Raw genomic sequence first — 237,835 nt, forward strand, 5'->3', positions numbered from 1 at the left:
GGCACGCGGGGGTGTGGCACACAGCCACCGCAGCCAGCCCCTCAACGTGACCGGGAGCATGCTACCAGCCTCATGCCTGGCCACGTGCGTCCTGCCCCCAGGGAGGAGGGGGCACAGCCAGCTGCAAACAGGCTAACCACAAGGGCAGAGGCACTACCTCACACACGCCCTGGAGCGCTGCACACAGCACACAAGCATGCCTGCCCATGAGAGGAAGCAGCCGCTCACACACATACCACCACAAACCGCAGCTGATTTGTAAAAAATCTTTCTGGAACTAATATAAAAGGTGTGGCATTACAAGTTTCAAAGAGAAATGAGGTCAAGAATATTATTACAAGTCCCATCTCAACAGAATATAGCAGTGAAACATTATGAGACAAGAACTGAATTTTAGCATCCACAGGCTAAGCAGATCATCTTGTTCAATTTCTAACAAAATACATGTAAACACAGACAAATTCACTCTTCATTCTCTAAGGCAGCGTTTCTCACACTGGGGGTCGCGAGCGATTTAGAGGGGGGTTGCAGCTACGGTTGCCAGTTTTTGGGCCCTCTGTCTGGTAAGAAAATTCAGAAAATACCGGACTTGTGCAATGTCCTGTATTTTCTGGTTTTCCGGCTGGGCGCCTGACAGAAGCCTGGCGGGGGCGGGGGGAGTGGCTGGGAGGTGGGGCGTGATCAGCGCTGAGAGCCTCTGGTTGCGTGTGATGCCTTGGGGAGGAGGGGAAGCCCTGTACGTGCTCCTGAGCGCTGGTCAAGCATGTGGTGGAGCCGTAGCCGAACTCACTTGCGCTTCGCTGGGACTGCGCAGGACGGGCACTGCCCTGGGATCTGCACGTGCCCAGATCAATCCCGCTCCCCGCCGGCGGATTTGCGCTCCCTGCCCCCCATGCCAACCTTGCTTCCCACTGGCCGGTTCCCCCACCTGATCGCCCCTGGCCAGCCCGCTGCCTCCGCCAGCCCAGCTTCCAGCGGCCAGTTCTCCCCTCCTCATCCCGATCTCCCCCGGTCAGCCCCGCTGCCCACGCCTCCCTCCGCCCTCTGCCAGCCTTGCTTCCTGCCAGCCAGTTCCCGCGCCTGATGCCCCCCCACCCAGCCCCATTGCCCCCCACCAGCCTTGCTTTCTGCCAGCCAATTTCCCCAGCCAGCCCCTCTGCCCCCGATGACTCCCCAACGTTCCTGGACAGCCCCGCTGCCCCTGACCCCGCCCACCCCACCAGCCCTGCTTCCGGCTGGCCAGTTTCCCCACCTGATCTCCCCTACCCCCGACTCCCCTCCCCCCACCCCTCCAACCCTGCTTCCCACCAGCCTGGTCCCCTGCCCGATCTCCCCCAGCCAGCCCTGCTGCCCCGACGACCCCCCAACTGCCCCGGCCAGCCCCACTGCCCCTGACGACTCCCCAACTCCCTCCTTACTTGTGGAGCAGTGAGGGTGGGGGGGGGGGTCAAACAAATTCATTTAGCATTTTAGGGGGGCGTGGTATCACAAAGTTTGAGGACAGGGGATTCCAGTGTATGATAAGCTCAGTGGGGTGGGGATACTGAGGTGTTATGAAAATGCAACCAGATTGGGGCTTGGCCCCAAATGGGGGCTTGTTGGCCAGGCTTCATTTTTAAATAAAACAGTATGTCCGACACAAACATTTCAGCATTGTCTTTATTTATGGGAGGGGGTGGGGAACCTGTTTTGGACCAGGGTCACTGACCCACAGAAAAATCAGTCAGGGACCACACAAGTGAGATGCAAAAAACAACCACTCCAAATCCCCCAAGTCTCACTGCTGTGGCCCCAACTAAGACACCTCCCTCCCCTGGCACCCCAACCCCATGGGGGAGGGTAGGTAGGACTGAGATTCAAGGCCTCAGGTAAGATTAACTCTTCTGGGGTTCCAGAGTTAGTGGAATTTGTGGGCACCTCTACACTCTGAGGTGGGGCAAAAAATGAGGTATCCCGTATGGGGGACAGGGCTGCCAGTGAGTGGGATAAGGATGGGGGTGCAGAATCTGGGTGGAAATTAGGGTACAGGAGCAAGCTGAAGGTTTCTGGCCAGGAGGGAGGGGGCAGAGGCAGAGGCAGGGTGCTGGTGGTGTCTGGGCAGGGTGCTGGATGGGGTCTGGCCAAGGGGCAGGAATAGGGAGCTGGTGGGGCTCTGGGAAGGGGGCAGGGTGTTGGTGGGGGCCTGGGCAGAGTGCAGGTGGGAGTCTGGCCAGGGGGTTGGGGGCTGGGGCAGGAGGCAGAGTGTGGTTGGGGGCCATGGCAGAGTGCAGGTGGGGATTGGGGCAGGTGGCAGGTTGCTGGTGGGGTCCTGAGCAGGGTGTAGGTGGGAATCTGGCCGGGGGGCATGGTGCTGGTGGGGCCCTGGGCAGGTGGGAGTCTGGCCAGGGGGCAGACTTCTGGTGGGGGTTTGGGCAGGAGGCAGGGTGTTGGTGGGGCCTGGGATAGGGGGCAGGTTGCTAGTGGGGCCTTGAGCAGGGGGCTGGATACTTGTGGTGGTCTGGGCAGGGGGGCAGGGTACTCGTGGGGTTCTGGCTAGGGAGGCAGGGGGCTGGATATTCATGGGGATCTGGGCAATAGGGGCAGGGTACTTGTGGGGACCTGAGCGAGGGGAGGGGACAGGGACAGCTTTTCAGGAAACACGCCAGCTGTTTGGGGAGGTGGGAAGCAGCGCACACGCTTCTTCAGACATTGGCTCCGGCGTACAGCTGTAGGACTTCCCCCTGCCCCACACCACAGGAAGCCGGTGCTACCTCCATTTTCTCAGGAGGTAGCACCAGCGCAGGCTCCTTCTTGGGGTGAGGGAAATGACAGGGGACGGGGTCACCTCACAACCAACTAGACATGGCACCTGATCAACAAGTCGAGCGCGATCAATGGGTTGGTGACCATGGCACTATAAGCTCTGTACTCTGGACGCCCCTATTTTGAGAACACCCGTGATACAGACGCTACCACTCCCCATCTCTCCCCGCCGGGGGAATGGAAGCGCAGCGATGTGTTCTGCCCAAGGCTTTTCCCAGCCACTCCCATAACAGAGAGGGGTGGTGCCTCGGAGCAGTGGGAGATGCAGACCCTACTCACATTCTTCTCACTTCCTCCCTGGCCCAACACACTTTTTATTCCAGTAAACCCTGTTTCCCAGGGTTGCCAGATTAAAGAGGTTCAAGTGTATTAAGTTGCTAAACGTTGTAGCTGTAATAGAGCTATTTAATCCTATATTAATATCACAATGGTTTGCACAATGAATGTCTGAATTTCCTTCTAGGTTCTGCCAAACAGCTGGACACGTTGCCTCACAAATTCCAACTCAAAATTCTACAGAGCCTTAGTTATAATTAAATTGTTCTTCGACAAATATGCTTATATTTACAATGGACTTTTGCAAAGACTGAATCGCCCCTGGTGTCTCACAGGGCCACTCCTCGGATGGCTAAGCCTGAATTATAATATTGATGTACCATGGGATCACAAAGAAAAATGTTTTGCTATTATAATTTTATTCACGCTTCTTTCAGCGCGCAGAAACATTGTTGTTGCAACATAAACTCCCCCAAAGCATTAAAAAAGTAACCTAGGCACATGACAAAACATATATAAACCCCCCAAACAAGTAATCCCAACAAACCATTCAGAGCAGTCCTGTCCATAGGGGGATTTGGGGTGGCCACTGCAGGACCTGTGCTTTGGGTGGCCCCGGGAGCTGCCTCAGTTGCTCTATGGAATGGACCCATGGGGCTCAAGGTGGCCTGGGAGATTACCTGAGGGCGTCTGGAATGGGGTGACAGCAGGGATCAGGCCCCCACACACTCACTGCAGCAGCAGAAGCCGGAGTGACCCGAGAGCCTTCTCTGCTTTGTCGCGCCACCCATCTCCCAGCCTGCTGAGTTCTGCTTCACTATGGCAGCAGAAAGCAGAACACCCTGACTTAAGCTGGCCCCCATTCTGGTCCCGGTCCCAAGGTGCTCCTCTTGATGCCATAGCGGTGAAGCTGAGAATAGCAGGCTGGGAAATGGATGGCAGAGTGAAGCAGAGAAGGCTGCCCTATCACTCCATCTCCCGCCACCATAAGTGCCCCCGCCCCATGCCAGGACCCATTGTAATCTCCTGGCTCGTGTTGCTCAGGGAAAGGGGTTTTGCAAGAGATACTATTTTCTTGTGGTGAATGAGTACTATAACTGTGCTCAACAAGGCTGCTACATTTTACTTGTTAGAGGCTTGGATGCTTCCTGTGGAAAACAGAAAGATTATACGTTTCTGGCTTCCTTTCCCATGTTGGGTGTTTCCAGAATGACAACTAGCTTGATAGCTATTTTTCCTTAGCTAGCAAGTGTGCGGTGACAAGTGATATTTGTATATTTGAGCCTCCCACCTCTGAAGATAGCACATTTTTAAAATTTGCCATTTTAAACAAGAGCCCCCAGAAGCCCAGCATGGGCCTGTGTCTCTTGACTGTTCAATTATAAACTACTTTTGTTGTCAATCTCAGTGTTCTGATTAGCCTGGAGTTCAATAACCACACTTCAGCTGCTGAGCAATCAACCCCTCTAACGTCTCAGTCCCACCTTTTTTCTCTCAAAACAACATACCTGCGTGTACCATTCTACAATCCCTAGAGTCCAATTTCCTTAAAGTCCGGATAATACACATGTATTTTTTTAGGAACAATAACTGCTGCATTATACTTTTACAATACTTGTTGAAATAAATACACTGAATTGCAACAGAAAGCTGGGCATAACTTTCTAAAATGCTCGATTTAAATGATCTCTTATAGCAGTTGCTCTCTGTTTCAAGCATGTACTAATTTCCCTCCCCATCCCCCACTGTGATAACCTTATGCCCGTCCTAGTATATCAGGGTATGTCTACACTACAGAGAAGATCAAATCTGCTGCTGTCGATCTTCTGGGGTTTAAATTAGCAAGTCTAGTGAAGACACGCTAATTCGAATTTAGAGGGGCGCTCCAGTCAATGCAATTAGTCCTGCTTCCATTGGGAGTAAGGGAAGTTGAAGGGAGAGTGTTCTCCCTTCAACTTCCTGCAGTGCGGACAGCGCCAAAAGTCGAGTTAAGGTACTTCGACTTCAGCTATGCCTTTCATTCAACCTTATCCTGTAGTGTAGACATGCCCTCAGTGATCTGAACTTATTGTCATCTAAGTCAATCTGTTGCCATGGCCCTCTTGTGGTTAGGAATCTGTGAAGATCACCCAAGTACCTGGTAGGTACAGTCAGTTCATTGCCATGACACTCTTGTGGTTGGAACTATGTTTGTGTGGTCAGATATTCTACCGAAACACTCTAAATTTAACTCCCCAACACTTGAGGTTTTCAGCTGGGCTGTTTATTAGGTCAAAGTTTCTGTTCAAAGTTCATAGGCCTCAAGCCTTATGCTAGTTATGCTAACTGATGAAGCTAATGACTTACAGGTTGTAGACAGTACTGGGTTTACAGTGCTTCAAAGGTGACATGATACCGGGCACAATCATAAGGGACCCCAGTGCCAACATAAGAATGGCCACACTGGGTCAGACCAAAGCTCCAAACTTTGTGTTTGTTTTTGTTTTCAGTATTAACACAAATGCACACACAGTCGAACCTAAAGAAATCTAACGGATAATACATCCATGCAGGACAGAACACAAGCCTTGTTAAAACACTCTGGCTGTGTCTACACTGGCGTGATCTTGTGCCAAAGCGGCCACTCTTACGCAAAAACTTCCTGCCTGTCTACACTGGCCGAGTATTCTTGCACAAGTAAACTGACGTTCTACTGTATGAAATCAGGGCTTCTTGCGCAAGAACTATGACGCTCCCGCTCAGGAATAAGCCCTCTTGCGCAACTCTTCTTGCACAAGAGGCCAGTGTAGATAGGCAACATGAATTTCTTGCGCAAGAAAGCCCAATGGTTAAAATGACCATCGGAGCTTTCTTGCGCAAGAGAGCGTCTACACTGGCATGGATGCTTTTGCGCAAAAGCACATCTCTTGCTCAAACGCACATGCCAGTGTAGACGCTTTCATGCACAACTACTTTAACACAAGAACTCTTGCGCTAAAGAGTTTTTGCGCAAGATCATGCCAGTTTAGACGTAGCCGCTATGTAAAAGAGTCTTTCACATTTTACATCTGTTTCAACAAAAATGCCCTTTTAAAGTTACACTGTAAGGTTTCAGAATTTAAGATACAGTTAGAATGTAAATTTATTAAAATGATTAAACTTGGATTTAACAAAAAAAATTACAACAGCAATGGAGTAGTATGGAAACTTATATTTTTTGGATTTGAGAGGCAATAGACAGAAACGAAATATTCTTAAGACTTAATGTATCTAACATGCCTAGAGGTAAGTATTTCGCATTAACAACTATTTTTGGCCCTGTAGTGAGATGGAGTAGCCAGAGTTGGGGAGAAGCCCCTCATCTCTCCAGAAGTCAGTGGGCAGGAGAAGAAGTACAAAAGGTGGGCCTAGAAACTCAATTGTACCACAGCCACTGGAGAGGCCAGATATCTCCTGTGAGCTCCCAAGCTTGGAGACTGCTGCAGATCTGGAAGAACTGAGGACTGGCCCGGACTGTCAGGGCCCTTCATCAATCTAAGCATGGGGGAGTTGGAAGCCCCATCAACCAGTATGCACCCACAGCAGAGCCAGTTATGCCCCGAGAAGGAGATAGGAACTAGTCCCTGTCTGGGCTGGGACGCAGTGCAATGGGTGGGCCTGAGTCCCTGTTGCCACCCAATCCATGGGTCTGCTCCCTCTCTGAGGCAAGAAGCTTACATTCGTCAACCCCTTACCAAAGCCAGGAGGCCAACTATTGTCTGCTCCGCTGGAATACAGGCCTGAGCCACTGAACTCTTTGCTGCCCCACCCTGACCCAGGTCCTGGGCTGACTATTTGCTCAGCTGTGGTATGGTCGACGGAGCCATATAAATTAGTTTATTCGGTGTAGTCAAAGAAGTGGGGATTTAAATAATCCCCGCTTCATTAAAATAAACATGGCCACTGCGCTGTGCTGATGAGCAGCTGATCCGGCACAGCGCGGCAGTCTAGATGCGGTTCTGTCGAAAAAGGAAGCCTTTGTCGACCGTGCTGCATCTAGACTGCCACGCTGTGCCGGATCAGCTGATCATCGGGACAGCATGGCGGCCATGTTTATTTTAATGAAGCGAGGATTATTTAAATCCCTGCTTCTTTGACTATGCCGAATAAACTAATTTACATGGCTTTGTCGACAGAGCCATATAGTCTAGACACAGCCTTGTAGCTGAGCTCCTAAACTCTTTGATTGTCTGGCCTGGAACCCAGGGCCTGGCTAGATGACTATTAGTCAGCTCAGCCTGCGTGCTGGCCAAGAGAGAGACTCTTTAATACTCTTCCCTGATCAGAGGCTGAAACTTCATGTCTATTCTTTATGGTTTAGCTCCTAATCAGACTATAAGATAAGAAGCAGTGGGCTTAAATTGCAGCAATGGAGGTTTAGGTTGGACATTGGGGAAAACTTCCTATCCGCTAGGGTGGTAAAGAACTAGGATAATTGCATAGGGAGGTTATGGAATCTCCATCACTGAGGATATTTAAGAGCAGATTAGACAGATGATCTAGTTCCTGCTTGGTTCTACCGTGAGGTCAGGGGACTGGACTTGATGACCTCTCAAGGTCCCTTCCAGTTCTAGTGTTCTATGATTCTTTGATTCTACACCCCATTGTTTGGCCTTTCTAATAAATTTTCAGGAGGAGCTCAGAAATAATAAATAACTAATATTAACAAAAGCATTAGGAGGATTACACACTTGGATATGTTCTGTAGCAGTACCTGCGAAGCAACAACTATGCTGTGTGCACTTGTTTGTTTGTTTGATCATTGCAGGGAAGGGGACTTGAAGAATTAATTTTCCAGTTCTTTTATAACACTTTTACATGTGCTACTTTAAAGAATGTGGTATATAAATAAATAAAGTGCTAAATAATACAGGGTAGTAGATGACAGACCTAAGTAAGGGTATGTCTACACTACCCCGCTAGTTCGAACTAGGAGGGTAATGTAGGCATACCGCACTTGCAAATGAAGCCCGGGATTTGAATTTCCCGGGCTTCATTTGCATAATCGGGGAGCCACCATTTTTAAATCCCCGCTGCTTCGAACCCCGTGCAGCGTGGCTACACGGGGCTCGAACTAGGTAGTTCGCACTAGGGTGCCTATTCCGAACTACCGGTATACCTCATTTCACGAGGAGTAACGGTAGTTCGGAATAGGAACCTAGTCCGAACTACCTAGTTCGAGCCCCGTGTAGCCGCGCTGCACGGGGTTCGAAGCAGCGGGGATTTAAAAATGGCGGCTCCCCGCTTATGCAAATGAAGCCCGGGAAATTCAAATCCCGGGCTTCATTTGCAAGTGTGGTATGCCTACATTACCCTCCTAGTTCGAACTAGGAGGGTAGTGTAGACATACCCCCACTATGAAAAATGGAGGCATTCTGATGGCTATAGCCCTAATTTAGAGGGACTGGAGGGAAATTAAAAGCCATAGTTAGGTGAGAAGAGGGGATGATTTAAGGGGAACTTTGACAAAAATGGGAGAGCTCTGTGGCTCAGGGATACTTTGCACTGGCCCACCACCCCTATACCTAAAAAATGCCTCAGCCATAGCCATCCCCCCATTTTCTTCAAAACACCACCTTCCCCCAATGCTGTAGCCATGGGCCAGGGGAAAAGGGTGTGGGGGAGGGGGTTTACTTACCTGGTCTGGTGGCAGGCAAGATGGCGGAAGCCCAGCCCTGCTGGCCACTCCCTTGGCGGTATGGTTGCCCCCACTGCGCACTCAGCAGGATAGCTCTCTTCTGCGGGATTGCTGCCCCAAGTAGCCACATTCATATCGCGCCCCTCTTCTCTGTATCCTGCCCTCTCCATGTGATGGAAAATAGTCCCATTCCTGGCACACCCTGTTGTCTTGGCACATCCAAACTCTGACCTTGCTTTAAGTTAGGATAAGAGGCAGCTGCATACCAAATTTGATGCCCCTAGCTCTTACCCTTTAGGAGGAGTACTTGAACAAACAGACTCACAGTTGGACAGACGGACAGAGTGATGCACTTTTCTAAAATGTATAGCTAGATGTGACGTATATAGTTTCATGTTGGAAAAACAGCTGACCGTTCTTGAAAACTATCTTACAGATAAACTAGTAATCAAACTGCTTGATTAGCAAGGACCATTCCTGGAAATCACATGATCAGTTTACACACTGGAAATTGTGCCATGTGCGGAATATGTATAAAAGGGGCTTGGCTGAAACTCAACCAGGAAAACGACACGCTCTTCTCTCTCCGAGACTGCTCTGTAAGTGGTATTGTGTATATTTCTTTGAGTTTGGCAAAGCTCAGTATATTAAGATCTGTCAAGTACATAGTTGGTTATTTCTGGGAAGGGGAGTTAGTAAAAAGTTAGAATGTTTTGTTTTCTGCTCAACAAATCAGTTAAAGCAAAATAAAATATGTTATAAATCTTTCTAATGGGTATTTGACAAAATTATGCACCCAAGGTGGCTAGCGGAGTGTCATTTTTGTTTATATTTTTTGCCTGCTGCTGTTCAGCCTGCATAAATGTATTGAAGTTGATCGTTCTTAAGAAGCTGGAGGCTGATTTTACTGAAAAATGAACTTTGCTGCAATTTAAATTTGACTGCCTGTGTTTCAAAATGACCAATAAAGACAAAATACATCTTACTAATGGTATTAGGTTGTAAAACATTTTTCAGAAATATTCGAGGTACTTTCTATCCTATTTGCTTTGATATTATCCATGTTTTAACAGAAGGCAATATGTTGCTTGCTGTTTTCAGCATGTTCTACCCTCCTTTCACTGATTTTCTGTCCTCTGGAAAGATGCAAAGATCTCTTCACCCACAATCTTGTTCAGTCACCAAGATGTGTACAGTATTAATGATGGCAACATCTCCTAGAGTGCATCTACACTGCACCCGGAGTTCAAAATAAGCTACGCAATTTGAGCTACACAAATTATTTCGAGTTAATTTTGAAATAGCTTATTTCAAAATTTTGCACTGTTTACACAGCACTTATTTTGAAATAAATCACTATTCCAAAACGTCCCTTACTCCTTGTGGAATGAAGTTTACAGGGATGTTGAAATAGCGAGCCTATTATACTTTGAAATAATGAATGCGCTCAAAAGTCATGGAATAGCTATTTTGGGATACCTGTGGTAATAGCACTGCAGTGTAGATGTAACCTTAGTGAAGAGTGGAGAAGGCATGTGAATGGTTTAAGTGACATAGAAACTGTATATGCAGTACTGTACACATCTTGTAAGAGTCAGTGTAACAAAGGCCTGATTTTATGTTTATGGTGTGTGTTTGTTTCTTTAATTATTTTCAACCATGCAATCAATTAACATGTGTAACCATCAAGCAGAATTTTTCCCACAGTGTTTTGAGTGGAAGCTGTCTATGGTGGTTTGGATCTGCAGGAAGCAATATTAACCATAATCAGACTAGAGGCCCTTTTATTCTTCAAACACCTATTGTTCAATTATCAGCAAGAAAGTGAGAGCTACTAAAGGTTTTATTTTTGCAGCTTGATAAGAATGTATTTTAGAAACAGGAAACAAAGAGTCTTGCTTTTAACCTTTAGCACTTGCAGATTAGCAAGGCAATCAGGAATGAGTTTTTTATTTACAGTTCAATATCCCCGATAACAATGAATCATACAACATACAAAAAGGCAATTATTTACATAAAGGTTTGACTGTCATATATCTGCTCTTTACTAAAAATTAACCTTGAACATCGGAACTGTTTATTGCCCTGTTCTCATATCGCATTTTTCATCATGGTATGTTTTCAGTAAGATACGTCTCTTACAAAACTTTATGGAAATAAGGTATTCCATTATCTGAAAGTAATTCCATATATCTTGGATAGAGGGTAGGACACCAGATGATGATGTTGATTCAACAGCAGGAATCATGTTATCAGGAGACAAGGGGTTTGCCAAGCAAATTACAGTTATGCAAATAATGGCAAAGTCCTTCCTTTAGAGAACTGAAGGTGCTGCCACATGTGGAACAAGGAAAAAATAAAAGCAGAGTAATTTAAATGTACCTTCCTCCCAATGCTATTATTATTTGATGCTGGCGTTCCTTGACTTTTGGACCTGTATGTTCCAATTACCAATGTATTTTAATTAGACTGCAAAAGGCTAAAGCTTGAAAAGTGGATTGGTTTGCAGAAGACGTCTCCTCATCTCAAAAAAGATGTATTAGAATTGGAAAAGGTTCAGTAAAGGGCAACAAAAATAATTAGGGGATGGAACGGCTGCCATATGAGAAGAGATTAATAAGATTGGGACTTTTTAGCTTGCAAAAGAGACAGCTAAGGGGGGAATATGATAGAGGTCTACAAAATCATGATTGGTGTAGAGAAAATACATAAGAATGCTCCTTCTCTTAATACAAGAACTAGGGCTCACCAAATGAAATTAAGAGGCACCAGGTTTAAAACAAACTAAAGGAAACATTTTTCTCTCACAACGCACAGTCAACCTGTGGAACTCCTCGCCTGTGGAAGGGGAAAGGACCAGCTGGGAGGGGAGCAGGGCTGGCCAGGAAGAAGGGGGGCGATGGGAAGCAGGGCTGGCGGGGAGAGGAGAGGGCAGCGGGGCTGGCCAGGGGAGATTGGGGTGGGGGGTGGTCAGCAGGAAGCAGGGCTGGTTGAGGGCGGGGGCAGGGGAATTGGGGCTGGCTGTGGGAGATCGGGAGGAGGAGAACCGGCCGGCAGGAAGCAGGGCTGGCTGGGAGTGGATCAGGGGGAGTGGGGCTGCTCAGCACAGGGAGAGTGGGCCAGGGGAGATTGGGGTGGGGGGCGGCCAGCAGGAAGCAGGGCTGGTTGGGGGGGGGGAGGTCGGGGGAAGTAGGGCTGGCTGTGGGAGATCGGGAGGAGGAGAACCGGCCGGCAGGAAGCAGGGCTGGCTGGGAGGGGATCAGGGGGAGTGGGACTGCTCAGCACAGGGAAAGTGTGGGGGGGGGGAATTGGCCAGCAGGGAGCGGGACTGACCTGAGCGCATGGAGATCCCAGGGCGCTGCCTGTCCCGCACACGGTCCAGGCAAAGCACGAGGAGTCCGGCTACGGCTCCACAATGTGCATGAACAGCGCTCAGGAGCACAGACAGGATTTCTCCTCCTCCCCAAGGTGTCACTCCTAAGTTAGATGCAATCAGAGGCGCCCAGCACCGATCGTGCCCCGCCTCCCAGCCACTCCCCCCGCCCCCGCCAGACTTCAATCGGACGCCCAGCTGGAAAACCAGAAAATACCGGACATGTGCAATGTCTGGTATTTTCTGAATTTTTTTACTGGACAGAGGGCCCAAAAACCAGACTGTCCAGTTAAATACCCAGACACCTGGCAACCCTACCCTGTAACTGTTGTGGCAGCGCAGCTTAAGTTAAGTTGAATCCAGCTATGCATTTTGTGTAGGTGGAGAGTGTTCTGTAAGCCCACCTGTCTGGTGTAGTGTAGACCAGGCCTGAGCGACATCGCAGATTGTTGTTAGCTGCAGCAGGGAAATCTTCATTTGAGGGCTAATCCATCTCTTTGTGAACAGCAGGAAGAGAGAGAGTTCCATTTCTGCAATAACCTCCATAGTATTTGTGTTCATAGAACCATAGAGCTGGAAAAGACCTCAGAAGGTCATCGAGTCCAGCCCCCTGCTCTAGGCAGGACCAATCCCAACTAAATCAACCCGGCCAGGGCTTTGTCAAGCCAAGACTTAAAAATCTCTTGGTATGGAGACTTCCCTAGGTAACCCATTCCAGTGCTTCACCACTCTCCTAGTGAAATAGTTTTTCCTAATATCCAACCTAGACCTCCCTCACTGCAACTTGAGACCATTGCTCCTTCTTCTGCCATCTGTCACTACTGAGAACAGCCTCTCTCCATCCTCTTTGGAACCTCCCTTCAGGAAGTTGAAGGCTGCTATCAAATCCCCCCTCACTCTTCGCTTCTGCGGACTAAACGGACCCAACTGCCTCAGCCTCTCCTCGTAGGTCATGTGCTCCAGCCCCCTAATCATTTTCGTTGCCCTCCACTGGACCCTCTCCAATGCGTCCACATCCAGGGGCGGCCCGTGGCTATAGGTGGACTCGGCCGCCACCTAGGGCGCCGCCGCCCAGGGCGCCTGATGATGACATCAGTCCATTGATGTCCCTGCAGGTGGGGACGTCGATAGCGCATTCCGCCTGGGGCGCTAGATGATGCAGCCAGCCTCTGGCCACTCCTGTCCACATCCTTTTTGTAGTGGGGGGCCCAGAAGTAGACACAAGACTCCAGATGTGGCCTCACCAGAGCCGAATAAAGGGGGATAATGATATCTCTGGATCTGCTGGCAATGCTCCTCTTAATGCAACCTAATATGCCATTAGCCTGCTTGGCTACAAGGGCACACTGTAGACTCATATCCAGCTTCTCATCCACTGTAACCCACAGGTCCTTTTCTGCAGAACTACTACTTAACTGGTTGGTCCCCAGCCTATAACAATGCTTGGGATTCTTCCGTCCCAAGTGCAGGACTCTGCACTTGTCCCTGGTGATTTATTGTAGACCAATCCTCCAATTTGTCTAAATCACTCTGGACCCTATCTCTGCCCTCGAGCGTATCTACCTCTCCCCCTAGCTTAGTGTCATCCACAAACTTGCTGAGGGTGCAATCCATCCCCTCATCCAGGTCATCAATAAAGATATTGAACAAAAAGGGTCCTAGAACTGAACCTTGGGGCACTCCACTAGAAACTGACCGCCAATCTGACATCAAGCCATTGATCACTACCCACTGGGCCCGGCCTTCTAGCCATCTTTCTATCCATCTTACCATCCATTTATCCAATCCACATTCCCTTAATTTGCTGGCAAGAATATTGTGGGAGACCGTATCAAAAACCTTGCTAAAGTCGAGGTATATCAAATCCACTGACTTTCCCATGTCCACAGAGCCAGTTACCTCATCACAGAAGTTGATCAGATTGGTCAGGCACAATTTTCCCTTTGTGAATCCATGCTGACTATTCCTAATCACTTTCCTCTCTTCCAAGTGCCTCAAAATGGATTCCTTAAGGAACCCTTTCATGATTTTTCCAGGAACCAAGATAAGACTGACCGGCCTCTAGTTCCCTGGATCGTCCTTCTTCCCTTTTTTGAAGATGGGCACTACATTTGCCTTTTTCCAATCATCCGGGATTTCTCCCAATCTCCATGACTTTTCAAAGATAATGGCCAAAGGCTCCTCAATTTGCCAACTCCCTCAGTATCCTTGGATGCATTAAGTCCGGACCCATGGATTTGTGTATGTTTAGCTTTTCTAAATACTTTCTAACCTGTTCTTTACCCACCAAGGGCTGTCCATCTTCATCCCATCTTACGTAACTTAGCCCATTAGTCCGGAAGCCCACCTTGTCTGTGAAGACAGAGGCAAAGAAAGCATTGAGTACTTCAGCTTTCCCCACATCATCTGTCACTAGGTTACCTCCTTCATCCAGTAGGGGCCCCACACCGTCTCTGATCACCTGAAACTGTTGGCTTCTAATTAAAGTTTGAATTCTAGAAGCCTCTGCTGATTGGCTGAGGCTTGGTAGCGGGAGGGACTTTCAGGCAGTCTAGGGCTTTATAAAGCAGTGAGCAAGCGACCATGTGAGTGTTAACAGGGAGTTCTCCAGGTAAAGGAGAAGCAGATACAGGACTCTTGAGGAAAGTTTGTGTTGTGTTTGGGACTTTCTTGATGTTTGCTGAGCATCACAACAAAGTTGTGATGGTCTTGGCTCACACAAGGAATATATGGTCTGAGTAGGTCAGGACTCACTGAGGAGATGGCCAAGAGAATATTAGGTGTTGCCAGAAGATATGTTGTTGCCATCCAAATGCTGGCACTCGTCTTTGAATCAGGGAGAAATGGGCTTTTGAATAGAAATGTATACCTGCTCAGAACCTGGACTTAAGAAACTGGACCAAATTCGTTCCTGGTCTATTTCTGTGGAGAACAATTTGGCCTAATGTGTCCACCAAAGCTATCTGGTTATCCAGTGGACAGCAATGCTTCCAAGTCAGTGAGAAACATGGTGCCATTTCACAAACCGATGAGTAATATTCCTCTAATTATATCACCACAATGACATTAGATACCCTGGCTGTTTGTGGCATAACTAGTCTCTAACAGACTTTTTCAAATCTTTCCTTTTATTGTTTTCTTTCCAGAAATTAAACTTCTGAACTCATCCTGTGAAACTAAAATGAACACCAGTCAGCCTGTTATCGTTGTACAACCCCAATTTTCTGTGGCTACTGCACCAAGTAATGGCTGGCAGACTGGGTTGATGGACTGTTGCAGTGACTGTGGAGTCTGTAAGTGGATAATCATATACTGTATTGTTGTTTTGGCTTGAAGTGTATTGATGTTTGGATTAATTATATACCTACTGTCTTTTAGTAGGAATGACTTTAAATTGGGTGTAGGGGGGAATCCCATTTGTCTGTTTTATGTTTATTTACAGGAGGGCCTCATGGTTGTATTTCCATATTCACTCTGAGAGCCAGTCACTAGATGGCAACTTCGCCTGTTCACACCCAAAGCATGGTGTTAAGTGTAGAAGGCTAGAATGTCATTGCCTTGGTAATGCCCTTCAGGGTGCTCAGCGCTTCTGTCCTGGATGCTCCAAAGCTATCAATACTAGCTGATAGTTCAGCCTGCTAATTCAGCAGGCCTCCATGTTACTGATAAAGAAAGATCACAGGGTATGTCTACACTACCACCCTAGTTCGAATTAGAGTGGTTAATGTAGGCAACCAAAGTTGCAAATGAAGCCCAGGATTTAAATATCCCGGGCTTCATTTGCATCTTGCCGGGCGCCGCCATTTTTAAAGCCCCGGTAGTTCGGACTCTGTGCCCGCGGCTACATGCGGCACGGACTAGGTAGTTCAAATTAGGCTAATTCGAACTACCGTTACTCCTCGTGGAACGGCCTCCAGTGCTCCCCCCACAGCTCGTGGAACGAGAAGTAACGGTAGTTCGAATTAGAAAGCCTAATTCAAACTACCTACTCCGTGCCGCGTGTAGCCGCGGGCACGGAGTCCGAACTACCGGGGCTTTAAAAATGGCGGTGCCCGGCAAGATGAAAATGAAGCCCGAGATATTTAAATCCCGGGCTTCATTTTCAACTTCAGTTGCCTACATTAACCACCCTAGTTCGAACTAGGGTGGTAGTGTAGACATACCCACAGGGTTATTCCCCTTAGAGGACAGAATTGCCATCCTCTAGGAGCTACAAACATGCTAACCTGAGTGCCCAGTGGCAAGGAATGGCTCGGTCAACAGTGGGAATTTCTGCTGTCGCCTTGGCCACACAAGTTAAAGTGAGGTACCCCAGGGGGTGAGGCTCCAGCTTCCAGCACCCCTCGCCCAACCCTGCAGCTGTTATGGAGGGTGGGCAAGAATCTGGGGCTGCAACTAGGGATGCAAATGTAGGCATTCAAAATAGTCAATGAAGCAGGGTTTTAAATATCCTGCACTTCATTAGCATGATCTTGCTGGCACGTTTCAAAACAGCTGTTGATCAGAGTAATGCACCGGCGAGATCATGCTGATGAAGTGCGGGATATTTAAATCCCCGCTTCACTGACTATTTTGAATGCCTACATTTGAATCCCTAGGTCGAACTAGGGTGCAAGTGTAGACATACCCTTATTTACATCATGGTAAAAAATACAATACCTCATCTGCACGGAGACAGCTAACGTGTTATCCTGCTGTAAACACACATTATTTCTAGCAGTTAAGAAATGGCCTTACTTCTTTAGGGGAGGGAGGTGAGCTGCCATTGAGGTTATAGCTTCATATGACATCGCTATTCTTTCAAAAGTCTTTTCAAAGACCTTGCTCTTCATTGCATGAGTTCTGGCCCATTGATCCATTCCTTTTTCCCTTCCAGTTTTCTAAAAGTGGTGGTAAAAATTAACTGTCTGCAAGAATGAAGGGGACCACTCGGAATGAGTCTCATTTGTTGTTCTGTTTTTATCCAGGCCTATGTGGAATGTTCTGTTTCTACTGTCTTGGATGTCAAGTAGCAAGTGCCATGGATGAATGCTGCATGTGTGGTGGAAGCGTTGCCATGAGAACTCTCTACCGGACAAAATATAGTATCCCTGTTGGTTCCATTCTAATATTTTGTTTTGCTCATGCTCCGTGAACAGCCCTTAAAGCAACATGTCGTTGATCTATGCAAATCAGTTGGCTATATTTTCATTAGCCACTTTCCACCCAGTGTGATTCTTCCCTGTCTGAACATAGCTGCTGGGCGTCTCCCCTTACGATTTCAGGGCACTGTAGTATAGCTGTTAGCAGAGGATTGGGCAACTGGAGACTCAGGCTGTGTCTAGATTATATCCCTCTTTCGACAGAGGGATGTAAATTAGGCACTTTGACACTGCAAATGAAGCTGGGATTTGAATTTCCTGCACTTCATTTGCATAATCACGTAATGGCGCTCTTTCAAAAAAGCGCCATTTCGAAAATAAAACCACGGTCTAGATGCGGTTATGTCAAAAAGGGAAGGCTTTTTCAAAAGATCCTGTAAAACTCAAAAAATGAAATTATAAAATGTAGTCTAATGTCCGTAGGAAATAATTGCAAACATATATGGCTGTGTCTAGACTGCATCCCTTTTTCGTAAGAGAGATGCAAATTAGATATATCGCAATTGCTAAGGAAGCAGGGATTTAAATCTCCCCCGCTTCATTAGCATAAAAATGGCTGCCGCTTTTTTCCAGCTCAGAGCTTTGCCAGAGAAAAGCGCCAGTCTAGACGCGGATCTTTCGGAAAATAAAGCCTTTTCCAAAAGATCCCTTATTTTAAGAGGGATAAGGGATCTTTTGGAAAAGGCTTTATTTTCCAAAAGATCTGCATCTAGACTGGCGCTTTTCTCCGGCAAAGCTCCGAGCCGGAAAAAAGTGGCAGCCATTTTTATACTAATGAAGCAGGGGAGATTTAAATCCCCGCTTCATTAGCAATTGCAATATATCTAATTTGCATCTCTCTTACGAAAAAGGGATGCAGTCTAGACACAGCCATATATGTTTTGTGGGTGGAAAGCCATGAAAAGAAGTAATAGTGAAATACCTCAGCGTGCTATTGGTGAAGAAATTACATAAACAATCACAAATGCAATATAGTAATAACAACCCAAAGCCAAGGTTCTACACAGAAATATTATAGCTTCTATGTAGGCATCTGAATGAAATGTCCAGGTTTTCTAAAGGGCTCAACAGCAGCTTTAAAATCTGTCCACTTCCCTTAGGAACCTAAATATAGGAGTTAAGATCTCTTAATCTGGATCTATGTCAGAAGAGGAAAGCAATAGATCTTTTATCGGACTCTAGTAAGACCACACCTAGGATATATTTGTACTTTGCTCTTTCTTCAGTACCTGAAGGAATTGGAAGGAAATTAGAGAAGAGCAGAGAAACTAATAATAGTGGGGGCTATAAATGCAAGAATCTGAAAGGTAATAGCTAAGATGTTACGGCATCGTGTGAGGACTAATACAACGATAAAGTTTAAAAAGGGAATAGTTGGATCGAGTATCAGAAAATACATCCTAATCCTAAATGCAAATTAACTAGACAGCAGACTCTCACTATAAGAGTTGAAAAATCTGGAGTATCCCGAAATAGCTATCCCGCATCTTAACAGCAAGCCCATTATTTTGTGTTCACTATTCCAACGTCCCTGTAAACCTCATTCCAAGAGGAGTAAGTGATGTTTCGAAATAGCAGCTTATTTCAACATTTGGCTCTGCATGGACAGCACCAAATTACGAAATAAACTATTTCAAAATAAGATTGAAATAAGATACGAAAATTGAGCAACGCAAATTGTGTATCTTATTTCGAGCTACAGTGCAGTGTAGACAAACCCGGGGGGAGATGAACTTATTTGATCTAGTTGAGCTTCCAGTCTCAGTCTGGTGTCCATCTGCTAAAGTATCATTGTGTTCTGCATTAGATAACTCAGTAGGGTTTGGTACCTATTACTCTCTACGCATCTAGGCCAAATAGTACATAAGCAAAAAGTTTAAAATGCATTTTGCCCCATAATGGTTTTGTCATCCTACTCAAAGGGTATGTCTACACTACCCTCCTAGTTCGAACTAGGAGGGTAATGTAGGCATACCGCACTTGCAAATGAAGCCCGGGATTTGAATTTCCCGGGCTTCATTTGCATAAGCGGGGCTCCGCCATTTTTAAATCCCCGCTTGTTCGAACCCTAGGCTTCCTAGTTCGAACTACCGTTACTCCTCCGTGGAATGAGAAAGGACTAGGAAGCCTAGTTCGAACTACCTAGTTCGTGCCGCGTGCAGCCGCGCGGCACAGGGTTCGAACGAGCGGGGATTTAAAAATGGCGAAGCCCCGCTTATGCAAATGAAGCCCGGGAAATTCAAATCATGGGCTTCATTTGCAAGTGCGGTATGCCTACATTACCCCGCTAGTTCGAACTAGCGGGGTAGTGTAGACATACCCCAGGGCAACATAGAAAGCCCATATGCTAGTCTGATTTGAAGTCCATTATGGTACTTCTTAAGGTTACACCTTTTTAATATTTTTTTTTTTGTTTCAACAGGGATCCATCTACTCTGATTACTGCACTGTCCTCTTTTGTGGCATATGTTCTCTTTGTCAATTAAAGAGAGATATTAATAGAAGGAAGGAAATGGGAATATTCTAATAAGGTTTGTCACTTATTAAATATGTATTTGTCAGTATTTGATAAATCAACAGGCTTCTGTGATGCAATGTTTTAGAACAAATCCTAGAGGTGATGAAAAAGTTAGTGCGTACCCAAAATGTTCTGCAATCAATGAACAGAATTCTATCCAATATAGAGAGTAGGTCTACTCTACCTGCCTTTTCTGTACATCCCTTTTGAATCATTATGTATATGTAGTTTTGTACATAAATGAATAAGGAAAAGTTATTTACTTATTCCCACAATATAAGAACTAGGGGTCATCAAATAAAATTAATAGGCAGCAGGTTTAAAACAAACAAAAGGAAGGTTTTCTTCATGCAGTGCACAGTCAACCTGTGGAACTCCTTGCCAGAGGATGCAGTGAAGACTTGGACTTTAACAGGGTTCAAAAAAGAGCTAGATAGATTCATGGAGGTTAGGTCCATCAATGGCTATTAGCTAGGATGGGTAGGAATGGTGTCCCTAGACTCTGTTTGTCTGTAAATGGGTGACAGGAGAGGGATCACACGAGGATTACCTGTTATGTTTCCTCCCTGTGGGGCATCTTGTAATGGCCACTGTCGGCAGACAGGATACTGGGCTAGATGGAGATTTGGTCTGATTCAGTATGGCCATTCTTATGTTCTCTTGGACCCAAGGTGGACCCATCTATAATATGGCTTTAGGGAAGCAGCAGATAAGCCATTTACTTGACTCTGCTTTAAGAAGAACCACAGTAATAAGTCAAGTGAGAGTTACCTTAGTGACTCAAGACAATTTAAAAGGAAATATATAATCATTTACTATAGGCAAAAGTGCCTGGCTGGGAATGCAAGACCCCCTGGCAGCAATGACCACCTATTACTGAAGGAGAGCCTTCTTAGTAAACCACACGTAGCAGGCATTCCACATTAGGTGGTACTTGTCATTCTGCAGTGGAATTCCACATAACAATGCAAAAAGAACAGAGCATGTTAACCACAAACAGGAAAGGCCCAATGGGTGTGTGCTACAGGGAACCTACATGGCTCAACAACTGAGTGGGCTGTGGTCGGAAGCAACTGCCACACCTGTTAGTTTCTCTTCCAAGAATTAGACAGCCGGAGCAGCTCTAGCTGTGCCCTCACATTACAATAGGTGGGTTGAAAAGCCATTCTTTCATCTCCACTGTGTAGTCTCACACCGGTAAAAGGGATTTGTTTGCCCAGACTTTACTCTCTTGTTCGGGATTAGGCTTTTGATATGTATCTTTGTGAGGTATGACCATACACCAGAACTGTACATGATTACGATTCTTGTGTTTGCATAAAACTATAGTGTCAATTATGGAGAAAGTGTAGTTCTTGGGTGGCATTTTCAAAAGTTCTTAGTGTTGAGTTAAATCTGATCCCATTAGTCAGTAGAAAAACTCCCCTGGACTTCAGTGAAAGGAATTAAGCCAATTCTGAGAGCTTTTAAAATCTCTCCCAAACAGCTAAATAGGCAAATACTTGTTCACCTTTTACTGGAAAAGAAAAACACATATGAAGGAGGGTCTGAATTTCAGATGTGCAGTGAAGATCTTCATATAAAAAAGGAAAAGGTTCATCTTTTCTATTTGATTTACTAGTTTTTCCATTAATACTTCAAGAGTCAAATCCTGTCCTCATATCTCTGCAGTCTTTTTCATTTGAGGCAGATTACTAAAATATACAGGAATGCACCATAAGCAAAGATACACCTTACACCACTTGATTAAAGTAAATTTCAAGGTAGTTTATTAACAAAACTACTGGTATTATGAATCTTAGCCATGAATGTAATTATTTTCTCCCTACTGTAGATGTACCTGTATGTGACGGTTGAGAGTCCTAGAGTTTCCATAAGCAAGAATCTGTTCATCTTCTGCTGTACATGTGATTCAAGAAAATGTGATGTGCATTTTGATGATTGCAAAGCACTGCTCATCTGAAATAAATCAATACATTAAAGCAACCGCAAATTTGTCCGTCTCACTTCCTGTGTATGTACGTATGTGTGTTATCTTTCACTACTACTTCTCAAGTTTCACTGTATGTACAGGTTGGACCTCCCTGGCCGGCACGCTTGAGACCTGATGGGTCCCGAATGAGGGATTTTGCCAGACCATGGGAGGTCAACTCTAGCCCACCTGCTGATGGACTCTGGGCTCTGCTGGGTTCATCAGAAGACCCCACTGGGCTCTTCACCTGGCTCCACTGCTGGGGCTCTGCTGCTCCGGGGTTGCCGGGGCTCTGCGCCTGTGTCTACTTTGCAGCCAGCCCCAGGACACCAGGCTCCTGGTCCTCATCTGCCATTGGGCTCCGCAGACTCTCTAGACTAGTGGCTCTCTGGTCCAGCAACATCCATGGTCCAGCAGGACCAGAGAGAATCCTGAACTAAACTGTATTAGAAAGAGTATGCTCCTATTTCTAATATCTAGCTAATGCTAGTTTGTCCATGGTATGCTCTCCTCACTGTTTCTGCTGTCAGAGACGTAAGACAGAATAAACTCTGATTAACTTACTTTCCTGCTCCCTGCACTGTAACAGAAGAGAGCTTTTCCTGGATGTAGTACATATCTAAATTGCAAATCCAATACAAGAAACTTGGAAGATTAGAGTTGTATTGCATTTTCACACACAAATGCAAACTGCTCATGAGTGAAGTACAAGTGACTGTTAAAACAAAGACATCATACGACTGAGTGACTCTAATTGGCTCATTCTTACCTTTACTAGAATAACCACAACACATGTTCACAACCACCAATGGAAAGTAATGAGTCCACAAAGCAATTTAGTAAACAGGATGTGCAGCAAAAATATATCTTGTTGAGATTTTACTTCTCATATTTTTAAACCACAACTTTCAAAAGAGCAAAATGTATTTCTCTCACAGACACACCATGTTGAGTATTCTGACAAAACTTCAGGAATTTTAAATGAGACTGTATAGTACTCATTCTCAGGTGGCCATTTCATAGTCCTAGTAGATGTCAACTGTTCAGCACAGAAGTACATTAATAATAGTCCAAAAACTTAAGTATAGGTTTACTGTGCCATTTGAGCTTCCATTGCTTGTGCTGTCCAGTCTGGTACTGTCTGACTAATCTTTTCCAGAAGGTTGTTAACTTGGAAACACAGTGACTGAATCTGCTTGTCCCACGTTGGCAAAGCTTCACGTGCTAAACAAACAAACAAAAAGCCAATTTATAAAAGCAGATAGACAATACTTTTTGTCTCATAATTAAGTGAAATACCAATAAAAATGATTTTCAGTCAGAATACAGCAAAATTGTAAAGAATCTATTTACCAAGCATTTAGTATAGTTATTTCTAAATTTAAAAAAGATTAAGTGATTGATGGCTGAAAGCTACCCGATTAGCTATTGCACCACAATGTAAAAGCTGAGAATTTATCACTCATCATTATCATAGTCTTGTAAATACTAGATGAGTAACAGGATGAATTTTTTTGCAGTCTGATATAAGTTTTTATTATTACAGTCAAATCACACATTCTCAGAAACATTAGAAACGAGTAAAATATGACTTTGTAAGTTACAGGTAGACAAGCTAAACTGCTACTTACAATACAGATTGTGCCATCTGCTGGCAAAAACAAGTCTAAGCACACTTGCTTGTAGCAGAATCAAAAAACAGGATTATGTAGCACTTTAAAGACTAACAAGATGGTTTATTAGGTGATGTTTGGATAGAAAGATGTCTGTCTGTATCTTTGCAAGTTTTTTCATATGGTTGATGGATTTCCATTCCAAACGGCTAAATGTAATGCCTTGCATATAGAATAGTGATAGAAATGTAGCCGTGCTTGTAGTAGAACCTCATTTTTAAAAATATAACTAGCTTTTGTGTTGAAGAGAACAGTTCAACTAATTTATTTTGAACTTCACCACAAAAAAGGAAAAACTTACTTTCAAAATGCACTATTCCATCAATTTGATCGATAAATCCATTCATGCGACCCTCAGTTATCATCTGAGAAGCTATCTTTTCTGCCTGCAAAATAGGAATTAGAGAGACATATGAGAATTATATTTTGTATCCAACATATTTATGGAGTTGCAAAAGGTTGCCCAGCCTTTACTCCTCTCCCTCTCCCCCAATTTATTGTTTAAGACTGCATTATTGCCGGCCAACCTCTGGCCCAAAGAGAACCAGATGGACTCCCTATGACACCCATCAAGTTACTGCTTCATCCACTTCTTGTTGCTGAGTGACGCCAATTAGCCCTGTGACTGACAGATAAGAGGCACGGCAGAGCACTTTCTTAAGCAAGGCAGTATTCATGGGTGGATTTGCTGTCACTTACCCAGCCTTCAGGGCCTTCAATCTTGAAAAGCTGAATTCTTTAAAATTATAACCAAAAATACCTGTCAATATCACTGCCAACAGAATTAATTTCCCGTATTCAAAAATGATCACATGGAAAATAAAGATACCTTGGCTGCAGGGATCTCTAATAGTGCTCCAAGCTCTTCAAAGGTAATATTGTTGTATAGTTTGCTTGCAGATAACAAGTTATGCTCAATAACAGCTCTGTCCAAGATACTGGAACCTTAGAGGTGGAATAAAATGACACTTCATTAAGAATTTTCAAAAGACTTTTTCTTGCACAGTCAGTAAGAAAAATACTTTGCTAAAATCTTGTATGTACCCATAGGGATGTCAACATGTAGTTGACTACATGATTAACCGATAAGCGTTGGCTTATCAGGTTAATCTTGTTGACTACATGTACCTCCTCCCACCCCTTGCTGCCTCTGTATCAGAGGTAGCAAGGTGTGTGTGTGGGGGTGGGGTAAGGGAGTGGGAGATTGCGCCTGTGAGGGGCTGGCTTTAAGCAGCTCTCCACGAATACTGGATCTGCCTGCCCACCCCCATCCTGCGCTGCTACCTTGGATAGAAATGCAGCAGCGCTGAGGAGGAAGAGGGAAGGCTGGTGCCGATATGAGCAGAGAACTGACTTTCAAGCCAGCTCCCTATATATGCCAGTTCAGTAGACCCACTGCACCCCCTTGCTGTCTCCTATAGAGGCAGGTGTTCCCCCAGAACCAGACCCATGCTGCTGCCTCTATCAGAGGCTGGAGAATCGACTACTTGCTCCTCCTCCCCATTGCTGCCTCTATGAGAGGCAGCAAGGGCAGGGGAAACAGGAGCCAGTGCTGGGGGGATCTGGCTTAAAAACTGGTTCCTCTCTGCACTGCTATCAGAGGCAGCGGAAGGTGAGGGGGGATAGGGGAGGCTGCTGTGAATAGTTTTATATTCGTTACCAGAGAGGAGATTAAAGTAGAAATTTTCTGAGGTATATAATCTAATTTTGTATGGAGAATTGGATTCTAGAAAGCTCTTAAGAGATCGATAGGTTAAAACCTGAATCTAAGACTGACCAGTAAAATACATTAAGAAGAGTAGCGTTCCAAAGATAGCTTCTCTGTGCATATACAAGATATTTACACTGGGTAACCTGTGTGGATCTTAAAATACAGTATTACTGTGCTTGAAAGAAGTCTGTACCATCAGCTGTAGTTGCTTTCTGGTGTGGCATGAGCATGGCAGCAAATTCTTGCAGCTGATTCCCTCGGATAATCCTGTCTAGATACATTTTCTCCAAGATCCCATAGGCTGAAAGCTGCTGACACCTCTCATCCTTAAAAAGAGTGGCTAACATGCGAGAGCGCTGCTGTCCTAGGAGAAATAACAAGAATGCCACAAAGTGAACTTCATTCCTTCGATAAATATCAATTTACTAAATGAGTGCTCATGAGGGAACAGTGCGTGTCATGTTCACCCCTATGCTATTTTCCAGAGATAGGAGCATATCATACAGAAAACATCTCCAATGCAAAATTGTCAAGGCTTCTAATGTGCTCATCACCAGGGCGTCTTGACACTTAGTATTTCATTGCAGAAAAAGGAGTAGGAGTTCTTCTCATGGAGAATACAGGCCTACTTTAAACAAACACTTTAAGAAACAAGCCGATCTTTCCTTTTTCTAAAAATCCTTTCTGCATTGTTCCCTTAGCTGGTGTGTAGATGTATTTTATGCTCAGTCGCAGAAAAGTTTCCTTAAATAACAAGTTCCTACTTCAACCTTTTCCAAAGTATTTTCTGAAACTGCTTAAGCTTTCCTCACTTACTTGCTTTTTTTGTATCCAAATAAGATGATTGTAACTTAGGCATGCAGAGAAAGATACTCAAAACTCCTAGTTATCATCCTGTTATCAAACCTTTGATCCCTTATTTATTTTCGTAGTTCTAGATTTCTCATAACGATACCTTACAACGATGAGCGTTACACAAAAGGAAATCAACTAAACAGCAACAATTCCATTTATCCCATTTATATATTTAATCCTCAATATCCTGGGCTGGCCCCAGGAAGCAACCGTTGGCTGGTCAGAGCAGCCCCTAGCCTGAGCCCCTCTCCTTGCCTTAAGCTCTCCCCACCTCCCAATCTCTTGCCCTGTCTCCTGCACTCCCACCGCCTGCCCTGAGCCTTTCCTCAACCTCCCACCCTGACTCCTGCATCCCTCACATTCCCAGCCTACTTCCCTGAGTCCTCCAAATCCCCAAGACCCTACCCTGACTCCCACAGTGACCACACCCACAGCTCCCTGCCCTGAGGGACCTAAGCAATGCTGGGTAAATCTTCTAGTATGGAATATATAAGGCCAGAATTATACAGAAATATGTAACATTTATTTTACCTGCTGATGCTAGGATAGTACAATGCAAAGCATGCTTCAGTGCTTCTAGTCTCTCACTTTCATGGACTATGCTCTTGTAAGAGAGCTCATTGTACCTTTGGGCAGCTTCAATAAACTTCCTTCTGTAATCAAGAACACGAGCATAGCACACCTAAAGAGAGAATGTTTCAGTAAGAAAAAAGTGACCGTGTAGTGGACCTGCACATTAGTTCCTGTATTACAGAATGAGAGCATGGATCCATAAGCATCATTTTAGGCTGCAGATAAATACTCCATCATCTCAGGGAAGTTATGCAAGAGCTCAAATAACTATTCTTCTGAAGTTAGAGCCTTGATATTCTGGCAATTTGTCCTCCAAAGGCCCTGATAAAATTACACAAATTCTTGTACAGAAATTGCAGAATCTTAATCTGTATGTGAAATTCACAAGTTACCATTGAGTATAAGTATTTACATACATTTTCATATCATAATCTTCCACGGTGCTTTACCAATTTAAACAAATATGCTACACTAAATTATATATACACTATTAATACCGGTCTCTCAGAATGATCTCTGCATTCACAGTTAAGGAGCACTTAATTTGAAGATGAAATTGCAGTTGTTACTAGGGATGTAAGCAACTGGTCGACTACCCGGTAAGCATAAGCTTATTGACGAGTCGCTTCCCCCCTCTGCTGCCTCGGAAACAGAGGCAGCAAGGGGGGGGGGGGGAGCAGGAGCCAGTGCTGGGGGGAGCTGGCTTAAAAGTCTCCACGGGGGGAGGGAGGAGGAAGAGAGGGGGGACGAAAGGAGGGGGATGATGACAGGGAAGGTAGAGGTGCAGTGGGAAATGGCACAGGTGGGGACTGAAGCAGTCTCCACTCATGCTGGTCCAACTGCCGTGCCTCTGTCTTTTAAATGTAGCAAGAGCCCCACAGCAATTGTACTAGTGCATAACTATTAAAAATGACACCGAATATAAAACAGGTAGTACGAATATTTCATAACCAGGGCTTGCCAAGTGGCGGTGAGCCCTGCTCGCCAGCCGCGCAGTTCAGCACGCTGCGCATGCGCAGACCGCACTGTGCATGCACTTACCGCGCTGCGCGGCTGTGCCAGCTTGTAATTAATTGTCAAGCCCTGTTCATAACCCATTTCTCCCTTTTGCTACTAACAATGAGACTTTGAAGTTACGTGCTCTACATTTTCAAAGAAATTCATTTTGCCTTGGTGTTTCTTCTTCAGTTTAGCATCTTTGTCTTTCAGTCTTCCCTCTCCTCCAATTCCTCCTATCATGATTATACACATTCTAATGTTATAGCTGACTCTGTAGTTCAAGCCTAGCATATTAAAAAAAAAATTACTTGCACTGCTCCAGTTGCTTAATACTCTAGAACTTTATGCTTTTCTGTACTATTTGATACTGTCAGTTTTGGTGTTTCTAAACTACATGGCTCCGTTGACGGAGCCATGTAGATTAGGCTGATTGGTAGAGGGAAATGAAGCCGTGATTTAAATAATAGTGGTTTCATTTAAATTTAAATGGCTGCCGCGCTCTGTCAACCAGCTGATAATCAGCTGTTTGTCAGCAGATCAGGGCAGTCTGGACGCGCCACAGTCGACAAGGAAGCCTTTGTTGACCGGCGCAGGTAAACCTGGTTTCACGAGGCTTATCTGCGCCGGTCAACAAAGGCCTCCTTGTCGACCACGGTGCGTCCAGACTGCCCCGATTTGCCGACAAACAACTGATCATCAGCTGGTCGGCAGAGCGCGGCAGCTATTTAAATTTAAATGAAGCCACGATTATTTAAATCACGGCTTCATTTCCCTCTGCCGATCAGCCTAATCTACATGGCTCCGTCGACAGAGCCATGTAGTTTAGACACACCCTTTGAGTCCTAATTCCTACAACCTCCATGAAACTTCATGATTCTATATATTTTTGTTAAGTCTCTAAGGGTACAGCTACACAGCAGCGTTATTTTGGAATAAATGACGTTATTCTGAAATAACACAGTGCATGTCTACACTACAAGCCTTTATTTCAAAATAATGTTTCGGACGTCTTACTCTGACTCAAGGGAACTCTCATTTCACAAGCAATAAGAGAAGTCAATGGAAGAGTGTTCTTCCTTTGACTTCCTGCTGCGTAGACAGTGCCAAGATCCGAATTAAGCTATTTTGATTTAAGCTATGCAGTTGATGTAGCTGAGGTTGCATTGCTTAATTCAACTTTAGCCCTGCTGTTTAGTCCTAAGGTGCCACAGGACTACTCATTCTTTTAACCCATAACAAGATAATATTTAGGAGACTAAAATTTGTTAGAAGACAATATTGCTCTAGGAATATATGATTTTTTAAAAATAATTAATTTTATACATTATGGTTTGATGTCAGCAATTATTTTTATTTTTTTCCTAATGCTTATTTAAGCAAGCAATTATTTGTCCTTTCTGTTGTTTTGATTCTATAGATATAAGTTAGGGACAACATTTTCAAAAGTGCCTATGTGACCTAGAAATCTAGAGTGACTTAGACATTAAGGAGTTCAGGCTCCCACTGACTTTCAAGGAGACAAGTACATTTTTCAAAATGGACTTATGTATGCTATATCTATTTGTCAAATGCTTATGTAAAGCTCCAAAAAGCCCCATCTATAATACAGTGTGGTGGTATCTCTCTCTCTCAGAAAGAAAACTAAAAGTTGGACTACCTTATAATGGATCTGTAACTGTTCATTGGTTGATTCATTCTGAAGCAATGAAGCTCGGTTAATATAGGCCTCCGCCTGAACTGGGTCATCATCCTCCAGGTATAGTCTGGCAATTTTCAGGTAAGTCTCCAATTTGTAATCCACATTGTATTGTCTGTAAAGGAGCAGAAAAATATACAGTGCAGAAATCCAATTGTGTGAGCATTTCAATTTTGCAATCATAAGAGAATGTTAATGTGAGCAAACCTATAGCAATCCCTTATGTGTACGTAGAGAGGAAAAGGGGTATAGACTGTTTTGGAGCGAAGCTTTATTAATCACATTAGCTAGAATTATGCCAATGATTAGGTATTCCATAAAAGTCAGCACTTTGGGAGGCAAGCAGTAGAGATTATTTTGAATTTACCTACACAACTGTCACCACACTAATGAAGATCAAGAGAAATAAGCACAGAAAAATAAGACACACTTTACTCTAGGGAAGCATTTAAACATGGGATAGTCAGCAGGACTAAACTGTAACTACATTATTTACTTTTGTCCTGTTTCCAAAGGGATCCCCACTAACACTTGTGCTGCATTTCTCCAATCTTCTTCTTTCTCATAAATTGATGCAAGATGTTGCCTTATAGAAGCAACCTGGAAAAAAACCACAAAAGCATATTATATGACTGATCCATATTCTATTGACAATCATACCACCTGCTTTTTCTCTCATTTATTAATAGTATTTTCCCAACTACCTGACATATGATACAGCAGTTTCATAATCAGTATACTCCTTCCACCTATCTTTATCAAACAAAGATCAAAAAGTTTTTTAAAAAATGACTAATTGCTTAAACAGCTTCACTTTAGGTGTTCCCAAGTCAAGACACTATAGAGGGACTTGATTTTTTGGAAAGGGCTGGACATTCTCCCTCTAAAAATAATACCCTTTTACCGGTGCTAAGTTAGCATCTCCAAAATTAAGGCACCCAAAATCACTAGCCATTTCTGCAGGTCTGGGCCTAAATAGTTAACTCTCACATCACTCCTATGAAGTAGGAGTGCGCTCGTGTAATTTGGTTCCCAATCTTGAGATTTACCGTGCATGAGCACAGCCGCTGCTGCACACTATCAGTTGTGGGATCAAGGTCTCTCAGAGTAATTGTGATAATTAACTGATCCATTTGCTTGGTGTGATATGCTTAATCCATGTACAAGCATTAAAATCCATGGGTAAGCATATTTAGATGAGCATTGGGATGAAAACTGATTAAACAAACAAAATTGAAACATATGGAAATGTAAAGCAAAGCAAGTGATTGTTTTTTCCAATTCAAATATTACATTTTACCATAATATTTTAATAAAAACTTATTTTCCCCATACACAAATACTACCACTAGCTTATGATACAGAGTATCTAGAAAGAAATCATGAGCTGGCTTGGCATACCCACTAAACTAAATTTTTCAACTGACTGAGGAATTAGAATTTTAAGGGATCTTTTCCCCAATAAACATATTATGAGTTCTTAACCTATTTATGGAGCATTTTTTGATAAAACAATTTTTTTTAAATCAAATATTGTCTCTCCACATGCCCTGCCCATTATGTTACTGTTAGAAAATGTAGCACAATGAGTTCCAGCCTGCATCTCAGTGATTTCTCTAATAGCCAGATTATTGTCTTGCTCTAAGAGGCATGTTTTAGCAGTTCATGAACTAAATACTTTGCATACTGATTAAGAGGCAAGTACAGAATTCTTTGAATATCCAAAATCCTCAATGAATTAAAAAAGGAATTTTGGGTACACAAGAATGTAAAATTGGACTTTGAGTATCCATTTTTACTAGAAAACATTAATACACAATATTTAGGATTAAACTATTTTGAACTTTTTAAGACAAACATACTCATTATTAATCTTATTGTCTTGAAGACCAGAACCAGAAGGGTTAATTGCAGCACACAGAATCTCTCTTACCTGTTCTTCAAATGAAATTACTCTAGGCTGTATCTTTTCCAAGGTAAAGTGATAGATTTCTTTGGCTGTGCTATCAGGAAGATTTGGGAGATGAGTACAGAAATCTGTCAGCAATTGACGTGAGATCACTAGACTGACGTTCTCATTTACCACTAGTACAAAGACAAAATCGAAGGAAGAAATAGAAGAAATATATGTCAATGCTTTCGATATCACCGATCCATAGTTAATCAGCAACTTAATGGTAACTGAATATTCCTGGTTTTAAATCATTAAAAAAAATCTTAATTTTAAGAAAACTAGATTCTATTCTTTATGAACCCTACACTTCCCATCTTCTATATACCTCATAACAATTCTGAAGCATGGCACGGACTAACATATGATATCTTTCTATGGTTTAGAACAGGGTGAACCTTTTTTGGGTTGGGAGCCACTGATCCACAGGAAAAAAAAAAATCAGGTGGGGGTCACACACAAGGAAGAAGCAGAAAAATAAAGACAAGACACTCCCCTGACTCCCCTCATGCTCCAGCCCATGGTGGGGATGGGACAGGGTGAGATTCAGGGTTTACCTCCAGGGCTGGATTAACTCTTCTGAAAGCCTTTGATTAATAGATTTTGTTGGGTCTTCCTAGGCTCTGGGGTGAGGCCAAAAATGAGGGATTCAGTACATGGTAGGGGGCTACTGGAGAGTGGGTTTACAGGGCCTGGGTGGGGAGAAGGGTGCAGGAGTGGGCTGGAGAAGTGGGGTCTGAGCAAGAGGGAGAAGGCAGGAAGGGGCAAGGGACTGGGGCAGCTCTGGGGGAGAGGGGCAGGGGGATTTCCAGCCAATGAGAGTGACAGGATGGAGCCTGCAAGTGATTAAGGCACGGAGCTTACTGGCACTGCTGTTCCCTGAGCCAAAAGGAAGAGAGAACGGCTGTGCACAGAGTAGGGTTGCCAGATGGTTTCAACAAAAATACCGGACACACTTGACATTACATCACAATCTACAATACAGCTTATTTAGAAAATACCAGACATTTCTAGTTTCTTAATTTGTTTCCCAAACAGAAAGCTCAAATACTGGACTGTCTGGTTCAAAACTGGACACCTGGCAACCCTAGCACAGAGTCGCTTCCCCTCTTTTGCCATGAAGAGCCTGCAGGCCATGTGCGGACCATGGCTTCCCTTGATCCAGCCTACAAGGCTCGGGACTCCCCCTTGCTGCTGCAGGGAGCCAGCGCTGGCACTCCAGCCATGCGGAGGAGTGCCAAGGCTCAGACACAAGGCTGGAACAAGGCTCCTGCTCGCCCCACTGCAGGGGTGGGTGGGAGCACTGAGCCTTGCAGGCCAGATCAAGGCAAACCGCAGGCCACAGGTTCCCCATCCTTGTTTTAGAATGAAAGTTCTTTCTAACCTGCTATTTCTTGGGGTGGAGGGGTGGTTATAACCGTGATTCTTTTTTTATACTGTAGACTGGCAAACCCATTCACAAACTTTTGGTGGACCAGTAACATTTTATTTGAATATTCATTATGAAAATAATAAATATGCAAATAAAATGTTACTGGTCTAAAGCCCCGGCCCCCAGAGCCGCCGCAAACAACTGGCTTCAGCTCTGGCAGTTGCCATGTGGCGGCCGCAGCTGGCTGCTCACAGCAGCTTTGGGGGTGGGGCACACCCCAGGTCCCTGAACACCCAGTGGCAGCCCTAACCCCTAGACCTCCCATCCCTCAACTACTCCCAGCGCCAGCCACTAACCCGAGTCCCCTGCACCCAATCCCACCCAGTGCCAGCCTCCTGCCCTCAGAGCTCCCCAGTGCCAGCTCCCCATCCCAAACACATCAGTGCCAGTCCCCTGCTCCTTAAAGCCCCCCAACACCAAACCCCCTGTGCCAGCCCACCTCTTAGAGCCCCCCCACCCCTAGAGCCTCCAAGCACTAGATCTCCCCCCAACTCGCCCCGGAGCCCCTCAGCGCCTGCCTCACCTCCTTCACCTAGCCCTGTGCTGACTCCCAGCTGCCAGTTGAGCACTGCTAACTGGGTCACAGCTACTCTAAGGCTACCGTGCCAGGCTCTGCATGGCCCTCCCGCCGTGCAGACAACTGCTCTTCCATGTCCAGGAGGTGACCCTGGTTGGCTGCGAGGTGGGGCAGAACACACCTTTCCCAACAGCAGCAGGGGAGGGGCTGGGCAGTGTACCCCAGCCCTGGCCCCCAGAGCTGCCATGGCCTGGCACAGCGGTTGGTAAGTGCTGTTTTATAACCACCTTGGGCAAGCTAAGACTTCATGCTAATTTTTATCATGCCTGTTCTCAGTCTGGACAACTGATCCAGGGAAACTTTGGTAAAATTATTTGACAGTTTTAAATATCCAAGTATGAGGGGGGGGGGGGGGGAAAGGTCTTGAGCATTTTTTCCTGTTTTGTAAACTTTTGAATTAATGTGTAAAAAGCATTTTTGAACCAATAATCACTTTAGTCCTCAGCAGAGGCCAGCTATCTTGGGTTTTCATATAGTGAATATGTACAGTGCTCATTTTATTTCTTTTATCACATTTATAGTGCAAATATTTGTAATCAAAATAATAATATAGTATTTTTCAATTCACCTCATACACGTACTTTAGTTCAAACTTAGAAAGATGGCTTTTTGTTGGGTTTTTTTTTGGTTACATAATTGCACTCAAACACAAAACAATGCAAAACTTTGGAGTCTACAAGTTCACTCAGGCCTGGTATATGCTATGAGTTCAGGTTGAATTTAGCCTCATTTTCTAAACACTGAGCCCACACTACCAAGGCCGTTCTGTCGACTTCAAGGGCAGCTGAAGTCGATTTCAATAGTCCTGCTTTTCACGAAGGGTAATGCAAAATTTGACCTGGCATGGTCGAATTCACAGTAGTGTAGACTCAGCGCTGAGGAAGTTGAGGTTCTTGGCCACCAGGGGGCATCCCACAGTGCCCCGTGCTGACCGGAACAGGCTTGTCTACACTATACGATTATTTCGAATTTACTAAGTTCAACTTCTGGGCACGCGATTTTGAGAAGTCGAAGTTCCGTGTCCTCGCTATGGGGAAGAATTGAATTTGCTCCGAAGTAATGCATTCACATTCACGGAGCCTGCCTTGGAATCTGAGACCCAGAAAGCACACTGGGAAGCACACCAGGACAGCGGATACTTCTGGTATCCTGTTGGTCTGGAAAACAGCAATGGATGTTTACAGGGGCTCCTCTCCATATCCATGTCCCACAAGGCACTCTTCCCACTCCCATTCTCCCCCCGCAGGACTGAAAAGGGGCACACTGGGTATGCTCTGGTTGCCCACGTGGACACCATCGCACTGTGACCATGGAGACAGAGCTGCTGCAAAGCAGTACCATGCTCATGGCTTTCATGCTGCACCTCATGGTGCAGTACACCAACAGCGCCTGCATGTTGCTCCACCAGGCACATAACGAGAATGAAGAGGACGGTCCCTAATATGGCCCTGCTCAGCCAAGTCTTGGTGCCATGCTACTGTTCATGCGCCTCAATCCCTTGGACACAGTTGAATGCCACTTCTGACAGAGGTAGATGAGCTCGGACTGCTGGGACCACATCATCATGCAGCGATGGGATGACCAGCAATGGCTGCATGCACAAGGCCACCTTCCTTGACATCAGGAGGCATCAGGAGAGCAATGTAACCCGCCATTCCCATGCAGAAACGGGTGGCTGTTGCCTTCTGAAAGCTTGCCACTCAGCTGGACAGCTACCACTCAGTCGGGAATCAGTTCAGGGTGCAGAAATCCACAGTTGGGCCTATGCCAGTATAAGTAGTCAAGGTCATCAACCACGTTCTGCTATGGAGGGTCGTCACTCTGGGCAACGTGGACAACATCACGGACAGCTTTACCAACACGGGCTCCCCAGCTGTGGGGGGTAAAGGCAGAACACACATCCCCATCCTGGCTCCCAACCACCGGGCCTTAGAGTACATCAACCGCAAGGGGTACTTCTCCATGGTGCTGCAGGCACTCATGGATCACAGGGGACGCTTCCCTGATATCAATGTTGGATGGTTGGGAAAGGTGCATGACACGCGCATCTGTCTGAACTCCTCCCTGTTCAGAAAGATGCACGCTGGCACTCCCCCCCCCTCACTGGACAATCAGTTGGAGAGGTGGACATGCCCACTGTGATCCTGGGCAACACAGCCTACTCCTAGCTCCCCTGGCTCATGAAGTCCTACACAGGCAGTTCGGACCACAGCAAGGAGCAGTTCAACACTAGGCTGAGCAGGTGTAGAATGGTGGTGGAATGTGTGTTCGAGCATTTAAAGGGGAAGTTCAGGAGACTCCTCACCTGGCCTGGACCTCGGTGAGTGCAACATCCCCTTTGTGGTGGTGGCCTGTTGTGTGTTCCATAACCTGTGAGAAAACAAGAGGGAGACTTTTCTGCCAGGGGGTGGGGCTGAGGCAGAACACCTGGCCTGGGAGTTTGAGCAGACAGACATGAGTGCCATATAGCGAGCACAGCAAGGGGCAGTGCTCAGAGAGGCCTTGAAAGACAGTTTTATGCAAGGCCAGTTTTGAGACTCTCTCTCCCGCCCCCGGCTCTCCACAAGGGGCCCCTGCATTCCCTACGTGTGCCTTTCATCCCCTTTCCTTCACCTGCCCTCCCCTCCCTCGCAGAGCAAACAAAGAGATTGTTGAAACAAACAGGAGTCTTTTCAGGGGACATACAACAAGGAGGGAATGGAAAAAGAACCTGGAATGGGGGAGGGAAATTCAGAGACAGGGCTGGGACTGGCAACTGCCTCCAGCTGCCCTAGAGGGCCCACCACCATGTGTTCTGGGGTCCCAGAAGCCCCTGGGGACCTTTACAGGGGAAGCCATCGGGCTGGTGGGGAGGTGGCTGGCCCACTGCCACATGCTCCATCTCCGCAATGAGGGTGGAGAACATGTTCTCCGGCTGGCATGCCAGCTGTTCCCATACAGCCTCTCTCCTCTCCTGGTCAGCCTGGCACTCCTCTCTCTTGACAACCGGATCCAGGCACTCTGCCTCGACTTCCTACACAAGGGACTGAAGGCAGTCCAGCTACTCCCTCATGAGCTCACCCCCGGTTCTTTTTCTCCTGCGGATCCCGGTCAGGTAGGTAGATGCAGTGAGAGGTGGGGGATGCGCCCAGCTCGCAGCTGTGCCAGCTGTGAAGAAAAGTTACAAGGGCAGTTATCACAGGAGACGCTTTGTATGAAGACTAACCCTAATCTCTGAGCCGACACCGAAGGTCTCAGTTCAGACAATGGTGATGTGCTTTGAGCAAGGCCATCTGTTGCCTAGAAAGCAGGCACTTTCCAGCAGGTGCACCGACGTGCCAGGGGAGTATCACAACACACACAGTCTGGAGACAAGCAAGCATGGGACGGTGCTGGCCAGGCCAGAAGCCTGGGGGTGGGAGTGCGGACAGCTTCCTCCTGTGTCCCACACATGCCAGGTCCAGCACTTGTGGCATCCTGCAGAGAGAAAACTTCTAACCTTGCCTGCTGAAGTGGGGAGGCAGGTGAAAGGTGTGTGTGAGTGGCAGACACTGCTTGCTGGAGAGTATGCTAATGGGTCCACCTCCTCTTCCTTCTCTTGGCAGGTTCCCATGCACAATATCAGTCTTCTCCACATCACAGTGCTTAATAAGGAGCGAATGCTGACTGAGTGTGGGCATGACCCAGGGCCATGTGCTGCACTGCTGTGTGGTTCCATGACCTCAGACTACTTACTGGTGGTTTGACATGGGAAGATGCCCTACTACAGAGGCTGAAATATAGCAGGTCTCTCCAGGAACCTTGTGAGAAGGCTTGAGAGGTTCCTGTGCGAGAGTGTCATGGAGCCGAGTGCTCCAGACTGGCGCTCCATCTGAAGACACGTGAACAAGGTGTTGTGTGATCCCCACACAGAGTAGGACAAGAGGAGTGGACAGCTCCTTGCAGCCCGTCACCTGACCCTGCTTGTAGATAGAGAAAGTTAAGAGATCTCACCAGGAGTGCCCTCCCCAGAGTTGTTGGAAGCCTCAGGCACATCCTGGGAGGGGGCAGGGACTGGCTCCAAAGTGAGGAGCAGCTTTCAGTCATCATTGGCTGGCTGGTCTCTTGGTCCTCCACGTCTTTGTCCTCCTCCTCTGCCACCCTGTCCTCCTGCAGGCTGACACCAGGCATGTCTTGGCCAGACTCAATATCCACGGCAAGGGAGGTGACCGGCTCCCATCCCAGAATGGCATCCAGCTGTTCTTACCAGCAGCAGGTGAGGTGCCACCTTAGTGTCTGCTCTGTTCCATGGCCCCCTGGTAGGACTGGCGCTGCTCTCTGAATATGAGCCTGCACTGCTCCAGGTTCCTGCTGTGGCATTTGGCTGAGAGGCTGGTGGCAATCCTCCCATAGATGTTGGCATTCCTCTTCTTGGTGCGGAGTTGATGAAGGTTGGACTCCACCCTCCCCACATCTTGATGAGGTCCAGGATCTCCCTAGCACGCCAGGCTTCTCTTCTGTGTCCCTGGGCAGTGGAAGCTGTGGGAATAAAAGTGCTAGCAGTCGTCAGGGTGTTTGAGGGGACATTGGAGGCGTTCATGTCTCCATATGCTGGTCACTCGCAGAGGGCTCATGAAGCTGGCCATGTGGGACATGCACTTCCCCACTTCCCAGGACTTCTAGAACACCGTGGGGAAAGGGGAGGAAGGGGAGCAGTGGAGATGCCAGGTGTGGCCAGAGCGGACAGCTGTAGAAAGCCTCCCAGAGGCCAATTAGTTTGAATTAGCGGCACCAGAGTATCTACATTACCATTATTTCAGACATACAAGGTTAGGAACAGTTACACCACATGAAAAACAGGATTGCAAGGCTCGAATTCTGCAGCCCCTAATTGAGGAAGTAGTGGACTTGGTAGTGTGGACACATGGCTTAGATCAGTGGTCCCCAACCCTTTGTGGCTGCCGGGTGCCCGGGGGCGGGTCCGCTCACATGCTTGGCATCCGAGGGCGGGACCGCTCACGCGCCGCACTTCTGGGTGTGGGGCCACACATGCACCGCAAACCCATTGGTGGGGCCACCCACGAGCCATGCACCCGGGGCCAGCACTGAGCATGCGCCGCGTGCCCAGGGCAGGGGTCACCCACACACCCGGGGCCAGCCCTGCGCATGTGCCGCGTGCCCAGGGCAGGGGTCGCCCATGTGCCACACGCCTGGGGCCAGTACCATGCATGTGCTGCGTGCCGGGGGCGGGGCCAGGCCAGATGTTTTGGCAGACACACATAAATGCTCCAGCAGGTGCCATGGTGCCCGCGGGCCCGGCGTTGGGGACCACTGGTTTAGATAATCGATCGTGAGGGGCTAATTTTGGAATAAGGTTCTAGTGTAGACTAGGGATGTTAAATATTGGTTACTTGAACTGTCGATTAACCTCATGAATTCTTATTGGTCACTTGACTATTCTATCATTCCCGGGCGTAGGGCCGGCAGCCAGTGTGCTCTGGCCCCACTCCTGAGGTGTCCCCTGACACTCCTCACTGCTGCCTCCGATACAGAAGCAGCAGTTTGGGGTGCCAGGCGGGAGCTGGTCCACGAGGGGAGCCGGTTTAAAAACCAGCTTCCCTTGCAGACTGGCCGCCTGTCACCGTATACTGTTGCCTCTGATACAGAGGCAGCAGCGCGGGGTGACAGCAGCCCCTGTCCAGGAAATGTCTGTGCCACAGATCAGGTGCGAGCCAGAATTGAGCCAGGTTGCATGCCTGCCTGGCTCTTCATACACTTTACCTACAGAGCTGCAGCAGGAGTAGGTCCCAAACCCCATGCAAGCTGGGACTGAGCTGGGCTGCTGGGCCAACCTAGTAAAAAATTTACTGGCGGGGAGGGGGAAATGTGTGTAGTCTATAGCATTAACTGATAAGCTTTTTTGCTTATGAGTTAATCAACCATACTATTACATCGCTAGTGAAGACCAGGCCCAGGTGAACAGGAAAAGCCCCAGTAAAGTCTGAATTTCATTTCCCATGTCACCAACATTGTAAGCACATCTCACAGCAGGCAGTACACATGGCCGTGACTTCCATGAACTCATGTCCCATGAAATCCAGTTCCCAAGAGCACCAGCATGGAGTGTGCAGGAGATCTTGTACCTCACTGAAGTGCGGGGAAAGGAATCCATTCTCTCAGAGCACCGAGAAAGCAAATGAAATGCCAAGATCTATGCAAAGATAGCCAAGTGCATGGTGGAGAAGATATACTCCAGGGACCCCCAGCAGTGCCATATTAAAATAAAAGAGTGGAGGCAGTCCTACCACAAGACAAAGCAGGCAAACCACAAACACGCACTTCTATGACTGCTGCATGCAATCCTAGGAGAGGACCAGGACAGCGGTGCAGCAGGACAGGATAGGGTGGAGGGAACTGCAAGTGAAGCATCAGGAGAATATCTTGAAGCAAATGAAGAGTATCTTTTTCGTCCCTGACAGCTGTGATGCAATGCCTGGCAGAAAGCCTGCAGAGGACCCCCCCCACACACACACTCTGTGCAGAACAACTTTCCCTCCTCACGCAATCCCATTGTGTGCACTCTCTGGGGTGGGAGGACACTCACGGGCAGCCTCACACTCTACCTCAGGAGGCAAAAGGCTCTCCTTTCGTTTCTGATCCCCTTTCCTTTTGGGTCCTACCATGGACTCATTTTCTGTCCCTATTGTCTTCCCTAAATAAAAATGCATGATTTCTATACAACAGTCTCTTCATGGTTTGTATTGCAGGGGAGGGATGGAGGATTACAGGAAAACACACTGAATGCAGAGGCAACTCGTTGAAAGCAACGTGCACAACTCTCAAAACTGGCCATTCATAAATCTTTCTTTCAAAGCTTCTCTAATTTGCACCATCCCATACTGTGCTCTCCTTATTGCCCTGGTGTCTGGCTGCTCAAAATCTCTGGGTGGGTGCTCTGTCTCAGTCTCCCACCCTGACAGATAACTTTCCCCCTTACTCTCACAAACATTACGGAGCACACAACAGCTGCCACCACAAAGGGAATGTTGTGTTTGCTGAGGTCTAATCTAGTTAGTAGACTCCTAAACCTTCCCTTCAAATGCCCAAAAGCACATTCAACTGCCATTCTGCACTTGCTCAGCCTGTAGTTGAGCTGCTCCTTACTGGGGTCCAGGCTGCCCATGTACGGCTTCATGAGCCACGGAAGCAAGCGGTAGGTTGGGTCGCCAAGGATCACTAGCGGCATTTGCATGTCTCCAATTCTAATTTTCCAGCCTGGGAGAAAAAGTTCCAGCACGCCTCTTTCTGAAGAGGCACGAGTTCCTAAAGATGCATGCATCATGCACTAGACCCAACTATCTCACACTGATGTTGGTGAAATGGCCTTTGTGATTCACCAGCGCCTGCAGCACCATCGAAAAGTACTCCTTGTGATTTATGTACTGCTTGTCAAGGTGATCAGGGCCAAGATGGGGATGTATATTCCGTCTATCACCCCACTGCAGTTAGGGAAAGCCATCCACAGCAAAGCCATCCACTATGGTATCCATATTTCCCAGAGTCACTACCCTCCCTAGCAGAATGGTATTGATTGCCTTGGCTATCTGTATAACAACACTGCAGATTTCCCTACTCCAAATTGATTCCCAACTATCTGGTAGCTGTGTGGCTTTGCAAGCTTCTACAGGGCAATTGCCACACACTTCTCCACTGTCACAGTAGTCTCATTTGGGTGTCCCTGCATTTCAAGGAAGGGGAAAGCCATTTGCAAAGTTCCATGAATGTGGCCTTGTGCATTCAAAAGTTTTGCAGCCACTGCTGATTGTGCCATACCTGAAGCACTATGCAGGCCCACCAGTCTGTGCTTGTCTCACAGCACCAGAACTGGTGTTCCACTGTTTCTAGAGGATCAAATGCTGGCTGCACTTCCAAGTTGCTGAATGCAAGGGCTTGCATGTATAGTGTGCCCATGGGACCCCAAGATGGAGGAAATTCCTCCTCATCCTCCTTGTGGAGTGACATGCTTGTTTTCTTGACATGTTACAGCTCTGCAACACGAGACAGGACCGAGCCCCCTGGCTCTCAAAATCCTTTCAATGCAGAACTGTAGCAGGGGTAGCTGCCAGGACCCGGCACGATCTGGGACTAAGCAGTGTGCCTGCTGGCCAGCTCTCAAAATCCTTTAAATGCAGAGCTGCTTATTGGTTTATTGTGTAAATGACATTTTTATTGGCTACACAATTACCAAATTACATGCTTCCTAATATCCCTAGTAGATATGGGCTAAAACAAAACAAGTTTGTTTATCTATACAGGAGATAAAGCTGCCCGTGTTTTATTTACAATGTCATCTGAAAGTGAAAACAGGCATTCGGATGGCACTTTTGTAGTCAGCATTGCAAGGTTGATGGAAATTCTATTGACTACTCAATTAGCTGGTAATCAAAATTTAACATCGCTATATAGGACTCAACCCAAGGTTTAAAGAATCTGAAGCACCTTCTAAAATCTGACAGGTATGAGGTAAGGAGCATTCTTTCAGAAGTCTTAAAAGAGTAACACTGATACGGAAACTACAGAACCTGAATCACCAAAAAATAAAATCCATCCTTTTGCTGGTGGTGAAAATGATGATGAAAATGAACATATGTCGGTCTGCTCTGGTTTGGATTGCTATCGAGCAGAACTCATCATCAACATGAACACATGTCCTCTGGAATGGTGGCTGAAGCATGAAGGGACAGAAGAAACTTTGCAGTGTAATTCAATAGTGCATGTGAACAATTGTTCTCATTTTTCAGGTAACATTGTCTGAGCACTTGGCTGAACAGCAGGACTGAATGGACTTGTAAAACACTAAAGCCTACATTGTTTTATTTCTGAATGCAGTTTTTTATATCTAATTCTACTTTTGTAAATTCAACTTTTATGATAAAGAGAATGCTCTATACTACTTATATTAGGTGAATTGAAAAATATTATTTCTTTAATTTTTAGGGTGCAATATTTGTAATAAAATATAAAGAGAGTACTGTTCACTTTGTATTCTATATTATAATTGAAATAAATATATTTGTAGATGTAGAAAATATCTAAAATATTTAAATGATAGACTATTATTGTTTAGCAGCAAAATTATTGGCAATTAATTTGTTTAATTGCTTGGTTACTCTAATTTTAACATACTGATGATTGGTGCTCCAAGCAGATGCAGATGCAAGATTGAATATGGACAGCACATCAAAAATTCACATAGCCTGAACTATATTTATCTGCATGTGTAATCCAACATGCATCAAGTCTTCAGTCAACAACGCATAAACACAACAAATACATACTTACTTGCTTCTACAAAAGCTTTCAAGGCTTCTAGTTGTTCCACTCCTGACAGCTGAATTGCTTTTTCCAGTATCTGACGATATCTGCCCATAGATTTAAAATTAAAAAAATGTATCACAATTAATATCCTTTTATTTAAATATCCCCCACGGCATTTGCATTTACATGGCTGCAGCTTTTTTCCGGCTCTGGGTTTTTGCCGGAGAAAAGCGCCAGTGTAGACGCTTGAAAGTAGGAATAAGGGATCTTCCGGAAAAGGGCTTATTTTCTGGAGAATCGCGTCTACAGTGGCGCTTTTCTCCGGCAAAAACCCCGAGCCGGAAAAAAGCGGCAGCCACGTAAATGCAAATGCCGCGCGGGATATTTAAATCCCCCCTGGATTTGCAATTCCGAAGTGTCTCATTAGCATCCCTTTTCCGGAAAGGGGTGCCAATGTAGACACAGCCTATATGTTTGGTGGTGTTTTTTAAGGCTTTCCCCAAGAGACCCTGCTGCATAATACCAACGGCGCAGAAAATACGTGATTTTTTAAAAGGAATTTAAAGCTCGGACGCCTCTCTCCGTACAATTGCTCTGGCTCTAGAAAAAGACACAATGGGCATCAGATGGGTTCTTTTGTCTTTCAAGCCCAAGGCTCTGGGAACACCGACTGTTCTGAAACGGACAGTTCAGCACCAGCCTGCAGCCTCTGCAGCCCCTTGGTTAAATTAAATGGAGGGGAGGGGGGGGTCTGTTTAATCCCCCCGCCCCGAGGCAGCGGGGGAGGGGGGGGCGGGGTAGGTAGGTGCAGTCGACAGCATTGACCAATAATAAGCGCAGGTTTTTCCGTTAATCCGTTTTATCCGTTAATCGTCTGCCATTCACGAAGTGACAAGACAGACCCGGGCGCCTCCGCCCTGCCAGGCACAGGGGCCGCGGCTCGCGGAGGAAGCAGGAACCTGCAACCCCCCCCGACTAGTCCTCAAGCGCCCGCCAACCCCCTTCACCTCAGCCGGGAGCGCCCCTCCCCCCACTCACTTCCCCGCCAGGTCCTTGTGGGAGCCGCTGGAATTCATGAGCTGGGCCAGCTCCTGCCTCACCGCGGCCGCCATCTTGTCTCGCGCAAACCGACAGACGCGGTCCTCCCCCTGCCAACGAGAGGGAAGCCGCCGCCGCCGCGTCCCCGCTGTATCATAGAGGAGCGTCGGCTAGAAAGGCTCCTGCCCCTGAGAAAAGGGTCACGTGACGCCTTCCCAGCCCGGAGTCCTTCCCTCCTCGCGAGCGCTGCTGGCCAGTTGCTGCCTCCCTGGGATGCGGAAGGGCTGATCCGCCAGCGGGTTGACCTCCTGACCCGGCCCCACACGAAAGCAGACTCTGTACCTGGGAGGGGACCCTCAGTCCCTTCCTCCCTCTAAGGCCAGGAGAGGCGCTCTGAGCTATTTCTCCGGAAGGTGTCATTCCCAGTATTGCCCGCCTGGCTGGTGCAGATGGCAGGTCTGGAAATGCAGGATCTCATGCCCCAGTGAGAGGGATGGATGATCAGTTCTTTCCTTCCCGTGCGGTCTCTCGGGTCAGAGAAGGAAGCAGGGCCAGAGCCTGATGAGTGGAATATTTTGTAGCTCTGTTTCTTTCCGAACTGTGTTGCTTGTCGGCTGTGTTTCAGTGGTGTACACAGCATGGCTGTCGTACATACGTTATCAGAGGATTTCAGCCATTACAGTATTTATTTTCCTTTTCTAATCTGTGTATAGCGTTTTATCTAAAAGTAGATGAATAATTCTACTGTTCCGATTTTACCAGTGTATAACTGAGGTCCAGATATGTAAACTAAAATTTTCAAATATAGCACCTACATACAAGAGTGCTGCTTTTCATAAGTGGAGAGGTGGACTCAGCTCATATTTCAAAAGGAGTGTTCTATTTACTTAAATGTCAGGCAGCTATCTTCAGGATTGTGCTTCAGCTGGAACCATGGAAAGAGACTGAGATCAATTTTTTTTTTTTTTTTTTTGTACACTGACATTTGAGTTGCAAACACTGCAGATAAATGTTTTAATGGAGAGAAAACCAATAATTAAGAGGTGAGGAAAATTCCCTTGGTTTGTTCATACCCTACAAATAAGTGGAGGATACCTATGGTACAGAAGCTAAACAGAATGAATACATTTCCCTTGCAAGAGGGTGTATGCTCAAGGTAAAAGCAATGCCATATGTTGCACTTCCATATCACCTTTCATGAAAGGTTTGCCCAGTGCTTAGGAAGCTGTCACTTGTTAGCCCATTTTATAGATGTAACAAGACTGGAACCACTCACTGCCTGTTTTTCAGTGTCTTGACTTAAGGGCTACGTCTAGACTGGCATGATTTTCCAGAAATGCTTTTAACGGAAAAGTTTTCCGTTAAAAGCATTTTCGGAACAGAGCGTCTAGATTGCCACAGATGCTTTTCTGCAAAAGCACTTTTTGCGGAAAAGCATCCGTGCCAATCCAGACGCGCTTTTCCGCAAAAAAGCCCCGATCGCCATTTTCGCGATCGGGGCTTTTTTGCCGAAAACAAATCTGAGCCGTCTACACCAGCCCTTTTGCACAAAAGATTTGCGCAAAAGGACTTTTGCCCGAAAGGGAGCAGCATAGTATTTCGACAAAAACACTGACAATCTTACATGAGATCAGTGGTTTTGCGGAAATTCAAGTGGCCAGTGTAGACAGCTGGCAAGTTTTTCCAGAAAAGCGGCTGATTTTCCGGAAAAACTGGCCAGTCTAGACACAGCCAAGCAGCTTCAGAGGGATAGCTGAGTTAGTCTGTAACAGGAAAAAATTTAAAAACAATAAATAGTCTAGTAGCATCTTAAAGACTAACAAAACATGTAGATGGTATCATGAGCTTCCTGTGACAAAACCCACTTCTTCAGATATATTCCAGTCATATGAAGAAGTGGGTTTTGCCCATGAAAGCTCATATCACCCTCTATTGGTGCGTCTAGACTGGCAAGATTTTGCATAAAAGCATCCACTTTTGCACAAAAACTTGCCAGCTGTCTACACGCTGCTTGAATTTGCGCAAGAGCACTGACTTTGTAATGTACAAAATCAGTGCTTCTCGCGCAAATACTTTCATGCTCCTGCTCAGGAAAAAGCCCTGCGCAAGAATACTTGCTCAAGAGGGCCAGTGCAGACAGGGAATAATTGTTTTACGCAAAAAAGCCCCAGTAGCTAAAATGGCGATCGGGGCTTTCTTGTGCAAAATCACGTCTAGACTGGCCACAGATGCTTTTGCGCAATAACACTTTTTGCGCAAAAGCATCCGTGCCAATCTAGATGCGCTTTTGCTGAAATACTTTTAACAGAAAAACTTTTCCTTTAAAAGTATTTCTGCAAAATCATGCCAGTCTAGACGCAACCTACATGTTTTGTTAGTCTTTAAGGTGCTTCTAGTTTTAAGTTTTGACAGTTTCTATCTATGGGGCAGTATAGCAGAGTGCACGCATCCAGTGCCCAGAAGGGTGCTACAAGTAGAGGAGGCTGGAATGCTTACCCAATGCATCACTATCGCCAGGCCTCTCTTAGCTGTTCCCAACCATTTCAGATCAGTGGGAGACGCAGGCTGCACACGCAGCACCAAACACACGCAAACCCGGGCTCCTCCTTAAGGCTCCACCTGCCCCTGCTTCTCCTCTCACCTTGCGCACTTGCCAGCTCTGCGTGCCTGTGCAGCGGCACGTGACATGGTCACGAGCCAACGGGATGCGATGACGCACCCGGAAACGGCTGGAAGGAAGCGCCGGCCCCGAAGGGCGGGAGAGGGAGGAGCTGCGTTCGCTTGGTGACGCTGTGTCGGTTGCCAAGGCGGCGCTGCGCATTATTATGGGATGTGGCGGTGGAATGGCGCTGGGCGCGTGATTTTGAACAAACACGGAACCTGTCCCTGGTGCTGCCGCTGCTGAGAGCGGCGCGCGAGCCCAGGGGGAGGAGGAGGGGGCAGCCGCGGCGCGAGCCCGGGGGAGGGGGGAGCGCGAGCCCGGTGAGTGTGAGCGCGGGGGGCCCAGCGGGGTGGGGGGAAGGGAGGGAGCAGGAAGGGGTGTCAGGGGGGAGCCCAGCGCGTCGCCGTGCAGCCCCCCCCATCCCTGGGGGCCACCCGCTCCCTGGCTGCGGGGACAGGCCGGGGAGGGGGACCCCGGCTGCAGCGCCAGGAGTCGGTCCCCGCTGCCGCCGCCTGGGCGCAGCTCCCGGGGCGGGCGGCGCAGGCCCGGCGCGGCCCCTCCTAGCGCTGCGCCCCTCGGGCACCGGGGATCCGGCCGGTGCAGCCCCGGCCTGAGCTGTCTGCGCGGCTGCCTTGGCAATGCAGGCGCCGGGGCCGTGCCCCGCCAGCGGGTGGGCCTTTGTGGCTTGTGCCCCGGTGTGTGGGTGTATTGACTGTTTGTCCCTTTGTCACTGCCAGTCCATGGTAGCCAGGGAAACAGCCGACCCTGCGTGTGAAAAATAAAATCATTGGTTATGTGTGACTGTTCTGACGAATGGGTTGGCATTTTAAAGTCATTTGTGTAATCTATTGAATAGTAAGGAGGAGCTTTCTTTATGTGGCTTTAACCCTAGAAAATGTTAAGGAATTCAAGATCTCAAGAGCTGAGACTCACTGCGACATGCTCTTTTTCAGCAAAGATCAAAAGGAGAGAAAAGCAGGGCTTACAGTTTGGGCCCTCATTCTAGCAATCTCTTGGGGGAAAAAAAAATCAAAATAAACGTGCCTAGTATTTTCGCTTCCCCTGCCTGCCTCATTATATAAATAAGGATGTTTAGATATAGGGCAGTATATAGAGTGTGATGAATCATTACAAAAGTTCATCTTGATGTGCATCTCTGCAGTACAAAATGGCATGCCACATGTCGAAATTGTCAGCTTCTTTATTATGGTAGTGTTTTGCAAAATTGAGAATAGTAGAACTAATATCAATGCTATATTGGAAGATGAATCTAGTGTTTTTTTGTTTGTTGTTTTTTTTTAAAGATACAGCTACAATTAGGTCAAATTTATAACTGAAAATCACATAGGTAAATGCAGTGGGCTCATGTGAGACTTGTATACCTGATGAATCCTCCCACATATCTAAAGAAGAGAGGAGGAGGTTCTCTGACTCTGTTGAAGTTCTGAGGATATTTCTTTTCCTTTGTAAGCTGCCTCTTTGTTTGGTGTTTGGGGGGAGAAGGGTGTCCCATTTTTGAGGTATGACAGCTTCTAAGTCAGGGATGGGGAACCTCAGATCCGCAGCTTGCCCGAATCCAACCCCAAGGCTCAGACCCCCCCTTGCATGAGGGATCTTGTGCTGGCGCTCTAGCTCCAGCTCCCTGCCCCATGGTGGGGCAGCACACAAAATATATTAGGCTGGGCCCCCCAGGCGTGGAGAATGTGTGGAGTGCCTTTCTCTTAGTCTGAGGGTTTTTTGTGTGTGGCCCTCAACTGATTTTTTCTGTGGGTCAGTGGCCCTCAACCCAAAAAAGGTTCCCTACCCCTGTCCTAAGTATTGAGAGCATTTTTGTTTTGTGTGAGTTGTAACTTTTTTTTAAGGAGTTCAGGGCCAAATGTTTGACTTTTGGCCGTCTCCCCTCCATGTCCCCAAAAAGAAAATACAGGCCAACTGAAATCAGATGCAACAGTACCAGTGTCACCTCATTTGCACTGTCTCATTGGGATGTAAAAGTTTTAACTGGTTAAACTTAGCCTTACCAGCATGCTTACCTGGTAACCAGTTAAACCATGGTGGGTCCAGCTGGCTGGAGCAGCCCTGTGGTACAGTGGGCCAGCAGGCAAGAAGCCAGGCTAGAGATGCCAGCAGTTCTGCACAATTATCCCCCCCCCTTCATGACTGACCATTTAACCAATTAAAATTACATAATGTAGCACTGGTTAACTTTTTAATTGGGTATTTACATCCCTAATGTCTAAGTGATCACCATTTGTTGGTTGGGAAGGAATTTTCCTCTGAGTCAGATTTCCAGTGACCTTACGGTTTTTTACTTTGTGCTTGCAATATGAGGTGCAGGCCATTTCTCCCAATTATCAGAGTATATCTCATTTAATCAGTTCCCTGCCATTGCAGTTGCCTTAAACATTGGTGCCACACCTCAAGTCCCTATTATTCTGAGACCTTTTACAAAGTTAAGTCAAAATACAGCAACCTTGATATTTACTGTGGTGAATCATGTCTATGGTTCTGTCGGTGGTCAGCTGAAACCCCCATCCCTAGGACTGAGCGCCACCAGGCAATGTAAATAATGCAGTGTCTACACAGGACTGTTGCCCTGAATGCATCAATGCAAGCTCTATGCCTCCTGGAGTAATGGGTGACATGCATCGTCAGGAGCAACGTTGGAGTGTAGACACTTACAAAGTGAGATCTATGTCAGCTGCTTTATGCTGACTAACTCTGTAGTTCAGACCAACCTTCTAGTTTCCTATAGGCTGTAATATTTTGGTCTAATTTAGTTTGCTTGGTTTTGTGTGTGGGTGTCCTGTGATATACAGGAGGTCAGACAAAGTGATCTGGTAGTTCCCTCTGGGCTTAAACTCTAACTTTGAAGGATCTTGTATGTTGATGACTAATTGTTTGAAGAATCTTTATGTGAGATCCTAGAATTCTTGGCTGGAGAGTAATTTATTTTTTGTTTTTATTTTCATACTTTTGTGCTTTAACTAACAAATATTTTAATACAGCAAATATTTATGTTTTTCTTAAGATTGCTGTTTTCTGATACATTTTACAAAATGGCCATGTGACTGTTTTAGAAGTGTTGAATGGAAAAAACGTAGTGCAGTAGCCTAGTGTCAGAATGGTCAGTGTCTGTTACTTAGTACTTCGATACAATCATCTAGAATTTCACTTTTGGGTTGGTATCTTATTTTAATCTAAGTTTTCAAATAGGGAAAAAAACTCTGGAACAAACATGACTTGCAGTAAAATAGGTCCCCCTTTCCCTAAGTATCACAATCTTTGCTTAAGCTCTGCTATTTTTCGGGCATCTTTGTAGTCTAACTATTTCATAACTTACGAGTTGATATGTTGGCGAAGGTGATACCAGGTTAGTTCTCTAATTCACCAATGCTAGAAAATGTTAAGGTTCAAGCTTGCTTACCCAGGGAACGTAGCTGTCTCACAGTTGGCACTTCTAACTGGTTGGGTTCTTGCTTTTGTACTAGTTACAGATGTAGCATCCATTCAGTTTTTATTTCTAAAACTCCTACCTTTCCCCACTTGGTGCCTGTCACTCATGAACTACTCTCCCTGGAAGGAGGTTCAGGATATGTCTGGAGGGGTACACAGATGGACGTGTATGGGGGATAGAGGAGCAGATGGGGGGGCTGGAGGGGCAAGTAGACAGGGGAGTGTGTGTGGGACGGGGTGGCGGGCAGACAGAAGGGGGGTGGAGGGACAGACGGAGTATGTATGGAGGGGCAGACAGGGAAGTGTGTATGGGGGGTGGTGAGGAAGATGGGAGTGTGTGGGGTGGGGTGGGGGACAGACGGGAGTGTGTAGGGGAGTTGGTGAGGAAGTTGAGGGATGCATAGGGCGGAGTGGAGGGCAGACAGGGTGGGAGGCAGACAGGGAGGTGTGAGGCGGAGAGGAGGGGCAGACAGGCAGTGGGGAGCAGACAGAGGGCAGCGTGTGGGGTGGGGTGGGGTGAAGGGGCAGATGGGGGAGTGTGGGGAGGAAGGGGATGAGGGTGGGGCCCAGAGGAAGGGAAGACTGGAGCATGTGGGGCGGAGAGGAGGGGCAGAGGAGAGTGTGTAGGGATGGGAAGGAGGAGCAGATGGTGTGGGGAGGCAGACAGGGGAGTGTGGGGCGGGGAGGGGGTAGACAGAGGGGAGTGTGTGGGGGGTGGAGAGGAAGGGCAGATGGCGGAATGTGGGGGGCGGGGAGGACGAGCAGAGAGGGGAGTGTGTGGGAGACGGAGCAGTGGGGGGGCAGACAGGGGAGACAGAGCAGTGGGGGGCAGTGTGGGAGACAGAGCAGAGAGGGGAGTGTGTGGGAGACAGGGAGCAGTGGGGGGGCAGAGAGGGGAGTGTGGGAGACAGGGAGCAGTGGGGGGGCAATGTGGGAGACAGGGGGCAGTGGGGGGGCAGTGTGGGAGACGGGGCAGTGTGGGAGACGGGGCAGTGGGGGGGCAGAGAGGGGAGAGTATGGGAGACAGAGCAGTGGAGGGGCAGACGGGTTGCAGTGTGGGAGACAGAGCAGAGAGGGGGGGAGTGTGGGAGACGGGGGGCAGTGTGGGAGACAGGGAGCAGTGGGGGGCAGTGTGGGAGACAGGGAGCAGGGGGGGCAGAGAGGGGAGTGTGTGGGAGACAGGGGACAGTGGGGGGGCAGTGTGGGAGACAGGGAGCAGTGGGGGGCAGAGAGGGGAGTGTGTGGGAGACAGGGGACAGTGGGGGGCAGTGGGGGAGACAGGGAGCAGTGGGGGGGCAGAGAGGGGAGTGTGTGGGAGACAGGGGGCAGTGGGGGAGACAGGGAGCAGTGGGGGGCAGAGAGGGGAGTGTGTGGGAGACAGGGGACAGTGGGGGGGCAGTGTGGGAGACAGGGAGCAGTGGGGGGGCAGAGAGGGGAGAGGGTGGGAGACAGGGAGCAGTGGGGGGCAGAGAGGGGAGAGGGTGGGAGACAGGGAGCAGTGGGGGGGGCAGAGAGGGGAGAGGGTGGGAGACAGGGAGCAGTGGGGGGGCAGAGAGGGGAGAGGGTGGGAGACAGGGAGCAGTGGGGGGGCAGAGAGGGGAGAGGGTGGGAGACAGGGAGCAGTGGGGGGGGGCAGAGAAGGGAGAGTGTGGGAGTCAGGGAGCGGGGGGGGAGGAGACGGGGGGGGGGGAGTGCCCGAGGCGGGCGAACCAGCCCCGCCAGGCGCAGAGGGCCGGGCCGGGCGGTGGCGGCGCAGCGGCCCGGCGGGGGCGGGGCCCGGCGGCGGGGGCGGGGGCTGCGCTGGGTGCCGGGCTGGGCTGCGATGGTGATGACGAGGTGAAAATGGCGGATCTTTCGAAATCCAACCCCGGCCCCTGACATACCAGCGTCGGCAGCCAAGCCGCCCCGGCGGCGCCCCCCGCCCCCGCCCGCCGCTGCCGGAGGCCGCCCGGCCCCTCTGGCTCTGGGACCGGCCTCCCCGCCCGGCCGGAGCCCGGCATCCTGGCGCCGACCCGGCCGCGGCTTCGCCTGAGCGGTGAGACCCTCGCGCAGGGCCGGGGCCGGGGTAGCGGCGGGGCCCCCTGCGCGGGCCGAGCCGCGGGGAGAGCCCTGGGAGCGGCTGCTGGGGCCTTGCCAGGACTTCGCTCGGCTTGCGCTGGGCAGTGACGTGCGAGGGGCCCCGCACATTGCTCCGTGTGTCATCTGCACAACAGGCGGCTTTGTGCAGGGAGAAGTGAGGGGCAAAGAGAGGGCTCAGCCTGCCAGCTTTTAAATATATCTGTAAGGGATAAAGGGCGCGGCCTCTCTTATAGGACTTGGCACATTATGGCTTTAAGAAAGGGGGGGAAACTTGCTTTCTCATGCAGGTGATGAGATTGATATTCCTCAGGCATAGGCTGTGATAAAGACTCAAACCTTGTTATGAACTGTGGCTACTCGTTTGCCATGGTCATCAAATATTTATACAGGGCAGTTTGTCTTTAAAGTTCTAGCCAAGCACTAGTTTGCAATGTGCATCCTCGTCACCTTTGGACAGGTGTAGTGAAATACAGGCCAATGAAATAGTAGTATTGCACCACACTATGTGCATCAGTATTTCTCCTTTTAAAAAAAAATTGTTGATGCATCACCGTTCTGAAATAATATCCCTGTTCATAGTTTGAGTAGATGTTAATGTTACAAAGTAACCTTCAAGGTTATAAACCTGGAGTGACTAAAAACCAGTTTGTGTTAGCTCAATAGAAATTGCCAATAAACATAAAAATATTGAATCCATTTTGTACAGAAAGCAGAGAGACAACATGAATGATATATTTTTTTAAATCTCTAATATTATGGGACCAATACAGGTGGCACATATGTGCCATGTTACCTGTATTGGTCCCATAATATTAGAGATTTCATGGCATTTTTTCTGTAAAGGCATTTTTCGTCAAGATCTGGTCATGTTGTCATGATTCCTAACTCTGTAAATATGTTGTAGCATAAATTCGTTTTGCTTGTGTAGGTGATACTTAGCTGTGTTACAGTCATCCTTCCAAGGTATGTCAGAGATTCTGAGAAGTGCTGAACACCTATAGTACCCAGTGCTCACACTTGGATAGTTCAGCTAGGCCCTTAGACCTGTTTCTATAACTTTCTGAAAAATGTGTTGGCCTAACTTTGTGTGCATTAAATAGAATTCATTATAGTTTTGTAAAATCTCAGTTTAACTTTAGAATTATGAACATCTCAGGAATGAAAGTTAGTTGTAGCTCTGAAAGGTTTGCATCTCTGAACATGGCTCTTTCAAAAGTTTACAAATGAACATTGACTTACTAAAGTTTCAAAGCTGTAGTATGCAGAAGTGTGCTGCTTTTAACCATTTTAATTTAAATTAAACTTCTTCTGTTTCCTTTCTTTTTGTCATACTTTGTAAACATAGTTTATTTTTATTTTTCCTTCCTGCCTGATTATCTACCACTGGCTCCAAATGTGGCGTGTGGTTGACCAGTCAGCCCATAACTCTGAGGTTCCACTGTAGTTGCTGTGAACTTCGTCCTCAGTGAGGCCAAGTGCTTTTGACAAGTTTGAAGACATTGGTTTAGAAATGTTAAGTACTTTATTCTAAAATCCCTTGACCCATTCAGTACGTGGATTTTCCACTTTTTTAAACCCACTGAAATATGGAACTCTACATATATCTGCACATGGGCAGGTGTATCTGAAATGCAGTACATTGAACTAGCTTCAACTGGTTAAAATGGGCCAATTAGACCTATTTTGGAGTCGGAGTCTTCTTCAGTCCTCTTCTCAATCCATGGTGCAACACCATATTTATTATTTGATGTCATGCTAGAAGTCTACTACAGGCCACCTACCCAGGTGGAAGAAGTGGATGAGGCTTTTTTTAAACAACTAACAATATCAATATCCTCCAAACCCCAAGATTTGGTGGTGATTGGGGACTTCAACTATCCAGATATATGTTGGGAAAATAACACAGCGGGGCACAAACTATCCAATAAGTTCTTGGACAACTTGGGGACAACTTTTTATTTCAGAAGGTTGAAAAGGCTACTGGGGGGAAGCTGTTCTAGATTTGATCCTAACAAATAGGGAGGAACTGGTTGAGAATTTGAAAGCAGAAGGCAGCTTGGGTGACAGTGATCATGAAATCATAGAGTTCACAATTCTAAGAAAGGGTAGAAGGGAGAACAGCAGAATAGAGACAATGGATGCACTGCGCGCCTGGGGGCGGGCAAGAATGGCTTGGGCCAACCCCGGTAATTAGGCGGGTGCACAGTGGGCGCCATGGCGGGGACCACTGAGGTAGTATTTTTCTAGGTTATTTAGAAGGGTTTGTCCTTGTTAATCCTAAATTTAAATTTACATCGAGCTTTTAGATTTCAGAAGATATTGCTCCATTCAGAACACATAAAGCATGAGACTAGTGGAATGCCATAAGAGGAGGAGGAAAACAGTTAAAGGTATGATGCTTCTTCCCTTACCCTTTAAGCCATGTCTACACTAGTGATTTTGCTTCTGTAGCTACTCTGTGCCAACAGGGAAGAGCTCCTCCCATCTACTTAATAAAACCATCACAAGTGGCAGTGACCATGGCCTACGCTCTTCTGCTGACGTAGCAGTTTGCACACTAGTGAAACTTAGGTCATTCAGAGGGTTTCCTTCCCCTCCCCACGCCTCTGAAGGATGTATGTTTTGCTAACATAAGCAGCAGGGTAGATGTTGCTAACTCTCTTCATGTTTAAGACTTTTCCTGGATTTGAGATAACCACAATGTTAGAACTGGCCTATGACCCTGCAACTTAGTTTTGTCCAGTATAATAACTATACTAAGAGTTAGTATGAGCTTAATGGCCTTTGTCATGCTTATAAGCAGTGTTCCATGTTGAGACCTAATTTCTGCTAAATTTAATATATTAGCACAAACACAGATTGTGTATATTTGTATATTTTTATAGGCATGTATTTAGTTAGTATTAGCACATAGATTGTAAATCTGTCAAACTCCTGTACTTTTACTTGTTTTGATTCTTGTATTATAAGAAACACTTAACTACCGTATTAGTGCATAGAACATGTTTGCCTTACCACATCAAATAACTAACCATGGTCAACAAAAAAAAGCAGTCATGTAGCTCTTTAAAGACTAACAATGGTTTATGAGGTGATGAGCGTTCGTGGGGCAGACCCACTTCTTCAGATCATATTCTGAAAGTGAATTGCCATTATATAACAGAGGGATACAATGAAGAAGTAAACAAATTATACAGTAACGATTCAGCTACACAGAATAGAAGGTACGGGAGAGGGGATGAGGAAGGGAAAAGGAAGGAGGAAATTACTTATTGTAAGTGTAGCCAGACAGGCATCAGCTGACAGTCAATTAAGTAGCTAATCTGGAGTTACTAGGCGTATCAGAAGGTGGGAGGCTGTCTTTGTAATGTGTGAGGTAATTATCATCTAAATCAAGGCCCATTCCCAACGTGTGGAATTTTAGCATAAATAAAAGTTCTGAAATCTCCCTCTGTAATCTGGTGTTAGTCTCTTTGAAGTAAGATGCATGTTGTCAGGTCTTCAAGGGAATGGCCAGTTTGACTGAATTGTCCTCTGACAGGTTTCTCTGTGTGAAGATGTCTGATTTGTGAGCATTGATTCTCTGGCAAAGTGACTGACCAGTTTGTCCAATAGACATCACATTTGCTGGCACATGATGGCATAAATCACATTGCTGGACATAGTGGAATGTGAGCCCTTGATCGTATAACTGACATGGTTAGATCCAGTGCTGGTGTCTCCAGAGTAAATATGTGGACAAAGCTGGCAGTGGGGTTTGTTGCAAGGGAAAGTTCAAGGGTTGGTTTTAATGTGATATGCCCTGTGGTTGTTAGTAAGAAGCTTCCTGAGGTTAGGTGGTTGTCTATAGGAGAGTGTGTGTCACTCAGAGCCTCCCAGAGTGTAGCATCCTGTTCCAGTATGGGTTGTAGGTTATTGATGATGTGCTGGAAGGGTTTGAGTTGGCGGCTATAGGTAATAACAAGTGGTGTCCTATTGTTGATTTTCTTGGGCCTATCTAGAAGTAGCTGGTTTCTGGAAGGGTTTGAGTTGGTGGCTATAGGTAATAACAAGTGGTGTCCTATTATTGATTTTCTTGGGCCTATCTAGAAGTAGCTGGTTTCTGGGTATTAGTCTGGCCCTTTCAATCTGTTTTTTTACTTCCCCCAGCGGGTAATTGAGTTTTATGAATGCTTGGTAGAGATCTTGAAGTTTTTAGTCTGTCAGTGGGATTGGAGCAGATGTATCTAAGGACTTGACTTTAGACAATGGATCGCATGATGCATCCTGGATGGAACCCGGAAGCATGCAAGTAAGTGTAGCGGTCAGTGGGCTTCCTGTAGAGAGTGGTATTGATTTTTGCCATCAATGATTTGTACTGTAGTATCCAGAAAATGGATCTCTTGTGTCGAACGGTCTATGCTGAGATTGATGGTGGGGTGTAGGTTGTTAAAATCTCTGTGGAATTCGTCCAGTGTTTTTTGACCATGGGTCCAAATGATAAAGATGTCATCGATGTAGAGTAAGTAAAGGAGGGGCAATAGGGGACAGGTTTTGAGGAAACATTCTTCTAAGTCATCCATAAAGATTTAGCATGCTGTGGGGCCATGCAGATACCCATGGCTGTGCCGCTAATCTGGAGATATAAATTGTCCCCAAATTGGAAATAAATGTGGATAAGAACAAAGTTACATAAATCCGCTACCAGATTTGCCGTGGTAACCTCTGGGATAGTATTTCTAATCGCTTGTAGTCCATCTTCATGTGGAATATTGGTGTAGAGAGCTTCTACATCTATGGTGGCAAGGATGATGTTTTCAGAAAGTTTATCGATGTTTTTAATTTCCTCAGGAAGTCAGTGGTATCTCGGAGGTAGCTAGGAGTGTTGGTAACATAGGGTTTAAGTAGGGAGTCTTCCATAGCTGGATAATCCAGTAGTGAGTGTGCCAATACCTGAAATGATGAGATGTCTGGGGTTTCCAGGTTTATGGATTTTTGGGAAGCAAATAGAATAATCCTGGTCAGAGTTCAGAAGGTGTGTTTGCGTGAATTTGGTCCCGAGTAGAAGCAGGGAGTTCCTTAAGAAGATGGTGTAGTTTCTTTTGGTATTCTGAAGTGGGGTCAGAGGAGAGAGGTCTGTAAAATGTGATGTTCGAGAGTAATCTAGCTGCTGCCTGTTCATAGTCTGATTTATCATAATGATCACAGCACCCTCTTTAGGGATGTGAAAGGTTAAGCTGCAAGATCACCCTAACTGGGTGATGCTTATTAGAGATGTTAAAATAGGTTTATTTGTGTAAATGTATTCTCACTGAAAATTTCAGCAGATACACGCTCACGTATTAGGAGGTGAGGAGGTGTCGGCTCCCTTCGAGCACTGGCTCCCATTTCCCCACCACCACCTGTATCTGTATCAGAGGCTTACATGCAGGCTCCCTCCTTGCAGCCTCTGCATTAGAGGCAGTAGAGGGGAGACAGGAGCCAATGCGTGTGGGGAACGGGCCTTTAAGCTGTTTTCCTGTGCGTGCTGGCTCCCGCAGAGCCGTCTGCCCCACCCTCTGTGCTGCTGCCTATGTGGGTTAGAACATTCAGCTGCCTTCTCCCCTCTCCTACTGCCTTTGTATCGGAGGCAGCAGGGGAAGGCAGAAGTTGGTACATGTAGAGGACCAATTTTTAAGATTTAAGCCCACCTGTGTTGGCTCCCGCAGAGTGATTTCCCCTCTCCTACAGAGCCACCTCCTCTTCCCTCCACACTGCAACCTCGGAGACAGAGGCAATTTTTAAGCTGGCTCCCCATGACTTCTGGCTTCCACTGAGCTAGCTGTCTCCCCCTCGTGCTGCTGCCGGTGTCATATAGGAGCCCTTCCCCCCCCCCCATTGGTATGGCACACATTTACACAAATAAACACATTTTAACATCCTTAAAAGAGATTGCACTACAGTACTTTTATGAGATTAATTGAAAAATACAATTTTGTTTTTTACGGTGCAAGTACTTGTAATCAAAAACATAAAGTAAGCACTGTACACTTTGTTGTAATTGAAATCAATATATCTGAAAAAGTAGAAAATATCTACAAATATTTACAGTAACTGGTATTCTATTCAACAGCAAGATTACTCACCCAATTTTTTTTAATGGACTGACAGCCTAAGTTTATTGCTGTTGGAGGTGTCACATTCTACTGGTCTGGGCACCGTACAAGCATCTTCATAAAGGAACGTATTGCTTCTGCTTTCCTCTGCTCAAAAGCTCCTGAGGGAAGTGAGATAAAATGATATCTTCCACTCTCTAACAGAAATTACTTGCAAGGGAGAGTCACCCAAAAAATTATCTGCCTCTGTTCATAGTTTTCCTAATCAGCGGTGTGAAACTGATGTGTTTCTTGATTTCACTGCTGTCCACAGGATTCTGAATAGCAGCAGTGAAAATGACTAGACTCTTGTTGATTTGAAAGTACTCCTTGAAGGTATGGACAGCAACAAATCTAAGTCTGCCTGGATAGATTCATACCCTTTAAGATCAAAAAGATCTTAACCTGCATTTGGGTCAGGAAGAAATCCCTGCCTATTACATTGTCAGATGCTCTGTGGGCTTCTGCAGCATGAGGTACAGGTCATTTAAAAAAATATAAAGCAAGCACTGTACACTTTCTGTGTTGTAATTGAAATCAATATATTTGAAAATGTAGAACATATCTAAAAATATTTTATCATCATGATCATTAGTCTGACTTCCTGCACATTTCAGGCCACAGCACTTTACCCACTCATTCCTGTAAAAGGCCTCCGTCCTCTGGTTAAGTTTTTGAAGTCGGGATTTAAAGACTTAGTTACAGAGAATTCACAATTTGCACTAGTTTAAACTTGCAAATGATCTGTATCTCATGCTGCAGAAGTCCACAGGGTCTCTGACAACCTAACAGGCAGGGATTCCTTCTTGACCCAAATGCAGGTTAACTTCCTAATGAAAAGTAAAGGTAGTTTAAGATGATTTTTGCTAATAACTTAGAGTAAGACTTCTGTGTTTATAGCATATTCACTACTCATGCACCCCTTGAATCAGAGTGTGATGTTGCAGTAGCTTTTGACTCCTGCACGCTCTGCAGCCCATTTGTTTATGCACTTCCCTGACCTCCAAGGGCTTCTGAGGCCTGGGCCTTTGGGCAAGTTACATAAGTTCTAAACCTCCTCTAGAATAAAAAAAAATCCACTGAAAATCCAAGTAAACCTCTAAACCCCCACCCACTTAGGCTCGCTCCATTAAGCTGCTCTTCCTGGCTCTACCTTTGGGCTTCCCTCCCACAGGAGCCTACCCTATTCATGCAGGAAAAACTTAAACAACAATGAAAAATCTAGTAGCACCTTAAAGACTAACAAAACATGTAGATGGTGGTATGAGCTTTTGTGGGCACAGCCCACTTCTTCAGATGACTGGAGTATTACAAGTCCAGATCCAAGAATAAATAAGGGAAAAGGAGGAGGAGGGAAAAAGGGGGAAAAAGTGGGTAGATTGTTCAAGTATTTACTATTCATGCAGGCTTCTTCTTCTGTTTCTTGTTTAGCAGGTTTTCCCCCCTGCTGCTTCCTCTTCCTGGGAACTCTGGTAGCTATCCTAGCCCACACTCTTGCTCTTTTTAGGCCCTCCCTCATGGTTCACATCCCCTGGTAAATTCTTAGTCCAATAGGTTCTTTCTGGGAGAGTATCCTGCCTTCTCTGCAGTCATTCCCCAAAGTCTCCTTATAAGTTTCAGGTGACTCTTCTTCCTGGCCAGAGCTAGATATGAGCTGTTAGTCAGCCTACTAGTATGGAGCCTGTTGCTAATTGGGTTCCCCCCAAGGTAGGTGATGGGGATTCACCCAATCACAATCTGTTGCTATCTAGTCAGTTTTTAAAAAGAGCTTATAGTAGTTTCAGTATCACCCTCACCCCTTGAAATTCTACTGCCAATCTTTATGGTTTTAATATCAGTGTTTTCATAGTAAATTTTTTCTGTCCCCTTTATTTGTGTGAAGAACCTGCACAAAGAGGACTACTGATTACACAAGGGAGGCAATAAACAGGGATATGAAAGTGAAACAGTTTACACAGTAAACTGATGGACCTGAGCCTGGACTCATCCGTTATCAGTTAATGCATTCTCCCCTCTCACTCTCCCCTCTTACCTCCCCCGCCCCTCCCCCGGTGCTGCTGCCTCTGTAGTCCTAACTCTTTGTATCAGAAGCAGCAGTGTGGGGTGGCGGGACAAGCAGAAGCCAGTGTGTGCTGGGAGTTCTCTCTTACGCCGGCTCCCCGCGAGGACAGGCAGGAGCTGATTTGCATGGGGAGCCAGCTTTTAAGCTGGCTTCCTGCAAGCACCAGCTCCCGAGGAGACACTTGTTCCACCCTCTGCTGCCTCTATATCAGAGGCAGCAGCAGAGGGGCCAGTGAAGTTGGTTCCCAGGTAGCTGACTCCCCTTCCCTCCGTGTGTAACTGCTGAAATTTTCATTGGTTACACATTTACTTGAATAAACAAATTGTAACATCCCTAGTGGTGAGACTGATCACACACACAGTGTGTGGTCAAATATACAAGGTAAACAAGTTGAAAAAGTAGAAAAAAGCTTTTGTCTCTAATTATGCCTAACAATAATTGTAGATGTTCCTTGTAACAATAGTAGATAAAATATTTTCAGACAAATATAAGAGTTTCCTTTAAAAAATAAGTGTTAATTGTGCAGAAATAGCTTATTAGAGAAATATTCCTACTGGTGTGTGGGCAAATTGATTTTTTTTTCAAGCTGTGATTTTGAAAAATAGAACCATCTGACATTCCACCCCCATGATTCTAACTAATGCTGAGATGATTTGCTAGTTTTTTCATCTTCTCAAATTAAGTATAGGAGACCTATATTGCCTAATATATCCTATATTGGAAACATTTTATAGTTGATAACTTAAAATGTCATGGTTTCTAGTGTGGCATACCTTACTCATCTTGTATATATGCAGTACACTACTCGAATGGATGTTCTGTTACACATAAAGGCATGTAATTAGTAAAAGAGAGATGTACAGATTAATAGATAAATGTGAGGGAGATTAATTGTATTTGCCTTGAGAGAACCATAACTTTGAATTTTATGATTCTTGTCTAGTCACATTTATTTAATATATGGCTGAGAATGTGAGAGGTATGTTGGCAAAACATCTGTTTATTTTTTTAGTACTTCTTGGGAATAATTAAAAGGACAACTGATGTCTTGATCACTATGTATTGAAACTGAATAGGGAGCATGGAATTTTTTTTGTATTGAAATATCTTGCTTAGGCATTGATATTTGATAGATCTTAATCATTTCTTTCATGTAACAGTGAAAAACAAGGTCATCTAGGCCAATACAAACATTTTTCTACTTGTAACAAAGGGTTGTCTCATATTTTTATTTTGTTGGTTGCTTGTGGAAATAAAATTATCCTTCTCATTTCATTCATGTGATTAAAAGAAAAACATTACAGTAAAGTAATCTGTTTCTTTGAAAGTGAAATGTAACAGTGGAGATAATATGTATATAAAATCTGTAGACTTTTTGTGTCATTACATTTGGAACTTATTTCTAGATTGGGCTTGGCTCACGATACTATATATATATTTTTTGTTAGTCTCTAAGGTGAAATAGGATTGCTCCTTGTTTTTAAAGTTACAGACTAACACTGCTACACCTCTGAGACACTTGCACTTATTTCTATTGACCAGGGCTAGGTTACAGTTTCATCTTTTATTTTACTAGATTTTTACTGAAAAAGGTTTATGTCTATGCAATGCACAGGATATTCAGAAAAATTAAAACAGCATATAAATAGAGGTACAGGCAGTCCCCGGGTTACATGGATCCGACTTACATCGGATCCCTACTTACAAACGGGGTGAGGCAACCCCGCACTAGCTGCTTCCCCCCCAGCAGACCAGGGAGACGCGGAGCGGCTTTTCTCAGCAGACACCTCAGCTTGAGAATAAAGGACTGAGGGAAGTGAGGTGTGGGAGAATAAAACTGAGCTCTGGAGAAATGTTTGGCTAGAGTTTCCCCTACAATATGTACCAGTTCCGACTTACATACAAATTCAACTTAAGAACAAACCTACAGTCCCTATCTTGTACGTAACCCAGGGACTGCCTGTATATAGATAGAGGATCAAATAAATAAATAAATATATAAAATCACAATGTGGTTTTGAATTGTCAGATAACTAACTCAGTACAACAAATTTAAAAAAACAGAAAAGAGGTTGGAGGGGGAAAGGAAAGAGGATTGCCTACAATAGAGGAGAGTGTGTCACGTGTGGCTGAAGTAGCAGAAAAATGTAAGGATTATAATCAATAAAAGAAAATTGCATCCAGTCATATACTGTCAGATGGTAACACTTAGGCCTTGTTTACACTTTAAAGGATTTGTCTTTCTATTACAGTGGTAGAACTATAATGGCATATAACTGATAGAGCTGTCTTGGCAGAGATGTAAAGTAGCTTATACTAGGGATATTAAAATGTATGTAATTCAGTAACCATGTAACTGCTGCATGTAACCGTGTTACCGCTGAAATTTTCAGCAATGTGGGGTGGCAGGTAACACTTTTCGGAGCCTGAACGGAAGCCACATGTAGCTGTTTGGGTAACCAATAAGCTCATGTTTTTATCCATTACCCGTTAGAACAGCTACACACGTATGTCCCTAGCTTATACCAGCAAAAGCCACCAATTCTCTTGATGAAATAAGCCAGTAAAAGGACTAGTAAAGTCTATCAGAGGCAGCAGCATGGAGGGGGGGCAGGGGAGTCTGCAGTGACACAACACCTGTTGGCAGCAGGCTTGAGCTTCCCATGGACAGAGGCTGCTGGCTTTTAAGGCTCCCTTCATGGACTGGCTCCATTTGCCATCCCACACAGCTGTCTCTGATATAGAGACAGCAGCACGGGATGGCAGGGGGACTCCCTGGTAGGGGGGCTGGGAATGCGTTGGCTGCAAGCCTGTCCCTGGGAGCCATTGAATAGTTGAGTAACAGCTAAGATTTCATGTGGTTACATGACTATTCAATTGCATGATATCTAACATCCCTAGTGTTTAGTGTGTAGGGCAGGGGCAGGCAAAATATGGCTCACCGGCCAGATCCATCCTGCCAAACTGTTGGATCCAGCTCTTCAGCATTCCTTGCCTTCCGTGCCCCTGCACGCTGCCCAAAGTGGCCACCTGCACCCCTCCGCAAGGTCAGAATCCTCTCCTACACTCATACCCATCCCCCTCCTGGACCCGGTAGTCCCTCACACCCTAATTCACTGCCTGAGGTCACAGTCCTGTCTTTAACCCAACCTCCATCCCAGACCCAACACCTTCTCCACTAATATCATGGAAGAGAGTGGCGCTCGACCTCCTACCAAATTCTTAGTGCCCCCCCCCCCATCAACAAATATAGCCCACTATAGTGTAGGTTAGGGCTGGGCAATAATTTTTGATGGGAGGGCTACTCCCAAGATTTTGGAAAGGAGTCATGGGCCGCACTCTTCCATGATATTAACGGAAGAGGTGCAGGATCTGGGGTGGAGGCTGGGAGCAGAAGGGATCTTGGGGTAAAGAATCTTGGATCTTGGGGTGCAGGAGGGAGAATGGAGTCTGGGAGGGAGTTTGGACGAAGGAAGTAGTTGTGACCTAAGGCAGGGAACTGGGATGCAGGGTTTTGGGATGTGACCTAGGGTAGGAAGGGATTGTGATCTCAGGCAGGAGATTAGGGTGCCAGATCTGGAAGGAGGTATGGGTTTGTGTGGAGTAGCAGGGCAGGTGTGTGGGGCAGAGGATTGGGAAAGGGGGGGGGGCTGAAGTGCCAGAGGCAGGTTCTTGACAGCAGACTTACCAGCCTGCCGAGCTAAAGGCTTTCAGAGATTAAAATGTTTCTGCCTGCTCGGCCATGTGCTTGAGTTAGTAAGCAGGAGGGTTGTGTTTTGTGGCTGCCTATTATTCAAACAGGCAGCTCCCAGTAATCAGTGTCTGTCCAGAAACCGGCCAATGGGATTGTGCTGGGGATGGGAGCAGTGTGTGAATCTTCCCCCACTCACCTCTGTACTCAGAGAAAGCGCCCTGCAGTTAAGTTTCTAAGTGGCATGCAGGACTGCAGGGCAATCGGGAGCCTGTTTGGGGTTCCTCTATGGGTCAGATCTGGTGGCTTGGCGGACTGGATTCGGCCCACAGGCCTTATTTTGCCCAGGCCTAGAGGGAGAAAGGCATGTCAGAAAGAATAGGAAAAGACTGATGGAGTAGCAGGGCTGGAATTGTTTGAAAGGAGGGTATAGAAAAGAGCTACTGCTTAGCTTCTCTTGAGGGTTGTACTTCTGAGATTTCGAAACTTTCTGGGAAGTAGTGCCTATTGGGACCGCTACACTGAACGTTCAGCAAAGCATTTATAAAAATACCTTATGCCCCCAGCCACCTCAGTTCCTACCTCTGATCAGCTAGTTATGTACCTGTAGCAATTTTAGAGTTTTTAGACCAAAGTGCAAGAAACTGTTAATCGGTTTGTGCCATTTCAGAATTAAGGCTTTGACCAGACAAAGTTCCTTCATTATTTTTGATTGTGGATCACTGGACATACAAAGATCCCAGAAGAATGGATAAGCATAGAATTAAGCAGTGTGCTCCTGCCCTTCCCCCTTTCCGGAAACAAACATGCAATTCCATTCCTATAATCAGCAGTTGCTCTTCAGGGTGCAGTTATATTTGGCCATCTGCCGCCAATGGGCAACAGAGGGTCTTTGCCTTTCTTGCCAAGGATGCCTGATGAAGGAGGGCACAGGTTGCAGACAAGGAAGGAATTCTTCGCTGCCCTTGTGAAGGAGCAAAACAAAACAGGGCTGGCTTTGTCTTCAAAGCCAGGCAAACAGGAATGACACCTACTGAAAAAGTTGATGCTGGATAGATTGGAGCCCCTTCCTGTAATACCCGAGGCTTCATCAGTAGTAAGAATATCCACTTTTAGAAATGAGTCTTCCCCTGTTGGAACTTTATTGGTGTTAGCAAGTGGCTTAAGCCACAGGTTGCAGAAATGATCTGAGTTGTGCTAGCTGCTGGTCAACGAGTCAGGAGCTGTCCTTTCATAGAGCTCTTCATGTGACAGCAATTTTAATTTTCTTCAGTTCTGTTCCAGAGAAGGTGAGGACAGATAATTGCTTTATTTGATTCTATTACTGATTTAAAAATAAATAAACCAACCTAGACCCTGGAGCCAAGAGTTTGTTTTAGCATGGGCCAGACAGAACATACAGCTCCTAGATTTCTCATTGGGATCTCTGTTTCTTCTACCAGTATCTGTGGATCTGCTGCCTCATATTCAGTCTTGTCCTGCATCTCAGCCTGAAATCTCACCATGCCACAGCATGGATAACAAGACATAGAATAATTGTCATCATACGCTCGTGCAAGGGTAGTCTTTAGCGGAAAATATTTTCACTGGGGGTAGTAGAAAATAATCCATTTCCACATTCTGGATGTATATAATCTGTTTTGGGTTACCTATTCTAGCTAAAATCTCTAAGCTTATCCTTATCTTTTATAAAGGCATGTGTCTGCTATCCCAACATATCATCTACCAGTGGACAGTTCAGAGAGTTTAGCCCTCTCATCATCAACACATTCCTGAAAGGTATAGTGAACAGTTCCCCTCTAGTCAGAAATCTTAACCTTGTGCTGACATGTTTGGCAGACTCATCATTTGAGCCCTTTGAAATGTGCTCTTTATTCCACCTCTTAGAAAAGACAACTGTTGTAACCACAGTTTCATCACCGAACAGTGTGGCAGAATTTAATTCTCTCCATTGTATTCCAGTGTTGTCCTACATTGTCATCCAAAATTTATTCAGAGACAAAAATGCTGCGAGGTGTAACAATCATGGGTTGCTCAAGTTTTGGCTAGTAATAGTTGACATTAAAATCTAGAAATTCTGTCAGTAAGCTCTGTCATACACACCAACTAATCAACAATATGTTATACTAGGCCCAGTACTCATTTGTCCGTTCAACACAGTTACAAGCAAACCCTCTACCAAATCAAGCTTATCTATTCATGAGTTATAGTCCAAGTATAACATTTAAAAACAGACAGCTTTTCCAACCATAAGAAAGTTTCAGTGATCAGTGTCTACCAATACTAGACTACTTTATTTCTGGTTATGCAGTTGTTCTGCAGATTCAGGCTATCTTTAAGTCCTCCATCAACACATTAATAGATATTGAATAGTATATCAGAAACCATTTGTCACTCTGTTAATCCCTCGCTTCACATGCTAGCGCATACTGTAGTAGTGCCTATACAAATCTCATAAACACAGAAAATGAATGGATGAAAATGAGATGGAAAAGCAAAGGGCAATGTGCTGAGAGTATCAAACCATTTTACATAGGTGTGTCACTTTCCCTAATTTTTTAGATAAAATGAAGCATAGTGACTCTAAAGGGATAGTATCATGTATAGACACGACTTCATATGGAATTAAGTGGGAATTAAAAAAAAAATTATAATTATGAAAAACAGCTATTTTGGTTCTGGATGAGGTCATTGGAAATAAACTGGGCTCCGATACTAATATTGGTGTTTCCAGTCAGTGTCACTTTTAGGTTTAATTCAAGAGCAAAGGTTACTGTGCTTGTGTTACAGCAGAGGTTCTCAAACTTTGTGATACCGTGACCACCCTCTAAGTTGCTCATGACTTCCCTTCTAAGTTGCTCGTGACCCCTGGGGGGGAGGGACCCACAGTTTGAGAAATGTGGTGTTACAGGCTCTGCAAGGGATTGTTTTGTTTAAGCAATTACACTGCAATAAAAAATTGCTGTTTGTCTTTGTTTCTATAAAATCTGTCTAGAGTAAGTTGGACTGCACAATGTCCTTCTGAGTGGCTTCTCCAGAATTACACAGTGAACCAGTGCTGGGTGGAATGGAGCTCAAGTCTCCTGATTCCCAGCTTCCTGCATTAACCATAAGCAAATTGCAAAAAGAATTTTTTTTTCCCAAAAAGAAAAAGGGTGGAGTGGGGAAGAGTCCTTTTTACAAGATCTTCAAAACGCTATAGCTAGCTGTAAGCTTTATCTCACTTTGTTCCTGCATTGGCTCATTTTATTGGAGGAGGAGTGGACATTGTGAAATTGAAAGTTAGGTTCAGACTTCCTGTAAATAAGAAGTTACACCTACTGCTTGCCTGATGCTGGAAATCAGAAGCTGTAAATATTTCACCAGAAGCAATAAAGCAATTAAAATTTCTTGTGATCCTCTTGATACCTTTGTCTTACAGTATTATAAAGGGAAGACATAGCACATTATCTTCCCTTATTTCACATGTTTTCAATGTTCCCACTTGCAATTGTATAAGAACTAAAAGAGAAATGTGCAGTGCAATAAGTAGTTCTTTGTGTGCTTTTTCGCTCAATTCCAATCAAGTGTGCACAAATATTGCAAACTTTTTCTCTTAGCACTGTGGTTCTCAACTGGTGGTCGATGGACCACTGGTGGTCCCATGGTGACTTTTTTGGTGGTCCACAGGAACATTGTCCAAAGTCACACAGCGTAAGCAGGCGCCACCGTTAGGCTGTTGTACGCCGTGTTCACAAGCACTCAGTGCATCATCCATAGTGTCATCTGGCAACACAACATGGTTGCATCCTAGTAACTTCCGTCTGAGGCTCTGAGTGTCAGTGTAGCCACCGCCATCGTGCTGAGCGGTTGCTGTGTCGTTTGTCCTGTGCTACATGTGCTGTTTTACAGGTGTGGTGTAGTTTGTTCATAATGGCAACGACAGGAAGAAATGTATTCGGAGGACTACATCAAATTCGGCTTCACTTGTCAAGAAAAAGAAGGCGTGGATTTGCCACAATGTGTTGTTTGTTTCAAAGTCTTGGGGAATGACTCAATGAAGCCTCGACTCAACAAGTGCATTCTACAATTAGACAAGCAATGCAGTGAGCGCTTTCTGCATTGTTGCATACAAAGTTGCACAGGCCAAGAAGACTCATACCATTGTAGAGCAATTTGTGCTCCCCTGTGCAAAAAAGATGGTGTGGCTTGTTCTTGGCAAGGAAGCAGCAAGGCAGCTGAATGTTATATCTGTTTCTAACAACATAGTATCGAGACGGATAAATGATATCACTGAACATCAGTGAACAAGTTGTGGATGAAATAAAGTCTCCATTGTTTGCCATACAATTGGATGAATCGACCGTCGCATTGTGCTCTCAGCTATTGGTGTTCGCATGATACATGGTTGAGGAAGACTTCAAAGACGAATTTCTTGTTTGTAAGACTCTTGATACCACCACAAAGGCTCAGAATGTGATGGAAATTGTTAACAATTTCTTTGAAATACATGATCTGGATTGGGTAAATCTTGTCACCTGATGGTGCACCTGCCATGCTGAGCGCAAGATCGGGCTTCCAAATGCTGGTGAAACAGTGTGCTCCAATGGTAACCGAAGTTCATTACTTCATTCATAGGGAAGTTTTGGTGTCAAAAACATTGCCTGATGAACTGAACACCGTTTTCAAAGGGTTGGTGAAAGTGGTGAATCACATCAAACTATCGGCTCTGAACACCAGGCTGTTCAAAAGATTTTGCCTGGATATGGGTTCCAACTTTGATGTGTTGCTGTTCTACACTGCTGTACAGTGGTTGTCAGCAAGTAACGTACTCAGAGTTTTTTCAGTTGAGAGAGGAGTTGGATTTATTTCTCCAGGCTCAAGGGAAAGAGGAATTCTGAAATGTGCTGACGCAGTCAAATTTAGAACTTGCGTATCTTGTTGATATTTTTGGAATCTTGAATAAACTGAATCTTCAGCTGCAAGGGAAAGGTGCAAATCTGTTCTCTCACCAAAGCATCATCAAGGCTTTTCTTGACAAATTGGAACTCTGGATCGTAAGAGTTGAAGGCAATAATTTGGTTCAATTTCCATATGTGGATGCCATGCTCTGGGAAAAGGAAGCCATTCGGATGCAAATTCTCGATCATTTATGGAAGCTACGAGACGAATTCCAACGATACTTTCCGGATGTGGACAGGACAAGGGATGGATTATCTTTCATCAGGAATCCATTTACAACAAATGTTAATAGTGTTCCAGAGGATCTGCGGGAGGAATTCTTGGATCTGGAAAATGATTTTGTGGCTCAAGACGTATACCAGCAGTCTACCATAGAGAAATTTTGGGCCGGTATGACTGGGAGCTACCCAAATCTGTCAGCATACACTGTCAGATTTCTTTTACCATTTGCATCAACTTATATGTGTGAGACTGGATTTTCGTGTTTGTTGCACGTTAAGTCTAAACAGAGGAATCAGCTTGCAGTGGAAAGCGATATTCTTTGTGCATTGTCAAGTACCACTCCAAACATTGAAAAGCTTGTCAGTGAGAAGAGAATCAAAAAATCTGTTAGTAAGAAATAATTTCAAACCAAAATGTTCATTGTCTGCCTTTTTTTATCATGTCTGAAAAAGGAGGTGGTCCATGAAAATTTTTTGATTGGCCTGGTGGTCCGTGGACTGAAACAAGTTGAGAACCACTGTCTTAGCTGCTCCTGCTGGGTCAGCTATGGAGCCCCCTGGAGAGGTGCCCTTATGGTGCTAGTGATGTCAGTTAGCCTGTAATTGCTAAAATTTGATTGTGACTAGTCAGTTACACAACTATTCAATAGTCCCTGGGGGTGGAGCCAGCAGTCAGTGTGCTCGCGGCCCCACACACGGGGAGGCCCCTGCTGTCCCACACTACTGCTTCTCTACCAGAGGCAGCAGCACAGGGTGGCAGGCAGGAGTTGGTCTCTGAGGTGTCCGAGCTCCCCAGTGACAGAGAGTGCTCCGTGGCAGCTCCCCTGCGCGCTCCTCCCACACTGTTGCCTCTGCCTTATCCTGGCTGTAGATTAGGCCCACACACATGGTGACCTGTTGCCACCGACAGCCTCCTCCTTGTACTCATTGGATGAGGTAGTAGCGGGCACCTCAGCTGCAGGCTCTCCTCCCATTGACCACAGAGCCTACCAGGATCTTCTCTGTTGGGAGGCCCAGAGTATGAATCCGCAGGTGGAGAAGGTGGTAGCTGCTAATGCCAGAGAATTCTTTCAGGGTCCCTAATGCCAGAGGATTCTTCCAGGGTATCCTCACTTATCATAAAGACAATCCAAAATACCAACAAGGCATTCTGACAGACCTCAGGCTTAGTCTCTCCCACTGCCAAAGGGGATTTCCTGCCATCTAAGGGGTATGAATTCCTTTTCTTCTACCCATAGCCATGCTCCCAGGTAGTCTCTGCTGTTAATGAGAAGGAGAGACAGGAACAGCAAGCACCAGCTCCAAAGACTAGAGGTGCTAAGTGTATAGACCTATTTGAAAGGAAGGTATGTGCAGAGGGTGGTTTGCAGTTAATGATAGTCAATGAGCAGGTTATCCTCAGCATGTGTAGTTTCATCTCCTGGGACGCCATGTCCAAATTCATGAAGTTGTTGCTCTCAGACTACAGGTAAGAATTTTCCACCCTCAAAGATGAGGGAAAGGCCATAGCTAGAACATTGCTACAAGCCACCCTTGATTTGTCCAACTCAGCAGCATGGAAGACCTCTTTAAGGGTGGCCATGAGATGCTCAGAATGGCTCCAAGGGTTAGAACTTCCACTGGAGGTCCAGCAAACCTTACAGGATCTTCCATTTGAAGGGACAAGTCTCTTCTCAGACCAGACAGACGTAAGCTGCATGGACTCAAGGGCAACTATGAATTCCTCAGTATGTGTACTCCAGCCACTCAAAATAATTTAGGACCCCCCTCCCCCCAAACACAGCAGCAGCAAAGGCAATACCTTCCTCTTAAGTTGAGCCTGAGGTCATGGTATCTGTCTCTATCCCCATGTTTCCTGAGCCATCTATCCCACTTCTATCATACCTGGTCTCATATAACATCATACCACTGGGTCTTCATGCAGTAGTAGTGGGATTGTCTCTCTCCAGTTCTCTCTCCTTCCCACACTCCCCCACGCCTCTTCCCCTTCTCTCTTTAGGAACCCTTCTCATAAGCAGCTCCTTATTCAGGAGAAACAGTTGCCCCTTGCCATAGGGACAGTGCAGGAGCTAAGGGGCAAGGAGTTTTACTCCTGCTGTTTTCTAATCCCCAAAGCTAAAGGGGGTCTCAGACTCATTATTGACCTATGAGGCTTTATCCACTTCACCATGAAGTTGAAGTTCCACATGGTCTCCCTAAACACCATCATTCCCTCTCTAGATCCAGATGACTGGTATGCTGCCCTTGAAGTGAAAGATGTGTACTTCCACATTACCGTTCTACCAGTACACAGACACTTTCTTGGGTTTGTGATAAACCACAACCTTTAACACTTCACTGTCCTTCTTTCCAGACTGTCAACAGCCCCCTGAGTGTTCACCACATGCATGTCAGAGGTAGCAGCCTTCCTCCACAGAAGCCACCTTCTGTGGATGACCGGCTGCTGCAGGGGCCCTCCGAGTAGCAGGTGGAGGCCCACATGCTGGCTGTATTTAGGCACATTCCAGTCTCCGGGGCTCCTCCTGAACATGAAGAAGTCTACATTAATACCCACACAAAGGATAGAGTTTATAGGGGAAGTCCTGGCCTGGGTATGGGCAAAGGCCATTTTTCAAGACTTCAAGTTTGTCTATAAATTATCATTCAATCCTTCAGACAGTACCCTACCACTATGGCAAGGGTATGCCTTAGTCTTCTAGGCCACATGGCATCCTACTCCTATGTGATCAGACATGCCAGTTTGTGGAAGAGTCCCCTTTAGCTCCCAGTACCCTCTCTGACCTTAGTGACAGATGCATTGGATCTGGGTTGGAGAGCACATCTGGATCAACTTCAGACACAGGGCAGGTGGGCCCAAGCAGAAATCCAGCTCCATGTCAATGTGAAGAAGCTAAAGGCAGTGAGATTTCAATTTTCCTAAAGTGGGGGTTTCCTCAGATGTTCCTGGTGGCAAGTAGGTCTAACAGGAAATGCCAATTATTCTGTTCTTTCCAGAACCACATCCATATATGCATTCATTACTCCATGGGATGGTCGCTTAATGTACGCGTTTCCTCTGCCTGTACTCACCACCACAGAGACAAGGTGAGCTTGTCCTGGCATGGCCATGCCAGCACTGTTATACCACACTATTGCATCTGTTAGTGGATACCCAAATAGCCTTATATTGCACCCGGACTTGATCTTTCAGGATTATGCAGACCTGATCTTTCAGGTCATGGCCTGGAAGCTACATGGTTTACTGCTTCAGAGCTACAGTGCTTCTGACCAGTGGAAGACCCGCTTCCCAATAGGAGAGAACCTTTCATCGGAGCCATCTACCTTGCTAAGTGGAAGAGGTTCTCCTGTTGGTGCGCACAGTGACAGCTACCTCCACCTCAAGCACATATGCCACTCATTTAGGAATACCTGCTTCACTTGAGGAGTAAAGGTCTTCCACCATCATCCATCGAGGTCCATCTTGCGGCTGTCTTAGCATTCCAGGAGAGTCAGACTGCTCATTATTCACTAACCCCATAGTGGGGCATTTCCTTAAGAACTTGGACAGGCTTTACCCATATTCATGACCACCTATACCCACCTGGGATCTCAACTGAGTCCTCACCAAACTCATGGGTGCGCCCTTGACTATGTGCTTCCTCCTGTACCTCTTCTGAAAGGTGGTGTTCCTGGTAGCCATTACATCTGCCAGAAGTGTTTTGGCATTAAAAGCTCTAATATATGAACCTCTTTCTATGTGGTCTTTCATAAAGACAAGGTACACTCAGACCACATCTGGCTTTTCTGCCCAAGGTAGTGTCCCAGTTCCACTTGGAACAGGATATTTTCCTACCCTTTTTTTAACCAGAACCACACACTAGTGCACATCAGCAGGTGCTACACACGCTGGATGTTCGGAGAGCGTTTGTGTTCTACGTTAAGTGCACAAATCCGTCCTGGAAATAACCCAGTTCTTTGTGGCGGTATTGGATTGAATGAAAGGTCTCCCGTCTTATTGCAGTGCATCTCATCTTGGATCACAGACTCCATCTGCACGTGCTAAAAACTAGCTAAGATCCCAGCCCTGGCAATCATGGCCCACTAAGTGACATCATAGGTCTCAATGACCACGGTCCTGGCCCAAGTCCCAATGCAGGAGACTGCAGAGTCGCAGCCTGGTCTTTGATGCAACATTCACTGCTCACTATGCCTTCAGCCAACAGGCCAGGTGTGATGCAATGGTTGGTAGAGCAGCTCTCCAATCAGTGATTCCTTAAGTCTGACCCCATCTCTGGAGTGGAACAGCTTGTGGGTCACCTGATTGGAATCAACATGAACGAGCCCTTAAAGAGGAAAAGATGGTTACTCACTTTCTCGTAACTGTTGTTCATTGAGATGTGTTCTTCACATCCATTCCAGTACCCACCCTCCTTCCCCTCTGTTGAAGTAGCCAGCCAGAAGGAAGTGAAGCAGTGGGGGAGGGGGTTGGGTTGGCAGGGCATATATAGAGCACCATAAGGGTGCCACTCCAAAGGGCACCCACACCACAGCTGACCTGACAGGTAATTGCTAAGGGGAAAAGATTCTGATACTCTTGCATGAGATTTGCACACACCTGATTGGAATGGATGTGAACAGCACATCTTGAAGAACAATGGTTACAAGAAGGTGAGTAACCATCAGCTATCGTCCTCTATCTCTTTATGGAAGTAGCACAGTTTTTGCTAGTAGAAAGGTAACTGATGTATGATAGGCCTTAGAGAATGCTTGTTTTTTTAAAACTAATATTTGGTGTTCTATTTCTGATAGACGAAGGCTGCTTGACTTTTTTAAATAATTGTTTGCATGTGACTTCCACATTATTAAAAATCACAGAAATAAAATTCTTAGATTTGGAATGATGTTATGCTTGTGCATACATTGTGTGTGTTTACAGACAAAAATAAAAGATCACAAGACTCCTAATTAAAATCAGGTTAATTTTAAAATTACATTATATAAATCAATGAGGCCAATGAGTTGCTAGTGAAGTGTAATTAGTCATTTATTTTCTTGTGATATATTTGCCTTCATATGTGATCTGATATGAATTTCATACATAATGCGGAGTTGTGTAGTCATCTTACTTGTATTTTTTTTTTAACTTATAACTACTGTTATTTAGTGCACTGAATTGTTGAGGCACCTTGTACTCTGCATTAAAAATACCCGTTTGGTTGTTAGGGGAAGATTCTGCTACTATTGTCGAGCATCTGTTAAGGAACTAAAATATCATCCTTTAGGTATCAGTAATATTTCTGTGGACAGGCTAATTAAGCACCAACTGTTCAATGTGACTGTGGGTAATATTAAATTGTTATTTAATCATTAAGGATAAAGGGAAGGCAGCTCTTTTAATGGCTAGAGCAGGGGATTGGGAGTCAGGCCTTCTGGCTTTGCACATGACTCATGATTTGATGGTAGGCATTTTATCTATTTTTATTCCTCATTTTAATCTATCTGTAAAATGGGTATAATATTTATAGTAGTATTGTCATATTGATGGAGCACTTTGTGATTCTCCGCTAAAAGAACTTTATTGCAGATTATTGCAATTGTTATCTTCATGTTAGCTGTAGTGTACTGAGATTCTTCTGCTTGTCCTGAGCTCTGTTGAGGGTTTTGGAATAGTTTGATAGGAGCTAACTTTCCTGGATATAATAGATTAGTGAAATTCAAGTGACAGCTTTAACAGTTCCTAACTGCCTTTTGACTCTTGGAAAAATCCCCCCTCCCCCCAATGTGAATGTGTTGCAATTTATTTTTGTATTGTTTCCTTTGTTTTTAAGATTAGGATTCATCTGATGGAATAATAATATGATATATAAGACATGTCAGGAATTATCTTCTTACTAGAAGGTACTTTTCTATACTATACTATTGGCTATTTTTGGCAACACAGTGCCCCCGTTGAAATCTGTGTTGCCAGTATTCTGTTCCCTGCAGTGAGACTGCCAAAGAAACTATAAATTGTGGTTTAACTGCTTATGAAGTAGTACTCTTAAGATACACCAGTAACATACCATTGAATTGTTAAAGTTTCAAATAAAGTCCCACTGAAATTTGTAGCTTAAGCATTCTGTTTATTGTGATGGACCTTTATACCGTAACAATATGCTTTCATGCACCTCGGCCGAAATTTCCAGCAGAGAGCCTGATCTTGAGAGAGGCATTGCTACATTCGGCATATCTGAGATCAGTTGAATGGTGTGTACTCCTGGAACTTAGTATCAGGCCCAGAATGACCTGTTTAAATGTTTCTTGTTCCAAAGCGTGGGTTTAGTGTGATTGTCCATCCATTCTGTAATGTTCCATTGCTCGGCACCAAAGAGACACTATAAATGCAAGCATCCTGTATTCTAACCTAAATTGCTTTGCTTTGGTTACCCTTCAGGTAATTAAAAAGGAAATATTTTTGAAATCTACTTTAGTTTATCCCATTTATGTTCATTTATTTTATGCATTTCTCTCATTTTGGATAATGAAAATCGAGGAAGATGGTTTCACTATTATAGTTTTTCACTTTCAGGTTCTTAGTGGCATAACGCTTGGGTTTCAGATGCTGCAGGGAAATGTTTGTGTATTTAAATGTTGTTTTCAAAGTTATTTTGGTTGTGCAACTATTCCTGTTGGTCCTTAGTTTACAAAAAGGTGTATGTTGGGTAAATTTTAAGGTGATAGTCCTTTTATGACTATCAACTGGTATTTGTTCGGATGATTCGAGTGTAGAGAAGCATAAGAATGACTACATAGACATTTTCAGCATGTGTTTACAGTAGCCAGAATGGGAAAGATGGGTGGGCCCAGACTAGGGGTATTAGATAGTGTGGGATGCTGAAGCAGCATCTGGCCGTGGGGAGCTCAGACACTCCCCCCAGCTACCGTAGACGGGGGCCGCTGCTGCAGAGCAGACTCTCTGTGGTGAGTCCAGGACTTTGTGGATAGGGGCTGCTTCAGGGCAGCCTCTCTTCCTCCCCACCACACTGCTGCTGCCTCCTACAGAGGCAGTGGCAGGGACAGGTGGCACCATAGAGCTGGTGCTTTTAAGCCGGCTCCCCGCAACACTGGCTCCTTCTCTGCCTCCCCCTTCTTGCTGCCTCTGATATGGAGGCAGCAAGGGACGGGGTGCATGTAGTCGATATGATTAACCAGTAAGCCCAGGCTTACCATTTAATTGTGTAGCCATCTACACACTGACATCCCTAGCCCCAGACTTTGGGAGGGAGAACAATGAAAGGGGGAGGGGAGATGGTAGCCATGGGGCTGCCTCTCCCCCTTCCCCAGCTAGCCTTGGACGAGGGGAAGGGATAAATGCTCTGGCCATGGGCCCTGTAAAAATAGGACCTCCCAATAAAAATCTGTGCCTGGCACCCTTCCCACCCACTTCATTTCCTCTTACTCCCCTACTGGGAATGGGAGTTGGGGGGGCTCATCAGGGGAGTTGGGTAGGGCATGGAGGTTGGCAGGCCCTCAACTGTGCCCCGTCAAGAGCGCTGGTCAGCAGGACAGGGCAGGCCCGGGTGTTCCAACCCTACTCCCTGCTGGGGGCAGCAGAGTGGGGCAAGCTCCCAACCCTACTCCCATTGTCCAGCTGGAGCACTGGGCAGATTGAGGCAAGCTCCAGCAGGACCAGAGGCGGGGTTAGGACCGGATGGGCCTGGATGGGCTCAGGCCCACTCTTAGCTATACCCCTGGTCTTTATTGATATTGCCCATCATCTCTGGTTCTGCTTTTCAGTTTCTATAAAAATGCATGGCATGAAACGGACAAAAACGGGTAAGAAACCAAACGAGGGATAAAGACAAAACCGTCCTTGATTTTTATTTTACTTTTACACAGGAAGAAGAGCCTGTTGTGAAATTAGAATATGGTTTCCAATTTAAAAATCAAACATTTTAGTTATATTTACAGTGTTTTATTGGAGTGAATGATTCATGCATCAAATTCCTTTCTGCAGAATGTAATATATAGTATTTGTGTAATACATGGCAAATGTTAAAATTTCCATGTTAACTGTAGCCTAAAACCATTTCTTTTAACCCTCCTAGTAAGGACATGCCGTTTGTCAACCAAAAGCTATGTGTGGCAGGGGCATTTTTTTTCTTCAGATCAGTAAAATGTTAATCAACCAGCTTGGTAAGCAGTGCTTTACATCTGCAAAGCTTTCTACTAACATTAACCATGGCTATATCTAAATGAACACTTTTGTCACACTGGAGTACGGGGAAAAAACACCATAACCCTGACCAACATAAGTTTCACTGGTAAAAGTGCCAATTTGGACAGTTCAGTGTTGCAAGAGATGCTCTTCTACTGACACTGCTTGTTTGAGCTAGCATAGAATGGCTACACAGGAGACCTTACAGCAGCACAGTAAGCTGCAGTAAGCTCTGTAGTGTAGACGTAGCCTCTAGTGTTATATATTATATGGCAGCCATTGGTACTCCAACTGGAGTTTCCCAGTGATTCTCTCATTCCATGTCTTTTAGCAGAACCAGATGGAATTTGACTTTCCTGAATTTGCAGTGAAGCATAAATAGCAAATTAGTCAGCTCTGAGGAGTTTGACAGGTGCTACAATAGAAATACAGACACTCTTGAAAGGATGATGAAAGAAAGGTGGCTATGACTTGAAATGCAGAAGAATCACTGCTGTTATATGATGTATTGAAAAAACTAATCCAGAAGATTTAGGTACCAACCATGGGGCTTTGTTTCTGTTGAAAAAGTTAGGTGATCTTATAAGTCAACTTAGTTCACTAGATTCCCATAACTCAAAGATTTTCTTTTAAAACGTCATTTAATAAATCTCTCTATTTTGCATCCAGGCCATGCATAGGTTATGCCGCCTCCAAATGTTCTTCACTATTTGAGATCGTACTTGGGGAATTAAGAGATTTTTGTTTTATGTGGATTGCAGTATTGAACTCTGTAATCCATGTTTTATAATCTTGTAAATAACCACACATTTTAGGATGCTGCTTTGTAGAAAACTTCAGTAGTCTGGAAGTGTAGGGCATTTCATAGGACTGCTGACATTTGTGCAGTGTATTAAGGCAGTGCTTTCACAAAAATAAGGAATTGAGTGGGAAGAAAAGAACAAAGTAGGAACAACTTGTGTCTGTGTTTTAGAATACAACATTAAGGGAACACAGCTTATCTAGAACTTCAGGAACTAAAAATCAGCTATTCCATGTAGACCTACTTCCATAACATATGTCTGATTAAAATTCATGCTTGTATCACTGTTGTTGACTTTTTTAATGGAAGTCCTAGATATGCTGTGTCCCCTTATCAAAATGTTGTATGTCAGTGAGCAGGGCATGAAAAATGTACAAAACATTAAGTGACTGAAGCCAATCTACTGAAGGGGTGGGTGAGTGTGGTCAGATTTGTACCAGAGTGTTATCCCTGGATCCTTCTTGGGTTCTCATCTTACATTAGTTTCTGTCTAGTAGGTTGTTCCACTCCTTCAGGAAGGGAGAAGAAACTCTTTCCTCTTCCCAGTATCTACTGTAAGAAGTAGGGCTATGTCTCCAGTGCCCCCTGCACTTAGAGGTGGCAATGTTTTCACAAAGCCTCCTATGGTGCTACAAGATGCTACCTCGTGCTACAAGGGCAAAGTTGGAGGGCCTCATGGGAACAGGTTTTCATTTGTCTACCTCTTCCACAGCCTCCATTATCCTCCATCCCCAGGAACAAGTCCAGTGTCGGTTTCTGCTGCTGCTCATTGCTTGCCTAGTCAACAGTAGCAGCACTATGGAATTGGTATTGTTCTTGAGTGCCACTGCTGCCCCATAGCATTCTGAATCACAACAGTGAAACTGCCCAGTTCTTAATCTCACTCACTGACTATCTTGCAAACCACAAAGCTGCAATAGATGGCTCGGAGCCAGCTGTCTACAGACTCACATCTCATAAGATTGCATTAACTTTGTGTAGGGAAGGATTAAAAATGTAACTTTTTAATTAAAATTTACATTATGGAGAAATTGGTGCCTTAGCCATACTTGCCAAGCAATGGTTCCCACTGGTTTATGGATGAGTAGATTTGGGGGGGGGGAGGGGAAGAGGGTATTTTTCATGCAGCTTATTGTAATGTTGAAAATTTCTGGCATCAAGCCATGCCTCAGGAGATAGGCTAGAGTTTCAACTGTGTAATTATTGGCCAGATCCTGCTTTAGTTTGTTGCTTTTGTCTTGGGTCTTATTGTTTACTATTAATATAGTTTCAAGAATTGAGATGGAATTTTTGTTCCTTAAGTCAGTGCAAGAACAGTGTAAGAGTATAGTGTCTTGGGTTCATCTTATTGATGCTTCTCAGGACTTTGTATAAATGCAATTTTTATATATTTTGAGTTGAGACGTTTTTTCTTATGAAGTTTAATGTAATCATAATTATTATTTTGGAATCTAAAACGTTGATACTTTGATCCTGTAGCACTGACAAATCTCAATAACCTTAGTAAAGTATGACATCTAAATGGGTTCCTTTCTGTTCTTCAAATGGTAGGGATGTTAAATAGCGGGTAATTGAATAGTTGCGTAACCACATGAAATCTTAGCGATTATTCAACTATAATATAGTTGCCGGGGGCAAGGCCAGCAGCCAGTGTGCTCCGGCCCACTCTGTATCAGAGGCAGCAGCGTGGGGGTGGCAGGTGGGAGCCAATCCGCAAGGGGAGCCAGTTTAAAAACCAACTCCTTGCACAGACCAGCTGCCTGCCGCCCAGCACTGCTGCCTCTGCTACATCTCTGGAGCAACCTCTCTGAAGCGAGCCTGGGCTTCTGCAGCCTCAATTGACGTTATTCCAAATAACATAGTGCATGTCTACACTGAGTTATTATTTCAAAATAATGTCCAGCTGGAGGACTTCTTACTCCAACTCCTAGTAACCTTCATTTAACGAGGAGTAGGGAAGTTGAAGGGAGAATTTTCTTCCTTTCAACTTCCTGCTGCATAGATGACGCCGGAAGCCAACATTAGGAATTTAGGCTGCTTCCTCTTTTGCATCATTTCTAGATGTGCCATTATCACCTTGATGACCATTGACTAGAATGTGAATTGTAAGAAATCCCAATTTTGTTTTGTTTTATATTTTGTTGGTGTATTGTCAAAACAAAAGCAGGACATAAAGTGTATGAATGAATCCTAGAATCCTAGGGCTGGAAGACACATCAGGAGGTCAAGTTCAGCCCCCTGCCCAAAGTAGGACCAATCCCAACTAAATCATTCCAGCCAGGGCTTTGTCAAGCCAAGACTTAAAAACCTCTAGGGATGGAGATTTCACCACCTCTCTAGGTAACCCATTGCAGTGCTTCATCACTCTCCTAGTGAATGCCATTATTGTTTCCTGCATGTATCATACTATTTTTACATGTATATAAGATTTGCAGGCATAACTCATGGAGGAGCCTTTTTTTTCCCTCTTAGACTCTCCCCCTCCTATCTTATTCCACCAACATTGAATTCAGAGCCTCTTCAATTCTCAGAAATTCATTAACTGCAGTTTTGTTATCTCCACTGATTATTAATCAGGAATCATGATTTACGCTTCTAACAATATTAACATTTTGTATACTTCTTTTGTTTGCTCTAAATGATTGTTATTATTTAAAAAAATAGAGGAACAAACAATCTTCCCACAACCAGACCACAGTCTGAAACTGGTCTGGCTTTTAATACAGCTGAAATTTTAGTGTGTTTAATTTTTCTTTTGTGATTTCATTTACAAAAAAGGATGGCATTCTACCATTAGTTATCTGTAAAGGGTGTTCTAAATACTTCCCTATTTGTTTCATTCATAGTGGACACTAATATTTACCAGGAACTTATTTATAGATGATTAAGTTTTCAGGAAACAACTGTTATCTAGGAGGCTGTCCTCTAGCAATCCAAAAAACAAAACAATAAGGAAGAAATCATGGATAGTCCTCTTTACCAATTCAGTAGAGGTCATCTTAGGTCCACTGATGTTTTAGAGTCTCCTCTTTACTTCATTGAGCTCTGGTTCAGGTGCGAAGATGACTTGGACTTATATAGCACCAAGAACATGCAGAAATCTCTGCACTTTTTGTTGCAGCACCTCTGAACCGTTCATTTTCTATTTCTGTTTGTTGAGAGCTGCAAGATTTTAATGACCTTTTCTTTTCATCCTGGAAGAAAATTATTCTTCTCATTAACCTCTTATTTTATTGTCCCACTGCCTATTTCTGGTGAGAATCATATTGTGCTGAACACAAGTAACATGTGGCCCAATGCACCTGAATTTTTTTTTCCCTCCTGAGAGTTGTGGTACTGTTACATCCTAGTTAGGGAAAGGTCTTGCTGAGATTTTCTTGTTTTAGGGCTTGGATTCTGAAACCATTACTTCTGTAAAAGCTTTCTTGGTATTTTGCTCAATATGCTGAGAATTCCTTTAGCCCAGAGAGTTCTAAATAGTGCTCCTGTAGGACTTGCACACTGCATTGAAATGTACGTTTTCAGCATTAAGGATCTACCCAGCTGTTATAGCTGACAAAGCTATTTCATTTTATTCGGCACAAAGAAATGGTTTTACTGGTCATGAGAGGACCTCACTCAGTCTGGGGATTATAGTGAAAGATTGATTTATACATTTATATAGGGGCTTTTTTTGTTTACAAAAACTAGCTGCATGTTGAAAATAACAAAGTGTCTGTGGATAGATGTGAGAAAAGTTGATTACTGGTGCAAATTAGGGATGATAAATATCGGGTAATTGAATAGTTGAGTAACCACATGAATTCTTAGCAGTTAGTCAATTATTCTATAGTCCCCGGGGGCAGAGCCAGCAGGCAGTGCACTCCAGCCTCCCTCCCAAAAGAGCCCCCTGCTACTCTGTTCACCCACAGGGTGCCAGGCGGGAGCTGGTCTGCAAGGGAAGCCAGTTTAAAAACTAGTTTAAAGCCCTCTGCTGCTGCTTCTGATAGAGGCAACAGCGCAAGGTGGCAGCCGCCCCTATCGGGGGGAAGAGTCTGAGCTTTCGGACCCGGTGTGAGCCAGAACTGAGTTGGGCTGCCCTCCCGCCTAACTCCTAATACACTTTAAATACAGAGCTGCAATGGGGGTAGGTCCCAGACCCAGGACTGAGCCGGTCTGCTGGCCAGCTTGCTAAAAAATTTAGTGGTAGCGGGGAGGGAGAGGGAAATACATGTAGTTGATAACCAATAAGCAAAAGCTTATATGTTAATGCTAATTGACTATGCTATTACATCCCTAGTGCAAATTTCATTCATTAAAGTAGTTTGAAGTGACTGTGGCAAAGTCAAAGGTAATGAGGAAGAATCTGAGACTGTCATGGGATATAATTAACTGTGATGTTAAAAATAGTCTTTTTTTTTTTTTTAAACATTTAACTTGTGGTTCACAGTAGGGATGTGAATGACTAGTCGACTATCCTATAAACAAATGCTTATCAGATAGTCGATGCACTAGTTGACTAGTTTGCTTCCCCTCTCCTTGCTGACTGTATCAGAAAGAGGCAGCAAGGGGAGGGGGGAGGAAGGGATGCTTCAAAGTGGCATCGCCGTGTGGAGCCCAGGGTCAGATCCTGTACTCCATGTGATGCTGCTGCTTTGAAATGCCACATGCAGCCTGGGGCCAGCTGGGAGTCTCCAGCTGACCCTGGGCTCCATGTGGCACTGCTGCTTTGAAACTTCCCAGGGAGCACGAAGCCAGCGGGGGACTGCTTGAGTCCCTTGCTGGCACGGTGCTCCCTGCAGTGCTTTTGCCTTTGAAGTGCAGCAACAGCCCTGCAGTGGCGCCCTACCAGGGGCCTGTTCTATCCCTCTTCCCCCTTCTCCCCCTCTTCCAGCTCGCCTCTGCTAGCCAAGGGCCTCTCTTTCCCCAGGCCCTCTCCAGCTACCTTTTTTTCTCTCCCCTCTCCCCCTGGCACTGCGGCTAAGGGCTGGGAGAGAAGGAAAGGGTTTGGGGCAGTGGGGGCACTTACCAGTCTGCTGGCAGGCAAGATGACAGAGCCCCAGCCCTGCTGGCTGCTCTCTTGGTAGTATGGCTACCTCCAGTGGCCTCTCTTCAGGATAGCTCTCCCCTGCAGGCTCATCCCTGGTGGCCACTTTCATATCGTGTCCCTCCAAACAGTAGCCCCTCCTTTTGCATGTTATGGAAAACTGTCCTTTCCTGGGGCTTCTGAGGCTTCTAGTTCTCCTGGCACAACCAAGCCCTGAACTTGCTTTAAGTTAGGAGCAGGGGAAGCTGCATACCAAATTTGGTGGTCCTAGCTCTTACCATTTAGGAGTTCTTGAACAAACAGACTTGCAGACAGAAAAACAGACAGACACACTCTAATATATACATACAGAGGGAGATTTGTAGCTCACTAACTACAAGTGATTACACTGCTGCATTAGTTCAACTCTGATTTATAAAATCATATATTAAAAATAAAACGTACTTAGAAAATGAACAGTGCAGTCATATAACTATGATGTGGTTACTAAATCAACTGTGTTGCAAGAGAGTTTGTCTTTTTAAGTGGCTTTTAGTTCTAGAGACTTGATCACTAACAATTTAAACAGCCATTCAGTTTTTAGTTTGGCTTTTTTTAATGCTGAAATATTTGTCATCACATACATTACTTCCTTGCTTTAAAAATAGAAATAATATTAGAAGGAACAAATTTTAAACTTGCAACCTTTGAAATGTGAAACTAACATCTTATCTGCTAGATTCTACAGTTGTTTACTAGCCCAGGGAACCAACAGATCTTAAATTAGCTATAGAAAAGTTTCCAATTCCTGATAGGAACAAAAACATTAATTAAAAAAAAAAAGGATCATAGCATTTGTACAAAGCCTACTCTGGTTCATAACAAACTGTGTTTATGATGATATACAAAACATTTCCTACACTTGCTATACATAATAAATAAAGGTGGTTGTTTTAAATAATTAGTATGTTAAAAATAGGCAAATAATGAAGTTTTAATGCTAAGTATTGTTATGAAACTATCCCAAATTTCCCATCAAGTTCATTATAGAAAACAAACTTAGCTCAGGTCATTAATACCGGGGTCTTGTCTACACTACAAAATTACTTTGATATCACCGATGGTGACAGTGCTGTGTTGTCAGGAGACTTTCTCACATTGACATAGAAATTCCACCCCCATGAGAGGTGGTAGCTAAGTTAACAGGAGAGCTTTCTATTGTCTTCATCGGAAGTGCTATAGTGACACAGCTGTACCCATGCAGCTGCACCGCTGTAAATCTATAGTGTAAACCTGTCCCAGGATTCTAAATTTTTAAAGTGTATTTGATGCTAAAAATCTACGTCCGGGCTTCTTAACTTTGGAATGTCTGGGGGCCACAGTGATACTCACAGCACATGCCAAGGGCTGCAACTTAAGTGTGATTGCATATACATGCAAAAATATATGCAAATAGCTTCTTTCACACTGAAGGGCATGAATACAAAGATTAAGGCAAGACTACACAAAACGCAGGCTACATTTAAGTCAGTACTGCTGATATTAATAAAATGCAATATTTACCCAATTTCCACCCATATGACAGCTCTTTTAGTGAGCAGTGACAGCCCAGGAATTTAACTGCTAAAATGCATATAAACAGAAGACCATTATATTGACTACTTTTTTGTTTTTGGCTCCCACCTGCGGGCCACATGTTGAGTAGCCTTGCTAATGATGTGTAAGTATAGAGCTGCAACATAAAAATGTTCTGTTGGTCATCTTTTTCTTGTATAATTTTCTTACAACATTCTAACAAACAAAAATCAACTGAAACTACAGTAGTAGGAACCTCTGAATCTGTTAATTGGTTTCATCATCAGCCTGTCAGCATAACAACTAGATAACATACTGTAGTTTTTCCCTATTCTCTCTACTTCATAGGTGAATAATCTTCAGATATTTTGTGACAGTTTGTCTTTTGATCATAAAATGGTGCATATTCAGATGCACAATGGCATTGTAGTCAATAAATGCAATCTCTGCATTTAATCCATGCATTTTAAACCATCCACAACAATAATCCATTAATTATGAATGGGAGTACTGTAAAAATGAACTGCTGTACTTTGTTCAGCAACGTGGGAACCCAGGTTTGTGAGGGCAAGGTGTTACAGTTGCTCCACACTGAGGCTCAGTGTAAATGTTGTAAATGGGTACAGGGTGTACCCACTCAGTATGAAGTGAAGGAAATGGGGAAGAGGCATTTTAAGATGCTGCTCATTGTTGATGAACAATATATTACCTTTTTAATGGGAAGTCCAGTATTCACGCTTTTGTATTGTATTAACAGGAGATTCTACCATTTTAATTTTCCTCTCTGAGGTTTTTCAAGCTGAGAGACTGCCATGTATAAAGCCTATTGCTAACTCTGTTTTTTAAAGATTGCTTTTCTTTCTAATCAGTTCAGCACACCCTACTGTGTCCTGCAGAGTAGTTCATTTATTCACTGGATGTTTTAAATTACAGTCACAATTTGAGGCTCTTTCTATTCTAATAAGTATAGAAGAAGTGAGCTGTGGGACAACTGAAGCATGAAATAATCCACGGCTTTGAAAAGCAGCATTATTGGCTTGGTTCTCAAATGGGTTGGTGATTAAGTTCAATAGGTAACTAAGTTTGTCACTAAAATAGCTCTACTTTCCCATGTGCTTTTGCTGAGATCCCTGAAATTAAAACTCGTAAACAAGTACACTACTAGCACATTCGCTACTTCAAACAACTCTATGGAATGAGAGCTTGGTAATGAATGTTGGCAGTGTGACCACTAAAACCATTCATGAACCCTTACATTTTAATGTCTGGCTTTCTCTGGCCTAAGGAGATACAGGTATATTACAGTGGTGTTAGATGAGCACTAATATAAATTATGAATAAAAGGAAATTCAAGGAAATTAATTAAAGAATCAAGGATAAATTTAAATGAAAATATAGTTTACTAAAATTCTTGCACCTGTAACTGTTTTCCTCTATGGAAGTACTATTCATGTAGTGTGTGTTGTCATGGAGTTTATGACCTACTAACCTTTATGATTTTTTTTTAAAATATAGCTGCAGTGCCTGGTGGTTGGGCTTACTGCCAGAACATCTACAATGGAGGTGGTCTCAGCAGAGGTGAACAGCTTACTCCCTGAGGAGATAATGGACACTGGTATAGCTCTGATGGAAGACGATAGCATTGAGGCTGTTATTGTGGCATCACCTATGGCAGATGCTATTCCTATGGAAACAGAACTGGAAGAAATCGTGAACATAAGCTCAGCCAGTGACTCTGCAACTATAGCTCCATCCACAGTCACTACAGAACCAGCTATCGTGCCCAGCAATCACTCAAGCCAAGTCACAGTGAACACCACAATGACAAAAACGGACACTAATGCGACGCTAAAGCCTACCTTGCAAAGTGGCCTCCAGAAACTTGGTGCTCAGACTCCTGTCACTATCTCAGCCAGTCCGATTATTCTGAACAAGGCCGCTGATCTTAAACCTGGCAATCAAACTATTAAACAGGAAGGGCAAAAGCTAATTGTGACAACTTTGGGAAAGTCTGGCCAGCCAATTGTCTTAGCACTACCCCACAATCAGTTACCCCAGACTCAGAAGGCCACAATTCAGGCTCAAGCAGGAGACTCTAAGGTACCAGCCCAGCAGATCAAAGTAGTTACTCTTGGAGGGAGGCCAGAGGTGAAGCCTGTCGTTGGTGTCTCCTCTTTGACACCAGGAAGCCAGCAGTTAAAAGCAGTACAGGTAAAAGGGACTGTATTTTTCTTAAAAAACAAAACAAAACCGTTTTATGTTTTAAAAGTAAAACTGTTCACAAATGTTAGCTTTTGTTGTTAAAATTGTGTTTGTTGTGTATGTGCACATGCAGCCCTCAGAATTCATTGTGTGAATACATAGAATATTGCTTCTAGTGTTTCCAGGCATAGGTGAATTTATTTAAAGTGTAAGTTCTTTACATCTAGCTACCATTTGTGAGATTAAGGTTTAGCTCAAGAGTGTGTGTATGGGCCATCAGAATGTATTGCAGTGGAGAGGATTCTTCATGGAGTGTTTCAGTTAATCCCATACACCTTTAGGATATTCTGCATGGATATTAACTTTGTCATCTAAATCTTTTTCTTTTCAACTGCTGTTCAGATTTCTGAAGCATACCCAGGCTGAATCTGGAAAAGAGATCTCCCCACAAATAGTCAGGGATGGAAGAATAAAATTGAGTCTAAATAAAAAACAGAATGTTTTCTGTGCATGTAAAATAATGGAGCCACAAACAAACAAAATAGAGTGCTAATCTCCCAAATACATATTTCATAGCAAGCAAACATAAATTATAACATGCAGAACATTTGAGACTACATATTTTAAAATACCATTCAATCTCAGGCTTATTTTTCCAGTGCAGCTCAGAGCTTTGTAGCCAGATCAAAGCTGGAGACCAAGTCCCTGACTAATGTTGATTTTTAATGTTTGAGTGTTCCTTGCTGATTTCTCTTTGCTTCCATTGTTAATGTTAAGGTTGGCAGAGTATCTTTAGAAAAGGCTGAGGCCCGTGTCTTTGCGCACACACATTTAAGAATGGATCAGTTCCTGCTATTTGGTTTGAGTTACAGAGCTGATACTGCCAATTATAAGAAAGCGAAGGGGGAAAAAATGCATACACTACATTGCACTCTCAACATTTATGATTTTCCTCTTGCCCATGGCATCTGAGACTTGAAAGGCTGCAATTCTGCCTCATTGTTCTCCACTGTTTTCTGAAGGTTTTTCTGATTATTGATTTATGTCCAATTGCAGGGCCTTAAGAATCACTGCTCTACAAAATGAACTTGCTCTTCCCCTGTGGTTCGTTTTGTAAAAGCGATGAAACTGTTCACATCTGGCTTTTCAAAAGCTTCTGTTAATGTTTTTAGTTTAAAAAGCTACATCCTTAAAGCTATGCTACTTGCATACATATGTTTAATGTGTAAGATACATAAAGGTGGATCATGGCTTAGCATGGACACTGTGATCTTCTGCATCAGTGTCTCAATGAAACAGGCTGATCATAATGATGCCTCATCTTTTTCAGCTGCTTCTACAGAGAAGTTTATGTAGTAGTGTCAGATATGGACCAGTGCAAGGGGAAGCATTCTGAAGGAGAAGAGGACCAGGTGGCAAACAAGCAAGCGCAGGGAAGCGAGGGATATAGAAGGGAGGAATGGATGGGGTTGGGGAGAAAAATTGCAGACCAAGAGTTAACAATGTGACTGTTTTAAAAACAGCAAAGTACTTATTGCAACAAAGACAAAAATCTATAAACACTTCCTTTTATACTACTTTTTCCTTGTAAGAAATTCCTGTAGATTTCACAAGGAATGTTCTGTCATTGTGATTGGGAGAAAAATCCATGATCCATAAGATCATGAATGTAAGGGAAGGTGTTCCGTGAAGGAAAGGTAATCTCACTATTGAGATCTTGTCCACACTATGGCTCCATCTACACTACACTGTCAGGTTTTTGCTGAAGAGGAAATACAAATGAAGCACTCATTAGCATTTCTTGCACTCTAATTTGCATATTCTCTTCTGATCCTTTTTGTGAGAGGTTTTTGTGGGAAAAATGCAGTGTAGACGGGGCCATTTTGCACAAAAAAAACCCTTTTGTGCAAGAATCCTTATTCCTCAAGGATAAGGAACCCTTGAGGAATAAGGGTTCTTATGCAAAAGGGTATTTTTGCGCAAAATGGCTCCGTCTATACTGTGTCTTTTTCTGCAAAAACCTCTTCCGCATAAAGAATCGGAAGAGAATATGCAAATGAAAGCACAATAAATGCTAATGAGTGCTTCATTTGCATTTCCTCTTCTGCAAAAATGATGCAGTGTAGATGGAGCCTATGAGTTTGAGAATCCTTCTTTAGAAGACTAATTGTGACCAAGGGAGTCAGGGGCTCTTCTCTTTCTGGATCTGCTGAACTTTCCATTCCTTAGCTCCTCCATGTGTGGAATGGTGATGCTATTCCCCTCAAGGATTTTTGTGAGGTTTGCTTAATTGATTTGTAAAAACATTTGAGATCTTCCAATAAAAGGCTGTGTAATGTGTTAATTATGTGTCATATTTATGTGTTTGACATACTCTTTGACTCCGAAAAGTGAATTGATTAAAATCAGCCGGGGATCTGAGAATCTAGCTGAGTTCTTAACGTGCATCATCACAAGTAGTAAAGGTTGTGCAAGTTGTTAGACCTCAGATACACCAGATTAGCCCATTGTTTTTCAGTTTGGACTTTAAGTAACTGATATAATCCCATTAAGTTGCAAAAGACAAACTAATTAATTTAGTAAAGCGTTCAGAACATTCCAGTGCGCTCTCTTAGTGCTGTATTGAATCTGCAATGTCACTGAGAGTAAATACATTATAAGCTGGGGCCTCGTCTATGCTAGGAAAGGTTTGCTGGTATAGCTATACCAGAAAATCCTCCTAGCATAGAAGCAATTTATACTAGCAAAAAGAGAGCTTTTGATGGTATAACTTATACCAGTTTTCCAACTGAAATAAACAATACCAGCAAAAAGACTCCTACGATGTTGCTAATGCATCTATACCAGGGCTTTTGCCAGCATACAAATATAATTTTTAAAGAATTATATCCCAACTCACATTACCAGCCAAAGTTTTGAGTGCAGATCTGACCTTACTCATGCGTCTTTCTAATCTCGTGCGCAGACCCATTTCCACTCCAATTGCTAGGTTAACCTAAAATTCCTAGATGAATTTGTCTTGCTGTGGTAACTGGCAGAGGCAGTAGGTTGCAGTAGAGATTTCAGTTTCCTGTGCCATGGTTATTTTGGCAAAGCAAATCATTAACGCTACCTCAATGATATCTTCTCTTCAAATTAAAAACCACCCTTTTCTTCCTCCCTCCCTCCCTCCCAACCCCCAGTGCTCCTTGAGCCTGTTTCTTCAAGCTCAGCCATCTTTCCTGACGAATGGGTGTGGTACTTCCCTTCACCTTTGCTCTCTCAGATTTGATATGATGGAATACTATGCATAGATTAGTTGTACTTGCAAGTTTAGGTCAGAATCATCTAGCGTATTCTAATCTAACAGATAAGGGCAAAAACCTCCCTTTAGATGCCTGCTGTGTGAGTGTGCATCAGAGGGCAGAATTTGACCCTTCCTAAAGATTCTTGCAAAGCAGCCGGTTTTGTATTCTGTCAGGAGAATAGGGCCATATGCTTTTCTCTTATGCTATTGCCCCACTACGGTTCCTTAAGGGAGAGCTGTTTGCGAGGAGGATCCTTCACACTCGAATTCAAAGAATCTAATAGGGCTGGTCAGAAACTTCACTGGAAAATACTAATTCATCAAACTTGAAATTTCTTGAGAGCAGGTTGGATTTAATGAATTTTAGCTGAATCATGGTCAGGGTTCTTTTGGAAACCTGCCTGGTTCCCTGCCAGCATGCTGTGCAGGCTCTGGGGCAGTCATTTTATGCTGTTACTTTAGAATTTGTCTGCATCAGCACACAATCACATTCTAGCCTACCTGCCTGCTGTGCAGCTGGAAGCCCTGGAAGCCTCAACTCTGACCAGGGCTCGACTTCCAGCTCCATGTCAGGGAGTATGGAAGTCCTGGGATGGGCTTCCAGGTTGCTGGGTCTGCTGCTAATGGGCAGCCCTTCATGCTGGTTGCCACAGGACTTACAAGGCTACGTCTACACTGCATGTCAATTTTGAAATAAACTATTCCGGAATAGTTATTCCGAAATAATTTATTTTAAAATAGCACATCTACACTGCAGAGAAGCCTCGAAATTAGTCCGAGGCAGGCTTCCCTAATGTAGACGCACAATCTCGATTTAGAGCCCCCTCGAGGCACTGGAGAGGAATAACTTAGAATGGCCCAGGTGAGGGGCTATTTCGAAATAGCAGCAGTGGAGAGTCTACATATGCCTTATATTGAAATAGCTATTTCGGAATAGACATCGTTCCTCATAGAATGGAGTTTACAGATTTTGGAATAAACTGCCCATTATTTCAAAATCACGAAATGGATATTAGTATCAGATTTGATCATGATGACTAACCCAACCTAGAGCTCTGCAGAGCAGGTCAGGTTTTGATTTCCATAAATTGGATGGGGAGATGAAAGGCTTGTTTATAAATCTTCCACTGGACTTTAGCTCCATCAACCAACTAAAATTATCTGTCTTTTATCAAGCAATTGTTTTGAAGACTGGGTCAGTCTTCACATGTATGAAAGGTTCACTGCAGAAGAAATGTGTTCTGAGTTTCTATGTACAGAATATTTGCAGCTCTTTAAAAGTTCTCAGGGGTTGATTACCGTTTTCTTACAACAAATGCTGACCATGGTTTCTCCATCACCAGCTGTGATGTGGGGCAGAAGTGTGCTTCCGTGTTTGGGTTCATGGACTAAAAAACAAGTTTCCTTCAATAATGCAGACTAGGAATAAATACCTTGTTTGAAATTTTAAAAATCTCCAAAATCAAACAGTACTGAATCAGCAAATATTCGTCAACTTCTAAAATACAACTCTGGGTGAGTTTGGAAACAATTACAGAACTTCTGCCCTGCGGCCTTATATGAATAGGCACAGTTTGGAACAGATTTCTCTTACCTGGAAAAGAAGTAGTGTGGCTTTCTTTGCTGGTGGACTAAATGACACTAATGAGAACCTAATTCTCCCCTAGGGAAAAATTAAGTTGGGAGTGGGAGGGAAACAGCAGAATATTGTAGGTGAGTCATTTCTGCTCGATTTTATGATTGTTGTCCCCTCCCCTTTATTGTGACTTAGCAAAATTCTATTTCAAATCCTAACGCTATTAGGTTATTTTAAAATTCTCTTCTATGTCCCTCTTTCAGATTGCTAAGAAGACCCGAACACCAACTTCTGGCCCAGTCATCACGAAGCTGATCTTTGCAAAACCAATTAATAGCAAAGCAGTTACAGGACAGACAACTCAAGTGTCTCCAGTCATTGCAGGTTGTATTTCTTTATGACCTGTTCTGCTGTACTGTTTTTCCAGGGCTTTGGAATAGAATGGAGACAGTCTAAATATAAATCCTGCTGTTCACTTACTGTAGCTTTTGATGCTTTGTGAAATGCATCACATTTCAGAATATTAGATGTTTAAAATGTAGCTACTTAAGATGATAAAAAAAAAAAACCACGTGCTGTTGTGGTGTACCATATCTCAGTCACAGCTGTGACTGTATCTGCATACTAATGAGCTTAAAATTGCTGATAAATACTAGACAGATCAGATATGGATAATACAATATTTATTTGTATGCAATTCAGAAAAAGCTATCCAGGACTCTTAAGTGCTTTGAAATTATGTTAAACACATAATCATTTGCCTAAGAAGGAAATTGCACCTTATTACATGTTGGACCTTTCTAGTCTGGCACTCTCTGGTCCGGCAACATCCATGATCAGCATGATTTTCGTTCACTTATCATGGGTGTTGCCAAGTTTCCTGCAGTTCCATAAAGTTTGTTTACGGTCACCAGTGCTGGCTGTCAGTGGTCTGTGCTGTTACTTAGCTCTAACTCAGTGGTCTCCAACCTTTTGGGGCTGCCGGGCGTCCACGGGCGAGGCCACTCATGCGCCATGCATCCAGGGGCGGGGCTGCCCACGCACCGCAGACGGGACTGCCCACACGCCTGGGGCTGGCATCGTGCATGTGCTGCGCACCCGGGGCAGGGGCCGCCCATGTGCTGCGTGCCCGGGGTCAGCACCGCGCATGCGCCACGTCCCAGGGCAGAGCTGGCCCAGATCGTTCAACGGGCGCACATAAATGCCCCGGCGGGCACCATGGCACCCGCGGGCACCGGGTTGGGGACCACTGCTCTAACTTACCCCTAAATGTCTTCTAAGAGTGCAGCAAGCAGTGGAAGTGTTAGTAATGCTGCTAGACAATATTGACTTCCTGTGGTTCAGCAAATTCTATGGTTTGGCACCGGTCAGGTTCCAAAAGTGCCAGACTAGAGAGGTTCAGTCTTTAATAGCTTTGGTTTTCTTTGGCTAATGCTTGTAATGAGATCTCTGACAGTGGGGATGAATTAGGTCAATAAATGTACAGTGATGTGGGTCACCAGCAGGTGTGTTAGGTACATCCCGGATTTTCCGGGACAGTCCCAATTTTAAATCTCCTGTCTCAGTGTCCCCATGAAGGAGTGAAATGTTGTGGGAATTGGCGGGGGGGAAGGAGGGAAACCCCAAGGCTGCCTGCCAGATGCAGTGTGTGGGGATGAAGTGCGCTGATCAGATTGGTCAGAATCTGGCCAATGGGAGCAAAGGGGAAAACCGCCTGGAAGTGCCTGCGAGGCTGTCCCAGCTGGGGAAAGGGAAAGGGCAGTGCACAGAATCTTGCCAATGGGAGCATCCTCTGCCCAGCCCTTCCCTTCCCTCATGAGAGATGGGGCAATGCAAACAAAGGGAACGCGGGGCCAGCAGGCGATCAAGGCTGGAAAGCGGTGTCAAAGAGGAGGAGGTTTGGAGGGGGGGCACCCTGGAACTTCCTGCTTCTGCCTTCCAAAGCTTTGTTCTGCCCAGTGGGGGCAGGTGCGGATGGCCCTTACAGCCATTCCAAAGGCCTAGTTCCAAATGTTCCACACACGGAGCCCTGCGATCTCCCAGCCCCCTGCTAGAACTGCAGTGCCTAGCCCGGAACTCAGCAAAGCCTCCCCGAGGGTCACACAGGTCTGCACCAGTGACTACATCCTGCCTTGGAAGAAGGCAGAGATTTGAGGAACACTGCTGTAGATCTAGGAACAAAAACAGTTTAAAGCTATTTTGCCTTAAAATAAATGAAGCCTTACATTCCTTTCTCAATTATCACAGCAATGTTGCTTTATAATGGGGGAAAAGTCTGCATAATTTCCTATACTGAAATCTACTCATTTTAAAGGTAGCTCAGAACAGATACATAAGCTCTTTAGGTAAAACTAAATTATATCTAAAAAGTTGCGTTTGTGGAAGGCCAGGGGAAAAGCTTACTCATTACAGATGCCAAGCAAAAACCACCAGTTTTATTCACAGTTCTGGTATGAGATTTTAAATATGAGCAACTTACATAAAACAAATCTCAAACAGGCTAAACCTAGAGCATTTAGGTATAAAACTAATTTAGTTTAAATTAATACAATTTTTGATAAACACTAAAGTTAAATAGCAACTACCTGTCCCTTTGGATTGATGAAGCAAAATAATTTCAAAAAGCGTTTGCCAGTTTTCTCTCTCAACCTGTAAAGGCCAGATCTGCCATGTGCTGTCCATTCTCATTAACTTCAGAGTTCAGTGGGCCTTTAGGTAAATGGATCTTGAATGTTTTTTGGAATTTTACTGATTCTAACACACAAGAGACCAGGAGATTAAGAAGTGAATTTCTTCACTACCATGTGCCATTTCAATGGCTGCATTTGGACAATACATCTGTCTTGATAATTCATTCTGGAGTCTGAAATGTGCAGCTCTGGTAGTTAGGAAAAACACTTTTCAACTTTGTAAATTTGAGTCAATTTGAAATCACAGCCAAAATGTATATGAAACAAAACAATTTTAATTCAATGATTAATTAAATGCTCAGCAGTGAAATTAATCAGCAGCAATGAAAAAGAAGAGGGGAAACCCAGCTTCGCATTGCTCAGTTTCCATTCACGGACGCCATCAGGCCAGATGGGTGAGCTGGGCCTTTCGCTCCAAGCTGCTGGCACCAGTCTGGCTCGTAGGGCACAGAGACCCCCACAGCCAGGAGTCAGCACCAGCTCCCATGATGGCCTCTGCCCCTAAGCACAGTGCCACTGGGACCAGCACACCCCCTGTCCCTGCGCACAGAGCCACCATGCACAACCTGCCCCTGTGCACAGAGTCACCATGCACATGCTGCCCCTGCGTACAGCACCATCTCCACACCTTCCACCCCTGCCCACAGTGCCATACCCAGTCCCCCCACCCTCTGTTGTGCCACCAGAGCGTATTCACACATTTTGTCCCTGTGCACAACACTACCATATGTATCCTGACCATAGTGTCACTTCCACATGCCCTGCCACTACACGCAGCTCCTCAGCACTCTCACTCCATGCTTCTAGGTATAGCACCACCATATGCAGCACCACTTGCACACCACCTCTGCACACACCCTGCCTTTACACACTTCACCATGTCCATACAGTGCCACCAGCATCTCCACACACACACACACACACACACACTGCCCATAGGCACAGCACTGTCATACACACTCTGCCCCTCCGTACACAACACATCACCTCCTACAGGGCCCAAACGCATCCCGACTGGTAGAGGGGGGTGGGAGGAATTCTTAGAGGGGTCACATGATGCACTTCCAGACCAATCACTCTGCCCTGGAACTCCCCCTGATTGGTCAAATCTGCATGTGGGGCTGCCCTATGGGGCCCGAACTCATCCCTATTGGTAGAGGACAGTGGGAGGAATTCTTAGAGGGGTCTCATGACACCCTTTACTTCTGGTAATGTGTCCATCTTGACCCTGGAAGTACTATCCCCAGGGGCGTGACTTCCTGTTATAGGTGGACAGGACTTAAAGGGTCTGGGGCGTGACTAACATTTGATTGATGGTAGGGCCCTTATATCATGTGTCCCCATTTTTTATTTGGAAAATATGGTTACCGGACCTATGCTCTCTAGCAGTTGAAGGGATAGTCAAATTAAAGTCTTAGAGTTTAAAAAGTTGCTTAAAGCCTTGCACCTGCCCTTGATTACCCCTGCCAGTTTTTATAGCTATGCAAGTTTGCCTTCTGTTTTTTCTTAAGATGCTTTTCTTTTCCCCGTTACTCTATGGGAAAAGTCCTCACAGAGAAAATGAGCTGACTGATTCATTCTGGAGAAAGTGCTAGCAAATGCATAAAATGAATGAACTGGAAAAAAACAAATGATTTTATCTTCTAATCTCTTCCATTTATTGTAATTGTAAATGCTATTTGTCACAGATAGTATTTTCACACCAAAATGTGACTTTAAAGCTTACAGTGCAACTTAAAAGAAATTGCATGGCGTATCCATTTTTAGGTGCTTACATACTTTCATAAAAATATCTAAACAAACATGTCTAGAAATGATTTTCTACGTTGATAAATGATGAATTTGGTTTTGCCCTCTCCATTTTGTATTTTCTACTCTTGTAGACTAGTGGTTCTCAGCTTGTGGTCCACTGACCACGTGTAAGGGGTCCATGAAAGACTTACACTGAAAACTGAACAAAATTCAGCTGTAAAATACAGACAGTACATTTGCAAAAGAGTTTGCACTGCCATTTGAAAAATTTTAGGGGGTCCTCACCTTAAAAAAAAAAAAAAAAAAAAAAAAGTTGAGAACTGTTCTAGACAATGTATATATTCAGTATTTAGTCCCAGGGCCTACATGAAATATAAAAGTAAGCTGTAGGACAACAGTAGGCAAATGAGTCCACGAGCTGGATCCAGTTCACCAGGGTTAGCCCCTGGTGGGCTGCCACTGCTGTATTTACCTGCGCTTCTGCACATAAATGACTGCAGTGCCCGTTGGCTGTGGATCACTGTTCCCAGCCAGTGGGAGCTACTATTTCTTAACAGTGTGATTTAAAATTGTAATTAATTAACAACACTAATTTTCACTAGGGATGTAATAGTGTAGTTCCGTGGTCCCCAACACGGTGCCCGCGGGCGCCATGGTGTCCGCGGGGGCATTTGGATGCGCCCGCCAGGTGCTCGGGGCTGGCCTGGCTCCGGGCACATGGCGCACGGGCGCTTGCGGGGGGAGGGGGGGGGCGCACTTGGCGGGGGGAGCGCCGGCCCCGGGCGCGCGGCGCTTGGCGGGGGGGGGGGAGCGCCGGCCCCGGGCGCATGGCTATGGGGGGCCCCACCCCTGGGCATGCGGCTGGGGGGGGCCGCCCCCGGGCGCGCAAGTGTCTCCGCCCCCTGGCGCCCGGCGGGCGAACGGCCACGCCCCCTGGCGCCCGACAACCTGAAAAGGTTGGGGACCACTGGTGTAGTTGATTAACCGATAAACAAAAGCGTATAGGTTAATACTATAGACTACATGCATTTCTCCCCCTGCCCCCAGCCAGTACATTTTTTAGCAGGTTGGCCAGCAGCCTGGCTTAGTCCTGGCTCACGCTGGGTCTAGGACTTACCCCTGCTGTGGCTCTGCATTTAAAGTGTATTAGGAATTGAGCAGGCAGGTAGCCCGTCTCAATTCTAGCTCGTCCTGGGTCCGGGAGCTCAGACCCCCCTAGACAGGGGCTGCTGCCTCTTTATCAGAGGCAGCAGCATGGGACAACTGACAGCCAGTCCGTGAGGGGAACTGGTTTTTAAACTGGTTTCCCTCGTGGATCAGGTCCTGCCTGGCGCACCCCTTGCTGCTGCCTCTAATACAGAGGCAGTAGTGTTGAGAGTCAGGGGGCTCCTCAAGAGTAAGGCCGGAGCACACTGGGTGCTGGCCTCACCCCCAGGGACTGACTATAGTCCACTAATTGAAAAGAATTAATGAAGTTACTTGACTATTCAATTAACTGATATTTAACATCCCTAATTTTCACTAATGATATATGAAAGAGTGGAAATTAGCTAAAATCAGGACCAGAGCAAGACATGTACATGTAAGAACATGACGTTTTTATAGTTTCTGTTAAGTTTGTTTCTTCTGCAGTTGCTGAAAACTCTTCTAGCTGAATAGAAACTCAAATTTGACAATTCAGCTTTTTTAAAAGATTTGTATTTCAACTTCATTTTTGTTTTAAACCAGTGTGCTAACGAATCAGAACTTCTTTCCCCCAGTCCGTGTAAGAAAAGTATCACTCATGGGCGCATCTCCTTTTCTAAAAAGGGGGAAAGTGCTTTTATAAGGTTTGCCAATCCAGCTTGCCACCTGAGGCAATCTCTGGCCTGAACTCACAGGGAGGGTGTGTCGCATCTATTTGCTTACTATCTGATATTTTTACGCTGACTCGGAGGCTCTTATAACTTCTGGCTTTTAGCTTTTTAAACTTTAAAGTAAATGTAAACAGTGAACCTTCCAATTAGGAAGGAAAAACAAGACATGGTGCTCAGGGGAAGGACAGAGAAGGGAAAAGCTGCTATCTTCAGAAAAACAAACTGGAAACACTGAAAAATATTGAAGGTGAGGTTTGTAAGAACATAATATCTCTACATTTGAGGGCTATTAGTAACAGTGAATTTGAATTTTTTTTGTTGTACATTTTTACTAAAATTATAGATGAGATCATTTTTAATCTTCTCAGGGGAGAGGATTTTTCTCTAGGATAATGCTGTTTCGGGGAGCTTGACGTGTTAACATGTATCTGTCATCTTACTGCTTCGTTCTTTCTCGTCTTTGGCCCGTGCCTGTATAGCAAATACTTTCCCCTGCATTTTTAATTAAGATGAATGTAACATGACTTTTTAATGTTTGGTGCTGTTGTGTTGTACATGAAATATCTCAGCACCAGGATTCCCTCTAAGCAGCCACACAGCTACCTGCTTAGCCCCACACAGGGGCTCAGGGTTGCTGTGCATGGAGCTGCTGCAGCTGCCTCTCCTCTGGCCATGGACACTGTCTCCTGGGGATGGAGGAGTGCGCCTCTCCCTCAGCTATGGCAGCTCCCTGCTGGGGGAAGAGAAATGTAGCACATCATTTTCATATTGGTGCACATAACAAAATCAGTTTCACATGCGGATGTAAAAATTAGCAGGAACATTGCTCACCACAAGGAAGCAGTTGATCTGGGTAATTCTGTTGGAGCACCCATTTCCAGTGGGCTGGCGTCCCACTAATCTTCTCGGTATCACTGTTTCTTGCTCTGCATTCTGACTCATTTGCCAACCTTTTGTCTTCTTATTTCCATTTTAATTGTTGTTGTTTTCATTTTTTGTTCTGCCTCTCACCAATCTCTCCCCCAGTCCCTGCTCTACCTCCTATTGAAATGAATGGGTGTGTTTCCATTGACTTCAGTGGAAGTTCAGTCCAGACACAGAAGCTGGAAGGTACTCATTCTGAGCATCCAGTAATTGCTGTGTCAGCCTGGGCTACCTGCTGGGGGAAGAGAAGGTTGGGCTAGTGAGCTGCTTCCTGTACACACGACCTGTGCCCTTGGCTTGCTGCAGGAGCAGGGTGAGAAGGATTTTAAGGAGCCAGTATCACTTCACACCTTCCAGCACAGAAGTGTGTGTAGATGGAGAATGGTGCAGTTTTTTTGTGCCCCCAGAGCTAGTTTGGTGCCTCTTTGGAAGATATTGACCACTGTCCTACCACACAGCCTGCAGGAAAATCTCTTACTTTTTTTGTGGAGCTGTTGAAACAGGCCTGTTAACTTTGGATTTTTTTTTCCTGAAAGCAACCTAAGAAAAATGGATTATGACCTAATACAGGCTGTCAATTTTGGGGCATAAAGACCTTAATTATATCCCTCTTAAGGTGAATTCAGATTCTTTTAAATATGTTTCTCATTAAACTGATATAAGTACACAAATCACTCTAGAATTAACCATTAGGTTGGATACTATTTTATGAGATATTTTTTGCAAATATAAAGTCAGTCCCATATAAGTGTCAGCTCCTGCTTCCCACCTCTTCTGCTCTGCTCCCATCTTTTCTCTCCTCTGATTTGGCAGCAGGGCAGGGCAAAGTCAGCGGTGCACATGCCTGCATCAGGCTAAATGTAAAAGGTGTGTGACCATCCATGTTATCTAATAGAAAGAGAGATGAGATAGTGGTGCCACTTAGTGTTTAAGCTTATTACCATTGCCTGTCATTTAGGAGCAGATATTTATTCAGGTAGTACTTGGTTCTGGAGGTAGCACATTTTACAGAATGGTGTTTTCATTCCATTGCTCAGTGATAAACAAAATACAAGAAAATTCAATTTACAACTAATGTTTACAGATACACTAAAAAACTTCTCTCACCACCCTTAAATAGCTCATTTCTGCTGATTGGCTTGTTAATCTCTCTGTGGGCTGTACTAAGTATTCAGAATATGCTGGTATTCCTGAAAAATGGAAATATCTATGGGTGTTCATGGAGCAGGCATTTATCAAAGAGGCTCATGATAGCAAGTCTTATGCCAGAGCCAGAATTTGTTTGCGTGAAGCACCATGATGTGCAGAGAAGATTCCACTAAAACTCAGCTCTGGGACTAAGGAATAATAAGTGCAACATATTGAAAATGTCAGTGTATATTTATCTTTTCAAGGTATTTTTAAATATGAGGTTTATTTGGAAAAGTTCCCAAAACAATAGGTTTGCTTCTTCAGTGGTTTTCCTCTGTTCCTTGGCCCATTAAACATTATTTGAGTGGTATCACTCCCCATTAAACATAATTTAAATAATATGGTGTCGCTTCACTGATATGTCAAGGTAATTTTCCCTGTGAGATGGTGCAGCAGTGAATTGACATACTATTAACATACATGATATGGAAATAAATCTTTTGCTTGTAAGGCTGTCATAAACCAACATACAAGTAATTAGGGTGACCTTGTGCCTCTTGTTTACAGGTAGGGTTCTTTCACAGACTGCTCCAGGAACACCAACAAAGACCATAACCATCTCTGACAGTGGAGTTATTGGGTCTTCTTTAAGTTCTACAACACAACAAACACCGAATAAAATAGCTATCTCCCCGCTGAAGTCCCCTAATAAGGTAAAACACCTTGCCTTTTGCATGAGAGCAATGTGTGTGTTTGCAGGGCATTGAAGAAGATCTAGTAGTGTGGATTTGTTTACTGCAGAATGAATTTAACCAGCTTCTTCATTTTGCTCAGCAGCTGACAGTGGTGTCGGTGGCCTCACAGCCTCCAAACTCCCCTCAGAAGACGGTGGGTGTTCCTCTGAATGTAGCCTTAGGACAGCAGATCCTCACAGTGCAGCAGTCAGCACCCTCTTCCCCTGGCAAGGCCATAGTTAACCACACAACTGCTCAGGTATATACTGACTTTCTGTGCACTGTATCTTCCATGGAGCTACAATTTCTACACTGAGGGTACTCAGCTGCCACAGGGTTTTCTTGTTCATGGGGCCTGCCAGGCACCAGAAGCATAATCCCATGGAACAGGCAGTCTTCGTACCCAGAGCCAAACTGCATGCTATTAAATCTGAGATTACTAGGTGTGCAGAGGGAAGCCAAGCAGTTGGACAATGACTTATCAAAGCTAGGGAGTTGAATAGTGCATCAGCTGCTTCTTAAATAGGAGAAGAGCAGATGCTAAATCCATCAGTATATAAAAAGGGCTCTAAACTTGTTTTACTGGTTAACTGTTGAAAGCTCTTCTCTCTCTTTGGTTTGACTGCATTTGTTTTAGGCTATTTTCCTGCCTGTTAGAACTGCACATATGTGGCATTATTTTGTCTCCTCAAAAGGAAAAGAACTGAAATATGGATAAATAAAAGTAAACACAGCAATATTAGGATATTCTGCAAATCATTTTCTATTCTGAGGTACTTCTGTGGCACCTTCTCTAGATGCTTGGAGTTGAGGGAGAGCTCAGAATTTGAGGCGTGAATATCAGAGCTTTTGCATTTTTCCTGGGAGATTGTGGGCACTCTGCTTTCCACATATCAAGGCCCAATCTATAAAGAAATGGTAGAGCCTTACACAGAATTGTTTCTTCTTTCAAATTGTGATGTATTCCACAAATACAGAAGTCTTGGAGCAGGCCAATCTGGGAACAATGAAATCAGGGTTTTCAGGATGCCAAATACAATATGATAAGAGAGGCTGTGTTTTAAAACATGCCACTTCCACATTTTGTTGTGAGCGGAAAAGCTGTATAATGTTCAAAATCAGCCTTACTCTGCACCCTTTTCAGCTATTTGATCCTTTTGGGAGATGTAGGTTTCCTCTCATCACAAACTGATTCAGTGCCTATTTCTTATCCTCTGTGTTTAATATTTATTTAATTTTACTTGGGACTAACATACTATCAAGTTGCCTCACTACAGGTGCTGACTGTACAACTGCTTTCCACAGAAACTCCTGTCGAACTCAATGGGAGTTCTGTGCCCAAAGAGCCTGCAGAACTGGGCCCATAAGAAAGATAAATTCATACCAAGTTTTAGGCTGTGTATTGCAGAAGCCTATAGCTTCAGTCCACAGCAATTTTGCCAAGGTTCACTCATTTATCTGTCTAGGTGTTGTTCTCATCATTGTGCTAGTTGAGCATTATTAGGCAGATGATACCTGCTTTGCATCTTATTTTAGTATGGAGTACAAAGAAGTCTGGTGTTGAGTAAATTGAATTAATCAGCAGAATACCTTTCTCAATTTATGCAAGCAAAAAGAGACAAACGAACACAAGTAGAGAAAGTTAAGGCTGCTACACTGTTTTCACTGAGAAAATTTGGTCAAAATACAGCAGGTCTCTCATTTTGCATATTCTGTTCCACACATATTGCAGTTCCCAAGTACTGGGAACAATGGAAATAAAGTCTTGCTCTTCAAGACTCTCGTGAAACTAGAGCAGAATTTTTTTCATAGTTTAAAACCAGAAGTGGAGTCTAACATCTGGTGAAGTAAACTCTTACTAATATTTTTTTTCTGCATGCAGCACTACCCCCTTCTTTCAGTGAACAAATATGTGGCTCACAAAAGGAATCAGGGCTGGAAATAGGGAGAGTGGTCAACTGTTCGTGTTTGAGAGTATGTTGTAGAAAAGAATTAAGTATCTTCCCAAACAGCTATACATTTGCCAGATGATACTCTTTTATGTTATGTATGGTAATAAGGAATTGCCAAACAGTATCTATTTGTTTGGTAGCCCAAAAGCTAGAGCTAATATAAGCTTCTGGTGCATAATAGAGACTTGATGCCTTGGGACATCCGGAACTAACACTGAGTGGCTCAGCTTATCTATCTTGAGAGCTGTTGGCTTATAACAAGACATCACCAAGGCCTCTGTTGAGTGCTTTCCTCTTCATTTCTTCCCTTTTAAACTTTATCTCAAACGCTTCATCATTATCCTTACAGTAAGAAGCACCATGCGTTGTTGAAGATGGACAAGAAAATGAGACAACACAACCCCAATAAACATTCTGGCTTGGCTTAAAAAAATTGTTTCTTTTAGTGTAATCTCTCTCCCCCAAGGTTATTTCTCTACCAAGAATGACCAATGTGTCTTTTATTGGACCAGCTTAAGTTGGTAAAAGAGACAAGTTTTTGAGCTACACAAGGTCGTCTTCAGGACTGGTCAAAGTTCTCAGGGTTGGAGCTAAATTTGTGCTGGAACAGATTGTTTATCATAAGTAGTAAACCCACTCTGAGATCTTTCAAGGTGATGAGGCTGGTAACCATCTCTGCAGTCGTAGGACAGAATGGGAGGTTAAGGGATAACATCATTGTAAATCTGTAACCTTGTTGCTGACAAGGGAGCACAATGTAAATGCTGACCCATTGTCCCCTGTTAATTATTTGTGTTAAACAAAATGTTCCACTGTCTGTTTTGCTGTGACACTCCGAGTACCTTTTCCAGATCTGAAAAAGAGTTCTGTGTAAGCTTGTGTCTCATCAGTAGAAACTGATAGAAATGTAGCCGTGTTAGTCTGGTGAAGTTGACACAAAAAACAGGACTGTGTAGCACTTTAAAGACTAACAAGATGGTTTATTAGGTGATGAGCTTTCGTGGGCCAGACCCACTTCCTCAGATCAAATAGTGGAAGAAAATTGTCACAACCATATATACAAAAGGATACAATTTAAAAAAATGAACACACATGAAAAGGACAAATCAAATTTCAGAACAGAAGGGAGATGCGGGGGGGGGGGAGGAAGGAAGGTAAGTGTCTGTGAATTAATGATATTAGAGATGGGGAAAGTTAGATGTCTGTGAACTAATGGTATTAGTGGTGATAATTGGGGAAGCTATCCTGGTAATGGGTAAGATAGTAGGGGTCTTTGTTCAATCCGCCCCCCCCCCCCCCCGGAGAGTGTCGAATTTTAACATGAATGACAGTTCAGAGGATTCCCTTTCAAGTGCAGATGTAAAAGGTCTTTGTAGAAGAACGCAGGTGGTTAAGTCGTTGAGACAGTGTCCTTTCTGGTTGAAATGGCAAGAAACTGTTTTTTCTTTGTGATCCTGTCTAATATCTGTTTTGTGGGCATTAATCCTTTGGCGAAGTGTCTGAGACGTTTGTCCAATGTACATAGCAGACGGACACTTTCGGCACATGATAGCATAAATTATATTTCTGGATGCGCAGGAATATATGTTCTTGATCTTATAACTCACTTGGTTAGGTCCAATAATGGTATCAGCAGAATGAATATGTGGACAAAGCTGGCAACGGGGTTTGTTGCAAGGGAAGGTACCAGGGTTGGTATTAGTGTATGATGTCCTGTGGTTGTTGGTAAGAATCATCTTGAGGTTAGCTGGTTGTCTATAGGAGACTATGGGTCTGTCTCCCAGAGCCTCTTGGAGTATGGTATCCTGTTCCAGTATAGGATGTAGTTTATTGATAATGTGTTGGCCAGGTTTAAGTTGGGGGTTGTAGGTGATGACAGGTGGTGTTCTATTGTTGGTTTTCTTGGGTCTGTCTTGAAGTAGATGGTTTCTAGGTATTCGTCTGGCTCTTTCAATTTGCTTTCTTATTTCTCCGGGTGGGTAGTTGAGATTTATAAATGCTTGGTGGAGAAGCTTCAGGATCTCAACTTGCGTTCTTCTACAAAGACCTTTTACATCTGCACTTGAAAGGGAATCCTCTGAACTGTCATTCATGTTAAAATTCAACACTCTCCGGGGGGGGCGGATTGAACAAAGACCCCAACTATCTTACCCATTACCAGGATAGCTTCCCTAATTATCACCTCTAATACCATTAGCTCACAGACATCTAACTTTCCCCACCTCTAATATCATTAATTCACAGACACTTACCTTCCTTCCTCTCCCCCCCCCCGTATCCCCCTTCTGTTCTGAAATGTGATTTGTTCTTTTCATATGTGTTCATTTTTTTAAATTGTATCCTTTTGTATATATGGTTGTGACAATTTTCTTCCACTATTTGATCTGAGGAAGTGGGTCTGGCCCACGAAAGCTTATCACCTAATAAACCATCTTGTTAGTCTTTAAAGTGCTACATAGTCCTGTATTTTGTTTCAGTAGAAACTGGTCTAGTAAACAATATTCCCTCACCCATCCAGTCTCGCTGATATCTTTGGAGGACTAGTGTGGTTGCAGCAACACTGCAAACAGAGAAAGACAGTCTCTTCAGTGCAGCTTAGTAGCTATATATTCCAATAGCACAATACATCATAGGGAAACTTAGTGTGACAATAAAACAGCGAGCAGTCCTGTAGTACCTTAGAGACTAACAAATATATTAGATCAGGAGCTTTCGTGAGTAAAACCCACTTCATCGGATGAGTACAGTACATGTGAAAATGATTGCTTTGCCTGAGATGAATCAAAGTATCCATCAAATAGCTATGGTTACATACTTTTTCCAAATACATTGCCTAATAAAGTTGCTACCGAAGCATGAGTTAAGGGCCCATATCTTTCTCTTCAAGGATTTGTAAATGCTTTGTCTATATTCTGTTCAGGAAGGACTGTGGTGTTTGTGTCAGGCTAACATCTGTTTGTAGACTGTCTTCCGAAGACTTTTGTTTCACACCATATATTGGTTGTATAGCATAGGCTTGGGGTTTCTTATGTGGGAAGGATTGTTGTGGTCAGCCACAACAGAACACGTGTACTGGCATTGTCTTGTGGTTCATAATTCCCAGTAAAATTTTTGCAGTGTGATATTCGGTATATTGGATGTAATGCTGGTGCTTTCTGGGGAGAAACCTTCCTTCGGGTCTTATCAAGAGCCAGAATATTAACTTAATCTTTTATAGCCTGGGAATATCTTCCTTCTGTAAGGAAAACCAGCCTCTTCTGAATGAGTCTGACAGAGCCATTCAGCTGTGCAGTGTAGAAAATATCACTTTTAGACACTTACTGGAACATTTTTAGTTAGCTGGAAAGCAGAAGAGATGGGTAAGAACTGAGTCTCCATTTTTGCTTCTCTTTGCTCTGAAAATAGCCTTTTCATGTTGGTGTTTAAATTTGCCAGTAAGTCTGTGTTGCTAAAATATGAAATGGCAATATATGCTGAACTTAATGACTTCTGCTTCTGCTCAGTTACATTATTCATTTAGCTGTAAACTTGGTTGCTGATCTTGCAGAAAATTGTCTGCTTAGGGGCATCCCGCATGAGGCCCTCACTGTAGTTCAGTCTAGCAAAATGTTTGTGCTGCTTAATAAAAAGGATTAAAATATGGTCATACGTTCTAATTGCCTGACCTCAGAGTATTGATCTTCTGCATTTGTGTCATTAGTAGCTGACCAGCAAATGTTGTTTTGCTTATGGAAACAAAATGGCTTGATCTTTATTCAAGATCCTGCCATTAGCTACATTGATTGCTATTCTGGTATGGCAGTTAAACTGTAGTGACTTGTGAATGAGTTATCTAAATAATAAAGGATTGGTACTCTCTTACTCTGAAGCTTGGAATGTGAGAGTCAGTGCAAGGCGATGGAAACAAGTGTAAGCGTGGTGTAGAACTCGTTTTGTTTAGAATATCACCAGGTTCAGTCACCACTGGAATCTGCTGTCTGGTACTCTCCACATTTTTTAGTTCCCAGCCGTTGTTGGCTTTAGATATGTAGCATTACCACTGACATCTATGCAATAGCATGGGCTATCAGGCACTCGTATATTTTGTAATGCCTAGTAAATTCACAGGTGTCTCATCCTTGTATAGATTCCTTTGTATACAATAGAACAATAGGCTTGTTAATTGTACAATAGAATAGGCTTGTTAATTGTGTTTGTTAATAGTCTGTTAATTGTGTTGCAATTAACATGACATGAAATCACACTTAATTGAGCCTATCAACTTTTTCCAAGGTGTCTTGTAACTGTCCAGAAACATGTTGCATGTACTGTTGTAACCATGTGGTCCCAGGATAATAGAGACAAGATGGATCAGGTAATATCTTTTATTAGACCAACTTCTGTTGTTGAAGGGGACAGCTTTCAGCCTTATGCATAAACTTGTGTGTTGAATATACTTGAGACACTGAGAGGCTCCTAGGGTCAATTGGCAATTGGTTCATTGTCATGTAACAGCAACTCCTACCAGGCCTGAAAACTCACTCCACCTAAAGCATTCCTGTGTATAGCATTTATCTATAAAGAATGGTGTGCAAGGTATCCTTGTAATATAGTCACATATGAAGACAATATTAATGACTAGAATATTAGAAGTGAAATGTATGTATTAACGCTATAGGAAAATTGTGGATACTTTCCGATCTGCTTTAAACCAAGTCTGGAATCAAAGAAAAAAAGGGTTTTCTGCTAGACAGGAAGGGAAGATTATTATCTTGCCGTCTCTGATGTAAATGAAGCAGATTTAGCCAAAGACAGTGGGGATTACATTTGCATACTGAGGTAATAGGAAAAGCAAATTAACTGAATATCAATATAGACAGCATGGCGTCTACACCCTAAAGGACAAATGGGAGGGGGAACCCAGGAGGGATGCTTGAAAGGATACATTTCAGAGGTGAAAGGGCCTATTAAAAAAAGGGGAGCAGGGGGAGACATGATGCTTATCCATTTAGTGAGGTCCCTTGTAGGGTGTAGGGGAAGCTTGGAAATCTGGCTCCTGGTATAACTGAATGCTAGTAAACTACAGGAAAAGTTTTAGGTGAGAGGCTGTTTTAGATAAGATTAATTTGCCAGAGTTAAGTTCTCATTTTATCATCATTTTTTTTGGGGGGGGGGTGTGTGTGTGTGTGTGTGTGTGTGTGTGTGTGTGTGTGTGCGTGTGTGTGTGCGCGCGCGCGCATGCGCGCACGCGTCACAGGACTACTCTTTGTTTTTAAAGTTACAGACTAACATGGATACCCCTCTGGGCCTTTTTCACATCTGTTTCTATTAGCTTTGCTTAGGATCGCTTAAATCTCTGTTCTTTGTTAATAAACTTATTCTGGGATACGTGTAAGTACTTCTTAGTGTTGTACTACTAAAGGGTGACTCCTTGGATGGTAATTTCAGTGGGCATCCATTGATGGGTTGGATATTGCGAAGAAACATGCTTTTGGGGGCTTTTGGATGAGGGTGCATAAAATGTCATCTGCTAGGCAAAGTAAAAGTTCACAGTTTTGGAGGAGATTATTAGCTAACAAACAAGGATAGGGAGGATATCAGTTGATAGTGGGTCCTCCAGTGGCCTACTGGAGAAGACATCAGCCTCTGCTGCCCAGGGTTGTGGGTTCAAGTCCATTCTATCCACACAGGGAGTAGCCAAGCAGCCACCATGAGCTTGTGCAAATTTGGAGCTGACTCCAATGGAAGGCAGCAAGTGTTGTTTTTGCTAAAACAGAGGGGTAACGGTCACCCATAGTTCTGGCTCCCTGAGCTACCAGTAATTCAGGCTGGTCTTCACTGTTTGTCTCTCCATTGCATATATATTTGATCATATGAATTGTTGTTTATGGGGCTTAAATACACCTAGAACTCATTCTCAGATGAAATCCTGCTTCCTTTTTAAACATTTGTTTAATGAACTGTCAGTTATTCGTTGGATACAAGCAATCAGTGGACCTATAATTAAGTCACCTGAATATTATAACTTTCAGGATCAGATCTAGAGATCACGGAAACAATGAGAGGCATTCCACTGTCTTCTGTGAGCTTTGGATCAGACCCTTTGAAGAACACACTTTATATTTCAGATAGCAGCAAAGTTGTTCTCTGACACTGGTTTGCCCTGAAAGGAGAGGAAATTCTCTGCTCACATTGGCCTATGATAACAGCACCTTACCTATCGCTATGATTGCAGATGAATTGCTCTTGATAATTAAGGTTACAAGACAAAATAAATCAGTTGAGTGGGTTTATTCTTTCATTAGAATAAGTAGATCTGGACTTTGCTCCTGCTCAGTTGAAAGATGAAGAGGGAGTAAGCAGACAGGCTGAAAAAGAAATAGAAATAGCCCATCTAAACAAGACAGGTCATGATGTGAATCAAAATTTTGAAAGTGGGACTGAAGAGGAAAGAGCAGATTTTAGAAATGTTATGGAGGGAGAAGCAACAAATTTTGTAAGAGCCTGGATGTGAGAAGAGAAGGAAACCAGGGGAGTTGAGAGGTGGGGAAGCTGGTAAAGTTGTGAGCAGTAAATTGTATATTTAAAATAAATACATGCTCTCTTCTCAGTTTGTAGTTTGGGAAAAGCCTGAAATAATGAAGTCTTACATGTTCTATATCAGGGTGGGGAACGTAAGGCCCAGGGGCTGCTCCTCTCCCCGTCCAGTCAGCAGCCCCCACCCCTGTTCTGAATGTACTGTTGTTCTCGACTGAGATTTCAGATTTCACATGCATGCTGCTTACCAAATTCCTTTCCCGCTTCCTCTCCCCTTTTTAATTTTTTTTCCCCCTGTGGCTTCTGCCAGTGATATTTCTGGCTTTGAACTTGTTTACCTTGTTCTCGGTACTTCTTGTTGCTTCCTTTTTGTCCTTAGCCAGATCACCACTTCAAAGCCTAAAGGTTTACAGCCTCATTTCCATTTCCTGTTGGAGGCTGCTTGGTGACAGTAGGCTTCTTATACTGACATGTGGAACGAGATGCTCTACATATTGTGGTGGCGTGACAGTGAGCATGTGGGAGATCCACAGACTGAAAAATCGTTACATTGATATTGTTTTTTATTCACAATAATTTGGGAAAAGCTCTTTCTCAAACTGCCTGTTGTATAGGTTTTTTTTTTAATTTGGCATTGCTTGAGGACAGTTGGTTTTGCTGATTTAAATTATGCTAGTTTATTTGGGAGTCCAGTATAATGGATTGAGACTGGGACCCACCTCCTTTGGCCCTGTTACTGTCTTCCTCTGTGGTCTGGGGGTTTAATCTTGCTGTGCCTCAGATTTTCATTTGATAATAGTGTGATATGCTTCAGAGAGGTATTGGGAGGGTTAATTGTTCACTGACAAATATAGGGATAGAAATGGTGACACTTTGGTACCACTGTCAGGTAACTTTTTTCTGCCTGTGTTGTTCAACAGGCTGTGAAGTCAGCAGTACAGACCATCACTGTTGGAGGAATGAGTACGTCTCAGTTTAAGACCATAATTCCCTTGGCAACAGCCCCCAATGTTCAGCAAATTCAGGTACCTGGAAGCAAATTCCACTATGTCAGACTTGTCACGGCCACAACAGCCAACAGTTCAACCCAATCTGCCAGTCAGAATCCTACTACCAACACACAGCCTCTTCAGCAAGGTCAGTGGTGTCAATTCATACACTGTTTTGTCTAATTTTAGTTTATTAAACACTTAAAAATATAAAACCCATCACAAAGGGTAAATAACTGTCAGCTGATATAAATCTCTGGCCCCAGCTAGTTTTGTACCATGCCCCTGGCTTTGAAAGTTTCTGTATCCCAGTACCAACTCCAGGGTGCAATTGGAAATGGTCCAATGTCGAACCCTTATTCCCTAGAGCAGTGGTTCTCAAACTGCCATCCAGGTGGTGCCTTCCAGGTGGTCTGCAGATCGAGCTCAGCCCCCCCTTTCCCTCCTCTCTCCATCCCTGTCACCACAGCAGGGAGCCCCGCACTGGCACTCCATCCTCGCGCCCTCTCCCACCCATGACGTTGGAGCTCCAGTGCTGGCTTCCCTCAGGAGGGATCTCCGTGCCTCCCTGCCAGATCCAGCTTGTGGGGAAGAAGCAGAGCCAGAAGCAGCTCCACACAGCTCCTGCTTCTCACCTTCCCCCAGCTAGGAGAAAAGCAGTGCATGGATGTGCTGGCTGGAGGCTTTCCCTGCTGCTCCCATTGGCTGGAGTTGCGACCAATGGGAGCAGCAGGGGGCTGTGCCTGGGACACAATTCCTCGGAGTAGCATGGGGCACAAAAGCAAGTAAGTGCCCCCAACCCCCTCATGCCCAGACCCCACGCCCCCCACCTGCTCCTGCGCCCTCTCCCCTGGCCAAACACCCTACCCCCCACCCTGCTCCTGAACCTACTCTTGTTCGTGCACCTTCCCTCCTGACCACACACTGCACCTTCCTTTGCTCTTGCCCTCCCTCTCCGCGGTCCAGACACCCTACTCCCAACCTGCTTCTGCACACCACCTTCCACCCAGACCTCGCACCCTGCCCCTCCAGCACTCCACCTCCCGCCCAGATCCTGCACCCAGATCCCTATCGCACTCACTGACAGCCGTGTCCCAGCCAATGAACCCCTCATTTTTGTCCCCACCCCAGAGCCTGGGGGGGGGGGGGCACAAAATCCATTAACCCCGGAACCCCAGTAGAATAAATCTGGTCCAGGGGAAGTCCTGAACCTCAATCCTCTCTGTCCCTTCCCTTCGCCCTGTGGGGCTGGAGTGCCAGAGGAAAGAGGTGTCTCCGTTGAGGGCCGCACCAGCGAGGGTTGGAAGTTTTTTTTTTTACTTCTCACTTGTGCGATTTTCCCAGTTGATTTTTCTCTTGGTCAGTGGACCCCGATCCAAAAAAAGTTCCTCGGCCTGTCATAAATAAAGAAAACATTGAAAACTTTTGTGTCGGACATAAATTAATATTCTATTTAAAATGAAGTTTGATAAACTAACATGAGAAAGATAAAGTGCTGAATCTGGTCAGTAATTTAATATTTCCTTTCTTACTGGTTAAATTAACCGTTCTCCCCAGCCTGCAGCACTAGCAAACTGGCTCGGACATAATTATCTAATTAACAACGAGTTTCCATTAGCCAATTGGGGGTCCACGGAGAGGTCGGCATTGAGCCAAGTGGGCCACTGGCCAAAAAGTTTGAGAACCACTGCCATAGAGACTGAGGTTTCTGATATGCTGTTGTTCCCAGGGGAGAATGTCAGTCACTCATCTGTTTGTGGTTGATTGTTACACGACTGATAGCCTGTCCTTGCCTTATGTCCTAATGTGAAATGTCATACATGCCTCTCTGGGATGTTGTAAGGATTAATTAATGTTTGCCCAGTATGAGAGCGAAGTATCCCTTGTTTTTTACTATGCATTTTCTGATGGTGGTCCATTCCAGGACAGTAGCAAACTGAAGATTTTAATGTCTGTTCTCCCCTTTGCATATTTACATAGTGTACTCATTAATGCCAAGAAGAGCTCAGCACATGGACTTGATGAGAACTGTTGGTCTTAAAATACATGCAGTTTAAGTGGCAATACTGAATATTTATTCAACAGTATGTTGGCATAAATTGAAGGAGAAGGGAATGAGTTGGTGAGCAAAATTAGGGGAGAAAAAAAAGCTGGCTAAAGTATCTTGTTTTAAGGAGGAAATGAAAGACACAATTTGACCCTAAATTTAGGTTTTGTGAAAACAAACTTTTAACAAATTTTAAGACAACTATTTTGAGCAGTTGCCATACATTTATTTTAAATTGTTTCTCTGGAACTATTCTAGTCTACTGTTTATATTTTAATAAAAAGTAAAATCCTCTAATTGTTTAGTTCAGACTAAAGCTAATGAAATATGGTAAATTAGCTAACACAATGGAAAGTGAAATAGAACCAGAAATAAAACTGACTAGTCTGTTTTCAGTTAATTTTTGCATTTCTTTCTTTCCACTTGGACAACCAGCATAAATAGTGAAGAGTTAATCGCATTTTAAAATTATTTTGTTCCTTATAGTAACACTAGTTTCTTAGGATTTTTTGGTCTAGGGCCTAATCCTGCAAACCACACTTTTTTTTTATGCACATGGGTAACTGTTGTGGTTCATTGGTGCTTCCCATGTGTGTCAGGGTTTAAGGACTAGAATCTAAGTGAGAGAGATCTAGAGAATCTGCTGGTAATTGCTTGCAGTACCATTTTTCCAGCACATAGCATCATTAGCTCTATTTTCCAAAAGCTACTAGCAAAATCTGTAATATAATCACTTCACAAATTGAGCCCACTCTCAGTGCACAGGTTAAAATGTAAAAACAACAAGAACAACAGTAAATAAAATAAACAGTATGCATCTGAAATAAAATGTTACAAGCATAACCAAGATACTTTTAAAAAATCAAGAAATCCTACTATCTTACATACACAGAAATAAAGTTACTCTTGTATGTGAAAGTGACAAATACGTCAAGCATTAAATTTTAGAGACCCTTTCTAAATGCGCACATATAATGTGACATGTGATATTGTTTCTTTTAACCAGCTAAGCCAGTAGTTGTAAATGCAACTCCAGTGCGGATGTCTGTCCCAATAGTTCCAGCTCAGACAGTCAAACAGGTGAGTTTAACATGAAATCCGTATTCTAGTCTTATTTCAGCTGGCAAACATGTCAACTTTGGTACTCTGGAGGTAAATTATTTAAATTGTTCTGCATGGATTCTTGTTTTCATAATTTTATTTTTTTTAATGTACAGTATGTTGACAACTTCATAAGGGTTTCTCCTCTTTCCAGGTGGTGCCAAAACCAATCAACCCAAATTCACAGATAGTTACTACTAGTCAGCCACAACAGAGACTTATTATGCCAGCTACTCCGCTGCCGCAGATACAGCCAAACCTCACTAACCTCCCACCCGGCACTGTGTTGGCACCTGCACCAGGCACAGGAAATGTAGGCTATGCAGTTCTTCCAGCGCAATACGTTACTCAGGTATGGTGATAGCACGGGGTAAATGATGAAATTACAGAAGTTATTGTAGGAGGCATCCTACTTTCATATTGATGTTTTTCCTTCAGGTTAGGGCTGGGCTTGTCCTTTCCCAAAACTTAGTCAAGAATCAGAGTGAAAAGGAATGGGCATTAAATCCATGATTTAAGATTAAAAAAGCCGAGCAACATGTATAGGGATTTGTGTTAGCACTCTGCATACAATTGGTAGACCATTTGTATAATTATTCTAACAGTGACCTTCCCTGTCAAGGTAAAAAAGATCTGGAACAACACACTATGACACAGATGCCAGGATGAAAATGACACAAAAAGATCTTTGTCCTTGGTAGAAAGAAGCAATGATAGAAAGGCAATAGATTTTCTGAAGTGTACAGCACTCTCAGATGGGGCCACATTTTTTTTTAAAAGCTCCTTATATCTTTAGGCATCTGACTGAAGTGGTGAGGTTGTTCAGAATTGCTCGTCACACAAACAGCTTGCTGGCTGCCGAGCACTTCAAAAAATCTGGTCTCTTTAGATGCCTAAAAAGAACTGTTTGCAGCTGAACTCTCGTGAAAATGTGGCCTATTGCACAAAAATAAAAGTAACTGAGTAAACGAGTAAAAAAACTACAAAGCTGAGCCACGTGGGGGATTCTGATGAGCTATGTATGAAGACCCTTCTGGTCGTGTGTACTTGCTAAGAGAAGGTCTTGGGTCCATAGATATTGCTGCTTGTTTCCTCCCCCTATCTCATCGTGTCAGGAAACAAGAAGGTATGCAGGTTAACAGGTAATAGTACCACAGTCAGAGAGTGCAAATCAGCCCTGGTTTCTTATTCTTGTTTAAGTTGATTCTGAATGGATTATGACCTTGCTGGTTGCTTCAGTGACTCAGGTGACTTTACTCTGATTCATCCCTTGCAGCACAGGTGTAGTCAGCACTGTCCCTAACAATGCAGGTGCTCTACACAGCCTAGCACCTGGGAGTGGCCATTGTGCAGAGGAAGGGGGGGGGGGAAGGAGGAGGGACGAAGAGTAGCTGGGGAGGCAGAAGTTGGGGGGGGGGCAGGAGTATGATTGGTTGCAAGTTCCCACAGACCAGATGCCATTGTAGCAAATGGAGTCTGGTCAGGAGAAATGGCAACCCTGGGCAGGGTGGGAGGCTCAACTGGCAGCCTCAGGGAAACAAGTGGAAGGCATGAGTGGCAGCAAGCGTGAGCGCAGGCTAGAGGATCAGGGTGGCCACGCAGCCTGCTGGAGGAAAGGGCACTTTTATGGGGAAACTGACACTTCTCTCCAGCTGCCCGCTCTACAGGCGCCCTCTGCTCTTCCTGAGCCCACCCCATGCTCATGTTGCTCGCCACTGCCTGGTGAGTGGAATCCAGGCCAGGGGATGGGGTGGGCCGCAGGAGCTGGCGCAGAGCCTGCCCGTTGAGGGCTGGCCAAGGAGAAGGCGTCGGGAGACCCATACACAGCAGCCAGATTTCAGGGGCCCTCTATAGCTGCACGTGTTGAGTATTGGTTAGGACAGCCCTGAATGCAGTCATCAGGCACCAAGATCCACTCTGTAAAGAAAGAAAATGGAACTGATTGTAGGGGGTCAGTCCATTTGTAATTCCTTGCTTTCACCTGGCGGGTGCAGGCATTCTTGTAGATAGTCGATATACACGATATTTAGCATGTGTCTAACTGAAAGTTATTACATAATGTAAGTGGCCTAAAAATTATGCACTCCAAAGATTCTAAGAGAGAATGGACAAAAACATAGTGTAAAATGACCAGGACACTTCTGCTGTATACAGAGTAACCCTTGAACTACTTAGCTCTTGTGAGTTTCAGAGACTTTCAAACCATTCATAAACATGGATTAGAAGAATGGTCAGGAATGGTGTTCCTGGCCTCTGTTTGCCAGAAGCTGGCAATGGAAGACCGGAGATGGATCACTTGATGATCATCTGTTCTGTTCATTCCCTCTGGGGCATCTGGAATTGGCCACTGTCAGAAGACAGGATACTGGGCTAGATGGAACTTTGGTCTGATCAGTGTGGCCGTTCTTATGCTCTTATGAGAGATCATGAGGCATATAGCAGTTTCAGAAATACTTACTAAAAACTACACAAGCGACAAGGAGTCCTGTAGCACCTTTAGACTAACAGATGTATTGGAGCATAAGCTTTCGTGGGCAAAGACCCACTTCATCAGAAGACCCACGAAAGCTTATGCTCCAATACATCTGTTAGTCTAAAGGTGCTACAGGACTCCTTGTCGCTTTTGCAGATCCAGACTAACACGGCTGATACTTACTAAAAACTGAGTGCTAAAAAGCCCATTGTATAAAATTGTAGACGCTTCAGAACATACATTAACTTTGTGTTTTGTTAGCTACAGCAGTCATCATACGTATCGATAGCAAGCAACACTGGTTTTACTGGGACATCTAATATCCAGACCCAAGCAAGGTTACCGTTCAATGGGTGAGTAGTTTGAAAATACTTTAAAAAGTTTGCAATTACATCTCCCAAACCTCCCAAAAAGATAGTCAGATGTTATTTAAATGGGACAAACCCTTGTTTGAAGTGTTTTTAGGAAAAATAAGGTTGGATGGGGAGGCTGTTGTCCTTGTTCTTGTTCTGTGCCTAAATAAATAATATCTTTTTCTGTGGCTGTCAGTCCAGTGCCTTTTACCCTCCCTAAACTCATCCAATGTCAAATCTTGTATTTTTTTTTCCCCTAGTTCCATAGCAGGAGTTTGAACAGAGAGCCAGTCCTTGGTTATTTCGCATATGTATCACAGTAGCACATAGGAGCTACTGGTCATGGACTTTCCCTGGAAGTTGATTGGAGCATGCTTAGCAATCGTGAAAACCCCCCCATTTAGGTAGATGCCTGAATATGAATTTGGGAATCTAATTTCAGGCTTTTCAAATTGATATGCCTCTTCCTCCTCCCATGCAGACTTAGAAATGTTACCCATTCTGCTGAGCCTGCCTTTTTCTGGAAGTGTTACTTTTTAAAGTGTTTGCTGCTGTGATTTTTAAAAATGCAAAGCAAACCATAAAAGTGGTTTGAGCTGATCCTGAACCTCTATATGGCACCCCTACAATAAATGGCTGTCTTCAGCTTCTGGGGACACATCAGGATTAGAGGTCAGAATATAATTGGTCACATATGGTCAGAATATAATTGGCTAAGTATGATCATTGAAAAACCCTAGTATTCAATGGTTGTTAAGGCTGATCACTGGCACAGAATACTCTTTATGTTGAACTCAACGGCAGGGTTCATATTCTGATTGTCCCTTGCTCAGGTCTCTACTTGCTTAAGACAGTCACTTTGGGCATATCTAGACTACAGGAATTTGCATATCTTCTTCCAATCACGCTTTTAAAAGCGGAGCTTTCGAAAGTGAAAGTAATTAAGACATGGCTTTTTCGGCAAGCCACCCCCTTCATCAAAAAGCCGCTCTTTCTTAAAAATGGAGGTTACGTGGCTTTTCGACAAAAGGGGGTTTGCCGAAAAAGCCATGTCTTAATTACTTTCACTTTCGAAAGCTCCGGCGTAGTCTAGAGATGCCTTTCGGCATTTTGTTATCATTTTTAATTCAAGCATAACTTGGAAGAAGGGAGAGGCATAGTCTGAATTTTTCTTCTGTGGTGCTGGATTTGGTAGATTGACAACAGCATCACAAAACCCTGCTCCAGATATAGATGTGGTCCCCATAGTACATGGCTTATTCGGGGTAATGGCTGCAGCACACTCAGTTGCACTTTCCTCTCATATGGTCTCCTCCTAACCTTGTCTCCTTTTTTTCATTCTTTTCTTTTAAGCATAGTGTGTTTTGTAATCCCTGACAAAGGCTTTTTAAAGCTCACATTATAGGAGGAAAATTGGCTTGTGGGGTTTCAGTGGATCATAGTCTGAACTTTCACAAGAAAAGCCAATAATAAAACGGTTCTTTTCCAGAATTATGCCGTCCGAATCTGCAAACCGCCCCAGGAAGCCATGCAACTGTACAAAGTCACTGTGTTTGAAACTGTAAGTGCACTTTGGTTTTTAAGTATTTTCGCTTTAACAAATATTTTGATGTATTGCAAAAATTAAATAGAAATATTAAAGTAACTCTTAAATTTGAGCTCTGTATATAAAAAAGAGCATTACCCTGGAATCTTGTCATACATAATGAGGCAGACTGGCGACTTTAGTGTGTGTCTACCATAGCGGTTTTCTAAGTCTCTGAACTGTGAGAACTCTTTACACCCTGTGCAAAGTCTTCACCATTTACACTAGTTTAAACCTGCAACTGACCGAGGCTCCATGCTGCAAAGAAAGGTGAAGACCTCCATGGTCTGTCCCAGTCAGAGCTGAGGGAAAAATCATTTCTCTTCCCAAATATGGTGATCAGTTAGACTTTGAACATGAGGGCAAGGCCTACCAGCTAGACCCCTGGGAAAGAATTATCTGTGGTAATCCAGAGCCCTCCCCATCTAGTGTCCCATCTCCTGCCATTCCATTCCAGTGTCTGAATCAGTGTCTGGTGTGATGACATTCAGGTTTGGGGTGATGCCACACTTTTTCATAGTTCAGTGTCAGAAGTAGGTAGTGAAATGATTTTGTGACTCCCTAATCCTTGCATAATGAAGGGGGCATTCAGAGTGGTTGTGGTAATGTTAAAGAAGTTGAGCCATATGAATCCAAATCTGTCTCGCACAAGCCAATTTTAGGTTATTTTTAATGTAATTCATGTTATGTTCCTAATGTGGGCGTGCACACCATTTTGAGCTTAGAATTTTGTCATAACATTAGAACAAACTGAGTATGTTTAGTTTTCCTTCAGACATCCCACAGTCTGCATGGTCATTGTTTATGGAGTGCCAAATGTGTGCTAGAGAAGAGGCTTTCTCCTGGATATTAGCTTTCTGATTCCCAAGTGTTCTGTGAAATCTGAAAGGGAGAAAAGATGATGATGATGCACTTGCATTTGTATAACATGTGGCATCTTCAAAGTGCTGTACAGAAATTAACTCAGACCTTGTCCACTTCGTGATTGGTTCCAGGTGCGGCCAGCAGTGCCCAGACACTGGTGTGTAATCTTCTAATGTAAACTGGCCAAGCTGCCATTTGCTGCAGAGAAACTTTCCCCTGCTTGCACATGTGGCAGTTCTCCCACCCCGTACCGCAGGTTAGGTACCAAATTCCCATTGACTTCCATTTATTTTTCAGTTAATTTCAAATTATGTCAAATACCGTTGAAAATCTGACCCTTCCTTTCTCTGTGCCTTGGATCCCCATTTTAAAGATGGAGATACAGAACTTTTCTACCTCATGGGGCTGCTGTAAAGTCTGTGAGGTGCTGAGGTACCAAAGATGCACAGGTTCCCAATCAGCCCGTGTTAAGTATTTTTGTGATTTCTTTCTCCCACCTTAATGCATGGGGAAAATCCCTGATATAATCCATACAGCCATATTCCTTCTATTCCCTTCTTTAGACTCACCTTTGCCACAGGGCCTGCAGTACCCTGACTATTGATCGGGACTGATCAGATGATGAGCTGCCCTCTTCATTCCTTTTCCCACTCTCCCCAGCCTCTCTTCTACTGCCATTCCTCACCCTACCCCAATTAAAAAATTAACAAGTAAAACCCACAAAACTTGCCGCTATCAAAGAAGCAGTGCCGCTGATCTTTGGCCATGTTACTTGTAGACTATATCTCTGTCACTTACCTTAGTTTGAGGTCTTACGCTCTATGCCCGCCACATCAAAGATTGTCTCATTCAGGTCTGTACAGTGTGTGGCCCAGAGGGGTCCGCATCCCAACTGCAGCTTTTAGTGTTACTATCATAGAAACACTTACTGTGGCTACTTCTACCGCAGCTAGTGTGATACCTGCAAACCATGTTTAAGTCCCTTCTGGTTCTCCTATTTCAGGTATTGTGATTGCTTTGCAAATGGTGAATTCTGCAATAACTGCAATTGTACTAATTGTTATAACAACCTGGACCATGAAAATGATAGGCAAAAAGCAATAAAGGTGAGGCTCTTCTTGTTTCTCTCCTTTAAAATTTGCAAAACAGAAAGGCATGTCACAATGTATCTGTTTCAAGTACTTAGTGCTGCTATTGAAACTGGACAGTTTGCTTCTTATTTTGCATCTCTCTGTAGCTGGGATGAAAGTAGTCACTTTTTCCTGTTGGGTTGGGAAGAGAATGTAACGTACTGCAGCACAATCTTGGTGTTGTAGTTACTGGACAGCTCCTCTAGATCCGGGGTGGGCAATAACGCTCCAGCGGTTTGCCAGAGTTAGCCCTTGGCAAGTTGCCACCACTATATTTACCAGCACAGCCACAGGTACTGGCAATCACAGCTCCTGTTGGCCACAGATTGCCGTTCCCGGCCAATGGGAGCAGTCAGAAGTGGTGCCAGACCACTTCCCACAGGTCCCATTGGCTGGGAATGGCAATCCACAGCCAACGGGAGCTGCAATTGCTTGTACCTTGGGCCGTGCCCGTTAACATAGTAGTGGGGACCTGCCAGGAGCTAACCCTGGTGGACTAGATCCAGCCCACAGGCAGGTATTAGCCCATCCCCACTCTAGCTCTTGCTCCCTGAATGTACTGTGACCCACCTTTTGGATCTGCATTGGTAGGCCTGCCTTGATAGAAACCCTGAAGCCTTCAAGCCTAAAATAGGGAAAGGAAAGGAAGGGGAATCAGATCGGCGGCACAGCAAAGGCTGCAACTGCAAACGATCAGGATGTCTCAAAAACTATTGTGAATGCTATGAGGTAAGATGGACTTCCTTCTCTTGAAATGTTTTCTCCTTTCTAAATGTAACTCAGTGCATGCCCATAATTAAAATTTCTAACTATATATAATTTCTATGAGCCAGCAATAGAGAATAACATAATATTAAGGCCAGTTACCCTTTCTTCTGTTTTTCTTAGGCAAAAATCATGTGCTCCTCAATATGTAAGTGTATTGGCTGTAAAAACTTTGAAGAAAGCCCAGAACGAAAGACTCTGATGCACTTAGCAGATGCAGCAGAAGTAAGAGTCCAGCAACAGACAGCTGCAAAGACAAAGTTATCCTCACAAATCTCAGACCTGTTAACTAGGCCGACCCCAGCAATGACTAGTGGAGGGGGGAAGTAAGTTAACACATTCCTTTCTCTTGGCTTGGCTTTAGCACTGTTTTTATGATACAGGTATCTTGCTGCTCTGTTAGGGTGGATCACAGCAAGCTAAGTTTACTGAAATCTTTGACATTTGTGTTCATTGAGTATTGATGTCTAATGTTATTAAATATTTGTATTACCAGAAAGCTTCAGTCATACCTGGCGGGTTTTTTGTGCTAGGTGTTGTACAAATGTATATGAATGAAGTGCATACTACTCTCTGTCCTAATAGTGAAAACTTTCTCGAATATAAAAGCTGCCTAAATTTGCATGTTGAGCTAGTTTCATAGTTAATTGTCTCCTCTTAAGTATTGTTGGTTACAAAGATTTATAGTGTGTTGCTGCTGCCTAAACTATTAAAATACATCCCTTACAGAGAAGAGAATTTATGTAAAAGTTTCAGTCAAGATATACCTCATCATTATGACATTGAAATGAGTGTAAGTAAAACAATTACAAGATATTTCATAGATAGATCTGTGGTATAGAAAAACTGGTTAGTGCTACACTGTAGCATTTGAGGAATAGTAATGGAAAACCTGTCCAGAAAGGAGACAGTTACATTTACACTTGTAAGGTGCAATTTGCCATACTTCTGTGTGGTTAACTATGTAACTTTAACATTTTCTTAGTACAGTTTTGATTTTCAAATGGGGTGAAATTCTAATGTTAAATCCGTTAATTTGCACACATTTTCCTACAGCAAAAAATTGTGGAAAAAATTATGCATTCTCTGTCTGTCTTCATGGCTTTCTTTAGACTGTCTCAGAATGAACAGAGGCAGAACCTAGGGATGTTAACCAGTTGACTGGCCCTTGCCACGGCAAGGCCAGCAGTGGGAATCCAAAGGACCTAGGTTAAAACAGTTAACTGGTGAAGCACTATCATTTAGCCAGTTAGCCCTTTAAACATCCCTAGTGGAAGCAGCCACAAAACTGTCAACGTTGTCTCTGAAGAGTGATCTTTCCTGCTCAGCTGTATGGCTTGTTCAGCATTGTCAGTTTGGGGCAATCTTAGATGTACTCCAGAAACTATGGAACAGATTCATTTTGATCACATCAGCCCTGATTGAAAACACTGAGTTAGGGCATAATACTCATGTTAATGCATTAGATTCATGGACTTTAGTACAGAGGAAATTGGGAGAGATGTAAATTTTTTTTTTTTTTTTTTATTACTTGACAACATAAAATCGTAAAATATTAGAAGTGTAAGGAACCTCAAGAGGTCATCAAGTCCAGTCACCTGCCCTCAGGTCAGGACCAAGCACCGTCTACATCATCCCTGATAGATGGGTATTTAACCTGCTCTTAAATATGTCCAGTGATGGAGATTCCACAACCTCCCTAGGCAATTTATTCCAGTGTTTAACCACCCTGCCAGGAAATATTTCTTAATGTCCAACCTAAACCTTCCTTGCTGCAATTTAATCCCATTGTATTTTGTCCTATCATCACAGGTTAAGGAGAATAATTTTTCTCCCTTCTTGAACAGCGTTTTAGGTACTTGAAAGTTGCAATCCTGTCCCCTCTCGGTCTTCTCTTTTCCAAACTTAAACAAAACTTATTCTTTCAGTCTTCCTTCATAACTCATGTTTTCTAGAGACCTTTATACATTTTTGTTGCTCTTCTCTGGACCTTCTCCAATTTGTTGACATCTTTCCTGGAATATGGTACCCAGACCTGGATACAATGCTCCAGATGAGGCCTATATTTACTTTAACATGTGCTGCAGGGACTCTCTAGAAGGCTTCCTTAAGCTTCTGACTTTTGACAGCTTCAGAGAGTTTTGTATGTAGTGTAAAGGGTGTAGCTCACTGATGTTTTTATTTCCATTTCAGATTGCCATTTACTTTTGTAACCAAGGAGGTGGCTGACGCGACTTGTGACTGTCTGCTTGCCCAGGCTGAGAGGGCTGAGAAGATGGGCAAGTCAAAAGCCGCAGCAGAGCGCATGATCCTGGAGGAATTTGGACGGTGTTTGATGAGAGTCATTAATTCGGCAGGAAAGTCCAAAAGTGAGCCCTGTGCCATGAACTGCTGACTCGTGTACATGAGCCAGGGTAAATTGAACTGAACATGACATTTAAGGCACAGGGACACTTTGGTTCACAGCAGAGGATTTAATACTATTTTGTTGTTAATTTGGTGCTTGTTTTAACCTGGCTTGCATAATACGGAAGCAAGAAAATCTTTTATAATTAGGAGTAGATTCTTTTAAATTTTAGCTAAATTCTCTTCTACTCATGACGATGCCTAAAGGTGAATTTTTCTTCCTGTTGTACAGCTTTTAACTTTCTTGGGTTTAGTAAGAATTAAATGTTTTCTTCCTCCCCCTTTCTCTACGAAAATTGTTCAGAGAGCCTTTATAAATTATTATTATAATATATATTATTTACAGTGTATAGAGTTGTATCACTTTGTTCATATGGAAGAAGCAGACACTGGCAGAAAATATTTTGGGCAATAGACTGAGAAAACAGTATCAGCATATCTGTGGAGGAATTAATACTGAAAGGAAATCTGTAGAAATGAGCATCTTCACAAATCAATATATCAACTTAGCTAAAAGAATGTCACTCTACAGCCCTGGAAGGCAATGGATCAGTGTTACAAAGGCCAAGTTGACCAAGATTTTTAAGCACAGATAACATTAAGCATGTGGGCAGTTGACCTGGGACAGCTTACATGTTTAGCATAGCATATGTTCTTAAAAACCTTGATGAATCTGGGTCTCAGACATAACTTTTAAAAAGGAATGTATTTATATTTTTCTTTAAATGATGACAAATTTCATTATCGACTTGATGAATCATCTAAAATGGAAGTTGAAGGACAAATTTGTTCATCCAACAGCATTGTGAGATAAACATCAAGCAGGAGGATGCTGTTGTACATCTAGAGCTCAATCCTGCAAAGTCCTGATTATCCTAGCGTCTCACTGAAACCAGGGAGAGTTTGCAGTCCTTAGCAAACTCCGAGGATGGTGCCCTGAAACTGGTAGAAAATTAGATTATTGTTGTGTATGCTGATGCAGAAATTGAAATTACTGGGTGAGAGGGAACCAACCTTTGTGTTTTCCTAATGTGGCATGGATTTCAGACTAGCTGCATCCAAGTTAATCAGAGCACGTGTGAAGATCAGACTCCGTGTACAGCTTTGGATCTTTTTTATGTCATTTCTCTAATATTTGTGATTCATTAAGTGTTATTTAGGATTGCAATTTGAGCCATAGCATGCAAATACACTGATGCAGATTTCAAGGCCACCATCAGAAACAGATACACCTGACCTTTTTTAATATGGGGAATAGTGAAGGAATCAAATAGGTCAAATACAGCTGTTTATAGAAGGCACTTAAGGATGGGAACTTTTTCTAGTATTTACTACAAACAGTCCCAAATCACATTTTTGATACTGCAGCACATTTACAAACTGTTATAGCTCTAAATTTAATGAAAGAGAATAACCATGTTTAAATTCACAGGCATTTAGATAGATATCTTAATCCTCTCTAATTATCACAACAAGATTGATACTTTTATTTTCCAAAAAGGATTTTATTTTCTCTCCATGTGTAACTGTGTGTATATATTCTTTAACATGTTTGTGTATATGTAGCAAATACACATATACACATCAGCGAAAAGGGAATCTACTATATATTAAAGTATTTTTTTAATAATTAGGATCCAGATTTCTAAAATTTCAGTGCGATAACTTTAAATGTAGATAGTTCATCTTACTTTTAGTAACTCAATATAGTATGTAAAGTAAGATTTGTATAAATGTAAATTAGTGTAAGTGGATAAAGTAATTCCTAATCAAGTTATTTTTCAAACAGATTGCATATACCTTCTATAGTCTAGAACTAAATCTGTATTAATTTTGTATATATTCTGTGTCCTATTCTAAATTGCACCTTTTGTGATGTGTATTTATATACAGTGTGGAGAAAATGTTTGTGAAACTTGGATTACAGTTGTAGATTATGTATGATGGCATTGCTTGTAAAGATTTTGAAGGTGCAATCAAATGCTCTTAGTTCTACTTGTTTTGAACAAGCTTTCTGAAATATTGAGCTTGTTTTCCCCCTGTGTAGTATGTACTAAATAATTTTTGTACTTCCTTGGCCATTTGCAACAAACTGCTGAACAAGATTTACAGTCAAGTTATTTTAAACAAATCTGGGGTGGGGACAAGGTTCATTTTCTAGTTCTGTTTACCTGACAGTAGAAAAATTAAATTTATATTTACTAGACCTATTCAAAAATACACTTTTCTATATTGTAAAAAGTCGGCTAAATCACAAAGAAAAATAAACATTTATACTATTCTGTAAAAATGATTTTTGCACTTTGTTCCTTTAGAGCTGGCAAGAACATTAACTGTTTTATTCAAGTGCCTGATTTATTAATTAGGGGCCAGGTTGTCATCAAAGTTGTATTCACTCAACCCCCAGATCAGCAAAGCACTTACTTGTCATTAAGTGTATGATTAAATCCCATTGACTTTAGTGGGATTGGAGCACATTCTCAAAGCATGTATGTGCTTATTTACTTTCCTGAGTAAGGATGAGCTCAATTATATGCTTAAGTACTTTGAAATGGGCCCAAAATATATATATATGCACAGCCAGACATTTAAACCCGAAGGGGTATTTTTGTATTTTTTTACATCACCTGCATGAACAATTGTTTCTGCTCCTGTGGTGAATGAACATAGTCCTTGATCTAACAAACCGCTCCAATCAGGATCCCATTAAAATTAGTGGAACTCGATAAAAGAGTCTCTCCCTACAAATCTGATTGCAGCATCAAGAATAAAATCAGAGGAAATTTTGTCCACAGCCTTTGAAAATTTGGCTATTGGCAGTTTATTGATTTAATTAAAAAAAAAAATGTTATTGAGGATAAGGTTTCTAGGTTTGTCCTGTAAGGGTTAAATATGGGGCATTTTAAAGACAAAACTAATGCTTTCTTTCACAAAATAAACCCAAAAATAAAAACAGTTCTTTTTAAGCTTCCCTGATTATTTCCTCTTGAGCAATTTTATTTATTTATTTTTGTGTATGATTAGCGTTCATAGAAGTGAAGGATTAATCCTCCTTGCTAGAGCTAACGAGATGCAGTTTTCCAAAACTGCCACCTTTCTGTTTCTCCCTCCACTCAGCCCAACTGATACATCATGGTGATGGCCTGCAGTAAGTGGTAGTAGTAAATGTCTGCTATTCCAGTCCTCAGCACACAGTCCAACACACTACGTTGTGTAATGAATGGTTATTGACTGTTAATCAGTCTGCATTAGAATGAGGCTACTAACTCTAGAGCCAGTTCAAATGCCATGGTGGAGGTGTTTGTTTCTGGGAGAGACTGCAGTGTGCTAGATGCTGTACAAACAAATTACTGTGTACGACAAAGGGCAGGGAAATGGTACAGCATATAAATAAATTTCCCTTTCAAAATAGTTATTACATAACTAGCTGCTTCTGCTCTCTCTTTCTTGCCCATTTAGGACTCGGTGACTTTTATAGCCGTCTTTCACAAGTCATGGTAATATGCCTGGCTGTCATGCAAATTGGTGTCTCTAATGTCTGCTGATATATGGTGTATGGCCTCCCACATGGTCATCTTCTATCCACAAGGATTGCAAGGGCCATTCTGTCAGTATAACTCTGTTATACTGAGAGTATATTGGATATATCTACTTCATCCATTCTAGCCTCCCTTAACTTGTCTTCAATTGAGGCAACCTGCATCCAGGCCCCTTATAACTTCATTTCATTTACTATCAGGGTGGCCAACCATCTTCATTTCCATTGTAAAGAGCCTACTGATTGTTTTCCATGTGGTTGATAGAGTAGAATGGGTTTTACAGTTTTACACACTTTTAACTGTACTTTACACTTTTACACACTTTTAACACATCACAGAGAAGTGGTCTCAGCTCCTTCCATTTGTGCCAAGCAGCTTTTGTATGACGCTGAGCAGCATTCAAGAGGGCCCCATTGTCAGCAACCATTAATCCTAGGTATTCAGATTCTTGCATATTTCTAAGCACTCTGCCTATAATATTCTTGATATCCTTCATTGTCAGGGCTCGCCAAGCGGCGGCGAGCCCCGCTCGCCAGCCGTACAGTTCTGCGCTCTGCGCATGCGCAGATCTCTGTGCGCCAGCTCTTCTGGGTTGTAATCTACTCGCCACAGGCGAGTAGATTACATTATTTGTCGAGCCCTGTTCGTTGTCATTGCGTCTACACTGCAGCGTTTTTCCAGGAAAACAACACTTGTGACCACACCGCCATTGAGTTCTTTGACAAAAAGTCGAAAGAACGGAGGGGTTTTTCCGACGGTGGTAAACCTCATTCTACAAGGAAGAAGCCTTATTCCGAAAACCATATGCAGTGCCAGTCTGAGCCATGCGGCTTCAGGAGGTAGCCCCAGTGCACCTCCAGGCTCCTGCTCACAGGCTCAGGGGAGGCCACACACATCTGACACCTGGGGTGCACGCCCTCCCACCACTGGAAGTAGGCTGGACACAAGGGCACACACACAGCTGCACACAGACTAAGGAGTGCCGCACATAGCACACAGCCATGCCTGCATGTGCGAGGCACCACCCACTCCTGGAGACAGCGCTGCCAGGCGCAGGTGTGCGTGCGGGGCCTCAGGGAAGGCCAGGCTGCTCCCGGCCTCTCTCCCATCCCTGGGATCCCAGTGTGGCCGGACACTTCCCTTGTCTGCTTGTCCATGGAGGGGGGAGGAGAAAGTGGGAAGCATGGTCCCCCGGGCACCTTGAGGCCCGGGCTACACATGGCCTTGCTCCTGGGACATCCCCCTCCTCTGGCCCGAGCACTGTTGGTCACTGCTCACACAGGAAAGCACGGCTTCAGGGACAGTGTCTCCATAGATGACTGACCGACTCTCCTTCTTTAGTCTCCACAGCCGGACCAGCCATCGCTGAGGTGCGCTCTACGCCATCGGAGGCAGCCGCACGAACCTGGGGGAGCCTCAAGCGCACAAGGATCCAAGAGGACCTCATGAGGCAGCATGTGGGTGTCCTGCGCGACATGCAGCAGACCTTGGCCTGCTCTTCTGAATGTAGCATGGAAGGGACTTGATGGCCGATGAGGTGCTTTGGCAAAGAGATGAATCCTGTTAAGGTTTGGAATAAATTGCCAAGGGAGGTGGTGGAATCTCCCTCTCTGGAGATATTTAAGAACAGGTTAGATAGACATCTGTCAGGGATGGTGTAGACGGAGCTTGATCCTGCCTTGAGGGCGGGGGGCTGGACTCGATGACCTCTCGAGGTCCCTTCCAGTCCTATTATTCTATGATTCTATGATTAAGGTGGTACCCCACCATCGCCCAACTTAGCAAAGTAAGTGACTAAACAGCAGCTAAACAGGGTATTACTGTTTTATATAAAGCATCATATGCGAGGGCAGCTTCGCTGCAACAAACTAACTGACTGAGGAGCCAAGGAAGTCGATGCAATCTCTCCTCCTCATGGCATGAAATCAGAGCCAATGACCAGCGCTTTTCACTTTGTAGAAAATACTGTAGAATAAATGGGTTGCTTTGTGGACTGTCTTGTTGAATAAATCAGTTTGATGCGATAGTTCTGGAGAGAGAGTGGCCTGTTGCCTGGAGCATTTAATAGGGCCATATGGCCACCCAAGGCCAATAGGCAGTTCAAAGCAATGGTGGTCGCTCTGCCGCTCAGCAGAAACGGCAACAGAATGACTTGCCCTTCCAGCACAGACAGCTAAAAGGGCCTTTTGGAGCTCCACCTGCTGTACTTCAAGGGACCTGCAGCATTTTAAGTGCCACAGCACTGCCATCCAGTATCAAGTCATGGAAAGGTAAGAAAATTAACTTGTCTCAAAATGTGGGCATCCTCAGCGTTGTAAATGGTTGTACATTTCCATAGCATTGTTCATCTCATCCAAGAGAGGCTGTCCTCAACCTAGCTTTTACACTGCAGGGTATTTCTTTCTTCTAAGGTAGAAGAGAGTACTATTTGAACTGTTTTTGTTCACAATGATTTTTGGGCTACAACTCTCCCATTCATACATCACAGTTGGTAAGAACATAAGAACAGCCACGATCCACCTAGCCCAGCATCCTATCTTCTGCTAGTGGCCAGTGACAGATGTTTGAGGCACTGAACAGGGCAATTATGGAGCGTTCCAAACCCTCTCTTTTAGTCCTAGGGTACATCTAGACTACATGCCTCTGGCAACAGAGGCATGTGGATTAGGCTACCCGACATAGTAAAATGAAGCGGCGATTTAAATAATCGCCGCTTCATTTAAATTTACATGGCTGCCGCGCGGACCCGACAAACAGCCGATCAGCTGTTTGTCGGCGCAGCGCGATAGTCTGGACGTGCGGGTGCCGACATCAAAGGTATTTGTCGACCACCCAGGTAAACCTCATTCCAGGAGGTTTACCTGGGTGGTCGACAAATACTTTTGATGTTGGCAGGGGAGCGTCCAGACTATCGCGCTGAGCCGACAAACAGCTGATCGGCTGTTTGTCGGGTCCGCGCGGCAGCCATGTAAATTTAAATGAAGCGGCGATTATTTAAATCGCCGCTTCATTTTACTATGTCGGGTAGCCTAATCTACATGCCTCTGGCGCCAGAGGCATGTAGTCTAGACATACCCCTAGTTTCTAGCAGTCAGATGTTTAAGGGGCACCTAAAGCACAAGGTTGCATCCCTGGTCATCTAAACTAATAGACATGGGTGGACCTGCGCTTCAGGAACTTACCTAATTCTTCTGTGAACCCAGTTATGCTTTTGGCCTTTGCAACCTCCACTGGCAATGGGGTTCACAGGATGACTGTGCATTGTGTGAAGGAGTTCTCCTACTGCCTATTCATTTCATTGGTTATTCCCTGGTTCTTGCGTTCTGTGGAGGGGCAAATGACACTTCCTTATTCATATTCTCCACACCAGTCATGACTGTATTGACCTCTATCATAGCCCCCTGCCAGTCATTTCTTTTCCAGCTGACAAGACCGTCTTCTTTAATCTTTCCCCATCTGGAAGCTGTTCCATACTCATGTTCATTTTTATTGCCCTTCTCTGTACTTTTCCCAATTCTAATAAGTTTTGAGATGTGGTGACCAGAACTGCACAGTGTTCAAAGGGCAGGCAAACCACGGATTTATATAGTGACATATTTTCTGCCCTATTACCTATACTTTTCCTAATGGTTCTGATACTTTACAATCAGCTAAAATAAAGCATGGAGTAATTGAATTGGAATACACATTGCTATACCTCAAGGTCAACTTATTGTTTTCAATAGCATGCATGAAATCACAGCCACATAACTTTGAACACCTTGGCTGCGTCTAGACTGGCAAGTTTTTCCGCAAAAGCATCTGCTATTGCGGAAAAACTTGCCAGCTGTCTACATTGGCCGCTTGAATTTCTGCAAGAACACTGACGATCTCATGTAAGATTGTCAGTGTTCTTGCGGAAATACTATGCTGCTCCCGTTCGGGTAAAAGCTCTCTTGCGCAAATGCTTTTGTGAAAGAGGGCCAGTGTAGAAACACGGTATGGTTTTGCGCAAAAAAGCCCTGACAGCAAAAATGGCAATCGGGGCTTTCTTGCACAAAACCGCGTCTAGATTGGCACGGACGCTTTTCCACAAAAGCACTTTTTGTGGAAAAGCGTCCGTGCCAAAAAGTGCTTTTGCGGAAAAGCGTCCGTGCCAATCTAGACGCTCTGTTCTGCAAATGCTTTTAACGGAAAAACTTTTCTGTTAAAAGCATTTGCGGAAAATCATGCCAGTCTAGGTGTAGCCCTTCAGTTAGTGTTCTGGAAAACAAAACTTTAATTAAGACCTTACTTAATATCATTTAGCCTATTATCACACTGCCTTGTAGCGTGACCCTGCCATATCTCACAAGCTAAGTTGGTTTTGCCGGGTAAACCTCCAAAAACAGTTAGGCTACGTCTACACAGCCCTCTCTTGTGCAAGAAAATATGCAAATGAGGCAAAGGGGTGAATATTGCCGTGCCTCATTTGCATACTTAATGAGCCGCCATTTTACGCAAGGAGCTTTTGCACAAAAAACTCCCTCTTGCGCAAGAGCCGTTTTTCCTGAAAAAAGCGGCAGAACAGCTCTTGTGCAAGAGGGATTTTTTGCGCAAAAAGGAGCCGTGCAGATGGCTCCTTTTTGTGCAAAAGCCCCTTGTGCAAAATGGTGGCTCATTAAGTATGCAAATGAGGCATGGTGATTTTCACCACTGCCTCATTTGCATATTTTCTTGTGCAAGAGAGGGCAGCGTAGATGTAGCCATAAGTTATAACAGGAAATTATGCTTGTGATTCAGTACATGTTTCTCTTTCTTAGACTGTCTTGAAATCACTGCCCCTGTACAGTGTTAGGAGACAATGTGTAGGTGGATATGCTGTTTTGGGGATGCACCTGCTTGCAGTTGTTAAAGACATCTAGGGGCATCTTTAGGTAAAGGAGACACTTTACTAAAATCTGGGCAACATCTAGTATATTTTACCTGTTTAGACTTTTCCAACACTTTTGGGGATTCTATGGGTACTTGAGTAATAAAATGTGAATTCTTCACTTCTATCCCTAAGCCATTGTGTATTTCACATTACCATGTGCTGCTAAACACGTATGTTCATCTCTAGAAATAAGCAAAATAATCAGTTTCCTTCTCATTTCATGAAGCTATTAGGGAGGATATTTAAAGTTTGCAAAGCATTTTGAGGTCCCCATCTGAAATCCATGTTTCATACACCCCCAATCCCTGTTGTATCTGAAAGCCTTATGCAGTTCTTCATGAACCCAGAGGCTGCGTCTAGATTGGCATGATTTTCCGGAAATGCTTTTAACGGAAAAGTTTTCTGTTAAAAGCATTTTCGGAAAAGAGCGTCTAGATTGGCACGGACGCTTTTCCGGAAAAGCACTTTTTGCGGAAAAGTGTCTGTGCCAATCTAGATGCGCTTTTCCGCAAAAAAGCCCCGATCGCCATTTTCACCATCGGGGCTTTTTTGTGGAAAAGAAATCTGAGCTGTCTACACTGGCCCTTTTGCGCAAAAGCTTTGCGCGTAAGGGACTTTTGCCTGAACGGGAGCAGCATAGTATTTCCGCAAGAAGCACTGATTTCTTACAGTAGAAGTCAGTGCTTTTGCGGAAATTCAAGCGGCCAGTGTAAACAGCTGGCAAGTTTTTCCGGAAAAGCGGCTGATTTTCCGGAAAAACTGGCCAGTCTAGACACAGCCAGAAAGTTCTTGGGTTTTCTGTTTGCATCATTCAGTCAAGAGGATTCTGGTGTTTTTGCTCAGAAGCTCTGAATGTGATCTGCCCTTTTAGTGGCTGGTGGAGGTGGGGACCAGGATCAGCTGGCCCTGCTCAAGAGAGCAACCCAGGAGGCAGGGTGGTGTTCTAGCTGAACAGGACCTCAGCTGAGCAATATGAAGGAGGGCCCAACCATATGAGAAAACATGCTCCTTTCCTTCCATTGGTTTTTCCCATTCTCCTCTAATCAGAACAGCTGACTGGGGGTTTGAACTCTTCATCAACTTGTTGTGTGTGTTACTTTTGCACATTTTTCTTTTTCTTTGCAAGGAAAATGAACAGCTCCCTGAGGAAAACTGAGTGTGGTTGTTTGTCCCCAGCTGATGACCAGGGACCCCAGCCTGCATGTGGCACACAATGCAGACAGAGATTGCTGTGTTCGTAGAGCAGTATAAATCCTGAACCTCTCATGAAGTGGATGGAAGAGCAACAGCAACACCAGCAACGGATTCTGGCATTGAAGCAGAAACAGACTGTGAGGGACTCCAGAAAGATCTCATCAAACTGAGTGATTGGGCAACAAAATGGCAAATGAAATTTAATGTGGATAAGTGTAAAATAATGCACGTTGGGAAAAATAACTCCAACTATACGTACAGTATGATGGGGCTAATTTGGCTATGACAAATCAGGAAAGAGATCTTGGAGTTACCGTGGATAGTTCTCTGAAAACTTCCACACAGTGTGCTGCGGCGGTCAAAAAGGCAAATAGGATGCTAGGAATTATTAAGAAAGGGATAGAAAATAAGAAACAGAATATCTTACTGCCCTGTATAAAACTATGGTACTCCCACATCTGGAATACTGTGTACAGATGTGGTCTCCTCACCTCAAAAAAGATATTTTGGCCTTGGAGAGGGTTCAGAAAAGGGCAACTAAAGTGATTAGGGGTTTGGAACGGGTCCTATATGAAGAGAGGTTAAAGCGACTGGGACTTTTCAGTTTAGAAAAGAGGAGACTGGGGGGGGATATGATAGAGGTATATAAAATCATGAGTGGTGTGGAGAGGGCAGATAAAGAAAAGTTATTTATTAGTTCCCATAATAGAAGAACTAGAGGTCACCAAATGAAATTAATGGGGAGCAGATTTAAAACTAATAAAAGAAAGTTCTTCTTCACACAGCGCGTAGTCAACCTGTGGAACTCCTTGCCAGAGGAGGCTGTGAAGGCTAGGACTATAACAGAGTTTAAAGAGAAGCTAGATAATTTCATGGAGGTTAGGTCCATAAAAGGCTATTAGCCAGGGGATAGAAATGGTGTCCCTGGCCTCTGTTTGTCAGAGGCTGGAGCGGGATGGCAGGAGACAAATCGCTTGATCATTGTCTTCGGTCCACCCTCTCTGGGACATCTGGTGCTGGCCACTGTCAGCAGACAGGCTGCTGGGCTAGATGGACCTTTGGTCTGATCCAGTACGGCTGTTCTTATGTAAGCAGCTACAAATACAGCTGCATCTATTCTAGCAGAAGCAGCAGTAATTCAGGCTTTAGCTATTAGCTTAGGATGCCCAGGATCACAGGCTGGTACAGGGCATAACGTGGGAGGGAGAACTGCTCATTAGAATGGGCCCAGATGATGACCTGGAGGCCCTGAGTTTGTATTTGCTTGGTGCATCCTTCCCTGTCATCACTTCCTGTGCCTTGCTGCAGGGGTTGCATGCTATGTGGGAAATAACCCCCAGATTGACACAATGGTACCTAGCCCTACAGCCATGTTTTTAAAGAGAGACAGCAGTCTGGTGACACGACAGTGAATGCAGCTTTTTTTGTCTGCACCCGGGAGGAGTTAAAGAGTGTCTCCCCATGTCAGTCTTTTTGGGGGAGGAGGGTAACAGGACAACCTGCCTCTTTAATGGCTCAAGTAGAGGTGATCCTGCCCCAGAGAGGAGCCCAGCAGAAAGGTGCTGGGAATCAGCTGATGGAAAGGAACAATTCTTCATGAATGGACCCAGCTCCATGAAAGGCTGGGGGGACATTAGGAAAGTAGGGAGCACATTTTCCTATAGCTAGGGCCAGAAGCAGTAAGCACCCACCCCTAGGTTAAGTGAAGGGCCTGTTCAGTTGCTATTCTTCACCACAATTGTTACTTTTACACTTTTTTCCTTTTTCTTTGTGAAGAGGCTAAACAGAGCCCCGCAGAAAGGGACAGACACAGGGCTGACTTTGTCCCCAGAAGGTGATTAGAACCATAAGCCTATGCTATGGGGGGAGGGTGATTGTTCTTACAAGGTGTTTAGTACCCTGAGTTCCTCGTGAAATCAACTGAACTATAAATTCTTTGCCTGTCACAGGACTTGGCCTCTTAAGTGTAAATTATAATTCCCCACAAAGAGGAAATTAAATAATAATCCTAAAGGGGAAAATGAAGTTATACTGAAAAAAAAAATGAGAGCCCTGTAGATAAAATAAGCAGATGAATTTCAAACTGTTAAATTTTTGGCAAAACAGTGCAGCATAGAGGAAATCATTAGTTAAATATTGAAAGGTATTGGAAAGAGGGTATAAGGAGTTAAAAATAAAGTTTAAAAAAGGAACCCGTGCTTTTATTTTGTGTATTTGATAGTTAACAGATGTTAATATACACACAACCTGAAGAACATACGTCTTGATTTGCAGCAAGAGGCTGATAATACATGACACATTGCAATTATGTCAAATCCAAATTCCACACCTAATCAAATGTGAACATCTCTTCTTTGTGCCGAGAGGTGAAAGTAAGTGGGTGTGCGCTAGTTGATTATGCCCTTTCTTGCTCCCTTCCCTCCAATACTGGCCTTCTCCAGTTTCCTTTTTCCTTCTCTTTGGCATGGCCAACTGCAATAGGCCAGGCCTTCACCCTAATCCCTCACTTCTCCCATGAGTTCTGCAAAAACTAATCTGTGTCAAATAGTCGTCTTCACATTTTATTCAGAGGAAACAAGCAAACCAAAAGTTTTCCACCAACACTTTGCACTATCTGTTCTTCTATCTGTTCTTTCTTTAGATTGCAAACTCCCCAAAGCAGATACCTCAGAGGCTGACAGGCATATCTGCAGATATTAAATTACTTTCCAAATGTTTTCCAAGGACTGTCTGGCCCCACCCTGTATAGAGTATTTTTTAGAATCCTGTATAGAGAAATGCATAAGTTGTTCTGAGACAGTTCCCATGCACCTGATCCTGTACCATCAGTTTTATTTCTTGACTTTTTTCCCCATTGGGGTAGCCAAAGTCAAGGTCTTTTCTTCACTTCATTGTTATCCTGACTAGTGCTCAGATTTAAGCACTTGAAGCAATTTGGAATGATTTATTTTTCTGATAAACTGCCAGAGGAATTAAAGGGCGAAAGGCAGAGTGACTGTGTAATTAGTAAGTAAAAGTAAAACATGTTGTTTCTAGTACAAATCTTTATTCATTTTGTAATACCTGTGTTTCTGCAGCTCTATGGAGTTATCTGCTCCTATCGTACTCCATCAGCCTTTTCCCCCAACTCCTTTTCCAAACGTGTAAGCTTTGTATTCATCATAGGCAAGGGCTGTCAGAGCAAGGCAGGCATAGTATAGTGTTCAGGAAACTTCCCCACATAACTCTGCCTATGAACCTCAATGTGAATTTCCAACTGCTACAGTAATTTAGTCCTGCCAAAGATGTTTTAAAATATACTGTGGTTGTGCAATCAGCATAAATGGGAATTTAGGAGGAGCTCAAACTCATTTCCATCTCTTACCCAAGGCACGATTAGAACCCAATACTGTTAATTCTCTTATGAATCTCTTTATTAGCCACTCACGGCCACAGTACTGCCAAGAGACCAACTGAAATACAGCACGTCTGTTCTCTGACACCTGTGTTACATGTATCAGACCTTACCTAGCCATTACGCAAAGGGAGAGCCATCATTTAACAAATTAGTAAGAAATCATGGCACAGGTAAGGTTTGGATAGATTTATACGTCTTTAATAATGAGGAAAAGGGATGTTTCCTATTCAACCTTTTCCATCCATAGCAGTATTCCAAAGCCCATTTTTTTGCATGTTCAGCTCTGACATTTAAGTAATATTGCACGATGTTCCTTAACAGCATTGTGTAATGATTGGTGACACCCAACTCCCCATCAAACAGGTGATTGTTTAACTCAGAGAAAAGGTGACATTGTTCAGATAACTCGCATAATATTTTCTGTTTTAAATACACATCCTGTTGCTCAAGGTTTGGGTTACAGTCTTTCACTCTTGCATGCATTTTCAGGACTTGCTCAGAAATAGTCACAATCCGACGCACACTCTCAGATGGTAGACTCCAGCCCCCACTCTTTTTAATATACAATAGTGAACCATATTTTAGGATTTTATTATCTGAAACAAAGAGTGAAGTGACACAGGCTTCACATCTTATGACAGCTGCTAACTTCTCAGCAACACAACCAGCAGCATAGGTCATGCCTTCTGCATATAGGGACAGATCTGTCAATGAATAACCCAGTGCAGAGTTAAATAAAATATGGCCCATACAGAAAAGGTAGTCTGTTGATGGACTCTCCACGTAACCCCGCCTGTATTGAGAATGAATGGTATGTAGAGACAAATCTGTCCTACGAACAATAGATACATCTAAGGTGTTCATGTCACCTAAAACAGCATTCTGAAGTAATCCTGGTATCATCTTATACTTGGTCAGCAGTTTACAATAAGCAGTCTGGAACATCCTGCAGGTAGGGTTATCGCTGCAAGCACATGCTTGTCTGAGGGTGCTAAGAAATAATTCCAGATGATCTAGGCTGAATGTGTAAGTCAGAAGGCAGCGGAAAGGCATGCTCTTTGGAAATACATAATTTGTGTAAAGCCATTTTAAGCTCTCAGCATTAAGCAAAAAACCTAGAAACCCTAATTTATGTTTACCTTTCAGAAAGTGTCTCCCCAAAGTGTCTGTTAATGCAATAAAGACATTTTTAGCCTCAGTTAAGAGGTGATTTATCTTGTCATAATTTTCAGAGGATACAGGCCCTTTCAATCCTGTTCCATAACAGTTTCTTCCATGAAAAATGTCAAACAGAGAGCTCATCAAGCGCACAAATTTGATGGTACCGCTGCAGTTCTGAAAAGAAGGCAGGCCCAACTGCTGGAGGCATTCCAATGTGCCAGCGACACTCTCACTGAATAGCTGTGCAGCGTAGTTCACTCGCAAGTGACAGCTTTCACTATTTCTGTGCTCGCCTGACAACCTGTCACTAATATGTAGGAATTCCTTCTCCTGCAAAGTCACTAGGTCCACTATGTGTTGCCAGTGTGCTGTTTCATTAACGGACTGTATGCTATGAGAACACTGAAACACGTTCTTTATTAACTGGAGCATATGGCAGGCATCAAAGAAGTATGTGATCTGATGAGTGGTGCTGTGAGGATGCTGAAAAGTGCACTGTATGTTGTTGGCATCAATACGTATGCCCAATGCCTTTGCCATCTCAACACCGTGAGCAGTAGCCGCAGACGTGACAGAGAGAACTGTGATGCCTATGCTGGTCAGCTTGCTGATGGTCTGACAAAGCAGTTGAGCTAGTAAATGCCCAGAGGTTCCATTTACAAAGAAATAGCCCAGGGGAGCTCTCCAGTGATCAAGAACACCTACTGCCATTAGGACTACGGCTTCTGAGGCCAGGGGTGCTTCATCAGCATCAAGCGCTCCTGCGCCTAAGTCTATAAACCCAACCTGACGTTGAGTGACCGGGTCCCACTCCAGCTGTCTCTTGAGAGCCATATCTTCTATCATCAGTGAGCAGTACTGGTATGCCTGTTCTCCTCGCTCTACTCTCTGCTGAAGGTGAAGGAAAATACTGCTGCTAAAGCCTGGACTACCTTCATCATTGCACAACCAGCTGGAAGAAAGACAACAGAAATGATTAGGACCTATAACCTATGGGGAAAAAACTGCTAACAAGCTTTAGGACTTAGTAAAGTGCTCATCCAATTTTAATGCAAATTAAAATACAGTAAATGTCCGATAATCCGGCAACTTTGGGACCCAGGGGTGCCGGATTATTGGATATGCCAGAATACCGGAAGGGGTCTATGAAGGGTCTGGGAAGGAAGGGGGTCGGCAAAGAACGGTGCAGCGTGGGCAGCACTCCAGCAGCTCTGCCCCCAGCTTCCCCAAGTCCGCCGCTGGTCAGTTTCAGCAGCAGCGGACTTGGGGAAGCCAGGGGCAGAAAAGCTGGGGTGCTGCCGGGTTGGTCCCGCAGCACCGCTCAGGTGAGGGGCGGCGCTGTAGGACCAACCTGGCAGCACCCCAGCTGCTCTGCCCCCAGCTTCCCCAAGTCCGCTGTTGCTGAAACTGACCTGCGGCAGACTTGGGGAAGCCGGGGGCAGAGCTTCCTCAAGTCTGCCGCTGGTCAGTTTCAGCAGCGATGGACTTGAGGAAGCCGGGGGCAGAGCAGCTCCAATTGTCCGGCTGGCCAGAGCACTTCCGGGTTCCAGCTAGTGCCGGACTATCAGGAGTGCTGGACCACTGGATGCCGAACAACTGGAGTTTTACTGTACATAGCATCTATAAAGTAATAAGGCGTACCTGAATAAGAAGTTTTGCAGTCTGAAACTTAACAGTACTTTCCTACAGTCCAACTTTCATTTTTTCCTCCACCTGCCAGATGTTCTGGCATTCTCTGCAATGTTCCCTTTTTTGCCTGATATTATTTTTGTATATTTATTTCATGCTGCCCTGTATGCTTGGAACAACTTCTATCCTATTTCCCCTTTTCATTTAGTACATATGGTTGGCCTCCCATCATTACATGGAAACACAAGAACTGTGTCCCATCTAGTTCAGGACCTGTCTGATGATGACCAGGAAGAAACCCATCGTATGCAGATGTGAGATTCTGTCCCATATGAAGGTCTCATTCTGAACTCTAATAAGCGGAGACTGGTAAATCCCAAAGCATGAGATTTTTATCCCTTCCAAAACTTTTTTGGATGTCTAACAGTTTCTTACAAATTCTTTGGATGTCCAATAGAATCTTAAAAAAATTCTTGACTTCCTGTGGCAATGAGTTTTACTCTCTAATATTAGCTTTACACAAAGTGTATTTTTGCCTATAAATGTTGATGTTGTACCTTCTTGTGTCCCTCTGTTCTTGTGTTACATGAGTCAGGGAGAACAGAAACATCTAATCTCCTTCCTCTATAACATTATTTCATATGCTTTTAAGCATGTCCCCTCTTATTCTCCTTCCTCCTAGGGAGAACAATCCCAATCTTTTCCATCTCTCCTCACAGGAAAGTGTTTTTCCATGCCTGTAATTATTCTCCTCTCCCTTCTCTGAACACGTCTAACTTTGCAATATCTTCTGGATGACCAGAGCTACTCAGAGAACTCTAAACATGGGCACTGATCTCCTCTTGTACAGTCTGCTCCCTACCCCAGGACTGATCTTTATAGTTCACTTTCCAATATTTGTCACAGTCCTCTTCCTATTGAAATCAATGGGACGCTTCCTACTGATATTAGTGGGATAAGGATATGGATCTTGGAGACTGTAAACTTCTCATGTCAGGGATGTGGTCATGCTTTTTGTTTGCCAAGTGCCATGTATGCCCATGGCAATATGTAAATAATAGTAGTGAAAGCAGTGAAGTATTTTAGTTTTGTTCCCTCTTTGTATCACATGCTGAAATTAATACAGATATGTAGAGAGTCAAGCACTTAGAAGATGTATTACTTTATGATGCAATTGTTCTGCATAGCCTTCTCCTCCACGCAATAACATTCTCTCTGACGTGAGTTAATACAGGTTAAACCTTTCTAGACCAGCATCCTTGGGACCTGACTGGTGCCAAATCAAAGAATTTGCAGAACAATAGGAGGTCAATATTGTCTAGCAGCATTTCCACTGCTCACTGGGCATTAAGAAGACCCAGGAGGTAAATTAGAGCTAAATAACAGCACAGAATGCTGAGAGTCAGGCCTGGTGGCTGTAAACAAGCTTTATGGGACTGCAGGAAACTTGGCCACACCCACAATAAGTGGACATCCAGCTAACTAAAATCATGCCAGACAATAGATGTTGCCAAACTAGAAATGTTCAACCTGTATTCTTGTAGCAATTGCAACCTATTCTGTTTAGCCTCCTTGTTACAATAATAATGTAAGACAATAATGATTAACTGTTTTTTTAACTAACTCTATATTCCGAACACTCCATCTCTTACTTACTATAGGACAACCTAAAAATATAACTCGAGGTAAAGAGAATACTCACTTTGTCAGGCTGGAAGGATGGGGCAAGGGAAAATTCTTTCTGACATAATCATAGGCCTTACTATGATAGAGATGGAGAGTACAGACAAACTGCTTCATTTCAGTGGAGTACTCGGTCATCTGTCTCCATCTGTATGACTCCCAGTGCAATTCTGTTTTTAAAAATATAGATCAGCTTTAGTAAGAATCATGAACAGGTTTTTTCATTTAACTGTGATGAAAAATGCTTCTAATCTTCAGGCCATGAGATATACAAGCAAAAAGAATAAGTCTTGTTTGACAAAGCACAAGCCTAATGGGTAAGGGCCTTCACTCAAATACAGATTTACTGATGTGTTCTCTCTCTCTTTTACAAAAAGGGGACAGGGAATTAAATCCACTAAAACCCGATCAGAATTCCCTCAATTATGCTAGCAATAAGGTGGGCAAATACTGGCCCACCGGCAGGATGCAGTATACCAGGGTTGGAGGGATCCTAGCTCCTACTGGCCACGAATCAGCATTCCCAGCCAAAGGGAGCTGTGATCGGCTGTACCTGCGGAGGTGCAGGTAAAAAAAGTGGCAGCAGTCCACCACGGGCTAACCCTGGTGAACGGCCGCTGTTCTGCTCATCCCTGTGCTAGCCACTTTCTCTGGGTATTGCAGTGGATTCTGTCTTATCCTTATTCTAGGCATTTAATATTTAACATTACTAACAACAAAGATATCCCAGTTTTCCTGATACCTTAATGCTTCACTGCCTTTAAGGACCTACATCACAACCAACATCCTTCTAGTGAAGGAGGACAAAATATGACTCTATTCAGAGAGGATCAATGCAGTTCCAGAATTAGATGGAAAAAGCTGCTTTGAGATTTACAGATGAAAAATGGCATACAAGTACTAGATATTACTATTCATGACCCAGATAGCATTAAAGCAATTAAAATGTTTTTTCTCCTATTATCAAAGTGAACAAAGTGATAATTTTCTAAACACTTTGGCTACGTCTACATTGGCAAGATTTTGCGCAAATACTTTTAACACAAGAGTTTTTGTGTTAAAGTATTTGCGCAAGAGAGCGTCTACACTGGCATGTGCTTTTGTGCAAGAGATGTGCTTTTGTGCAAAAGCATCCATGCCCGTGTAGACTCTCTATTGTGCAAGAAAGCTCCGATGGCCATTTTAGCCATCGGGCTTTCTTGCGCAAGAAATTAATGTTGCCTGTCTACACTGGCCTCTTGTGCAAGAACAGTTGCACAAGAGGGCTTCTTCCTCAGCAGGAGCATCATAGCTCTTGCGCAAGAAGCACTGATTTCACACATTAGAACGTCAGTGTTCTTGCGCAAGAACTCTCCACCAGTGTAGACAGGCAACAGGTGCTTTTGCACAAAATCATGCCAATGTAGACACAGCCCTCACGAGGGAGAGAGGAATAAAAGGTTTCCCTACTTAAACATAATTTAGATATCAAGCTTGATTTTCTTAAATCTGAACATGTTTATTCAATAAAGCCTCACATTACACACTGTTCTGGGGTACAGTCCACTAAAGGTGGCAGTAGATCAACTCATCTTGAGCTCAGTATGAGTTGAGGAAGCTAAATTCCTTGGAGAACTGGGCCCATATTATGTAACTTTAGGAACCAATTTGAGATGCAGTATCTTCAAGAAAAAGACTTTGGTGGTGACTCTCTCGTTTTAATATTAAAATAGAGCCTAGAAATCCCCAAATGAAGTCAGGGCCCCAGTGTGCAAGGCACTGAAAAAAATGTAGCTTCTGCACTGGAGAGTTTACTGTTTAACCAATGCCCTTAATACCTGAAAACTGAGCCTGCAGCAGGCTCACAGCTTCTTCATAGAGCAGCTTCTTCTTTGCAAGCTCACTGATTACACTAAAAACCTTTCGTCCTTGGTAGGAGAGACACCTCCGTGTTGTAATAAGTTTCTTTTTAGGAAACTGTACTATTTTTGTAACTTCTGTCTGCTGTTCAGCAGTCACTGCAAGATTCTGTAAGCTATAGTTGTGATCTGCAGTAATGACCTCCTCATCAGCAGAATTATATGAAAGTGGCTGCTTTAATGCTTTCTGGGATCTTCTATTTCTAAGATACGTACTCCAAGGATCCTACAATACAGAAAAGAATATGCGGCTTATTATGGTGGGGAATACTTGAAACAACTGCACAGTAAAAGTGAAATAATGAAAATACAACTAATAATTTGGCAGACAGAAAAACAAGAAGTGTTTATATTTCTAGGTAATGTCTTTTCTGGATACCCTCTGCCATATCTCAATGCTAGATGCTGTAATTTTTTCTGGCATGATATTATTGTCTCCAGGTACTACACAGGACAAAAAAGATACAATCAGATCTCAACAGTCTAAGGGTACGTCTAGACTACATGCCTCTGTCGCCAGAGGCATGTAGATTAGGCTACCCGACATAGTAAAATGAAGCGGCGATTTAAATAGGCTCATGGCTGCCGCGCTGAGCCGACAAACAGCTGATCAGCTGTTTGTCGGCTCAGCGCGATAGTCTGGACGCGCGGTTGTCGACATCAAAGGTATTTGTCGACTACCCAGGTAAACCTCATCCCAGGATGGGGGAAGGTAGCTCTGTGAAGCTAGTGCAGGGTGGAGCCAACTTTTATGCCAGCTTCTCCCAGTACTGACTCCTGCCTGCCCCCCTCTGTTTCCTCTATAGATGGGTCCATGGAGCCAGCACTTGTGGAGAGATGCTTAAAAGCTGGCTCCCCTCGTGTATCGGCTTCCACCTGCCCCCTCTTGCTCTCTGCGCTGCTGCCTGTCTATCAGAGGCAGCAGCACGGAGGTAGGGAGACAGGCAGATCCAGTGTTTGTGGAGTGCCTGCTTAAAGCTTAAATTCAACCAAGCTATCCCTTCCTTATGATAGAGGAGGGTCCAGACCAAATCTGATTAGCATTAAGTCTCAGACTGATGGTTGTGTTAGTCTGTATCTGCAAAAACAATGAGGAGTCCTGTGGCACCTTAAAGACTGAGGGTACGTCTACACTTGCTTCCTATTTTGAACTAGGGATGCAACTGTAGCTGACTGAAATTGCTAATGAAGAGGGGATTTAAATATCCCATGCTTAATTAGCATAATCTCGCCCACGTGCTATTCCGCTCGCCAGCTGATTCAAACCAGAAAGTGCGCTCCAGGACATGTTAGTTCAAAAACCCCTTGGTTTGAAATAACGTTTGCTTTAGGAATCTACAACCCATATAGAAACTTCCTATGACTCTGTTTGCAAAACACTGAATTAAATTACAAGGAAAGGGTAAAAGAGCCAGTCTTGGTATATCTGTAAAAATTCCAAATTACTGTATATCTTTCCAAATTCTGAAAGGGATGAATAAACTTGACAGAGATACATTAATTTTCTAAGAATTGAGAAAATAGGGGACGTGAGCTAAAATTAGGGAAAGTATCTGGAATGTAGGAAAAACAAAAATGTTACAAACCTATAAAAATATAAAGACTGCTGGTATGATGCAAAATCAGAAAGTTACAATGCATTGCAATTCAATTAAAATTTTCAATTATTAGATTCTTCCTATTGTTAATTATAAGACGTTTGTGTTATAAATGGCTTCATGTAAACCCAGAGAGCTATATTATTTCCACAATTGAGTAAATAGCTATTGCAATGTTATACAACAGTGTGTGTGTGTGTGTGTGTGTGTGTGTGTGTGTGTGTGTAATATATATAATGTGCACTCACACACACCTTCAATCTAGGGACTTCCAAATACTCATGAATGAAATCTCACAACCTTGTATTTGGCTCTAGCCAAAAGTATTCCCCTAACAGTATTACAGCACCATACTTCAAAAAATGGCTCTTAATAGCCATGAAAGTCTAAAATAAATATGTAAATATAAATGAGAAAATATACATATGCAAAACAAGAGAGTTATAGCTTTACTATACTTTTCATGGGCATGGCAAGAAATCAAGTTACCTAGACTTGAGATCAGAACAAACTTGTCTTAAATATAGTTGCTTTACTAGAAAAACATATGGGTCATTATAAGGAATAGAAATTTCAAGAAAGAGCTATTAATGGGATGAGGGGTATTCTAGTTTAAACTGAAAGAGCACTAACACCAGCAATGTATTTAAATGTATTCAAATGGCTTAAATACAGAATTTGTGTTTTCCTTTCTTCCCTGGGTATTTGTGACACAGCATAAAATAAATTATTTTATGTAATTTATTAAGAAATTATAATTTTAATTACCTTGTACTGAAAAACAGAAGGAACAGCTCCTTTCCTTAGTTTTCTTCTCATGCCATATGATTCAAAGTCCGCTTCTGCAAAATGCCTGGAACACAATATAGCACCGGGTCCTGGAATCCAAATCTTTTTGCTTTTGGGGTCTGCTCGATTAACAGCATGGATCCATTTTGTACGTTGTATGGCATCAACAGGAAATCTGAAACATAAGCAGAGCTCTTTCATAATATAGTCAGAGTAGGGATATAATAGTGTAGCCAATTAACCAATAAGCAAAAGCTATAGGTTAATGCTAAAGATTACACGCATTCCTTTACCCTTCACTTGCCAGTACATTTTTTAACAGGCTGGCCAGCAATCCAGCTCAGTCCTGGCTTGCAACGGGTCCAGAACCAATCCCTGTGGTAGCTCTGTATTAGGAGGCAGGCAGGCAGGCAGGCAGCCCAGCTCAGTTCTGGCTCGCACCAGCTCCAGTAGCTCAGACCCACTCTAGACAGGGGCTCCTGACTCGTTAGCAGATGTAACAGCACAGTCCAGGAAGGGAACTGGTTATTAAACTGGCTTCCCTCACAGACCAGCTCCCACCTGGCACCCTGCACTGCTGCTGCTGATACAGAGGCAGCAGCATGGAGTGGCAGGGTGCTCCTCATGGCCAGAGCATACTGGCTGCCATTTCCATCCCCAGGGACTGTAGAATAGTTGACTAACCGATAAAAATTCTTGAGGTTATTCGACTATTCAATTGACCAATATTTAACATCCCTAAATCAGAGTCAAATTCTAATCTTGGTTAAACTGCTGTACATCTTGTCATTCCATTTGAAGGCAATGGTATCATTCCAAATTGATAAAAGGTGTAAAAAAGCAGAAAAACTGTCCTTAGTACAGTAGACTACCGATAATCTGGCACCCTTGGGAGATGCTGGATTATCGGATATGCCGGAGTATCGGGAGGTACTCCAGCGGGGTGCTGTGACAGGTCTTCCAGGACCCGCACTGCGTGGGGGGGTTGGCGGGGAACGGTGCAGGGAGGGGCGAACCCTCTGCCGTGTTGTGGGGAGGGTGTGGAAGCCCTGCATAGCCGGCTTGCAAGCAGCGGCGGCGGAGAAGGGGTGAGAGGCAGGCAGCTGTTTAAGGTGGGGAGGTTGGCAGGGAACGCTGCATGCCTCTCGCCCCCTCTCCGCCGCTGCCGCTTACAAGCCAGCGGCTGAGTTTCCCCGCTTGCAAGCTGGCTGCGCGGGGCTTCTACTGGGTCCCCACAACACAGCAGAGATTTCGCCCCTTGCTGCGCCATTCCTCGCCGACACACCTTCCTCCTCCTCCCCCCACCCGCCTGCCTTAAACAGCTGCCTGCCCCCTCTCCACAGCCGCTTCTGGACAGCTCCAATTGTCCGGCTGGCCAGAGCACTTCCGGGTTCCAGTTGGTGCCGGACTATCAGAAGTGCTGGACCACTGGATGCCAGACAATTGGAGTTTTACTGTATTTTGTTTCTGAAAAGTTAAATTTAAAGTTAAAAATGCCCCTGCTAAACTGGTTAAGGAGCATTTTAGAATGCTTTCAAGGGCAGGCAGTGTTACCTGTGCAGTTAGGATTACTTAATTGCTGAATCCTACTCTGTGAGGTGCCCCAACACATACTCTACAAACACATTAATTTATCCTGAAACATTAAATCTTCAAATTAAGTTCCATGCATGAAGGAGGCCTGCCAGATGTCTTTTTTCTGATCTATCCACTTTGACCTGTTGATAAGATCTTTCAAACTTTCATGCTACAGTTTTTAAAATATAGCAATTATAAAAGATAAAATTATTAACATGCTATTTTTCACCTGAATGTTATCACTTCCTGAAAAATTCAGCATTAAGGCTCAAATGACAAATACTTAGTATTGTCCAGATGTAATTTTTCTGAGGGTGGAAGGGTTGAGGAAGACAAAAGCATGAGATTTATGAAAATTTTGTTCAGCTGTTTTGGAGTTACACAAAAGTGCATCTCCTCATGGAGATAAATAATAAAAGTTACATTCAGAAAGTTCAAACATTGTACCAGGTGCAAGCAAACTTGCAGTGGGCTCTGTGCAGGCATGAATCGTAGAACACAGAATCTCAGAACCATAGAGCTGGAAGAGACCTCAGAAGGTCATCAAGTCCAGCCCCTGTTCTAGGCAGGACCAATCCCAACTAAATCAACCCAGCCAGGGCTGGGTTGATTTGTCAACACCTCTAGGGATGGAGACTCCACTACTTCCCTAGGTAACCCATTCCAGTGCTTCACCACTCTCCTAGTGAAATAGTTTTTCCTAATATCCAACCTGGACCTCCCCACCTCAACTTGAGACCATTGCTCCTTGTTCTGCCATCTGTCACTACCGCGAACAGCCTTTCTCCATCCTCTTTGGAACCTCCCTTCAGAAAGCTGAAGGCTGCTATCAAATCCCCCCTCACTCTTCTCTTCTGCAGACTAAACAGACCCAACTCCCTCAGCCTCTCATTGGTCATATGCTCCAACCCCCTAATCATTTTGGTGCCCTCCACTGGACCCTCCCCAATGCGTCCACATCCTTTTTGTAGTGGGGGGCCCAGAACTGGACACAATACTCCAGATGTGGCCTCACCAGAGCTGCATAAAGGGAATGCTCCACCTGCACCCATTACGTTGCAGAATTAGGGACGGAGCAAGGAAAGTGTCCTGAATTAAGTATGTTTACTAGATTTGAAAAACATTACATTCCTTCCTTATTCTTGGTATGTGAAATCGACACAGTCAGTATCCACAGAAAAAATCAAATTACAGGCGAATCACTTTATTTTCAAGCACACGAAGCAATGAATGTATTTAAAAAAAATCTTTTGAGTCCTTGCCCACTGAAATTAATCTAATTAATTTGTAGTGTAGCTGCTGGATCAAGCTCTGTTGGAAAAGTAGGCACCAACAGGGTTTGATCCTGCATAACTAAAATCAATACGAACTGAAGGATCAGAATGGACATATGTGTACCTAAGTAAGAGGCAATTTTGCCACCCTTTTCAGTCGGACTAGTCACAGAATAAGATACAACTCAATGTAAAAGCGACGAGGAGTCCCGTGGCACCTTATAGACTAACTGAAGTGTAGGAGCATAAGCTTTCGTGGGCAAAGACCCACTTCGTCAGATGCATCTGACGAAGTGGGTCTTTGCCCACGAAAGTTTATGCTCCGACACTTCAGTTAGTCTATAAGGTGCCACAGGACTCCTCGCCGCTTTTGCAGATTCAGACTAACACGGCTACCCCTCTGATACTTAACTCAATGTAAGTGTGGAAGACTGCGTGGAAAAAGCGTGGAATTGCCTGAGAGAGATTTTTCTGAACAGACCCATGTAGTGCGCTCATGTTTCTCCCTCCCCCATCGGAAATCAAACGGTCTTTCCACTGAAGGAAGCACAGAGATCCCCGAGCAGAGCCACCAGGGTCTCGCCACAAAACAAACAGCTCGTCTCTTTCCCCTCCCTTCCTAGAGGACAAAGCCTCTCGCGGGTCTGGACGGTTCCTGTCCCCGAGTTTTCCGGACACAAGCCGCGTTGCAGTGCGAAGGCCCTGACTGCGGTGCCCCAAAGACACCCCCGCCCCGCCGCTGTCTCCGCCCTGCTGCGAGGCGCCCGACCCTGCGCCACGGGGGGCAGCCGCGCGTGGAGCCCGAGGCAGTTTCACGCCGGGGTCGTCCCGCTCTCCAGCCCAGTCACGCGGCTCCAGCCTCCCCGCCCGGTTCTCAATCGCGGCCCGGGCCAAGGCTGGCGGCGGCTGGTGCTGAGGGGGCCCCGGGCGCAGCCTCGTGCCCGGGGTAGAGCACCCGCCCGGGCCCCTTGAGCCGCTCACGAGGGGGGGGAGGGGGGGACTCGGGAAGCTGGTCGCGTGACGCGTGGCGGTTGGACGTGTCCGCGCGGGGCTGGTGGGCGGGGTCCCACTCACTGGTGGAAGGAGATGCCCCGCTTCCGGCTCAGGCCGTTGTCCCGCGTGGTGCAGCCCAGAGCCGAGCAGCTGCGAGTCATGGTCCGCGCGCGCTCCCCTGAGGGGGGGGGGGGGAGGTCCCCACGCCAACGGCCCGCTGCCCTCGGGGCACCCCGGCCGCGTCCCGCCACTAGTAGTGCCCGCTCCCGACACTAGGGGGCGCGTCCTGTCACCGCCAGCGCTGGATCGCGCCTTCGGATTGGTGAGCGCCTCTTCTCCGATTGGTCCTCGCTCCTCCCCACCCCCCCCTTCGCGAACCCCTGACTTATTGGAAGGAAGCTTTTCATTGGCCGCTGTCCTCCCCTCAATGCCTGCACCGCTTGCGAACCACCCCCCCTCCACCCGCGGGTAAGCGGAAGCCGGAAGTTGAGAGAGGGGGGATAGTTGAACCAATCGGAAACGGCCGAGGAGGCGGCGGCCCAATGAAACACGCGTGTCTTGCCAGCCAATGGAAGCCGAGAAGGCGGCGGCCCAATGAAACACGCGTGTCTTGCCAGCCAATGGAAGCGACGCTGTCTGGCTTATTGCTCGCGCGCGAGGCTGCGCCTCTTTCTTTCGGGCTCCAGCGGCTCGCTGCGGGCACGTGGCCTTGTCCACAGCCGGCAGCATGGGCGCGAGACGGGGGCTTGGGGCCGCCTGTGGCCCAGCCGGCGGGGCGGTTGCCGGAAATGCCTCGCGTCCCTATTGGGGGCTGCGGCCCGGCGCGTGCGGCGGGGCCCGGGCCTGGCTCGCTCCTGCGGGGACGGCGCCGCCGAACGGAGCGTTTCCCAGGCCGCGTGGGCACCCGCCTTGCGCAGCCTTTGCGCCCCGCCGCCGCCTGAGGCTCGTCCCCAGCCTGCGCCGCAGGGCCCCGCGTGATTGAGGGTGCAGCGGCAGCAGCAGGCGCTCTGCCCGGTACGTTGGGTGCAGGCCTGTAGCCGGTTGGGTCCGCGAGCGGTGCTCAGCTGCAGCTCCCGCTTCAGGGGTAATGTTGGCAAACTGCCTGTAACGCGAGGGGGGGGGGGGGAAAGGCGGGAGATGCAATCTCAGCAACAACTTGCCATATGAACGGCTTTCAGTAGTGCACGAATTAATCCAACTTGCAGCTCTCTCTACAGAGGCAATGCCTTGCAGCAGTGCTCTCCAACCTTTTTAAGCACAAGATCATTTTTTGAACTTGTCAGTCCAAGAGCTACCTCAAAGGAGAATACATTTGTCCCCCCTTCCCTGCTCCACCCCTTTGCCGAGGCCGCACCCTTCTCACTCTGAAGATGGGGTCACTCTGTGAAGATGGGGTACAGGGGAAGGGGATGGAGTGACACCAATGCCCTTTGTCTGCTCCATTCTGCACAACAAGCAGGGGGCTCTGGGCAGGAGCAGCTGAAGTGCAGCCACTTGATAGCCTCCCAGCCAAGCCAGTCAGGATTACCTGTCAGAGGCTCCAAGATCTGCTGGTAGATCCTGATCTACTGGTTAGTGACCATTGCCTTGCAGGCACCAGTGGTCTGAGTTTAACTCCTTACTGGCATGCATGACAAAGCCTTGACTGGAGGAACCACCCTTCTGGGTGCAAGTCTAATGAGTCACCGTGATCCTTAACTGCTGCCCATTCTTAATACTGTAAGGACACAGTATTTTGTTGTGGTATCTTTTGTAGTTTGTCCACTATAAAATGGACCTAAGCCCTCAACTAGCTATCAGGTAGTGGAATATTTATCGTATGTGACAGTCCTCAATTTTCTTAAGCCATCCAAGTAAAGTGTTGGTTCAAGAAGTGTTGTTTGCTGTTCACTTCATGTTTACTTGACACATGTCCAGTGATTAAAACCTTTTCACTGCTGTTCACATCATGATCTGCTGTGATTAGTACCTGTTTGGATGAGGATATGTGTGTTTAAAAACTGGCATAATGTGCAGACATCACTTAGGTGCAAGGCTGAGTAAAGGTTGTAGGTAGTACTAATGCAAATAATTGTTGCTGCCAATGTGTGATTTGTATTGCTGTAGTTTTAGGACGAAAAAAATCACTGTGTAAATATATGTTCTTATTTCCTTAAGAATTGTTCGGACCAGATCTGCCGTTCCAGCTTGGATTCTGGATGTTCATATTGCCTATTTGTTCAGGTGAGGGTTTAATTGCGTGACTTTTTTGAAATAGAGCTAAATTCCCCTAGTTAAATTCAACATTTAAATACTATTGGTGAATCAAACATTAATTATGTTTAAAAATTAGAACTACTTTATTTTATCTTCCTTTTCTAGGAAGAAGCAGTAATTCCATTAAGTCTAAACTGCTTATAGAAGAAAGGATTTGGCAACTTGGAAGTGAATTGCAAGAAGGTTGGAAGGGCCCAGAGCTGTAAACTGATCATGGTACGTGTAAGTAGCCCTTTTCTCTGTGTGGTGTTTAGGAATGACAAATCCCATTTAATTAGTTAACTTGTCAAACTTACTTTAACCAGCTAACCAATTAAATGGGTGGGTGGGGGCTGGAGCACCCCCTGCCTTTGGTGTGTACTGCTGAGCTGGAGCAGCCTGCAGCAGGCCGTGGTAAGCTGCTTCAGCCCCCACCTGTTAATCATAACTGGTAAGCCACACCAATTAAGGTGAAGTTACCGGTTAACCTTTTACATCCATACTGGTGTTGCTGAGGGAATTGCTAGTGAAGCTGAAGTTGGGAGATAGGAAGGAGCAATAATGGTCACTGTTCATCTCCTTGGTCAGATATCTTGTTCCCCCATCAGCAACTGCCTCTCTAAGTGGATTCCCCCTGTCCCTCCTATGAACTAGTGGGTTGTTTTTCTGCAAGCCCCAGAGTGTGCCTACACAAAGGGAATTTTTCTGTCAATGTACCAATACCACCTCAATTAATTACTTTTATGTTGACATAGGTGCATCTACACTTGGTGTATTATTGATGTAGCTATGTCAGTCCTGCATGTGTCTGGTTTCTTTCCACACCCCTGACGTAACTGAGTCAAAATAAAAAAGTATAGATCAAGTACCAAATATCAGAGAACCCACCTCACCCCATTTAATCCGTGAGTCCCTTACACTTAACATTGAACCAGTTAACTAATTAAGCAGGATTTTACAGCCTTATTTCCTGCTTTGAGTAGGTAAAAGTTGCTCACGCTGTGGTTCCACACCTAAGAAATAGAAATTTCTATGGGTGAGGGAGCACAAAATACTGTAAAAGGTGAAAATGAAATACCTGGAACTATGGAAATAAAATTGTCAACCTTAGAGTTAGAGCCCCCAAATTTTAAATGTGATCAGAGAGTAATTAACTTTATTTTCTCCAACTTTCGAACTTGATTGAGAATGTAGAGCAAGATGAACATGGTAAATTATTTTTAATGTATTAGGTTTTTGCCTACTGTCCAATGATTAAAACTTTTCACTGCTGTTCACATCATGACTCACTGTGATTAGTATTTGACTGGATGAGGACAAGAGGTAAAAAATTCAAAACGAGATTTTTAAAAGCATGTAAAAGTAATTGCATATTAGGAGATATAGAATTGTATTTTATGTAATTTATTTTGTTTGCATACCCAACAAAAGAACTTGTACTTTTCCTTCCTGGGAAATTATTGCTCTTCAAATTATGAAAGGTAAACTGAGACCATTCTGACTACACTTGTTGCCATGTGGGTAAATTTTAACACTTTGTTAATGTCTTAAGTTTGCTGATTCAGTTTGTGCCTAGGTATAAGTATCTTAGAACAGTGCTCTAGAGTATCTCAGTGCAACTTGGATCTGACCTTATTTCTGATTCTGAATTCCTGTGACTCTTGTTAGATCTATCATGTTTCTTAGGTGTCTAATTTCTTTTCTCTCAATGTTATTAATATTTTAACGTGATAATTTTGTTAGATATCATGTCTTGAAAATGACAGTGGGCTAATTTAAAATCTGAACCAGACAATAATGAGCATGCCTTCTGAAATATCTGTAAACATTTCATCAGTCTGTCTTAAGATATAAAATATTGTTTAAACACTTCTGGGTGGACCTCCTAGTTGTGGTTGTAAGGGCTGAGGGCTTTACTGTTCCATTACTGAGCTTGGTAACTTGGAGAGACAAGATGAGTGATAAACTTTTAGATGAATTACTGTTGCAGAAAGACAATCTTTCAGGCTTATAACAGAGTGGCTTTTCAAGTCTGGGGAACTTAAGCCCTCAACTTCAGTAAATCTTCCTATTAAGAGAAGACTCTTACAAATGTAGAGAAGGAAATGTTGATTTTCATTAAATAATACCTATATCTATATTGCCAAAGATCTAATATTTTTTTTACTTTTCAGGTAATTGTGAAAATTTTCTGTTCCATCTGAATTTCTATTTTAAGCTCTAGTGAAGATGGTTGAAAATTGAATTAACCTCCACAGTGGAAAAGGAAAGCAATGAGTACCTGACTGATTTTGGAATGTTTTTAGTGGAAAAGGTAGTGATCAAGACAAGAAATTAGTCTCTTAAAGTACTTGTTTCAACAGCAAATTGTGAATCTTGTGGGAGCTTGCTTTTTTGGATACTGTTATAAATGCTCTTCAGTTTTATTAATAAACATGATACACTGCCCTTGAGTTTTTAAATATGGTGTCTTGGCTTTATTTGTATCCTATAGAATAAGCTCTTCAAATGTGAATGAGCTAAGCCTAATAACATTCTGTAGGCTAAGAAACTCGTTTTCACCTTAGTAACTGTTAGTAGCATATATGATATATATTCCATCTAGGGATCTTAAATATCAGTTAATTGAATAGTTGGTTAACCTCATTAATTCTTATCGTTACTCCACTATTCTACAGTCCCTGGGGGTGTGGCTATCAGCCAGTGTGCTCTGGCCCCACTCCGAAGGAACTCCCTTGCACTCAGCACTGCTGCCTCTGTATCTGAAGCAGCTTGGTAACTTGGAGAGACACAAATCAGATATTTGAAATGGTAACACAGAAACCTGTTGGAACACTTTTAACTTGGCTGGGTACTCATTAGTGCATCAAAGTGACTCTTATAAAGCAATTTCAGAAACTAGAGGAAAAACTGGAATTTGCCTTTGCGTGCAAATTTCACACATTAAACCAAGGATTGAACAAAAATATGAACTGGATGGGCCATTATAGTCAACACGCAAATGACATAAAAATCTAAGTATTGGGCACTAAACCAGCTCACTCAGTTATCCATGCTAAGTGAGGCTGCTTTAATTGATGAGTTCACCCTTCCCCTTCACTCCCCATATCCCCTCCTGTGCTATTTGCTTGTACCTCTGGACCCCTTGCTCCATCTGAGGAAATGAGTTGTGCTTACAAAAGCTTAATACTATCTACAATTGTTTCTTAGTCTGAGGTGCTGCAGGACTCATTGGGTTTTCTTTAATGCTAGTAGCAGTAGTCACAATACTCAGTATAGCGCTGTGGTCACCAACAGGTCGATCCAAGGCCTTGACCAGTCAATTGCGAGGCAACCAGAACCTCCCCCTATTTTCCACCCACCCCCGAGAAGCCTCAGTACGTACTTACCTCCAGTGAAAATGGAGGTAGTGCCAGCTTCCCGTGGGTGGATGGAAGTCCTGCAGCTTAGCGCCACTTCTGGCAGTTCCGGAAGTGCGCTGGTTGCTTTGCCAGGCGCACTGCGGGAGAGGGGCCCTGGCTCCAGAAGTGGAACATGGTGACTTGCCTGCACCGGCGCATGAGGTGTGAGTTGTCCCCAGGGCAGGCGTGCGCAGGCTGTGTCTAGACTGGCATGATTTTGTGCAAAAGCAACTGCTTTTGTGCAAAATCTTGCTTGTCTACACTAGCTGCAAGCATTTGTGCAAGAACATTGACTGTAATGTACAAAATCAGTGGTTCTTGCGCACTCGGCTGCTCCGGCTCAGGGATAAGCCCTCTTGCGCAAGAATACTTGCGCAAGAGGGCCAGTATAAACAGCCATGTTAATTTCTTGAGCAAGAAAGCCCGATGACTAAAATGGCCATCGGAGCTTTCTTGTGCAAGAGAGTGTCTACACTGGCACGGATGCTTTTTTTGTGCAAAAGGTCTTGCGCAAAAGCGCCTGTGCTAGTGTAGGTGCTCTTGCGCAAATACTTCTAATGGAAAAGTTTTTCCGTTAAAAGTAATTTGCGCAAAATCATGCCACAGTAGACTCAGCCCCAGAGCTTGCACCTCTCATCCCTTCCCATACCCAAATCCCTCATTTCCACCCCAGAGCCTGCACATCCTGTCTCAACCCAATGAGGGTCGGGCTGGACTGCAGGAGTTTTTCAGGATTCTAGAGATATCCCAGAAAAACACTTCTGCATCCAAGGTTGCATTTGTTCTTCGTTTTGTTTGCTTTCCACTTTAAAAAAAAAAAAATTCTCTTCCGGTCACGGCTCTATTCCTCTTTCCATGAGGAATAAGGGGGCTTCCAAAAGAAGGGTTTTTTCTGACATTTGGTCTAGTGTAGACAGGCCAAATGTTGGAAAAACCCCTTCCTACAGAATTTTTTTTTTTAAAGCAGTATAAAGATTGGGATAGCAACTGATGGAGAGGAGGAGAATAGAGAGGGCAGGGGCGCTAGATCTTGGCTTGGTCTGTCATTTAAAAAGTGATCTGCAGTGTAAAATGGTTGGAGACCACTAGTATAGAGCATGGGTTCCCAAACTGGGGGTGTGAAGAAATTTGCGGGGGCGTGGGAGGCAACCCAGCCCAAAGTTGTGCTGTTGTTTTTGTGTTTTGGCCCAGGGTCAGTTCATTTATTTATTTATTTATTTTAAATCCAACAAGTTTTGCTGCTATTGGGGGCAGGGGAGGCGTGAGGGTGTCTCAAAAATCAAAAAGGGGGGCATGATGCTGAAAAGTTTGGCAACCACTGTTATACAGAAAGAAATATGACCTTTCCATGAAAATGGCAAATAGCACTTGCTCACCATAGACATGGTGATCAAAATGCTTTGCACTTGATTGGGTTTGTTTGGTCTTCAGGACGTTCTGCTTTGGAGAAGCAAAGTACAGCCACGGGGGCTGCTGCTTGCTGCTACCTCTGCCTCAAGGCCTGAGTCTTGTGTTCTGTACTGAATAGCAGACTATTTTGGTAATGGAATTTGAGGGATCAGAAACATGAGCTTGCCAAATAGCTGTACGTGGTAAAAATGTGTTCTGTAGTGGGTGGGACTGTACGTTTTAATTAAGCCTTTGGGGCTTTTACCTAGGAGCAAAGATGGGACAAACACTTCATTCTTTAACGGGGGAGGGAACATTTTAGGAGTGGGGGCTGTGCGTCCACGTGAGAAACCAAACCCTCTCTGAGGCAGCCTCTGGCTGAGAATAGTGATAGAAATGTAGCCGTGTTAGTCTGGGGTGGCTGAAGCAAAATGCAGGACAACGTAGCACTTTAAAGACTAACAAGATGGTTTATTAGATGATGAGCTTTCGTGGGCCAGACCCACTTCCTCAGATCAACTAGTGGAAGAAAATAGTCACAACCATATATACCAAAGGATACAATTTAAAAAAAATGAACACATATGAAAAGGACAAATCACCTTTTCATGTGTGTTCATTTTTTTAAATTGTATCCTTTGGTATGTATGGGTGTGACTATTTTCTTCCACTGTTTGATCTGAGGAAGTGGGTCTGGCTGAGACTGACCCCTCCCCACCAGCGCCTGGGGGGCGCATGCTGGCACATTTTGTGCGCTCCTGTCCTGCAGAAACAGGCTTCTCCCCGCCAGGAGGGGAGCCCTGAGCCTGAGGGGCCCCCAGCGCTGCTTTAAGGAGTCCTAGGGCCAGGCAGGGCGGCGGAGCCCCCCGTGTGGCTCAGATCTCCCGCCAGAGGGGCCGCGGGCCCGTAGCCAGGAGGCAGGCCCGCGGCTGGGGGAGGGGCTCCGCCAGGGGACCGGCGCGTGTGCGGGGGCCGGGCCGGAAGCCGGGCTGACGAGGGCTGCGCTGCGGCTGCCACGTTGAAGCGGAACGTGGAGGAGGCTCCGGCTGGGCCGCAGCCGCCAGGTGAGGGGGTGAGGGGCGCGGCCGGGGCTCCCGGCTCGGGCGGGCGGGCTGCAGGCGAGGCCCCGCTTTCCGGGCGCTTCCCCCGGGCCTTGCGGCGCGCTGGCGGGTGAGCCGGCCCCGGGCTTCTAGCGCTGCGGCGGGGATCGGGCCACTGCCCGTCTGCGGGGACCTCCGGGCGGCCGGCTCGGGGCTTGCCTTGTCGGCTAGTCAAAGCCCGTGTCCTGGCCCCTCTTTCGTGGCGAGTTATCGACGCACAAAGCTGCCTCGCTGTCAGCTGAGCGAGCACCAGCCCTGAGCGCTGGCCGGGTCCTGTGGCCTTCTGTGGTGTTGGGGGACTTACAGCCTCGTCTTAGCCTCTGAGGTGAACGTATGTTCCGACTCTCTGTCTCATAACTTACTCCGAAACGCACGTACTACGGACTTGGTGCTTTTAGGGTTTATAAACTTACCTCTCAAAAAAAGTCATGCTCCATCTACGCCTGTTGTGACCATGTTTGCAAAAACCCTTTGTATAAGCCATCTTTAAACAGCGTATCCCCCCGCAAGGGAAGGCATAACGCAGCCCTTTAGGAAAAGGGATTCTAGCGAGAGAAAGAAAAAATATTTGGATTGCTTTGAGGATCCCGTATTAATAACCATCTTGAGGTTTTCATCTTGCTTGTGTTATTCAAGCGAGTAGGTATGTAAATATGATTCTACTACAGATACACAGAAAGACAGCTATTTTGTAGCAAAACTTATCTGACTGGGCAAAGTAGTTGTGGGGATTATTTTTAGGGAGTAGCTTAACTACAAGCCTGAATCTTTTATTTGCAGCTCACAGATATTGCTAATGGATATTGTAAAATATTTGTAAAGATAAATGTGCATGTAAGAAAATGTTTCTCCATTCTGTTAGTCAGCTAATTTAATATTGTTAGTGAGAGAACCGCATTTATTTTCATTTGTGAAACATGCAACTTTTAACATCCTTTCTTTACTGTAATATATTGACCATACCATGATACAAATAAAAAGTGTAAGAAAATGTCCAGAAAAATCAAGGTGCTGAATCTCTCAGGATATTGGCCACATGCTAGAACTTCTGTAGTGAACAATCCTTGGATGGTTAATTCGAAAAGTGCAATAATGTGGTTTTCCTGGACAGAATAGATACGGCCATAGTGCCAACATGGCAACAGCAAGACGTTCAACATACACATTTCGTTTGCCAGTACCCTTGTAACTCAAGAGTGAAGCTATGTCATTACCATGGTGTAATACAGACACTGTCAAACAAATGTATTTCTTAGACTGGCATCCAACCCATCTTGTGCTAAAGAACTGATGAGATCTACCATTATGTTATAAAGAGGAGGGAAACCCATATGTTTTGTTACCTCTCTTTAAAAATGGTTTCTAGTTCATCTAAGTCATTAAATAGACCACTCAGTGTCCACCTGGTAGTAGTGATCTCTTCTATGTGGGATGGGTCCCAGTAGGCAACAGAGTACCCTGCATGTATAGCTGAATAGTAAAAGTATAGACCAAGTGAAAAGGAGAGTAGGACTTAAGTGGGCATCAACTAAGGATGTTAAAATCAATTTACTTGTGGGGAGAGAAGGAGGCTGCACCTCCACCTAGGGGCTGGATGTGCAGGCCCACTCATTGAGCAAAATATGGAGCCAGGGCAGGCAGGGATCCTGTGTTAGTCCGTTGCACCACCAATCTGGAGCTACCTGAGGTAAGCACCTTCTGGTTGGAGCTTACATCCCAGCTTACTGCCCCCAATCTCCTTTAGCCCGAAGCCATTGTCTGCAGCTCCTAAAGCCCCTGAGTTAATACAGCCCTGCTTGAATTCCCCAGGTGCATAATATTTGTCTGCATGCTTGATGTGGACAGTCAGTAATCACCTTGCATAGTTTCAGAGAGTAATTGTGCAACTTTGCCCTTTTTACTTGTGGGTTTGAAGTTCAGTCAGGATCTTTCCACACCACAGCCTTCTCCAGCTGATAAACTGGAGCACACCTGATTGACTCAGAACCGCATTCCCTACTCAACCTCACTCAAGTTTGGGAAAAGTTTTTCAGAGACTGGCATTTCTTGTGTTCAGGATAACTGTGTGAGTTCAGAAGCTTCCTTGGGGAGCTGAGTTAGTCTGTAAAGGATAAACTTAAACAGCAAATGGTCTGTTCAGTTCGGGTTCCCTAGCACATGGCTAACTCCAGATTCACTTGGTATGACTTGTAAACTGTTTGAAATGCTTTTTTAATTGTAAAAGTAAAATGGAGATACACAAGGGACTTTTAGCGTGATGAGCCCTGCGAGAATATTTTTTAATTCAGTTATGTAAAAAGAGATCTAATTTTTAAAATTTGTTTGAGATCTGCTACAATATAATCTTGAAAAATGTCCCTCTAAAAGATACAAAATTCAAATGAGTGAGGCAAGCTGTGTGTTGCGTCCAAAATTTTTTAAAAGGACTTTGTCTAGCAATGTTTGAGTACTCCTGGTACTGATTTTATGATGTGAATATTTGATATACAATGCAGGGTTTGTAGTATAATTATCTGGGTATGTGTTATCAGAATGAATGTGAAAAATGTCAAATCTGAAATCAAGTACAGGAAAGAATTGAAAACTTCCTGTTATCATAGAATATGTGTGGCCAAGAAAGTTTACATTCTGTGAGTTCCCACTGGTTCAGGAGACATTTGGCGAATGTGAGTGTTTTTCAGTAAACTTAGCTGGAAGGCGAATTTATCAGATTTTTTCCCTGAATTATCTTGCATTGCTTGCTAGTAACAATTAATCCTTGCACTTTTTCACACTACTTGTTCATGCCCGAAAGTTGCACAAATCCACCGGTGAGAGCTGTATGACTCAGAACTGTTGAGCATTTCAGGCTTTCATGTAAACTTTCACTTCCTTTTAAATAATTTATTGCTGGAATCCATAATTGTGAGAAAATTCTTGGCACTTCAGAATGTCAGTATTGAGGACCATATAATCTTTTCAGGGGTGATAAGGTAGAACGTGGTGACTGAAAAAAATGTGATGCCAGACTTTCACATTACTTTTCTCTTTATATACTTCCTCAGTTTGCACAGGAAGAGGGATGTACTTTTATAGTAACATGTTTTGTACTTACTATTGTTAGAAGTAACACTTAAGCTAACTAGAAATTAAAGAGATTAGAAAAAAAGCCCACATCTTTTCTGCTTATTAATTTGCTTTGTACATTTGGCAACTGGTTACATGCAGTTAATTGCATTGTTTTCGCTGTGTAAGTACTCATGGGTTGTTGTTTGTGTGTGTCTTGCATAATACAGGAAAATGTAAAACTATAAATATTGGCAGAAGGGCTCAAAGATGGATTTTGTACCTGAAACTAAGTTCATTTCTTGAGCTTGCTAGTATGCAAGTTAATTATGTTTCTAAAATATCACTAAGGAATACTTTGACTTTCTTTCACATGGTTTTAGAAACCAAAATGGTTTCAGTAATGACTTTATGGTAGATTTCAGTAATTTCAGTTCTCATAGTTTATAAATCTCAGATTTGGCATTTAGCAACATGGAAAATATTTTTATTTAAATGTAATAGCTGCTGCAAGATGTCAAGTCATATAACCTCATATTAGCAAAGGCATTTTGTCTAACAATCCCAGAGCAGCTGCGGTCTTCCTCAGGTTTATTTAGGAACATTCAGCATGTTTAGCAAATATTAATTTCTTTTAACTTCAGTAGTATTTCATCATTACTCTCTTCCCTACAAATGTCACATCATACACACAGCACATTTATCCTCTGTTGTACTGGTGCCATTTCTTCCCTTTACTAAAATTACCTTCTTTTAGCAGGATGAAGCTAAAGGAGATTGATCGCACTGCTATGCAGGCATGGAGCCCTGCCCAACAACATCCCATTTATTTGGCTACAGGTAACTTGTTGAAGATTGTATTCTCTGTCTGTGGGTTTTTTTTAATTAGCATTGTAAATATCCCTTTAAAAAGTTTACTGGTTAAATGGTATAACTATAATAGTTTAACCAGTTAACCATGTGGCTGGGGTCCATCCAGCCCGCTGTGGGTTGGAGGCTCCCTTAGTCCAACCGTCTGGGGTGGTGGTAGGAGTCTGTTCCAGCTGTCCAAGCACTGCTCCAGCCAGTCAGGGTCCTGCCTCGCTGTGGGCGGGGGACTGTTCCAGCCATTCAGGATGCCACCACACTGCCAGCTGGGGACTGCTCTGGTTGGCTGGGATCCTGCCAGCCTGACCACAATTGATGGGGATGCGTCTCTCCCCCTCCTGCTCAGCCCTCTGATTAACTGGTTACCAGGTAAGCATGCTGGTAAGGCTAATGCTTTCCGGGTAACAGGTTAACCTTTACATCCCTACTTTGTATGCATATGGTATAGATTATAGCACGACGAGTGTATGTGTAGTTCATAATAGAACGTTGCCATCCTGAAGGCTGAAATAGTAATTGAGAGTGCAGTTTAGTGCCTACTTAAATCACTTCTCAGCCTCCAGAATATCAGCTTTCCCTAAAAATCAAAACTCAGGCCTATATAATACTTTATAAACATGCATTTTTGACCTAAATATATGACAGCATTGGATACCTAATTTCAAGATTCTCTCTCCTAAATCCAAAGGTTACATGACCCAGTCTTTACCAATGGCAGTACAGGTTGGACCTCTCTGGTCCAGCAACCTTGGGACCTGACCAGTCTTGAATGAAGGAATTTGTTGGACCAGGGGATGTTCCTTGCTACTTGCCTGCTAGCCCTAGCTACCCTCTTGCTGGGCTGCTACGGCCCTGCTACTGGGGTTCTGGCCCCAGTCCCAGCAGCCCTGAGCTGTCAGCCCGCTTGCCACTGGGGTTCCCAGCCAGGACTCTCTGGTTTAGAAAAATCCATGGTCCTGTCGGATCATAGATGTTGCCGGGTGAGGGAGTCCGGGTTTTTGGAGGTCCAGTCTGTAGTTTTGGCTGCCTTTCAGTCAATTTCTGAGTTTTTGTTTTATTACTTGTGTGATATTCACACAACAGCAGGGAAGAGAAAAACATCACACACTTTTCTTTTTTTATTTTAATTGGAAAATTTTGTAAAACCAGGAAGGGGATTTAGGAGCAGGTGAAGTACCTGAAACTACTTTTAACCCCCTTTTATAAAAATTGACTATGTTTGGTATTCAGTGTACCTCTGAGATACAAAAGAAATAACAGCTTGAGTATGCATTGATGCTTTAGTAATTTTAAATTCCATTATTTTGTAATATATCATTGTGATAGAACAGTGTGTTTCTGTGTAGGTACATCTGCTCAGCAGCTGGATGCAACTTTCAGTACCAGTGCTTCTTTGGAAATATTTGAACTGGACTTGTCTGATCCTTCATTAGATATGAAATCCTGTGCAACTTTCTCCTCCCCGCACAGGTATGAATTGAGGTTCCAAATTTATGATCTGCTGTATAGAAATGCATTTTTTTGTTGCAACCGCAATCCATGGCATGGGCAGAAAGGACTGTATATGAAGCCTTAGCTCTGTATCAGTGCCACTAGGAAAAGTAATACGAATGGGCTTGTTGTTAAGGTTGTAAACTTGGACTCTGGAGACTTGATTTCAGTAACTGTTATATCACAAATATCTCGAGCTGTTGCAGAAGGGTAGTCGTATTAGTCTGTTTTAGCAAAAACAACAAGGAGTCCTCTGGCACCTTAGAGACTAACAAATGTATTTGGGCATAAGCTTTTGTGGGATATAACCCACTTTGAATTTGATGAAGTAGATTCCAGGCCACAGAAGCTTATGCCCAAATAAATTTGTTAGAAAGTTTTGAGACCACTTTGCTCAAGATAAAAGACTATCAACCATTAGATGATAGAACCATAGAAATGTAGGACTGGAAGGGACTTCAGAGGAACATCTAATCAGGTCCCCTGCACTAAGGCAGGACTAAACTATCCATGAGAGGTGTTTTGAAAACCTCCACTTGCTGTAGTGCTTCATTGTAGTGAGTTCTTTTCCTTGTAAATTCGTCATAACAGTCAGTGAAAGTGTGAGCTGCTCTTCCTGGAGGCAGAGAAGGATCTGAAAACTTTCCACTGACACGGGATTGGGTCCATTAATCTTTCATGCCAGATACTATGTTAGCATAAATCTTAGTCCTTCAGTTGATCCATTGCACTCATAGTGCGAGTGTGTGCTACATGTACAGATTGTCAGCTGCTCATCAACGAGTAATCAATAGTGTCAGTTAATGGATTTTTATCAAAGATATGTAGGACAAAAATATAGTGTATTGTAGCTCGGCTACACTGAGATATATGGAAATCCAAATCCACTGGTTAATGTTTTACATCCACTTATGATGTAGATATAAGTTAATTCAATTTCATTCTTCACAGTCCATGTTTAAATAATGATGTACAAGTCTGTCTTCCAAAGATTTACATCAAACACCATTTCCTGAACTTTAAAAATTATAGATTGATTAAAGTTGTACAATGCAGGAACTACGTCTTCCTTGTAAAGAATCTAACAGGATGATGGGGCCCTGAATCTGATTAGGGCCATGGGCTGCTATCCTAATATAGATAATAACTATTCATATAGCTGTGATAGAGAAAGCAAAAGGATTTTGCAGGACTAATTGGTTCCTGCTATGTGTGAAGTGCCAGTGATATGCCAGCACCATGCCCACTATTTAACCAGTTGCAGAGTAGGACAGGCCTGTCTGTTACTTCTTTGCTTATGGTATTACATCATTTTGCGAACCTTTTAATGCAGTCCACCTCACAATATAAAAATGCGTCTATTTGGAAAAAGGTTTCTCCTGATTCCTATAGACTAGTTTCAGTCTGCAGCATATTTCTTTGATTTGCACCATGCTACCCATTATGCTGGAACAATAAAGGTTGACATTGGGAATTGCTAACCATGAGATTAGAAAAATAAAATTTACGTAAGTTGTGCTTGTGCTGCATATACTCCTCTTGCTACTGGAGCATTCAGCATCTAAAACTGAAGTTGCATATAATTGATTAAAAATGCAGCAAGTTGTCTTTCAGTCATTACTGATTAAAGGCAGCACTGATAGTGCTGATGTATTTTTTAAAATAAACTCTACCTCTTCGATTTGTTTTACTTTTTTTAGTAACTTGTTAGTTTGCTTTTCAACTGCATTAAGGTCAGTTTGTATGAGCAATGTCATAAGAGGGTGTGTGTGGTTATACAGAAGAAATGTACTCTTTGCATGGCTGAGCACACAGGAATGTTGTTTTGCTATAAAAACAACTTTGATTAAAAAAAAAAGAGAGAGAGAGAAATCAGAATGCTTATAGATTCACCGAGCAGTGTATTAACTTGGTTGTATTTCAGGTCTAAAATATACTCTCACCTGTAATTGAACATTAAATAAATCAAACTGTACTCTAGGCAACACACTTTCTTGTTTGTATATAAGGGTTGCCACTTGATAAGCATAAAATTAAAAAATAATTTTAATAGCAAGATTGTATCTGAGGAATAAGGCTTATGTCAAGGTGCCAGTTCTCATTCACTCTGTTTACCTCTTGCATAAGCAGCTTTTCATTAATATCAGATATTTAAGTGTTTGCTTGTAATAGGCTATACTTATTAGTCTCATTCAGGGATTTCACAGTCCTTTGCAAACATTATCTCAAAAACCCTATGAAGTAAGTGACTGTTCACCTGACTTTAGAGCTTTGAACTGAGGCACGTACAGGTTGGGACCTGTTCACTCTCACACTTCTGATACTATGGGAGAGCTATGAATAGAACGTAGCAGTTCTCACTCATGTCTTTGCTCTTACAGCAGCCTGCACTTCCTCCTGTCAAGTGTTAGTGTTTTTATCAGGGAAAACGTTATGATGTTATGGCCCTTACGATGATATGGCAGTGGATCTTCTTAAATTGTTTATTTTTTATCTTGTAGGTATCATAAATTGATATGGGGACCTCATAGAATGGCTTCAGATGGTAGTCCTTCTGGAGTTCTAATTGCTGGTGGTGAAAACGGAAATATTATTTTGTATGACCCAACTAAAATTATAGCTGGCGAGAGTGAAGTTATAATTGCTCAGAAAGAGAAGCACACTGGACCAGTAAGAGCTTTGGATGTGAATATTTTCCAGGTTAGTATTTTTTTTTTTTGTTCAGTACACAATGTCATGGATTAGTAACATGGATTTGTAGAACACTGTAGTACTGTAGTGCAGTATCTTTATCATGAAAATTGAACTTACAAATGTAGAATTATGTTTTGTTTTTGAGTGCAGTTATTTTTTTAACAATGTAAAACTTTAGAGCCTAAAGCAGTGGTCCCCAGCGCGGTGCCATTTATGTGTGCCCGCGGAGCAATCTGGGCTGGCCCGCCCCCGGGCGTGCGGCAGGTGCCAGCCCCGGGCGTGCAGCGCATGCTTGGCCCCGCCCCCAAGCATGTGGCCCGTGAGCGGCCCCGCCCCCGTATGCGCAGCGCGTGAGCGGCCCCGCCCCCAGGTGCCAGCAGCCCCAAAACGTTGGGGACCACTGGCCTAAAGTCTGCTCAGACCTACTTCTTGCTCAGCTAATTGCTCAGACAAACAAGTTTGGTTGCAGTTTGCAGGAGATAATGTTCCCTTTTGTTTACAATGTTACCTAAAAATAAGAACAGGAGTTCTGTGGTATTTTAAAGATTAACAGATATGTTCCAATGTAAACTTTTGTGGGAAAACCCCCCACTTCATCAGATTCATGGAGTAGAATTACAGAGGCAGGCATAAATATACTAGCACGTGAAAAGAAGACATCATAGGACATGCGTCCGTGGTGATGAAAGATTTTGCTTGATAATGATCCAAAGCAGAGCAGACAGTTGCATGTTCATTTTCATCATCTGAGTCAAATACCACCAGCAGAAGTTTGATTTTCTTTGCTGGTAGTTCAGGTTACATAGTTTCTTCCTCAAAGTGTTTCCCTTTTAAGACTACTGAAAGGATGCTCTGCAACTCTGCCCTTCAGATTTTTATACCTTAGGTCCCGAGTGATGTAGCTGTTTTTGGAAATCCTACATTGGTACCTGCTTTGTATTTTGTCACACCTGCAGTAAAAATGTTCTTAAAATGAACATGTACTGAATCATCATTTGAGACTGTTGTAATATGAAATATACAGCAGAATGCAGATAAGACAGAACAGAGGACACATAATTCTCCCCCAAGGAGTTCAGTCACAAATTTAATTAACACATTATTTTTTAACAAGCATTATCAGTATGGAATCATGTCCTCTGAAATGGTTGCCCAACATGAAGAGGCATATAAATGTTTAGCATCTCTGGCACATAATTACCTTGCAACGCATTGCTACAAAAGTGCTATGTGAATTCCTGTTCTCACTTTCAGGTGGCATTGTAAAAGAGAAGCAAGCAGCATGATCTCCTGCAAATTGTAATCAAACTTGTTTGTCTTAGTGAATAAGCAGTAGGAGTGAATAAGCAGTAGGATTGAGTGGACTATAGGCTCTAAAGATATATACTGTTCTGTTTTTGAGTGTAGTTATGTATAAAAAAATTGTAAATTTGTAAGTTCAATTTTCACAATAAAGAGATTGCATTACAGTATTTCTATGAGATTAATTAAAAATACTATTTCTTCTGCTTATTTTTATATTACTTGATTACAAATATTTGCAATAATAGAAAGTGAGCACTATACACTTTGTAGGCTGTGTTGTAATAAATATCAATATATTTGAAAGTAGAGAAAAACATCCAAAAATCTACTATTTATTTGAGAGAGTTTGTGAGCGAGTCTATCTGTCCATCTCTCTGTTTGTTCAAGAACTCCTCCTAAATGGTAAGAGCTAAGACCACCAAATTTGATGTGCAGCTTCCTCTTATCACTTAAAGCAAGGTAAGGGTTTGGTTGTGCCAGGACAGTGAGATGTGCCTGGAATGTGATTTTCCCCTCCTCTAATCCCCTGATAACTTGTGAAGGGAGGGGGCTGCTAGCAGGGACAGCTATACTGTGTAATGACCACAGGGGGCAGCAAATAGCCAGAGATGGGGACCAGAACAGCTATAATCCTGTTGGAGCGGCAGGGGGCAGCAGTGGAGGTAAGCATTCCACCCACCGCCTAGGCATCCAGGCCAAATGTTGGAAAAGCCTCTTTCGAAAAAAGAATCAGAAAAAGGTACGCAAATTGCGGTTTGCGTACCTTTAAAAAAAAAAAACCCAACAGTGTAGACATAACCTCAAATTCCCCTTAAAACTGTTTTCACTAAAACCAAAAAGACTATTTAAATATTGGGGTTTTTTTAAGATTTTTTTTTTTAACACTTCCATTTTTGTATGTTGTTCTAAAATAATGATAAAATGTTGGGACCTAAAGCTCATTGGTTTGACACAATTCTTAAAAGTTATAAAAGACTTAATCACATAACTAATTTAATTCCATCACTAATGAGAATTTACTGCTTTCAAAATACAGCAATTTTTCTAATGCATGGCTGCTACAGGACCATTGTTGGTTTTTTTTCTGTGAGAATTCAGCTTGCTTTAATTTACCAAATAGCATTTTTTCTTTTGACATGGTTTTATGACAGTAATTAGTTCAGTTACCTGTGTTTAAATTGCATCATTTCTGTTCTTGTTTATTATGAAGTTGGAACATTTTTTGCAACCATCATTAGAGACCATCATCATCTTTCTATTACAGACCAACCTTGTAGCATCAGGTGCTAATGAGTCTGAAATCTATATCTGGGACTTGAACAACTTTGCCACGCCAATGACACCAGGAGCTAAAACACAGGTACTGGAGTTATGCTTTTTAAATGATTGGAAGAACTCTGAAAAATATGCAAATTATTTAAGTTAATCGAAATCTCATACAGACAAAGTATTGAAGCAGTTCTGGTCATCAGTCTGCTTTCAAAAACGAAATTTAAATATTTCTGACACCAACTCGAATGTAATTAAGCCCTGGATAAACATCTGTTGTGAGAGACATTCCTTAAAATAATCCCACAGATTTCTGTTGAGGCTAAGAATCCAAAAGTATGTTGTTTCATCATGTATATTATATATATTTTGCTCCCAAACTATAAAATAACTCCCAGTGGATGTTTGTTTTGCTGATTGTAAATGTATTGACTGCTAAGGCTAAAAGTGGAGATTTGTTTTGAATGTGATTCCGTTAAAGGCAATACAGGAATGTTGTGATGAACATCGCTTTTGTGAAAATTGACTGGAGGTTTACATTGCATTCCAAGTAACCAACAGATACTTTGTTTATATTGATGTTAATTGGGGTGATAGTGCTTATGTTCAGTTTGTGTCTAGTTCTGAGTTATTTTGCACAACCAAACCTCCCTGTAAGGTCATAACACTTAACTGCTGTGCGTCAGCAAAATGATTTACCAAATGTCACACATTCAAGCCTAATTGTGCAAAATCTCATTGTTGTGCATTCCATGTACTGTGTTTAATGTGGTTCCTAAGTGAGATTTTGGTCTTAATAGCAGAGACCTCTCCCAGTCAGATCAAAAGGTTGAAGTTGGAGGCAGCTTTAACAGGAAAAGGTGTGGAAGTTTGAGTTAGCTGTGGAATCAGACAGTAATGAGCCATCTTTTCATGGATAAGATTTTACAGTGAGTTAAATTGATGGTCATTTTTGACTTGTCAGTAACTTTCATGTACTGAGTTGCATTTCCTTTCACTAATGGTTTGTTAGCCAGTTATTGTTAGTTTCCTCATTTGTTAAACATCCTTCATAGCTACATGGAGGCTGACTTTTTTGTAGCCTGCTTTGACATGTTTACTGCAGAAATTCACAATCTTTTTCTTTCTGAGGCCTCCCCAACATACTGTAAAATCTTCACAGTCTACCTGTGCCGCAGCCGTTGTTTTTCAGCATATAAAAGCCAGCGCAGGTGTTAGATGTATTAGACATGACACATGGAGCCCCACAAAGCTAAGTTGCTCAGGCTTCAGCTTTGATTGGTGGGGCTCAGGAATTCAGCTTTCTGCCCAGAGTACCAACAAGCAGGAACCTTCTTGTGGCCCCAGACTTCCTGGTTGAGAAATTCTGTTCTACTGTGTGTTTAAATCTGAAGGATCTTTATGCTTCCCTGAAAGATGCAGAATAAAAAATAAACAAAGGTTTTAAACCTGAGCTATTAATAGATGGAAAACTAGATGTGACACTTGTTTTTAGATATTCATGTATAATGCCTCAATCATCTTATTATCTAAGCATTGCTGATTAGTCTGTGTTCTGTTTAAAGATGATCTGGAGAATTGAGGAAAATGTTAGTTTTCTGTCCCCTTTTGCCTCTTCTTTACCCAGCTCAAAAGGTGGTTGTGTTGATCGTTGTTAGAAAAAAGCAGATTTTATTCACCATGAAAGACATTATGGTGACTGGATAACTAACTAAGTTATTGCATAATAGCTGTTCAGAAAATGAAAGATGAACTGTTGAGACACTGTCTTTAATCAGGCTATTTAAAATGCCGTGATTTTAGCTTGTTTTTTTGTTATCAAATCAGTTCAGTGACTAGTGAACATTTTGGAAACATGTTAAAAATCCATGCCTTTTGAGTTAAGGTGTGAGAGCTTTGTAGTGCATGTGCTCTGAGACATCCAAGAGGGCTTCCAACATAACCAGTGAAGAACAGACTTAACATTCCTAATAAGTCTCAGAGGTATCTGCAAAAACAATGCGTCCTGTGACACCTTAGAGGCTAACAGATTTACTAGGGTATAATGGCACAGGCCTCTTCCTTATTTCTAGTAACATAAACAATAATCAGAAAAATGCCGACTCCAAAAAAAAATCCAAACAAAAAAACCAAAAACCCAACAACTGCCCAACCACCATACATTCTTTCTAATCAAGGGCATAAGACCAATTATTTAGATACTTTCTTACAGGTCACTCTTAAGCTCTTGGAGACCACAAACTTGCACCACCTGCCGTCATAGCTGAACAAAGCAGGCAGAAAGGAAGGAGGGCTGTAGATGGTCTAGATAGTGCTACTGTGTTTTTAATGCACGGGTTTATAATTTCCTAGTGCCAATGTTATGCATTCAGAAAGGGAAAACAAACACATGGGCTGTGTGAATTAGCTTTGAAAACTTTTCATTTTAGCCGACTTATCTAATAAAAAGATTTGAATTTGCTGTTGGGACATGTTTTGTTTGCAATAGCCTCCAGAAGACATCAGCTGTATTGCATGGAACAGGCAAGTCCAGCACATCTTGGCATCTGCCAGTCCCAGTGGTCGTGCTACCGTGTGGGATCTCAGGAAGAATGAGCCTATCATCAAAGTCAGCGACCACAGCAACCGGGTATTTGTTTCATTGAACTATCCAGAGTCTGTATAAATAACTGTAATTAAATATTAGATTTATTCTTGCCATACTAATACGTTGCATGGATTCTTTATATGCAAACGGTGGATTATTATTTAAAATATTTTTGCAAATGAGACAATTAATATTTGGCAGGAAAGGAATTTGGTAGGAAGTTCAGCATTCAGGCAAGACAAGGGGACATTATGTATTACTTAGAAGTGAGAAGTCAGACTGGTGAAGTGATGCACACCATGCCGATAAATTCAGTATTGACCCATTCATGGCTGCAGTGGTAAGATTTTGTTAAACTAGACTGAAGTGCTGTCATCTGGAATAGGTGTCTCTGAGAGAGAATAAAGCAGCTGATGCATTCACAAATTGGTTTAAATAGTTTTACTTCCACTATGAAGCTACTCCTTGAGGCTGACCTTGTGCCTTAAAACTCGGATTAAGGGTGCAAAGAACTGCTCCTCTGTTACTGTTCTATACAGCACCCAGGCACCAAGACATCAGCTGTATTGCTGGACTGCTTCCTGGCAAGATACTCCAGAGGTATCAGGACTCATGGGCAGTGGTCCGCATCCCTGGTGCACTGGACAGAAGAATAGGCTGCCTTGCTGTGGAAGGGCATGATACTAGGGATGTAGAAATGGGGACATTATCTTTGCCCCATGCAGAAGCAGAGTAACTTCCAGTCCTCACCCTGATGCATGGGCCATGTCTGAGTAGCCCACATGAATATTCCCTTGGTTGTTTGCAGTCTTATTGTAGCCATATTAGATCCAGAATATCAGGAAGACAAGGGGGGCAAGGTAATATCTTTTAATGAACTAATTCCTCTTAGTGAGAGAGACAAGCTTGATTCACATTTGTAATATTTGGTTAAATAATGACACGTGTTTAGTAAAGGAAATTATTAATCGGCGATTTCAAATATTTATAATGATAAATGATTAAAGTCTCTAAAACTTGGAAAAGGAGCTAAATGTTTAAAAATATATTTAACAAACAAGTTATTGCTTATTTGAGTTACTAGTAACCTCATAGACTTCTAGAATTAATCTGATTTATTTTCACAATCTGCATTTTTCCAGTCTCTCAGCATAATTGGATTCTGACACTATGTTGGAGTGTTTGTAATGGATTTACTTGCATGCTAACAGCCAACAATTTTTCAGTAAAACCTATACATTTGTAATTACATCAAAACCCTTACATACTTACTTTAATGACTTGTATTAAAACATATATTTTGGACATAAAATATGACTGCTCTTTTGAGCTAGCTTTTGAAATGCTAAATTCAAATAGCATTCCAGATGTTACAAATCAACATCCTGGGAGCTGGGTTGGAACCTTATTCCACTTTAACATCTGCAGTAGTTGTAGGTAGCTGTCTTACACTTCATTTCTCAGTACTATCATTTGTCAGTTCTTAGCTTTGAAAAAGAGATTTTTTTGATCTAATCATGGTGTGTAACTTGGCCCATAATCTAGTTCGGTGTAGACAAAACAGCCTCCATGAGCCGGCTCCGGCCCACCAAGTGCGTGGATCTGGCCTGCAGCAACTCTGCTGCTCTCCCGCCCCCAGGCCAATTGAGACCTGGGGATGGGGGGAGCACACAAAGTCTCCTCCTCCTACTGGGAGGACAGCTAGCAGGTCTCTCTAGCTGCCGCGCACTCTTGTCAGGGTGGGAGCAGGGGGTGAGAGACTTTGTGTGCTCCCCCTGCCCCCAGACCCTGATTGTTTTGGGGGGTTCATTATTTTCTGTAGCTCTGCTTAACTATCTTGTGGTCTAACACTACTTTATTAGATGCACTGCTCAGGCTTGGCATGGCACCCTGATGTTGCTACGCAGATGGTCCTGGCTTCAGAAGATGACAGGATGCCTGTGATTCAAATGTGGGACCTTAGGTTTGCTTCTTCTCCTCTTCGTGTTTTGGAAAACCATACAAGGTATTTATTTTGGCTGGTTTGTAAATGTTGAGTTTTGTCTGTTTTGCCATTTCCTCATTCTAATACTGGTTTGTATCCATCACTGTATTGTTACCCTCTGTCATCTTGTATTGAGGCCATCTCACCTTTAAGCTCCAAGGCAGATGCTTTAGCAGCTACTATAATCCTTGGTCCCTAGACTTTTAGTGATACAGCTCGTCTTTGTGCCCAGCAAACCTGCACATGGGTCATGTTGGTTTTAAGGAGCTGAAACTATAAAAAAGAGTTCCCAGCTTTGATTAAAAATGAAGTTTCTAGCTGTTTCCTTTGAGAAGAAAGTCTCAAAAACTTGTAAACCAGTTGCTAGGATTCGAAGAAACGTTTGGGCTCCATTTCTGTGGATGGGTTGGGGGAATCGAAAGAACCCACCCCAACAAAGACACATGCACACTTTATAATGCAAAGTGAGTTTTTTAAATGTGGAGTGTGTACTAATAAATCCCTTCACAAACTCTCCCCTCGGTCCCTTGTCTGGCCTGGGGTACAGTGTTGTGAAAGTGTTGGACAGGAGATGACTGCATTTGAGGGTGGAGGACAGTAAAAAAAAAAAAGTTGATGTTGACTATGCTATGTTAACCTTTTAGTAAGAAAAAAAAGATTGCCGCACGTTTTAGTCCAAGTTTTTACCTTGCAGTTTTCCAGGTCAGGCAGAGTTTGTGAAGGGTTTTACACAATCTGCCTTTGATATCCATATTTTTATCAGTGGAAGCAGTATTTGGCATTCAGGTGCCTTGTTGGAATGTGTTCGTAGCCTGTGGTACACTTTAAGGACTCCTGATATGGAAAGTGGAAATAATCTATTTCAGTCAAACAAATGTTGGCTACACCTTCTCTGCTCTCTCACCATAATGTGGAATAGTAATAGAAATGTAGCCGTGTTAGTCTGGTGTAGCTGAAGCAAAATGCAGGACTATGTAGCACTTTAAAGACTAACAAGATGGTTTATTAGATGATTCTGTGTGGAGTGTGTACTAATGTGGAGTTTGTGGAAGAGGAATTTAGCATTTAAAGACAAAGTAGTCAGAAAATCTAGACATTTGCAAATGAGTCCCACATTAATCATCATGCAGTTACGTTAATAATTTCTTGCTGTGACTTTTCATACAGGGGTATTTTGACCATTGCTTGGAGTATGGCAGATCCTGAGCTGTTGCTCAGCTGTGGAAAGGATGCTAAGATTCTCTGCTCTAACCCTAATACAGGGGAGGTATTGTATGCAAACCATTTTAAAAGGTCATAAACAGAAATATTCTTTGAGTTACAGTTGTTATGGAGAGTAGTAGAAAACATACCAACTTTGTATATAGATAACACAATGCTGTGAGCATAATATTTTTTAAAAGTAGTACCGTATATTCCGGCGTACAAGACGACCTCTGAAGTTAAAAAACATCCCCCAAAAATCAGGGGTCGTCTTGTACGCCGGATGCCCCGCCACCGGAGCCCCTCCGCGGCTTTGAAAGCCTCGGGGGAAGCCGGTGGCGGGGCATCCCAGGCGCGCATGGGCTGCCCGCCCGCCGGAGCCCCTCCGCGGCTTTGAAAGCCTCGGGGGAAGCCGGGGGGGGGGGAGGGGCATCCCAGGCACGCATGGGCTGCCCCCCCGCTGGAGCCCCTCCGCGGCTTTGAAAGCCTCGGGGGAAGCCGGCGGCGGGGCATCCCAGGCGCGCATGGGCTTCCCCCCCTCCGGAGCCCCTCCGCGCCGCCACTCAAAGTGGTGAGAATTAATATCTGATTGTATTGATGGAAAATTAATAGACACTTTAATAATTACATTCCTTGCAAGTTTTTTCATTAAACACTTTTTAAAAGGTGCGGATTTTTTTATTTAATAGACTTAAGTCTTTGATTAAAATCTATAGGAAGTATATAGGTAGTGTTTTGCCCAGCAGAGGGCTCCCATAGTTACTATATAAACCAGTAAAAATCTTTAACAAAAATAAATAGTCCTGCAGCAACTTAGAGACTAACAAAACATGTAGATGGTATCATGAGCTTAAGAAGTGGGTTGTGCCCACAAAAGCTCATGATACCATCTACATTTCTGTTAGTCTCTATCATGAGCTTTTGTGGGCACAACCCACTTCTTAAGCTCATGGTACCATCTACATGTTTTGTTAGTCTCTAAGGTGCTGCAGGACTATTCACTGTGTTAATTTTGTTCAGTTTATAGACTTAACATAGTTACACCTCCTGAGACTTTTGATTATATACTATAAACTAAGAGAAACTCACTGAGTGATGGAAACAATTTTCTTTGGCTGTTTGAAATATACCCTAACACCTTCCTGTGGATATTGCCATAATGCAAAATGACATAAAACTCTACAGAAGACATTGGTGAAAGTCAGCATCACTAAACAGACTTCTCCCAAGATTTAGCTTTTACCTGATTCTTCCAGTCTGGCTCTCGTGCCAAAGCAACCAGCTTTATGCTGTGGCCTGATCGGCATCAGACTGTGGCTCTTTTGAATCAAAGTAGAAAGCCAATTTCTTAGTTTTTCAGCTAAGAAACTTAGCATAATTTTCAATAAGATTTCAGCTCCCTTAGGAATGTTTGAAAAATATACCCTAAGCGACTAGTCCAGAGATGGGTACGGAACTCAAATCTACTGAATCCTTTCCGGCATCTTAACGACAAAACCATCATTTTCTCTTGAAAGATTTGGCCACACTTTCTCTCATCCCCTGGAGATGATTTTAAAGCAGGAGATTGTAATCCTATTTCAAAGTGTGGCTGCCCTTCCTACTGACATAGCGTAGTTAGTGACACAGAAGAATCTTTGTTGCAGTTTATTATGTTAATATTGTTTCATCTAGCTCTGTTTTGGCACAGGTGTTGTATGAGCTTCCCACAAATACCCAGTGGTGTTTTGACGTTCAGTGGTGCCCCAGAAACCCTGCTGTCCTTTCCGCTGCTTCTTTTGATGGACGGATCAGCATTTACTCCATCATGGGTGGGAGCACAGATAGTCTGAGGCAGAAACAAGCAGACAAGGTACTGGAAAATGTGAAGTTGGGGAAGAAGATACTTTGTTCCGTGTGACAAAATTTGATGAAAGCATTGACAGCCAAAGTAGAATCTTTGTCTGTGTAGATTCTGGTGTTAGTACTCTTCCTATCTAATTGCTAACTAATGGTCCTTAACTGCTTCTTTTAACTATCCAATTTTTAGGTGCTTATAGACTATCAGTTTTGCCTGTTACATACCAGCTCGGTGTGTTCCCTTTGATATTTATATACCCACTGCCTCCTTTTGTCCCTCTTGTCCCCCCCCCATTTTTTTTCCTTCCACCCCCCCTTCTCCCCTGTTTATTTTGGTTCTGGACATACAACACTCCAGTCATCTGAAGAAGTGGGCTGTGCCCATGAAAGCTCATGATACCATCTACATGTTTTGTTAGTCTTTAAAATGCTCCCAGACTATTTTTTGTTTTTTTAAGTTTAGCCAAAGTAGTGTTAGTCTATTGAATAATTATCATGGACAGCTATGTATTTTACATTGAATATTGCAGGAAATGTGTAATCAGCTTCTTTCTCTTTAAAGCTCTCGTCGTCCTTTGGGAATCTTGATCCATTTGGCACGGGGCAGCCCCTCCCTCCATTGCAGCTTCCACAGCAGACCTCTCCACAGAACACTGTTCTGCCATTAAAGAAGCCACCCAAATGGCTCCGACGGCCTGTGGGTGCATCATTTGCAGTAAGTGGGGGCCCCTTTTCAGGCTGCTGAGTGGGCAAAGCTGACTTGGTGGTGATGTTTCTGATAGATTCTCTGCAAACAGTATAGAAGAGGTTTCACATTGCACTGCGACAGAGCTCCACTCCTGTGCCATGACGACTAGAAGACCCACATTTTACAGTTAGCAGCCAAGTGTACACAGTTTAATTTGGTTTTCAGTTCTGACACATACTTAATAGTAAATATGATCTATGTTTAGTAACAGCTCGGGAGTGTATGAGATCTCGCTGCTGGTAAGTCATTGCTGAGAAACAGGGTGAGATTACCAAGGTTGTTTTTTTAGGATTATCAACGTCTCAGAGTAGCCAAGATTTCATAAGGTCCCACTGCACTTTGAGAGCAGAGCTATCTGGTCTGTGCCTTAATTGTTCCCTTCTAAATTGCAGGCTTTTTAACTGAGAACTTGACCATTCCAGGTTTTTGTTCTCTCTACGTTGAACTCTGGCTCAAAATGGATATTTGTGCCAAAATAGTCCTAATCTCAGCATACTATTTACTAGTTCTCTGATCCATAGGTTAATGTGAAATTTGACAAATCAATTCATGTTGCCTTGGAAGCAATTAATATTTTTTTCTAATAATGCTTTGGATTGATGATTGCCAGTATGTCATCTTGGGGTGTTAGTGTGTAGTCATTTACACAATTAATTGAGAAGCCTGGTCTTATTGATTAATCCTAATGACTACACTCCCCCTCCCTCCTCTTGCTGCCTCTGTATCAGATTCAGCAAGGGGTGGGGAGCGGAGACGGGAGCTGGTGTGCATGGGGAGCTGGCTTTTAAGCCGAGTATCCGCACGTGCTATCTCCTTGGAGCTGACCCCATCACGCTGCCTTTCTGAGACAGCAGCAGAGTGGGGGGCAGGCAGGATCCAGTGCTCAGGTTGGGAGCCTGCCACCTGCCTCCACCCTGCTGCCTCAGTATCTTCCTCCCTGCCAGTACCTGCTCCCACCTGCCTCCTGCGTGTAAACATTGAAAAATTCAGCGATAGCAAATGTTTATTTGTATAAACATGTAAACATCCCTAATGTCATCCTACTTCTCTTAGCTAACTGAGAAATTTGGGTTTGGGTGGATTTTGTGTTTTATATTCTACTGGCTTCGTTTAAAAGTTAAGATTGGTTAACTTTTTTCTTTCTTCCCTATTATCCAAATCTTGGTTCTTTCTCTGCCACTTTTATTTCTGTCTATCTAATCTGCCAATTGTGTGCTGTCTAAGGTAGTGTACATTTTTAGATATGTTTTCAAGTAGCATTTACTACACAATTTTACTATTTTAATAATTATATTGTAGCAGTACCAAAAGCCCCAGTCAAGTTTAGAGCCCCATTATTATGCCGGATGTTGTACAAATACACTGTCCCTGTTAAAAGGCGCTTTCTGTCTGAGCCCGTGATTCCACAAATGTTTATGCATACGAGTAACTTTACTTTTATGAGTAGTCCCAATTGGCTCAGTGGGACTCCTCACAGGTAAGTATACCTGTTTGCAGAGTACGGGGTATTAGAGTGAATCAAGAGAAGACCGTGTGTGTGTGTATATAGTAATATATAAATGTAATATAGGTTACATACGCAATATTTGGCACATTATTTATTAAATTACAGTTTGGAGGCAAGCTAGTCACATTTGAGAATATCAAGTCTCATCAGCAAGGAGCTGAGCAGCAGCAGCAACAGCAACACCATGTGTACGTGTGTCAAGTTGTCACCGAGAGAGAATTCCTGAACCGCTCGGATCTGCTGCAGGAAGTTGTGCAGTCTGAAGGCTTCATCAATTATTGTCAGAAAAAAATAGATGCTGCCCAGAATGATTTTGAGAAAAATGTGTGGTCTTTCTTAAAGGTAATTTTTTTCAGATGTTTCTGAATTATAAAAAGATTCCCTTGCCTCTTAAAACCAAGAATAAAAGCAGTTCTCAGTACATGGTCAAATGTTTTAAACCAAAAACACCGTTCAAAGATACTGAGGTGATTTCTAGTTTGTACAGTAGAATGAGATTAGACTCTGAAAATGGTATCAAATAATCCAGGGTATGTCTACACTACAGTGCTATTTCGAATTAACTTAATTCAAAATAGTTAATTCGAATTAAGCGAATTCGAAATAACGCATCTATACACAAAAACTATTTCGAAATAGCACGTCAACACTGAGTAGACCCTGAACCAAAGTTAAGGCTGGCCGGAACCAGTGCTGGCAGGGCATCAGGTTAGGACTTAGTGTGTGGGGCTGCTGCCTGAGGCTAACTGAGCTCCATGCTTAAAGGGACCCTATCTCCGCCCCGGACAGACAGTTCTCAGGGTTCCCTGCTTGCTTGTCTACCTCGATGAGGGACAGCAAAACAGTCCTGTCTTGGAGTGCCCTAAGTGCCCGCACTCAAGACACCACAGCACTCAGCCACATGGAGCCAGAGCTGCCCCATGGCACGCCGGTGCGTCTCATGGGGTCGTTGCCATCAGCTCAGCTCCACTTGCTGCAGGTTGCCATCCGGGGGGGTCCATCGGAGGGCTGTCAGGTTCCAGGAGGCCCTGCGAGAGAGCGTCCACCCTGAGGAGCCCTCAGAGCCATCCCGGTCCTCCCCACCGGGGGCTCGCGCCCACCTTCTCCAGCCCGTCAGGCTCCTGGGAGCTGGTAACTGCTCCTGGGGAGCGGCGGAGGGCTGGCTGCCAGTGGCTTGTTGACTCATGTTTTGGGGCCACTGGGTCAGGGGCCCCGGTGGCCACTGCTGGCTCTGGGCTGGCAGGCTTAGAGCTGGCACAGGCACTGTGGCCAGAGCCTACCCCTTTAATGGCTCCGGTGCTGGGGGAGAGGAGATTAAGTTTTTGTGGTTGTGCCCAGAGTGGCTGCCTGGGAAGTGCTGGAGGCCCCCTATTTCGAATTAAGTCTCTACACAGCACTTAATTCAAAATAGCTATTTCGAATTTGGTGTTATTCCTCATAGAATGAGGTTTACCAAATTTGAATTAAGCGCGCCGCTATTTCGAATTCATTTCGAAATAGCGGTTTGCATGTATAGACACTATTAAAGTTAATTAGAAATCACGGCTGTTATTTCGAATTAACTTTGCAGTGTAGGCATACCCCCATATACTTCATCAAAAGAGATTAGTGATGGAAGGGTGAAGAATCATTGAAATAAGTAAGTTCTAATGTCTGCTTTTAAACTATGTTCTAGCAGGAGCAAAAAGATAGATATTCTGGGGAAGGCATGATATAATTTAGCCATTGGCTTAGTATTGGTTCATCTTGATACTAGGTCAGGTAATGAGATATTCCAGTTTCAGTATTTGAAAAGTAAAATATGGCTTTCCATTATTAGTTATGACACTTTGTATTTTCAAAATAAGAGCTAAATGGAAGTTGAAGAGGTGCATTTGCTTTACATAGCTCTGTTCTGAGGCCCAGATCCTGGCAGTCCACAGTTAAGGTTTCCCTTTTAACACATTTTGCTTTTAATCACTGATTCCCAATACATGGTTATACATGTTGAAATTACAATGGGGAAAATGAAACTAGGATTGAAAACATGCTGCTTTGGACTATTTATTGTTTTGTTTTTTGTTTGTTTTGGTTAAAGGTGAATTTTGAAGAAGATTCTCGCAGCAAATACCTTGAACTTTTAGGGTACAGGAAAGATGACCTCGGGCAAAAGGTAAATGTTTGAAAGTTGTGTATGTATTAAGTATACTGAGGAATATATTGAAATATTAGAGACCGAGTCAGAAGTAGGGATGTTAGCAAATGTGTGTTTTTGTAAATGTGTAACCTCTGAATTTTTCAGTGATTACACATTTACATGCCGGGGAGTAATGACGTGGGCGCTGGAGCTTGTGGCAAGCCAGTTTCCTGCATGTACCATCTCCTACCACCTCCACCCTTGTGTCTCTGTCAGAGGCAGCAGCATGAGGGGCAGTCAGCTTTGCAGGATCCAGTGTTTGTGGGGTGCTGGAAGCTCATGGGAGGCAGGGAGTACAGGGGTACGTGGCCCCCTGCTTGTATTGGCTCCTACCTGCCCCCACCTTCCGGCGCTGCTGCTGCTCCCCATGGGCACTGGCTCCCACCTCCCCCTCCCTTTGATATCACTGATATAGAGACAGCAAGGGGTGGGTGCTTATAGTCATTAAGATCAGCCAATGAGCCCAGGATTATTGGTTAATCGTGTAAACAACTACAAACTAACATCCCTAGTCAAAAGTTGATGTGCTTAGTTTATTGGGCATATAGATAGAGATTTGGAATGGCAGTAATAAAATAGAGCATGTAAGAGAACATCCCATTTCTCTATGTAATGTTTTGAGGGTGCTTCCTGATAACTTAAAGCTGTATTCTCCTAGGACACAGTTGTTACCCTGTGCTAACTACTATAGTTCAATTACTATCCTGTAAGCAATAGATTATTTAAATACCATTAATTTGAAGATGTATTATTTAAGCACCAGCAGTGTACTCATTGTTCAAGAAGGCCCAAAACCCACAATATCTACTGTGAAATTTTTATCTAGATAAAGAACACAAAATACCTTATGAGACCATGGAAGTAATTCTGTCTAGAGCTTTTTTTATGGCATTAGTACTATGTTTGTTTCAGACAAGTTGACAATTTCAAAATGGATTAGAAGATTTAAGTACGTGTATTAATTTTAATAAATGTGTGTCTAATCCTCTAGACTGCTTTGAAAATTGGAACCTCATTTTTGAAATTCTACTATACTTGTGTGATTGTGTTAGTTTAAAAAAAGCCCTCTTTCAGTATGAAGATAGTAATCTTTTTTTATCTTGGTGATCGTAATGTTTAGGAAATAGGAACCTCCCATCCCCACAACCTTTCCCCTGCTATTCCCCTAAACACAATCAAATCCATTTACATTGAGAGAGATGTTTTCTCCACTTCTTGAAATAGCAGTTTTCACTGTTTGAGTACATTTCACCTCTTTCTAACCCAGAAAACATCCTTATTTTGGCATGACGGAGTTAAATCTGGTCTCTGGAAACAACCACTTCCTAAGTAGGATACAGAGATAAGTCTTTAGACCCCCAGTTTTTCATTCTTTAATTTAAAATTGGTTTCTGGTGCCTGTTATCAAGAAGACAGCAAGACATTTCAGACCCTCAAACCAATGCTTTGATTAGGTGCCAACTCAAAAATGTCTGTGTTAATGGTATGGAATGTAGTAATATGTAGAGTATGTATGTCAGGTGGAATGGGACATGATTGACCTTTTAAGTGAATTAATATGCTTTGAAATAGAAAATGAGTTTTCTGAGTCTATGCTCTGCATCTTGATAGTATCTTCTGTCTCTCTACTTACATGAATCCCTGAAATCTGACATGCTTCTCTGAGCTTGCTTTTCAATCTGTCACATTCATTTCTCGATTCTTTGTTCACCTTTTTTTAGTAGCACAGTGTTGCATCTATGAAATCTCCAGTTTGTCTTCCTTTAATTTTGACTAAGTTTACTTAAATATTTAACTCATTTTTGTAAGCTGTACCATGTCTAAACTTAAAAGTCCATCTGAAAAGTAGCTTGGTAAAAATAGCACCCTTGGTCATGTGTTTACGGGTCAACAATATGCAGAGTAAATCACATGTGATTACAAGTGAAAATGTGCTTCCCCCTTCCCCCCCCAACAATCTGCCCTTCAAAATCAATTTTTTTCAGTACGTATTTCATCACTGTAACTAGATTAGACTGTGATTTGCAAAAGAACCTAAAGAAGTTGGACACCCACTTCACACTGAAAGCAGGCATAGGCATCTTAACTCTTTCAGCTGTTTGAAAATCCTAACCTTAAGCATTGTCCTGCTGTGGTTGAAACAATCCTAATGAAACTCAGTTTCTCTAGTCACTATAGACAGGGCTTTTTCCCACTGAGAAATATTATAACAGTACTAGAAGACTGACCTGGTGTTGCCTGGGCCTGGCCTGAGGGCAGGGGGCAGCTCGGCATTGTGGGGCGGCCTGACGCTGCTGGATGGGGAGGCAGGGCTGAGACTCCTGCAGTGGAGTGCTCCCAGGGGAGGGGCTGGGGCAGTGGGGCCAGCAGGACTTTCTCCTTCTCCTTTTGCTCTCAGTGCTGGGGCTGAGGACCAGGCAGTAGAAGCTTGGGGAAGGGGGGGGCCACTTACCTGGGCTGGGAGCAGGCAGAATGGTGAGCCCTGTCCCCAGTTGGCCATTCCCTTGGTGACGTGGCTGTCCCCAGTGGTCACTCTGCAGTACAGCGCCCTTCCGCTCAGACCCCGTCCTTTCCTTATCATGGAAAACAATCAAATTCCAGGCACATCCCATTTTCCTGGCACAATCAAACCCTGACCTTGCTTTAAGTTGTTATCAGAGGAAGCTGCACACCAGATTTGGTGGTCCTAGCTTTTACCATTTCGGAGGAGTTCTTGACCAAACTGACTCGCACGCAGACACAGAAATCTCTACATTGCTGCTGCTGCTGCTGTTGCTACAGCAGAGCTCAGAAATCCCAGTCAGGACTGGAGCCCTACTGTGCAACACAATGGAAGACTCAGTCTCTGCCCCCAGCAAGCTAAAATCCAAGGTTTTAACATTTAGAAGTGGTCACGGTTTGGCTAGCATGGGTTTCGAAGTCAATCCCTCGGCACAATGATCAGGGAAATATTCCAGCAGGGCTTCAACTCTCATGCAAACAAGGCCTTACCTTCATCTCAAACTTGCTGTGTGGTGACCTGTGAGATGTTAACTTATGCAATATAGACCCTAAAGTAATAAACAAAAATCAGTTCTCAAATACATCTTATGTATTTTGTAGATCACCTCAGCTCTGAATAAAGAAAGTCTTGTTGATGACAAACTAGAGGAGGTAAGCAAACAAAAAAAGATCTTTTTTTGCCATATTAATATAACCAACAAAAAAAAAAAAACCTGTGCTCCTGAACGTCTGCACAAGAAGCAATGGGCTTAAGTTGCAGCAAGGGAGGTTTAGGTGGGACATTAGGAAAAACTTCCTAACTGTCAGGGTGGTTAAACACTGGAATAAGTTGCCTAGGGAGGTTGTGGAATCTCCATCACTGGAGATATTTAAGAGCAGGTTAGACCGACATCTATCAGGGATGGTCTAGATTCTAGAGGGTAGGGGACGGGGCTTGATGACCTCTTGAGGTCCCTTGATTCTGTGATTCCCTATCTCCCACTAAGCACGCCCTGTGTTCACTCCTCCCCATTCCTCTTGGAGTGTTCTGACGAAACACCATGGCAGGCAGGAGGCACTAGGAGGGAGGATTGGTCAGCAGGGCTGCCTGTGGACAAGACGTTCTGGGAGGAGGGGGGCCTTGGGCTGCCAGTGGGTGCTGAGCTCCAGCCCCCGAGCCCACAGTCTGTGCCTATGATCTACACTATAATAGCTTGCAGTGGCCAACCTACAGAGTTGTAGTTGTAGCTGCTGTAGTGTAGATTGGGGATGGTAAATATCGGTTATTTGAATAGTCGAGTAACCTTATGAATTCTTAATGGTTAGCTGATGATTCTGTAGCTCCCAGGGGCAGGGCCGGCAGCCAGTGCACTCTGGCCTCAGTCCCGAGGAGCCCCCTGCCACTCCGCGCTGCTGCCTCCGTATCCGAGGCAGCAGGGTGGGGTGCTAAGAGGGAGCTGGTCCGCGTGAGGAGCTGGTTTAAAAACCAGCTCCCCTTGCAGATCAGCTGCCTGCTGCCCCATGCGGCTGCCTCTGATCAAGAGGTAGCAGTACAGGGTGGCAGCAGCCCCTGTCTAAAGGGGGGTCTGAGCTCCTGGACCCAGCGCGAGTCACAGCTGAGCCAGGCTGCCTGCCCAGATCCTAATACACTTTAAATGCAGAGCCACAGTGGGGGGAGGTCCCAGACCCTGTGTGGGAGGGATAGCTCAGTGGTTTGAGCTAAACCCAAGGTTATGTGTTCAGTCCTGAGGGGGCCATTTAGGGAAATAGGGTAAATCTGTCAGGGAGGGTACTTGGTCCTCCATGAGGGCAGGGGCTGGACTCAGTGACCTCTCAAGGTTCCTTCCAGTTCTGTGAGAGAGGTATATCTCCATTAATTATTATTACCCGTCACAAGCCAGGACTGAGCCAGGCTGCTGGCCAGCCTGCTAAAAAATCTTACTTGCAAAGGGTGGGGGAGATGCGTGTAGTCTATAGCATTAACCTATAAGCTTTTGATTATTGGTTAATCAACTACGCTATTACGTCCCTAGTGTAGATGTGGCCTAAGTATGACTCTGGGAAAGGGGGGGTGCGAGGAGGAAATGAAGACATTTACATTTCTCACGTGGAGTTTTGCTCTTGGCAGACTGGCGCTGTATATTGTTGGCTCGTGTTCCTTTTAAGTCTGCATTCTTCTATGTGCTTGCTCACTCTCCTGCTGCTAACTTTTCCCAATGCCATTCTGTTCTCTGCAAAAGGCTCTTAAAGAATCTGGCCAGTCAGTACACAGTGATGAGGAAGACGGTCATGCTACTGAAGAGCCGTTCTTGAGAGAGGTAAGTGTTCGCTTCTGTTTTAACTGTGAGTTCATAATGCACTTAGCTATTATCTTAACAGCTCATTTCCTTTCTAGTGTTCTGGGTGTGTGTATTGTACCTGCCCATATTTGCACAAGGGCAAATGAGAAGGAGGGTGGTCACTCCCCAGTTTACTTGTTGACATTTGGTCCACATTATGAAAATGTTGAGAACTTGCGTTCAAAGGAGATTTCCACCGGGTAGTATGCCTTTCTAGATGGATTGTATTTTAAATTCCAAAATTTTCATCTTGTGCATGGATTTTCACATTGGATTTGAGAGAGTTGTTTTTGGTTTTAAGTGAAAGATCATAAAGGGCAGCCAGCTGAATGCTCAGGCTCTTCTCCAGCAAAGCACTTTTAAGCAAATGCTTAATTTTCAGCATGCAGGTGTTCTCATTTCAATGCCCAAAGCTAAGCATGTGGTTAAATGCTTTTAATTGCTGGATTGAGATGGAGAGCCCAGGACTTTGCAGGATCAAGCACCATATCTCTGTACAGTTAAGTGCTAGCTAGGTAGCATTAACATACAGATCAGCCTTTTTCTGGGGAAAAAAGGCTTATTTTAAAAAGCAGAACATGACAACCTGGTGCATTATGCTGGAGCAATTAGATGCTTGGACATTGAATCACCCTGACACCATGAGCAGATGATATAACTTTTTGGGTTTTTTTCTCTCTATAAGATGGGGATTATCTTCTGCACTCCTCACTGGAGGCTGTGAGGATTAATTTGCTACAGTTTCTGGAAGGTTTCTGTGCATTTGTGCATGGAAATTGCAAAGCAATACCTTGTTGTGCAAATAATTGCTCACAATGTCTAAATATTCACCCATGTACTTAAATAAGCCTCTTCTCAGTGAAGTGAACCCTGACGTTTTTGAAATGTTAGTTTTAAAAAAGCTCACCACTGATCCTGTCAGCTGTGTTTTTGTGATTGTACATTTACACAGCTAGGTAGATCAGTAGGTATGCTCAGGGCTTTTCTATAGTGCTAAGATTTGCTTTGTACAAGTGCCAGAGCAAGTTATTGACATCGAATAGAAATATCGAGCATAACAATGCTCTTTCAGTCTGATAGCACCTCTTAGGAGAATGACAAGAAGAAAGCATGCTATGCCCTCCTCTATAAGGTGTACAACTTCAAACATGGATTTATTTAGCCAGATTCTTTGCACAGACTGAAAAACTGCACTTTTCCTTTCCATTAGAAAACGAAAGAGGAGACTCAAGATCTGACCTCTGGAAAAGAAACGTTTAATATCTCTGTCAGTGGAGGTAAAAACCTGTTTATATTGATTTCATGATACTTGCAAATATTTTTGAATTATTGAGATGTCATAGCTGTAGTGTTACCTAAATTCTCTTTATATGGTGCCTTCTGCATAAAGAACTACACAAGGATTGCGGTTTACACACATTTTAATTATTCATACTCTGTGTTAGTTTTCATCCAACAATCTCTAAGTACGACACCTCCTGTGTTAGGAAAAATGAGGAATTACACAGGATCGCTTCCATCTCTGGATAAAATGCATCCATCTCTGGATAGTTTGACATCTTTCTAACGACATAAAGCAGCTCTCTACAACAGTTTAGAACAGGTTATAAGGAAGGATATGCTACCAGTTGACACTGAAACTCGAGGAAGGATTTAGTGGACTGTTACCAGAGTTCAGATTTGATCAAGACAGGAGTGTTACCTCATTCTTATCCCTATTCATCCAGGGGATCTGGAGAGACCACCGAGGTTCAAGACCTCCTTTGTACATCTCATCCACAAGTGGGGGGCTGACAAACTTGCCAGGCCCCTCAGCAAGGTGTGGGGGGGCAGCTGTGTATTCCTGGAAGGGACAGGGCATTGGGAAGAAGGGGTGTGGCTGGAGCAACCAACCCTCATTGCCGCCTGTAGCGTGCTGCCCCATTCTCCCCTCTACCACGCTCAGCAGCCCTCAGAGCTGCATGGCGCACGTGATATGGTGCTCCAGTGGCAATTTAAAGGGCCAGGGGCTGCACTTGGGAGTCCTGGCCCTTTCCGCTTCCCTCCCCACCAGCAGGCCTGTCCATAAGTACGTCCTCTGATGCTAAAGTAAGGGTACGTCTAAATTGCACGGCTATTTTGAGATACCGGAGGTGTCCCGAAATAGCTACCTCACGTCTACACAAGCCGCCCGTTGTTTCTAAATATTTTTCAAAATATTTTTCGAAATAACAGGCACACTCTTTTGCCATCACAGTAACCCTTGTTGCATGCGGGATAAGGGATAGCTCGAAGTAGCGTGTTATTTTGAAATTTGGTGCTGTATAGACGCACCAAATTTCAAAATAAGTTATTTTGAAGTAGATTCAAAATTGCGTATCTTATTTTGAGTTTTGAGTGCTGTGTAGATGCACCCTTAGTCATTCTTGGAAATCCCTTATCCAAGTAATGGTATGGCCTAAACAAGTGGGTTTGGGCTCTGTTGAGATCATTGCACAAAGGGATAATGGTATGGTCTGTTTGGCCTGATTCAGGAAAGCTTCCCTGTTAAGGACAGTACTTAGGCATGCACAGAAGTTCTCTCTTGATTAACGATTCAGCTTTCCTGAATCTAGGCCTTTAAGAATAAAACAGCCCAGAATCATGGAGTGAGGGAGTAGCTACTACTTGACTCACCTTTATATTTAATGTTTATTTTGAAGCAATCAGATTGTTTTAAAACTAACATTATTCCTCCCAATTGCAGATGTTGATGGTTTGATTACCCAGGCTTTGCTGACCGGTAACTTTGAAAGTGCAGTCGATCTCTGTTTACATGATAATCGCATGGCTGATGCCATCATATTGGCCATAGCAGGTGGACAAGAGCTACTGTCAAGAACACAGAAGAAATACTTTTCTAAGATGCAAAGCAAAATTACCAGGGTATGTATCTTTTCAACTGAAAACCAAAACAGAACCTCTGAATATTTTTTCAGCAGACTCCTGAAACTGTTAATGTTATGCTAGCTTTATACATTTGTATATACATTTATATTGCTAGCTTTATACATATGTTTCTAGGCAAATTGATTGATCATTGGGTCTGTGAGTGAAAAGTTTTTTTTCCCTGTTTTGTGTCTTTTTAAGCAGAGAACAGGGTCACTGACTGAGACAAAGAGCTATTCCCTCCCTTCCTTCTCCCTCCCCCCATTTTCTGTACTAAATCTGATTGGTCAGTTTAATAATGTGATCACTTTTTTCATTGTATTTCTTTGGTATATATGGTCATGCCAATTCTTTTCCAGAATATAATCTGAGGAAGTGGGTCTGGCCCACGAAAGCTCATCCCTATTAAACCATCTTGTTAGCCTTTAAAGTGCTACATAGTTTTTCCTTTTGTTTTAGATATATAATATTGTATGCAATCAGCTGATTCAATTGCTTATTCTTTGTGATTCAGACCTCCTTTCTTCCCTCTGGGGCATCTGAACCCTAATCGTCATACCCGGTCGCATGTGTTTTATAATTCAGATACGTGTGTGTCCTATGCCTTTGTCATGATTTCTAAGTTTCGCTGGATCCCTTTTAAAGATGAATTAATATACTCTTTCAGATTGAGTCATGGTGAAGTGTCTGTCATTTGCCCAGATACCATGGGATTGGGGCACTGCATAGATATAAATGATATAGTGTCAGGAATGGCAATTATACATCATTCAGTCTTTCTGTTTCCTTCCTAGCTCATCACTGCAGTTGTGACAAAGAACTGGAAGGAGATAGTTCAGTCATGTGACTTGCAAAACTGGAGAGAAGCGCTGGCTGCTGTGTTGACTTATGCTAAGCAAGATGAGTTTGCAGCTCTCTGTGGTAAGAAAACTTACAGAATGGATGTCATTTATTTTTCTCAACTTTAGAGAAGCTATGCTTTTAAATGCTCCAGTTATTTTCCTTCAATGAATTAATCTATTCATAATTAATGTTGTTTATTGAATAATTCCTTTATTTTGGATGATGGGAACTCATTGGAATTTTAGAGGGGTTCAATCAACTTGATTCAGTGCTCTGTTGCTCTTCTCTCTTACCCAACCAAATCTGTCCCTTTTTCTGGTCCAGCATGCACCTTCCCATGTTGTATCTCTTCTGTGAAAAGACAGCTCTTCAGTTTTCAGGGATGTCAGCCCAACTTTTTGTCATAAGGCATTAAATACATTGCTTTAATTTGTTTATGATAAAAGAAACATACCTCTAAAGGTGATCCATTCCTAAATTCAAAGCGTTTGTGCATGGAAAGCACAGGTGTGCCTCTTCATGACCAGAGCAAGCATAACCACTGTTATCTTTTCCTAAGAGTCAGCAGTGATGATAGTTTATATCAGAGCTGCATTCGATAAGAAAAGATGATATAGTACTTTTTGCTTACTGGATTCCAGTTAATATGTTTCAGAAACACAACTGGACGAGGCAGAATTATCAGACATGATTTGTTGAGGAAGAGTTAGTATTACTTTTGTAAAGGGAAATCATGCTTCACAAATCTATTAGAACTGCTTGAGAACATAAACATCACATGGACAAGGATGATCCAGTGTACATAGTGTTGTCAGGCTTTCAGAAAGCTTATAACCAGGTCACTCACCAAAAGCTCTTAAGCATAGTAAGTAGTCATGGGATAAGAAAAAAGGTCCTTTTATGGATCAGTAGCTAGTTAAAAGAGTAAAAAGGTCACTTTTCATTACAGAGAGGTAAATAGTGGGGTCCCCAAAGGATATGTACTGAGACATCAACATATTCATAAATAATCTGGATAAAGAGATAAAATCGTGAGGTGGCTAAGTTTGCAAATGATGCAACATTACTTAAAATAGTTAAGTCCAAAGCTGCTTGCGGACAATGACAAAGGGATTTCAAAACTGAGTGTCTGGACAACAAAATAACAGATGAATTTCAGTGTTTCTAAATGTAGAGTAAAGCACTTTGGAAAATGCAATTCCAACTGCAGATACATAGACATCCCAGTGTCTATATTGGCTCTTAGTACTCAAGGAAGCATTTCTGGAATCATCATGAAAACATTTCTCTTGAAAACATCTGCTCCATGTGCAGCAGAGTCAAAAAAATCTAAGAATGATAGGGTCTGTTACGAAAGGGTTAAATAAGACAGAAAATGCCTCTATGAATCCATGGAACCCCCCCCCTACACTTTGAATACTGCATGCAGTGCAGGTTTTCCCATCTCAAAATAGTTACATTAGAATTTGAAAAGTACAGAAAAGGGCAACAGATATGATTAGGGTCATGGAACAGCTTCCCTGTGAACAGAGATTAAAAAGTCTGGGACTGTTCATCTTGAAAAAGAGATGATTACTGGGGTTATGGAAGTGTTATTTACCCCTTCCCATAACAGAAAAACCAGGGTCAACCAAGGAGTTTAATAGGCAGCAGGTTTAAAACACACAGTGCACAGCCAACCTATGCAACTTGGTGCCAGGGGATGCCGTGAAAGCCAAAACTATACCAGGGTTCAAAAAAGAATTAGATAGGTTCCTGGAAGATAGGCCCATCAATGGCTGTTAGCCAACATGGTCAGGGATGCAACCCTATGCTCTAAGTCAGTGGTCTCCAACCTTTTTAAGCACAAGATCACTTTTTGAATTTAAGTGCAATCCAAGATCTACCTCATATATAAATACCCTGGCCCCGCCTCCTTCCTACCCCTTCTCCAAGGCCCCGTCCCTGCTTACTCCATCCTCCCTCTCTTGCCCATCCTCACTCACTTTCATCAGGCTGGGGCAGAGGATTGGGGGTGCAGGCTCTGGTCTTGGATTAAGGGATTGTAACCCTGCAATTTGGGTTACAAATTGCATGAGAGGGGCTCTGAGCTGCCCTTGGGGCAGGCAGTTGGATGTAGGAGGGGGTTCTAGGTGCAGGCGCTGCGAGGGTGTTTGGATGCAGGGGTGCTCAGAGCTAGGATAAGGGCTTGGGGTGCATGAGGGGGTTCATGACTGGGGTAGGAGTTTGGGATGTGGGCTCCATCTGGGCACTGCTGGTGGCTCCTGGGTGACGGTGGTGCAGTGGGGCTAAAGCAGGCTCACCCGTGCCCTGGCCCTGAACCATTCCCTAAAGCAGCCAGCAAACTCCATCCCTCGTCCTGTTGTGCCTCCTCTCTTCTCTGTGGAGAAAGGATACAGAATGGTAGAGGGGGCACCCTGCCATCAGCACTCCTCTTTTCCCTCCCCTGCCATGCCCTGCACAGAAAGCAGGAGACTCCCAGAGGGAGGGGCAGGAGATGTGCAGCAGTGGCGGGAGGGGCAGCTGAAGTGTAGGCACTTGATAGCCTCTTGGCCAAACCAGTCAGGATCACCTGTAGAGGCTCCAAGATCTACCAGTAGATCCCGATCGACTGGTTGGTGACCACTGGTCTAAGCCTCTGACTGCCGGATGGGATTGATCACTTGATAAATGCTCCATTCTGATCATTCCCTTTGAAGCAGGTAGCATTGACTAGGACTGAGCGTAGCTGTTATGTACAACAGTTAGCGCTTTCCATTGCTAAAGCACCTTGTGAAAACGGCATGGAGGAGGGAAGTGCTGTTTCCTTTCCATGTTCACCCTGAGGCAGAGAGGAGTTAAAGGCCTTCGCTTGTTTCTGTTGAAAACAGTGGGTGAAGGAACAAGTCCTTAGAGACTCTCCAAAGGCCACACAGCAAATTAGGAATTCCAGGATGAATGTGGAGGAAATCCAGTCACCCACACCATGTGTTCACTCCTGCATACTGCGCTGCCTCACCTTGTCTTAATGGCACAATAAAACCAGTGGCTCACCTTGGGTACCCCCAACCCTATGTTCTGAATCGCCGGGGGTCAGATTTACTTATTTAATACCTGGCAAGGACATACGGCCACTGGTTGGGATTTTCAAAGGGAGGTGGATGACTGACACATTTAGGCTGTGTTACAAATCACAGCCATAGTCTCTAGAAACTTCGTTAACATCGCTTGCCTGGTGGGTACAGCCATAGTTACAAGCCAAAATCTGTTGTCAGGCAGATGCAAATAAAACAGCAAAATGAAAGACTAGCTCAGACTTGTCTCATTTGTCCCCTTTGGACACAAGAACATGTTGCATGATTACTGTTTTCAGCATGAGTGTCACGGAAGAGGGCTCCTGTGGCTTTGCAGATAGACTCTGAGCCACATTGGCCAAGCAGTATCAGAATTATGTTGCAATGCCTGGCTTCCCTCTAGCCAAGATAGATACCATTTTCAAAAGCACTCTACATGACCAAGTGAGTACCCACAAAACAGTGACAATATAACATTTCTTTTCTACATTTCGCTAGATTTAGCATTGGCATATTTTTGATCATCACAGCTGTTTCTCTGTCTTACCCAGAGCTAGTCCAAGCATCGTGAGTGGTACTTTATCAAGTATTTTACGAGATGACTTACATTATTTTTGTTCATAATTCTTAGATCTGTTGGGCAGTAGACTTGAAAATGAAGGGGACAGCCTCCTGCAGACACAGGCTTGTCTGTGTTATATTTGTGCTGGGAATGTAGAGAAACTTGTTGCGTGTTGGACTAAAGCTCAGGATGGAAACAATCCCTTGTCCCTTCAGGTTAGTGTGGTTGTGAAGAAAGGTGTTCAGTGAGGTGGCTGTAATAATTGGTGAGGAGGTTTTGGTAAGTATGTGGGTTTGGCTTTTGAATACAGATATTTGCATGGACTTTACATTTATTTTTGTATAGGATGTTGATTGACTGTCTTGTAATTGAAGAGTACTTTAACGGGTAAAAAAGATTATTCATAAATGGGCTGTGCTGACACTGTATTGCAAAACATGTTCTCTAGCTTGTACAAATATGGCTGTTGCATTTTGAATGTATATACTTGATTTGCAAGTTCATGTCAGTTGCTTAGAGACTTTGGTTTGTTTTGAAATTCTTGCTTCTGGAATAGATGGTTTAGATACTTGGGGACTAAGTACAGGTTGAATGTCACTAAACCACAGGTTGAATGTCACAGAACTCTCTGGTTCTGCATTATCCATGATCTGGCACCATGGATGATCTTGGACCAGAGAGCCCTGCAGCTGGGAGCACCTAAAAGATAAGACCAGCAGAGTTAGTCACAGATGTTTTTAAAGGTGGACATGGATATATTTATCATATACAGTAAAACTCCATTGGTCCGGCATCCAATGCTCCGGTACTTCTGATGGTCCGGCACCATCGGGAACCCGGAAGTGCTCCGGGCAGCTGGACAATTGGAGCTGCTCTGTGCCCAGCTTCCCCAATTCAGCCGCTGCTGAAACTGACCAGCAGCTGAATCAAGGAAGCCGGGGGCAGAGCAGCTGGGGTGCTGCCGGGTTGGTCCCATAGCGCTGCCCCTTGGGTCTGCCCCAGGCGTTCCCGATTCAGCCGCTGCTGGTCAGTTGGTCAACCCGGCAGCACCCCAGCTGCTCTGCCCCGGGCTTCCTGGAATCAGCCACTGGTCAGTTTCAGCAGCGGCTGAATCGGGGATGCCTGGGGCAGAGCAGCTGGGGTGCTGCCGGGTTGGTCTTGCAGCACCGCCCCTCAGCGCTACCGGGTCAACCCGGCAGCACCCCAGCTGCTCTGCCGCACGCGTCCCCGATTCAGCTGCTGCTGAAACTGACCAGCAGCGGCTGAATCGGGGGCGTCTGGGGCAGAGCCGGACTATCGGAAGAGGGGGCTTGAGGGATCTGGAGTGGCATCCCCCCCACCCCACCCCAGATCTCTCATAGCCCCCCCTTCCGATAGTCCAGCATATCTGATAATCCAGCACCCCCTGGGTCCTAAAGGTGCCGGATTATCAGACGTTTACTGTATATAGTAGCCCAATGTCTGTGAGTCTGTAACACTGTAGCGTTACAGTCTTGCCTCTGGGAGCGTTCGGCTGAGTTCTGCGCTGCTAAGCCAGGCCGTGGTGGGGAGCAAGCGGCGGCAAGCGGCTGTTTGGGGTCCACGGTCCCTAAACGGCTGCTGGCGGCCCGGTCGAGCGGCACAAATCTCAGCCGAGCACCACAGCGGGAAGCGAAGGGGGGCGGGGCGGTGACGTACACAGCCAGGGGGCGGGACCCCAAATGGCTGCTTGCTCCCCTATGGCGGCCCGGCCGAGCGGCGCAGAACTCAGCCGAGCGCCACAGCGGGAGGGGAAGGAAGGCAGGGCCGTGTATGTCACTGGGGTAGGGTGTAAAAAAAAAAATGGACACCCTTGATCGGGGGCGGGATGGGGAAGGGACCGGCTGGGAAAGGAGCGGGGCTGGCTGGGGGGGGAAGCAGAACTGGGGCGTGGGGGGTCAGAGGCAGCGTACCTGGGCAGGGGAGAACGGGGAAGGGGTGGCCGGTGGGAAGTAAAGTCGGTCGGGGGCGGGAGTCGGGGGCAGTGAGGCTGGCTGTAGGAAATCAGGAGAAGGAACTGGCTGGTGGGGGGCGAGGAGAGGGAATCGGCTGGCAGGGAGCTAGACTCACCGGGCACATGCAGATCCCAGGCTGCTGCCCACCCCACTCATGCATCCCCAACGGAGACAGAGGAGAGCGGAAAGAGAGTGAGAGGCAGGAGGGGGAGAAGAGAAAGAGAGAGATGGAGAAAGAGGCAGAAGGCAGAGGAGAGCTGAGAGAGGGGGGGAGGCAGGAGGAGGAGGGGAGAGAGATGGAGTGAGAGACTGGAGGCTCAGGAGAGAAGACTGACGTGGAAGAGAGACCTGAAAATCCCGTCTTATGACGGGCTAATTAGCTAGTTTTTTTAGACTTGCATAAATGTGTTGAGTGCCTTTAAGGCAAAGCCAGTATCTATTTTCCCCCCTACAGGGGAAGCTGATTCTTGCATATTTTTTTTCTTGTGAAATTGCTTTGGACTTCAGTTTTTCAATGCCAGGTTAGTCTTCTAGTAGGAAATAGAAGACAGACTACCCTGATGTTGGGACTGTCCCTAGGTGAGATGCTACTGGGGAAGAAAATACTAATGAGTACATCTGGGAGAAAAATAATCCAAAGCACAGCTGTTTAATGGGAAGGAAAAGAAACTGGGGAATAGGTTTCAGAGAGCAAAGGTGGGTCATTGAATGTGGAATTTGCAGTGTTGTTTGATAGTTAAAATTTTAGAAAAAAGGAGCAATGCAGTTTTGGGCTGCATATACAGAAACACATTTGTTAAGAAGTGGTGCAAGAGATGAGGGGAGATATTTTGGTTGATACATAGGTTTAATTATGTGTCGTGGTTGGAATAGAATCAAGAAATAGAAAATTTATGCTGCATATAAAGAACAATTTCTTGGCAGTAAGAACCAGTAGACTGGAATAGTCTCCCAAAGGGAATGTTGGAATCCTCTTTCCTTAAGACGATTAAAACTACAATTTAATGATCTATTAGGGAACAATCCTGCATTTGTGAGAAGATGGATTAGATGGCCTAACCAGTCTTTCCCATCTCTGTTATGTTTCTAGAAAATGTTTGTACCAGCAGTAAATAACATATTTTGGCTGAATAGTACTTTCGAAAAAAACAGATGCTGGTAGTCTTACAGGTATCTTAGCTCTCAAAATAATAATTAAAAAAATGTTTCTTTATGGGGTAATCAGATTGCTCCAGGTGTACTTAATGGCAGCATATTTTAAAAAAGCACTGAAATTGATGGTCACTGATGACTTTTCTATTATCTTGCTCTCTGAGCGTTACACAATAAATTAGCTAATTATCATTGGGAAGAACTTTGTTTTCACTCTGTTTAAAGTTATGTAATGGGAACTATGTCATGTGCAAGGTTGAGCTGTAGGCAATTGATATGCTGTTATTAGTGGACATTTCCCTTCACTTGGTCCCATTAACTTGCTGTTTTTTCCCTCTGTCATAACCCTCCAGGACCTAACTGAGAAGGTAGTAATTCTGCGTAAGGCTGTACAGTTTACACAGCCCACAGATGCTGATGCTGTAGGAACTCTTCTGGCTGAGATGATGAGTCAGTATGCCAATCTGTTGGCTGCACAGGGCAGCATTGCCACTGCATTGGCTTTCCTGCCTGCGAACACCAATCAGGTAAGTGGCTTTACTTTTCCTTCTGCCCCCCTTCTAGGTGAAGAAGCTTCAACTGAGCACATGCTCCAATGTGCTTTGGGATTCTTTTTCCTGCTTAGAACTCCATTGACAGGGATTATTATTGTGTGTAGATGGGAAAAGTCACTGGAATGGAACATGTTCACAGTGTAATCGTCTCCTGGTGCTTTAGAAGATACAGGGTGCCTTGGAAAATAAGTCCAGGTGAAACCAAGACTTTGCTTTGTGGAACCCAAGTCACAATGTTCTCTTAGGGTACGTCTACACTGCACGCTTATTTTGGAATAAGCTGTTCCGGAATAGTTATTCTGAAATAGCTTATTTCGAAATAGCATGTTTACACTGCAAGGAAGCCTCAAAATTAGTCCGAGGCAGGCTTCCCTAATATAGATGTTTTATCTCGATTTAGAGCCCCAGGACGCACTGAGGAGGAATAACTTAGAGTGGCTGTGGTGAGGGGCTATTTCGAAATAGCAGAAGTGGAGCGTCTACACACGCCTTATTTGGAAATCGCTCTTTCGGAATAGGCTTTGTTCCTCGTAGACTGAGGTTTACAGATTTCAGAATAAGCTGTCAGTTATTTTGAAATGAGAGAATGGCTGTGTAGATACTCACATTATTTAAAAATAACGCTAATTATCTCGAAATAACGGTGCAGTGTAGATGCACCCTTACAATGCATGGTTTATTCCTCTCCTGCTCCCCACTTACTGTGAATTCCATAGATTTTGCAGGATGGCTATTCCTGTAAATATACTAAAATTCCCTGTGTCACTTTAAGCTGTGAGAATTGCATTTAATTCTTCTCCCTTCTTGGCTCATGGTGTGCCATTCTTGTGGCCGGTGAGGGTTGGGATAAAGCCCTCCAGACCCAGTAATCGTAGTGGCACATTCTGCCCTCTCATGCCCCATTTCCCCCCTCTTTCTGCGCTTCCACAGATTCCCACTGGTGCCACTCTGGGAACGAAAATACTAGACTTGTGACCAATTTTCCAATACTGTCACGTGCACTGAATCCAGCTGGAAGGCCTGTTTTTTGGCTGAAAAACAGACTTGCTTCAGCTAACCAGAGCACTGTTCAATGCAGCATCCTGTCCTCTTCTGCACAGTCAGTTGCAGTTTAACTGGTCTGTAAGTGGCCATTCATCTGCTGATCTGAGGCCACAGATTCCACTTGGTATAATTACGTGTTTTGCTTTGGTTTACTATTCGCAGCCAAAGATTGTGCTGTTGAGGGACAGACTTTCCAGAGCCCAGGGAGAACTTCCAGTGGGACAGGAGGCACCCACGTCCCCATATGAGGGAGATCCTATGGCCAGGGGAAGAGCTGGACCTGTGGCTGGACAAATGCAGATGCCCCAAGGCCCAGCCCAGCAGTATTATCAACAGGTAAATGAAGTGGAGCAGTCAGGCAGAAGCGCGAGGTTTGAAGGTGATGGCTTGAACCCTTTCATGAATCCCTGGTGTGTGTGTGATGTGCCTACAAGCCTTTTGGGTAACAATTCCTTCGTGCTTTCTTGCCATTTGTGTGGATGTCCCCTTTACTCTGCTTTTGGAAACATCTGATCAAGCAGCCTGGGTTTGGAGATTCCCCTCTTCCCTCTCCCCCTTTTAAAATGTATTTTAATGCAAAGCACTGCAGCATCGATTTTTAATTTTTATTCTCCCCTCCCCCCTGCAGCCTTTGAGACTTAGTCATGTCTGTCACCATCTCTTCAGGGCTGGCTATTCACTCTGTAGCCCGTTGTTCTATACTCAGCTAGAGCCAGAGAAATTGCTGTAAAGCTGCAGTAGCAAACTCTTGGCAGGCGATTCCGGTTCTGCCAGCTCATGCTGAGAGTCCAGTGACGGACGTTACAGGAGACTGTGCTGAGAATTGGGTGCTGGTACAGCTGAATGCTTAAAATCCTTTCCTTGTGGTGTGGGGAAACAGGGTGGTGGAGTAGGAGTAAGGTGTAAGGAGAGCATCCACACCATAGACAGGGATGGGGGACAGAGCAGGCTGGAAGCCCTGAGTGTGAGGTGTGCTGGGAGAGTGAATGAGTGAGTCTGGGATAGAAGAGGAAGCTCTTGGGGGGGCGAGGGGCAGGGGGCATTGGGTGGGGAAGACATGAGAAATAAGGGAGGCAGGGGCCTTTGTGCTCGATTGGGATCCCTTAGCAAACCATTCTTGATCAGCTGGCCCTTTTGCCACCAGCTGCTTTCACAGAATTCCTTGAGAATGGAAAGCGAGTCTTATTACAAGTTGATTCTCTTTTGTCCGGCACTCTCTGGTCCGGCAACATCCATAGTCGGCCATGATTCTCTGGATGTCCACTTATCATGGGTGTGGCCAGGTTTTCAACAGTCCCATAAAGTTTGTTTACAGCTGCCAGTCTTGGCTCTCAGTGTTTTGAGCTGTTGTTTAGCTCCAATTTACCCAAAATGTCTTCAAAGAGCCCAGTGAGCAGTGGAAGTGTTGGTGATGCGGCTAGACAATATTGACCTCCTGGGGTTCAGCACTGGTCAGGTCCAGAGGGTGCTGTCGTGTTTGAACTGTTTTAAAATGGAGAGCAGGGAACAGGAAACTATATCTGTGTTTTGGATTTCCCTTCACACACTATAAGGACTGGAGAGGTGAACTTACTGGAATGCTTGCACTTTTTTGCTTGGCAGCCTCTAGTCAGGTATTTTTGGATTCTGGCTACAGAGGGGGCCATACTTCATTGCATCCCGCCAGGGGAATCAAATTATTTGCTTTTTTGAGAACTGAAGGACAAGGAAGGCTGAAGAACCATGGGTGTTAGGCTTTTTCCCCCTTCCCTTGTAGATCAGTAGTTTTGGATGCCTTTCTGCGGAATTGACCAAAGATGATATGCTGGATGTATAACTTTCAAAAAGTAACTTTCAGAGGGGATACAAATTTCTTTCAATTTATGAAACATCATTGTGTTTGACCAGTTTTCAGATAAATTATTACAAATCATTAAGCCAGCTGCTCTTTTCTCTGTGTGTCTCATACCTTATTTATAGGAAAGAAGCTATGTAAAGATGTTATAGCAGTCTCAATAAACTTCAAGTTCTGTTGTGGAGAATGTTAGCTTTCCTAGAGATGAGATATGGTAACGCTTCACACTGAAGCTTCACACTTTCTACCCATTAGAATTAAGAGCAAGGAAGGGATGCGAGAACTGCCTCCGTTTATTTAATAAAAAGCAAAAACTCTAAATTTTGGTACAGGGATGTTAAATTTAGTTTAATCAACTAATCGACTAGTTGATGGATTTTCCATCGACTAGTCGATAAGCAGCGGGAGCCGCAGCGGGGTTAGCTCGCAGCATCTGGGACTGGGCAAGAGCCAGGAATCAGCTGATTCCCTGCTCGTGACTGGTCCTTGCTATAGCCCTGCCTCTTCTGCCCCCTGCAGAGACGGTGCTGGGGGGAACTGGCTTTTAAACTGGCTCCCCCCAGCACTGGCTCCTGCTCCTCACCCCCTTGCTGCCTCCGATAGAAGCATCGGGGGTAGAGCGGGAGCGACTAGTCGACTATCCGATAAGCTTTTGCTTATCGGATGGTCGACTAATCGCTTACATCCCTATTTTGGTAAATGATGGTTTACACACGTACCAACAAGTACATTCCAAATGAACTGTGCAAAGAAGTTTTTGACTTGCATGTTTCTTATGTTGACAACATAATTCCACCTTTAGATACTGCAGGGATTTGATATTAATGGGGTGTTACAGCCCGACATGCAGCAGTATGTAGATTGGACAGAGCAGGATAAAATGCAGTTTGTGAGGCTTCACTTTTAGTTTCATTGCCATTGGCCTCAACGTAGGAGAGCTCTTAAGCACATGTATAAGTCCATCGTTCCTGCTCAGGCTAGCACTTAAGCACGCATTTAAGCATGCGCTGAATTATGGGCCTTTATCTGAATTTCATTATAACACCCTTGTTCGTTAGGTAGGAATCTTCTAATTAACTTATTTAAAATTGCAAACTGATTATTGATCAAATCATGTTCATAGATATTTGGGAAATTATTCAAATGTTCCTATTTGTTGTCGGGATGTTATAATGTGTGTGTTTAGGTAAATGTGTAAGTGCTGAAAAATTCATGTTTACATGTGTGGGGGCAGACAGCTCCTGCAGAGCTGTTCCCTGTACTGTTGCATCTGTATCAGAGGTAGCATTGTGGGCGGAAGGGATAGGTGGCTTTGCAGGAGCCAGCATGCTAAGCCGGCTCTCCACATATATGGCTCCTGCCTTCTTCCCTCCCACCCCCATGCTGCTGCCTCTGAGGGGGAGGGGAGGCCAAGCCCGCCATGGACAGGGGCTGCTCCAGCAGGCCCCGTGCGGCTGGAGAAACCCCCTGCCCAGGGTGGATGAGGAGCTGCTCCAGTCCCTGCCAGTTAACCAACTTGGTAAGCCTCACCCATTAAGGGTGGGGCTTGCTTGTTAACTAGTTCACCTTTTACATCCCTAGTTGTGGGAAGGGACTAATGCTAAGGAAGAAGCTTATCGTGAATATGCTACAGCTGGATTTCAAATTCTATTTTTTTAAAATAAGGTACCTCAAAGGGTCGTGTAAATCCAAGTTAAAAAAGCCCCACTTACAGGAAGGCAATTGAAGTCCTGTAACATACAGACTTGTGTTTATGTACTGCTTGGTGTGAGCCCTCGGCCTTGAGTGAATTTTTGCATGAGTTATGAAAACGTGACAAAAGGGGGCTTTGTAGTAATGACATTCTGGCAGAGCTGGCTTTAGGGGCATGTATAACACTGTTCAAACACGAGTCCGCTTTCTAACTCCTCATACTTCCTCTGTGCTCTGTTTTCCTGTTGTGGTTCCATTTAGGTACCAAAACTCTTGACTGTTTGTCTTCTCTGTTTTCTTTTCAGTGTGCAGTGATTTTAGGCTTTGACTTTTTATGTTATTATTTTGATTTCATGGCTACTTTGAAGTACTGGTATGCCTGATTTTGTGTGTTTAGAATTCCTGCTTTGCATCTGGCAATGTGATACCCATGAGGGTTTTTTGTTTTGTTTTTTTAATTTTATTTTCCATGATTGGTATTTCTTTGTTCAATTCAGGTTAGAATTGCCCCTACTGTCACTGCCTGGAGTAACAAAACTCCTACTGCCCTTCCCAGCCATCCTCCTGCAGCCTCTCCCTCTGACACACAGGTATAAAGTTAATTATTCCTCTTTGAGCAGATCCTGCTCCCTTTAGATAAATCCCTTCCAACCCCCCAACCCTATGCAGTTTGTATGCTTGATGCATTCTGGTGCATTTGGGAAACAGCAGCAACTGTTCAGGTCAACTGATTTTTTTGTTTCCATGAAGCTCTTGTATATTATTCCAGATATTACCCAGACTGCTTGTTTTAAAAAAGTACTCGTTGGTGTTTAATAAAATTTGAGATCAAGCAAGAACTTCCACTGCTTCCTTTTGGCAGTGGAATAATGTGAGTGTTGCAAGAGTAGTCTTTTTTTTTTTCCCCTCTTTTCCCCGAAAGTTGGAAGTAACAGGTTTAACCTTTATGAAGTGTCTTGGTTAAAATATCTAGCTGGCATTTTTTTGTGACACATCATCTCCTCGTTCTGTAGAATGGTTGTGTTCTAAGAATGTCTGCTTCCTCATTTCCTGTTGAACCCTTTGTTTGTGGTTCACCTTTATAACTGTTCAAAAAGCATGTCTCACTGTGGTGGTGGAATGACCAGCCCAGTTATGTCAGTGGCCGTGTCTGTTTTCTGTTGAGGTCAATTCAAGGCCTTTAAATATCAAAATTGTGAAATCCCATTCAACTCCTCCTCTGGCTAGCACAGACCTCATCTAACCTTTTTTCTCTTTACTGCGTTCTTGTTTCCCAGGGAGACAATCCTCCACCCCCAGGTTTTATTATGCCAGGGGCTGTTCATCCGAATGTGCCACCTCATCAAGCCCCCTCTCCTGGTTACAACATGTACTCGCAGGCAGGGGCACGACAGACGTACCCACCGAGTAAGTAGCAATGGCTTATGTACACAGCATTCGCACCAGTGAATTTGTTCAGGAGGTTCAGACCAGTGGGGAAACCTGTCCCACTCTTTAGGTAAGGGAACAATCCACAGAAAGCTCTGATTACGGTTCCCGGTCACTGCCTGTTGAACAGCTAAATTACAGTTAAGCAGATGGCTACCAACAAATCGTAGTCTGAGTCCTAAGCTGTATCTTCCTAAAAGCTCAGAGTCCCAAAGATCCCTATGGCTACTCCAGAGCCAGGTATTTCTTGAACAGCATGCTTAGTTGTTGAGGAGGAACTTAACCTAATTCAGCTATTGCAGTGTCAGCAACAAACAATAGGTAAGGCCAGAGATGGAGATAAACGAGGAAGGGGAAGCTGCACACAATAATAATAATAATGAAAGAAACACAGGATGTGGAAGAGTAGCCGGGGGGAAGGTGAGGGCGAGAGTAAGGAGAAAGGCTCCCATAGGAACCGAGAGGAATTAACAAACACAAAGATTAGACCAGGCACAGTGTTCGAGTTGTGACATCTCGTGATAAGATTGGGGCCTTGCAGAGAGATCTGAATCCTGGTCTTAGTTGTGCTATTGATTAATTGTGACTGCGGGCATGTCATTTAACTCCTTTGTATGGGCTTCTGCGGCTGTCAAGTGAGCACTCTATTTTCCTACCTGATCGGGGGCATCATGTGGATGATGTTGCTCCTACCTTTCCAGATTTAAAAGACTCCCACAGAAGTAGCCACCAGTCTTTCTAAAACCTGTTAATTTTCCTCGCCTGTTAATTGTGAGTGTGAGAGTTGTATAATTGCCTGAGACCTATGAGTTTTGGGGGAGAAGTAGATAGTCAAGCTCTTTGTGACCAAGGACACAATTCTCATTGCCTCCCGGGCTCCAGCAACAGGGTGAGGTGACATGCGCCACTTAGTCCAAGCACCATAGTGGGAACTGTCCAGCTAATAGGCCAGGCCATTGTAGTGGGTTGGCAAAGGAGATGTGCCCACTGTCACTGTGGGAAGCTGAGAGGTGAAATCTGGCCCTCTACTGCACAGGGGTTCATGCTAGTACCTTTAAGTGGTGCTAGCAGAATACTAGGGTGTTATCTGCTAGTGACAAGACTGCAAGGCTGGCTTCGGAGAAAGGCCCCCAACACCTGAGCCTGCTATTCAGATTAGGTATCCTGTGTGGTGGGGTATTTTTCTGTTTATTAAGCCATCGAGCCAGTTGAAAGTGCTCAGCTGAAATCCATAGGGAAGTTGTGATCCTTGGTAGCTAGGGAGAGGGAATGGGGCATGTAAACTGGAGAGCACGGTAGCTTTTTCTTAATAATGTTACTAACTGAACCTCTCCCTTTTCTCCCCCATTTAGCTTATCAGCCGCCACAGCAGTATTCTTTTGGAACGGGGGGACCAGCACTCTATCAGCCTCAACAACCTATTGCTCCTCCTGCTTCAACTTCCTACCCTAACCCTCCCTGTATGCCTCCTGCTTCTCCCCATTCTGTGCCCTCTCAGTTATACCCAGGACCACCTCAGCCCTCTCCAACCAGCTTGAATCCCAGCTCTTCTTTCCCCATCCCTCCTTCTGGTGCATCCTTCCAGCATGGCAGGCCAGGAGCTCCAGCAACTTCTGTGGCTTATGCGCTGCCTCCTGGACCAACAGGTACTCTGCCTGCAATCAGTGAGCTTCCTGCATCCCAAAGAACAGGACTGCGCTTGAAAGCAGTTATTTTGCTTATGTGGGTTTTCATCACTGGTCTGGTGAATGAGGAATACGAGATTTGGCTGCGTTTTAGGGTTAACTACAGTGTTTCTAAAAACATCATTATCCTTTCTGTGAGTGCTACAGCTGTAAGGCCTTGTCTACTTCAGATGAAACCATGCTAGCTAGAATGGTTAATCTTAATGAGTGAAGCTTACCCGTTACAGTTAATTGGTGTGGGCTGGAGCAGTCCCTGCCTATGGCGAAGGGGGCCGCTCCAGCCTAGCCGCAGTGCTTCCCCGCTTCCCCCTCCCCCCGCTTTCCTGTTTAATCAGTTAACCAGTTAAACATCATGGCTACGTCTAGACTACATCCCCTTTTTTATTTAAATCTCCCCCGCTTCATTAGCATAAAAATGGCTGCCGCTTTTTTTCCACATGGAGCTTTGCCAGAAAAAAGCGTCAGTCTAGACACTGATCTTGCGGAAAATAAAGCCTTTTCCGAAAGATCCCTTATCCCTCTAGAAATCCCTCTAGAGATAAGGGATCTTTTGGAAAAGGCTTTATTTTCCGCAAGATCAGCGTGTAGACTGGTGCTTTTTTCCAGCAAAGCTCCATGCGGGGGAAAAAAAGCGGCAGCCATTTTTATGCTAATGAAGCGGGGGAGATTTAAATCCCCGCTTCATTAGCAATTGCGATACGTCTGATTTACATCCCTTTTATGAAAAAGGATGTAGTCTAGATGTAGCCTATGTGTAACCTGTTCACTAATTAAACAGGATTTTACATCCCTAGTGCTAGCAGAACAGCTCTGATTTCTTGATCAATATGTACAGAGACCTTCTGAGAGTCCCGCTGTGCTATAGAAAAAGAATTTCTGTCTCCCTTCGTCAGAGAAAATATGCCTGAACACTGTTTTATACAATTGATGCCGGCACAGTTTTAACCATAATGTGGACAGAGCCAAAACTGCTGTGTGGTTAGTGAACCACTCTCTAAAAATGAGCAGATTTTCAAGCCATCATGGATGCTGTGACTGGTTCTCTTCTTGCATCATTTTTACTACAGGTTGGACCTCCCAGGCACCAGCCTCTCCACTTGGCTTCTCTCCCCCGCTACCTGCCACTGCTGCAGCAGACCTGCAGACTCCACGGCCCCATGCACTTCAGTGACCCCACAAGCTCACAGCCCTGCCAGACGTGAGCTCAGCAGCACCTCCCCCCCCCTGCACGGTGGACTCTGGCGGTCCTGCCTGCTGCAAGCTCTGGTGTCCTGTGGGCTCCACTATCCCTCTGGCCCCACCGGTCAGCTCTGCTTCCAGCCCCTGGCAACCTCTGTGCTGGGGCTCTCTAGTCCAACAACATCCGTGGTCCTGCTGGATTGTGGATGTTGCTGGACCAGAGAGTTCGGGACCACAAAGGTGCAACCTGTAACCTAGTTTGTCAGTACGGTTGTCCCCAGTAAGACACAAATGTCTTTATAAAGGAAGGAGGGTCAAGCCCAATTTTGGATCACATTTAATATAAGAGGCCTTTTCTACTGAATAGGCTCACAGATGCAGTCATTAGCTCTGGTTTCCTAATCCTCATCTGTGCCAGGATTACTGTGCTCATAAATACCCTGAAAGATCATCACACAATGTTTAGAAACACTTCAGTGGCATGTTTTTTTTCTGTAAGATAAACAAGCCAAGTGTGTGTTGCTAGGACTCAAGCATGTCTGTGTGTGCATGAGAGAGTGCACCAGCATGGTCGTCCTTTACTGTTTTTGGTTTGAGCTGCCTGAGTGATATTTTGCATGATGGCTGACTTATCTCTTCATTAATGCCACTTATTCCTCAGCTGAGTTTTAAACAGCATTTCCAGTCCTGATGTGTACTGGAGCAATCCTGATTGACACATCGTTTTAAGTCTGCTCTGTTAACACAAAAGGGGAGGAGGGAGGGCTGTGTTTGGACAGGGATGCCATTGTTTAAAGGCAGGGTGTCCTGTTAATGGGCTCAGAGACCAAGCCATTAGACTTTTCTTTCTTTTAAATGTCTTTTCTGGTGGGGAAATGGTTGGCTCAGGGCTCTGTCAGTGGAAGCCTCTAGGTTGCCAGCTGGAGTCAATCCCAGGTTGGTAGTGACTGACATCCTGACACTCTGTTGATCAGTGTGAAATAGATTTGTGCTGTGTCCATTCCCAATGGGCATGTGTCCCCAACACACAAAGCCCAGACCCTTGTGGTGCAAATTGGCAACGTTATTGTCCATCTTACCAGAGTTGTCATAGCCTGAATGGGTGTGGAAGCTGAACTGTTCTCTGACCAACCTGAGCAGTCAGACCTGGTCAGGAATGAGGCACCCGTGACAAGAAGGGGCTCCAAAGTGTGTCTTGGGGCACATGGATGTTATTTGCCTTTATCCGAAGCTGGTTCTACCCTTACCTTGACTCTACCAGTTCTCTGGATAATCAGGCTTAGGATCCAGTTCCTTTCATGAGTATTACGTTTGCGCGCACAGTCTGGGAAGAAAATGTCCACTCTGTCCAGGGAAGAGTGGGGTCAGTTTTGGGGCCTGTCATTGTAGACAACATTGTGGAACAATGTAGGGATGTGTCTACCCAAAGAACGCATGTCCTTTTGACAGTCCCATATATTCCTTAAACAGAATGTTATCGTTCTTCTTTGTGAGGCAGTTGGATACCTTTCCCCATCTGTGTGTGAGGATGGTGCACATTAGGGATGTTAAAATGTGTTGACTCAGATAAATGTGAAACCACTAAAAACCCTGCAGATACACATTTACACGAGGGGGAAAGCAGCTCCAATGGAGCAACCTGACTCGGCTGCTGTGGTGGGGTGGGGAGGTGGCTCCACAGGAGATTTAAGAGTTTTCTCTTGAATCCAGGGGTTCCTGCATCTGATGATGATGATAGTCCAGGTGCCACAGGACTCGTTGTTTTTATAGATACGGACTAACACAGCTACCCCATGGGAATTGATAAATATACTTACTGTGCCTTAGCCATCAATACCAGTCACAGAAGCAGAACCACATAGTGAAAAAGGCTACTCAGTAAGGTACCATTTTAGTAAATATATGAAAATATAAAGCCAAAATTAAGATCACATCTGAATCTCCAAATGTGTAGGTGCAAACAGAGAAACCAGTGGGCGAGTTAATATATTTTGTTAGGCCCAGTTCTTTTGGAAAGATAGACAAGTTTACATAGAGCTCTTCTTCAAGTCTGCTCTCCAGACCTGTTGACTACTGTACTGCTTTTCTTGGGGGAGTGAAAAATCCCCAGCCCTGAGCAATCTAGTTATACAGACCCAACACCCACCCTGTGTGTTGACAGTGCTATGTTGAAAAGTTCTCCAGTTAGCCGAGAAGCATCTTCACTTTAGCTGTGCAGCTACAGCATTTTGTGTGTATCTAACCTGTGCCTTATCAGTGTCCCAGCTAAATACATTTAAGTAACACATTTCAAGGGACCATTCAAGGTGAAATGGCCTGCTAACACCCTTCCAGCCATAGGCAGGGAAGGAAATGTGGGGAGGAGCAGCTGGATAGGGGTTTATTATTAGGTCATAGGTTTTTGTAATAAGGAGCCATAAGCCCAGTCTTTCTATTCAGTCCATGATGTTTAGTGTTTCCCAAAGGTTATGAATTTAAGCAAACAGGATGGTTATGTTTAGTAATGGCAGTTTGATCCTTGAGTTTGAATTTCTGAGCTTTTGTATGTTATAATCCAGGATCTTTCTATAGTTTGGGGCTTGTTTTTCTTTTTAAACTTCATTCAAAACAAAAATTTAATGCTTTAAGATTAAAGTATATGTGCAGTAAACCAGCAGTAATGATTCAAAGATGCTGGTATAAAAGTTAGAACTCCATGGGCATTTTTTTCCGTTTTGTTTTCTGGAAACATGTAAATATTAGTACGCTAAGGCCTAAGACATTAAAAAGTAAGTTTTTTCAAATTTTCATTTTAAGCCGTCTGGATTTTTACATCAGCAGATGTTTAAGAAATCTATCTCTGGCATCCATCTTAAACATGAAATGATTTTTAGTGTAGCATAAAATTCTTTTTTTGAGTTACGACAGTGCACGTCTCAATCCAGTGAGACGTTTGTGCAAGGATTATAAATCTCTAAAAAGCAGTGTTTATGAGAGATGTGCCTAACCAAGTTTAAATATACTGTAACATAGCTGTCCCAGGTCCAGCACTTCCCTTTTTCTTTCTGGATGATAGTGTGTCATGATATCTTTCTCTGTCATGTTATTTGAACAGGGAATTTGTTTCATGTTTTTGTGTGAAGCTCATGTCATTGCATATCAATACTGCATATGTTTGCTGTGTTAATAAATAATCATATAGGTCTTGATGTAGGAAAGCATTTAAGTATGTGCTTAAATCCTGCTGAATTCTAGCACTTCAAATGCATTCTTAAATGCTTTCCTGAATGGAAGCAATTGCAATGAGGGAATTTTGTCTCTGAGGAGTGGCCTCTTGGTTCAGCTGTCCTGGAAACAAACGTGAGTCAGGATTCTGTAACAGTTATTAGGAGCAACTTGAAAAGTGGAAATTCTAAATGAAAAGGAGTCGGACTCATGCTTTGGGAGGGCAGAGAAAAAGTCATTCTGCAAATTAATTGTATTGTTAATAAGCTGGCTATTTAATTATATATTTTTGTCAAGTGATGAAAATTCCGTCTTTGCACACTTATTTTTCTCATTAGCTATTTCTTTTCAATAATTGCAGGTTAGTGTATGATTACTTTAAAAAAAAAAAAAAAACCTCTTTAGTTATTTTTGCATTTCATCTACAGAAAATCAGTCTTCTCCAGACCAAGCCTCTGCCCTGGAAGGTGAACCAGCGACAGTATAATATGGAAATCATTGAGCCACAATAAGAAATTAATTTAATGCATGTGACTCATAATGCACTAAATTCAGTGCTGTTTGTCAGTACATTTTAATTGAATCAAATCTTACAATATCCTAATGAAAATAAATAATAACTTACTTGGAATTTTTAACCACAGAAATGAATTGGTGCATTTTAACTGAATGCCAAGAAAGTATTAACAATATTAGTAATGATTAAAAAAATTGATGTCCTACTCTGTGCTGCAAAAGTCAGGCTTTCCAGACCTCAAGTCTTATGAAATCTGATGGCCTGATAGATAGCTTATTGCTCAGGAGATATGACTGAGTCAAGACAAGAAGTCACATAAAAGGTTTTAAATCAATTGTTTAATATGCACCTTTAATTTCTTAATGGTTTCATAATTATGGAACTTCTTTAACAAAACTCTCAAGTGCTTGTTAAATTTAGAGACCGGTTAAGTCTGCTCTGAAGTAACCCAGTCCACTGTGCAAGCATGAATTTCTAGTTTACTAAGAGAAAAACACTGTGGTGAAAAAGTCCATTGAGTTTTTTTCCTTTTGGCTTTTTATGGCTCTTATAAATCCTCATAACTCCAATTTAAGCAGCTTTAATGTTGAGTTTTAATACAATGGTCCCTATGAGATGTGCATAATGAAATAGTGGAACAATTTTAAATGTACTAATCTAAGCTTTGTTCTGAAAATTTTGCAAATACACAGAAAATACTATCTTTTAATGAAAGGTTTTCTCATGAAAACCACAAAAAAAATTTTTTAGAAGCACTTCTGCTTAGGTATTCTATGTTCTGTATTTCTCTTTCCTCATTACTACTGACATTGGCCAGAATGCATGAGGCATATTCACCAGTCTGCTCAGACAGCTTTACTCTGCTCTTGTGACCCAACACAACCATAAACCTTACTTAAATGGCTGGGTAGACCTGGCTGATGACTGCCTTGTGTCTCTGGAGCATACAGGTGAATGTGACATAGGGTGGTAGGAGTTCTGCTGATGTTTCATTCTTCATTTGGACTCAAAGCCATTCCATCCATAGGACTGCTCGCTTTGGCAGGACCCACGGCAGCTGCCCCAATTGTCCTATGACTGGGACAGTCCCCCATATTGAGGTTTGCTCTAATCTCACCCACAAGACCCAGGGTAGCCTGCTGGTTTACCTGGGGGTCCTGGGCCAGCAGCAGGCTTTCCCCCCAACCCCATTCACTGTGACAGCAGGAGAGATGGGAAGCGGAGTGACACAGCAGTGTCCTCTGTGCTGCTTCATCTCTCAGGCGGGTCACTTTGCTTTGCACTGCTGCAGTGAAGCAGAGCAACCCAGATGGGAGATGGCTGTGGAGCAGACTAGGGCTGGGTTGCTCCGCTTCCCACAGCTCCTGCCATTGTGGTGAATGCTGTGGCCTGACCCCCACTGCTGCCCTGCACCAACCCCCCCATAATACCCCAAGTTGTGTCGTTTGGGGGAGGAGCTTCAAGGAATGAGTGCAGTGGGGGGGAGAGGGTAGAGTGGGGGCGGGAAGAGGCAGGGCAGGATGGAGCAGGGCCAGGATCTGGGCCTGAAGGAGGGTTGTCCTGGGCCCCACCCCACCCTACTCCCTAGACATGGCCCTAGGTGGAGTATCCTCTCTGTTTTCCTTCTGTTGTTGGAGAACCCATCTTGTTGCTGTGTAAACATCCTTCACAAAAAAGAACAGCCACATTCTGAAAATGTCTTATGCAGATTTCTGTGCATCTTAACTGCTTTTTTTGCCCTCAGAATTTTCTGAATTTTCTGACTCTTGATTAACTTTTATCCGAATGTTAATGTGCTTATGCCAACAAAATTGCCCAGCAAATAGTCTCTTTTGTTCTTTTGTAAACAGACCTTTAATGAACTGTTATATGTTGGCTACGCTGTTCTAATTGTGTATCTGCCACAAACATCGCCATAATGCAAAGGGTTTGGCAGTGCAACATAGCTCTCTTGGGAGATGGGAGGTTGCTAGTTGACTTTTTATGTTGACTACTAGGAGCTTAGTGCATAATGTATATCATGTACAGGAGGGAAGCTCAAGATGATTAAGTCAATCTCCAGTTTAGCTGTGAAAGTAACCACTCCTAAGGCAGATACAACATAAGAGTTTCGGTGTAATGAAGTGCAGGGCTTGCTGCTTAATGCAGGGGATGTGTTGTTCTTCCACAGTGGCTCAGAAGCAGATTTGAGAACCCAGAATTTGGCTAGCAGGTTACACAATCACCGTTTTTACAGCTATGACAGAGCACCAGCCTACGTTAAGAGTTTTAGACGTTGCTAGGGCAGTAATTTGCCGATGTTGTGTGGCAAATAGTCCATTCCCCATCTTTTAGGATTCTAACAAGAGATTGATGTTGCCTTTTTTTGTTATAGGACCTCAGAATGGCTGGAATGACCCTCCTGCATTGAACAGAGTTACAAAGAAGAAGAAGGTACTGTAGGAGATTAGTATCCCACTAACCTGCATATGATGCATTTTATAAAGCATGACCTTAATGTTTTAAAATCCTTGCTGTGAGGAGAAAAATGACATGTTATAATCAAACAGCAATTTGATAGCGTTATGAGTAAAAGTTGCATTTGCAGGGGAGGAGGAATTGTACATTTTCAACATATGTTATCTCCTGAAATACATTTGTAAACACCCTGAAATATGCATCCAAAGGAGACTGAGTTCTTGGGGAAATTGCTGTTAATAATCAATATGGTCACATTTTGGGGCAAAAATATTACGGATCTTTGTAACCTTGTAAGAAAGCAGGTGAGTTGTGAATGTGTTTGCCTAGGGCCAAAGCTGATGTATGTTGTCATAGCTCCATTGACTTCTCTTGAGGTACAGCAGTTGCCACAAGCTGAGGATCTGACCTCTGGTATTTACTAATGGTACAAGTGTCAAGATGAAAGACCATGATATAAAACTTGACCTTTATCTAAGACTCTGGGTGGGAAAGTACAGCATGACCAGTGTAGACAGTGGGAGTGAATAGCTCAAGACACTTTTATTAGGTTGAGCTGTGGTCTTCAACATGCTGCCTCTAGCCACATGTTTACATTTGGCTGGTTGAGTGTGGCTAGTTGGCCTGAACAATGGGGCTATTTGGCTAGTCCGCTATATCAGTAGCCATTATAATGTGCTCCTTCAGAGCTGGTTGGACACCGTGGGGTTAGTGACTTTTCCAATTCTGGATTCATTGTGGAACATTTTCCAGTGATCATAATATTTGCAACTGCCAGCTGTTATAGTGGTCTGTCCAGTTCTTCACAGCACCCTGAGCAGACAGAATAATGTTGTGGATATACAGCCGGTCCTCGAGTTACGAATGAGTTACGGACCAAACACTTGGCCGTAACTCGAAGTGTTCGTAACTCAGATCCCATTGAGTTACATGGCAACCGCGCTGTTTGTAAGTGCAGATCACGTTCGTAACTCGGGGACCTCATTTATGACCACTTTGGTTGTAAGTGCGGATGGTCATAAGTCGAGGTGGCCGTAAGTCAGGAACTGGCTGTACATGGAGACAAAACAATAGTAACATGTAACCCTGGGAGTTTGTCTGTCCAAGTCAGGCTTGCCAAACATCATTGGTGGGGTGGAGATGGGCAAACTTGCTGTGTGCCAGTCTGTTGTACCGGCTCTTGTACATGATAAATTTAGGGCTTTAGTCTCCCAAGCTGTCTGTCTGGGGCACAGAAAGGGCTAAGATTCTCAGGAGGAGGAAGTATACCAGTGGGGATAATTGCAATTCCATTAAACCAGAACTACATTTAGCAATCTCAGACTTTCTTGTTGTTTCCTTCACTACTCTTTAAAAAGTGTAGAAAGGCTAACATGTTTTTCACATGTTGTGGTTATAACAGAAGCCAGCAGGCCTGTGAGGAAGTGAGAGGAGGGCCTGGAAGTGCAGGGGCTAAACAAAACCTTTTTGCCCAACTAGCCATGCCCCGTTTTACCTGCAGCCAATGTCAGGCTTGGAGGGAGGATAAAAGAGAGGAACCTGGCTCAGTTAGGGGCTGACCAGCGAGGAGACAGGAGCTAGTTTTGCTGACTGCAGGACCTGAGCCGTAGCAGTCTACTGGGTTAGCTACAGGAGCACGTAAGCCTCCAACCTTTCCCCTTGATACAAAGTGGGAGAACCTACAAGGAACCCTCACTGAGGGGGAAATTGGACTCTTGGGGCCTCACTTCAAACTTTAAGAACCTGACTTAGATAAGAGGCGGGAATTCCTAGGCCTGGGGCTCCAGTGGCAGGAGCCTACACCCCTTTGCTGCCAACTAACTCTGAGACCTAACCACTAGGCCACCACACTGCCCAGGAGATCCACTACAAGCCCATTCAGTCATCTGCTCTTTCCTCTCCCAAGCAGAGAGTCTGTTTGTGGCCTTTTATGAGTATGTACATATAAGCATTTCAGCACTCATTCATAAATGCACTAATAATTGAACTGAATAGAAATCTGTTGGCTAGAGGCTTGATTCTTATTTGAAAGATTTATTGTTGTATAGTGCCAGCCGTGGGCTAGGTTCTTCAGAGTTCAGAATAAAAAATTATTCTTGCAAAGATCTTAAATAAGAAATGAAGTTTTCATAGACTTTTTCCCAACATTAAATAATGTCATTAAACAATCTGGATATTTGGGAGTTAATTTTCTGTTAACTGAGATTCTTATATTTTTGTTTTATTAAAAGTAAAATGTGGCATTCTAATACCTGCATGCCACTTGTTGAGTTCTGTTGTATATTCTACTCTGTTGTATCCACTAGTGCCTGTAGATCCCTATCCTGTGAACTCTTAATCACATGCTTTTAAGCTGGTGAACAGCCCCATTTGACTTGAAGCTGTGTATGTGTGTAAATGTTTGCTTGATTGGGTTTTTAGACTGTAAAATCTATGGAACGGAAAGAGACCCCATTATGTACTGCATGTACATTTATGGACTTGTTACATATTCCTTGTCAATTTTTGTCATAAGTAAAAATGTACCAGACACCGAGAGGTATTATTTCCTACATGTCTTTATTGCAAGTACATTATAATTGAAAGACAGAGTTAGTATAATATAGCCTGTTTTGTGGAAATAATGAACAGAGAAGCATAGTCAACGTTTTGTTTGGTTTTTCTTCAGATGCCTGATAACTTCATGCCTCCTGTTCCCATCACATCCCCAATAATGAATCCTCTGCTGGATCCACAATCCCAGATGCAGCAGCCTCCAACTTCACTGCCACCTGCAGCTCAGGCTACATTTCAGCCCTCACACCTTCCATCAGCACAGCCCGTTTTACAAAACCCTTTCCAGACTGTTCAGCAGCCTCTGGGGCAGTCAGTCATGCCTCCTGCTATGTCAAAACCCAGTACGGAGGGGGCACCAGGAGCTCCAATTGGCAATACCATACAGGTAACAGTAATTGAGGTGATGTATTCTGGTAAGGCCTAACCATTCTTTACAGGCTTGGGGGCTCATTGTGGTAGGCCCAGAACGGACACACAATGAGCACTTTCGCTGCGTATGTGAGGCCTCAACGACATGAAAACGTTGTACCTGTGTGGGCATCTTATTTTGATTAAGCATAAGTTGATTAGCAATTGATTTTGGCTAAACTGCAATAAGTCACTCCTAAGCTGAAGTAAGAGTGTCCACATACAGGTTTGTACCGTTTAAATGGTACAGAAACCGACTTAGGTTGAACCAGTGCAGGTTTCTCACGTAGACTAATCCGGAGAGAGGCTGAGAAGATAAAATCTCAAAACCATCTCACTGTTCAAAGCTAGCTGCTCTTCTGTCCCCCTTGGTTCTCTCTCTGAGACTTTAGGCCTCATGACTTTACAGGGTGAACTCTCACAGTTCTCCAACTCTCAGCCGAAGGGTGGGCTTCAGCCTCGTGCACACCAACCATGATGCCTCGGCAGGCCTGACTGAAATTCGACTGCCCAGCAGCCTGTGTGTTCCATCTGTCACCAGTGTGACTATAGAGACCCAGTAGAGCTTTTACAAACCAAAGTACTGGGTAACTTTAACAGTATGGTCAAGCATAACAAGGAAATGGGGGGTTACCACAACAGTCTACAGACATAGCTGTCTGATCTAGATTCTCCCAGGCACCCCTGTTTCTGGGGACAGCCTCAGTCCACTTCCCCATAGCCCCTGTGTGTCCCACTCTGTGCTTCAGAATCCCTGTCAGCCCCAGGTTCTTTATTTCCAGCCTCCTGCCTGATGGCTCCCTCTCTGGGCTTATAGGTTAGGACTTCCCAGGCCAGGTCCCCTCCTGATGGTAGATCTCAGCCTCCTCAAAGGGCACAATGCTTAGTGAGGTCTGTCCATTAGGTATCTGTGAATGGGGCAATCTGAAGCCATTCCTCCCCTTTTCTGCAGCGGTGTCAGAAACTCCTTCTGGAATTAACCCCTCGTATTCATAGCAAACACAAGCATTAGTGGGATTTGTATCACTGTCTTCATTCAGGGCTGTCACTTTAAAACCGTAACCAGCTAGTTGGTGCTGCTTTGCACTTGCTATTACCCTAAGCTAGGCAGGCAGGCCAATCAAGTACCTTCTCCTCACAGCTGCTGCTGAAGGAGAAACCTTGGACGCTCTCCCCATCTGAGACACTGCTAAAGTTGCCTCCTTGGTCGTCTCAGCTCCACTGGCATAGAGGGGAGGAGTGAGTGAGCATGCTCAGATTGTTAATAACTTGGGAGGAGACAGTGGCCGAATACATACAAATCCAGAGGAGTTTCCAAAGTGACTTTAATACCCTCCTCATCTCCTCTTTAGCATGTGCAGTCGTTGCCAGCAGAGAAGATTACAAAGAAGCCAATTCCTGATGAGCACCTTATTCTGAAGACCACATTTGAAGCTCTCATCCAGAGATGCCTGTTGTCTGCCACAGATCCAGTAGGTCTTTGCATGGGTGATGCGTTAGTCGAACAGCACTTTGTCTGGGGAGTTTTTCACCTTTGCTGGGGAGTCTGGACACAAACTTGTAAAGACATATTTCCAGTATATTGATGTAACATTTTAAATCTAATCAGAGCACACACATTGCACAATGATAGGTTTGGTCAGTATGGCTTGCATTTAAGATCTGACACAGTGTTCTATATAGCAGCAAAGTGGTAGGAGTAGTGAGTTTATTAAATGGTTGGGTACTAGTTTAACTTTTAATAATTGGGTTTATTCAGTGTCTCTTGTCTCTAGTAATACACGGTTGTGTGTATGTTTTCCCACACCATGTGACCACTATTGTTGAAAGCATTTCTCAAACCGGGGGCCCTAACACAGAAGAGGGTTGTGGTCTGTTGTAGGCGTGTCGAGGCATTGCAACCTTTACTTCTACTGTCAGAGCTGAGCTGCTGGACAGTGACAGCTGCTGACTGGGCGCCCAGCTCTTCAGGCAGCGTCACTGCTAGCGGCAGCACAGAAGCACGAGTGGCATGGTATTGGGAGGAGGGGAGTGTGTCACAGCCTGAAATGTTTTCAAAGGGGAGGTTCAGCAAAAGACGTTTGAGAACCCTGACTCTAAGGGATGGAATTTCAGACCTGCTCAAGTCAAATCACGCTGGCCTCTACGGACCAGACTAGAGCACTAATGCTATTACAGAAGCGTTTTATTGTGGGTTACCACTGGTGAAGTCTAACAGCTGTGCCTGGTTCATTTACTGCACGTGCCAGTCCATGAGCTTTTTAACTGCTTTGTGCATTTCCTGAATTGTCATTCAACTCCAAAAAAACAAATGTTTCTAAGTAATGGAAATATCAGAGAGATTCGGCAAGAGAAATGTCAGTAACACTGCAGCTGTGAAATACAATTTTTACTCCTCAGCTTGTGCCACAAGTGGGTTATGAAAAGAAGATTGGCTGTTTAAACGGCTCCCTTATGGTGAATATGTTTAACCAGTGACAGAGACTCAGGTTTCCATTAGTAATGTAAGCTGACACGTTGGTGCTGGAATACAATAATGGCTTTGTCAGTGTTGTAAGTCCTCAGTAGACTGTTCACAAACTGGCTTTGTGTCCTATTTATTGAGTCACTAACAAGCTAAAGGTGTAGTTTTGGTTTGATGCCTACTTGGATGTTTCCTCATCCCAAGAATTTCCTGGTAGATCTATACATGCTGCCTTCATGGGAGATGGGAAAGAGCCCCTTCGATTTTCTTTTCACCATCTTCAAATTACTAACTGTGACTATGCAGCAGCAGGTAGCTGCTCCAGTGCTTTTCTGAAAGGGTACCCTGCTGAGGGAGGGGAGCAGAAATCAAGCCTAACTTTCAGTTCCCATAATTATACTAGGAATGTAATTGTATAGTCGATTAACCTATAAGCAAACGCTTCTAGGTTAATGCTATCGACTATAAGCATTTTCTTTCCACCCAGCCAGTAAATTTTTTAGCAGACTGGCCAGCAGCCCGGCTCACTTCTGACTCATGCCGGGTTCGGGACCTACTCCTGCTATGGCTCTACTTTTAAAGTGTATTAGGAGCTGGGTGGGCAGGAAGACCGGCTCAGTTCCCGCTTGCGCCAGGTCCAGGAGCTCAGACCTCCTCCTCCTCCCCCCAAGACAGGGGCTGCTTCCACTCCATAACTGCTGCCTCTTTCTCAGAAGCAGCAGCACAGGGCGACAAGCAGCCGATCCGCAAGCAGAACTGGTTTTTAAATTGGCTCCCCTCGCAGACTAGCTCTCGCCTAGCACCCTGCCCTGCTGCCAGCCCTGCCCCTGGGGACTATAGAATAATCGACTAACTGATAAGAATTCATGAGTTATTTGACTATTCAATTAACCATGATCTAACATCCCTAAATTATATCGTCTTCTGAGAAGCAAACATTAGACTAGCCCGAAGACAGTCCAGTTCACATTCTAACACCACTTCGCTTTTTCTTGTTTTCTCCATATGAAAAGGTCACTTTTTTTTCCTGGGACATCAGCCCAGTCATTTGTTCAATTCTATAAAAATCTCTTCGATTTTCTTAGGCAGAGCAACAGTCCCTGGATACAGTAGCAGGCAAAACTTGCATGATTCCTTCCATATATATGAGGAATAGACACCATTAGCACATGGGCAGTCTCTGCCAAGCTATGTACACGTACAGGTCTTGGTATGAAAGACAGTGTTGTCTTGTGGTTAAACTAGGGAACTCGGAGTCAGGAGAATTACTGGCAGCTCTGTTGCTGACTTGTGACTTTGTGCCATGTCCTGAACACAGATGTTGTTAGCATCATCGCTTACTCCATCTATTTCTCCGCTCCTACATCCGTAGAGCGAGAACCCTACCCACTCTGTCAAGTACTTTGAGACAAATGGCACAAATGCCCATATGTGGGAGGTCACACGGAGAGGCTCTTTTCTCACCCTGTCATTTTGGGAAATAATTTTCTCCTTTAGATCCCTGGACACCGCACAGGGTTATGCCACGCTAGCTCTAGAATGTGCTTGCGCAATGACATTCTCCTTGAATCTTATCTCTCCCATATCAACCATCGATCATGCTTCAAATCTCTACTGAAATATAGCCAAGAAACCTGGAATTCTCTCTGTCTTTGTCAGTGCTTTGCTGAGTACAGTACCTCTATGAAAGGCTCTCTGGCAAATGAAGCTATTGATCCTAAAAGGTCCTAGGACTGCAGGGAGAAGGAACCCCAAGATCTTTACCAAACTAGCATTCCCAGTGCTGCTGGCCTCTTCCCATTCATGTTAAACTAGCAGCAGCAGGTGTGCTGTCTCATTTGCAGCTGAGGACTCTTTGGTTTTACTTTGATTAATCATGTGCAAAACCCCATGACCATAGCTTTTCACAAACACCATCTGGAAAGAAAATTCACCATCTCACTAATGAATGTGGCACTTCTGGTGGAACACGATGAAATTCCACACCCTGAGTAGGACCCATGAATCCATCTCAGATAAAATGTCATCGTTTTTATGGCAAAAAAAGATTACCCAGCCCCCATAAATTTCTGTCTTTGCAAAATCAGAACTTTCAATGGACACAAAAGATGTTTTGTAGCATGGGGTTGGTTTGTTTTTTCCTGTTTGCAGTAAGAATTTGTTTACATGTGTTCCTGTTTTTACTCTTAAGCCTTAATAGCCCTGCAATTAAAATTCAATTAGAATGGGTTTTCAACTAATGATTTCATTTCTTGTCTTTTATTATTGCCCGTCCTTGAGCTCTCAGGATAAAATTATTTTTTGGACAGCTGGGTGCTTTGATCTTAACATTACTTTTACTTAACAGAAATCATATTTTCCCAGTTAACTGCAAAACACAATTCATACCAGGTATTTGTCTTGCTTTTTTTATACCAAAACATTTCAGGGTGTTTCACAAACTACGCATGTGCAGTACTACTGCAGTGCAAGTAGGTAGGCAGAATCTAAGTTGTGGGAGTTGGCTGCTGTCTAGTCTTTATCTTTCATAGTAAAATCATTGGCAAAAAGGTATAATGAAAAAAGTGCTAATGGAGGAATCACAGATGCTGCTGTTCATTTATTACAGATTCCCCTAGTGATTAAATCATATTCTCACTATGAGAAATGTGTTCTTAATATCACTTCATTTCCTGTCTTTCCCTGCAGCAAACCAAGAGGAAGTTAGATGATGCCAATAAACGCCTGGAGTTCCTGTACGACAAACTTAGGGAACAGACAGTAAGTAGTTTAGTTCTTTTATTACCTTAAGTCTTCAACTATTTTTCCGTTTGATGTTGCATGTTATTACTAGGAATTGTGTCCTTGCTTACAGGCACGTCATTTCACTAGAATACTATTGCACCAATGTGCTATAGGCATTCCTAAGAATTTCTTGAAAAGACTGCATTGATACAGGTTTCATTATTACATATTAATCCTTACCTCGAATTATTGGCACTGCGTGTGCACCCATTTTTCATGTATGTCGTGGAGTTTGTGTTGTGGTCGTGCCTAGAGACTGAGATCAGGGTCCTGTTGTGCTAGGAGTCCCTGCTCCTATAGGTGCCAACTTTCCCTTTAGCCTGGAGGTGCTTGACCCCATCCCCTCTGCCCCAGTTCCCCATTTCATCCCTTCCCCCAACCCCCTGTCCTACTCCCGCCCTGCCCCCATTTTGCCCTTTCCTCCAAACTGCTTCCCTGCTTCCTTCCTCGAGCATGGCCTGTCCCAGCTTCTCCCCTTCTCTCCTGGAGATTCCTGAATGCTGCAGATCAGCTGTTCGCAGCACTCCAGGATCATTGGGAGGGCAGAGGAGGAGTGGGGCCACCAGGAGGGGGAGTTGGGTTGCTGGTGGGTGCTCCGCACCCACTAACTTTTCCCCGTGGGTGCTCCAGCCCCAGAACACCCACTGAGTTGATGCCTGTGCCTGCTCCAAAGAGCTTATCTAATTTGACAAATCAGACCAAGGCTCTTTCCCCATTTTACCAAAGGGGCGCCAAGGCCTGTGGAGACACAATGACTGGTGCAAATTTTGTGGCATATCAAGTACTGAGCTCAACTCTGCTGAGGGTCAGTCCCAGCAGCATAACCACAAGGCCTTATTTCCTTAGTGATCTTTTTGCTGTTGACTCTTGCTCATGGGAGGCTTCCAGGAGTAGAGTCAGACCTTAAAGTAAAGAAATAAATATCAGGAACCCGTTCATGTGTCTTGTTGGGAGTCGTCGCTGACACAGGTGTGTTAGGCTCGGGGAGCTGAGGAAAGGGTGGTGTAAAGCCACACGTGCCTTCCCTGAGCCTCTCCCCCATCCCAGTAGACTCAACAGGCATTTCTTCTCGTATTTTGGTGTTTGAGTTAATGGCCTTCCCCTCCGAACAGCCTGTAAACACGGGTGCAGAGGGCCGGGCCAGAGTCAGTTGAGGTCAGTGAGAAGACTCCTGTTGACTTTGCTAGGCTTTGGCTTATGTCCCAAATGCTTTAGCTCACTGCCAGACCCTTGCAAAGGGATGACCAGGGTTCCACAGCAGCGTTCTGGTTTGCTGCTTGATCTTGGCTGTTTGGTCTTCTGCTTTGGCGTATTGGGTGGTTTTTTTCTTTCTGCTGAACTTCTTTGTTTGTCCTCGGCTTCATTTCAGCTCTCCCCAGCAATCATCAATGGCTTGCACAGCATTACGAAGAGCATCGAAACACGCAACTACACAGAGGGACTGAACATCCACACCCACATAGTCAGCACCAGCAACTTCAGCGAGACGTCTGCCTTCATGCCAGTGCTGAAAGTCGTCCTCACCCAAGCCAATAAGCTGGGGGTCTGATGTGACCCCGCCCCCCTTCACAAAGCTTGTGAGGTCACTTTTCCAAAGAAGTACATTTCTGCAAAACGTGCAAGAAGTGGACCAAATACCAGACCTTAGAGCATGTTGCAGTAGAGCTCTGATCAATGACATTACACTATCGCTACTGATACACTTCATCTTAGAATGGCCTTTGAGCCCTGGTGCTTTCTTATTTTAATCTTTTATCATCCCTAATGATTTCTGTCTCTAGACAGTGTATTTAATGGATTACATCTTGTATTGTCAATTTTAGGTGCATGTTGTACTACTATACAGTGGCTTCTAATACAGCAGTGTGTGGCAAAAGATGATATTGGGTTGTATATCAGACAGACCGTTTATCACATTCTTTCCTCCTCCCCTCCCATTCCTCCATAGCCACTAGACTAAAGGGTCTGATTCTGTTTTTAAGTGTATTTTGTCATTCATTTTAAAGCTACCTGCAATTTAGTTTATTCCAATGAAATGTTAAACAGCTTAATTTTGCGCTGGGGCACGAAAGAAAAATAAAGGCTGTTGTGATCTTTTGAATAAAGGTAATTTATTAAAATGTGTATTTATGACATGAAGCTTTGTGATTTGAACCTGGAGCAAGGGGGAGAGCTATCCGCCCCTTTCCTGAGGCATAGATGTGGTTTCTCAGGGCTGAGTGCGCTATGGAAGTCCTGGTACATAGGGATTAAGACAATTCTATTCCAAGTTTACATCAGGGTGTTCACGTGTCAAGGAAGGGCTTAGCAGAGCATTGAAAGATCTGAAATCGTTACAAGTTGCCAAGGCAACCACTAGAGAGAGGGGGACAAACTCAGCACGTAAACAAAGGCAAACCTTGGCTTGCAGTCCCCTGTAGCTAGAGGTTATAGGTGGCCAATCCATTTTCACATTTGCAATGCTGCAACATTCCCTAGGCTGTGACATGACTGCCATGCCACTTGGCCCCACATCAAACCAGTTAAGTTCTTTGTGTGTGTGTGTGTGTGTTCTGGTGCCACTTTCTGCTTTGTTTAAATTGAACTCGAGTTTTTAAAATATGAAAAATGTGTCATGAGTGGCAAATAAGTGTGGTAAGGCCAATTCCATAAGCACTGGACTCGCTGATAAAAGGGGGCTGCTCACGACAGCCTGTTTTTTGTGAGGTCTATGGGAGCTATCAAAACTGGTCTTGATGAGCTGCAGTGGAGAACAGTTTCACTCTACCAGATGCTGAGACTTTAAAACACAGACAGCAAAAGTTAGGTTCCTTCATAATGAGGCACTGAAATAATCCTCCTCCTAGTCTTCTGCAGCAATCTCTTGTACTGGCTAAAGAAGGGCCAAAAGGTGAGATTTGGCTGCCAGAACCATGTGATGGGGCTGAGGAATCCCTTTTCATATCTGAGTGAAAAATAAGCTTGTCACTACTCCGCCCGCGGATTCGTGGTCCATATGGTCTAGTAAGTATTTCCCATCCACTCCGTAAATGGCCTGATGAGCTGGGTCCCAGTTCGGGATCATGTGGCACTTCCTCTTGTGAAGCACAGTCGCACAGATCCAGCCTGGCTAACCCGTTTTACCTGCTCTGTTTCTTTAGGCGGTCGTTGGGTTTGTGGATATCGTGTTGCCACACCGCTAGCCTGTTACCACATCAGTGAGACAGCGATCCTGGCTTTGTCAATAGCCTGTCTCCGCTGAGACTGCCCTCGAGATCTCAACGCTGGAGACTGGGGATGGATTTAGTGAGGTAAATGCATCCACATCCTTCCTGTAATTGGGGGCACAGAACTGGACACAATACTCCAGATGTGGCCTCACCAGAGCCGAATAGAGAGGAATAATCACACTTCTGGATCTGCTGGCAATGCTCCTCCTAATGCACCCTAATATGCCATTAGCCCTTTTGGCTACAAGGGCACACTGTTGACTCGTATCCCGTTTCTCATCCACTGTAACCCCCAGCTCCTTTTCTGCAGAACTACTACTTAGCCAGTTGATCCCCAGCCTGTAACAATGCTTGGGATTTTTTTGTCCCAAGTGCAGGACCCCACTTGTCCTTGTTGAACCTCATCAGATTTCTTGTGGCCCAATCCTCCAATTTCTCTAAGTCACTCTGGACCCTATCCCTGCCCTCCAGCATATCTACCTCTCTCCCTAGCTTAGTGTCATCCGCAAACTTGATGAGGGTACAGTCCATCATCCAGGTCATTAATAAAGATGTTGAACAAAACTGATGTTGAACTGACCCTTGGGGCACTCCGCTAGAAACCGACCGCCATCCTGACATCGAGCTGTTGATCACTACTCGCTGGGCCCAACCTTCCAGCCAGCTTTCTATCCATCTTACTGTCCATTTATCCAATCCACATTCCCTTAACTTGCTGGCAAGAATATTGTGGGAGACGGTATCAAAAGCCTTGCTAAAGTCAAGGTATATCACATCCACTGACTGACTTACCCATATTCACAGAGCCAGTTACCTCTTCATAGAAACTAATCAGATTGGTCAGGCACCACTTGCCCTTCATGAATCCATGCTGACTATTCCAGATCACCTTCCCCTCTTCCAAGTGCTTCAAAATGGATTCCTTGAGGATCCCCTCCATGGTTTTTCCAGGGACTGAGGTAAGACTGACCAGTCTGTAGTTCCCTGGATCGTCCTTCTTCCCTTTCTTAAAGATGTGCACTACATTTGCCTTTTTCCAATCATCCAGGATCTCACCTGACCTCCATGAGTTTTGAAAGATAATGGCCAAAGGCTCCTCAATGACATTTGCCAACTCCCTCAGTACCCTCGGATGCATTGAGTCTAGACCCATGGATTTGTGTATATTTAGCTTTTCTAAATAGTTCCTAACCTGTTCTGTACCCACCACAGGCTGTCCACCTTCGTCCCATACTGTGTCACTTAGCACAATAGTCTGGTAGCTGACCTTGTCCGTGAAGACAGAGGCAAAGAAAGCATTGAGTACTTCAGCTTTCCCCACATCATCTGTCACTAGGTTACCGCCTTCGTCCAGTAGGGGCTCCACACTCTCTCTGATCACCTTCTTTTTGCTAACATGCCGGTAGAAACCTTTCTTGTTATCCTTTGCAAGTCCCAATTCCAATTGTGCTTTTGCCTTCCTGACAACCCCCCTGCATTCTTGAGCTATACGTTTATACTCCTCCCTAGTCATCTGGCCAATGCCCTAACCCCTATGCCATGCAAGAACCCATCCCACCTCTCAACCTTCAGGGTGCCCCTTATCCTGCCTTCCTGATGGGGCGCTAGTGCTGTTTGTGGTAACAGTGATGCTCCCGGGTGGGCAGGGCTCCAACTCTCAACCCTGGTGTCCCTAGGCCAATGCCCTAACTCCTAGGCCACTCGAGAACCCACCCTACCTCCCTACCTTTGGGGCTGGCCGGGCCGTGCTATCGCGGCAGGGCCAAGAGCATCAGTGGTGGGGCAGTGGTTTGCCACTGCGAAACTGAGAGCCCCCATGTCAGGGCAGTGGGGCTGGTTGAATGTTGAGGAGGCCGGTGGCAGAGTGGAAATGGCCTCCCCAGTGCTGGCAAAATCCCTCCTTCGGGACCACTCAGGTTCGAAGAGTGCTGGATCGGGGCGGTCCGACCTGTATAGAAATAATGGCTACTTCGGGAAAAACCTTTCTTGCTTCTAAATGCTTGTTATGAGGTCACCATGTCTTACCTGGAGTATTTCTAAGACTAGCCTACAGAGGAATGTTTTGGATTATCCTGGTGGCTTTTCCGTCTTGGGCACTGTTTATATATGAAATTTTAATTCCGCACTTTTGGGATTTCAGAGATCCCTGACACATGCTGCTTAGTAACAATGGCCCTGCTGTCAGAAGGAGAACAGATTCTAGAGTGGACCTTGGGAGAAAATAGAGAAAGGATCCGTTCCGTTCCCTAATATCTTCCCATCAAATGGGGGTGGGGGTGTTTTCCTGGGCCTGTTCTAGAATGTGGAGCAGCCAGGTTCTTGCCGCCTCAGCATCCTGACAGTTGGATGGTTGGTTAAATCCTTGGTTTTTTGCCCGGTTGTTCATACCCTGCCAAGATGCATACACACCCCCTGCATTTGTCTTCTAAAAATGTGAGTCTAGCAAGCCGCAACTCCCATGGGGTGCTCTGAGCCTCTCTTCCGATGACCCAGGCAGTAAAATGATTCCATCTGATTAGTCTGTTTGACACTGTGCTAGAACTTAGCAAGGGAAATAGTTCCACCTCCATCAGTTATTTTCCCCCCTCCCTGTTCCTCAACCATATGTTTGTCCTGGATGACTCGGCATAAAAGAAATCTAATATGGATTAGCAATTCAAAACTACATTAAGCATCCATTAGAGAGAGAGAGGCAGGTTAGGCAAGGGCAGACTATGTTCAAACCTAAATGCTAAAACAGAACAATGATTGAACCTCTTCTTGCTTTCCTTCCATATAGCTGTCAGATTTTTGTTTCCACTCAAGTCAGTGACAAAACTTCACTTGTGCAGGACTGTGCAGTGTTGTAGCCATGTCAGTCCCAAGTTATTAGAGAGACAAGGTGAGTGAGGTAATATCATTTAATGGACAAACTTCTGTTGGTGAGAGAGACAGGCTTTCAGGCTGAACTAAGCTTTTGGTGCAGGACTAAGCCCTAGAATTGGACACATTAAAAAAATCTCTAAATCAGTTCCTCTGATTTTTCACAAACAACAACAAAATGCTTTTCTGAGCAAATTTCAGCTCCAAACTGATTTGCTTGGGAATGTTAATGAGCAACTGGAAAAGTGAAGTCAGAATAGAGGCTGTGCTTCAGCCATAATGCTCATGGCTACTACAGTCATCTCCCAACGCACAGAATAGTCTTTTAAAACATTTTATCTTACAAGTCGTCTAATACATAATGGCTGCGTCTAGATTGGCATGATTTTCCGGAAATGCTTTTAACGGAAAAGTTTTCAGTTAAAAGCATTTTCGGAACAGAGCATCTAGATTGGCACAGACGCTTTTCCGCAAAAGCACTTTTTGCGGAAAAGTGTCCGTGCCAAACTAGACGCGCTTTTCCGCAAAAAAGCCCCGATCGCCATTTTCGTGATCGGGGCTTTTTTGCGGAAAACAAATCTGAGCTGTCCACACTCGCCCTTTTGTGCAAAAGCTTTTGCGCAAAAGGGACTTTTGCCTGAACGGGAGCAGCATAGTATTTCCGCAAGAAGCACTGATTTCTTACAGTAGGAAGTCAGTGTTCTTGCAGAAATTCAAATGGCCAGTGTAGACAGCTGGCAAGTTTTTCCGGAAAAGCAGCTGATTTTCCGGAAAAACTGGCCAGTCTAGACACAGCCAATATGTAGTGCATAGAAGAGGCATTCATGCCCAGTCCAGCAGAACACTTGAGCATGTGCTTAACTTGAAAGCACATAAACAGTCCCATTCCTATATTTGAAGTAAAGAAGAATATTCATGTGATTAAAGTTAATCACATTGTAGTAAGGCACCTTGGTCTCCCTCCAGACCAGAACCAGAACATAAATGCTTAAATGTTTTGCTGGATCAGGGCCTTTGGTTCTTTCTGTTCTCTTCTCTGTCACTTGCTCAAGGCCTTGGAACAATATTGTAAGGTTTCTTGCTAATATCACAATTGCTACATTTACAAAATAAAAAAGAGGAAGAAAACTCACATGTAACTCATGTTGAAGCATTTTTTACAGCTCTGTCCTGAGATTTCATGATGGCTGGGTACTACAACCTTCCTGAGTACTCTTTACCAGGTACTTGCTTCTCTGAATTCTTCCAGAGAGAGAATTCTAGAAGAACATTTAAAATACATCTATAAAAGTCTTGGGTTTAATTATATACTCTCTGCTGATTCACTTGCCTCTGGAGGACTAGTTGGTAATTAATTAGCACACTAAGCTAATGTGCTTTGCCCTAGAACAACTCCTAAAATTGCTCTTTTCAAGCTCTGTTGATCTAACATTTGAATATTAAAAATAAAGTGTTTGTCCAGCCCATGCTAAATTCTTTTGGGGGAAGGTTGCTTTTTTTTAAATTCCCCAGCTCATTCATTCAGCTGGGAAGAGACTTTACACCTTCCAGAGCAATGTTACTTGTGTTGCACCAGAGCAGGGTCTATTCCAGGGATGGGGAACCTTTTTTGGGTTGTGGGCCACAGACCCACAGAAAAATCAGTCGGGCCACACACAAGTAAGAAGCAAAAACAAAACAACAAAAAAATCCAAACCCCCACTGACATGGCCCCCAACTGAGAAGCAGAAAGACACTCCCCACATTCCCGTTGCACACCAGAGACTAGTGGGGCTCAGGCTAGTAGATTTTGTGTGCTGAGGGGCCAGATCCAGGCAAACTGGGCCTTAAGTTCCCCATACCTGGGTTATTCATTGGAGAGGAGGGGTGTAAAATGCATGCATCACCATTATCAGGCAATTCCAGTATTGCGCACTGTACTGCAAGTAGGCATGTAAACAAGGTTTAAAAACAATAACCATGTAACCGTTAAAAATCCTAGCAGTTACACAATGAACTGTTTTGGGGGAAAAACGTGAAAAACAACAAATAGTCTGGCAGCACTCTAAAGACCAACAAAACATGTAGATGGCATCATGTGCTTTTGTAGGCACAACCCATTTTAAGACACAAGTGGGTTGTGCCCACGAAAGCTCATGATATCATCTACGTGTTTTGTTAGTCTTTAGGGTGCTGCAAGACTGTTAGTCTGTAACTGGAAAAACTTGGAAAACAACAAACTCAGCTACCTCTCTGATGGTTTTAGAGATCTACGGCTGGGTGGGACTAGGGAGGGAAAGATGGTGAGGGGTGCCCCCATGGCTCATCCTGGCTGAGTCCTGCAGGCTCTGCAGAATCAAAGTCCATAGCGCAGGCTAGCAGCTGGTTCCCTGGGAGCAGGGCCAGCAGCCAGAGGAGTGGGGCTGGCAGAGCCTGCAGCGTTCTGCCAGCCCTACTCCCAGTAGGGAGCCAACTGCCCCCTGCTGCAGGTTCTGCAGTATGAGAGTCCATAGTGTGGGGCAGCAGCCAGCTACCCAGGAGTGGAGCCAGCAGCTGGGAGCCAGTGAGTGCTGGGAGCCGGCTGCACTGCAGGAGTTGAACCATAACGGAAACAGATGCTTATCAGTTAAACTGTTCAACTCATGCCTCCCGAACTGCAAGGGGCATTGAATTGAACAGAGCAGGTGGGGATGGGCAGTCAAGGAACATTCTAATTCAATCAGGCCATATTACTCTGCTCAGAGTGAGAAACCAGCCTGCATTTGATTTCGATCATGTGTGTAATTACAAACCGAGGGCCCAGTTCTGGCAAAGCTTTCGCTGATTTGAAGGGAAGCAGGCCTGGAAAACCCCAAGGCCTTTTCTCTCTTGCAGCTTTGTTCATAGTGCGTGTAGTTAGGTGGATCACGAGCACGTGACAACATGGGAACTTGTTCACACCCCTGTCATCCAAGAGTCACATCCCTTCTTTCAGTAAAGTGGAAGAGCTCATGTTCCAAATGGCTTCTAATGTTCCCATTTGCTAGGAGAGAGAACACGTACATTATCTAGTGAGGTGTTTGATGATTGGCTAGATCAGTGAATATTTTTTCTTCCTCTATCAGTGCAGTTAATTCACAAGTATGTTTTTGTTGGCCAGACAGCAGAGGGGGCTTTGTTCTCCTATAGGCCCTGATTAAACAAAGCATGTAAACATGTGCTTAACTGTAGGTACATGCTTAAGTCCGTTCCTATTCAGAAAGGCACTTTGGCACTTAGGACTAAAAACTATTGAATGGGAAAGAGCTCAAGCATATACTTAAGGTTAACCATTGGTGTCACTGGGACTCGAGCCCATGCATAAGTCTGGGGACATGAACACAAGGAACAGCCTTGTGTGTTGCACTTCACATTCAGTTACTTATTGGATTGTAACTACAGTAATTCCTCATTTAACACTATAGAGATGTTTCAGAAAATGATCGTGTTAAGTGAAAACGTGTTATGCGGGGTCAATTTTCCCATTGAAAATAATAGAAAAGGTGGAGGTTGCGTTTCAAGCGGTGGTGTCTGTTGGGACTTGGACATAAGATTGGGGGAGAAAGGGGACTGGGTTACAGCACGGAGGGGAGGTGTTTGGCGCTGGGGAAGGGAAGGAGAGGGGGATTAGGTTGGGAGCATGCTCCTGTGCTGGGTCTGCCGGGATCCGCACTGCGTCCAGCGAGGGGGGGGGGGGGTCGCCGGGGAATGGTGTGGTGAGCAGCGAACCCTCTGCTGCTTTGCAGAGAGGCGGAGGGAGCTCCATGCAGCAGCTGGCAACGGGCCGGCTGGGGAAATCGTGTTATTCCGGGGACAGTCGTGTAATTCAAAAAACATTCCCTAAAAAAAAAAAATCGTGCTAGCACGAAAACTTGTTAAGCAGGCACGTGTTAAATGAGGAATTACGGTATCCATCTTCAAAAACAATTGCAAAGTGCAAACAGTGTTGATGGCAACTGACAGGTCACCCTTGCCACATGTTGCATTTTCTCTGTTGCCAGCATGTAAAAGACACCCTGAAACACCGAGGGCCACACTTTGCCATCACCTATTACTTACAGCCTTCAAGAATGTCCCATGGGAGTTGATCATGAATAGCTGATAGTAGAATTTTGCCCAAATTGAGTACTTCTGTGCCCTTTGTCAAAATCCATCTCTTACCTGGGTGGTTAACAAGTCAATGCATCCTAATAGAAACCCCAGTTCAGAAAGGCACATGCCTAATGTTAACCATGTGAGTTCTTCCACTGAAGATGATCAAACTACTCACGTGCTTACTGTTCAAATTAATGCACAAACGTTGTGCTGGATCGAGGCCTTTTATTTGCATGCTGAAAGGCACAAGCCTTGCGGAATCGGGCATAAATAAATAAAAGATATAAACTAACGAGAGAACGATGTTGAAAGCAGCATAGCAGAAGTGGTTTATGCTCAGGCATTTTGTCCGCAACAGCCACGCCTGCATGAGCACGTTGAACTGTGTTGGAAAAAATAAACAAATGAGAAACAGAGTATGGCCACAACAGTGAAATGATGCCGTCTAAGAGTAGCTGAGTGAAGCCCTCCCTTATTTGTTTTTTAAATAGCACCAATCTTCTAACTCTGTTTCTGAAGCCAGGTCAGGGATCACAGAGGGATTTTTTTTTATTAATCTCGTTTCTCTCCCTCACTCCCATTGGTTCGAGAGTGTTTCCTATTTCCATTGGAATGTCTTTGTTCTCTGAAAGAAAAAGTTAATTTTTAAAGGGTTTAATTTTTTGATTTTTGTTTGAAACTAAAATCTTACTATCCAAGCTAGAGAGAGCAGAGAGGTTATCCTGAGCAATGGGTTCATACCTTGGTTCTATCTGACCATTGTCCAAGAAACCCTTTATACTACAAATCGCTTCTGGTTCTGGCTTCTTTCAGGATTCTCCAGGGTTCTGGAGACCAGGAAGTGTTACAACTGTTTTTTCCCCAATTGGCATCCCTCCTGATCATTTGCAGGAAGAATGCTATAGCTTTCCTTTGCAAAAATTGAATCCTCTTATGTCCAAATTTCACACAGTCACTAAAAACATCACTATTAAGTCGATAAGTCTACAAACAACTAAAGAGCAACCCATTGTAGTCTGCCATCACGATGGAAAGAGCCACTGGAAATTGGCTGGGATAGGATGATCTCCTTTCCAGCTACCAATCAGGTAGATCATCAAATGCCAGCCAATTTCCAATGGCTCTGTCCTTTGTGATGTCAGACTACAATGGGTTGCTCTTTTGTTGTTTTGTTTGTTTCTTTGTTTTTGCATTTGTTGCATTCTTTCCACTTTTAAAAATATTATTTCTGGGTTATTTATTAAGGTGGGTCTCTGTATGTGTATTCTCAGGTCTTTGAATTTCCCCTCGGGGCTAGTCAGGGTCCTTTGGATGCTATTGGCCCTGAAGCTGTGTTCTTCACAGGTTTCTTTGGTGTTCGAGGCAGAGTCCTGCCGTGATCTCAATTGGATCAGAGAAGGAGTTAACGTATTCTTCAGTAGGAATCAGAGTATAGGAAATCTGGCCTCCAACAGATGGGACAAAATGCTGGGATTGGAAACCTAGGCCCCTGGACTTCACTCAGGCGAGTATTTCACCAGGTTCTTCGTGCTTCCAAGACAAGTTCTCCCCCACCCAGGCGAATACAGAATCCATAGCTGAAAGCAGGTACCAATCCCTCCTGCTGTTTGTGGGCCACTAAACTATGAAGTCACTTTTTCAATTTTATTCCTCCACTAACTGATTTAGGACGTGTGACTGGGAGAAATGCAAACTCAAGAGTTTGTGGTCCTCCTCAGAAGGTCATCCTCCTCCACTTCAGCACAGTGAGTTTTATGGACGCTAAAGGTTTAAGAAGGTAACAAATCATAGCACAGAATTTGTTACATGTTTAGTTAATGTATGTGGTACTTACGTAGCAGCTGAAATGTAATAAACTAGTAAAAAAATTGCTCCATAGAGCTTATAGTAAGAGGGAACGTATCTAAGGGCAGACCAAACAAACAAGGAGGTAAGGAACTGCAGCCCTTAATGAATAAAATTACTAAGTGATCCTTCAGAATTTCCTCTTGCATGGTTTATGTGATTTTGTTCTGGAAGGCATTTAAAGAGTTATTGTATGTCCTTGCCTCAGAAATATACTTTAATCTGCTTAAGGAGATGGACGTCAATAGGACTACTTGACATCCATCTGAAGTCATGTGCTTAAGTACCTTGCTGAACTGAGGTCTGGATGAGTGGTTTTGCAGTAGATCTTTTCATTAAGATACATTCCCTGGCCTCCATATGTTACTGGTTGCTGAAAAAAGCATACCTTGATGATTTTCGGAAGGTCCTGTCTGCTTTAAAGATGTGCTTAGTAGTGTAACTTCAGGGCACAAACCCCTGATAATAGAGGCCCTGCCTCAGCACAAAATTGCCTTCCGCTATTGCAGTGCCCTCTTGTAATTTCCCAGATGAAGTTGTAAACTCCACTGGATGTGGAGTGTATCTGCATTAGAGGGTTGTGGCTATGTGTCGTGTGGTTCGATTTATTTTAGATCCAAGGAAGGGAAGGCTACCTAACCACTTTCTTATTTATTGCAAGCTTTAGGCAGTTAATACAGTTGTTTAAGTTTTACAAGCCTTAAGAACAATTCCTATACAATTTAAACTTTAAATGCTACAAAGTCTAAAGCAATTAATTCAGTGCAAAGCAATGCAAAAGCAATTACTAAAAGATCTACTCTATATAATAATAAAGCCTAATTCACTTACTCTTCACCCGTATGCTGCCTACAGTGCCAGGCAGGAGTTCGTGGTTCCGTTTTTTTCCCACGCAATGGAAACTACGCACTGGGCCGGCACTGTGAAGGGCCTAATCACTTCTAGTTACATCGAGCAGGACGTGTGGGTTGATCCTGCCCATTCCCTCCAATAGATTGTTCTTACTAAACCCAATTTATAGCAAAGCGAGACTTGGTCATTCTAATAATATTTACCAATTGATTATGTATTATGTAGGAGATGTAAAAAGCCCAGTGCCCCTATCTGGAGTACATCCTGCAGCTCAGGATGTTACAGCCATGTGCGCAGTTGACAGTTTCATGGCTGCATCTGTACTTTTTGCTTATCGGAAATAAGTACCAGTACAAGGCCACTTGTCCTGTGTGTTCTTGACGTGGTCTCGCATACCATGCGTAATCTGCATTATTATGCAAAACAATTCCTGACTCTCACAGCTTCCCTATTAACCCAGGCCTTGCCTGAGTGCTTTGTCGCACCAGACGTGAAACAGGCCAGAAATCCACACTTTGGACGAGTCAGACATCACCGTTTATTGCCAAGGCAGGGTAGTCCAGGCTCCCCCACACTATGCAACTAGCAGTGTGAAAGTGCATCAGGGTGATGTCTCAGGCCAGGTCTACACTACGGGACAAAGATGATGTATGATATGCAACTCCAGCTATGGGAATGGCATGGCTGGAGTGACGTACCTTATGCCAAATTTCTGCTGCATCCCCACTTACTTCCTTTACCCCTTACGATCCATTGGAGTACCAGGGTTGACAGGTGCCATCAGCAGTTGATTTAGCTGGTCTTTACTAGATCTGCTAAATCAAACCTCTGGAGGTTGATCTCAGTAAGTGAAGACAAGCAGGCAAATCAAGGGAATTAGAACTGGAAGAGACTCATTAAATTACAGAGTCTGTCCCCCTCTAAGGGAGTGGTACAATTAAAAAAGAAAGCATATATCAGATATTAAACTGACACCTATGTGCACTTGAATATCCTGAATATTTGAGCTCTTGAAGGAATAAACTGACACCTATGTGCACTTGAATATCCTGAATATTTGAGCTCCTGAAGGAATACAGTATCAATAACCTATCAATGCAACTGGACATCATTCGTGTTGCATATCAACCAAGTAACGTTTTCTGCTGGTATGAAGTGATTTCACTGTCAAAATTCAGGTGCACCCAAGCTTATAAAACACACAGAACATATTTTTCTTTTGTATTAAGGGAACCGTTCAAGAATTTAAAGAATGAGTTTCAGGCAAATATTTTACTTGATCTTGACATCTGACTTTTTAAATAACTTCAGAATGCCATAAATTGTTCATAAGTCATGGCTCTCTTTTCTCTTGCTCTGTATCAGCAGCATGTGAAGTCATGTATTAGTTAACAGCAAACTGTTCCCCTGGCCACTTCACACATCCTCTCCCCTGGTTCTCGGTGAAAACTGGATCATCCCCTGGACATGAGTGAACTTTGTAATAACAAATCTCACTCTTGGATCTAGAACACTATACGATTCTGCATTTTAAACAGCAGCCTGCACTTAGTAACAAGGCACACAAAATGCAGGATGCATCAAGAAACAAAGAACAAGACTTAGTTGGAAAAAGAGATGGAAGGTTGGATACATGCACATTTGAAAACTAAAATAATAATGCTTTTAGGTAGGGGAAGAAATAGAGAATGTTGATGTAACCTTTACTACTCTTTTTACTTCAATGGCTTCTTTGTTATTTTCAGGAGAGTCAATTGTATTAGCTGATTCTGGAATGTCTGCTGCTGCCTACGCTGGCGAGGCACTTTCTGGGTGTCGGGAGTTGGCTAACAGAATAAAGATAGCTGAAATTCAGCAGCTTTAATAAAGTGCTCTCTGTCACGTAGTGAAAGCCATGCTCAAACTCTAGAAATTGAGAAGATAATACTTTGCATTTTCTAGCACCGTTAGGGGCTGTTGCTTAAAAGTGTAGTTGCTAGTTCCCCCTTTCTACCCCAGCTGTGAGGGAAAAGGGATATAGCTTTTACAGATCTAATCCACCTTAAGATTTGACTGATTTTTATAGCTAGAGGAAATTGTCTCTTTGGGTCTGTCTACACTACCACCCTAGTTCGAACTAGGGTGGTAATGTAGGCAACCGGAGTTGCAAATGAAGCCCGGGATTTGAATTTCCCGGGCTTCATTTGCATCTCGCCGGGTGCCGCCATTTTTAAATGTCCACTAGTGCGGACTCCGTGCCGCGCAGCTACACGCGGCACGGACTAGGTAGTTCGGATTAGGCTTCCTATTCCGAACTACCGTTACTCCTCGTTCCACGAGGAGTAACGGTAGTTCGGAATAGGAAGCCTAATCCGAACTACCTAGTCCGTGCCGCGTGTAGCCGCGGGCACGGAGTCCGACCTAGCAGACATTTAAAAATGGCGGCGCCCGGCAATATGCAAATAAAGCCCGGGAAATTCAAATCCCAGGCTTCATTTGCAACTCCGGTTGCCTACATTACCACCCTAGTTCGAACTAGGGTAGTAGTGTAGACATACCCTTAGATAGTTAACTCTGATCTGAAGTCAATTGAACTAATCATGTAGTTAGGCAGACATGTTCTTAAGTACCTTGCTGAATCAGGATCTAGTCAGAACTAAACCTTAAGTGGAGGAATGAAACAGGATCATAGTCCAGTGGGGCGTTGATTACATCTCAGAATTAACTGCCCTCATTTTTTATGCAAGCCCCCCATCCCTCTCCCCCCTCCCCCCCCACCAGCATCTTGGAGAAGAAACATAATTACTTGAAAAACAACAGCCAGTTCTGTGGTATCTTACAGACTAACAAATTCATTAGGTCATGAGGTTTTGAAGGTAAAACCCACTTCATCAGAGGAGTTGGAGTGGAAATTACAGACTCCAGGGTATATATAACAGCAAAAGAAGTTACCTGTCATTTTTAGGACCGATATTAATGAAGCTAATTAATTTGGGCTGGATGTGTCTCATTCATAGCATGTGATGTGAAAATGTGAATATCAAAGACAGGGAAATTGCCTTTGTAGTGTGTTAATCAGTTAAGGTCTTTATTCAAGCCTAAGTTGATAGTGTTGAACTTATAAATGAATTCTGGTTCAGCTATCTCCCTCTGTAATTGGGTGATAAAATTCTTTTGTAGAAGAATGGCTACTTTTAAATCCATTATTGAATGTCCAGGGAGGTTAAAATGTTCCCCTACAAATGGATTAACATTCACATGCACAGGTAACTTTTGCTGTTCTCTATATACCCTGGATTCTGTAATTTCCATTCCAACTCATCTGATGAAGTGGGATTTACTCACAAAAGCTCATGACATGACCTAATTAGTCTCTAGGGTACCACAGGCCTACTCATTTTTAAAATTGCAGACTTAACACAGCTACCCCTCTGAGACATAATTACTTGTGTAGCCAAGGAAAAGACGTTTAAGGAGACTAACAAGAATGGGAACAATATGCTCTCTTTCTAGAGACAGGCCAAGGCAGGAACGGGGCACTGGAGGGGAGCCAGACACCCAACAGCTAGAGATGGAAATATTAGATCCAGTCTATCCTTCCAACCCTTCTACTCACTGGGAGTGGCTGAATGGGGCATGAGTGGGGGGAAGCAGGGAAGAGGTCTCTTTTCATGGCACTTTACCCATCTCAACTGCCAGATTTCTTTGGTGAAAGCCAGATGAGTGGAGTTACCTCAGCTTGGAGCTGGGAGTCCAGCCAGTGGCACCACGTGGAGGGACAGCTGTCCACGCAGCACGGCTCTGAACTACTGCTGCAGCAGAACTATGTGAGGTCGGAGGTTTGGAGACACCCCCACCCTTCCCAGGCCCTTCCAGGGGAAGATTTACAGGGTGGCCCATAACATCCACCTGGCTGCGTTTCCTTACCTCGCTGGGCTGCTCCTGCTGGCTTCTCCATGGGAGTAGGGGACATCATGGCTCTGAGTAAGGGCTGCAGGATTTGGGCCCTTAGGGTGGAATTCAGAGACTGGAGCATGGCTGAAGTCCCAAGATCTTGGTTGCACCTCTACAGAGCAGTGAATAATTAGGGGGATTTTGGGGAAGGAGTAGGACAGGAACTTAAATCTGCTTTAGGTTACTTGGCTTGCGGCAGAACCCTTCCCGACCAGATGTTCAACAGGTGTCATCTGGTGTGACTGGTACAGCCCCAATGCAGTACGCTTATTTCTACCCTCTGCAGCTTGCTCTCGCTCTCTCTGCTGCAGAGAGCGTCTCTGCCCCAGCGCTTGATGACATATGCTGGGATTTTCCAATAAGGGATTTGACTTTTCACCCACTGACAATGAAACCAAAGTGGAGACATTTGCACAGACTCCTCTCACCCCCATACAAAAAGGGAAACTGCCATCACTGGCTGCTGGTGTATTACTTTTGATAGAAATACAAACTCCTAAGCTAGGGGGAGAGGTAGATACACTGGAGTGCAGGGACAGGGTGCAGAGTGACCTGGACAAATTGGAGGATTGGGCCACAAGAAATCTGATGAGGTTCAACAAGGACAAGTTCAGAATCCTGCACTTGGGACAGAAGAATCCCAAGCATAGTTACAGGCTGGGGACCAACCAGCTAAGTAGCAGTTCAGCAGAAAAGGACCTGGGGGTTACAGTGGATGAGAAGCTGAATGAGTCAACAGGGTGCCCTTGTAGCCAAGAAGGCAAATGGCATATTAGGGTGCATTAGGAGGAGCACTGCCAGCAGATCTATTGAAGTGATTATTCCCCTTTATTTGGCTCTGGTGAAGCCACATCTGGAGTATTGTGTCCAGTTCGGGGCCCCCCACTACAAAAAGGATGTGGATCCATTGGGGAAAGTCCAGTGGAGGGCAACAAAAATGATTGGGAGGCTGAAACACATGACTTAGGAGGTGAAGCTGAGGGATTTGGGTTTGTTTAGTCTGCAGAAGCGAAGAGTGAGGGGGGATTTGAGAGCAGCCTTCACCTTCCTGAAGGGAGGTTCCAAAGAGGACGGAGAGAGGCTGTTCTCAGTAGTGATGGATGGCAGAACAAGGAACAATGGTCTCAAGATGTAGTGGGGGAGGTCTAGGTTGGATATTAGAAAAAACTATTTCACTAGAAGGGTGGTGAAGCACTGGAATGGGTTCCCTAGGGAGGTGGTGGAATCTCTGTCCCTAGAGGTTTTTAAGTCTAAGCTTAACAAAACCCTGGCTGAGATAATTTAGTTGGGGTTGGTCCTGCTTTGGGTAGGAGGCTGGACTTGGTGACCTCCTGAGGTCTCTTCCAGCCCTCCGATTCTATGGTATAAAAAGGCCCAAAAAGTCAACGGTTTTAGCACGACCCTGTGACTGTCTGTTATTAAACAAGGTTCAGGGCTTGTAATTCAGAGACTTTGGGATCATCACTAAGACCCCACTAACCATCCTTTTACCCTTTTACTAAAGATACCCAAAGAAAACAAGCCAGTTAAAGCAGCTAAAACTTTTCTTTTTTATCAACATTTTTTTGTTCCTTTTTGCTTTAGCTGGAGACCGTTTTAGAAGGACGCCCTCTTCTCTGCCAGTCTCGGAGGAGGCATTAGGCACGGTACTATCTGTCTTTTGGGGGGAAAGAGAAGGAGTTGGTGGAGGTAGGCTGGAGATGTCCTTGTTGCTGCTGCCATTACCATCCAAAGCCATTTCCTAGAAGATAAACCCAGACAAAGACACAAAATGGGGGAGGGAAGGAAGAGAACACCAAAAAGAAAACCCAGCTTCTGTCTCTGGGATGGATTCTTACTTGCAAGCTCGCCGCTGAAAAAACACAGGCCCAGCAGCACAGAGTCTGATCAGTTCCTCTGAGACCTGGCAAACTCCTGCCAGCAGTAGGCTGTCTAGGGCAGTGCATGTAACTGCCTCTCTGGTCACTGCTTACAACGGCATTACTAACTAGACAATTGTGACTGGCCAAGCCCGGCTGCAATTAGATAGGAGTTTAAAAAAGGGGGGCTAAAGAAGGAAAGCAATACAGTGAGAGGAAAAGAGCGCGTGGGGGGGTGTCTCACGTAGTATTTGAGAATTAGCCGGAGGCGGTGGAGATGGAGATGTTCTCTGGCCTGGATGGCTCAGAATGTCTCAAGATTAGGACCAGGAGTTCTCAAATGTTGCTAGACAATGGTCTTTTCAAAAGAGCTTTCGAGAATTCCAGATGCAACACACAGTTCGCCTCGCTCATTGGAATTTTGTATCTTTTAGAGGGATAGTTTTCAAGATTATATTGTAGCAGATCTCGAAGTCATTTTAAAAATTAGCTCTTTTTTTACATCACATTCTCTACTTTCCCACGGACTGTACAGAGGAGCTCACAGTTAGGGTAAATTTGTTATCAGAAGCCTGCTCATAACATTAGCAGCCTGGTTATTGTACATTCATAGCAGGCAAGAAGGCTGCAAATAGTTCACAGTGCCGTTCAATCCATTGAAAAAACTACCCTCTCCACATGGTACCATGTGCAGTAACTATTGATAAGAGGCCTGATTTTCCAGCTGGAGCCAGTCTGGGCCCTCAGTCCTGTTCAGAGAGAGGATGTTCTATTGGTGTTAAATTCCATGTCCTGTTACATCAATTGATTTGAAGCAGGCGCAGTTGTATGGCGTGAATGCAGGCTGATTTGGCTTTTTCCCATCGAGTGAGGAGCTATTAAGAGGGCCCAGCGATCTCACAAAAGCGTGGCTGCCTTTGGGGGAGGGCTAGTTGTGTCTTGCCACCGCTGGTGCTGATTCAATGC

General features: G+C 44.1%; 5 protein-coding genes and 1 long non-coding RNA gene across 18 annotated transcripts; 4 read left to right on the forward strand and 2 right to left on the reverse strand.

Moving 5' to 3' along the window:
* The first annotated feature begins 15,259 nt into the window (after positions 1–15,259).
* Positions 15,260–19,775, forward strand: LOC102445520 (placenta-specific gene 8 protein). The gene is made up of 3 exons (XM_006110891.5): positions 15,260–15,400; positions 17,075–17,199; positions 19,671–19,775. Exons 1-3 carry the CDS (start codon positions 15,289–15,291, stop codon positions 19,773–19,775), a joined length of 342 nt encoding a protein of 113 aa, XP_006110953.1. The 5' UTR covers positions 15,260–15,288.
* Positions 19,776–22,483: 2,708 nt separating this feature from the next.
* On the reverse strand, positions 22,484–46,152 carry COPS4 (COP9 signalosome subunit 4). 2 transcript variants are annotated; one of them, XM_075929504.2, is made up of 10 exons: positions 46,016–46,152; positions 42,506–42,585; positions 31,179–31,330; positions 29,742–29,845; positions 29,207–29,360; positions 26,509–26,659; positions 25,316–25,486; positions 24,241–24,356; positions 23,713–23,797; positions 22,484–22,962 (listed from the first exon to the last, which is right to left on the reverse strand). In XM_075929504.2, coding segments are annotated over exons 2-10 (1,068 nt in total). In that variant the 5' UTR covers positions 42,507–42,585; positions 46,016–46,152; the 3' UTR covers positions 22,484–22,828. The 2 variants fall into 2 exon arrangements, with proteins under 2 accessions (XP_075785619.1, XP_089634238.1); XM_089778112.1 differs by lacking the exon at positions 46,016–46,152 and adding an exon at positions 43,520–43,803.
* Positions 46,153–46,296: 144 nt separating this feature from the next.
* LIN54 (lin-54 DREAM MuvB core complex component) lies at positions 46,297–126,492 on the forward strand. Of its 5 annotated transcripts, none has more exons than XM_075929499.2 (14): positions 46,297–46,501; positions 85,818–86,513; positions 91,630–91,750; positions 100,287–100,432; positions 100,554–100,712; positions 109,842–110,058; positions 112,964–113,037; positions 113,213–113,410; positions 115,793–115,884; positions 117,374–117,445; positions 119,337–119,439; positions 120,055–120,192; positions 120,352–120,554; positions 122,422–126,491. In XM_075929499.2, the coding sequence occupies exons 2-14, from the start codon at positions 85,860–85,862 to the stop codon at positions 122,621–122,623; spliced, it is 2,379 nt and encodes a 792-aa protein (XP_075785614.2). In that variant the 5' UTR covers positions 46,297–46,501; positions 85,818–85,859; the 3' UTR covers positions 122,624–126,491. The 5 variants fall into 5 exon arrangements, with proteins under 5 accessions (XP_075785614.2, XP_075785616.2, XP_075785613.2 ...); XM_075929501.2 differs by lacking the exon at positions 46,297–46,501 and adding an exon at positions 51,436–51,672 and having other exon boundaries at positions 115,799–115,884; positions 122,422–126,492; XM_075929498.2 differs by lacking the exon at positions 46,297–46,501 and adding an exon at positions 51,437–51,672.
* A 7,948-nt stretch (positions 126,493–134,440) lies between these two features.
* On the reverse strand, positions 134,441–148,690 carry THAP9 (THAP domain containing 9). Of its 2 annotated transcripts, none has more exons than XM_075929497.2 (5): positions 148,343–148,690; positions 144,396–144,591; positions 141,949–142,255; positions 140,151–140,301; positions 134,441–137,771 (listed from the first exon to the last, which is right to left on the reverse strand). In XM_075929497.2, the coding sequence occupies exons 1-5, from the start codon at positions 148,420–148,422 to the stop codon at positions 135,818–135,820; spliced, it is 2,688 nt and encodes an 895-aa protein (XP_075785612.2). In that variant the 5' UTR covers positions 148,423–148,690; the 3' UTR covers positions 134,441–135,817. The 2 variants fall into 2 exon arrangements, with proteins under 2 accessions (XP_075785612.2, XP_006110960.3); XM_006110898.5 differs by lacking the exon at positions 148,343–148,690 and adding an exon at positions 146,224–147,511.
* Positions 148,691–148,812: 122 nt separating this feature from the next.
* Positions 148,813–152,958, forward strand: LOC106731600 (uncharacterized). Its single transcript, XR_012903985.2, has 4 exons — positions 148,813–149,275; positions 150,419–150,484; positions 150,623–150,733; positions 152,671–152,958. It is a non-coding gene; the product is annotated as an uncharacterized LOC106731600 (long non-coding RNA).
* Positions 152,959–156,194: 3,236 nt separating this feature from the next.
* SEC31A (SEC31 homolog A, COPII component) lies at positions 156,195–220,341 on the forward strand. 7 transcript variants are annotated; one of them, XM_075929490.2, is made up of 29 exons: positions 156,195–156,350; positions 160,189–160,271; positions 161,645–161,768; positions 164,291–164,489; positions 167,053–167,148; positions 169,546–169,686; positions 171,507–171,649; positions 172,796–172,895; positions 174,522–174,683; positions 175,233–175,385; positions 177,031–177,267; positions 179,003–179,077; positions 182,204–182,254; positions 183,823–183,900; positions 185,132–185,198; positions 186,647–186,825; positions 187,623–187,749; positions 191,356–191,501; positions 194,765–194,938; positions 196,172–196,345; positions 200,033–200,125; positions 200,813–200,942; positions 202,316–202,609; positions 207,460–207,498; positions 209,923–209,981; positions 212,674–212,946; positions 214,322–214,441; positions 218,122–218,193; positions 219,587–220,341. In XM_075929490.2, the coding sequence occupies exons 2-29, from the start codon at positions 160,193–160,195 to the stop codon at positions 219,764–219,766; spliced, it is 3,765 nt and encodes a 1,254-aa protein (XP_075785605.2). In that variant the 5' UTR covers positions 156,195–156,350; positions 160,189–160,192; the 3' UTR covers positions 219,767–220,341. The 7 variants fall into 7 exon arrangements, with proteins under 7 accessions (XP_075785605.2, XP_075785607.2, XP_075785608.2 ...); XM_075929491.2 differs by having other exon boundaries at positions 156,197–156,350; positions 160,192–160,271; XM_075929492.2 differs by lacking the exon at positions 207,460–207,498.
* The last annotated feature ends 17,494 nt before the right edge of the window (positions 220,342–237,835 follow it).

Source organism: Pelodiscus sinensis, chromosome 4, assembly GCF_052426305.1.
Source record: "Pelodiscus sinensis isolate ZL-2025 chromosome 4, ASM5242630v1, whole genome shotgun sequence".
In the NCBI taxonomy this organism is placed as follows: Eukaryota; Metazoa; Chordata; order Testudines; family Trionychidae; genus Pelodiscus; species Pelodiscus sinensis.

Coding starts and splice junctions, on each gene's coding strand:
- SEC31A (XM_075929490.2), top strand. CDS start 160,193: ATGAAGCTAAAGGAGATTGATCGCACTGCTATGCAGGCATGGAGCCCT. Junction 164,490..167,052: donor TGGATGTGAATATTTTCCAG/GTTAGTATTTTT, acceptor TTTCTATTACAG/ACCAACCTTGTAGCATCAGG. Junction 191,502..194,764: donor ACAATCCCTTGTCCCTTCAG/GTTAGTGTGGTT, acceptor ATAACCCTCCAG/GACCTAACTGAGAAGGTAGT.
- LIN54 (XM_075929499.2), top strand. CDS start 85,860: ATGGAGGTGGTCTCAGCAGAGGTGAACAGCTTACTCCCTGAGGAGATA. Junction 110,059..112,963: donor CACACAGCCTCTTCAGCAAG/GTCAGTGGTGTC, acceptor TCTTTTAACCAG/CTAAGCCAGTAGTTGTAAAT. Junction 120,555..122,421: donor ATGACTAGTGGAGGGGGGAA/GTAAGTTAACAC, acceptor TTTCCATTTCAG/ATTGCCATTTACTTTTGTAA.
- LOC102445520 (XM_006110891.5), top strand. CDS start 15,289: ATGAACACCAGTCAGCCTGTTATCGTTGTACAACCCCAATTTTCTGTG. Junction 15,401..17,074: donor TTGCAGTGACTGTGGAGTCT/GTAAGTGGATAA, acceptor GTTTTTATCCAG/GCCTATGTGGAATGTTCTGT. Junction 17,200..19,670: donor GGACAAAATATAGTATCCCT/GTTGGTTCCATT, acceptor TTGTTTCAACAG/GGATCCATCTACTCTGATTA.
- COPS4 (XM_089778112.1), bottom strand. CDS start 43,593: ATGGCGGCCGCGGTGAGGCAGGAGCTGGCCCAGCTCATGAATTCCAGC. Junction 42,586..43,519: donor CACAAGGACCTGGCGGGGAA/GTGAGTGGGGGG, acceptor ATCTATGGGCAG/ATATCGTCAGATACTGGAAA. Junction 29,361..29,741: donor CCTTTGGAAACAGGACAAAA/GTAAATAATGTA, acceptor GCTCCTTTACAG/ACAATACAATGTGGATTACA.
- THAP9 (XM_075929497.2), bottom strand. CDS start 148,422: ATGACTCGCAGCTGCTCGGCTCTGGGCTGCACCACGCGGGACAACGGC. Junction 144,592..148,342: donor CGGGGCATCTCCTTCCACCA/GTGAGTGGGACC, acceptor CTTATGTTTCAG/ATTTCCTGTTGATGCCATAC. Junction 140,302..141,948: donor GCTGCAGGCTCAGTTTTCAG/GTATTAAGGGCA, acceptor TTTTAAAAACAG/AATTGCACTGGGAGTCATAC.